General features: G+C 50.6%; 7 protein-coding genes across 10 annotated transcripts; 6 read left to right on the top strand and 1 right to left on the bottom strand.

Moving 5' to 3' along the window:
- Positions 1 to 1,617: 1,617 nt before the first annotated feature.
- Positions 1,618 to 37,548, top strand: MYT1 (myelin transcription factor 1; the record flags this gene model as incomplete). Its single annotated transcript, XM_082491228.1, has 21 exons — positions 1,618 to 1,672; positions 3,591 to 3,621; positions 6,996 to 7,058; positions 8,135 to 8,382; positions 9,282 to 10,148; positions 10,792 to 10,926; positions 12,337 to 12,427; positions 14,688 to 14,801; positions 16,252 to 16,466; positions 19,089 to 19,294; positions 19,993 to 20,262; positions 21,034 to 21,188; positions 23,616 to 23,678; positions 23,894 to 23,962; positions 28,216 to 28,278; positions 28,874 to 28,957; positions 33,642 to 33,863; positions 34,434 to 34,525; positions 35,553 to 35,656; positions 35,769 to 35,912; positions 37,408 to 37,548. The coding sequence occupies 21 exons, from the start codon at positions 1,618 to 1,620 to the stop codon at positions 37,546 to 37,548; spliced, it is 3,432 nt and encodes a 1,143-aa protein (XP_082347354.1).
- A 14,126-nt stretch (positions 37,549 to 51,674) lies between these two features.
- Positions 51,675 to 65,536, top strand: PCMTD2 (protein-L-isoaspartate (D-aspartate) O-methyltransferase domain containing 2). Its single transcript, XM_082491032.1, has 7 exons — positions 51,675 to 51,763; positions 54,960 to 55,294; positions 56,589 to 56,691; positions 58,512 to 58,683; positions 59,681 to 59,804; positions 61,348 to 61,667; positions 65,341 to 65,536. Exons 2-7 carry the CDS (start codon positions 54,988 to 54,990, stop codon positions 65,431 to 65,433), a joined length of 1,119 nt encoding a protein of 372 aa, XP_082347158.1. The 5' UTR covers positions 51,675 to 51,763; positions 54,960 to 54,987; the 3' UTR covers positions 65,434 to 65,536.
- A 2,715-nt stretch (positions 65,537 to 68,251) lies between these two features.
- On the top strand, positions 68,252 to 118,037 carry LOC309678177 (peroxidasin homolog; the record flags this gene model as incomplete). Its single annotated transcript, XM_082491139.1, has 23 exons — positions 68,252 to 68,415; positions 81,052 to 81,123; positions 89,941 to 90,012; positions 90,265 to 90,336; positions 93,201 to 93,272; positions 94,817 to 94,888; positions 96,496 to 96,665; positions 98,792 to 98,909; positions 100,503 to 100,672; positions 101,503 to 101,775; positions 101,934 to 102,050; positions 103,625 to 103,783; positions 105,091 to 105,203; positions 106,503 to 106,659; positions 108,122 to 108,230; positions 108,997 to 109,154; positions 110,403 to 111,906; positions 112,369 to 112,503; positions 113,116 to 113,324; positions 114,002 to 114,116; positions 114,472 to 114,565; positions 114,911 to 115,028; positions 116,388 to 118,037. The coding sequence occupies 22 exons, from the start codon at positions 68,252 to 68,254 to the stop codon at positions 115,004 to 115,006; spliced, it is 4,221 nt and encodes a 1,406-aa protein (XP_082347265.1). The 3' UTR covers positions 115,007 to 115,028; positions 116,388 to 118,037.
- Positions 118,038 to 120,118: 2,081 nt separating this feature from the next.
- On the top strand, positions 120,119 to 127,641 carry LOC309678197 (tyrosine-protein kinase Srms-like; the record flags this gene model as incomplete). The annotated part of the gene is made up of 8 exons (XM_082491168.1): positions 120,119 to 120,474; positions 122,737 to 122,858; positions 123,730 to 123,896; positions 124,831 to 124,969; positions 125,415 to 125,573; positions 126,551 to 126,732; positions 126,908 to 127,064; positions 127,448 to 127,641. 8 exons carry the CDS (start codon positions 120,119 to 120,121, stop codon positions 127,639 to 127,641), a joined length of 1,476 nt encoding a protein of 491 aa, XP_082347294.1.
- A 5,613-nt stretch (positions 127,642 to 133,254) lies between these two features.
- PPDPF (pancreatic progenitor cell differentiation and proliferation factor) lies at positions 133,255 to 136,936 on the bottom strand. The gene is made up of 5 exons (XM_082491259.1): positions 136,804 to 136,936; positions 135,550 to 135,639; positions 134,624 to 134,701; positions 134,354 to 134,450; positions 133,255 to 133,631 (listed from the first exon to the last, which is right to left on the bottom strand). Exons 2-5 carry the CDS (start codon positions 135,602 to 135,604, stop codon positions 133,517 to 133,519), a joined length of 345 nt encoding a protein of 114 aa, XP_082347385.1. The 5' UTR covers positions 135,605 to 135,639; positions 136,804 to 136,936; the 3' UTR covers positions 133,255 to 133,516.
- A 10,472-nt stretch (positions 136,937 to 147,408) lies between these two features.
- Positions 147,409 to 162,342, top strand: EEF1A2 (eukaryotic translation elongation factor 1 alpha 2). The gene is made up of 8 exons (XM_082491371.1): positions 147,409 to 147,554; positions 149,029 to 149,251; positions 153,063 to 153,242; positions 154,339 to 154,635; positions 158,766 to 158,916; positions 160,695 to 160,951; positions 161,038 to 161,272; positions 161,995 to 162,342. Exons 2-8 carry the CDS (start codon positions 149,108 to 149,110, stop codon positions 162,120 to 162,122), a joined length of 1,392 nt encoding a protein of 463 aa, XP_082347497.1. The 5' UTR covers positions 147,409 to 147,554; positions 149,029 to 149,107; the 3' UTR covers positions 162,123 to 162,342.
- Positions 162,343 to 178,868: 16,526 nt separating this feature from the next.
- KCNQ2 (potassium voltage-gated channel subfamily Q member 2) lies at positions 178,869 to 249,566 on the top strand (the record flags this gene model as incomplete). Of its 4 annotated transcripts, XM_082491340.1 has the most annotated exons (18): positions 178,869 to 179,164; positions 204,715 to 204,805; positions 206,050 to 206,176; positions 207,318 to 207,493; positions 208,807 to 208,932; positions 211,258 to 211,368; positions 212,044 to 212,139; positions 212,862 to 212,956; positions 216,466 to 216,495; positions 221,091 to 221,159; positions 223,164 to 223,193; positions 228,903 to 228,956; positions 237,455 to 237,678; positions 238,379 to 238,487; positions 239,015 to 239,146; positions 242,088 to 242,195; positions 247,991 to 248,114; positions 248,847 to 249,566. In XM_082491340.1, 18 exons carry the CDS (start codon positions 178,869 to 178,871, stop codon positions 249,564 to 249,566), a joined length of 2,718 nt encoding a protein of 905 aa, XP_082347466.1. The 4 variants fall into 4 exon arrangements, with proteins under 4 accessions (XP_082347466.1, XP_082347467.1, XP_082347468.1 ...); XM_082491341.1 differs by lacking the exon at positions 228,903 to 228,956 and having other exon boundaries at positions 223,164 to 223,197; positions 237,459 to 237,678; XM_082491342.1 differs by lacking the exons at positions 216,466 to 216,495; positions 242,088 to 242,195 and adding an exon at positions 222,969 to 223,021 and having other exon boundaries at positions 223,169 to 223,193.
- Positions 249,567 to 281,595: the final 32,029 nt, after the last annotated feature.

Here is a 281,595-nt window from a genome sequence, read left to right on the forward strand (position 1 = left end):
AGTATCAACCAAGAAAGTGTTTTGAGGTGCACGTGGGGATGCGGTGGCACATACCATGCGTGCATCCTCCGTGTGTGTCCCCCTTCCTGCTCCTCGACCGGGGGGAGCCGCCACTTGTGTCCTCCCTCCGTCGGGGGTGCCGGAGGGTTACCTGTGGAGGCCCCTCATTCAGGGATGGCACAGGAGCTGGTTGTGTCCTCCTCCAGCCCGGCCTTGTAGAGGATGCTCCAAAGAGCATGTGCCAGAGAGAATTTGCGTTTAGCATGTCAGATTCCCAAATCCCACTTGGAAATGGTCCTTCCTTTCCCCTATTCTCTCTCCTTCCTGTTATCCCAGGAAGAAATGTCCCAGTAACGCTGCAATAAACCCCAAACTGTCTTGTCCCCAACCTACCAGGCTGTGATCCACAGAATCCCAGACTGGTGGGGGTTGGCAGGGCCCTCTGGCGCTCCCCCAGTGCCACCCCCCGCCAGAGCAGGGTCATCTCCAGCAGTGGCACAGGACACCTCCAGGCGGGTTTGGAATGGCTCCAGAGGGGGAGACTCCCCCCCTCTCTGGGCAGCTGTGCCAGTGCTCTGCCGCCCGCACGGGAGAGAAGTCCCTCCTCAGGTGGAGATGGAACTGCCCATGGTCACGTTTGTGCCCGTTCCCTCTTGTAACCACCTCCCTGCTCACACCCTGATCCCGCGTCCCCCCCTTGACGTTTGCTGCCAAACGCACCTGCCTGCAATGACAGTGTCTGCGTTGAGGGCGAGACGTAAAAAAAAAAAAAAAGCTCTTTGGCCATGTCAGCAACTTCATCGACAAGTTTCACGAAATCCCATTTCTCTTATTCTGGCCGTCTCTTTTTGCCCCGCCGCAGAGGTCCCCTGCTTTTGCTGCCCCCACCTCCAGGCACAGCCTGATTTCAAAGCTCCCCCCGATGCCGAGACATGGGTGAGGAGCCCACACCGCACCCCAGAGGTGGCTGCACTTCAGCCTTCCGCTACCTTGTGGCATGTTGTGATGTTTAATTAATATCAAGCACTTTGAAGTCCTCGATGTTACTTATTCATGCCCGTATTCCCCCCAGACCCTCCTGTTTGATGTCCACGTTGCAGGGGGGGGTATTTAGATGCAACCCTTTTTGTGTCAAATTTAAGCGGAGAGGAGAGGTTGCTCTTTGGGGCAGTAGACGAAAAGTTGCCCTTCCCAGGCACCGGATCAGCTTGGCTGTATATTCAGAGATTTCTAAATACGTGCCGGATACCTGCCTAGGTGGTCACAGCACTTCTGTGGTGTAAATCCAGAGAAATCAGTTCTGGCTCTAACAAGTGATAGCTCAGACCCAGTCGTATTACATCATGTGCCATCACATCTGGGTGTTTGTCCCTCTGCGGTACCCGACCGGGGGAGAGTCCTTGTTGTGTCCCAGGATGCAGGAATTATTTTAAGGTTGCTTCATTTGAGCACTGTGGGTTGAACAACAAAATCAACGCAAGAAACCTGTCTCAAAAACGTGGGAAAGCTTTCCCTGCCCCCCAGGTATTTACACAGAGCAACAACCCCATGTGAGACTGTCCTTTAACGATAATTTTCTTGTTATCTTTCAAAGATTATCTTTTCTTTCCATTCCAGATGAGTTTAGAAAATGACGATAAGAGAGCACGCACGCGATCGAAGTCTATCAGAGGTGAGCAGCCGGTTATCCCGCCGCGTGGGGGTGGATAGACCTGAGCTCCCTGCACTCTGCTTGTCCCAAAGGGGCTTTGATTTTTCAGGTCCAGCCTTAACTCTTCAGGTTATGCTCATTCCACCCACCCCCTGTCCAACCCCACCAAAATCTGTCTACAAACCTGGAAAACCCCAAACCTTTACAGGTCCTCATAATATTTAACCCTCATCCCCTACACTCAGGGGAAGAAAAAATAAAAGGGGGGGGGGGGGAGGGGGAAGGCCCAGTACGTGCTTTGCTTTAGGGGAATCTCAATCACTGGAGCTTCAGATCAGCTCCCGGGGCTTTCATCATGCACACTCTGCCAGCGGCTTTGAAGTTGCACATCTGAGAGCGCCTGGCAGAAGTAGTGCACGCTGGAGAAACAAACGGGGCCGTCCCCCGGCAGGGACGTGAGGACGAATGACTTGTTAATACAAACCTGGATTGCTATTTATTTCCCGACTTTAAAAAAAAAAAAAAAAAAAAAAAACAAACCACAAACCCACGCAGGTCTGTCTTTGCGTGCTTTCTCTCTGGAAGAAGGGGAGATGCTCTGAAACAGAGCACAGGGTGTCACCTCAGGTGGTCACGTGTGATGGTTACAGACCAGCCTCTCTGTTTCGGTTCCTTTTTGTGGCCGTGGATTCGATGAATTGCAAAAGTGGCTGGAAGTGAGGAATGAATGGGGACGGCTGAAAAAGTGGGATGGCTGCAGGGACCACACAGCTGTGCTGGACCACCTTCCTTTGCCCTGACCCCCCTTCCTCCTCATTCTCCTCAGCATCTGCATCTTTTTAAAAACAACACAAACCCCAGATGCTGCCAATTGCGCTGAATCGAGCTTGGATATTTGGGTTTCGTGGCTTTGTTGCACGTACATAAAGGTGCTCGCTCAGGTTGCTAATGAGAGTGCCCCGATTCTATTTATTTTCTCGCACCCTGCCTTCACCACACTTGATTCTGGGTTTCTTGATGTGAAAAGGTAATTTATTGCGTACACCCTGGGACTTGCCACTGCCTCCAGTTTGTTGAAGCTTGTGAGTCATCCCACCGGGAGCTGGATCCCAGGAAACCCAATTAGCTCAAACAAATTGAGCAAACGTGTTATGGTTTTTAGCCTGGGCAAATTTAGACTTGTGTTGTGGGTTTTTTTTTTTTTCCTCCTGATTATCTGGATTCCTGGCTGGATGCAAGGTTTCAGCAGCGATGCGGTGGTGTTGTGTGTTGTTATTGTAAGCAGTGAGAAGTCCTCTTATTCACAAGTGGGGAATAATCCCTAAACCCCCTACAAACTATTGTTTACCTTAAAAGCCAAGTAACTCATCCCCTGCCATGTGTCTGAGCACAGGCAGGGGCTCCCACATCAGTCCGGTGTGACACTGGGAGGTGAAAAATGTGGCTGTGCCTGTTGATATTACAGAGGTAAATGTGGCCATTGCAGCAAAACAAATTGTGCAAAAAGTAATTGAGGAGCATATTTTAAAGGCAAACATAGAGAAGAAGGCATGAGAAAACTCGGTCTTTACGGAAGAGTGTTCGAGTTATACGCATGTATATCGGTATAGCTCCATTGACTTGAAAGTCGTCATGTATTTAGAGAACGAGCTAGTCCCTGATGTTGCAAACATGCACTTACATGCTTGAAATTAAGCATAGGCATGAGGCACGAGGCAGGATTATGGTTTACTACACACTGGCATGTAGGAAGTGACAGCAGGATAGATTTGTCCTTTCTCTCCCGATTGGGATGCCCAAGGAGGAGGCAGTAGAAACCCAGCTGCAGGCAGGAGAGGATCCCCCAGAGAAGGGGGATGTTTTGGGGGAGGACGGGCACCTCTGCTGTGTTTTTGACCTTGTGTTTGTTTCCATTGCTGCATCCTGCCCCTTCGCCCAGTGCCCACGGAGCTCATCGGCCAGGAGGTGAGGTAAGGACCCTGCTCCTCCTCGGCGGTGGGAGGGAGGGAGGGAGGGAGGGGAGGTCCCGTGCTGGGACTGGTTTGGGTGAAGCCCCACAGCTCCTTACAGGCTTGGGAACCTGGGTGAAGGGAGCAAACCTGTGGGACTAATGGGGTGGAGGTCTTGATGGGGGGCTTACGTTGGTGGACAAGGACACACCTTGCTGTGCCCAGGTCCTCGGGGCACCACTTGGCAACACACATTAGAGGAACTGCAGGAGTCAAAGGGATGAAAACAGGAGATCTGGATGGGTCACGTTAGACTAAAGACCCTCCAGCCAGCCTCTGTCTCACCCCAGATCTAAACCCCAGCAAAACCTGATGCCCGTGTTTTGTGTTGCAGGATCATTAGGGACAACATCCTACTAACCAGAATTTCTTTTCCATACCTTTTACGTCCTTCTGTTGCCCCTAAACAATGTTGTGTCACATCACTTCTTGTGCCAGATGCTTCTCCTTTGGCCCTATGTCCCCTGTTGAGTCACCAAGGTCGTGTTGTCACTCATTTAGCAGTGCTGGCATGCCAACAGCAGCAGCCAAAAGAGCCAGAGTGAGCCTCTGCAGCCCTACAGAGCTTCTCATTATAAATAACAGCCTCTCCCATCTCTAAGCTCCCTTTAAACCTTGCACAAGGGCTTATGCAAGAGGTAGGAGTCTTTAACCTGGACAGGCGCTAATAGCAGGGGCTGCCTTTCCTAGCAGCCTCCATCAGAAAGCCGTGTGTGTCAAAGAGTAATTGGACCTTAACCAACCCAATTTCAGAGCATTTCTGCTCCTCCGCTCTCCTATTACTCTGGAGAGATGGGAGGAGCAAGCGGTGGGCATGCCACTTCTCCAACTTTTATTGCTGAACACTTGAGTGGAGGTGGTAATTGGAGCAGGTGACATATATAAGGGGCAGGACAGAGTGCTCCACAAAGCCATCTCTGCAGCTGTCACCTAATTGCCTGATTAACTGGACGATTAATCGACTAATTGGAAGCAGGGCATCGTCTGCATAACAATAAGAGGCCCTTTTGTCAAGCATATGAAGTCTGCGGAGAGGGGGAGAGCAGGTCGGTGGATGGCTCTTGCAGGGAAGGACAGCAGCTTTCAGAGACCTCCAAGCCCCTTTCCCCTTTCGGGACTCCTGCCAAAATACGTGAAGCCCCTGCCAGAGGAGAGCAGGGCCGGGAAAGCCTGGCCCGGAGCATGCCGAGCATCACCTCTGCGCGGGTGCTTTTTAAAGGGATTAAATTGACACACGGAAGCCAGAGGCATCCCAAATCACCACCTGCTTCAGAAAACTTCAGTGCTGAACCATTTGGCTCTTTCCTACTCACTTTTTGGTGCAGGTTTCATTTCACCACATCAAAAATGGGATGGGAGGGGTGAATAAGCTTTAATTGATGCAGGGAAGTTTATAAAAGGCTGTAACATCATCAGAGCTGCTCTTGTTTGCCACTGAATAAGGCTTTTTTTTCAGGCAAGTCACTGGTAACATAAACACCGCTCTGTCTTTTGGCGTGCAGTCACTTAAAGTGTGTCTGGGGCTGCTCAGGACAGAGCAGCCTCAGTCACGACTGAGGGCAATTAAAATTAAATAGACTTTCAGATCATCAGCAGAGGGAGCAGCGGAGGGGGGAGCTCCCTCTTCCAATTACGCATGTTAGCAGGACGAGATCTTTTTATATACGCCCTCGAGCATTTTGCTCGGGAAGGGGTGCCTTTGCTGGGGCGTAGGAGCCCGGGTGCGGCAGGGCTCGGGCTGCATGTGCACGCCGAAAAATCTGGGAGCCGTCCCCTAAGCGATGGCGTCGGAGGGCGCTCAGCACCTTGGCTTGAAATTGGGCCACGAGCAAAGGGGACAGCAGGAAGGAGGGACTTCATCTCGGAGGGGCCAGGAGGTGCAGCTTACACCCACGGCCACGTATCCACCTCATCTAGGAAGCTATGTCCCCTTAGGGGACATGCTGCCGTCATTTGACCTCTTCGCTTTAGCTTTGCTAAGCTAAAGCAAGCCGGTCTCCCAGAAGGAAGGATTCCGGCTCCCCTGACAGTTCAGTAGCCCTTTCCTGTCCCGGTTTTGGGTTGAATTATGTTCTTTGAACACAGCGATCTGACTTGTGTACCGTGTTCTGGGGAGTTGAGCCATTAATAACCCGCCGGTGCACTTCGAGCTGCTGCATCCATTAGTGCACTCAGATCCTCCTTATCCTTAGCTTTCTGCAAGGGCTGCGCTCTCTGCTGAGAGCAGAAATTGAGTCCCTAAAGCCTGACTTGGCACTCGGTACTATTTAATGTTGTCCCGTGTCTTTTCCTCCAAGAATAGCCGGCTGGCCAGATCCCCTCTGGGCTGGCGATACCTTCTCCCTTTGCACTGTCATCAAGAGATTTCATTAGCGCTTCCAACTTCCCCGGCCGAGGGTGATACGGTGCTAAATGAGGTTATTAATCCTACACGACTCCAGAATTCCTCAGACGTCAGGCAAGTCACTTGGGCATCCTATAATCAATGCCATAATCTGGTTTTGCCAGAAAATGTTTGCTTTAATGCTTCTTATCTGGAGCCCTTATAGCTCCTGGAGCTGAGGCTAATTACCCCTGCAGGGGAGGCGCACGGCCCCGCGCCGAGGGATGCTGCGAGCAGGCTGCGTCGCTGCAGCCCGTGGCAAAGGCAGCAGCGGCTGCGAGCGCTGCCCAGAGCTCCCTGGAAGACTTTAACTCGTCCTCTTCTGCAGAGCAGCAGGAACAAATGCCGGGATTTGGGAGATCTGGTCACCTAAATCCCACCCGTTCCCCCCAAAGTTAAGCTCTGAGGTGATATTGCGAATTTTTCTCCTGGTCATCTCCCCACAACGTGTTCTGGCGAAAACATCTTCGATCCGCTCCCAGCCTGCTCTTTCCAAAAAGTCACCCCTTTATTACTGCAAGGACCCCCAGTTCCCTGAGAAGCCACCAAATAAGTGAAAACCCCATGTTTTCCTCCTGCACCAGAGCAAAAGAAAACTGCAGAGCGGCAGTGGGGAGGGCAGTAGTTGTCTGCTTTTTAAAAGCTTGCTCTTACACATGCAAATCTTTAATTAAACATACTCATAAAACTATAATGAACCGTTCATCTAATTAAATGGGGTGAGTCATTTCATTAATTTTTAGCAAACTGCAAGGCTGCTCTCCTGCCCTCCCTGCCTGGAATTCAAAGGGACAAGCTGAACCATTTGAGGGAAATTATCTTTCCTTTTGCAGTTATTTTGTTCCTTGGGCACAGGACCTGTTTAACCGACCCTCATTTATACACTTCTAATTAAAAATGAGTTCTCCGAGTCCTATCGCTGTTGTTGACGGCTGTTTGTTTCCCTCTTAAGCTGTCCGACCCCAGGCTGTAACGGCTCAGGACACATCCGTGGAAAGTACGCAAGACACAGAAGGTGAGGCTGGGTTGGAGGTAGTGGGGATGGAAAAATTGCCAGCATGAAACCCAAAGACAGACGTTCACTGGAGACAGGCTGGTTCAGAGCAGCAACCCAACTCGCCTGCCCCAAACCTGCCTACCAAAGAGCCAATTTCCTGTCTCTCCATCAGTCCGTGAGGGCTCCTGGGGGAGCAGCTTCACCAGGCTGGCAGTAGCCTTCCCACAGACCCCAAATCACGGCAGAAGGTCCTGGCTCAGGTGCCTGGGGTTGACGGGAGCTCTCAGCAGGCAGAGATGTTGGTCTTCTCAGTGTCTCTATGGACGGGGAGGAGAAATGAGAGTAGGCTGGCTGCCTTGGGGGCCATGCCAGCCTTAACTGATGGCTTTCATCACCCTATAACAAGGGCATGTAGTGACAGGATGAGGGGGAATGGTTTCAAGCTGGAAGAAGTTAGGTTTAGATTAAATATAAGGAAGAAATTTTTCACTGTGAGGGTGGTGAGGCACTGGAACAGGTTGCCCAGAGAAGCTGTGGCTGCCCCATCCCTGGAGGTGTTCAAGGCCAGGTTGGACGGGGCTTGGAGCAACCTGGGCTGGGCGGAGGTGTCCCTGCCCATGGCAGGGGGCTTGGAACTAGATGACATTTAAGGTCCCTTCCAACCCAAACCATTCTATGATTCTATAATGGAGAAATCGGAGCAGTTGGTGGACACGCCCCAGGGGCTGGTTCTGCATGCCCTGCCTGGTTTCATGGAGGTACAGGTGGCCGTCACCAACAGCAATGCTGGGAGCTGTTGGTCCTGCTGCTCTCTGGACAACAGCTGCCCATGGGCCAGACTGCTGGAGTGAGCCCAGCATCCTCGCGCTGACTTCTGAGAAAAGTTGACATATTTGCACAAAGTCGAGGTCTGAGAGCAGATCTTCTGGCCACGAAGGGTTAAACCAGCTAAAAATCTGGTTGCTGGATGATTTTTTTTTGCTTTAGTACTTGTGTATTTGTCCCACTTGCCTTTGCCTAAGCAGTTCGGATGCCATAGCCATGCCTTTCTCACTCGGCAATGCCTCCTCTCTGCTCCTTGATCCCATCTGCAGTTTACAAAGCTGCCCTCTAGCAAAGAAGAGGAAACTTCAGGATGCGGAGGCCGAACATCTGGTGTCGAAGAGAAAATCCCATCCGCTCAAGCTGGCCTTGGATGAAGGCTACAACGTCGACAGCGACGGCAGCGAGGAGGCCGAGGCGAAGGAGGAGTCCGGCTCCGATGAGTCGGAGGGGACGCTGGAGGAGGACGAAGTGGAGGCGGTGGAGCAGGAGGAGACCCACAGCCCCGAGCCGGCAGAAGGTGCTTTATCATTATTGATTGCAGAGCTGTGTTCTGCAGATGAATAAAGGGCAGGGAGTGTTAATAACCAGGAGTTATAGCTCCTCTGAATTATGTACAGGATGGGTCCTTCAATTATTACGTTCAGTGGAAGCACAATGGCAAAGCTCTGGTTAAGCTGAGAGGGGATACGCACAGATTGTCTCTGGTGTCTTCGAAACGAGAGCTTTTCCATCAGGGACGCTCCCTGGGGAAAGACCCACGGAAAGCACAGAGGAGCTCGCTGCATGGCTCAGATGGCGGCGGGGAAGGCAGCCGGGGTCCCGCATCGGTGCCTCGATGGGCTCGGATGGCTTCCACGGTGCAGGAGCCATCCCCCCGGCCGGATCCGGCCGCGATCCGAGAGGAGGAGTGACAGGCAAACGAGCCGGGTGTCCAGCCGGGGTCCTGGCACTGTGTTGGGGCCAGTTTGGAGCCCCTGGTTTGGGGAGCACCGGGAGCGAGGGGGCCAGATGGCTGCTGACAGCGGGGGGCTGGGAAGCTGTGCACATCTGAGCCCGGCGAAAGCTTCCACATGGAAATCCCCTTTCTACCTGTCATTCCCAAATGCAATAAATTAGGCTGCTCCAGGGGTATAACAGCCAGACTGTGGTTTCAATTAAGTTTAAGTAAGACAAAGAGATGTTTACGAGCTTATATAATTACTTCATTTTCCTTTTTTTTCTTTTCCTCCTTTTTTCTTTTTCTTTTCTTCCTTTTTTCTTCTTTTCATCCTTTTTTCTTTTCCTCCTATTTTCCTCCTTTTTTTCTCTTCCTCCTTTTTTCTTTTCCTCCTTTTTACTTTTTTTTCTTTTCCTTCTTTTTTTTTTTTTCCTTTTTTTTCCTTTTTTTTTCCTTTTCTTTCTTTCCCCCCTCCTCAGAGAGAAGCCCAGCAAAATCAACCCATTATGGACAAAACACGGCAACAAGTACGTCTGGGCCCAGCAAGGCCAGCTATAGCAGCTATCAAGAAATAATCGCCAACTCTCTCCTAAACCTAGGCCAAATAGCGGAGGAAACCCTCGCCATCGAAGGGCAGCTGCCTGAAGCTGAGCTGCAGGTCTCCAAGCCGCCATCCAACGTTGTGCACCTGGTCCATGAGGATGCAGGAGAGGAGTTAGTGGAGGAGGAGTGCGACAAGGAGATCATCATCCAGACGGAGGATGCGGAGGAGGTCATCGAGGTCACCAGCGAACGCAGCAGCGAGTTGTGTTCGGAGCACCGGGATGATGCGAACTGCGAGGAGTCCTGCAAACTGCAAAAGGCTGAAGCAGAAGAAGAGGAGGAGGAGGAGGAGGAGGAGGATGAAGAGGAGGAGGAAGAGGAGGAGGAAGAAGAAGAGGAGGAGGAAGAGGAAGAAGAGGAGGATGAAGAGGAGGAGGAGATGGCTCCTGAAGTGATCTGTGAAGAAGCTCCTCACACTTCTCAGGACACCCAGAAAAGCCACTGTGAAGGGCAGTTCAGCCCGAAGCCTGAGTACTCGGTCATTGTGGAAGTCCGGTCAGATGACGACAAAGACGACGATGCCCGCTCCCAGAAATCAGCGGTGACCGACGAGTCAGAGATGTATGACATGATGACGAGGGGGAACCTGGGGCTGCTGGAACAAGCCATCGCGCTGAAGGCTGAGCAGGTGAAAATTGTGCGGGAGCCCAGCCGGCTGCCAGGAGAGCACGTCAAGCACTTCCAGGTGGATGAGAAACAGAGCAAACCGCTGGACAGCATCCGGAAGAGCTACTATGGCAAAGGTATGGGGACGAACCTTCGCGTGCCTTCTTCCTTCCCGTACCCAGCTGAATTTGCCTACTCAGCACCTCATGAAAACTAGGCTCCTGGGGGGTTTCACAGCCCACAGAGGGAATTTAGCCATAAATCATCAATGGGATGGGGACATCCTAGAGGTCAACAGTGAATGCACAAAACAATGGTGTCCTCTACATCTCAGCAGGCGAATTGCCTGGCTAAATTGCCCATTGGCATTGAAAATCTCAACCTGAGCAGTAGAGCTGGTTTAAAATCCGAGTGGGTTTTAAAGTAGTGGTAGGAGTCTGGCCACAGCAACATGAGGGACCTGGCAGGGGCAGGTGAGTCCGCTGGGTGCTGAGCTTGGCTGCCTGCTCGGTCGCTGTAAGCTGCTCCGTGCTGCTAGCCGAGTTAGTACTCAAATTGCTTTGCCGATTTTAATTGTTGAAACTTCCAGTGTTACAATTCCACCTTAATGAAAAAAAAAAAAAAAAACAAACCAAAAACTAACCACCAAACCCAAAGGTTTCTCCCTGTTTGACCAGAAAAGTGGTGGGAAGCGTCCTTGGCAATTTTTCTCTCTTTTTCACCTCTTCCCCTCCAAATCTGCTAACCTGCTTCTCACCATCCTTTCCTCACAACCCCTAGATCCCTCAAGACCCGAGAAGCGAGAAATCAAATGTCCGACTCCTGGCTGCGATGGGACCGGCCATGTCACGGGACTCTACCCTCACCATCGCAGCCTCTCTGGTTGTCCGCACAAAGACAGGATCCCTCCCGAGAGTGAGTACATGGTGGGATGACAAGGGTTGCTTAAGTGAGGCTGAAGCCTTATTTCCTGGGGGGAATATCACATCTGATGGGTAGAGCTGTCTCAAGGCCGATGGGCACTCTAAATAGTCCCAAATGATGTGAATTTTATGACTGCATCCCTAGCACAAGCCTGACGTTGATCCTTGGGGTATAACAGAGTTTCTGGCACAGCACGGTGCTTTTCAAGTTGTTTCAGGATGATTCTGTCTGCTAACGTGTTACCGCTCTTCATGGGAAACGCTGTGGAGATTACTGTGAAGTCCTACCCTTCTTAAAGATTTTTAGCACCATCCTGTGGAGGATGAGGTCCCTTCTCTGAAAATCAAAGAGGTGCTTTAAAAATGACTGCCCACCTCCAGAGGTGTGTCAAGCAGTTCCCATCTTTACACGGAATGTCACATACTTTTCCCTATTTGGGATATCACGTTGGGACGAAGGGGAGACTGTTCTTTCTTGCTGTCCAAATGTGCTCAAGGTGTTGCTGTACTGCAAAGGAGAGGAGTCGTTCAGACGGGCAGGATAGCTGAGTCTCTCCCTAAACTCTCATCGCTGTAAAATTCACAAGGTGCTGTATCGAGATCCATCTATTCCACAGAAAATATTTATCATCTTCATAACAGATTTTTATACATACATACATAGAGAGATATTTTATTTCTACCTCTCCACCAGAATCCTAAATAGCTTTCCCTGTGCGTATACATAAAAATCAATGTTGTATGTTTATGATAATGGCATAATAGACCAAAAAAAAAAAAAAAGCCCTTCCTTATCAGTAATTTCAAAAGTTGCAGACCTGCTGTAAACACAGAACTGTAGGAAACAAGGAGAAAGTCGAGCTACCTTCACACAGGCTTGAATGCAAGAAAAAAATATTAATAAATAACTAACACAAGCTGGGTGCTTTCGAAAGGCTCGCAAATCAAATTATTTTCTTTACTTTTAAGGTCAGCGCTGCAGGAAGCAATAATCCTGAAGATTAAAATTAAAAAAAAAAAAAAATCAAACAAAGACTAGTCCTAAGGATAAAAGCAGAGATACAACTTCAATCACTTAAAACTACCTGAAATTGGGAGACCTGGCTCCAAAACGGTGGTGGGTGGGAGGGGCTGGACAGGGAAAACTGGATTGCAATCAGCTAAGGAGGAGAAAGCCCAAGCTGTGTGCAGTGATGCTAATCTAGTGCTGACCTGAGCACTGCTGCCTTGTAAATCTTTTTTTCTCTGCACAGGCAAGTTCTAATTACAGCGTTTCACATTCCCTGATTTCTAGGAAACCAGTGTACAAGACTTGATGATTTTGCCTTTTTTTTATTTGTCTGTGATTTTTATCAAGTTGTTTTTGCTTCTCTTCCCCTCTCCCCTTCTCCTCGCTCCGAAGTCTTGGCGATGCACGAGAACGTGTTGAAATGCCCCACGCCAGGCTGCACAGGGCAGGGTCACGTCAACAGCAACCGCAACACGCACAGGAGGTACCACCTTTGTCTTCTTCTCCATGATGGCCCGGGCAAGGATGGCAGCAGGGCAACCAGCCCAAAAGATGTTGGCTTTACTCTTGCACTGAGAGATAGTGTAAATAAGGTGTCCAAGGCCAGAGCTGAATGGAGCTCTGAGCAACCTGCTCTAGTGGGAGGTGTCCCTGCCCATGGCAGGGGGGAGGAACGAGATGATCTTTCAGGCCACTTCCAACCCAAACCATCCTGTGATTCTATGAATTAGGGATGACCCTAAGACAATCATATGGGAAAGCAAAACGGGGCAGTGATTTCTGGCTGGGAATAAAGCAGAGCAATGCTTCCAGGCTCGCAGGTGGGACTACAGAAGGGTAGATGCAGATGGAAGTTCATGGAAGAGGTGTTTGGCACCAGGGAAGCAGAGGGTGCCTGGTGAGGCTGACTGGAGGGTGATGTTTCTGTTTGGTGGTATGACATTTAGCAGGATTGTGTGTAAGACCCCACCAGGAGCACCGTGTCCCGCTCTGGAGCCCCCAACATAAGAAGGACATGGGCCTGTTGGAGTGGGTCCAGAGGAGGCCACAAAGATGATCAGAAGGCTGGAGCCCCTCTGCTGGGAGGAGAGGCTGAGAGAGTTGGGGGTGTTCAGCCTGGAGAAGAGAAGGCTCCAGGGAGACCTCAGAGCCCCTTCCAGTCCCTAAAGGGGACTCTTGGTCACAGAATGGAGCAATGGGACGGGGGGGAACGGTTTTAAACTGGAAGAGGAGAGATTTAGATGAGATTTCAGGAAGAAATTCTTTCCTGTGAAGGTGGTGAGCCCCTGGCGCAGGGTGCCCCGAGAAGCTGTGGCTGCCCCATCCCTGGAGGTGTTCAAGGCCAGGTTGGACGGGGCTTGGAGCAACCTGGGCTGGGGGGAGGTGTCCCTGCCCAGGGCAGGGGAGTGGAACGAGATGATCTTCGAGGTCCCTTCCAACCCAAACCATTCTATGATTTCTAGGAATTTCCACAATATTTAGGCTGAAATTAGTCTGCGATACTGATGAGCTGGGAATTTAGGTCCTTTTGCTGTAGGACCTCAGCCCAGATGTGGTCAGGAGGGGACAGGGTTGCACTTTGGGACCTGTAATTATACCCCATGTTCTGGCTTTGGACAAACTCCAGCACTTCTACAAATGGGAAGGCTGCAAGGAGAGCGGATGATGCTCTTAAAAGCTAGAAACCTTCCAAAAAGCCAGATTAACTTGTGCTACAGGGACGCGCTCATGAATTTATGATTTACCATTCGTTGCTCTTGAGCTTAATTGGCAGAGAGTGACGGCTCTGTGAATGCTGATGCGTTTGCAGGCGTGAGGTGAGTTTGTGTCGTTACTCATTCAGCCGTGGAGGAACCTCGTGGATGCTTCGTCGTAGCCGTAGCTGCTAGAGGAAAATTAGGGAAATCTGCTTGTTTAATTGAGAAGCTCGGTTTGGTGCAGGCAGCACCAGAGAGATCAAGGTGATCTTCTGGTGTTAGTGGGTTACGGAGTGAGCTTTGGGCACAACGGTTTGGGCTGAGACCCAACGGGGTCGGAGCCCTGAGCCTTGTGTGGGGCTGAGATGGGGGTCCCTCGGTGCTGGCTGCTCCAGCAAGGAAGGTGCCCGTGATGACTTGGAGTGTGTAGGCTCTGCTCGGGAGGGGTTTTTACCTTCCCTGAGCAATCACTGTAAAAGCCATGTTTGTCCCAAAGAGGCAGAGCCCGGCTTGTAGGGTGCGTGCGAGCAAAAGCCATCACAGCCCCCGACCTCCCGCAGGCAGCGGCGCGCTGGCAGCCCTGCACATCAGAGGTGCAAATATTTCCCCGCAAGTGCCCCTCAGAAGGCTCCCTTCAAACGGTCCCTGCGAAAGATCCAAATAAATACAAATCAAAAATGCCATTTAACTGCTAAAACCACTCAAAGAAAGCAGCCCGTCCCCTTCCGCCCCTGCTGCGCTCAACCCGGGGGAGATGCCTCCACGATCCATCTCCGGGCCCTGGGGATGCTCTGGGGCTCATCTTGGAGAGATTTGGCACTTGATGTTTTGCTGCTTTGCTGCTTGCTGAGACTAAAAGTAAGCTAGGATAAAGATAATAACAAAACCCCTTAAATGCAAATGCTTTACTCATGGGGTCAGTGCAGCTCTGGGTCACTGAAATGAAGATTTTCACGCTCAGCCCTCACGCTTCCTTTCCTTCTCTCTTTTTTTTCCTCTTTCCTTAAAAAAAAAAACAAACCAAACCAACAACAAAACCTCTCACAGTTTATCTGGGTGCCCCATCGCTGCTGCTGAAAAATTAGCCAAATCGCACGAAAAGCAACAAACCCAGTCTGGTGATCCTTCAAAGACCAGCTCCAATTCTGACCGGATACTCAGGTAAATGGGAGCGCCGAGCCCAGCGCCGCGTCCCCGCGCTGCCCCAGCCCTCCCCGCCACGCCACGCTCCCACCAGCAGCCGTCACCGCTCCCTCCGGCGGTATCTTGATACTGCTGAGTCCTGTTATTATGATCATAGGTCTCGCCAAGGTGGGGAGATATTTAATTGATGATCCCAGGGAGGGCATTGAGGACAATGAATTGCTTCTGTAGCATCAATTAATGCTGAGGCTACAGGCCAAAGGGTTTTACCAGTGCAGCAGAAGGCATTTGCGCCGATCGCTCTGCGACACAAACTGCCAGAGAATGATGGCTATTATATTAGCATTATAAGTAGGGTGGGCTCGGGGAGGGGGAGGAGGAGATTTAGGCTACATATAAATCACTCGATGGCAGTTTCGCGTAAGTCCACCCGCTTTCCTCCCTTAGCCCGCGCGGTTCAGAGGAGAGAAACCTGCCGCTCATTTCCAAACCAGTCACATTTATTTTGTTATTTCGCCCGTCTCTATCTTCCCGGGAGAAAGGGCTGTCTCGCATTAAGGATGTCCCTGATAGATGCTGGCTTCCGTAGCTGATGTGATTCATGAGGCTACAGATGGATTGTAATATGGTTAGTTATTCTGCGAGGAGAGCAGGACCGAAACCGCAGTACGAGCCCTGAGCGGCGCTCCCACAAAGGCACCGAGGTCTGATTAATTTATTTATTTGCTCGCCAGGACTCCTGGGCACCCTGGTGCACGGGCGCTCGGTGCTTTGGAAAGGCCATTTAGGGCGATTACTTATTTATTTGCAGAGGAGCCCGCGCCGGGCACGCAGTGCTCTGAGCACATCACGAGGATGGTCCATGCTCCAAGGAGCTCCCGCTCCGAGGACTCGCTGGTGCAAAGAGGTCACGGGAAGGAGAATAACAATAGGCCATTTATATACAATTTATATGCAAGACAAATTGATTCATGATAGGCAGCCCAGCAGAAGCGGGTCTTTAAGAGGGATTCTGCAGGCAGGGGAGGGGCCCCGGTGCCTTGTTAATGAAGCCGGGGAGGGGGGGGAGCAGAGCTAAACTGGGGCTCCTCACACATTCGTGTGCCATCCTGAGTCATACTCCCATAAGTGAGTGATGCCCAAGTTTCTACTGCCATTGGAAAATGCTGCCACTCCACGGCAGCCTGCGAGAATATCGTTTTGGATGAGATCGACCCCTTGGTGCTTTGCTTAAAAAGAGAGAAGGGGGGGGGGGGGGGGCGAGGGAAAAAAAAAAAAAGCATCTAAGAGACCCAAACCAGATGCAGACTTGCTGGGGAAGAGCAAAAGTTCTGTCGCTGCCTCCTCTTCCCCTGTACCCCCTTGGGGACAAGGTGCAGCTATCCATCCCCGTCACGTCTGGTCCCCTCCCAACAGCCATCTCGTCGAGGAAAAGAGAAATCACTGTTGCTCTTTGTTTTGTCCTCAGGCCTATGTGCTTTGTGAAGCAACTGGAGATCCCTCAGTATGGAAGCTACCGGCCCAACATGGTCCCAGCAACCCCCCGGGCCAACCTGGCCAAGGAGCTGGAGAAGTACTCCAAGGTCACCTTCGATTATGCAAGTTTTGATGCTCAGGTTTTTGGCAAACGCATGCTTGCCCCAAAGATTCAGACTAGCGAAACCTCACCTAAAGCCTTTAAATGTAAGTTGGGAGCAGGGATTGGGCTGGGTTTTGCATTTTCTGCCTTTCTCAGCTCTCGGGATCGTGGCCTTGGGGTGATGGGACAGTCTTGGGCATGAGCTGATGGGACAGTCTTGGGCATGAGCTGCTGGATCCCTCCTGCTGCTGCGGAGCCGGGGGAGAAATGGGGATGGGGAGGCTGAGCTGGGTCCCAAGGTGTCCGCCTTTGGTGGAGAGCGGAGCCCACGGCTGCCGGGAAAGCTTTGCTTGGGGGAGAGTCGCTTTGGCTTTGGGAAGAATTGCATCAAATGGTGGGAACATTAATCTGAGCGGTCTCTAGGTGAGATAAGTTACACAGTTGTCCTCAGTCGGTCCCCGTTGCTTTGCAGTTCATATCTATTGATCTGTCTTTCCTCATCTAGCTAAATGGATTATAGTTTTCTTCTCTTCCATCTTATATATGACCCACTCCACCTATTCGTCTTCTCTGCTGTGCTCTGCTCTCCAGCTCCGCTACCTATCCATCACCCACCTCCCATCTCCCGGCTCTTTCCTACTGTAGCCACTCACCTCTGCTCCGTACCGAGGACTTTGCACTGGTTCCCACACCGTGCAATGAAAGCGTGGGTGAAAACGAAATGGCTAAATAAACCCTGGGGGGCTGGGCTGTCAGGAGCAGGAGGGGAGCTGCATGGGCAGCCAGCCCGCCACAGACTGACGTTAAACCTCCTCCTTCCCTTTGACACCAAACGTGCACCTGAAGACATCTTTTTAAGGGGAAAAAAAAAATAAAAAGAGAGAGAGATTTAGGAGCCCAGTTTGCAGAAGTCAGCAGCCCCAAGAGGGCTTTCTGTCTGGCTAATCCCACTTCCACAATCCTGTTTAATCCTGGTGCAGCTGCTCTCTAAAAAGTGCTCCTACTTGAAAGCATCCCGGTTGTTGCACTACAATGGAAGCGCCCTTTATTACAGTACTAAATCTGTAAAGGATCAGACAATGAAATTGGATGGAGGCCAGAGAGCACAACTGCCACTGTCATCCTGGGTTAGGGCTGATGGAAAAGTAATTTGTTTCCCAGCACAAGTGATTCTCTTGCTGAATAGATTGTGTTATTTGCAATATTAGCAAAGAATTTTCAGGGTAATTGTACTGACAAAAATAATTCCAGCAGACCCACTAGGATAATCCTTTCTATTTTTTCTCATCACTTATTTTACTAATTTGCTGATTGCGAGTCTATTAGTGGTAGAAATACTTATGAAATGGAAAAGCATCGTTGAGCCTACGGTGTGAAATTGAAATTGGCATCTCACGATCCTGGATATTGTCAGGTTGGGCTGGCAAATACCCGCACCCCGCCGCAAAGACATGGATTAAACCGGACTCGAAAACAAGCAGCCATACACACGAATAACCGTTTGGGCAAACCTCCAATGAGTTAATCAAAGCGACAAGATGAATATGATTGCCAATCATGGCAGGGAAATCTGTTCCTTTCACTGAGAACTTATTTTAGAGAGATCTTCATCCAGTGGGATTTATATTCCCCTGCATGTGTGTGCATAACTCCCATTAATGTCAATACGCATTATATACGCACACAACGAGGAAGAAAGCAGTCCTCGGGAAGATTAGCATTTTATAGTGTCTTATATTACGAGTTTGTAATGGAAATAATGAAATCGCTTTGCTCTGTAGCCACATCAACCGAGGCTGACTTGCTGCTTCGCCGTCGTCGGGGCAAAGCTTGTGAGTCTTCCCTGGCGAGATTCCCACCGAAGGGGGTGGATTCCCCCCCGCCTTCAAAAAAAGGGCATAGTGAAATGAATTAGGAATTTGAAGATTTTGCTAATTGATTCTGTGACTGTTCAAAATGAGGTGATCCCCGGTTTGCACCCACTGAAACTACTGACTTCAGAGGGCCTCGGTGTGGGTCAGGGCCCTCCTAAACAGGACCAGGTTCGAGATTAGGGCAAGTTTTATTGTGGGGTAACCCTGGGAAATACTCGCTTTCATTTCGTGGGATGTAAGGAGAAATTGCATCTCCAGGATCGCTCTGCTGCGTGCTGTGACATACAGTAAGAGCGCGGTGCCGTGGCCGCGTGCGGCTGTGTAATAAATCCTGTTATTCGGGTATATTTAAATGATATGTCAGTTGTCAGGAAATCCATATTTCACTGCTGTCATCATGGGAAGCTCATATTTCATGGCCATGGTTTTGCTATTAATGTAACTTTCTAAATTGTAAGTTTTCAAACGTGCTACAAGAAATCTCCCCATAAGTCAGCTCTGCAGATAAGTTAGGAGCAACAAAAAAAGCGCCAGGAACCTTCTCTAAGCTTTCTCCTTTAACTGCTTCCACCAAGGGTTGCTTTAATGAAGAAAAGCGCTCATGTTTTGGGGACTCGATGGCAGATTCAGTTAATGAATTAAGTTTTCACACCGAGAGACCGTTGCACAAGCCGCAGCCAGCGCTGCTCCTGTCGCACGTCCCGGGCACAGAATAGCCCGTGGGTTGGTAATAACCACAAGTTGCCACTGGAGCTGCTAATACGTTGCCTGTGTCACACTGACTTGATCTCCCACCGCTGCCCGTGCTGGTTATACATTCGCCTTGTGTTGTTCCTTCTCTTTTTATTCCAGCCAAACCTTTTCCAAAGGCCTCCTCCCCCAGCCACAGCCCCTCCAGCAGTTACGTGAAGAGCACTTCATCTTCCTCCACAGGCTTCGACTACTCCCACGACGCCGAGGCTGCGCACATGGCTGCCACTGCCATCCTCAACCTCTCCACCCGCTGCTGGGAAATGCCGGAGAATCTCAGCACCAAGCAGCAAGAGGCCCCCGGCAAGGTGAGCCCAGCACGCAGCGGAGCAAGTTAAAACTTGAAGTTTGGGATGGGAGAAATACCTTTTTTTTTTTTTTTTTTTAGCCTTCCTTTCACTTTAATTTTTTAAATATAGAGGGAACGCAGGGACTCAGCACCACCTTTTTGCTCCCTGCTTTGGGTGATGCAGTTTGGAGGAGGTATTCCTGGCTCTTAGCGTGTTACGGAGATGCATCGTGGTTCAAATTACCCACCTGAGATGAGCATCGTTCCCAAGCAGAGGTTCAGGGTTGGTTTCAGTTGCTCACTGGTTTGCATCTGATGCCATTTGAGATTCCCCAGTTGCGTTCAGGCAGACCTCCAGCTATTTTTCAGAGAAACACCGGTTTCCAGAAATCCCGTGTTGCAGTCCCAGCCTTGGGCAGATGTCATAGATACCGTGGGGCACCTTAAATGGCACTAGATGCCTGTGTTCAAGCAACTGGGTCAAAACGCCACATTGCTGGTGGTGCAGGGGTGCACTTGCACGGCACGTTTCTGCAATACTTAGGAGAGAGCATCCCTTCCAGTCAGTTCCTTCTAACTGACTGTGGAGAGAACGGGACATGAATAACCTGCCCCCCCTCCTCCCCCTCCCCCCCCCCGCAACAGACAAGTGGGGGCAAGATTCCCGCTGGGAATTGCTGGCAGCTGCTAACGCTGGGCATGTCTCCAACCTTCCAGTCCATGGACATTGAGGTGGATGAAAATGGGACTCTGGACTTGAGTATGAACAAGCACCGCAAACGGGAGAGCACCTTTCCCAGCAGCAGCAGCTGCAGCAGTAGTCCCAGCATGAAGTCCCCAGATGTGTCCCAGCGCCAAAACAGTACCAGTGCCACGAGCAGCACCATGACCTCCCCCCAGTCCAGCCAGACCTCCCGCCAGGATGAATGGGATGGGCCCATTGACTACACTAAACCAAACCGTCAGCGGGAAGAGGAGCCGGAAGAGGTGAGTGGTGACTTTTGATGTTTAAATAACACCTCATGGTGGACTGAATGCCACGTCTACCTCCACAGTTGTCCTGTTTCTCCCCCCCCCAACCCCCTCCTTTGCCCTTTAAGCCTCGGAGAGAAGTATTATTAACTTCATCGGTGCTACCAGACATTGACTGCGGACGATCAGGCAGGAGGCAGAGCTGTGCTGGGGGGAACACGGGTGCTGTTGGCTCCTCTGGGGTGTTCGTGCTAAGGAAGACCCCACCACTTGCGTTGCTCTGGGTCTGCAGTGCTTTCTGCGTTGTAAATCCTTTCAGCTCATCTGCACCAGTAATGCTCCTGGTGACGTTCACTCCCCAGGATGATTTATATCTGCCATTAGCAGATCCCAGTAACATTAATCCTTGCAGGTGGGGGAACCCAGCCATTACCTCTTGGCTGGGGTGAGTGTCCTGGCACTGGAAGCGATGCACTGCCTCTCTGCCCGGGGGGAGGCAGGCGCTGCTGAGGATGAGTATGGGGGATTGCACCCGTCTCCAGCCCTTCAAGACCTTGGAAGAGCCAAGGGTAAATCCCTGTACAGATGTATTTTACGCATTTCTCCTATGAAAAGGGGCAAGTACATAGTATTTGATCCCTGGCTTGGGTACTGCAAGGTGCTTGCAGAGGGCTCAGGAGTGTTGGCAATGTTCTACTAACTGGGATGAACCTGGGGTCCTTTCCCACCATGGCTCAGCAGCGATGGTCACCACTACAACCACTTTTCCTGGCTGTTTTCTTGCAGTCAGAGCCTGCTGCCCACTCTTTTGCCTCCTCGGAAGCTGATGAGCAAGAAGTGTCGGAGGAAAACTTTGAAGAACGAAAATACCCAGGGGAAGTTACTTTAACCAACTTCAAGCTTAAATTCCTCTCCAAGGACATCAAGAAAGAGCTGCTCACGTAAGTCCTGCCTTCTTGTCTCTTCCTCCAAAATGTATAAAATATGTACCCAGAACAGCCAGGCTGGTAGGAGACAAAATTTATTAGCAAATACTTTTTAAAAATTAGAAGTGTAGTTCCCTTTCTTACTGTGATTGGTCTTCCCTCATCTAAGCAGTTCAAATGAAGGCTCGAAGAGAAACCCTGTTCTCATAAAACTGCAGCTCATTGAGGCAAAATACATTCCCATATGGCCTTGAAACTCTGCAGTGAAGAAAGAAACTTTCTGGGGAGCTCGGTGCCCTCAGGATTCACGGATGTGCACGTGGAAACCTCCTTGCAGCACCCGTTTTCCCTGGTATTTTCCTGCAAGAGTGTTTCTGGCACAGTGATGGAGCCTACCTAATCTCCTGCCCCCTCGTTTTGGGACACTGGGTGATGCTGTGGAGCCAAGAGCACCCAAGGGATCTCAGTACCTTCTCGATGGGGATGTTGAACCAGAAGGTGCTTCCTTGGGAAGACAGGACTTGTTGGCTGCTTAATGTAGAGCAACGGGTCCCATCACGGTGATACCAGAGGGCCACAAAACAAGAATTAGGGCTGCAGCAAGATTGCTGTCATGCTGCGTCTTACATTGGAGAGACATCCTAACCCTGCTCACGTCTCTGTGTTCATGGCATTGGGTGGGTGGAAATAGAAATCCACATCTCTTCTATGAGATGGAGTATTGCTCTGCATCCGCACTGATCCCCAAACTAATGATTAATGTTTAGAGCTGACCCAAACACTGCAGCTCGGACCTGGCTCTGATCTAATGGCACATCGGGATCAGTCTGGAGGTCGTGATGGGGAGGGAATCCCAGCAGATCTGCTGGGCGTGGGCCTGTGCCTCTGACCTTCCCGTATGTTAAACAGGGAAGAGGCGGCGGGCATCGTTTTGCTGACCTTATACAACGTAGCTCGTTATTTGGCCACGCAAGCAGGAGGCGGAGGGAGCAGACAGGCAGGGAGGGGACCCGTGGGGGCAGAGCAGCAGCAGCATCTGCCCTAAATGAGCAAAGCAGAGACCAGCTGCCCCACGCAAAGCTCTAAAGGCTTTTTTTAAAACCCAGCAGCGACATGAATAGCGACTTTGGAGGTAAAGCCCTGAAGTCCTCCTGTGCTTTAATGGTATTATGAGGGTAGAGAAATTTCCTAAATGGAAACAGCCCTGGAATAAATAAATGGTGTCATGGACAGCCCTGAGCCTTCTCTCCCCATTTAGCATCCTTCTTCCTTTCTGGCCCAAGGGCTGTAATGAATTAGCTGTCGTTAACGCAGGAGCAGGCTTGCCCGCTGTGCCTGTTTGATGCTCCGTGTCTGGGTGTAGTTCTTGGGCCATCTCCGGGCGCTGATGGCAGTCACCGTGAAGGTGCTCCTCACCTCTGTCTTCTCACTGGCCTCCTGTCGGCACAGGAGTGGGTACCACGTAGCAATACATCACTGCTGCTCGCACACCTTCATATCAGTGCTGTGGCCGTGGAAGGGACTCAAGGGTGAGCAGGGAATAGTCGCATCCCCACGCCTCAACCTGCCAGGCCAAACCGTCCCGGGACATCCCCGCTCTCTCGCATACCCCCTGGCCTCGGGCAGGCAGGGCACGACTGTGCCAGAGCCTCACTGCTCGTGCACAAACCGGATTTTATTCCCCGGACACCGAGAAGGGATGACACCTCTTCCCATTGCCTGCGCGAGGGCAATTCTCTGTGGAGGCAGCGGAGAGGGACGGGTGGGAAACGCAGCCCAGCCAAGGCAGCAGGTGGGATGCGGCAGCTTCTGCCCATCCTCAAGTTTCGGAGCCCCCGGGCACACAAGTCAAAGGTTACTTTTATTCTCTTGGTGGAGCAAACACTTGTTTTCAAGCTTTTCTTTGCAGCTATAAGGGCTGAAAAAAAATAAAATAAAATTCAGAAAGCTGAAAGTTGACGTTTTGGGGGACTAAGCTGATTCCCACAGCCAGAGCTTCGGTATTGCAAAAGTCATGCAAATTGGCAGCGTCCAGACAGGGGTGTTCACGCCTGTGCGTTCATGCCACCCAGCAGGCTGCTTTAAGTCTTCTTCTGCCACGGAGAAAAAACACGCAATTAAGTGTTTGGAATCCTTTCTTCACGTTTGCCACACATTTTTTCAATTTTTTTCAAATTTTCTTCAGGATCCTTGTGATCCTTTGGGAACAAAAAAGGGAGGAAAGGGAGCTGAAAGGGAAACAGCGGGTTTATTTGCATGCAAACATATAAGCACATGCTGAGGTCCGATGGAAGGAGCTGCTGTAAAGGGTCTGGCTGAGCCCCATCCCCCAGACAGACCCTGAGGGGGGCTCAGCTGCCTTTGCAGATCCGGAGCGCTCGGGTGAATCCATTCCTTTCCAGCACTTATGCTCGTTGTTGTTGTTGTTTCGTTGTTGCCCAGTTGCCCAACCCCAGGCTGTGACGGCAGCGGACACATAACGGGAAACTATGCCTCTCACCGCAGGTGGGTTCACCTTTTTTTCATGATTCGGACTCTAAAGGCAACTTTTTTTTTTTCTTTTAGTATATATTTTGACCATGTGGATAGTTTGGTTCTGTTTCCTCCCACCTTCTGTTGCCCCTCTCCCTCCCCACACCCCGGCCCTTTTTCTTTTTCCTTTTTTCTTTTTTTTTTTTTTTTTTTTTGCTTATCCAGATATTCCATCTCTTCTCTTTCAGCCTTTCTGGTTGTCCTCTTGCTGACAAGAGCCTCAGAAACCTCATGGCTGCCCACTCTGCTGACCTCAAGTATGTTTGCGCTCAACTTGGAACTCCTTTTTTTTTTTTCTTTTTTTCCACCCTTTTTTTCTCTCTTCCCCCTCCCTGCCACCCCCTCCTCTTGCTCTGCTTTTGCTTTTCCATCCCCTCCCTTCTCCTTTCAAAGAGATGATCAAAATCTGCCTGCGAGGAGCTCTGGTGGAGCCCGAACTCCAGCTGCCGCGTTGGGAAGAGTCAGCATCATGGAGCAAGGCTTATTTTGGGGAAGGGGGGTTACGGCAGTGATCAGAAATAACTCAGGTCCCTGGCAGGTTTCCTTTGGGCACTGTAGAAATACGCTATTCTCTTTTTCATTTGGTGTCTTTTCCCAAGCTCTTGTTTCCCCAGTTTGTGCCATAACCCTTTTCATTCAGCGTTTTTGTACGGCTCTCAAATAATCCAAAGCCGAGATAAAGGCACACGCTTTGTTTTTGGGTAGAGACACAGCTGGGAAAATACCAGCAGGACATGGCGAAAAGAAGCCAACTCTTTTGGAGAACCCGGGATGCTAATTTTATGCTGAATTTTAGGGGTTGTTTGGGATGCAGTGATGGAGGTTCCTATTCATTTTCACGGGAATTTGATTTGTGAGGGAATGGAAGAGGGAACAAGCAAAGGCTTAGTGAGGCGGGATCCTGAGCCAGTGGCAAAAAGCTCACGGGCACACGAATTTCTTTGTTCCTGTTTCTGCTCCTGATGGGAGGAACCCGGTGTTCACATTTTCATTCAAATATCTTCCTCTGACTCCTGTTTTCAGCTTTGCTGCTGTCTTCCCAGAGCTTCTAGTTTTCACGAGGTGCTTATTCTTCACTAGAGGGTTTCCCAAATTCTCTCTTAGGTTGCCTCCCCTGAAAAAAGGTTTAATAGAAATTGTGTTTAAAATAGATGGAGACACTGGGGGGACCCAACCGTCCCCCCCACCCAACCCACATCATTGGGGAAAAGGTAATTGTGAATTTTTTTCCAACATCACTTCCACGGAGTCAGCCAATTTTTGGAGGCTGATTCTCCTCTGAGCTCCCTGCTTTGCTGAATCCCATTTCAGGATTATTTAGACCCTGAGATAGGGGTTATATAATTTATAACTATTATAACTTATAATATGTTTATATATAATAATGCTTATAACTATAAGCGAAGAGCCTCTATGGAGACCCCCCCCCCCCATGGGGGGCTTCACATTGCAGAGGCTCATCATAAAAAAAAATAAGTATGTCCCGTGTGCTGTATGCACTCAGTGATGTTTGGAGCCATGACAAGAATAGTCAAGTCAGGTGGGAACCCCTTTGGTCACTAAGGAGGTCGGTAAAGCCGCAAATCCCATTTTGGTGGCCCGGAGGGCAGCGTGGGTCCAGGACTGGTCCGCATCCCACCACCAATGCTGGTGCTGGTGCCAGGAAAATTTTCATTAATCACCTGCTCCTTATCACAGAGGTGGAAAAAGTAGCTGGATTAGTTGATATTAATAGAATGTGCTAGCGGAGGGAAAGGACTTGCATGATTAGTGCTAAGTACACTTAATCATGCATTATAGACGATATACGTTTTGAAAGTACCTCTTAAGAGAGCTTTGCTGAACTGGTGTTTCTCCAACAGCCTTAAAGAATAGCCCAGTGATCAGGCAATTAGCGTTAAAGATATTAAAAGCTCTCAGGAACAGTGCCCGTTTCCAGTAAGGGCCCAGAGAGAAAGCAAACGGGGTCGTCCCTGAGACCGAGCATCGCGCCGAGCCTTGCCGTGCAGTGTCCCGATCCCCTTGGGCATCCAATGTCAGTGCTTTTTATCAAAATACTATTTAAAACAGGAGACTTCTGGCCCAAACAAAGCTTTTTAATGTTATTTCTCAAGTACTGCTTTTTTACTCTGTCCCGGTGAGGATGGGAGCAGAGGAAGGAGGAAGGGAAGAGGATTTGGAGATATTACAGATAGCGCAGTCATCGCTTTTCACAACTTCAGATAAGGCCGTGTCAGTGTTTCCATTATAAATTCTATTTCAGGGGTTAATATCCCTGATATAAAAAACATAGCTCCAGGCTGGAACATGCAATAAAAGGTCTCTGTCGGTATGATTTGTCTCCAGATAATTAAAAATAAAACTCAAATCACTTCTCTCCCTTTTTTAAAAGTCCTGAAAGGCAAAAAGGAGTTTGGTGTTAGTGTTTTCATAATTTCACCCCACCCTGAAGCTAGAACAACACAGAAATAGTTTTGCTTTCCGCTTTAACAGCGCATAGCGGGGAAATGTCACAGTCATCTCTTAAACCTGTAATTTCTAAATGAGTTTGAGAATTTGCACCTTCATCGGGGTCCTGCTGGATGTGTCCCTTCTCTTACTGCACCGGCCCTATGTGCATTTATGTTTTCTTGGGTCTGAGCAGGCCGAGCCTTGGTCCTGACTTAGTCTCCCTGCCACCCTACTGGGACCAGGACGTGTCCCCACCCCAGGTGAGGTCCCAATTTTTTTTTGCTGATGGAAACTATTCAATGGCCCACAAATGCCAAAGCCTCCCTCAGAGCTGGTGCAAAGAGGATAATTTTGATATTTTCTAACAAAAAAGAGAAAAAAAAATCAGAGGACTTTTGAACAGGCCATTTTCCAAGCTGCAGAACTAAAGGCATCTGTGGAAATCATTGCTCCATTGACCCTCAGGGGCCAGAGCACCCCAGCTATGCCATTGCCCGGGACAGGCATGAGCTTTCCCAAAGGCATTGGCCTCGGGGGCTGCCTGTGCACCACCACATGTTGTCCATCAGTTCACTGGGGTGTCCTGGAGACACATCACTCCCTGCTCTGCTGCAGGCTACCAACCAGTGCTACCAAACCAGGCACCGGTGGCTTTAAAGATGGGGATCAAGAAAATGGGGACAAAATCCTCCCTTGAAGAGAAAGGGCACTCTGCAAGCTTGTGGTCATCCCGTGAGCTCAGAAGCGAGCGGCTGGGCATCTCCCGCTCATCCCGTGGCAGCACCGTGGATTTCCTCCCCCCGGTGCTAATCACTTGACTCAAACAGCCCTGGCTAATTGGCAGGCTGGCGTGCGCATCCTTGGCGAGCACTCCTCGCCTCTCTTCCCTGTCCCCATGACAACTTTTATGTCCACCGGCCACGTCACCTACAGCATTCGGAGCAGATCTTTGTACTTGTGGTACTTCACATCCCCTCACCTTTCTCGCTTCTGCACCCTTAATGATGCGGTGCTTAATTCGTGCCATTATCTTCGCTGCGGCTCGGTAGGGCTGGCAGCCCCTGCTGGCCTTTGTGCAGGTTTGTGTGATCACAGAACTATTCTCTGGGCTTTGCTTTCAATCGCGGCCCGGAGTGCTGGATGCTTACCTTCAAACCCATGATCATGGCTGCATCTTCAAAGACCCCTTTGTAACGGCAGCGGCTGAGGACCGAGGGGCAGATTTTGCACCAAAGCACCAGAAGCTGCTGGTGCACCATGTGTGGTGACCTGGTGATCCCCATCCCAAGGGGATCCCATGGGCAGATGTCCCCTTGTAGACGCCCCTATCCCTCACCCATGGTGTTATGGAAGGAGGAGACCTGAGGTTAACCTAACCCTTTCCCTACTATTCTTTCGTTACTTTCCATCAGAGGCATCAAGTGGTTTTGGACTCTGAAGACCCTCCTGGGGTGGGGTGTCTGTTTGCCCTCAGTGAGATTAGCCCCCACCAAATCACCCAGACCTGAGCTGAGACCTTCTGTTGGGCTTCCTCTTGGTGTTGGCTGAGGTGGCCCCAGAGGAGAAAGCTTGATGGCAAAGTTGTCCAGAGTTGAAGGTTATTTTTCTGGTTCCTTGTCTATGCTTGCATCCAGCCCGATGGCCCCGGATGGTACCTGCCATCTCCTTATGTCTTCCTCAGGAAGACGGACACGGTCCTGGAGGTGTTTTTTTTTAGCTCCTTTGTTATCGTCTCCTGAGCTGTCCCCTTTGTGAGGGTGGGGACAGAGGCTGGGACACACATCCCTCCTCTGAAGAGCACCTACCTGCCGCGGTCCCAACTTCCCCACCTCTTCCCACAGATGTTCCTCTCCAACGCCAACATCACGCAGTGATGCAGCGACTTTGGTATCGTGGATATTACAGACCAGTCCTTGTTCTTATGGAGGGAGAAGGGGCAGGAAGAAAAACCTGCTGCTGTGTTGACAGTCCCTACATTTCTCTTTGAAATGAGCTGTCGCAAAGCGTCGATCCCCTGCTCGCATCCCCAGGCTAATCTGAGCATCCCTTTCCTCCGCAGGTGCCCTACTCCTGGTTGTGATGGCTCTGGTCACATAACAGGAAATTATGCATCGCATAGAAGGTAAGATCTCCCTTAAATTATTTTCTCTGTAGCCTCTTTCTGGTTGTTTTGGGTTTTTTTTGTTTTTTTTTTCCTCCTTCCCCTGCAGTGGGCAGAGTTGTAAAGTTCTGAATAAAACATTAATGTTACTGACAACTGAAGCCTATTTTCATCTCTTTAATCTGACTTCTCTTTTTTTTTTTTTTTGATGTTTCCAGCATCTGATTAGAAGCTCCCTTCAACAGAATAAAAGACAAAGGGTCAGATTTTAGCTGATGTAATGTTCCCGTTAATAATGCTACCTATTTATGACTTCTATTATCACTTTAGAGCATTAATAGTAGAGATCTGAGCCTTCTGTTTCAACAATTCCATTAAACATTGCAGGCTGTTAGCAGATATCTTCTTATCTAGACACCATTAATTACTGTCCATCTCCCTCAATTTTTTATTATTTTTTTTTTTCCTCCTGACTTCTCCTCGTGATGTGAAGCTGCAAAACGAGAGAGATCAAAAACACTGTGCCAAATTCAAGGGAAAGATGACTGAAGCGGGGGAATAACAAGTGCAGTGATTCTGCCAGTGAGACAGCCCTTTCTTCTCTTTTTAACCACAGTCTGTCAGGCTGCCCTCGTGCCAAGAAAAGTGGGATCAAGATCACCCCGACAAAGGATGATAAAGAAGACCCAGAGCTGATGAAGTAAGTCTGGAGAAAACTCCCGAGCAGACCCTCCCGCTCGATCCCCTTTGCCTCGCACAGGTTGATGTGGGGGAGCAGCATCCATCCCGCATTCCCCCTCGCTGGCGCTGCTCGGAGCATCGTCTGCCCGCGCTGGAGCGGGAGCTGCCAAAGCTCTTCCGCTGCGTGCCAGGGAATTTTTCCCTGACCCCCAAAAGAGGGGCTGTAATTTTGAAATGCGATTGCAAAGTCAGGAGGTTGGGGAGGTAACGGTGTATTCTGTCTTACTTGTTTTTACGGAAGTGAAATGTAGGCTGGTAGGGTGTGAACAGTCCCTCTCCTACCTGTGCTTGATGTAATACCTGGAACAATCACCAGTGTTGTAAAGGAGGGTAAAAACCCACAGTCAAGTGAAATGTCGCAGGTTTTCGGGCAGCACTGGGCGGGCGAGAGGTGCAGGTGGGCTTGCTTAACTCCCAGGAGCACGGTAGAAATAGAAACTATCCAGCACTGAGTCGGGTGAGGATCCGGTAACCTCCAATAAGACACATTTTGTAGAGTCTTTGCCATGGCTGAATATTCAGAGAGAACAGAAAAAGTCTTCCTCTGCTGCCTCAGGCTGAATTCTTCAGAACATCCCAGGGGGTTTATCCTACTGGGAACAGAGATTTTAAATCCCTTAGTCTGCCTCAGGAGCTTTCATTGCTGTGAAATCCATTTGTCCTGACTTTTACCAAGCCCCAGCGTCACGGGCTCAGCATCCAGGGCCTGATGTGAGGTTCGGGGTCTGTGTCTCGATCCCTCGCACAGCTACAGGACATCAAAGCCCCTATGGCAGGGCTGGGGCCAGCACTGACTCCAGCGTCCTATTTTTGGTTAACCCAGAGCATCCCCAGCCCTTCTGGAGCCTGTCTGCTCACCCAGCAAGTGCAGGTGGAGGGGGGTAAAAAGAAACATGGAAAAACTTATCAACCCCCTCCAAGAGTTTCTGGATGCCCGTGAGTGCTGGCATTTCTGGCAAAACCCCTTTGGCTCAGCAGACTGTCCCCAAATGTATGGCTTTTTTCCCCATTTTAGCCCTAGGGCAGGTGTTGCCCTTGCAGAAGAGCAGAGGTGAATACCTCCACGTGTCCAGGAGGAGCAGCGGCTGAGCCGAAGCGGGACCCGGTGGGTGCAGAAGAGCCCCGCGGGGGCTGCGGGAAACTGGGATGCGCCAGCCGCGGGAAGGACCTTTAAGTGAGAGATGGTATTTGAACCATCTGCTCTGTTCTTACTCCTCAGTCTACAGGAAGGAAAGCCTCCCAGTTAAATGAGCCGTGTGATAATTAGCAGGAGTTAGCGGAGTTTATTAAAAATTAAGCAAGCTACTCGAGAATCTGTGGGAATAAATCCTTTTTTTGGCTCAAATACACTAAATTGCTGGTGGCATTGTACTGCTGTGCCATTAACCAGTGACACAGCGAAGGAAAGGACAAGCAGCAAATGCTGTTGTGCAACTGCCGGCGGTTGCACGTTTGCTTCTTTCACCGCAGTCGGATGTCCCCGTTGGGGGAGGTCGCCCCTCTCCAGGTCTTCCCAAGGGACACGTGTCCTTCAGGGCTGGGGAAGCGGTGGCTTTGCTCATCCTTGCCTGCCCCGTTCGGGGCTGGGACTGGTCAGGGATGTGCCAAGGGGCTGCCCAGTACAAAGAGATTGCTTCCCAGTGCAAGGAGAAAGGGGATTTTATACGGCTGTTTTGTTATGGTGCAGCCGGTGCGGGTACAGGAATGTGGGACGAGCTGTCAGGGTGTCCCCAGCGGAACGATGGTCCCCTCCGAGCATCCTCACCCGGGGTTGGGGCTCTCCTAGTCCACCCTGTTGTGGTTTAACGCCAGCCAGCAACTAGAACCACGCAGCTGCTTGCTCACCCTCCCTTTTTCCCCCCAAAGAAAGGTGAGGAGAAGGGGGAAAAAAAGAAGAAGGGGAAAAGGAGAGAAAACCCAGGTGGGCTGAGATAAAGACAGTTTAATAGAAACAATAACAGAAAAGGAAAAAAAATAATAATAGTAATAATAATAATAATAATGATGATGATGACAGGGGTCACTCTCATGACCCGGTGAATTGGCACCATCCTGAACAGCGATCGTGGATTCCTCCCGCCCCCGCTAACCCCCGTTTATATACTGAGCGTGACATTTATGGTATGGAATATTCCATTGGCCATTCCATCCTTCTGTCTGTGTTTTTACGGGAAGCTGAAAAAAGTCCTTGAATAGTGTAAATATCACTTAGCAACAACTAAAAACAATAGGTATTATTGACATCCCTTTCACAGCAATCACCGGAAAGAAAATTAACCCTTTCCCAGCTGAAACCAGGACGCGCCTTAAAGGTGCGAATGCCGGGAAGTTAAAATGGCAAGAAATGGGGGTTGGAGTATCACCAGAGCTGGGATTTTCTGACTCCTAGAAAAGAGATAAAGCTGACGAGCTGACGCCGTCCACCCCCGGACTGGCCTTGGATGCTCGGTGTGGCTCTGCTGCCCCGTCGGCAGCGGCACCGTGGGCAGGGCGCAGGCAGCGCTGGCCGGGCTGTGGGGTTCTCTGTGGCATGAGGATGTGAAGGTGTTCCCCAACGTCCCGTGGCACCGGCAGCGACCTCCGCTCCTCCAGCACACCCAAGGAGGAGCAGAAGCTCCTCCGAGATGCGCAAAACACCATGGTGCAGCGGTCCCTCGGCTGCCGCCATCCCCCAGCCCTCGGAAAGTTCACGCTCTGGTTCCCGCAGGTGCGCCCGGTGCGGGTTTTTGCGTTAAGGAGCTTTGGCTCTAAATCCATCCTCCATCTGCACCGAGCGCCACTTGGAACCCAGCCGAGTTTTGCACATCGCCACCGAGGAGAAAGTCATTTGGTCCCTGTTGTTTTTGCTGTTCATCCTTCAAGTAATTTGCTACAGACGTGATCGAACAGATCACCTCAACCTTCAGCCCGGCCCTGGCATAAAACGGAAGCGTCCGCGGCTGCCTAATTGATCAACAGCTACCGGTGCTTCCGTTAAATAAAAATAATTGAAAAAAAAAAAAAATTTAAAAAATGTCCAAGCCGGCTGTTTTGCACAATAAGGCTCTGGTTTATTTTTTAACAATGAAAATGTAATGGAAGTTAAATTAGCAGCGTAAAATATGTAACGGTTGGGCCGTAACGGCTGCATACTAAATGCTGGGGTTTGTCTCTTTCTCTCTCTCGCTCTTTTTCCCCCCCCTCTCCTTTTCCTCTGGAGGATTCAGTAATTTGCTCGTGATCATATAAAAGCAATGATGTTATGAATTTACTGAGGATCCTGCTGGCAGGGATATTATAAGTGAATTGTGCTGCATTTGCAGCTGATTAAAATCGAGATCAGCATTTTTCAAATTATCTCGGGAAAAGGCTGGGTGTACAGCTCCCCCCTTCTGCTGTCATCTCCCTTTTGTACGAAATATAAACAATCAGGGTAATGATTTCTGCGGTGAAACACAGCTTGCGATTTTCAGGAGCAGCTCGGCGGATATTTTGCTGGGGAAACTTGAAGTCCCTAACTGCTTTCAAACAGACGACACGGGGGTCATTTTTGCCGTTTCTTACCTATTTCCACCTCCCCTTTTTTTAGAGTGACCTCCCTCGAGTAATAAACTTTTAACTGCGTTTATAATTGGCTGGCATCTTTAAACAAACGCAAACCACAGCAGAAACCTTAATAGATACACCGGGCTCTGCCGAATGGCTGAATTTAGTGAGTAGTCCATTAAGCGGGGAGTTTGCAAGCGGGGAGGAGAGAGGTGCCTTTGGAGGCACTCCTCCTCCTGGCAATTAGCACAAGTCGTGTCAGCGCTTCCGCGACGCCCCTCGCAGCTCCTGTGTGCTTTATCCGGCCACAAACGGCGGCAGAAGCACGGGGGCAGGAGGGCTCCTGAGCCGCCCTGATGGTGATTCCTACTTTTATCCCCTTGCGAGCGCAGGTTGGTCTCTCGGTAGCCACGGGATGTGAAACCAGGAGGAGGAAGAGGAGGAGGCAAGCAGTGCCCCAGGGTTTATTTATCCTGTCTGATGGGGTACGGGCTCAGAAACCCCTCGGATGCCCTCCTTGCAAGAGAAGGTTTCAGCTTCTTGGCGCACAGGTTGCAGCCGGACCTGCTCCTGGGTCAGGGACTGGGTGACGGGGAAGGGTTGTGTCCCCACGGGCACAGAGAGTGCTCCTAGATCGCATTGACCGTGCTAGCGTAGGGTGACGAAGTTGATGACCTTGGGTTCCTCGGCAGTACCGCCGGGCAGAGCCGGCTGGAAATGTGTGGTGTTTTGGTGTGAACGTGTCAGCCGTGGTTCACGTCGGGATCCAAAGCCAAGCAGCCCAACCTGCCGTCTTTGCCCTCGGTGAGGCACCAAACACAGAGTTCTGGACACCACTGGGACCTGCTTTTGCTGCAAGTGTGAGTGCGATGTGACCTCCACAGTCTTCCCCTCTTGCAGGATTTACCGTGGTTCTCTTTGGCTCTTTTGAAGGGGCAGTCGTAGCTCAGTCTCCCATCTGTCCTTTCCATCAATGAAGCATCTGCCACTTGAGATCCAGATGAGATCCCCAAGTGTGAACGCTCACTTCCCAGGCTTCCTCATTCCTGCTCGTGCTTTATTTCCTTACATCCCTCTTCATTCCCATGCTGTAATTTTTGGTAATTCCCTGTGCCCAGGTGTCCGGTTCCTGGCTGCGTTGGGCTTGGACACATCAGTGGTAAATACGCCTCTCACCGGAGCGCATCTGGGTGCCCTCTCGCAGCCCGCAGGCAGAAGGAAGGATCGCTCAACGGCTCCTCGTTTTCCTGGAAGTCGTTGAAGAACGAAGGCCCGACCTGCCCAACCCCGGGCTGCGACGGCTCCGGCCACGCCAATGGGAGCTTCCTCACTCACAGAAGGTAAATTGCAGGGTTGAAATCGTCGTGAGCATGACAACATTGCCGCGGACTAACCTATCTGCCCGTAGATGCTGCTTGAGCATCGTCCCACTCTCCGTGCCAGGCTCAATAGCTGGTGCTCTTGATGGCGACCTCAGTCAGGTTGCTCCAAGGGTGGTGTTTTCTGCACAGAAGAAAACACGCAGTTGTTTCAATATTGCAATGGTGAGATGTGGATTGGGCAAAATCATGAAAAGTCCTTCCACGAGCAAGCCAGAACAGGACTTCGGCGCCCAAACCAGGGATGTGATGCCCAAGCCAGCCAGACTCATCTCACCTTCCTCACCTGTCATGCCCTTTCTTTTAGGGAACAATGTGTTTTTTAATCTTTACTCAGAGAAAATTGCTCTCGCTTTATAAACGGGGAGCTTTGTGGCATTATTCATAAAGCAATTTCCTCTGTACCATAAAAAGCTTTTAGAAGAACTATCTCGCAGCATGAACTCCACCAAATGGTACGCGCTTTTGTTGGGAACATAAGCACCTATAAATACCTAGAGTTTATGAAATCCATTTTTACTTGCTTTTCAGTTTGTCAGGGTGTCCAAGAGCTACTTTTGCTGGGAAGAAAGGAAAACTCTCAGGGGATGAAATTCTCAACACAAAGTTCAAGACCAGCGACGGTAAGGATTTTCACTCCTTTTGCCTGGCAGGTGCGGCAGGGTATTGAGCCCGGATATCTTTTTCTTTGCAGACCGGGGAGGTTTCGACAACTGAAATCTGGCCCCGGATTTGCAAGGATATCATGTGCTACGAACACCCATTTTTGGGGGGCTCCTGGGTGTTGGGGGTGGCATGGTACCGGCACTGCTCCCTGAGTGACGCACTGTGAGGGAGTAGGTGAAACGATAAAGAAGGAGTTTCCATAATGAAATTCCAGGAAAAAAACACATTAATTCTGAAATTGAGTTTAGGGTTGTTTTGTGGTTTGGTTTTTTTTTTTTTTTTTTTCAAATATTCATTGGCATTTTTACAAATCCCTTGCAGTTGTTCAGCGATTTTCACCTACTCAGGGCTTTTAATCCTGAGATATTTCTGGATCTGGAATTTTGTTAGCGATGGCACTTTGCATTTCCAGTGCTATTACTGAGGTTTCTGTGGTATTTGACAAGGTTCAGGCATTTAACTTGAATACTTACATAGCGTGGAACCTATAAATATCTGCACTCTCCTAGAAATATTACTTTATTTTATGAACCTTGTAATTTTTAATCAAGACATGCATTAGTTTTTTTAAATGGCATCTTCCCAAACTCAGGACCGGAGGGAACGACCTGAGTTTTCAGGGCAATCAACCTTGCAGGGTGCGGGGATGTGCCGGACTGCCACCGCTATGCTGCCGTTGGCTTTTGCATTTACATATTATAGAATCATAGAATCATAGAATGTTTTAGGTTGGAAGGGACCTTGAAGATCATCAAGTCATATTGACCTATAAAGTAGCATTGAACCATGATGCTAAAAACATTACTAAAAAAAATTAAAAAAAAAAAAAGGTGAGATGTGCATCCCATTTAGAGGATGTAAAAGCAAAGGCGAGGGCTTTGTGAGTGGTGATGTCTACGCAACAGGATGGGCTCAGCAGAAAGCCCAACATTTTTGCTTTTCCCATGAGCATCTGCTGATTGACCACGACCTTCCCCCCTGCAGTTCTGGAGAACGATGAAGAGATCAAGCAGCTTAACAAGGAGATCAGTGAGCTGAACGAGTCCAACTCGGAGATGGAAGCGGCCATGGTGAAACTGCAGTCGCAGGTTTGTGTGCTTGGACGCGCATCCAGACCCACGGCTGGATGCCCCTTGCCTGGGGGGTGGTGAGTGCCATCGCGCGACGGTTGGTAACCCTGCCCTGCTCCTTGCTCTGCAGATCTCCACCATGGAGAAGAACCTGAAGAACATTGAGGAGGAAAACAAAATCATAGAGGAGCAAAACGAAGCCCTGTTCCTGGAGCTCTCAGGGTTGAGCCAGGCTCTAATCCAAAGTCTTGCCAATATCCGCCTTCCGCACATGGTAAGAAACTTTGACAACGCTTCCCCCGGCCGGCGTGATCGAGGGAGCTGGGCAAAACCCCATTCACAATAAGGCTTATGTTCAATTAAAGAGTGGGAGAATTTCTCTGCGTACACCTACATGTCCTTTATAAGATCAGTACTTTTTCCTTATCTCTGAAGCTTGCGTTCTATCTCCCTTTTGTTGTCATTTTCTGCTGATCTCCCTTTGTATCTATTGTTCTGTCTCATTACATCTGGGAGCATTATCACAAAATAGGAAACTTTATCAAGGGCACCCAGCGCCTTTTAGGCTAAGACAGCACAAGCAGAGATCAGGAGGGATTGGATTTCAACGTCAGAAAGATCTTACAGCTCCTATTATAATGCCGGTAGTTTCAATTCAGTTTTGAATAGCTGGCAGCCAAAGAATAGCATTCTTAAAGAGAGTGTATTTTGTTTAATTTAACAAGGTCTAACAGCCCACAGCATGTTACCATAGAGTTACTGCAAAATGAAAAGACTGCATTAAAATAGTAAAACCACAAAAGGCTATTAATTACCTTCTCTCTATTCCCAGGAATGTAATTACTGTTGTCAAAACCAGGTGTGTGGAGGGGGGGGCTCGTGTTGTCGGGGAAGCTGTCCTCTTACAACTCATAAAGACCATCGCAATGATCAGAGGAAGAAGCTTTTGATTTATTTTTTCTGCCATCAGGGTTGGGGTTTTTTTTTGGGGGGGGGGGTGAATCCTTTTCATTGGGGTTTGTATTTAAATTCAGGCTGGTTGGAGAGAAGCCATCCTCCAGCAGAGCGGTTTTGGATAGTATTCACCCAGCTGCCTAACTGGCAGAAAACCTCTCGCTGAGTGCTTTTCTGTAAAGTATTTGACACATAAAGGTCAAATAAACTGTTCGGCAAATATTTTTTCAAGGTTTCAGGCAACTCCAATTAAATAATGCCCACGAGACTTGTATGCTCATTTTATTCCTCTTCTTTTTCTTCCTTCCCCCTTTCTTTTTTCCCCATCAACTCCGAGTCAGACATTCACAAGGTTTCCACAATGCCCCTCAAAAGCAAAAGCTGTACCGCAACAGCAGCAGCAGCAGCGCGCTGGTGCGGGCGGACGCGAGCCCAGGGCGACCAGGCTCCTGTCCTAACTTTGCTTTGATTCCCTCCGTGATGCTTCAGCAGTCCTCTCGTCCTCCAGCCCTTCATTTCCATGGCTTAATTCAGCCTCCAGCCTGTCAAACTGCCTGCACGTGCTTAACCTGATGCTCTCAATAGTTCCACGAGGCCAACGCATAAAATTAAGGAACCGGTTAAGGTCTGTCAGGATCAGGGGTCGCATGAGGAGATTCCCGTATGTACAGCACCACACACAAAGAAGCTCCGACATGGAGACCTTTGGCCGTTCATACATACGTACTTTGATTAATTGCAAAGAACATCTCAGCCTCTTCCTGCTCTGCTACTAACGCTTTTATTTGGCTTCTTTTTTTTCTTTTTGGCTGCAGGAGCCAATTAGTGAGCAGAACTTCGACGCGTACGTGAACACGCTGACCGACATGTACACCAACCAGGAGTGCTACCAGAACCCGGAGAACAAGGACCTGCTGGAGAGCATCAAGCAAGCCGTCAAGGGCATCCAGGTTTAGTGCCGTGGGATGGAGACGAGCAAGCGAAGAGACTGTAAGATGGAACTTTCCCTCCAAGTATTCAGGTTTACAAGTTAGAAAACTTGTTTAATGAATGAAAAAAAAAAAAAAAGAAAAAGGAAAAAAAAAAAAAAAGGACCAAAACGTAACCAAGAGGCCATTTCTGAGATGTGGAACTGATCGAACTCAATGTTCTCGTTTACTTCACTTTGGACCTTCTTGAGAAAAGTGGGATTTTTCTACCTGGACCACGAGGTAGATCAGGACGGAAGGTTAAATTCTCCAGTAGGCTGTGGGGCTTGTGTAGCTGGTGAAGAGCAGGCATCTTTCCTGAGTTGCCGTGCTCTCGCGGAGTTGATCCAAGGGTTAAAATGTTACAAGAACAGGGTCTTGTCTGATCCAAGACTAGCGTATGACTGGCTTAAACCCTCATGTTGTCTATGGTCGTATGTCCAGATCACCTACTCACACATGAATTACGTTCTGTGTTGCTACAAGTGCTGGAGCTGCAAGCTACCTGTAAATCTGAACCTGTGCTGGGCCTCCCAACCCCGAGGTGTTCAGATATCCACTGGGCATGGGGAACTCTGAAGTATTATAAAGTAGCTTATTTTTATTTTCTGAAAGAAATCTGAAGAGCAGTTCTGGATCTCCAGTGGAAAGCGCAATGGAAAAAAGGTTCTCAGGGAAGCTTTTGGAGTTTGCAACTACAGTATTCCTTTGTCTGTCTTAAATATGAGAATAGCTATTATGAATAGGCCAATACCAGATATTTCATACAGAAGAATTCTTTGATGTGTCATGGTCCGGTGTATATGATTTTTTGGAAGTCTGTTTGATGACAGTTCTGGTTCTTTTCATTATTGTGATCATCCTTACAGTGGCGCAGTACTGCCAGTCCAGAGATCATACATCAATGCCAGAGAACGTTTGAGATTGCGATGAACAAACAAAAACAAAACAAAACAAAGAAACAAAAAAACCAACAAAAAGAGAGATGTTAATTGATGGCCAGCAAAGTGCTTACCCACCGTGAATCAGTAGTTGATTTCTTACAGGTATCCACAGGGCAATGGGTAATTTTTGGTTTGGTGTTCTACGTTTTGCGCAAAATCACAGCGCAAGTGCCATTTGCAAACAAAAAAAAAAAAAAAGGAAAAAAAAAAATAATAAAGAGTATTCAGGTATTGGGTATTCTTCCAAAGAAGCATTTTGTAAGCAGCTCGGTACACGCAGCCCTCTGTGCACTTAAAGAACAACTTTATGAATGTCTTTGCGACGCTGCTCTCCAGCACCTGCTCCATCGCGCGCGGAGCCGGCTGTCACCCCGCGGGTTCGCTCTCCCCCACCTTCGCTCCCCTCCGGAGCTCGCTGTCCCCCTGCTGCAAACACCTGGGAAGCGGAGGGGGACAAACTCCCCCCAAGGGGTCCCAGCGCAGGGGAGCATCCGCATCCCCGCATCCCCGCATCCCCGCATCCCCGCATCCCGCATCCCTCCCAGCGGAGGGGCGGGCAGAGCTAGGGAGGATTTTGGTGACCCGTACTAAAGGCAAGACTGTGGTGTTGTTTTGAGCCCAATCCTGCAGATATTTAGGGCATAATCCGTGATTTGGAGGAGTCGGTAGGAAGCTTCCCAGCGAGTGCAGCGGCCGCAGGATCCGGCCTCGAAGCTCACGAGCAAATTGACTTGTGGCGGTTCCCCCGTTGAGTTCAATGGGGCATCTGGTGCGGGGGGGGGGGAGGGGGGGGATGCGCTCACATCCTTAAGTGTTTGCAGGATCAGACTCCATGAGTTCACTTATTTTAGAACCCATTCCAAGTGCAAAAATACAAAAGAAAGGGGAAAACAAAAGAAATAATTTGAGGTGTTAAAAACACAATGGTTCTTAACATGTAAATAGAGTCCAAATTGATTGTGACTGCAATTCAGTTAGTATTTAAAAGTAGAGAAATTGCACTTCCTGGAAGAAAGAGAGGAAAAAAAAAAAAGTAGTTAGTTTAATTATCCTGTAAATTATTTAATTTTGGCAAGATGTATGTAATTTATATTTACAACACCTTATGTTAACTTTTTGCTATTTATTTAACTTTTTTATTTATTAATTTTATACTTATTTTAAACTGGACACCGCACCATAGAAAAGAAGATAAAAGAAGCAAAAAAAAAGTTAAAAATTAAAACTCTTGACCATAAAAAAAATGATATTCCAAAAAAAGAAAAAAAAGAAAAAACCCCTATCTACAACTCCTACTTGTAATTTTGATGCAACCAAGTTATTTTTTATATATTTTGTTATTTATTCTTTTAACAATGGGAATTTTTTTAAAGATATTTTATAACTGAGACATTTTGATAATTTTTTGGTTTGTTTTTTTGTGGGGGCAGGGGCACCGGGGGGAAGAGAGACTTTTTCAGTTTTTCTTTTCTTTTTCATTCATATTGTTTCAGGCACTGATAACAGAAAATGAAAATTCTGTATTTATTATTTATTTAATATTTAAGTCGGGAAAAAAAAAATGAACTGTGCTCTTGTTGTATATTTATTTTGTCGTTTGTGTGTCGGTTATGTGATGACTGAGTACTTGTTTATGTGAAGGAATACTGTTAATATTTAAATAATAAAGAGTCACATTGAAAGTTATAGCAGGCTACATGTTATTCTGTGAAAACGAATACTGTGATCTACTTTCCTCAGGAAATGTATTTTGCAGACAGAACTTCCTTATGTAATGGCAGGGTTATTTCGTAATAAAACCCAGTTCTGTTTGTGACTTTAGTTCCTATGGTCTTTCTTCGAGCTGCTGCCAACGTCCCCGACGGGTCCCCGAGGGGCTTCGTCCTTGCTCCTGCACCGCGGCTTGGCGGGTCGGCGCGTCCCCCCACCTTGGAGCCGCATCCAGGGACTGCCCAACCCCACACGTGGTTCTTCCCGCCTGCTAAATTGGGGAATTTAGGGCAAATTTAGGTTTGGTATCTCTGAAGGCTTTGAAGAACAAGGAGTTCTCACCATCCGGCCAAGCGGGTGCCTAAAATCCTGCTAGTCCCACGCTGGGGAGACTCAAAAGTCCGAGCAAAGGTATGTATTCATTTAGTTGGTTGCTGGAGCCCCTTCCCAAGGCAGGAGGGCTGCAGGCGGCATTCCTCTGGGCAGGGCTCGCACCCGGCGCCCTCAGCGCTCGGCATCCCTCGGGATTTCACGGCTTCGTGCTCCCGCAGGCGGCGTGTGAGCAGAGGAGATGCCATCGGGAGCGGCGCAGGAAACGCCAGCCCTGGGATGGGATAGGAGATGGATGCTTTTCCCTCCCGGATTTACAAAAGAAAAGCCTCGCCAAATCGATCTCTGAGGTTTAGCTAAAATGCTGGGAGATGGCTTGGCTTTGTCAACAAGATTTCCTCGCTTATATCTGCCTGACCCCAATGTTCACAGATTGCCTTCCTGGAAAAATGGAGCTTTTTCACTGGCAAAAGAGTTTATGCTTTGAAGCGGTGGCAATGAAGAGAATTTCTCACCGGTCTCTGTGTCGGAGATGTCATTTCTGAAGTCAGGGAAATTCAGTTTGGCTTTGCTGTAGCCGTAGCTTCCAAGGTGAAATAAGGTAAATCATATTAAGGCCATTCGGAGCTGAGCGAGTTGGGTCAAATGGGAATTTCAGGTAGGTGCATCACCAAGAAATTCAATTCTCTGATTAACTGAGCTGAACTTTCCTCACCATCCCTGTGCAGAGGCACAAGAGCTGTTGGGATTAGGCAGGAGGTGGTGGCTGAGCTGCAAAGACACAAGGGTGAAAGGCAGAGTAAAAAGGAGCCAAAAAGGTAAGAACTGTGGCCAGGAAAAAAATGGAGGAAAGTTTTGGATAGAAAGAAGATTTCTTCAAGCCTTTCCTTAAGCATGTACACGGCCATGGGCGTTCACTGGAAGGTTTTTCTGTCTTCATTGGGTGTCTACAAGCTGTCCTGGGGCAGGTCCACTGGCAGAGGCTTAGGACAGGCTCGTGGGGATGGTGGAGGAAAGGAGGTCCCCTCCTGGAGAGGCAGCAGTCGATGCGCTCGCTTTGTGCTGGTGGGTTTCCAGGGCTGGCTTTGCTGGACACAGCTTAGAGCTGATGAGGTTTTGTCATCTCCGCAAAGGGCTGCAGATCTTCAAAGGAGAAAAAACGGGAGGCTTGTGCAATGCTTCACCTAAACTGGTTGGCATGTTGTTTTTCTGAAGGGCACCTAATTGTTTTATGGGGAGTTTCGCTAGACTTTGTACCGCCGAGCGGTTCCTTGTGCCAATATTTGATTATGATGATAGAGCTAATAGACATGCTCGCCTGTCCTTTCTTAACGAATTGGCTGTGCTGCATAATGGAGCGGTTAGATTTGTGTTAAATTGCAGCTTTGGGAGCCATCACCGCGAGATGTTATCTTCTCTGAACTGGCGTCCTTTATCGCAGGGAAGGGAATTGAATTGGTTTAAGATGGTACACTGCCAGTTTATAGGTGTGCTTAGGAGAGTTCTTAAGCCTCCTCCAACACGCGTAGGGTGAGAGCTGAATGGCAGAGGAGAGCGGGTCTTTTGCTTCAAGGATGGAAGGGAAAAGATACTTGTCAGCATATGGCCGTTTCTAAACTTGTCGATAAATCATCGACCAATGAGAGTGTCATTTGTCCTCACTGATGCCACTGTTAATTGTTAAAAGCTGCTAACAACCCATTCCTCCATTCTCCTGCTCAAGTGGTACCTTCCACTTGTCAACATTTAACTGGCCTCTCCCGGCGAGCTGCGGGCTCCCGCGATGGCTTTCAGGTGTGGGCAGAAAGAGTTTCTTTCCCAGCCTTGTGCATTTTTTTCTGATTTTTGTTCCCCTGCTTGTCTCAAGGCTCGGTCCACCTCACCCTGCTCCCACCACCAAGGTGTCCCAAAACCCACGCAGCTGGGTGGTCAAGAAGGGGTTGGCTCATTTTCCATCAGGTTACTGGGGAGAGAAAGCAACTTTCCTTCTCAGAGCTGCCATTTGGCATCAAATTCACTCCCCTTGGGCGCTGGGAAGACGATGCTGAAGCTGGGGAGCAATTGGATGGGCTGGAGGTGACACTGCAGCCAACGGGGCAGCCCCCAGCTGGAAGCTGCTCCCCTCCCAACCAGCACAGAGCACAGCTTGGCAGGATTAAAGGCTCTGGCCCACACGTGTTAACACACTCACTTCTACACTTTTATGAGAAGATATATCCTGAAACGACCTTCCGCTTTGTACAGACGGGCTCATGGGATTGAGGCTGTAGGAAAGCACGCGGATGATGCATTCTTCAGACAAATAGCTCTCGTTATTCCAGATGCCTTCATCCCTTTCTTTCAGTGGGATGAATAAATCACCAATTGTTGTAAAAACGCTAGGATCAGATTTAAAGACATTTTCGACCCTGTCAACAAGGAAGTATAGCAACCATTAAAGCTTGCTTTCATTTATATAACTGCAACGCTCTTCTGTTTGAATGTCAGTGACTATCTGAGATGATCTGGAGAAACGCGAGCCACGAAGGGACAGAGCTCCAGGACTAGCATGAAGGGCTAGACCAACCCAGGAGGACCCATCCACGCTAAGATGTGATGTCTGACCCCGCAGCGTCATGGCCACGGTTAACTCCGGCATGCCCTTATTGAAGCCAAAACTTTGCCTTGCCTCTTCCTTCCTCACCACAAGTCCCAGGGTCCACCCAAACTAAGCAAGAGGCAACGGCCAAATGGTTTGGACTCAAACAGGGGCAAACCTGGCCTTAGCACCGCAGGGGAGGTGGTTTTGGCCTGAAGCTCATCAAGCCTGAGATCAAGGATCAGCTCCTCAGGTTTTGCCATTTGCCAGAGGGCTCCTTCTCAGGCTTCAACATTTAATAATCCAGCCCGACCGTGCTGAGGCTGTTTAGCAATTAAATAACATAAATCCAGAAGCTAGATTAATAAACAGTCTAGTCAGTCTACAGGGTGGAGAGATAAAACTGTAAAATATTTATTACCAGCTTGGGGATGAAGTCATTAATTTAATAACTACCCATTGCTTTGCTTCTTACAGTTGTTAGCAGGCTGAAGGTTACAGAAGATTAGGTGGGAAACTTGCTGCCTCCCTGCTGAGAGGAGCCTTTCCCATGAAAGCCAGAGCCCAGCTCCCATCTGTCACCCCATTACGTTTGGAGGTGGTGAATATATTACCGTGCCGCTTACCGAAATAAAACAAAACAAAATTTCTGCTGGCCACATGGCAACCCTCCGCGAAATTTAATGAGGACGCTGCCCTTTGTGCACGGGGCCATTTTCAACAGCTGTAGAGATGAAGGCAGGAGGATCTTTGTTGGCGCTCGCTGGTTGCTCTCGACGTGGCTCCCACGGCGAGCCCGGTCCCGGCAGCATCACGAGAGCAGGTGCCTTTGGGGATCGATGCTTTGGCTGCCTCTTGTCCTGAGAGGTCGGGAGTGTTGTCAGAGCCTCCCTCGTCTGTGATGTCTCAGTGGGTCTTCATGTTTACAGGAGAAGGAACACGGGTATTAGTTCAGTCCCTGCTGTGATCTGATATTGGGGAGCATCCAGGACTTAGATATACGCATCCTCTTTATAGTGATTATGGATGGAGTCCCCTGATGAGTGTGCTCCCCCGCTGACAACTGCAATTTGCAGCGATGCTGCAGCAAAGGTCGGGGGGGTGGGGGGGGATGAGGGAGGTAGGGAGGGTGTCTGTGCGCCCTTGGCGTATTTTGTCATCAGTTTCATCCAGGGACAGCAAAGAGCTGTCATCCAGATGAAGAGCACAGGGGGTAGGGTTTGAGCAGGAGGGTGTGTGTGATGTGGGACGTGTGCCCCCTGCCAGCTCCTGCTGATGAGGGGCCGAAACACTGCTAATCCTCCCCGACGACCACACTGACAGTGGAGGTAATCGAATTGCCTAAATAATTTAATTGAATCTTTAGCCTGCTTTGTAAAATAAATAAAACAACAATGGGCACATACTGTGAGCACGGACACAGACCACAGCACGGATGAATATATGGGTGCAGCCACACAGCCCCACCGGGCAGCCCCAGCTCCAGCCTTCCTCGGGGGGACCAGCTCCAGCAGCACTTATTGCCCGTCCCTGTTCTTGAGGAGGGCAGGAGAAACAGCTCGGAAAGCACTGCAGGGTGCTGGATGGCTCCTGGAGAGTTCTGTCTCAATGGAGTCGCAGGTCCCCTACGGAGCCCATGCTCCCCGCTCAGCCACCAGCCTTGGAAGAGCCCCTTTGGCCATGGGCATCCCTGGTCCTCCTAAAGCCTTGCAGGGCAGCAGAGCCACAGGGACCTGGCAAAGCAGAATTGAGCTGGAGCCCTAAGCAGGTGCCTTGAGTAAGTAAGAGGTCACCAGGAAAGACGGTGGCCAGCGATGGAGAAAGGCATCTGTGCTCTATGTTAACAGAAGAAGCAATGATAAGCGTCTGTGGGTCATGCAGTGATGGACACTGATTTTTACCTTGCGCCATTTGGTGTGACTGTAGTTCTGCTACCAACCCAGAGAGCACCAAGTAGCCTTGTTTTCAGGGAATTTCCAGGTAATCTGGTTGACTCCAGTTATTCTGGATGACTGCCCAGGAGAGAAAGGAGAAAAACATCCCTGAAATAATATTCTGGTTTCTGTGGACTCGCACAAAGGAGAGGCTTGCATGAGGTTTGTGAGCAGCTCAAAGCAGACAAGTGCGAAACTGGGTCTCCAGGTACTGGAGATGAGCAGCTCTGTACAGTTGGACCAACTGTGATGTCTCGGCCAAGACTTTGCATTACGGTTTAATGGCTTCAGGCTGAGTTTTAGCACAGACATAGTGAGGTTTCAGTGGTACCTTACCCTTAAGTAGGGTAGGGAGGAGAGGGAAAGAGAGAGAGAAAATGCTTATGAATCACAACAGACCTGCAAGATATTTCTGTTGTCACCAAAAAGTAACAGAAGCATTTCTGCAGAGCGTTAACCTCAATTTTTCCCTCAGAACAGACTAATTTGCAACTGTCAGCACAAGCATCTTTGTCCTGACCATCCTGTACTCCGGTACACATCCAGCACGGGCAGGGCTAACTGCAGAGGCCCTACCCCAGTATCATGTCATCGCATTACCCTTTCATTCCTCTTATCAGCGCCACCATTCAGTTCCACTCCTTATTCCCAGTCGTTATCACAATGAGCCAAGAAAGTACAGAGCATCAGCCAGGAGAAAAAAAAAAAAAAAAAGAAAAAAAAAGAGAACAGGTGAAATTCTGATGTTGTCAGCTAAAATAGTTTCCAGATGAGCTCTGCCCACAAAGAAGCTGAATCTTGGTGATTTAGTTGCCAAATTTTACATTTGCTCCCTCTCCCCCATCCCTCCTCTCGGCTGTGAGCTCAAAGCGGAGTCCTGACACTGCAAAGCGTTAATAGAATTAGTCTCCAGTTATAAACTGTTCACTGGGGCTTGTTAGCTCAATTGTTGGTGCTAAATTCTTATCAGAGCCACCTAAAAGAGCATTAATCAAGAAAGGCTGAACTCCCTGCCTGGGTCACAGAAATTTAATTAAACCCCGAGTAAAACTGGAAAATCATTTTGAAAAGAGAAGAGACGAATGCAAAATGCTTTTCATCATTTGACTCTGCATCTTCGTAGTTCAAACCCTCAGCCGTGATTTCAAAGAGAGTTTTGCCAGAGCAAAGGCTGAGCGAAACACAGACAAGACTTCCCTCAGTGCCTCCTTTAACACAAGGTCCCGATGCTCATCCAGGGTAAACGAAATATGGAAACCCACTGATTAAGGCCTCCTAAGGACCAGGACCCACAAATGCAAAGGAGCAGAATGCCTTTCCAAGGAAAACAGCAATCTCCTTGAGTAAGATTGTGTTACGGTTATTAGTTTATGGATTTGTATCTATTATCCACTTGCTATGCAAAAAGGCTCACGCAACAAACCATTTATTCGGTAGACACAGAGAAATATTAGTACTGGTGTCAGTAGGACCTCACGTGGGATATTGTGTGTAGTTCTGGGACCTCTCTTTGGAAAGAGAAAAGATGAATTTATCCTTGAACAGGTGCGGGGAAGGACTGGCAGGGTGATTAGCAGAACGGAGAACCTATCTTAGGAGAGGAGATTAAAAGAGCTTGGCTTGTTTAGCCTAGAAAAACAAAGGTTAAGAGGGGATATGATTACTCTTCATAAATACATTCAGGGTGGGAGGAAGGGGAATGATTTAAGTTAGAAGATAATACGAGTAGGAGATCAACTAAGGCACGTCTTGGCCAGGAATAAATTCCCATTGGAAATATGAAGATTTTTCCTATTGCTGGAGGAGGGAAGTTTTGGAAAAGCTTTCTGAGCAGGACAGCTGAGCCCTTGCGGTTTTTAAGGGCCAAAAGTTGCGACTGGCGCAGCCAAAGTTGCGACTGGCGCAGCCTAACAGGAGAATCTGCAGGCAGGACTACCAAAGCCAAAGCAGGAGCAGGAAAATGTGATACGGCTGCTGTCTTGTTGTATTTTTATTATTTATGAATCTATAAAATCCATTGATTCTATTTAGTCCATGAATCACTTGAAAGATCCCGGAATTGTTTTCTTCCCCCATAAATATGAAAAGTTTGATTTTTGAGATTTTTTATTTGGCAACCCTCTCCTAAATCACGGCAGACGGGCCATAACGAGACAGGAGAGAGACCAGACACTGAAGGGGGCTCAGAGGTGCTCCCGGCAGCACCAGGAAGGGAAAAAGCTTCTCACTGCTTCATGTCCCCAATGTCAGGGACATCTGGAGATGCTTTTCCCCACTCTCAGCCAGGCTGCACCTTCTTCTGGCTGCTTTTCTTTGACGATGCAGTTAAGTGAGATGAATCCAGGTCTTTATGGGTCCTTTTTCCAAGCAGCAGTGGCTATGCACAGTGCAATACAGTGGAAATCAAGACATATGTTCTTCCTCTTGCTTCAGCAATTACTCACAGAGCCCTTTGATGAAGTGAGGCAAGAGGATGGCTTTAGGAGACACACACATGCATCCCCTGCAGGGGCAGGAGGATCTCAAGTGATTTGCTATCAGTGTGTTAATAGTAATACTAGTGTAAATGCATGTCTGCATGTATTTACATATATGCATATGTGCGTGTGGATGCATAGATTGCATATGCTTCTGCAAGTCATATAGCGCCAAACTGACCAGAAAATGCAACAGAGCATATTTTGCAAAACCAACCAACAAACAAAAAGGAAATGGTGAAAATATAACCCAATGATTTAGTGCTCCTCCAGCTCTTAATTTATGTGAGTCATCCTTTCACCCACAAATTACCCTGCTGACTTAAACAGCCATCTGCACTGCAACGCCGCAGGTCAGGCTGCCTGAGCGCACGAGGCCCCGACTTGGGTACTAAAATGAATTTTTACTATTTGCTCTTTCAACTCAATACAAATATCCCATTTTAACTGACCATCACAAAGATGGACTTTGGAAGTTAATTCATGCTGACTGGTGTTTTAAAAACATCCGTACAAGAAATTGGTTTAAAAAAAAAGGAAGGAGGAAACTGTAAAACACAGGGAAATAAAGACAAGGAAAAGCAAGAAAAGTCTTGGCTTCATCTCACCCTCATGAAAATTGCTTGCTCTCGGCAATTAAGCACCTAATGAAGGATGGAGAACTATTTTTACTGGTAAGATTGTAGAGCTGGGGGTTGCTAGAGTAGGGACCTTTGTGCCTGCGAGGGTGCCTGCGGTGCCCCAGCCCAGGGGAAGATGCTGAGGTGCAACCTCCAAACCCGGCAGCGATGCCTGTACTGCTGGAGACACCTTGTGGTACACGGCTGAGAAACGTAAAAATGCTGGGATTTAACCAGAGCCCTCAGGCCCTGCTTTCCCAATCCCACTTTGCTTTCTCCACGCTCAGAGGCTGCTGGGGCTCTTCAAACTGGGGGGAACTGCCCACACACATCTGCGGACAAGGCAGACACAGGAGTTACTAATCTATTGCTGACTATAAGTCATAGATAACAAAGCCTCAGGTGAGCCGTAAGGATGAAGGGAAGGGCTTTTTATAGTGCAAGGAAAGAAGCGGCACAAAGAATCAGCAATTGCAGACCCATGAAATCATGAAATACCCAACCGTTCTGTTCTTCTAGATGCGGGTATTTTTGCAATATTATCAGACAACTTTGAGTTTCCTCCAGAGCTGGAGCTTGGTGCTATCACCTACGTGGAGGTGATTTCAGCAATAACTACATTTTCAAAGAATCCATAGGGGAAAAAACTCCCAGGTGAGCAGAACCAGCGGGTGCCAGTGGGAAGCTGGGGGTGAGCCCATGCAGCAGCCTGCCCAGGCACGGCTTGGCATGGGTCTTCTGTTAATCACCCCCTTTAGCTCACGATTTGGGCCATGGACTACATAGATGTGTATGTTAGAGGTGAAGAAAATAACACGTCCCTTGGGGGTGACATGATGGGGTGCAGGCAACGAGGTGGGGACTTGCAGTGGGCAAGTATCTTCCCTGGGGGCTTCTCCTGGCTCATTGCTGTAATTCTCTGTGTGGAAATGGAAGGGCTGCAAGTCTCAGTGATCCTGGCAGTGAAAGGCTGGAAGGAATCATGAACACACCTGGGAGGGCTCAGGGTATTTGGGAATCCCTAAAACGCTCCTCGAGCTCTTTCTGGTCTTCTTGGGGACTCACTACAAGAGCAGCTGCTGCCCCTGAATTCTCCTCTCTGCCTTCGAAACTGTTTGCAGGGAGGCACAGCGGTGCTCCCCTCTACCCCTGCTGCTGCGAGCTCTTGCCTACAGCACAGCTGCTCCAGTAATAATGGGCAATTTCCCCCCCCAGCTTTTATTTTAACAATTTCTGTGAAAAAAAAAACCAAAATAAACCAACTGCTATTTTTCAAGCGGCTCTAGTGGGAATGGGAGCAGATGCTGAATGGAAGCCCTGGAATCACATGTGTGAGGAGTTTGTCTGTTCTGCATTTGCAGATTTCAACTGCCTTGCCATTATGCTCGAGTGCTTTCCGTATTAAACAAGACGAGGCGAGTGCAATCACCACGTCCCGTTTTGGTTGAATCAGCAAGGAGGAGTTTCAGCGCTCACTCTCCGCGAATAATCCCATTCTCCCAGGCAGCTGTCTTCTGCGAAACGAAAGTGCAGACATCTACAGTATTACCCCGTGCCTGTTTGCAGAGTCTGCTGTTATCATGTTAATGAAGGGAGCTGAGATAATCACCTTAAAGCATAAATACATCTCAGATGCTGATTCACTTTCTCCTATTGGAGTCTCATTTACCAGGGTAAGTCTTATTTTTTTTTCCACTGCGGGCTTGTTATGTCTGGATGGATCACTATTTCTTTTTTCACAATTCATCTTCGAACAACTTAAATCAAGAAGCCTCTTGCCTAGATGTGGTTATTCCTTCTCATTGTGTAGCCATACATAGTACGGAGTCCTGGATCTAAGGCCAGTCCAGACAATTTTGTTTGATCCACAGCCTTGAGGGTCCCACAGATTGCGTAGCCTCAGCCAGCGCTGTGTGGGTCACTTACAGATGCAAACAGACATGCACTTTTAGAGGATAATTTCTCTCATTCTAAGCTGGGTAAGAAGAACCACCTCTCCCCCATGTCTTGTCAGCCCCTGCCATGTCGGTTACAACCACTGAAGGGGCCTACATGACTGCATAAAATCTAAATCAGGTGCTTAATGCTCAACCAGATCACGTCAGGGGACAGGCATCCCTCCACTGCATGAATGGCAAGTCAGATATTCTGGCAATCTTGCAATAATCCATGTTTCCTTCAAGCCCCAGCCCCTGGGGTCTGGTGAATCTGCATCTCACTTATTTTTCTCTCAGTGAATTTCTTTCTGGCATTTATGGTTGCAGGAAAAAAAAATAAATAAAAATCCAAGCATCTAACTCAAGTTGGGTGTTCATAGGCTCAAAATGCAGAATATCATTAGCTCCCAGAGTGATGTTTTTTTTCTAAGTTCCCATGATTTTTTTCCCAAGCCTGACTAATGATATCAGAACATCTGGTGTTGGCCATGCTTCACGTGGGAGGTTTAGCTACAGCGCGAGGACTGTGTGTGCCAGCCGGAGACTGGCATCTCCCCAGCTCCTTGCCGGCTCCCACCGCCGGGCTGCTCTGGGCATCCGCTCCCGCACCCCGGGAAGCCCCGATCCCACCCAGAGCCGGGGGAAATGTGCTGACACACCAGGGTGTGCTGCAGAGGTGTCCTGCAGGGGATGAGGACTGGGAGAACAGGGAGAACTGGGCACTGAGCTGAAGGAGGAGGTGTGGACACGCAGCTCTGAAATGGATCCAGAAATTAGGGCAGGATAGGGGGTACGGGGCCTGGGGGAAGGCACCCACACTGGGATGGAGAGATGTTCCCAGAGGCTGTGCAACGGGAAAGATCAGGAAAGGAGAGTCCTGGTCTGTATTTAGTCCTGGTCCGGCTGTAGTCTGGATCTGTGGGTGCAGGCTGTTCACCTGGTCAGTATTTAGCCCTGGCCTGCATTTAGCCCTAGCCAATATCCCCAGGCTGCTGGCCCAGCCCGGTTTGTTGGCTCCACCTGCATTTAGCCTCAATTTGTAGCTCTGGTCCATGTTTAGGCCCTGCCTATAGGCCCAGCTTGTTGACCTGGGCTGTATTTAGACCCAGTTTGTACTTAGGGCTGGTCTCTATTTAGCTCTGACCCATAGGCCCTATGTGTTGGCCTGGTTTGTACTAAGGCCTGGCCTGTAGGGCCCCACATGCAGGCCTTATACATACAGGCCTCATATGCAGGCCTCATGCATAGGTCCCATAAGTAGGTCCTGTAAGCCGATATCACGTACAGGCACGGTCTGTATTCGGGCCGCAGTGCCGCCAGGGAAGGGCGAGCTCTCGCTGCGGTGGAGACCGGAGCCCCCCGGCCTCCCCCGCCCCGGGCCGGGCCCGGCCCTGCCCGCTCTCCCCTCAGGGAATCAGCGCTGCCCCCCGCCCCGCACTGGTACAGTCTCCCCCCCTTTCCACCCTCCCGCCGGATCTACATGGTACAGCCCCCGTCCCCCCGCCGGACCGCAGTGGTCTGCTCCCCAGCGCCCCCTCCCCGCCGTAGTGGTGCGCGCCGCGCCTGCGCAGTGGCGTGGCCGGCGCTCAGCTGGGCAGTGTTTACCGCTGCGGGACGGCCGAGCCGCCGGGCCCGGGAGGGAGCGGGCCGCACCGCGCTGCACCGCCGCTCAGGTACGGTCGGGGGGTGAGGAGACCCTGTCCGCTGAGTTGCGGCCGGTGCCGGCTCGATCCGACCTCACCGGCCCTCTGCAGCGCCCCCCTCCCCCCCATCCCTCTTCACCTCAGCCCCGGCCGGGGCCGCTCCGCCTCCTCAGGCCGCTCTCCCGCCCTCCCCCCTCTCCTCAGGCCACTGCCCCCCTCAGCCCTGCCCGGCGGCCTTCATCCGCCACTGGGGCTGCCGTTCCTGCTGGGGGTGCCCCGCGGCGAGGGCATGGCCCTTCTGGTGGCCTCTCCCCCGCCACAGCACCGCCTCCCCGTCAGGGAAAAGAATCCTCACACGGCCGCGCAGGGGCTCCGGGCAGGGCTGGAGGCGGTGGGGCTGTGTGGGGAGACCGGGGTCACCCGGCTGTAATTAACGCGGGGGGTGAGGGGGGATATCATCATTAGGCTTTCCTAGACCTCCCTTCCACTCTCGCATCTCCTCGGCAGCAGCCTGGTAACGCAGGTAGTTATCGAGCTATATGGTGTGGGGCTTTTTAATTTGGGTTTGTTGTTGTTTGGTTGGTTTTATTTTTTTTTTTTTTGTGAGGGTTAGAGGGGATCGTATTGAGAGCTGTGCCAACTGTAACTTTTTCTTTCTTTCTGTCGTTAAACATCCTCGCCTTTGTTATTCCTTCTAGAGTGTATTATGTCAGAGTAGGGATTACCCTGGAAATCTGTTGGGGTGAAGAATTGCATTTTTGTGCCTTGTGTATTGTTTTGAGTCTTCCCCTGTGCATCTGCTGGTGTTTGCCGTGGAAGAAATTGCTTTAATTTCAGTGTTTTGTTTCAGGCCTCTGAATGCAGCTTCTCATGTCAGACTTGGGGGTTTGTTTGTTTGTTTTTCTGTTTTGTTTTTGTTAAAGGGGAAGATGGCAACATGCAATTGAAGGGTGCTAAAAGAGCTGCTTGGTTTGATACCTGTGTTGTGATCTGCTAACGATCATAATTTTTGCATGGGAACTTTGTGCCAGATCAGATTTGTGGAAATCTGTGCTTTACCTAGAAGTGTGAAAAGTGCAACTGTGCTAATTGTGGAGGGAGAGGATCTTGTTTTAAAAAGTTTGCTAAAAATAAGTCATACTGGTGGTCTTGGTTCCCTCTTCCAATAGATGAAGGGAAACAAGGTTAAACAGAGATATCGAAGTATCCAAAGAGGAATTAAAGTATTCTGCATATAAACCATGGATTTTATTGGAAGCAAGCTAGTGTACAGTAAAAGTAATAATTTCAGAAGTAACTGGCACCTGTCACAACTTGGAGATTCCATGATCCCCATTAGAAGAATGTTTTCCATGTTGTAGAATGTGAAAGAACAGTTGTTGATCATATAGCTGAGCTAAAACCATGTCGGACCAGTTGACCCAGTGGGGCTTGCATACATTAGAAAGAATTTGTTGGGGATCCAAAGTGGAACACTGTTAAAGGTGCAACTTTTTATTCCTGCTTTAAATCTAAAAATTTAGATTTTTAATAGCAAAAAGAGCTTAAGTGGAAGAAAGAAGCAAGGCTAAGAAGTTAAGGGAATCAACACTCTCAGAAAAGAGAGTATTTTAATGCAGAATGTTAGATACTGACCAAAGATATAAGCAGCCCTATATATACAGATGCAAGGAGTTGATGAGTATGTTAGCGAAGAAAAAAAAAAAAAAAAAAAAAAAGAATCAAATTGGCTGATGAACCCACCTAAGCCTTCAACTTGATGTGTTTCCACTGTGAAATAACAAAACACAATCATTTTTTGTAGAGAAAATGAAGGAGTAAGTATAAAAAGGAGAGGGGTGACTTTTTTTTAAAGTCTTATTAGTGGTCTGAAACTGGTTTGATATGTTTGAGACATGAATGTATTAAAAAATGGCTTGAGTTCCCGGCCTAAGTGTATCCTATTTTGTGTGTCTCTACAGGTAATCGGGATGGTGTGTTACTTGAATGACTGTGAAATTTGCTTAGGCTTCTGCAGCTTTTCTTTGTTTCTCTGAAAATGAAAGTGTATAATTTGCTCTTGCTGAATGTAACAAATAAACCCCAACAATTTAGCTGTAAGCAGATCTTCTGATCCCAGGAATGAACTCTAAAACTGCTGGTTCTGTGGTTATTATTGTGAGCAGAGAAAGGCATTGTAAATAAATGCATTTAAAAAAGAAACATGTTGTGTTTTCTGAAAAGGATTTATTTTTTTTAAAGATATGGATAGGGAAGAAAAGCTAGATTAATTTTGAGTGATAAGTTCTTCTATGTTCTTCTCCCCCTATACCTTTTTCTTTAAAACGTGTAGGTATTTTACTACATGAAGCATATAGCCATGCTTTGTGTAATGGACAATCAAGGAAGGTGCTTGCTTTTCTTTCCCCCACACCAACAAGCCTGAATAGGTTGCTGGAGATGATGGTGTTGGTGAAGTCAGAAGTGTTTGTAATCCATAAATCTGTGTCACTGCAGAGTTTCCAAATTGGGAGTTGGCTCATCTAGGACTTAAGTACACCTAAAAAATTCCACAGGCTTCAGTGGAAATTCTCTCTGCTGTTGCTGTCTGTATCGTTAAGTGTTTTACTGATGATGGTGGCTCAAGCTCTAAAGATGAGCTGTGTGAAAGTGTATTTGCTAAAGTCAGCTTGTACTCTAGGTCAGAGGTTTTTTTAACCTCTGTGAACTCAGCATCCTGATACATTTTCTTTGAATGTGCAATTTGAGATTTTTCTGGTTCTTGCTGCCTGTGTCTTAGTCTCCTAATTTCCCCTTGATGCTATTAAAGATAGAAAGTCTGCATGTGGCAAGAATTCTGACAGGCAAGCCAGACTTGCACCGTTGGTTGGATTTGCAATGAAAAATGACCTATAAGCATAGGAGCTAGAATAATCCTTTTATATAAAAGGGTTCAGTGGAAAAGCTGACATGCTAGTAAAACATTGGTAGTGTTTGAAGACAGGCGTTCCACATTTAAATTGTCTATTGTGATTTTTCCCTGCTCGTGTCAGGTACTGGATACCAAATCTGCTGCATTTTGGTTTTCATTGTTTGAATGGGGGATGGGGGTGCTGGTGGTAATGTTTTTCTGCTGCTTGTCTTCCTTAGAGTACCTAAAGGTCTCTCAAAGTACTTCATCTACAGCAGCATAATTTAGTGTTGAAGTGCATGTTCTATACCTCACCTTCCTTTATTGTTCTTTTAGTTTTAGTGCTTATAGAAAACTGTTGAAGATGGGAGGTGCAGTGAGTGCAGGAGAAGATAATGATGAGTTAATTGATAACCTGAAGGAGGCACAATATATCCGGACAGAACTGGTAGAACAGGCATTCCGAGCCATTGATCGAGCAGATTACTACCTGGAAGAGTTCAAAGACAATGCCTACAAGGACTTGGCATGGAAGCATGGAAATATTCATCTCTCAGCACCGTGCATTTACTCTGAGGTGATGGAAGCTTTGGATCTGCAGCCAGGGCTGTCATTCTTGAATCTTGGCAGTGGCACTGGTTATCTGAGTTCTATGGTTGGACTCATCTTGGGTAAATACCTTTTCAATCATGTTAACTGTTTGCATCAGATTAAAAAATAAAGTTTTGAAATCGGGAATGAAGCATTCCTCAAGTATTGAAACTAAAAGGTAGCTAGGAAAGTTGAGTGCATCAATCCAACTGGCAGATTTATCAGGATTCTTGAAACCTCCTCTGTGGAACTGGACAGGATCCCCGATTTCTGTGGCAGTTCAGAACAGGCAACGGTGCAATTGCACAGGTGGCTGTAGTGGATTCTTGCAGGACTGGACACAAACTTGGGTTTGTTGCCTCTTAAGCAAGAACCCAGCTTGCGAGCAGGAGTGCCACGTTTAACCTAGGATTGAGCACGTCCACAGAAACCTGTGACTATAGCTGCTCTGTGCCTTGTTTGATTTTACACTGTCATGTCTAGACTGAAACATGTTTGAGATCCAGTTTTGACTCTTACCAACCTACAGGCGGGAGTTGTCTCTGGAAAGCAGTTAGTGTGTCAGAACTGACTTCGTGACCACATCTACAGTAGGCACAAAGCAAAGCATCATAGTGCAATTATACAATTGCAATTTGCCCTTAAGTCTTTCAGTCAGCAATTGTGCTGCCAGGATAGATAGGAAATGACTGTAAGGTACATATTTTCCTTTTGTGGGGTTGTCAAGAATTTTAACTGCTGAAATGTTTGTTGTCGGGATAGACCCTCGCTCCCATCTCCCATTTGTGGTTTTCTGCTAGGTTTGTTGAGATTCCCTAGGATGCCAATATGTAACTCCAAAGCTTTTGAATTCTTTTGAATTTTTGGAAAAGCTACCAAGTCAATTCTGAATAAAAAGCATAAGTACTGAAAAACTTTGGTATTTTCTAATTTATTTTTGCTTTTAATTGAGGTACAATATATGGAGACTGCTCCTGATTCCTTTGAGGACATTTTTAGCACATCAGCAAGGGGGTATAAAAATAACATAAAGATTTTTTTGAGGGATTTATTAAAACATGCAGGCTATTGTTCTGCATTGGAATTTTTTCCAGGTGGCAGTATCAGTGTTTCCCTCCTACAGAGAAATTTTCTGTGTAGTTAAGAGCAAATTATTCAAAATCATTTGTGCAAAACAGCCTCATTTGCTGCCAGAAATTACATGTATAGGGTTGCAGTTCCCACTGTAGTACTAAGGTAGCTGACCCTACACAAGCACTGGCTGTCTGACACTTGAGGAACAATCTGTTATAGGAAGTAACCAAAACGGTATTCAATCCTGCTGCATTTTGTGTTGTTGCCTGTTACGATCATCCTAGTCTTCTAAATTTGCAGGTCCTTTTGGCGTTAACCACGGTGTAGAGCTTCACTCCGATGTGATCGAATACGCGAAGCAGAAATTGGACTTCTTCATTAAAACAAGTGACAGCTTTGACAAGTAAGAATGTGGAATGCTCATTTGGATTCATGTTGTGCATTTGGCTTTAGTCATGGCAGTTCTTGCTCCCATGTGGCAGCTCTGGATTCAGGGTAATCTGTGGATTCTGGCTCCTTAGGCTTGCTGAGCTGCAGTGTGTGACCTTCTAAGCTGATGTGTATTGTGGGGGAGTTTCAGAAATTTTTGCAGTGTTTTTAGTAGCAGTACTGCTGTTGCAGAGCTTAGAGGAAGCTGAAGAAGGTTACTTATTTTAACATGCACTTGCAGGTAACAACTTGAAACTTGCAAATAACACTAATAGTTACATTTGTGATCTTCTGATAACCATGCATGCTCTCAGAATGTGAACTGATTTTTGCGGTGGCCTAATATGTTTTGCCTGAGAAGAAGAAAAATGGTGTTTTAAAATATGAAGGTAGTTTTATGATGATAAAGTTGGTACTAAAACTGCTTGGGAATTGATTTATGTTCTTCCTTAGAAGCTCCATTCTGCTGCTGTCACAAGTAATAACTTTCCAGCAAGATAACCATTGCCAATAGTAACCTCAGCAATAAAAGTTGTAGCTGTCATATTTTTGGATCCGTCTCACAGTTTGTTCAAATAGAGAAGTAAAGCATCTCTGGATACCTGATAGTTCTCTCGTGGGAGGAAGAAAATTAAAGTCATTACATGCTGGAATTTAAACTACTCAGCCTTGTGCTGTTACTGCTGTACTGGAAGGCTGCTGCTGAGAGGGCTGTATTTTCTTGATGTTGGCAGCAGGCTGAAAGTTTTCGGCATGGAAGGTGCTTGCACATAGATCACTGGGTTTTTTTCAGAGTCGCACTGGCTATTGTTTGAATAGATGTTTTAAGGAAGGCTTTTTCTCTCTCTCCAGGCAAATATAGTTATGGAGCAAAAGTGAGCTGAATTCAGACATCAACATGACTGGAAAATTGGCATTGCTGAGAGAAATGGCTGCTGAGTTGTGCTGTTAGAACACTGTGTGCAGGAACTGTTAGCTGGCTGCTCTGAATGCCTAGTAACACTTTGCAAAAGCAGAAAGCTTCAGGAAGTGTTTAGGAATAAATAGGTGCTATATTGAGCTGCCTCTCAAGATACCAGTAGAAGAATGGATATGCTGTGCAACTTGTATCAAAATCAGCCCTTAAATGTGGGGCTTAAATCTTATGCAGATTTGGAGCATGTAGGAAAACCAGACGCATCATAGAATCGTTCATTTATCTTCTAAACTGAATCAGAAATGCCATAGGCAAAAAATTATTTTTATGAAGGGTGAAATCACAGTTCTTTTGAAGCTAATGGCAAAACTTCCATTGGCTTCAGCAAAGCAGATTTCTGAAGCATCGGGTTATAGTTCCCCACAAAGTTTTAAAACCATTTAAAAGCTTTTGAAAATGTCAAAAAAAAACCCCAAAACCCTGGTGCAGTCCTTAAAAGTCTTTAACACTTGGAATTGCAGATCTAATATTTATATTTGTGTATTATAACTGAATCAGCATGAGGTGACTAAAAATAGCTTGTTCTGAAGGGTTATATGCAACTCAGGTATGAAATTATGCATCCTTATCCTTGGGAAATTTTCATCTGTGAATTCTCAGCTCATTGTTCTGTGGTATTGAGACTTCTAGCTGTGGTCTGTTCCAATAATGTCTAGAATATACGGACTTCAGACGAGAAATTCTGTGAAACTGGGTTGTTTGGTGGTTTGTTTTTTTCTTTTTCAAGTATTTTTCATGGTTTCATTTTTCCAGAATCATGAAAATTATTCATTTGATAAATTGTAATATTTTTGTATGATACGCATCTTCATTTTCAGATTTGAATTTTGTGAGCCATCTTTTGTTACTGGCAACTGTTTAGAGATCTCTCCGGACTGTACTCAGTATGACCGTGTTTACTGTGGTGCTGGAGTACAGAAGGAACACGAAGACTACATGAAGAACCTGTTGAAAGTTGGGGGAATTCTTGTCATGCCTCTAGAAGAGAAGGTTGAGTGCCTTTCTACCTATGTTTCTCTGTCATTTATTCTTGATTCTGGTCTGTATTTAGCCAATAGCTCTTCCTTTAGTTTGCCCTTCTTGTCGCAGATTGTAGAAAGCATGAAGTACACCAGTTTTACTGAGTGGAAACTGAACTCTGCACTCTTCATAATATTAAAAAAATTCATAGTTCTACCAGTCTTTCACATATTCTGATCTTTTGGTGTTAATTGCAAATTTACTTTCATGCTGCAGAAAAATGTCAGCAAGGCTTTGTTCAAGTTGTATAACCTAGTGTTCTACTTATGGTAAAATACAAAATTTTATGCCCTAACTGGCTTATGAAAGAGTGTTCAAGTTGTCCCTATTTGCAAGTGTCAACAGATTCTTTTAGTAAAAAGTGGGTAACTGCCCTGTGTGTGGATTAAGGTTGTAATTAAGATGATCTTTTTGATGTAAAGGTGTGCTGGTTTAATGGACTTGTATGGCTGAGGTGTAGGTGTCTGACCTTTTACCTGTCAGGGTGGTTGAGATGAGCAGAGTGCAGAGTTTCTTACCAGCGAAATGCTGTGCAATGAGTTAGTGCAGGACATTTGAGCTGGAACACAAATCCAGTGATTCCTTCAAGAGTGAATGTTCATCAGTGGCATGTTTTCTCAGTAATCAGACACAGCTGTTCTGGTTCAGAATCGAGGAAGAACTGGGAAAGCAAGGTGACCCAAACTTCAGTGCCCATACTCTGTTGCAACAGATAAAGTTACTTAGGGCTAATCCTGTAAGGAGGTCTCAGTTTTCTAAAAAAAAAAAAAAAAAAAAAAAAACAAAAAAAAAAAAACCACCCCAAAACAGTCTTTCTCCTTATTACCTAACTTTTACTATGTAGCTTCTAGTATTTCAACTGCTTGTCCAGGCAGAAAAGTTGTTTCTTCTTTTTTTTTTTTTTTTTTTGTTCAAAAATCTTACTGTAATTCACACAATGGACAATAATCTCCTTGTTTTGGTTTAGTTGACTAAGATAACTCGTACTGGTCCTTCTGCCTGGGAGACCAAGAAGATTCTTGCTGTTTCTTTTGCTCCTTTGATTCAGCCTAACCATGCAGATTCAGGAAAATCAAGGCTTGTTCACTTGCGTGAGTACAGACATTCTTGAGTTTGGGGGAGGTTTCTTTTGCTATTTGGCTATAAGCTGCACCTTGCTTCCTTGGATGTAACACCCCTACAAATCCTTTCAAGGAAAACTATTCCAACTGCTTCCTCCTTTGAACAGCCATCATCGAAGTCTTGTGTTCTTGTGTTGGATCCCAGTCTGTCTTTGAGAGGATCTACGGAGGCTTGGTGCAAGAATCAGAATTGCATAAAATAGATTCTAAATGCAAATGATTTCTTGTGAAATTGCGCCTAAACTTTGTGGAATGTTTGATCATTGTCTGTGCATGTGCAGACATCCGTTTCAGTCCTGATTTGTATACCATCATGGTTCTCAGGCATTTGCCATGGTTATGGAAAATGCACAAGCAGTGCCTGTGAACAAACTTTATACCTGCTCCAAGGCTCTCACTGCCTGGCAATTCAGAATTATCCTGAACCTGGAATGCTTGAGGGATAGAAGTTGTGCAATTTTTGGTTAGCTGTCTGAAATGCAGGTTGTATGCAGTGGCCTCAATCTTTAGATTAAGACTTCAGTGTAAGAGAGGCCTCTTAAGAACACATGAAGACAGAGATACTTTCATAAAGAGATTAGTTAGGCTTTGTTCTTATTCTGGAAAGGTGCCTCTGCATGACGAAAAGCAGCTCAGTAAGCAGTCCATACAGCGCTATAAAGTCCATGAAGTGTGTATTTCAGCATACTTTGTATGGTGGCTTTGTAGTGAGACCTGCATATATATTACATGTAATTTTTTTTCTGGTTCCTTCATTCAGGTCACAGGAATGCTTACTTATCAGTAGAAGACGAGGTTTTTTGTTTGTTTCAGTTTAAATTCATTTTAGTACATGGATGGGTGTGCATGAATACATTATTTTCTTTATGCTGCATGACTTGCGTGGTGCGCTTATGGGCTGGCAGCAAATAAGTGCAGAAGACAGAAGTCTTCCAAACCACTAATGTAGGAGGTATTCTAATACAATAATTTATTGTATGCTTTTATAATTATTTACTAAATGCTTTCCAGCCAGTCTTCACCCACTAAGTCTGAAGCAGTTTTTGAATAGTACTCATGTTTTATAAGTGAAAAACTTGGCAAAGCTGAAGTAACTTCACAATAGAAAAATCATTTTATGCAAGAGTTAAATAGACTTCAGGTCTAGTTATTTACAGTAGGAAGATACCTTTTTCGAAGTTATTAAACAGTCACAGTTTCAGTCACTAAGTTTGCGTTCTTATAATCTTTAAGATGTGTATCTTAAAATAATTGTGAGGACTTGACATCAAAATATGAAACTTCTTTCATCCCATTCTTTTTCTTCAGTTAATGGGAGAAATGCATAATTAAATTTTGTTTGGAAAGTTACAATACAGTTTATCTGAGTTGACAGGAGTTGAATAGAGCTGTTTTTGTAATCGGAGCATGGAATTCAAGTGGCCTGATTTAATTTGAGCAAATACAACTTTTCCTGTGAGTATTCTTGAGGGGAGTTTCTCCATATCTGTTCATGTTTTTTGTTTTGTTTTAGCCCCAGTGGCGGTTCGCAGCCTCCAGGATCTGGCTCGTATAGCCATCCGAGGAACCATTAAAAAAATTATACATCAAGAAACACTGAGCAAAAATGGAAATGGGCTGAAGAACCCCCCAAGATTTAAACGAAGACGTGTGCGCCGCCGTCGCATGGAAACTATTGTTTTCTTGGACAAAGAGGTCTTCGCTAGTCGTATCTCCAACCCATCAGATGATAACAACAACAGTGAGGATATCGAGGATGAGAGACGAGAAGAGGAAGAAACTAAACCCTCTGAACTAAAGCCAGATCCACCTGTAAACTTTTTGAGAGAAAAGGTCTTGAGTCTGCCTTTGCCTGATCCGTTGAAATATTACCTGCTTTATTACAGGGAAAAGTAATTTCCTTCTAGAAACTGGGAAGTAGGCGGAACATAAAGTACTACTTAGGGCTTGACAAATGTATACCACTTGCTTGCCTGCTAATATGACCACCCAAGGCAGTAGGCTAGCTGGGGAAGGTGGCTGCTGTATACTTAAACATTATAGCTTTTTGAGTTTCTTCTTTCTTCTCAGTTGTGTGCTATAGTTTTATCCTACAGCAGGGATTCCTTAGGAAGCAAGTTGGTGAAATGCTCAGCTGCTTATGGAAAGGAGGATTTAATTCCCTGAAACTAACTGCACAGAGATATTCTACAAATCTTATGGCTGCTCTACTGAATTGCAGTTTTTAAATAAGCAGTTCCCCAAAGACCTTTGCTGTCTGTGCTCTCTCCAACTAAACCTGCCATGTGTTTACCGTGGTATGTTTTTAATGGAGGATGAAGGTTGTTAGTAAAAACTGACCTGGCAAATCTTATTTCTTCCAGTGATCTGATAAAGCACAACTTTTACAGAAAGGAAAGGATTTTTAGCATCTGGCCCTGTGGCATCCAGGTTTTGAATGAGAAGGAAAACATCAGCTCCCCTTTGGTTGGTCTCAGTTTTGCTTATAAACTATATGTAACTTTTCAGTAAAAGGTAAAAATAATTACAGAATATTGGCTTTCTTAATGGGAAACACCTGTTCTAGTGAATTAGTCTAATAGAGATGCAAAGTTTGTTTTTTTGTTTTTTTGTTTTTTTTAAAGCGATGGAGGCAAGTGAAGAGTTGCAAAGCTGATGGGCTTTGACAGGATGCTAGGGGTAGTCAGGGTTGTGACTGTTGTCTCTGGAAATGTTTACAGAGTAATTCTGAATGGGAAAGAGGGTAGAGAGGAGATGCATAGCAGTGAGTTTGTGAAAACTGACTGTGAAAGCAGAATCTGTGGATTTTGCTGTTGTGTGAGAGAACTTAGGTCTGCTGGGCTGAACAGACTGAAGTGCAGAGCACTAACCTGAGCAGAGTGGCTTGTGTCCCAGTAATTCAGCCAAATGTTCCTTTTGTGGAGAGTGTGTAGAACCTGAAAACAGTCTAGAAAGCCAAATTCAGGCAGTTCTTAAGCATTCCTCTGTGTGTGCTCCTGCTGTAGTAAGGTGGCTGGAATACAACTTGTACACACACATATGGTAGGTGGAATGATGTTGATCGACTTTGTAGGTTATTTTATTCCTGCAACAATTAAGTAGATGTTTTAACAGGCTCATATAAAAGGATTTTGTGCTCTGCAGTTCTGTGGACGTGAACTCTAATTTTTATTCCCAAGTCTTCCTGTAATGGTGATGGAAGGAGATACCATGTTTAGAAGGGGAAGTTTACTAGGTTCAGACTGTTTGAAAAAATCTACCTAAACTAGTAAAGGCTGGAAAGAAACCCTTGAGCTTGTATTGATGTGAAATACTCCCAAAGCCGAGAGGAGTGAAAACCCCTTCTCAGTAGGTGATGAAGCTATGTTAAGGCATTGCCCCATTAGAAGCACTTAAGTTGGTATCACTTTGATATTGTTTTTTTGTACTATCTCCTCATTTTTGGAGGAATGAATGAATGAAGACTGTCTTGCCAAAAATATGCTGGGTTTTCGGTTAATGGTACTGAGTTGCACAATTTGTGTAAAGATAAATAGTGTTTCAAAGTTCTGTGCGGCTTTGAAAATAAGCGGTTAATTCTTGTACGTCTAAGCCTGAGGTGGAGAATTCTTCCTTGCTTAATAGGCTTTTTGTATATCTTTGAGAATATTATCTGATAATACAGTGTCATGTGGCCGCTGGCACATAACACAGTCATAGGCTGTGTTTTGCCCCTGGCTTCCTAAGTCTCCACTTCTGGTCTAAACGGTACCCCAAGCTATCTTGCTCCCTCAGATTTTTATTTCTTTATTTTAAATGGGGCAGTTCTGTGGCCACTGAGCTGATGGTTTCCTGTAAACAGACAAGTACCCATCTTGTAATTCTGGCAACTACAATGAATTTCTTTCTACAAATGGAAATTCTGAATTTGGTGATAAATGGAGGCTTAATAGAGTCTACATGTAATATTTCTCTGTGCTTCCCCAAAGGCTGTCGCTTCTGTAATTGTTAGGCATTTCTGCTTAATAGCTCTCAAACCAGGTATGTGCCTTTCTCTATTGTGGCACGATTTCATACCCCTGCATATAGTACAGGGCGCCTCCTACTTTTGGCTACCAGGTCATCCTTCAGTTTGTTAATTACGAAACTTTTAAAGAAGTTGCTTTAAAAATGACATTAAACTTCAGGTTTGCATTTGTAAACCTTGCTGAGATTCTGTTAAAGCTGTCCAGTTGAGGGAGAATTATCTTTAATTTATCCCTGTTTGATTTTACCCCCATACCACCCCTGGTTGTAAAAGATATTTTATCATATTTTTCACCAGATTTGCCTTTTTTATTACATTTGCTAGATTTTTGTAGCTTTCTATAAGATGCATAAAATACTGCTATTTTTCCTGGATAAGGTTGAATAAATAAATATATATACAGGAATTTTATGTTCTAGGTTGTCAAATTGTCCCCTTGTCCAAAAAACCACATATCCAAACAAACCCATAGTAGAAATATTATGTGTAATATAATTGTGAAATAGTATTGCTTATAGCCTGTAAATGAAGGGGAACTGTAAATACGTTTTCCCTGTGCACAAGCACTTGCACTGTAGTTTTGTGTGCATTTCTAATAGAGTAATTGTAGCATAACTGTTTTTGTATAGTCTGTAAGCTGTCTAGGAATTTTACCTGCTTGGACTGTTTCCTTTTGTGTTCTAATTGTCTTCAATTGTATGTGACTCCTTTTAGGTTTCAATACTGCAGCATATTTGTAAAAAGACTGAACTTCAATCTGCTTTAATCATTAATGTGTAAGTTGAAAAATCTGTGTGTAGAAACTATAGTTAAGTTGGCCTGAGGCATGCAAAAGTGTTACGCGATTTAAACTTTATTAATAAGTGTTTCTGTATCAATAAATTCAGCAAAGACTTTTTAGCCTTCTTAAAATGGCTTCGCATCATGTTGTGATTAGAATATTTTGAAGATAAGCACTCTTTCCATAATTGAAGGTTAAGACACTAGAGCGCTAGAAGAAGCACTTAATAATATGGTGCAGATGCATAGTTTTCAATGAACTCCTCAGAATATAATCTCTCAAAAGAAACCTGCCCAGCTGATGATTTCTAAACCTTTATGTAACTTAGTTGTGCAAGATGTATTTTGGAATTGGCACATACAGCACTAATCTACATTTAATATATCAGAATGGTTTAAGAGCGAATTCACTTATCTGGCTGTTAGATATATAGACAACAGATATCAAGAGGTCATTTATTTCATGTCTGTACTTCAAGGAATTGCCTAAACCAAACATGTCAGGAGTTTGTTTCATGCGTTCGGAACTGCAACTCCCCCCTTGTCTGCTGTGCTCTGTTTCAGTGCTTAGTTAATGGAGATTTTTAAGAGCTGGTGGTCAAGGCTTCCATTTCATTAGTATTGAGAATAGTATTTTGGTGTCAGCTGTAATAGAAACTGATCATAATAGCAAATACAGCTGTTGCTAATTAAATGTATCTGTTAACCTTTATTCCACAGGGTAATTACCTGGAGTCTGTGTTTCTTCCTGTCACCTGTGTGTATGATAGATGTCCTTTTACCAACTATAACATGAGACTAGTTCAGTGTTAATGTTTTCTTCGTGTGATGCTTGCTGAAAAAAAAAAAAAATAATCCTTTTCTGCTTTGCAAAGCTCTGGATGTGTCATACAAATGGTATCAAGTAAATTAAATTTGTCAGATAATGTTTATGTTCACTTCATAGTAAAATGTACAACATCACAGTTCCCTGGGAAGTGGTGATGAGCTCTTCAGGGGACCTACTGCAATGAAATCTTTCTGCTGGGGCAGAAGTGACAGTTAAAAATGAAGCAAAGAAGGGGGGAGAAGGGAGAAACCGCCACACCTGAAAACAAAAGCAAATTTCCTTGTGTTGTACCAGTGTAAAAAAAGTCTGTCCAGCAGAGGCTGGAAATGCTGAAGCATGGGACACAAGTGTTGACTTTTGTTCCTGTTGCTTAGTAGCTAACTTTTGGTTCTTGTTGGGAGCAGCACACTCCTTTTTAAACAATTCGTCATGTTGATGGAAAATAAGATAAATTAATGCAAGAGTAAGGGAACTGTGATTGCTAGTGTTTCGTAACAGCTCACAAATATCCCGTTTTGTCATGAAGGGGAGATAAGTGAGGTAGGAGAGGTACATTTTGAGTTCAAGTGAAGATCTGCTTCTAAGCGAATGTACAGGTTGCAGAACTTGCCATTTTGCACTCGGATTATTCCCTGTGGTATGGCCATTTAAATCTGCTGACTTGGCAAAAGATTCCGTTCCCACAGCGCGGGAGGCAAATACCCATCAATCCTTCCAGAAGCTGCCACCCGCCACACAGCCAGGCACTGAAATTAGATTCCAAAGCCAGTGCGTATAGGAACATAACTGATGCTTAGCCCAGCTCTCCTGTTAGCAATACAAATAGACCTGAGAGGGATTTACGTTGCAGAGGTTGGTTTAGAGCTCGGGGTTTGTGCGCTGAGATGCAATTGGAGGCAGAAAGCAAAAGCTTTGTATTTGTAAAGCGGCCAGATCTGCCAGGGAAGATGTTGACGGCTTTCCTAAATACTGAAGCATGAAGAGAGCAATTTTGTTTATTTTCCTGGAAATACTTCTTTACAGCACAGCTCCTAAGTAGCTGTGTTACCCTGTCCTAGCAGAGTTCAATGTATTTTAGAAAGAGATGATACGGGGAGCAATGGGGCTGGAAGAACATACGACTTAAGTCTTGAAGACTTTGATGACAGAACCTGCGTCGTCTTTTCTGATGCACATGAAGGACCCGCTTCTAATGCACTTAACTTCTCAAAAGGGAATTAAAAGCTGTCATTCACCCGGAGCAGTCTGTTCTCAGCTGCCAATTGTTAAATAAAGGCTGCAGCAGATAATTTTAGCCTTTTGCAACCTGTTTTCGGGTTGGGTGGCCACTAGAGGACACTCTGCTCAAAACCATGAGCTGGGTCCACACGGGGAGTGAGGAGGGGTTCAGCGAACTTGCTTAGATTTGGAAGTGGTGTGAGGGCAAACGACCAACAGATTGCCTGAGGACTAGATGCAGAAAACCTGCAGTATAGTGACCTTTTATGGCCGGGAACAAAATACAGCTTTTACCATCTGTGATGTGAAATTTGTAAGCAAAACCTTCAAACCCAACGCTCTGTCCCCAAATGCTCAAGTGACCAAGAATCTGAAGGGAGAAGAGAACCGGGGAGGTTTAAATGTCACTCTTGTTAGGAATTGTTTAGTCACGTTAATGACATTGTAGTTGTCCGGATAAAGCAGCCTGATGGAGGTTGGTGGGAACTTTCCTTTGATCTTCCAGGTAATGTGGAATGGTGCCATGTTTGCAATTCCTCAAGTACCTTTATATCCTAATAAGTGTTAATGCCTCACGCTCTTGCTAAACCCACACATTTAGGAGTAAAAACTTAAAACCTAAAGATAAGCTGTTTTCACTCTAAGGTGCTTTATAACAGTAAAAGGTGATTAATTCAACTGGAAACAGATCTTCCCTTTTCCATCTCAATTTTGTCATCCAATGTGTTTCCTACAGTTCAAGCTTAGTTGATTTCTTTCTTTCCCTCTTCACCCCTCAGTTGTTTTTAATTTTTCCAAAATCGTGACTTTTTCCAAATGACATCCCTGTAGAAAGAAATTATACTATCTAAAAGGTCTTTGATAACAATCAGCTTACATTCTGCGAAAGAAACTTTACAGAATGCATGTAATCAGGGCTTTTTTTGGTCTTTATTTGTAGTTTATTTATCTCTGTTAGTGATCTCCCTTTTAAAACCACTTATCTGTAGCATTCCGTGCTCCCATCAATGGTTGGAGAAGTATTTTTGCTGAATGTTCTAACTACATGTGATAAAAGACAGCCTCTATCCTGAAAGCCTTCCTGCCTGATACATTTGACAGGCTGTTAGATAAGATGCTGTCCTTAGTTTGCAGAGAGTGTGCTAAAGCAAAAATTTTGACATAAAAAGCTTGACCCTGAGCCATCTGTATCCTGGCTCAGCCCTGGAAGCACCGGGTCACTTTTCGGTCGTCATTGGTGAAGGTGTGTTCTGTAGGCTTACAGATAAATGCTGGAGGAGAAGGTGAGGAGTTAACTTGCTGTTCAAAATAAGAAACAAGACAAAAAAAATCCTGAATCAAAATTAAGAGTTTGTATTTCAGCACCCCAATTAAAGAGGGGTGGGAACAGTCTGGTCTTCAACGATGTACATAATGGCAGAGAGGGTGGGCGGTTGGACTGTCAAACTGCCTTAATTTAATTGCAAACACATGCTGATGAGTCCCCTCCTCCTGGACCTCAGGGCTGGGAAACTTTTTTTTTTTTTTTTTTTTTGTCAGCTCCCTGCAGTTCAGAATTGAGGCAAATACACTCCAGCAAACACCATGCTCATCAAATCCGCAGCTCTTCGAGGCTTTTTGTGTCTTCTCCTCTTACCCAGTTTCTCCTGCTCCTGTCCTAGTCGCTGCCTGTGCTTCAGGACTACAGTAAGATGCATGCATCTGATGCTGGAAACCATCCCCGATATCCCACCCCAGACAAACATACTGTGAGTAACCGTTTCATTTTACTGCCTTTCTTACCTGCTTGGTCTTTAGAAAGAGGAAAGAGCAAAATCAAGGCCAAAGGCATGCTTTTTATCATCCCCCTTTTTTTTTTTCCCTTCTGCGGAGTTGTCTGCGTCACAAAGTGTTTTATGCTTTTAAAGCGGGAAACAGAAGCTGCTTCTTTTAGCATCAGTTAATTGTTAACAGGATAATCAAGGGAACTGAAAAATTTAAGAGTAATGCCAGGGCGATCACCAGAAGACAGTTTTGGAGAATCAAAGGTCACAAATGTTAAATTGAGCTTATAGAAAGGTACACAGTTTACATTTGAGAAGATTTTGTATGTGGGTTTAGGGGGGGGAGAGGAAATCCTGCAGTTCAGGCTTTTGCCTCTCCAGAAAAAAAGAAAAAAACCACTTTGCTAATAAATACAACCCTGTTTCTTTCCTAGACGTTTAAGTACTGGTTTTCCAGTTTCTATCTGAAATATGCAAACCAAACCTAAGGCTGATTTGGAAAGCAGCAATTATGGCAACTCACAGATTCCTTGAGGAATAAAGTACCTGTTGGAGAGGGAGGTGTAGGCTGAGTCCATTCGAACAGAAAAAGTGGAGGAAAAGGGCACGTAACACTTAGAGACTCCTTTCTGATAGAGCCAGAAGAGCCCTTCCCTGGGATTCTGAAGTAGTTAATCTTATATTTAAAGGTGGCTTTAAGATGCAGTGGCAAAATACTTCCCTTTGTGCTACTCTTAGCCGATCCCTCAGTTTGAAAGACCTTTTTTGTAAATAGTGGGAAAGACCTGTCAAAAATTTATCTTTCTACTCTTTGCCCTTAATCTGCTGCCGATCGTAAAACTTTTTCAACACCAGTTGGAGAAGCTTTTCCCTGTCCCTGTAACAAACCAAATTTGGTCTCAGCCAGAACATCTATACCAGCATTTCTCCTGTAAACATCCCGCTAATATTGCTAATGCGTTTTCTCCGCCGGCAGCCGGAGGAACATGGTGTGGGCGGGATGCTGGCATTTTAATTGCTGCCATCCAGATCTGCTTTGGGGGATGGAAACCACAGAGGTTCTGGCGTTAGTGGCACAGGGGAAAATGTCTACACTTGCTGCGGCTGCCGGAGCTGTGCCCTTGGGGAAAGTGATTGCAGCCGGGCTACTCGGGAGTCACCCTGACATGGGGCAGGTCAGAATCCCGACTTGCTCTCTCCCTAGGCCAGCGATGGAGTGGTTACTCTGCAGTGTGAAACTCATCAGTACCGTACGGCATGGTGCAAACTGTCGGCGTAGTGGTTATCTGCTCTTAATTGCAGATGCTGACTCTCCAAATTGTCACTAAACTCCCCCCTCCCCCCCTCTTATTGCCCCCACATCTTGAAGTATTAAAATGTTTAACATCCCCTTATGCTGTTTGATTTTAGCAAAATAACTTGTTTCTCCTTGTTTAAACATAGATTTTACTGGAGGAAAAGTTTGTTTCGTTGGCTGAACTGGGATACTTCTGAGCTCAGTAAAGCTTGATTTCCGTTCTCTGTTTGAAACGAGACAACGTTTAGTGTCACACTGGGTAGCCTGAGTGGGTTTCCGGTAGAGATGCTTTGAATTTGGGAAATTTACTGTGGTCACCAACTTTTTGTCAGTACTGGAATGGTGGATTTCTAAATGCCCTCTGGCAATAGCCCCCTTCATTCTTTCTGTGCTGCAAGGGGAGAAACTGACCCTGCTCCATGGCTTGTCCTTGCAGCTTTGGTATCTTCCTATAATGGAAGTGGCATTTAGTTGTCTGTAAAACTCAATCTAGAAAGGTGACTACATTTTCCAGTGCAGTGTATACAGCCGCCCTAATTCCCTCTCCCCTGCTCTAACGAGTTTGCACGTACACTGCTTGTAAATGGTCTGTGTTTTGCCTGCTTCACCATTTGGAAAGCTGGTTTATTTAGTTTAACGTAATAGGCACAGCCTTGAATGGGAGACAGGGTTTTTAAACATTAGCTAAATGATACAGGCGTGACATATTCCAAAATTAGATGACTGCCTTTATAGGCCGGTATTTTTTTAAGGAGATTTATCTCGTTTATTCTAATGTTGCCTGCATAATTATAAGCAAAACCCATAGTGAAGAGCAGAGATCCCCATAGAGATAAAGACATACGAACTTAGTAAGTGTTCTCTGTTGGCAGATCATGTGCCTTTGTATGGTGTGCGGCAAGTCAAAATCCTGACTTTATGGCTATCCTGAAGATCTAATGTATGTAAATGCATTTGCCAGCCAGCATCCCATTGTATCTGGTATAAATAGCATTTGAATAATTAAGCTCTTTTTAATTGTGAAAGATCAAAGACTGCTTCTTAACCGAGCCCCTGACTACTCCAGCTGTTTGGTATGTTAATCTTTCTCCTGGGAGGACCCTTGTGTCAGAGTGAACATTGAGAATTATAGCAAGAATAGTCTTGATCATGGACTTATTCTGAGTAGAAAATGTGGGATTGTGATATTTTCCACATTTGCCCTTTGGTAGGAATAGGACCGAGTCTGTGACTGCGGATACAAACACCGATCCCAGGCTCCAGCTCGGTTCCCTCGCGGAACAGCTGCAGTTTCCAGATGGAGTTTGCTTTGAAGTTGGGAGTTTGGGACTTTCTGACCTCCATGACTCCATGCCACCCTCTCTCTAACAATCCTTGAAGAGTGGGGAAGTCTTCTAGCCGGCACACGCTGTGCTTCAACAAGCCCGGTTGGCAGATGGCCCCCTTGGGGCTGTAGCCAGCTGGCGTCACTTAGAGCAGCCCAGAGCCTTCTCCCAGCGATGCTGGGATTGGCATGGAACCAGTTCCAGGATTGATGAGCTGTTACTGGCTCCTCTTTGGTCGCCATTTCCCTCCTCCCTTCCCAGTCCCAGCTGGGTGCAGCTGAGGATCTGGCCCAATGTCTGGTTTTAGCGATAGCCTATTTATCTTTGGTAATGAAGTCTGTTCATTTTATCCCGAGCAGAGAATAGGATGGCAGGAACGGCTACACGTGTGCAGATAAGTCAGCTATTAAAATTCATGGTGTATAACTGCAAACGTATTTTGGCTGTTGTCTCTTCAACTGGAACATGATTATCCAGATGTGATCTGCTGGTTACCGCCGGGATTCAAGCAGTTCTTTCCGCCAGCAGCTCAAAGAAGGGAACAGCTGTGAAACATAGACTCAGAAAATTTCAATAGGTCTTTAACCTTCTAAGCCATTTGTTCTACAGTGTGACATTTAAAACAATAAACTTTGAAATGTGCGGGCACGAGTAGAAGAAGTCTATGGAAAGAAGCTCCCCTCTGGCTGGCAGCTAATGGATTGCAATCCAATTATCCATGGGTTGTTCTCCTTTCTGCATTATGCGTAGCACATAATGAATGAGCACTTCTAGAGCAGCATAGCTGAGGGCACAAGCAAAGGCGGCGCAGTATCTGGGATCTGAACGCATCGCTGGCATGAACTGAAGGTGACCCACTTGTTCACAGTCCTGGTTGCTAATTGGGCAGCGTGAGCATGGCCAGCCTGGCAAGTTTTGTTCCCCCATGTCGTCGTTGTGCTGCTGGTTTAGCGGCCGCTCGGGTCTTTTCTTCCTCCCGCAGGTCGCTGCGCCGCGGCAGGGAAGGCGGTAGGACAGGGTGTAGCTCTCCTGGTCTATCTTAAGGAGCGCAGTTTTGAGAAGGAACTTTATACATTCGTCGAGGAAAGGTTTACTGAGCAAATGAGTTCTTGGAAATGCTGCTCCCTTTGTGGTCTCTGTCGTGCGCTTTGGGTTGAAGAATGGATTACTCATTTCCTCTGCGTGTGATAGTCTTATACGCAGCCATTAAACGCGCACCCACGCATTCTGGATGTGCCAGGTGTGATCTCTTTCTGACTTCTTTCGCACGAGTGTTTAATCCTTATTAGACCTTTTAGAGGTGACGAAAGTCTTCTGTATATTCTGTTTATAGAAGTCCCTTCATCGGAAGGAAAACGGGGAGGGAAGGTATTTAAAACCTATTTTCCTTCCTGGAAACATTCCAGCTTCTTTTGATGAAAACATCCAAACTCCTGGGATTGTAGCTACCTCAAGTGTTTAGAAATCCTGCCTTCGCTGAACTTCACAGTGCTTCATCATCTGGTTCCCACTTGGGTATTTGCATTTTCCTTGACCTGACCTCACCACATCCTTCTCCCCGTAGGTGTACCAGGATTTTTTCCTGTGCTCTTTAAGGAGAAGACAGTATTTTTTTTTTGTGAAAGAGTGTGTGGGTATTCTGGGTAAAGACTTAAATGGTCATGCTGTTAAAAAAGAACAAAGCTGACACCTGCGCTACACCAGACTTGATATTAAAGAGTGCCCCAGCAGTTCGTTTAAGCCGGCATGGTGCTGCTGCTTCTTGAACTCGATGAAAGAGGTAAGTATGGCTTTAGGCTGGGAATTTTTCTTTTACTCCCTCCAGATCAGGGTCAGAACACACATCAGGAGGAGGAAAAGTTGTCGTCTTTTGATGTGGGGAATATCTTGAATAGATGGGGCAAAGGAAATACGCGTTGGGTTAAGAGAGTCCTGCTCCTCGCTGACGTGAATGCCTGAGAATAGACTTCGCTGGTTTGATTAGGATCAGACCCTAATCTCCATACCCGCTGCTAATACATAACAGCTCAAATTATCTCAGATTGATGAGGTTAAGAGTTTGCTGTGTAACCTCCCTATGTGTCCAGACACAAAAACTCTGTTTTGGAGGTATTCTTTGCTCCCGCCTTTACTGGCGAGAGCTAAAGGGATGCTCTGTGGCAGTTGATGAAATTATTTCACTGGGGATGAAGCACCACCAGACCCCTCCTGCCCTGGCACTGCCTTCGGGGCCAGGCTGTGAAGTGCAACGTTGACGCCAGCTTATGTGCACAGAGAAGGTGGGATCAAACCAGCTCGGTACGTACGTTGACTGCTGAATTACTGTCTTGCCCCAGCCGACGCAGAGGGACCCCTTTTGAAAACCTGACCCCTGTTTGTGGGAGCCGAAATCTTAAAAAGCTGGTTTCAGGAATGCCTGTGGTAATTTCTTAATTAAAATCTAGTGTGCCCGGCCCTAAAACTTGAAAATGTAAGCAGCGTGGCAGTGCAGCAGGGAACAGCAGCCTGTTCTGCAGCACGAGGCGCTCTGCATCTGCTTGCGCTTCGGTGTTTCATCCATGATCAGATAATCTGGTTAATTAGTGTTTCCATGCTGAACGTATTTTCCTTCTTCACTCCTCGAACAGTCAAATCTTGATGCCTTAAGCTGTTTCACCCCAAAATAGCCAGGACTTGGAAAAACCCCCAGCCCTGAGCCTCCCTGCGGTCTCCTCATCTGTCAAGCAGAGGTGGCAACGCTCAGCTGTCCATGTAGGGATTCGGAGATGAAGGCTGTCATTTATTAAAGCCATTTGGGGACTTGTGTGTGAGAGAGGGACATTCCTGGGTTGGGGAGCCGATGACAGTGAGTCTGGAAGACTTCATTTCCATCGCGGCGCGGCTGTTTTCCCTTCCTGCTGGGGCTGGAGCCGTTTGGCAGGACAGGGGGGAACCTGCAGAGCTCACTCCGATGTTCTGTAGATAAGTAAGAGAAACGATCATCTTCCTGATAAAAGTTCTGGCTCTTATATATGGGAAACTTGCCTTCAAAGTTACGTTTAGGATGTCTTCCACACCCTCCCTTCCCCCAGGAAACACTGGGAGGAAGCTCAATGTCTTATCTCTGTAAAACCACCTTTACTCCCTGCGTCTTCGTTGATAACGAGTGGGTGGCTGCCACTTACTCAACCAGTTGTGGGTGAAATGGTCCAGAACTGCCTGCATCCTTGCTGTGCGCAATGTTTTTGACACAAAAGATGCTTCAATGAAACAAACCCTGTAATTTCCATGGAACTGCAGTAAAATACCTCTTGTAGCTAATTATCTGCTTAGTTAACATAGTAATACATGATCTGTAAAAGGCTAAATAGATTAAATAGAAGTGGAAGTTTCTTGTAAAAGCCGTTGATTGCTTTGTATGCTAATCACTGTTAATTATTTAACACAAGGCTTTCAGGAATGATTTGTTCTGATAGCGGCTGAGAGGATCAGAAAGATTGAGGTGTCACTCTGTAAAGACCTGTTTCCCCATCCATTTGCAACTTCTGGCATTTTGAGAAGCCTCTGCAGTGGGGTTAAGAGTTTCCTGAGTCAGCAAAGGTGCGTTATTTCAACAGCAGATCCTAGATTATCCACGTAATCCAGCTCGGGTCCCTGTCAAAGCTATGGTGCTTTGGCACAAGGGTTTGGTGAGATGTTCTGCTGATCCAGTGGAGCCGGTATTGTCCGGCGGGATCAGTATGGCGTGATGCAGGAGAGCTGCTGCTCCAGGCCTCCAGGGATGTGAAGGTAGAAAAGGCTCTGGGATTCCTTAGCAGCAGCTATTCCCTTTGTTCCTCATGGAAAGGTATCTTGTCATCCCACACAGCCAGCCTGGAAAACGTGGGGGAGAGTTAAATCACAAGGGAATTTTTATTATTACTTTTTTAAACCTCCCCCATTTTGCAAATTCCAAGGTGGAAAGAAGCCGGCGGGAGTGAGGGAGCCCAGCTGCTGGTGCACGCAGCAGCTGGAACAGGCTGGCAAGGGAGAAGCTGTGTGGTGGGTTGCCATAAAATGCACCTTTGTTCGTGGAAAGAAACATAAAGTTCCCAGAGCGAATGCCCTGGGAACAGAGAGAAACAGGCATTTCTGAAACAGACCCTGGTCCTCATGGGTGACTTCAACCACGCTGACATCTGTTGTAAGGGTAACAGCCAGGCATAGGCAATCCAGGAGGTTCTTGGGTTGCATTGAGGACAGCTTCCTTCTCCAAGTGGTTGAGGAGCCAACGAGGAGAGGAACTATGCTGGACTGTGTTCTTACCAACAAGGAGGGGCTGGTAGACAGTGTCAAACTCAAGGGTAGCCTGGGCTGTAGTGACCATGAAATGGTCGAGTTTGAGATCCTCGAGGCAGCAAGGAAAGTATGCAGCAGGCTGACCACCCTGGACTGTGGGAGAGCTGACTTTGGCCTCTTGAAGAACTTGCTTGGTATGGTGCCATGAGATGAAGCGCTGGAGGGAAGAGGGGACCAAGAAAGTTGGTTAATATTCAAGGACCACCTCCTCCAAGTGCAGGAGCGATGCATCCCTACAAAGAGGAAGGCAGGCAGAAAAGCCATTAGGCCTGCATGGATGAATAAGGAGCTCCTGGACATGACCAAAAGGAAAAAGGAGGCCTATAGGGAGTGGAAACAGGGGCGGATAGCCTGGGAGGAATACAGAGGAATCATTCGAGCAGCCAGGGATCGGGTTAGACAAGCTAAAGCCCAGATAGAACTAAATCTGGCCAGGGACATCAAGACAAACAAAAAATCCTTCTTTAAGTATGTCAGCGAGAAAAGAAAGATTAGAGAAACTGTGGGCCCTCTCCAGAAGGAAACGCAAGAACCGGTTACCCGGGAGAGAGACAGAGCTGAGGTACTCAATGACTTTTTTGCCTCAGTCTTCACTGCCAAGGACTGCAGCCACACTGCCCATGACGCAGAATGCAAAGGTGAGGATTGGGAAAATGGAGAACCGCCCACTGTAAGTGAAGATCAAGTGGGAGACCACCTGAGGAACCTGAAGGTGCACAAGTCCATGGGACCTGATGAGATACATCCGCAAGTCCTGAGGAAACTGGCAGATGAAGTCGCTAAGGCACTAGCCATCATATTTGAGAAGTCGTGGTAGTCTGGCGAGGTTCCTGCCGACTGGAAAAGGGGTGACACGGGCAGTGTGGGTCGAGTGCACCCTCAGCAAGTTTGCCGATGATACCAAGCTGTTTGGTGAGGTAGACACGCTGGAGGGGAGGGATGCCATCCAGAGGGACCTGGACAGGCTGGAGAGGTGGGCCCAAGCCAACCTCATGCAGTTCAACAAGGCCAAGTGCAAGGTCCCACATCTGGGTTGGGGCAATCCCAAGCACAAATCCAGGCTGGGCGGGGAATGGCTGGAGAGCAGCCCTGAGGAGGACCTGGGGGTGCTGATTGACGAGAAGCTCACCATGAGCCAGCAGTGTGCAATCGCAGCCCAGAAGGCCAACTGCATCCTGGGCTGCATCAGAAGGAATGTGGCCAGCAGGGCGAGGGGGGGATTCTGCCCCTCTACTCCACTCTCGTCAGACCCCACCTGGAGTACTGCATCCAGCTCTGGAATCCCCAACATAAGAAGGACACGGACCTGCTGGAGCATGTCCAGAGGAGGGCCACAAGGATGATCCGAGGGCTGGAGCACCTCTCCTATGAGGAGAGGCTGAAAGAGTTGGGGCTGTTCAGCCTGGAGAAGAGAAGGCTCCAGGAAGATCTTGTTGCGGCCTTCCAGTACCTAAAGGGGGCCTACAGGAGAGCTAGGGAAGGACATTTTACTGGGGCATGTAGCGATAGGATGAGGGGGAATGGCTTTAAACTGGAAGAGGGCAGGTTCAGATTGAACGTTAGGAAGAAGTTTTTCACTGTGAGGGTGGTGCGGCACTGGCCCGGGTTGCCCAGAGAGGCTGTTGAGGCCCCATCCCTGGAGGTGTTCAAGGCCAGGCTGGACGTGGCCTTGGGCAACCTGGGCTGGGGGGAGGTGTCCCTGCCTATGGCAGGGGGGTTGGGACTTGATGTTCTTCAAGGTCTTTTCCAACCCAAACCATTCTATGATTCCATGTGAGAGGGGACAAACTCTGTAGGGAACGTTCTCAATCGAATACCCACACGCCAGGAATTTCCCAGTGCTGCCTGATGCGGCAGTTGTTACCGGCTAAGCTGCAGGCTAAGGCACGGTCTGGAGGAAAACACTATGGAGAAGCCTAAGGCAATTTGTTTAAATGCAGAGGTCAGGAGGAAGATGTGGGTTCCTCTGTGCCTCCCGGGGCTTTCTTTGCTGTGTGGGGACATCTCTGCAAGCTTTTTTTTCACTGCTTTCTTGGGTACAGGGAGCAAAATAGTCTAGTCCATCCTTCTGCCTCCAGGGCAGGATCCACACTACCTAAACCGTGTCTGTCTCACCTGCAGTCCACCTGAGTGTTTTATTAGCCTTGCTATTTAAGATATTTATAAAAAACCACCTGAATCTGCAGTTTTAGTCAGTGACTATTTGCCCTTTTCTATTTGGAGCAATGTTCTGACATAGTTATTGTATCTATGGCTGAATAAGCCATTTCGCTTCTTTTCATTGTCATGTTTTCTAAACTTCACATCATTCCCATTGCTTTCCTCTGGATTCTCTCCAGCTAATTCACATCACTTCTTGAAATGAATTGCTCACAGTAGACATGCACTGTTTCAGTTCCCTTTTTTTGGTCTGTGGGGAAAGCTGTTGCCTTTGCATGATGGAGAGCAAACTGGAGAGCGAGCTTTCCAAAGGAGTGCAAGAGAGCTGGGGTCCAGGGACTCATTTGAAGGTCTTATCTGGAATAGAAAACAGAAGAAAAATCAAGATATTTCATTAAAATAATAAGCTATGTTTTATTATATGCTCCTTGGGGATGGTGTAGGGGAAAAGTTCCTGCATGAAACCAGACGCCCGTTGCTCACTCAGCAGTGGGAACCATCAGGAGGCAGCTCTCCATCCGAGCGCTTCTCAGCAGCAGGAGCCCTACTGAGAGGTGGTTCAGCCAAGCGACAGCCATGAGACGCTGTTGGTGACACAGGGTGGCTCCTGCCAGGCTCTGCGGCCCAGGTTGGCTTCGTTGCTCTCGCAGGTGAAGGAACCCACCGCCTGGGAGGTCAGACTTGCTCAGGGAGCTCGAGACCAGGAGCAAACCTCCACAGCACTGATTCCAAGGAGTTGTTTTTGGCAAATGGTCTACAGTGAAAATGACCCTGGGAGAGGAGGAACTTGTGTTTTATTTTTCTGGGTTTTCACAGAATCCCAGACTGGTGAGGGTTGGAAGGGCCCTCTGGAGCCCCCCCAGTGCCACCCCCCACCAGAGCAGGGGCACCTCCAGCAGTGGCACAGGACACGTCCAGGCGGGTTTGGAATGGCTCCAGAGGGGGAGACTCCCCCCCTCTCTGGGCAGCTGTGCCAGTGCTCTGCCACCCGCACGGGAGAGAAGTCCCTCCTCGGGTGGAGATGGAACTGCCCATGGTCACGTTTGTGCCCGTTCCCTCTTGTCCTGTCACTGGGCACCACTGGAACAAGACTGTTCCCACCCCCCGGCACCCTCCCTTGAAGGATTTATCAGCATTGATAAGATCCCCCCTCAGTCTTCTCTTCTCCAGACTGAAAAGCCCCACGTCCCTCAGCCTTTCGAGGGTGTTTTCAGTCACCTGTGGTTTTGCTTTTTGTTTCAGCTGTGGAAGCCGTGCGCTTACGTGTGAATGCTGGTGGGGTGTGAAGGATTGCAGTTGTCTTCGTTCATTAAAACAGTCTGATGGTCGTGTCCCCCCCCCGCCCACCTGCAGCCTGTGACCCAAAGTGATATTTTACACTTCGCTGCCTGCATCCCGCTGCCTTCCATGAGCATCAACAGCTTCAGCCCTGACCCCTGTGTATTTCTTCCATTTGTTGGTTATGTTCCCTATTACCTGTAGCAGCTGCCTGGACTAATTACACAGCTCTTTACAGCCCCCCCGGGCAGGCAAAGTTGGTGTCTGTGCGTTACAGTGTATAAATCAAGTTTGCATTTCTTCACCTTTTTTCATGGTCCTGTCTTTCCTCATTTCCTTTTAATGAGGCCGTGGAGAATAGTCAGCGTGTCGTGCTATCACCTTTGCCAACGTTTAATTGTATTTGGCTTTACGGTGTCAACTGTGGCTGTGAAAAAATCCGTACAGATACCCTCAAATTCACATCATCGGGGAAGAGGGATATGTAACACCTTCCAACAAGAAAAGCAAGAAACACATATTTGAACCAATGCAAGTAAAGCCAAACGCACCCCAAAAATGTCAAAGGTAAAGTTACTGTTAAAAACGGCAATTCCAAAGGGTGATCCTTGGGGACTGCAGTTTGCAGTGGACAAACGGTGCTTGTAAATTACGATTCCAACACTTTTTTTTTTTTTTTGAAATATTGAAGCTGTGTTCCTTCCTGCCCTCTAACTCCTCCCTGTGCGGTACTTACCGCGAAGAAAGGGGAGAGGCCTCTCCCTGCACGAGTCTTCTCTTTCCTTTGTTCAGAGTTGAAAAGTGACAGATGGGAGAAAACACAACAGAAAAGATGACTTCCGCTGGCATGTGTTCTGTTGCATTCAGTGATAACCAAGGGGTAACAAGGCAGAGATTTAATATTTTGATGTAACTTGAGTTACGGAAAAATGCTGTGTATTTTCTGCCTAAAAAGTGAGAAAATTTAGTGGGAATTTTTTAACATAAAATAGCTAGTTTTGCAAACTGTTAAGCTAAAGAAACATTACATCTTAAGATAAAATCAGCTTTACTTACTCCATATCCTCTTCTCGAGTACTTGCTGAAGGATGTTTCAGCCCTCTCGGTTACTCACTGTCGGGTCGAGTTTACAGCTACCGGCAATGAATGCACCTCTTTCTAATCTTAATTTTATACAAACACTGATCTTGTTGACGTCTGTTTTCTAAAAAATAAGTGTTGAACTCGTAGCTGTTTGTAGAATTCTTGTTTTAAACTCTGCCTCCATATGCTCTGTAACTTACCACCAGAATGATGGGCAATTCAGCATATTTCTGTGGTTTTTTCCTCTTAAAGCAAATGCCCTTAAAAGGCTGCCTTAAACTGAGAAATAGCTGTGTATTCTCTAAATGTGTTAGATCAGGCAGTGTAGGAGAAAAAAAAAGCAACTTCATCGTTGTGCTTTGGATAGAAACTAGCAGCAAAAAACCGTTTGTCAGTCTTTCACGATACACTGGACTGTGGAAGGTTCCAAATCAATGCACATTCCCTATAGAAGTGTTTCTACTTGGTTAACCAGGTTAAACCACTTAGCTCTTATTTTATTATCTCATTAGCAATCAAAAATCCATGTTTTAGGGCTCCGCGTCGATGTAGTTACATGGACAGCCCTTGAAATTTGCCAGAATCCCCTGGACTCCACTAATTCTAATTGAAGTTGGCACAAATTTGAAATGCAGGCAGCGATAAGCTGTTCTGATTCTTGGAGCATTGCAGAGCAGCATGTGAAATGCTTATTATGTGAGGTTATTGGATCAGATTTAACCGTTTTAGGGAAAAGATAATTTTGCTAGGGAGCTAAAAAACGGGTCCACGTGATGATGTGCATTCCTCTACAAATCAGTAGGAGACGCAAATGTAATTGCACGTGAACTTGGGGTGTTGAGCAGCGGACCTGGTCCGGCGTTCATGGAGATGATCACTTGAGTCCTTTCAGTCTTTAGTTTTCTATGAAATTAAAATGAATTTTGTAAATGTAAGCTTGTCCTGGCTGTTGGCTGACTTTGCAGACAAGGGTAGACCCCAGCCATCGTCCCCACTCCTTCTCCACTCCCTGCTCTGGTCTTTGTCTCCATTTCTCCAGTTCATGTAGACCTGGTATGATGGACCCTCCCAGCAGCCCTCCTCCCTTCCTCCTGTGGATGATGCTGATTGCTAATGGCCTGTTCGTGTCACAAGTGCAATGATTGTATTTTCTGCTTTTAGAGATTTACGCTTCAACCACATCAAGGAGATACAACCTGGAGCCTTCAGAAGACTGAAGAACCTCAACACACTGTAAGTTCCACTCAATGATCTTGCGGTGAAGATATTAGTTTCTTACCTATGTTAGTACTATCCCCTGTAATGGCTTAGATATGACCTTGGTCTTTTAGTTATCTCAGCTAAGTTGTGCATATCCAACTAAAGCTTTAAAATTCTCTTTGTTTTACCCTGGGTCATGTTTCTTTCCCTTTTTAATTAAATGTGGATTTTACTAACTTCCATTTAGGCAATTAACATGTCTTTTTGAAGAAAAATTTAAAAATCACGATGCATACTGTCACTGCCTGAGGATGTTTCAGCAGGTATGACTTTAGAGTAGCCTGTAAAAGCAGTTCTGCCTGGGATCAAGATAGCAGAGGGATGCATTAAAATCATAGAATCATGGAACGGTTTGGGTTGGAAGGGACCTCGAAGATCATCTCGTTCCAACCACCCTGACTTGGGCAGGGACACCTCCCCCCAGCCCAGGTTGCTCCAAGCCCCGTCCAACCTGGCCTTGAACACCTCCAGGGATGGGGCAGCCACAGCTTCTCGGGGCGACCTGCGCCAGGGGCTCACCGCCCTCACAGGAAAGAATTTCTTCCTGATATCTAATCTAAATCTTCCCTCTTTCAGTTTAAAACCATTCCTCCTCATCCTATCACTCCTCTCCCTGATCAAGAGTCCCTCCCCAACTCTGCTGTAGCCCGTTTAGGGACTGGAAGGGACCATAAGGTCTCCCTGGAGCCTTCTCCAGGCTGAACAACCCCAACTCTCTCAGCCTGTCCTCACCGCAGAGGGGCTCCAGCCTTCGGGGCATCCCATATTTGTGGTCTTCACTGGACCTGCTCCAACAGGTCCATGTTCTTATATTTGGGGCTCCAGAGCTGGATGCAGTACTCCAGGTGGGGTCTCACAAGGGTAGAGTAGAGGGGCAGAATCACCTCCCTCTTCTTCCTTTCTATGTCCTCCTCAAATGCATAAACCTCATTAGTTGACTTCGAAGTGAGAGTGCATCCTTCCAAATGCCGTCTTGTCCCTATGCCTCGCCCTAGAATAAATGCCTACATTTACCCTACTGCAGATAGGAATGGACCTAGAAAGCAGTTCCTTGAGTCTTGCATCCCGGCCAGAGCAGGCATGTTCACAGCGGTGTGATAAACTTCTCCACTAACAAGTTTCTCACTCTGTTCAAAGGAAATAGTGGGAACCTTTGCTGCTTCTTGCCGCTGTAAGGCTGAGGGTTTGCAGATAGATATAAGTACATCTGCACCGTGTAGCCAAGAAGTTGAAAACAAACCAGCTCCCAAATGAGGAACAGAAGCTGTGTCGGCACAGCACTGTGCTGGATGTAATTGGCTTGTTGGGACTCTGATCTGATTATTTGAGCTCTAACACGGCACTAACAGCTATAAGATTTCCAGGTCCAAGCTTGAATCTCTCTGTGAGGCACAGCGGCTAGCTTGGGAACCTGCACTGCGCGACAGACGTCGGTATTTCCTGGGTTTGTACATTCATGGTCCCAAATGGGAAGAGAAAGTCCAGACATTTTTTTTCTGTCTGACCTGTAAAGATGACGGTGCTGAAAGAAGGAAGACCCGGGCAATAGGGTGTTCAGTCACTTGTAAGAACTTGTAGAAAGAGTGAGAAAACAGCAGGACTTTATCATCGAGACATGTTCACAGAATCCCGGAGTGGTGAGGGCTGGAAGGGCCCTCTGGTGCTCCCCCAGTGCCACCCCCCGCCAGAGCAGGGGCACCTCCAGCAGTGGCACAGGACACCTCCAGGCGGGTTTGGAATGGCTCCAGAGGGGGAGACTCCCCCCCTCTCTGGGCAGCTGTGCCAGTGCTCTGCCGCCCGCACGGGAGAGAAGTCCCTCCTCGGGTTGAGATGGAACTGCCCATGGTCATGTTTGTGCCCGTTCCCTCTTGTCCTGTCACTGGGCACCACTGAAGACAGACTGTTCCCATCCCCCCGGCACCCGCCCTTTAAGGATTTGTAAGCGTTGATGACATCCCCCCCTCAGTCTTCTCTTCTCCAGGCTAAAAAGCCCCACGTCCCTCAGCCTTTCCTTGTAAGAGAGATGCTCCAGTCCCTTCATCATTTTTGTAGCCCTTTGCTGGACCCTCTCCAGCATTTCCCTGTCCTTCTTGAACCGGGGAGCCCACAACTGCACACAATACTCCAGATGTGGTCTCACCAGGGCAATAGCTATCTTTAAAAAATCAACATTTGCAAAAGATTGTTCCACTGTGTGCGTGGGACTGGCCAGACCGTGACTGCAGGATGCTTCAAAGTAGCCTGGTCGCGTCCCAGGCCCCTGCTCACGGGACAGGTAGTCCTACTGGGACTGGTAGAAAACTTTATTGCCAATGATGCTGTTCATCCAGAGCACAAGAACAGCCTATGTTAATCTCTCAAACAGCACCACGTGGTACTTAATTACCAAAAACAATAGCGAGAAAGGATATTTTGGATGGATTTCTGTCATTTGAGATAGGGTCAGATAGAGTGATAAATGTGACTAAGATATCTAGAGAGAAAATAGAGTCTGAGTCCATAGGGCTTTACCTTATCACAAAGATTTGCTGAGGCATCTTGATCTCCAGACCTGCTCTTCCACCCCTGAAGCTCTCCTGAGTCGAGAAAACAAACCGTTCCAAATTATGTCATCTCTGTGTGATGCAGACAGATGTTTGGCAGGCAGCTCGGCAGGACCGCCAGGCCAGTTTCAGCCGAACCCTGGGGAAACTAAGGATGCTGGCAGGCCTTCACTTGGAGAGACGCTCCACCCAACCTGCAGAGCTTTGTAAGAGCTCCCAGTTCCTGCCCTGCCAGTGCCTTGGTCTGGGCAGTTCCCTGACATCTGCAAGACTTCTGCTTCTCTCTTTCTCACTCCTGCCGCTCTGCTTCAAGCTAGATATAGACACGCAGCCCGGCTGAGGTGGGAAGACCTGTCTATAATACCTGCTTATGCTCCATGAATTGGTCCAATTCTTTTTGCTTTCCGTCTCCACACCCACCTGGACAGGGACCTCAAGGACAGCAAGGCCATGAACAGATACTAAAGGGAATAGGCACAGATGTACTCCCTAACATCCCTAACCTCGTGGTTGTGGGTGCCGGGGCGGTAGGAGGAATATTTTGCACAGATGGTGGACAGGCCGTCCTGCTTTCCCTAAATACTGTCCCGCAGCCATCGTCAGAGCTGGAATACTCCATCAGCTGAAACACCGCTCTAACAAAATACTGCATTTTTATATTTGAATTCTGAAAATCAACTGGTTTTGCGAATGAAACCTTTCCATTTAGATAGTGCTTCGTATGCTTGGTTGGATTGGCGGGTTTGGCCAGCAAACAGGAAAAATCAGTTATTCTCACACTGGTAGTAGTTAACTCCCGTGGATGAGGAGCTTGATAGCTGAATGAAAGAATGTCAGACCTCGCATTCCTAAAGCAAATTTTTCTCCAGGAACTTTGGTTTGTCCAATTCCCACATTAAAACTGATAAGAGCTGAAGAATTTGGTGTTTTTTTCTTAGATGGTAAATTTTGCCTGAGGACTCATATAGGTCTTCAAGTGATAAAGAGAATAAATCCTTTAAAATCCCTGAGAGACTTGCTGGGAAAGTTGGGCCAGAATGTTTGAAGCAAGAGGTTTGGAGGAGAGCACGGCTCAGGTTCTGTATGCAGAGCTCTGAGCTTACGGCTTTCTGCCGTGGGACTTAAATAAATGTTCCTTAAGCAAACAAATGCTTTTAAAAGAGCCTTTTCCTACAGTGCTTTGGCCTGGCAGAGGAAGGGCAGCAGATTGTGGGGAAGCTTCTGTTCTGCACCTCCTTTTGGGCAGGATGGCTGCAGTATGTCCAAGTTTGACAGTTTATAAACCCCCCCTGAGAGGGAAACCTTTGCCGGCTGTGTTGGCCGCGGGGAGGTGGGCTGTGAGGCTGACACAAGAGGAGCCTGCCGGGAACGTCCAGTGGGGCTTTTTGACATTTCAAACCTTCCCCTGGCTCTCCTCTCTTCTTTTGTCTCCCTGGTGCGGGAGATTTGATAAATTACAGAGCACTACTTTCAAATTAAAACCAGGAGCGCTGTTTGTCTGTGGAAGAGATACAGTTGTGATATGTTTCTGGCTGGGAACTCCTGGTACAGCACCGCAGGTACCAAGCAGTTATCCTAAATGCTGCACCTCGGGGCTTGCTCATCGGCTGTCTGCAGTGTTGTGTGCATTGGAGAAGTCCTCTTGGGCTGAAGGTCTTGAAGTTGAAGGCTTCCTCATCCCTTCCTATTGCCTCATCTCAGTTCCCGTGCAGATGTTGGTGTCAGGGTCTCCTCTGCGTGTTTTTAAACCGTTAATATGTCCCTTGGTAAAAAAATAAATAAATAGGGTAGCGGGGAGAGGGAGAGGAAAAAACTCTAGTATGCCATCCACAAAATACCCGGAGCTCCTCAACAGATGTTTGGCTTGGGTTCGCCAACGCCAGCCCCATCGCTTAACCCAACATTAGCTCACTGCAGGTGGTGGACTGTGGAAGACAGCAAACACATCGCAAGCCCATGGTGAGGCAGAGCGTCTCATTGCTTTCCAGTTTTTGCTCCTTTAGGTCATCTTTGGATGGGGATGGATGATGACACCCCTGCATGATTGTCCCCTTAGGTGTTCCCACAAGAGGTCAGCCCCCTGCCACGTTGACCCAACTGGTCGATTGCTGTGTTTCGAAACCAAAGCCATCACAACCAAAGGGTCGCTGCTGCTTGAGTCTCTCCAGCATTGTCTACACAAATGTTCAGCGCTGGGATCAAATCACTGTTTCTTAACTTCCTCATTTCGTTCTGCTTGTGGCATGGGCACCCTAGAGAATAGGGACTCTGGAGACCACATCACGGTATGCGCTTCTGCTTGTGCCTTTGCCCTGTCAGTGTCCTTGCTCACATCCTATTCCTCTTTCTGCTGAGCTGAGAGCAAAAGGCACTTCTAGTGAGCGCTGCAGCTCTCCTTTAGATGCTGCTTTTAAAGGGTTTCAGGATGAACGGCAGGAGTAACGTGGAGGCTCTGTCTTGAACCCTCTGGTAGCTCTTGAGAGAACGTGTTTGTGCCAGCAAGGGGATGTCGGAGCCTGCTTGGATCTCAGAATGAAAGTTTCCCCCTCAAATATGGGAAATGGCTATTCCAGATCATTCTGTCAGCAAGGGAGAATGCATGGCTGAACATTAAACTCACTTTTTTGCCCCCTTTAAATACACTACGTGATGATTTCTATTAATGGTGAGAAGAAAAAAATAGCTGTTATGTCACAACGACTGTAGCATGTGGTTTGTCAAACGAAATGAGGAAAGAGTACGCGTTTTGAGTCTGAATTCTGTACTGTCACATCATTTAATACGTTCTTCAAAACAGAAAACGACTCATTTAATGCAACTTAAGCCTGTGTTTGGCAACCCGGAGCGAGGGTGGGGAAGGAGAAGGGAGGGGCGGTCTGAACATAAAACCTAAAGGAAACTGAATGTAAAATGTTCTCTTAGTGAATCTGGGCCAGATCTCATGGTGCTTGTATACCTCAAACCTCCCAGAGGAATTTTTCAGGAATAAAACCCCTATGTTTGAGTTCACCTCCTCATCTGGAGCCCAATTCGCCAGCTGGCACGAAGGGGAATGCCACATCATTTTGCTATCTTTTGATAAGCTCCAGGAAACGTACTTCTGATACTTTTAATTTAGCTTGTTTTGCTAAAGGGTATGCTTAAGACAGTCATCGATAATGATCTTTCCAGCTTCTGTCTGCCAGAGCGTTTATTCCCAGCAGATCTGGTTAGCAGGAGATCTTAGCATTCGGTCCTCTTTAACATTAGCAGGAATTGGGGCGGTTTGCTATTGATTGCAGCTGGGATCGATACCCAGGTCATGCCAGGGTTTTGCAGCCTTCTCTGCCTGGGTGAATTGCACGGGAGTCGAGAGCAGACAGCTGTGCACACGCCTTCTAAAGGCTTTCTAGGAGCCAGTTGTGCTGTCTTGTCTATGGTTTTCTCTGAAAGCAGCATTTTGGAATATGTGGCCCATGGTGGACTTCATAAATTATCTCACTTTTGAGTTTTTTCCAGAACATATCCTTCTATTACAACGGGGAATCCTGAGACAGGAAACAGAGATGGCTTCTTCCATACGCTTTTTAACCTTTAATGGCGCAATGAAGAAATTTTTAAGGATCAGACGATGAGATAAGAGTCCTGCGTACTGCATGCCATCTGAACTTCCAGAATTTGTCTTACCTGGCTTGGATCACTGATTACAGCCCCTTGAACTGTCCTAAATAGCAAAGAAAAAAAAAAAAACAAACCAAAACTAGACTAGGTTAATGCTTTTAAATAGCACCAAAATGCAGTCAGACAACACATTGCAATTTGAAATCCCCTCTGGACTTCAGTCCTGGTCTGAACTCATTGCGTTAAAGATAAAGGGTCAGTGAAGGAGCCCAGACCATCGCGGTGCTGCTGGTGCCACCCTGCCTCCAGGACCTGCTCACCTGGCCGTTGTCTAGTGGCCCCTTGTGAAACGGGCGGCCGATGCCCGTTGCGTGGCCGGGCACAGGCGCTCACATCCATGGGAATGACATCAGAGCTGGCACCCGTCTATCAGCCCATCCAGCATCCTCAGAAGTAGAGCCAAGGATCAGATAAGAGAGAACAAGCTGCCTTCATCCTCCTCTGGCTGAAGATGAAAGCGCCCTGAGAGAGGGCAGGGAAGGGAGCGCGCACGGTTGGTGCCTGTGTTGTCTTTGTCCTGTGGGTAAATAGACAAAAGCCCTCTCCGGCGCTGCTCTCAAGCAGTTATTTCCAGTCCTTGGGTGTTCAGTCATCAAATAAACCTTTGGGTTGGTGTTCAGGGGCTGTATTTCCACTCAGCGTATCTGGCTGTCAAAGCAGGACCGTGTGTTCCAAGGACTTGACATCATTTTTGCATCCTTATGAGTGAAATCGGGTTGTTTAACCTCAGCCGTGTGTATTGAGCCATTGCTTCCAGCTGTGCAGAAACTTTCCAGCAACTTTCTGCCTTAACCTCTTCGGACTGCTTGTCCACAGCCCTGGCAGTGAGCAGATTGGCAGTGGCAGCCGCATCCCTGGTGGCAGGGTGGATAGTCAAAAAAGGATGGTCAAATCGAGGGTAGGGAGATTTTTCTCAAACCCTTATTGTTCTGACTTCCAAAGGTTTCTTTGCACTCGAGTTTCTTACGTGCTTTTTGGACCCTTAATGTAATACTCCGCCTGAGAACAAGGTGGTGGAACAGTGGTGTGACTCAGGTCCCTGGCAGTAACGTGTGAAGCTGCCATAATATGTTTCTGGCACCTTTTATCTTTGCATCCCTAAGGCAGTTGATTTTATCTTCACCTTCTTTTCCCACACATTTTCTTCCATTTTTCCCCATCTCTTTGTCTTTTGTCTCCATCCTTTACCCACACAAACTGTTCTTCCCAGGAAGGGACCTTTTCTCGTAGTGCCAGAGGTTGGCTCATGCACTGCCTATCCTATTTTCTCCAGCAAAGTGGGATAAAAGATTGGGCTGTACCACTGGGAAAGTGCTGAACTGTCTTCTCACCTGCTGTCTGGTGGCAGATCATTTCTGAGGAGCGTGGCTATCACGAAAAGGAGCTTTTAAAATAGAAAGTGCACGTCCAGTGCACGTGTTAAATTTGGCTCAACGTTGTACGGTCTGGCTGCTTGCAGAGGGAATAGCAGTTTTCCCTACAACACTAGAAAAACAAATCTTTGCAGTATAGGGTCACTGCTCTCCCCTCTATCCACATCTCCATTTAGGAATTTTAAAACTGATTGTAGCCGGTGAAATCCTCGCTCTGAGCTATTGGGCTGTAAGCTCCACCAGCTCTGCGGCCGCAGCGAGGTTTGCCAGATGTGAACATCAGTGGGACACCTCGGTGAAAGACCCACAGGAGTGTGGTTGGGCAGCCACGGCGAATAGTTAAACATCGTCTTATTAAAGAGCTATTTATAAGTGATTTATTTCGTTTTCTCGGTGTTGGGCTTGGCAGTGGTTTCAGAAGAGGTTTTTATAGTGTTGGGCTGCGTGGTTACCGCCGTTGCACACAGCCTGGTTGTTACAAGGTTGAGCTGTGTTTCTGGTCATTGGCACTGCTCAGCATTTGCAGGCACAGTCATGGCAACTGCATATACAAGCCGGAGGTTGCTTGCCAACGCGATGCTGTCCATAGGTTTTGTATTAAAATCTGGCACAAGGCTCTCCAGATCGAAAGAGGCCGTCTCTGAATAGCCTCACGAGTCAGATCTGTATTTATTTGGTTTTCCTTTGCACATATTTGTATACAAAGCGGTCAGAAGAAAGCATTACCCTTTTATAACTCCACTGTCAACTGGTATTTTAAACTGCATTTGTACACTTAAAAACTGGCTCTGCGTGCCCCTGCTCACACGTTGTTGAACACAACCAAGCACCTTCAAAAGCCGCCGCAGTTGTACAAGAGTGGCAGCAGTGATTTAATTTCTCCCTCCCCTCCGCTTCCTTCTGCACGTCTCCTTTCCCCTCATCCCTTTCCTGGCCAAAATTGTAACTTTGGGGTGAAAACCACTGTGGCAAAAGGTAAAGAAAAGTCTTTGACATTGTACATATTGGAAGCATTTGGCACCTCTGGGCAAGAAGTCTTCTCATGGACTTAGCTAGTGTGAGTATCCCAACTTTGATCTGCTAACCCCTTTAAATCTTAAACTCTGTGAAACATGGGCTCAGGATTTTTCAGTGGGCATCCAGGAACAGAAATGCCACAAAGTCTCACACGTGCTGCATTAACGGGCTGGTTTTTTGTTTCTCAATTTGAACAGGCTGCTGAACAACAATCAAATAAAACAAATTGTGAGGAGATCCTTTGAAGATCTGGAGAACCTGAAATACCTGTGAGTTGGTAGCTCAGTAGTTTCTTAACCGCTTTGAAATTTAACAACCCACTTTTAATGTTTGCCCATCAAGGATGTATTTTCTGCGCTCAGAATTTCTGGATGTTAATGTCACAGCTATGACACATTGCCCCTGAATCCACTCAGCAAGCTCTGCTTTGGGTTGAGGTTCATAGCTCTTTCCCGCGTCTCTTCAAACCACAACTGCCGATCGGTTAGCCTAATGCTTTTTTCTTTCTCTCCTTTTGAAAGCTACCTTTATAAAAATGAAATTCAGAGCATCCAGCAACATGCCTTCCACGGGCTCCGTTCTCTGGAACAGCTGTAAGTACAAACGCGCCTTGTTTGTTGCTGAATGGGATGTGCATAAGAGCTGATTTATTGGCTCCTCTAACCCAAGCGCTGTGTTTCCAGTAGTGGAGAGTGCCAAACACTTAACCTGGAGGACGATGAGGCTTCTACTGTTTTATCGTCCAGCTTTGCAAGGCTACGCTAGCTTCATCTGAAAACAGCTGGTCCCAGTACTGGTCTTGGTTAGTTAACACTGAGGTCTCTTCCTACTGACGTCCCATATGTTTTCTCCTGACTCTAAACCTCTGGAACGTAGGAAAAGCCCAGCTGCACTTCTGTTTCCCTTTACATCCAAGGACCTTACGACGGGAGGAGGCAGGGGTCTGTAGGGTGGCTTGAAGCCGCAGGCAGCTGGCCTGCTGTGTTTATGTCTGCTGGGACTCCCGGAGCAGCGAGTAGGATCTGGCCCTTCGCTCGAAATGAGGTGCTGGTCGAGTTTCCCTCTTACCCAAACCTCTGCGGAAAACGAATGGATGAAGTGCAAGCTGAGAGCTGGGGCAGCGGGGTATCGGTGGGAACGATGGTGGTGCTCGCATGCTGTAAAGCATCTGGAAACTGCAACGGGGGGAAGACGGTGGATCCAAACAAAGTAATGACCTTCCCTCCAAGCTGCATGGCACTCTGGGATGAAAGGGGCCTCACATGTTCCCTGGCAGCTGGAGCCCATCACAGTGACACTCTAGCAGTCCTTATTTGCTCCCCTTCTGTGTGTTGCAAATCTGTGCTGTTTATTCAGTCAAAGGAGTTTGGGGTATTTTGGCTCTTAGTGCTCCACGCTCAAGGTGAAACGGGAAGACTGAGGTCTGACTCTCCTATAGTGTCTTGCTAAACTGGGATTAGATTTTTCATGCCGGGGTCGTGATATGTTATGTACATGTGTGTAAATACATGTGTACATATGGAGGGAGTGTGAGCATGGATGTTTGAAGCAGAGGAATTATTTGCATGGCTGGAAAACAGGGACCAAAGGCGAAACCATTCTAATTCGTGGATTGTGCCAAATGACAGTGTTTATAGGGCTGGAATGTAACGCAGGATTTTGCTGTAAAAGGGATAGGATTCAGCTTGTTCGCCAGGCTGACAGCAGAGGCAGACAGAGTATAACGGGAAGTTTCAGGCAAGCTTAATAATAGGTGTGCTACCAGCCTTGTGTACAAGATGGTTTTTCATCAGCCAGCTCAGCAAGGATGCCTGCGAGGAAACATAGGAAGCAGATACCGGCTCAGCTTTGCTTAGAGAGGAGATGATGCTGGCCACAGTGATATTTTTCAATAAGCATTCCAGACTTGATGTCACCAATAAAAAAAAAAAAAAAAACCAACAAAACCAACAAACAACCCGCCGAAAGTCCCATCTGTTTTCAATCTCAGGCAGGCATGATTCCAAAAGAATTAGCTTTGCTCAAATCCTACCCCGTTTCCCTGTACCCCACAAGCCAGCTTTTCAAGAAAAACTGTAACCCGATTGATGGATGGTATCAGATGCTTTCCTCAAGGTCCAAAGCAATGACAGCAGACATCTGAGACTTATTAAAACATGTACATCTCTCCCCGCTGTTGCCCTCCCCTGCCGAATCTGAGTCACCGTCTCTCGGTTTGCGCTCTGATAGTGGAGCATTTATCATGAATCCTTCCATTACAAATCAAACAGCCATGTGGCGGCTTAGGCGATTCATTCTCAATGCAGTCAGCTACAATAGCAGAACGAGTATTTGTAGATCCGTGATTAATCAGTGTCCGCTGTGAAATTTATGCCTCTGTAAAATAAGGGGGAAGAGTTTAGGCAACTCTGAAACCGTATTGAAACGCATCTAAAGGTCCGGAACACGCCAGTTTTGCCGGTGAATGTCACAGCTAATGGGAACGGGGAGTCTCGGGTATCGTGGCGTGCTGTTCTGCAGACCCCAGGTTTTCTTTGCGGATGGCAAGGGGTGACCTGGGGCAATGCAGAAGGTCCCCCAGGCCCCTGGAACAGCAGGTCACGCTTGAGGTTTTAGTGGAACGAAAAACATTAACCTGTATTAGCAAGAACTGGGCTGTTCACATTGATGTGCCATTTAGATCCAAGTGTTCCAGCTCACTGCACCATCTCTGTCTTTGGAGACTCTGCGTTCCCTCTGCAGAAGCAGGACGCCCCAATGGTGGCCATTTCTGCTCTTGCTGGGTGGCTGCATGTGCTGGGAGCGCCTGTTAGAATCACAGGCGAACGCAGGCTGGAAGACACCTTTGGATGTCTCCAGGCCAACCTTCAGCAATGAGCAGGACCAATTTGCAAGTTTTTATCAGGTTGTTCAGGGCCTTTTTCTACAAATTAATTCTCAGCAAACTCATGATCCCGCTCAGAAATGCTGCAGTTCTGAGGTTGGGAACAAGTGCCCTGTAGTAAGGCTGTTTCTTCCTTTCTTCCTCCCCAACGATCCAAGGAGGTGTTGGGGAACGCCGAGGCACTGGGGGATCCCGTACGGTGGTCAGACGGGAGCAGCTGCTGCTGGGTCTCCGTGGGCAGCGGTTGCATCCTGACCCTTAACACTGCAACAGGGAATCCACAAGGATGGTGGTGGTCTTGGGCTTCAGGGAAGAGCAAATCTGTCCTCCTCTCTGTGTGTGTTTTTATTAAGAGAGAGAGTAAGTAATTGACGGGATAGGGAGAAAACAGTGTTGGCTACTGTGTTTGCACGCGGAAAGGGGAGAGGCTAAAGTGGATGCTGCCTTCTCCACGTCTGCCCTGAGATGTGTGGTGGGTATGGGTGGGTGTTGGTGGATTGATCCGAAAAGATCTTCTTCTGGCCTTCAAATTGCAATCTGTAAGCCTGCCCTTTGTGATTTTCTGTGTGACAGCTACCTGCATTTCAACAACCTGGAAAGTCTGGAGCTGGAGACTTTCAGTGACCTGCCTAAACTTGAAAGGCTGTAAGTAAAGATGGGCCCGTTCTTGTGGGTAAGGGGGTGAGGAGAAGGGGAAAAACCCTTCGGTTTGTGTAACCGTTTTGGTAGCATGAAGTGTGATCTTCCAAATAGAGAGGAATGCAAGAAGCAGCTTCCTTGAAGAAGGAGATTTTACGTACTTGCCAAGTAGAAGGGTTACTGAGAATACGAAGGGAATTTCCCGTCTTGTGTTATGTTCACGTTTCCACCTAAGTAGGGGCAAATCTGCAGAAAGCCCTACAGTTGGCCAAGCTAATTACTCTGACCATAAGGTCAACATTAGTCACTGTTGGGCAGTGTGTACAAAAAAAGGGGGTGGAAAAGAAATGAAGTCAGAAGAGAGTCTAACAAGAAAAACACGCATCCCTCTTGAAAGCAGTTGGAAAACAAAGTCCTGTGTCTCCCGCTCCCCGGGATTGCTCCTAACAGTAGTGTAGCCACTAGGACAAAAGTTCACATGGTGGTTCCCACTCCATGGTGAAACCAACAGACCCTTCTGCGCTGCATGGAAATGTGTCTTATGTCCATACACGATCGGAAAATAAAATCAAGGGATCCAAACGCCATTAGGAAAATTCAGACCTGGATCAGTACACTACGGCTGATCTCAGTCTCTGTATTTGATCCAACAAAAATTCTGGATTTAAATTTTAGAGGAAGGTTTGTCAGCATCCAACTAGGCTGAACTCGCGCGTACACGTGTGTACGCAGACACTTGCACGCAAGCTGGACTCCTCTTGTGTTTCTTTCCTGCCCCACCATCCACTAAAATTGCTTCCTATCTTTTGTCAATGGTCTCTTATGAGTTTTAGATGTAACCGACTTAACTAAATTTCCCTCTCCATAATGGGAATGGAGAGTTAATTATCCCATCGTGGTCCCCGCTGATGCATTTTAGTGCAATCAGGGTTTTTTTCTAAGAACTGGGGAGTCTTATCTGTGCGCTAAGACTCTGGAAGTGAGAATTTGCCTCAGCTTTGTTCAAGGATAAGCCCAGTTTAGGCTGTTGTTGTCTGAATTAGATTTACTCATGGATTTGGCTTAATAAGTACATTTAGTCTAGGGCATGAGTTGTCTAGTGGCTTCTGCTGGAGCTTTGCTTCAATGGCCGCTCTTGTAAAATCGCCGTATCTTCTGCAGGGGGGAAAAGAAAAGGTCCCTTCCAAACTGGGGGAGACCCAAGCACAGAGAACGTAGGGTGGGCCCAGTCTGTGGGGATTTCGTGCCCTTTCTCCTCCCTTTTCAGACCATGAAGCAGATATTAACTTTAAGGTTCCAGTTTAAACCTGTGACATCACATTTTGAGTCACCGTTTCCAGTCCACACCCGCTCTCCGCTTTGGTGTATTGCACTGCACTTGCAGATGAATGAAATCCCTACAGCTCGTGGAAACAAACACAGTAAATTTCAAAATTAAGCTCCATTTTGATGAGCAGACTTTGTATTTAAACTGAGTTTTGACCCGGGATGTTATCATCTGCGTGGTGCAAATACTGAATAATGTTTTGGCACGGGTTCTGCCGTTGCAGATTCTTGCACAACAACAAGATTTCCAGGATTCATCCAGGGACATTCTCTCAACTGGAATCCCTCAAACGGCTGTAAGTAAAAAACATTGTCTGCAAAGAGCAATTGTTTATCTTTGATCGGATGGTCAGGACCCGAGGAAAAATGTGCCTGGTTGGCAAAGCTTTTAGTTGTTGCACTTCTAAGGCCGCTGCTAAGTTTATAAAACAGTTTTGATTGGACATGAGAGCTCATTTAACCGGTTAGTGGTTTCTTCATGCTAAGTGTCTAATTATAATCTAACTATAATCTTCTTACAGCTCAATAATGCCACAGGAATGAACATTCCTGGAAAGTCCTCACAACCCTCTGCTGTCCTACACAGTTTGAACCCATAAAACATCCTTCAGAAATGGAGGAAGTCCCGAGTCGCAGATGTGATCATGTCTTCAGATCAGTATCTAACAAGGAAGGAAAAAACAGAGTCATAAAAGAAAAGGCTTTTTTTCTAGAGAATGAAAGCCCTCAGAGGGGTGCCGAGGTGCGCGATTCTCATCCCATGCCGGAATGGGCTGGTGTGTCATTCCCACATAACCTGGCTGTCTCTACAGCTTACTTTTTGCTTGCTTAAACCCCCCCAGGGCTTTGCTTTGTTTGTCTTTTATGATCTCTGGAAATAAGTTCTATGACGTGTTTTGGGGGAAAAAGCAAAAACTCAAGAATTTTGGTGTTCTGCCATCATTTTAAATGGCAAGAAAATAATGTGTTTCTCAGTGCAGCCCTCTGTGATTTCTGCAAGCAGGTAAAGTTCTTCACTTTTCTTTAACAGGGAATAACTTGTGAAATGTTGTCCGTACCGTACATGCCAGAGAAAAAGGTGGGGTGTCTATAAAACACTCTGTCGTGGCTTTGTGTGAAATCTCACATTCTCAAATGTTTGTCCCTGGAAACATCAGACCTTTCTTCCACGTTTGGTTGTTTGTTTTTTTTTTTTTGCAATGGCCCTGACCCATCTACTGTAAGACTGTCAGTGGGGAAGGAGGCATCAACTAATCCCCCTATAATCTTTATTTATCTTTATGCATCGCACTGCACATAGGAATGAGGTCAGTGGAGGGAAAAGCACGGGTGCACTGGGAGGTCACCAGTGCTCCATTTGGTGTGGTTCAGGCCTATGTTGCAGTAATAAAAGTTCTTATAGTTGTGCAGGAATGCTTCAACCTCTAACAGCTGGTCACAGAAAGAGGTTGATACAGTGCACACTAAAATCAAGGGAGAGTTTTTTTGAGCTAAAAGAGCGTGGAAAGCTCTAACGGAGGTGGTGTTATCTGCTGCTCTCACAGAATTTGGTAAAGGTTGAAATCTCCATCCTGGGGGAAATACCAATATTTTGGTGTCCTCTCTGTGCCTCAAATTACGCCAAAACTGCGTAATCCAGTTTAACAGAATAATTTTCATTTGAAACTGGGATGGCTGATGGGTAACGTTAGTTTTTCGATGAAATCCTTCTGACTTGGTTGAGCATCCTGTATAAACATCGTGGGAATGAAACATCTCATATTTTCATTTGGGATATAATCAAAAGCAGGGAAGAACAACCAGCTGGTCCTTCACTCTGGAGGACTGTTCCCCTCCAGTGTCCGGGAGAAGGAGGCAGCCGTCAGGGGCTGGGAAATGAACTGCCTTTTCCTCGGTCTTGCAGGCGGCTGGACTCCAACGCCTTGCTTTGCGACTGCGACTTGATGTGGCTGGCTGAGCTGCTGAAGAAATACGCTGAGCAGGGCAGTATCCAGACAGCCGCCACCTGCGAGGCTCCGCGGGAGCTGCACGGCCGCTCCATCGTCACCTTGACCGCCCAGGAGTTTAACTGTGGTGAGCGCGGTCAAACCCCTCCACCGGCCACCCTCAGCCCGTGGAGTTGGGTTCTGGTCTGGGAAGCGCTTCTTCCACCCCTTTCCTTCCCTCTTCCCTGTCCTGGCATCCTGCTTTCTCCCTCTTACTGCTGAAAGGGGGGGGTCACGCGAGTTATCAGGATCACGCAGAGAAAGCTGACGGTCACGTGGGGGTTGAAAGCAGCTCTGTTTCGGCTGGCAGGTGACGTCTTGGTTTTTAGATAGAGTAGGGCCAGTAAAGGACCTGCTGGGGTCAGGGGTTAAACCAGCAACCAGAAGAAATGTCCCGTGCTGGGCTGAACAGAAGGGGAGAGCTGCAGTGGCTGGAAACGCAACGGGAAACCTCAGCAAACTCTTAGTGGATACGTAGCCGAAGGCTTTGTTTGACTGCGGTAAGGTATGGCGTTTGTTAAGCTGTTATTCTTTACATTTAGATAATTTCTCGCTGAAAAAATGCCATTTTCAAATCAGAGGTCTTGTTCTGTAAAATCCTGAAGTTAAATATTTCCTGTAGAAAAAGACAAAACTCTGACTTTTAGGTGCAGGCATCAGGGGAGGGTGGCACAAGCGCTGGCTGTGGCTCCCTGACACTCCACTGCCGGGGAGTCAGTTTGAGATATTCCCGCTCGCCCGGGCCAGCTCTGAGCATCCCTCCTGGATGCGCCAGTCCAGCTGCGTGCGTGGCGGTGCTGCGAGCCAGATGTGTGAGATCAGTTGGATTTTGAAGAACCCCCCCTGGAATTCTGCCTTTTCTCCTGTGATCTTATTTTTTTAAAACAAATCTTGACCATTTCACGGGTCCGTTCAGGGCACAGCCATGCAGAGAGCTGAATTGGCACAAACGGGTCCAACGGGTCCGTAACCTCAAGGCGGGGGGGGGGGGGGGGATAGGAAGGTTCAGCAGAAGCAGCTGGGGACACATGGAGTGGGATCCATTGCGAGTGGATGTGCCGCACAACGAGCTGTCCCCGACACACACCCGGTGCCACGGTACGGCCGTTAATGTAAATTTGTTCTGGTTTAGGCATGGGCACACAGTGGGATGTCTGTCAACTTAGCCAGAGCACCTGGTGGGAAGATTTTGCTGGCATTAGGCTTTTACGCTGGTATGGTGCCAGCTGGGGAAGACAAACGATGCATAATTCAGCGTACAGCTCTAACGATGCAGGCAGCTGATAGCCGAGTCAGTGCGAAGCCGACTGGCATCGAGTTAAGCCGCCACTTTTTAGCAGATGTGGGCCAGGGGAGCAAATCTGCACCGGATCAGCACTCTGTACCGTGGGGCTGAGGTGGGTTTGGTCCCGCACTGGTGTTGCCATTGGGGACAAGTTGCCAAACCATTAACTTGCAGTCTAAGGAGACCTTCCACTGGAGAAGGTGGCAGGTTCTCACTTAACCTTCTGAATAATGCAGCTGGTTTTCCTGGATTCCCGGTGAAGGGACAGATGTTAGACAGGTCAGTATTCTGCTGAATCAAGATCAAGCGCTCCAGATCACGTACATGAATTACTTCCTATTTTAGCACATCCTTTCAATGTTTGACTTGCTTAGCGCTTGAGTAGGTCGTAAAGCAAAGCGGGTAGTGGAAGGCTTGGCTGGATAGGGATCGGCTGATGAATTAGGGACATAATGAATGATATCCTGTCGAAAGGGAAGGTTTGCAGAGGGCTGGCGCTGTGTTCAGATGGAGCAGGCAGTTGCAGAGAGCAGCAGGCTGTCTGGGGCAGAAAAACAACCCAAGCGAGGGTGCCGCTGACTTCTTCGCTTATTTTGAGGGAGCCGGGGACCAACTCTTGGGGCGGCTGTAGTGAACAGCCAGGTCTGGTTTTTCCCAGTGCTGCCTGGGGCTGTGCGGGGAGCTGATCCACTGCCCGATCCACTGGCAACAGGAACAGCCTCTTCAATTCTCCAGGGCTTTTAGCGTGTTCAGATGAACGACGCTGCTCCCTCCCCGATGGCATTTTTGCCGATGTTGGGGAGAAGTCTTGGGGTGGCTCTGAGTGGACGCGGTTGTGCCGAGGGCTCTGCTGGTGTCTGCCCTCCCGTTGGGCTGTGAAGGGTTTTGTGCTGCTCCGGACTGGGTTGTGTTAAAATGGTCTTTTGCAGAGAGGCCTCGCATAACCTCAGAACCCCACGATGTCGACGTCCTCTTGGGAAACACAGTTTATTTCACCTGCAGGGCAGAAGGCAACCCAAAGCCCGCGATTATTTGGCTGCACAACAAGTAAGTCGCGCACAATGATCCCTGGGGTAGCAAAGGTTTTCAAGCACCGAGCTCTTCAGTGACTGCCTGTAGTTAAAAAAGCTGTTTCATGCAATATAAAAAAAAAAGAAAAAAAGAAATGGATATTCCATGGGTTGTATTTACCTTCCTTTTAATAGCATTCTCTGGTGACCACGTAATCCAAGTGGTGTTTTCATCTGCATTTGAAATGTTTCATCTGCATTTGTAATGGATTCCGAGAGCTTATAACTCTCCCATAAACATACTCTGCAGGCTGAAAGCAATTGTCTTTTGCTCAGAAAAAAAAAAATAATAAAATTAGTATTTTGTGTTGCTCTAAGCCGCCATGCTTGCCATTTATTAACTGCTGAAATACTTCTAGTCTCTTGGTTTTTCCCACTGAAGGGCTAGCAGGCTGGGAGAATGGCTTTTTTTTTTTTTTTTTAAAGGGAAAAATCACTGTGCTCCACTGAAAGACAGACCTTGCAAAGCAGTGTATAGATTATCATTCTATGCAGCAACACCGAAAAAATATATGGCTATGCTAGATGCTAAATTGTTTCTGGGAAACGCTACACAATAAAATATCCTGTGCTCAAGCAGTTGCCCACTGTGGAAGTGAAGTGACTTTGCTGCTTTACGAGCTTCTTGTCCGTGGGAGCCTGAATAGGGCTCGGTTATTAATAAAAATGATCAATGTATGCTTCTTCGGCTAACTCCCCACCAGGCAGAGTTTCAGCACAGAGCAAAAGTTTATGGCTGAGTGAAGTCCCCTGGAAGGAAGGTTTTGTTAGGGAAACGCTGGCAGGCTCCCAAAAATAGCATTGGAAGAGGGGTAATGATAATAAATGTTCCACAAACGAGATATGACTAGAGTGAGGAGACATCAGGGGAATTAAATAAATGCCCAGCAAGCGTATTAGTTTGCATAGTGGATTCAGCCTTTGTCCTAGGGGGAGAGAGGTCTCTTCTCCCTTTTCAATCATCTGCAGCCTTCCAAGATTCCTTCGTGCTGGGACAAATGGGATGCAGCAGTGGGACCTTCTGCTACGGGCTGGGATCCAGGAGTCGCAGGTCATTGTAGAAAGAAGGAAGATGTTTCACAGCTCTCGGGTTGGGTTGGCGTCCAAGCTGTGTTGGGGTCCCATGGTGACTTACTCAGAGCTTTTTGCCCCCCCCGAGGCCTTTGAGCCTGTTTGAATAGAAACAACTGCACACAATAACAATATTAATTCATTATTATATTTGCACTTAGTAAATAATGAGAACGAGCTTTCTGGGCCTAGATGCCCTGACAATAGCAATGATGCTATGGCATGGGAACAGTATGCTCTCCTCATGGGCTGTAAATGTCGTATGTAATCAGTGGTGAGAGGAAAAGTAGCTCACCCGGGGAGTAAATCAGAGCTGGAGCTGGAGTTCAGCGCTGTAAATCATAACTCTTGCTATAAATTTCATGAAGTCTCAGAATAGCTCCAAGGAACACCAAGTCACCGCAATGCATGCAGAGCCCCACCACTCCCCCAGCAGCTCGAGGGAGGACCACCAGTCTTTCCTCCTTTCATCCTTTGCCTGGTTGTGGCTGTTTTTCAGTAATGAGATTGACATGAAAGATGACAATCGCCTGAACCTGTTGCAAGATGGTACCTTGATGATCCAGAATACCAAGGAGTCGGACAAAGGCGTCTACCAATGCATGGCCAAGAACATAGCTGGGGAGGTCAAGACACAAGAAGTGGTTCTGCGCTATTTTGGCACCCCATGTAATTGAGCCTCGTGCACCCCTTGAAGCCCAGCTCGGGTTGGGAGGAGAGCTGCTAACAGTGTGGCGTGGTCTGAGCTTTAGGGGGTTCCTTCACGGGAGTGGGAAACTGAGGGGTTAGAGATTGAAGGTAATTTGGGGCTGGGGAGGGAGTTTGGAGGCTGGGATGAATCCTGCAGCACAGAGGTATCAAGGGTGAAGGGGACACGGGGGTGGGGATGCTCCAGCACCAGTGATCATAACCAGATTCGCAGAGTTACAGAATCACAGAATCACAGTGGTCTTGTTAGTCTGAAGAGGAGAAGACCGAGGGGGGATCTTATCAACACTTATAAATACTCAAAGGGCGGGTGCTGGGGGATGGGAACAGTCTGTCTTCAGCGGTGCCCAGTGACAGGACAAGAGGGAACGGGCACAAACGAGACCATGGGCAGTTCCATCTCAACCTGAGGAGGGACTTCTCTCCCGTGCGGGCGGCAGAGCACTGGCACAGCTGCCCAGAGAGGGGGGGAGTCTCCCCCTCTGGAGCCATTCCAAACCCGCCTGGACGTGTCCTGTGCCACTGCTGGAGGTGCCCCTGCTCTGGCGGGGGGTGGCACTGGGGGAGCGCCAGAGGGCCCTGCCAGCCCTGACCCGTCTGGGATTCTGTGACAGGCTCGGGGAGGTGGTAGGAAGAAGTACCACTGGGGGAATTGCTCACATGGAGGATGTGGAGGACAGGGAAGAGGCAGGTGGCTGCTAGCCAGGCTGCATGAGGAGTCCAAGCAATTTCTGCCCATAACTGAGGAGGCAGCAGGGCTTCTGGTGTCTGAAGCACTCGTTTCCTTCCAGCCAAGCCCACTTTTGTGATCCAGCCGCAGAACACCGAAGTACTGATTGGAGAAAGCGTCACCTTGGAGTGCGGGGTCTCTGGGCACCCCCACCCTCGCATCAGCTGGACCCTTGGCACAGGCTCTCCTTTACCGCAGGATTCCCGTTTCGCTATCACCAGCTCCGGAGGACTCTTCATTCAGAACGTCACCTTCTCGGACCAGGGACAGTACCACTGCAACGCCAGCAACACTGAGGGATCCATCCAGGCGACAGCAAGGATCATAGTGCAAGGTGAGGAGTCGCAGGCTGACGGCATTGCTGGGATGAAGGGCCCCCTCAGGGCTGGTGTATTTAAGCTCTGTGACTGGTTCTGCTCCCATGAACCGAGAATTAACCCGAGCTTGTTGCCTGAGTTTTTTCTGCTGCTCAGTCGCTGCTTTCCCCTCCAGATTCTCCCAGGTTTCTCCTCATCCCCGCTGATCAGACAGTAACTGAGGGACAAAGTGTGGACTTCCCCTGCTCTGCTGAGGGTCACCCTCCACCCGTGATTGCCTGGACAAGGGCAGGTACTGCCTCACCTGACTTGGGGTTTCTTTCTCTTCTGTGCTACCATCCACGGGGTGTGGGCGAGAACAGCTGAGCTGCTGGTCCGGGGCGATGACTTGCAGTGGCGACACAGGACAGATGGTGATCAGCACAGACCTAGTCACACTAGGAGGTATGTTGTAGATCACCAAGGATGATGTTAAGCACTGAGGAAGGAGCCTCTTAGGTCTTTGACACGGTAAGTAATCATGTCAGAAGGAAGGAGTGTGCTGTTTTTCATCAGCGTGAAGCCCATGGAAAGCCTCAAGCTGCCTCCTATGGTGGCTTCCTCCCTCCTTTGAAAAGGCAGGTCTGGACGCTCCAAGTTGGTGAGTATCACCATGTACCAGCTCTCCGTCATGGTCGTTAATTTGCTCCTCTTGGGGAGCGCATTGCAGGAGAGCACTGTTCACTGCTGACACAGCTCTGAGGTTTCTTTTAGCTTAGGAAAAGCCACTTTGGGCCAACAGGTGGTGGTGAACTTTTAAAGTCTCGGATGATTGTTAACGCTGGCTCCACTGAACTGATCCCATCCAACACTTTCTGGGAGAGAAGCCAATAACGCTTGGCCCAGAGGCCCTCCAACTTTTCCTTATGCTTCACAAGCCATAATTAATGGTTTAGTGCTGTGGAGAATTCATGGCTATTGTTTTCCAGCTTCCACAGCAATAGCCCTGACGCGGAGTTAAGAAGGACCAGCTGAAATTCTCTTCCACCAGTATGTTCTCCATCTCCTTTAACCTGTTTTCCCCCACTGCCCAGATTTTGGAAGGTATCTCTTAGAGATGTGGAAAGGAGCACAGCTATAAGGATTGAAGTTAATAACTGCTTTGTAACCAGGTTTGCTCAGTCACTCAGCAATCCAAAGAGCAACCAGGCTTTGCAGTGCTTTCACAGAAGACATGCTAAGAGCAAGACAAGAGGAGGAGAAGCAATGGAGCATCTCTCATTCTTAAAGCCACTTTTGACAGTGTGGGGAGGATCCAGATTCCTTTTGGTATTTGGGATGAATAAATAGAGCCCTTATTTGGAGGGAAAATGGAGTATTAAAAAAAAAAGTCACTAAACTGAGAAGTTCTAATAATTTTATTTGGGTTTGGTAAAGCATTTTAATGTTGAACTTCTCTCCTTAAATAGAGGAAATATTGAAACAACGCAGTTCCCAAACCAAAGAAAATCAAAATGCCAAATTAAAAAAGACAATGCTAGACGTTTCCATTTATTTGATTAAACATCCAGTTTGGATAATTGAACACAGATTTGCTATCCATCAGGTGTCAGTAAATCTGCAGTTTGCTCTAAGCAAAGGCTTATGGGGAAAGAAAAAGGGTACCAGCTCCTTCCAGTTGCTTAGATAGGACAACTCCGTCGTGATCCTGGGTGTGGGAAGAGCAGCATCTGTCCTGTTCCTCACTTAGCAAGATGAAGATGACATTCCAGAGTGGCTGATGTCTTGTTGGGAAGGAAATGAAATTTTGATCTGTCGCGGATACCTCCAGTGACGGGAAGAGAAACCTCGCAGACAATTAACAAATTGCACTGCTTGTTTGACCAGGTGGGCCACTGCCGAATGACCGGAGGCACAGCATCCTCTCCACAGGGACCCTGCGGGTGATGAGGGTTGCTTTGCATGACCAAGGCCAGTACGAATGCCATGCCATCAGTGCCATCGGAGTGAGGACCCTCCCGGTACAGCTGTCGGTGACACCACGAGGTAAACTGGTGGGGCTGTGGGAAATAAGGGCTGGCAAATGTGCGTCATTAATTTAACGTTATGCTAAATAACACACTGTCTGACAAGGCAGGGAATTGCCCTGGTCCCTACGGGATGGGATTTTGCTTTTCCCTGGGAGCAGATGTCAGAGCTCCATCAATTGGTGGTAAACTTTAAAAAGGTTTCCAGAGTGCCAAGATTTGTAAATTGGAAGAAGCTGCTTCGGTTTTCCTTGGAAATTTAGCTGGGAGTCTGGAAAAAGTATTACCATTGGAATGAAACTCATCTGGTACGGCCAGGGAATGGGATGGTATCGGTTGGCATCTGCACGAATAAGCACTTGGGCAGGTTTATGTGATCAGAAATGGCCTTTAAAGCCCATCAGATGAGCTCTGATATGTGGCCAGTTTGAGTGAAAAATGGGGCCCTTTAATGTATTTGGGAGCTGTTATGAAGAAAACCATTTTGGTAAAGGAAAGGAAACAAAGGATTTTGTCAGAGAATTTACAAAAAAAAAAGTATTGAATTCTTAGTAATCTTTTTTTTTTGCTATTTTTAAATTTTGGCTTTCCTACAGGATGAATTGTAACATTTTTTTTTAAAGGAAATATTCTGCAAATCAAAATGTTTCCTTCTCAGGAAGATTTCCTCTGGCTCCAGATACATTTGTCTTAAACATTAGCTACGGGGTCACAGGTTCAACCTAAATTTAGGTATTCTAAAATCAAACCTCTGTAAAATACAAGTCATGCAGGAACGCTTTTTAGTTTTCTTTTATAAATAATTGTTCTAAACAAGCAAACGTCCCTGCTGTTTCACAAACACGGCAGAATTTTACTAGTGGTGAACTGGAGGGAAGGAAACTATCTAGAAACATGAAATCCGTGATGCTTTAAGCGCAGAATTCACAGAATAGTTTAGGGCCAGCAAGATCGATATAATTATTTCATTGAACCTGACTGACACTTGCCAGAGGGCCTCGTCCGATAATTCCTGAATGAATTCACGGTCCTCGCTTCAGCTAGAGCGTCTTCCCTAGAAAGCCTTTGCATTAAAGATTTGAAATGACAGAGAACCCAACGCATTCCTATGTAATTGCCCCAAGAAGAGACACACAGGAGCAGAAAATAATGAACGTAAATTACAGAGGACTTGGTAAAGAGAACGAGAGCACGGGTAAAGTGACGCCCCTTGGAAGAGCCCCAGCAGCTCTGCTTTCCCCGGGCTGAGGTGTTTTGCACGTGGATTTCTCTCTTTCCCTTGGCGCACTTCTTGCACTTGTGTCTTTTTCCCCCTGTGTCGCACAGTGATACCCGTGTTCCTTCACCCCCCCCAAGACCTGGTGGCAGAGACAGGCCAGGACGTTGCGATTACCTGCGCTGCCCAAGGAGACCCGCGGCCCACCATCACCTGGGTCAAAGTAAGAGATGGTGTCATGTACTCGGCCGTCACCGGGAAGCAGGGTGGCTCCTTTGGGGGGGCATTAAACGCCTCTCCCAGCTCAATTAGTTAAATCCGTTTGTGCAATACCCATGGAAGAAATTGTATTTGATGAAAATTTCAGGACCAACATTTCCACTGGAATGTTTTTTTGAATGGTCTGAAAGAATGTTGCTCTTTCCCAGGCTCGAAGCCTTGCAGTGCACGTTCCTCTTTGCTCTTGTTCTTTCTTCCAAACGAGCAACTTGAAGCCAGTGACCTTCCAGGATGTTAGAAATGCTTGATTGACTATTCCTGGAAAAAAATGAAAATGTTTTTTTTTCTGAGTAGTTGGTCCCTATTTCCAGGATTCCCCACTGGTGGAACTGGATGACGCTGGTTGACTCCAGCTCTGACAGGGCAAAGCCACGATCCCTCACAGTCACGCTGCAGCCTGGCTGCTCTTTTCAAGAATTCATTAGATGAAGCTCTTCAGGCTTTTTCCTGCTGTGCCATAGTACACCACCTGCAAGCTTCACTGGGACCTGCCTTGCCTAGGAGCACAGTCAGGCGTGGAACAAATTAGGGCAAATTAGAGCAAAAATGCTCGAGCCTCCGTTACCCTGCAGAAGTCTGGTGGGAGGTGACCTTGCAGGTTGCCTTGAGCTCCAGCCAATGTTGGGAGCAGAAGAAAAGAGCCTGGGAGGGCAGCACAGTAAACTTTAGATTGGGGCAGGGCGGCAGAAAGATGTTAAGAAACGGGAGAGTAAAAAAGTAAAACCTGAAGCCACTTCTGCCACCCGCCAGCCAGGTTGCAAGGTAGGGGTAGAGCGTGCTGCTGCTCGCAGCATTTTGATCAGCGATGCTTCCCAGAGCCAGCAAAAGCTGACATTTGCAGTTCTAGGCCAACAAAAATCCATCATTTGTCCCTAAACTGAAGACATTTAGATTTTCTTATGTCTCACGAAACTTCTGTGACAACATCAGGGCACAGCACTTGCTCCATCCAACCTGTCTGTAAGAAGCGTGGAGAAACCCGTGGGGTGTCTGTGCCCTGCAGTGAGCGCCTGGAGGTGGACCAGGGTGAAGGACCCGAGCGAGGACCTCCTCGCATGTGGGTTCAGGCAGGAGCAGATGTCTTTGGATGGCTTTCTGGTTTCTCTGGAAGAGCAATGCTAACATCTGGTGGCCACGTTAGTTCATCGCATCTGTCTGTGGGTTTGCTGGACGGGCTGAAGGCCGGGACGGTGGGAAGCTTTCTATACCCTGACACGTTGTCTGTCTTTTGATGGTGCAACAGGAGGGTATCCAGATCACAGAGAGTGGCAAGTTCCACATAAGCCAAGACGGGACCCTTTCCATTCAAGACCTCGGCGTGGCTGACCAGGGCAGATACGAGTGCATAGCAAGAAACCCCTTTGGCTTCACCTCCAGCGCTATGCAGCTCACCATCACGGGTAGGGTATCTTCCGTGGTCCTCCTGAGTCTTCTCTTGCTCAGGAAGGGCTATGCTGTCTCGATGCCTACGCTTTGAGCGGATAACTCCGTTATTTCTTTAGCTTCTTTGCAGACAGGTCCCTCGCGGGCGCCATCAGGCAGGGTTGCTCCGTTGTCTGAGCCCATGGACCTCCCAGCTCCTCCTCGCTGTTTTCTCAGCTGAGCTGCGGTTGTGCCCTGCCAAAGCCAAAGGTGTTGTCCTAAACCACATCCCGCAAGCCGAGCTGTCGGTGTGCCTGTAGTTACTGCCTCTGCTGGGAGGGAGAAACTTATTAAGATGTACCAACACGCTCACAAGTCACCGTCTGACCGTAACCTCGCAGGCCGGGGGAGGGAGATGGAGAACAACATTGTCGCGGCAAATACGGGGTTTTAAACGTTCGCTCGGTCCCTCGGGGATGGGAAATAAGTCGCCCGTTTTGAAGCTACTGCTCGGTGCATCAGGGGAGCTGTAATGAATAAAGAGGAGCAGCGCTCCTCTGCTAGTCAAACCAGAGGTCAGGAGCGGAAATTGTCCTTCTCAGAGGGTGAGGAAGAACTGACAAGGGAAAAAAATCAAAGGCAAGCAATAAGGTTAAAAATTTAAGTGGAGGGCTATTCCTGAAGCACGCAGGAATAACCAGCGTGAATAGCGAGGAGCTTATTAAGTGAATTTAGTATCATTTTCTATACAGGGACTGTATGCAAGGAGCTGAGAAAAATTGAAATTTCTTTGTTGTTTGAAATTATTCCTAAGGTAATTTCTGTGATTTATTCTCAATTGGTACCTCATTTTCCAGCTGGCTATTGCAAACGCCGGTAGCCAAATGGGAGCCGGTTTCTTCAGCTGTGACAAAGACCCTGGCTTAAAAAATGCATTCTATAGTAATTTTTAAGAATTCATGTGTGTACTTCTGAAGATATTCAAACAACAGCTTTCTTTTTTGTTTTAAAATTATGTATCTCGCGTTAATGCTAAAATTGAACGGAATTAGAAGTGTTTCACAAATGGAAAATTAATGTATGAGAAACATATTGAAATGAATGTCAGGAAATGTAGAAGTTTCTTTTGTGGGAAGTAAATACATTATTTTGGGTTAGCCCACTGTGATTTTTACATTTTGTTTTGCCAGTTTAACCACCAACCAAACCAGGCATTTATTTGCAAAGCTGTACAGGAGCAGACTCTGAATACGTAATCCATAGCCATCTCCTGAAAAAGTCACTTTCTTTTTCAGGCAGTTAATTTCTGCTTCAGAATATCTATTTAAAAAAAATATATATATTATTGGTGTTCATGTTGCAAATGGAAACAGAGTTTGACCTGCAGTGGAGTTCCTGGTACGTGGCTTGTACTGGTACGCAGATTTTCTTCAGTTTGGAAGACAAGTCAATAGCAAAGTAAATTTATAGCTTTTTGCTCTTTCTTTCTGCTTTGGAAAGCCACGGACGTTGGTCGGAGCGGCGACACGTTTGTAGCCACGTCGATACGGGAAGCCATCAGCAGCGTGGACCACGCCATCAATTCAACACGCACTGAGCTGTTTAGCAAGTAAGTGCGTGAAACATTATGATCTGATACTTGAAGCAGAAGAGAGATAAAAAAGACAATGAATGAAGCTCTCTCAAATCTCATTTTATCGTTGACAATCCGCAAATGAAAGCGACGGTATTGTTTTGGGTATTGGAGGTTGAAGCTGCACCACGTAGATGTGAGGATGTGACAGAGCTTCATAACAGGCATTTGGGATTCTGGAAAAATCTGATACACAAATATCACCTTTTATGTCACTTCTGTCTGCAACATACATTTTGTCAGCTGGAGTTGGCTCCAGAGACAGCGCGCGGAAAAGAAAATAATCAGCGTTGTCATTTTATAAATGCAACTGACTTTGTGTAGGGTGAACAGAAATAATATAATAATTCTAACCATTTCCTCAATGAAAAACACTTCCTGAGTGAATGGCAATTCCCTCCTCTTCCACCCCAGTATGTGTTTTTATTGCACAGGTAGACAGTTTGTATTAAGCCTAAAACCTCTGGGTCTAAACTGTTGAAAAGTGAAAAATAAATTACTATAGCTGAAGAAAGCAGAGCTCCTCAGGAAATTAAATATGTGTGTTTTCCTGGGGAAAAATATCCTTTCTTTAATCGTCGGCAGTATGCAGGCAAGCTGCATTGGTCTTATGCACTGGTTTTGGGGGTCAAGCACCAGACCGGGCTTAGAGCCTGACTCTTGCTGCCTGCAGAGTCTCATTGCTCTGAACAGAGTCGATTTATTTTAATGTTCCTGCATCACTTCTAACTCCTTGAAACAGACGCCCCAAGACGCCCAACGACTTGCTGGCTCTCTTCCGTTACCCCCGGGACCCCTACACCCTTGAAACAGCCAGGGCAGGTGAGATCTTTGAAAGGACCTTGCAGCTGATTCAGGAACACGTGCAACAGGGTCTGATCGTGGATGTGAATGTCACAGGTAGGAGAGGTTTTATTTCCCTTCTCGACTTTGTGCATAGGATTAAGTTAAAACAACAATGCGTAAACATCCAGAAAGTTTAAAAAGTGCAATTTTGGGTACGTCAGGAAATGTGTCGTCTGGGTTCCCATGCTCTCCTCCACCTCCTGTGTTTCATATCAGGCTGAGGGCTGGTCTTGAGGTTACCCGGCACTCAGGAAAGTGGTTCAGTTCCCCATTTTGCTAAAGACTTCTTGACTGGCTATGAAAGCCCTAATCTTTAAAAATATTTGGCCATCTAACTCACAAAGGAGTACCTTTGTGGATCTCAGGTTCAGTTCATCAGCATCGTGGTCAGAGACTTTTCTTGCACTCCACGCGGCAATGAGAATAATACCGAAAACTCTGGAGTGTTTGGGTGCTGTAACAGGGGAAGGGGGATATCACTCCTGGCTTTCTCCTCTGACTTTCTACTGCCTTGACCTCTTAGCTACAAACTCAGAGGGTTTCCAGCCACTCAGCTTGCTTTTACCGAGGCAGGATAGCAAGCAAGAAAGCAACGCAACACCAAAAATACCTAGTGATGTCCAAGCATCCAGCAGCTGGACTCCAAAGCTTCCTAGCTGAGACTTCCTTGATATACAACAGACATTCCCATACACTGCATGCTTCTACCTATACGTGTGAGTCAGCATGTAGCAGGCATGTACGTTTGGAGCCCGTAAATATTTTTGCCTGCCTGGATGTCTTCCAGGCTGCGAGGAGTCTCTCTCCAGGCTGCAGGTCTTGTCCGGGCTGGTCGGACTACCACCCTCTCCTCCTCGTTGCCCTGTCAGCATCCGCACAGCGCAGCATTATTCAGCGCTTTCGCATGGCGTAGCGCCCTGGCAGTCACCCACAGTTTCCCTGCTGCTCGTCACGTAGGGTTTGGATGTCCTGTGGTACTCGAGGTGGCAGTAATAACCCAGAGAGACATAAAGTAAACCCAGGACCACCCCCACAGTTTGGTCTGCCGGTCACAACATTTCTAGTTTCCACCTCTGTGTAGTTTATACTAAACTCTTTTCCCCTTCTTTTCTTCTCTGTGGGCCTGGTATGAAGTGGTGCTTCATTTATTCCATAAATTCCATAGCAGCACCACCATCAGAGACCTGGTGCTTTCCCATGCCCACCCTGACAATCCCAGCAGCAGGTTTCACACGGGATGGTGGGAACCGGATGGCTACAGTGGCCGTGGCCTGACCTGGTGCTTTGCCTTTTCCTCGGCAGGCTATCGGTACAATGACTTGGTGTCCCCTCACTACCTGAACATGATTGCCAACCTGTCGGGCTGCTCTGCCCACCGCCGCACGCCGAACTGCTCGGATATCTGCTTCCACAAGAAGTACAGGACCCACGATGGGTCTTGCAACAACCTCCAGCACCCGATGTGGGGTGCATCTCTCACAGCCTTCCAAAGGCTCCTCAAACCCGCCTACCAGAACGGATTTAACCTCCCCCGCGGGTTTTCCTTGGCAGAAGATGCCAGGGACCTGCCCCTTCCTCTACCCCGCCTTGTCTCCACAGCCATGGTCGGGACTGAGACCATCACCCCCGACGACCAGTTCACGCACATGCTCATGCAGTGGGGCCAGTTTCTGGACCACGACATGGACCAGACGGTGGCAGCCATTAGCATGTCCCGCTTCTCAGACGGAGCGCCCTGCAGCGAGGTGTGCAGCAACGACCCGCCATGCTTCTCTGTCATGGTCCCTGCCAATGACCCCCGCGTAAGGAACGGGCGCTGCATGTTCTTCGTCCGCTCGAGCCCTGTGTGCGGCAGCGGGATGACGTCCCTGCTGATGAACTCCGTCTATGCCAGGGAACAGATCAACCACTTGACGTCTTACATTGACGCCTCCAATGTTTACGGCAGCACAGAGCAGGAATCACGGGAGCTGCGGGATCTGAGCAGCCAAAATGGGCTGCTGAAGCAAGGGCAAGTTGTGCCTAGCTCGGGCAAGCATCTCCTTCCCTTTGCTGTAGGGCCACCCACTGAGTGCATGAGAGATGAGAATGAGAGCCCCGTGCCGTGCTTCCTGGCAGGAGACCACCGTGCCAACGAGCAGCTGGGTCTCACGGCCATGCACACGCTTTGGTTCAGGGAGCACAACCGCATTGCCACGGAGCTGTCAGCCCTCAATCCCCACTGGGATGGAGACCTCCTGTATCACGAGGCACGGAAGATTGTGGGTGCCCAGATGCAGCATATCACCTATGCCCAGTGGCTCCCCAAGGTCCTTGGGGAAGCTGGGATGAAGATGCTGGGTGAGTACAAAGGCTACAACCCCAACGTCAATGCGGGGATTCTCAACGCCTTTGCCACTGCTGCCTTCCGCTTCGGGCACACCTTGATCAACCCCATCCTGTACCGGCTGAACGAAACCTTCCAGCCCATCCGCCAAGGCCACATCCCCCTGCACAAGGCCTTCTTCTCCCCTTTCAGGATCACACAGGAGGGCGGAATTGACCCCCTCCTCCGCGGGCTGTTTGGGGTTCCTGGGAAAATGCGGGTTCCCTCCGAACTCCTCAACATGGAGCTAACAGAGAAACTCTTCTCCATGGCACACTCTGTCTCGCTGGACTTGGCTGCTATCAACATCCAGAGAGGGCGAGACCATGGCATCCCACCTTACAACGACTTCAGGGTCTTCTGCAACCTCTCATCTGCACAGGAGTTTGAGGACCTCAGAAATGAGATAAAGAACTTGGAGATCAGGGAAAAGCTCAGGAGGTACTGTAGCCTGGACTTGGAAGCATCAAAATCACTGGAGATCAGTCAGTGAAAAGTTTCTGCTCCTCGCAGGACACCCATCAAATAACCTTCCCAGATATTGCTGCCCACAGATGTTCAGATAGGGTAATAGCTGTGGTTTAAGAACAGGGTAAGACAAATGAGGTCTCTCCCAGTGATAGGTCTGGTTCTGAGTGGAATGTCATCAGGCACTGCTGTGGTGTAGTTTGGGAGCAGATTGAGCCTTGGAGCTGTTTTCCAGTGAGATTAAACTGCATTTTATCTGCACTGGCTGCCTCTTTCCAAGGCAGGCCTTTATCCCATTGTCTTTTAGATAAGACCATAATAAATACGGTCCAGATGAGTTCCTTGCATACAAATTCCTATGATGTGATCAGATTTATTTTATCTCCACTCTTTGATAGTCTTTTAACTTCTTTTTAAATACCTTTTGTCCTGCAGTTTATATGGAACTACCAAAAATATCGACCTGTTTCCAGCACTGATGGTGGAGGATCTTGTCCCTGGTACCAGAGTTGGACCAACACTGATGTGCCTGTTAACGACGCAGTTCAGAAGGCTGAGGGATGGAGACAGGTATTATCATTGGACTCGACCCAAAGTCTTTAGTATTCTGTTTGGGAAGAAAAGAGCCTGTAATTTTTTATTATTTCTTGTGTTACAATACGAGGAAGGGTCTCCTCCGTCCAGGGCGTTAGCGAAAGGACAGTTACTGTCAATGTGTCCTTTTCTGATATAATGATTCACATTTCACTGCAGGACACTGAGGATGTGCCCAATGTCTCCTGAAAAGGCTAGAAAATGTCCACAGGACCTTCTTCTAATTCCTATTTGCTGCTTGTGTGAATAACACACGTCTTTGCCTGGTGATGCATTTAGGGCAGAACCATTGTTCACCCGTGTCCCAACCTGCTCCAGCAGAGCTGTCTGAGCCGTGGGATTCCCCGGCCAGGGGCTGTACCTGCTGCTGGTGGCACCCTGTGGCTCCAGCCAGCAGCTTGTGGGGATTCATGGGTTCAGAAAAGGGCAGTCTGTGTTCACAGCTGCCTGACACCAGGACAAAAGCTCCTTTCGAAGGGGTGTGGGTGCTGCCACACGGATGTAGGGGAACTCTTCTCCCTCTCCCAGCCTCACTCCCCATCCTCCTCTCCTGCTCCTGAGTCATGCTGTGATTACAACCCGCTGCAGGTTTTGGTATGAGAATCCCGGAGTCTTCACGCCGGCACAGCTGACTCAGATCAGACAGACGTCCCTTGCTCGTGTCATCTGTGACAACAGCGACCACATCCAGCAGCTCCAGAGAGATGTCTTCCAAATGGCATCGTACCCGCAGGGCATGGTCGGCTGCGAAGAGATTCCCGCGGTGGACCTCCGTTTGTGGCAAGACTGTTGTGAGGGTAAGGAAGGAGGCTGCTCTCTCACCGACTGACGTGGGGATGGCTCTGGGTGGCATTTGTCACATGCCGTCAGCTTGTAGGAAATGCCAGGAGCTGGTTTCATGGTACACCATGAGAACCGTGTGTCAGCAAAGGGATGCACACAGGAGTCCAACTCTCTGACCACTTCAGGGCTGACCAAAAATTAAAGCAAATTTTTAAGGGTGTTGTCCAAACACCTCTTAAACGCCGACAGGCATGGAGCATCGACCGCCTCTCTGGGAAGCCTGTTAGCTTCATTGACTCTGGCCAAAAGTCTATCTAGTTGAGGGCTTCTGTCTCTGGCAGCAGCCAATAGCTCATGCTTAGGGGGCAGAGGGTGAAACAGGACATAGGCATGGTGATCCCCACCCCATGCCACTTACAGGTTCATTTGGTCTAAAACTCTGCCATGAAACCACTGGTCCTACCATCATCCCTTTGTGCTGTATTCTGGCTACTGATGTTCGGCTGGGACAGGGGAATCCATGCACGATGCATGCCCTGTTACACACCTGTGTTGCCTCCTCCCCTCCGGCATAAGAGACGTGTCAAGGGTGGGTGGTGAAGGAGGACAGCGCTGCCTTGGGCTGCCTTCAATCCACATGGTTCTGCTTTAAACACGAACGATCGCTGCAGATTTTCCCTTCCTTCCCAAGACTGCCAGACACGTGGGCAATTCAGGGCTCTTTCTCAGCGGTTCCGAAGCAAGAGGTCTCCTGGCTTCAGCTACCCAGAAGAAAACCCTGCCAAGCATAAGCCTGCCTTCCCCAGGTGTAGTATCACCACTTCTTTTACATCTATTTGATGAAGCATAAGAAAAGTTTTTAATAACTCAGTCCATTCAGGCCTTTGAAATTGGTGTTCTGCAGAGGTCTGGAGGTCAGGAGTGTTTCAGTAGATAGATGCTGAACTCGGTCAGAGTCCTCCGACACTTTAGTGCAGCGCCCGACTCTGATATTTAAATATCTGGGCTGAGTGGCTTTAGTTGGCATCTCTTGGCAGGTGAATCCGGGAGTCGGGCCCTTCTCTTTGATCCTTACTTGGAGGCTGATATTGAGAAGGCAGAAGATTCATCCGGGAAGCTGATGTTTGCATAACCCCTTTCACTTTTTATCCTTGACCCCAGAAATGAGGCGCCTTCTCCAAGCCCTTCCTCCAGAGAGAATCTCGAGTCCCTTGTGGTTGAACTGGAGAAGACAGTTGCTTCCCTACGGAAACAGGTAAAACTTTGTGCCTTGACCTTTGTCTTGCGTGGAGTCACCCCAGGAGCAGGATTTAGCTATTTGCTACGGGCGGCCTCTGCAGCTTCTGTGCCCTGCGGAGCCAAGAACGACCATTTGGGCGGAGGGAACTAGCGGCAGGTAGAGAAGAGGTAGAGTAGGGAGAGAAGAGGTGAAGCTGAGCTCTGTGGGCTCAGACCTCTACAACTGGAGGGTAAAACCCAAGTTTGAGCCTCAGTGAAGGTAACGTGCTGGCGCTTTCTGCTTGGATATGGGACAGGTTAAAGATTACCTGTGCAATGGTGCAGACTCCTCTTAGAGCTGCTGCTTTCTGGTCCCCACCAGGTGAATGCACTAGAGAGCCAGCTGAGGTGGCACCACAGGAACACCAGCACACACGGACAGGGGAAGAAGACTGGAGACAAATGGAGAAAAAGATGACCGTGTTGCCTGTTCCTATAAGGTCAGTGTGGTTGTTCTGGGCTGGGGTCCAAGAGATGGATCGATGTGGTGCTGCTGAGCATGCGGTGGGGCACCCGGGCAGTCTTCACATACAGAAGAGACTGTTGCAGAAAGGAATGGAGCAATCTGGTGATGAATGGGACAAGAGGTAATAGGTTTAAATGCAGCAGGTTAGACACTCGTTCCTGCCAGTAATGATTAGTGACTCACTGGAATGGGTTGTCTGGGGATGTTGTGGCGTATCCATTCCTGGAGGTCTTTTAAGAACTGGTTAGGCAAAGATGGGGAAAGACATAAGTATAGGATGGACAAGGTGGCCTGGGTGAGGTCTCTCAGGCCTATTCTCCTGGGACTCTGGCTAGGTTTCTTCTAGCAACACTTAATATCCCAACCCCAAATCCAACAGCCTCCAAAGGACCTTTGTGGGGAGAGATATCACAGAACGCAGTGGTGGAGTGGATGGACTGGTTCCTCCTCAGGGTAACAAGGACATCTAGGCAGATGGAGCAATCCATCATTTGCCTACATATTGACAGCGATTTCCCCCTCAACAACTGAGTCACTGTGCACCTCTCTCCCGAAAGCACCAGTCCTCTGTTTGCTCAGCTCCGCACAAGGGAGTGAGGATGTCCAAGAGCATGTTTGAAGTCACCTGCCAGCCTGGGGGCTCCTGCTGCTGCTCAGCTGTGGCAGGGTGCTGGCAGAACGCTGCCAGACCTCCCGTCCCCCATGTTTAGGGCCACGGAGAGAACAGAGTGAGCTTCCTTAGCCCGCTTTCCATGGAGAACCCTGCAGCCTTGAAAGAGAGGATGACCGACTCGCTGGCACCTGCCAGTCCGGAGGAGGTGTTTAATGGTTTTTACGTGTTGCAAATGATGACTGCGGGGACAGGAGCAGAAGAGTTATGCAGAAGCGTTGCTCTGCCGGGCAGTCTGTACTAGAAGGAGCATCCTCTGGAAGTTAGATGACAGGGGAGGGCAAGCAAAGGCTGGTCTGCGCAGGGAATCTCAGCAGAAGGCAGAAGGGGAAGCCTGTAGACTGGCTTCACTGTTTTCCAATCTGATTTGGTGTGTCAGTCCTTACGGATTTTCCAGTTGAGCAGTGATTCCCCTTTAGAAATTTGGCATAAATTGCAGCGTGGCACACGAGTTGGCTTTTCCTTATCGCCATTTGCAGATGCCTGAAGAGCACTCTAGGGGTTCACGGAGTCCCTGAAAAGTATTTCTGGAGTTTTAAAGGGCTGTTGGTGGTTTTGTGCTGCAGTCACGCGTGCCCCAGACCTGCCAGGCACTGTACAAACAGCGCTCTCTGCCTCCGGCTGCCTCCCATAGAGTTTTTCTTCTTTCCTGTGCCCTTTCAGGTACCTTGTGACCTGCACTCCTGCTCTCCGCCAACCAGTCCAACCCACTCCTACAGGGCTCAGAAACAGCAGCCACCAGCCCCCGCGATGCTCTGCCTCCTCTCACGCCTCCTGTACCGCTCCCCGTCCCACGACGACTGTACTTCTGCTTGTGTTGAACCCCCCGCACTGACTGCCCGTGAGCCCCTCAGCCCCCGGACCATTCGCCTCCGGGGATGGGCTCTGCCCTCGACGATGGTGACAGACCAGCAGCCAGTCGAGATGCCGCTTTCTTCCTCGGTCCCCAGGAAACGGAGAGTGATTGAAGCTGCTTTTAGTGCCACTGTTGTGCTCTTCTCCTCTTCCCACGCAATGCTGCCGTCATCCACCGCCCCTCGCCTGAAAGTGTCCCGTGGGCACCCAACCCAAACAACTCGCTAAGAGGCAAAACCTTTCTCAAATGCACTGTGGTGCCAGGAAGCATCAAGAAATCTGAAAAAAAAAAAAATAATAAAAAAAAAAGATAAATATGAAACCCAAAACAACTCCCAGCCATCTTCTCGTGCCAACGGAAAGAGCAAGAGGAACCTCAGGGCCCTGGCAAGCGCCGCTTGGGCTGGGCTCGCCGTCCCTGCCAGCAGCGAGGAGGTGAACCCAAGGCTCGGGGAAGTCTCCCGGCTGTTTGGGCGCTTCGGGACGGGATGCCAGACACAGCAACGCCGAGAGCAGCCGCTGTGCTTTGCCAGTCATTGAGTAACGAGTGGCGCATCCTCGGTGACGTGACCCTGCGAGCGACCTACCGTTACATGCCCGGTGCTCAGAAACATTTTCCTCGGCGTGACCCGCGTTCTCCAACTTTCCGCCCCTTTGGGGGATTAATTTGATTTATATTCCTCCTCCTTCCCCCTCCCCTCCCCCCAAAAAGGCTCTTTGCTGGAAGATGTATTTTGAGTGTAAACGTAACAGGACCTGGAACAGAACCTCAGATAATTAGATGTAATGGGCGCTCTCATTAGTGGAGGGGAGCTGCTGGTTTCTGTCAATTAGTACGGGAGAACACGATGTGCAGTATTTGACACACGGATGAATGCAAAGTGCTGTTTGTGTTTATTGCTCCCAGGTGCTCTGCGACTAAACCAGGACTATGTACCCAGCTCTACTGAACAGGTCGTCTGCTTTTGTTGCTCTTTGAAGGTGCTTTTTAGTGGTGCTAGAACTAAAGTCCCTGTGTACCCACCATAGCCCCAAATCTGTGGACAGATTGGTTTTTAATACATCCTTGTAAGCTGGTCACAGGGACTACAGAGAAAATACTTGATCCACCAGGTATCCGTGCCTTCCTTATCTTTCTCACCTTTCCTGCATCCTCCCGCCTTCCTTCCCGCACTGCAAGGACCGGAAACTTTGATGAACTTTTATGCTTTTTCTTTACTTCTTTTTTATTTTTAGGTGTTTTATAGTACCAAAGGGATTCAAAGCAGCAGGGATGCTCCTGGAACTTAATAGGAAAATAAAAAAAAAAAAAGATACTAGAAAAAGGTTGTGATTTATCAGCAATTTCGTGGCGTGGGACTCTGAGCTGTGCGTGCGTGTCCTGTGCAGACACAGCTTTGCAGTGATGAGTGTGTGTTAGGCATGTCTGGTAAGTTCAGCTCGGAGGCAGTATTTAGTCCTCAGGGATGTTTGTCATTTTGAAGTACTCTTTCATTTAGGTGCAAATCAAGATCCGAAGCCTTGCGTGTTATAAATCAGCTGCACTTGTCTATCGCTTGTACCACTAGGAATCTAATCTGGCAAAGGTCAATAAAGGTAAATTAGTCTCCAGTCTCCTTCTGCAAACCACAAGTTTACCAAGTCCTCATTCAAAACAGTAAGGCATAAACGTTCGGTGCTCGATCTAATCAGATAATCTCTAAACGCATAACCAAGCAGCCCATTTTCCTCCTGACGGAGCGCGACGTGAGGAGCAGACGTGTCAGAAGCGCTGCAGAAGGACAGCGGAGGGGGTGTCCCTTCCCCACGTGTTGCAGACCCTTCTGCGCCCCATCCTCTGTTCCCCTCCCCATGCTGAAGGGGGAAAAATAGGCAGAGAAATTACACGTCCCCCCGTGGCACCAAGAACAAGTTTGTGCCGGGCAGGCGGGGGAAGGTCTTGAGGGAATTACCCATATATTCGGGTGTTACTTTGGTAAGTAGAGAGCAGAATATTTTATTAAAGACTGCCTTTTTTCCTAGAGCCCATCTGTGCAGTGACGCGCAGGGCACGCTGACGGAGCGCTGTGTGCTCCTGCCTTCTGCCCTGGGCTTCGCCGGGAGAGGGCGAGGAAAGCGCTGACCCTCAAACCCCGATATTGATATTCAGATGTTGTGGGTTGTTTCGGCATCACGGGACACACGGGATGCAGGACACAGCGCGCCCAGAGCTGCTGACCCGGGGATGGGTCCAGTTTGTTCTTCCTACACCGTACGGTTGCAGTCTGCAGCCTAGACCCCAACAATTAATTTTCCATTTTTTGATTTATTTTTTTTAAGCGGCCTCTTTCGAAACCCACCTGCACACCCCAAATGAGTTACCCAGACCAATTACAAGCAGAGGAGGATCGAAATAATGGGCTCAGAGCCAGGAGCGGAGTTGCCAGGCACAAAACTCCCACTAATTAGATGGAACAGTTAAATGACAAAACCCAGGCAGGGGCTGGTGGGGGCTGGAGTTGGGGTTCCTCACTGGAGCAGTGATCGTCAGGCGGCTTAAAATGCACGTGCGAGGTGGAAATCTCCGTCCTGTGGCTGATGCCTGTGGATGCTGGGGTTTGGCAGGGGGGTTGTAACGTGTCTGTGTCCCAGTGTGACCAGGACTGTGAGGAGCGCGGGTGTGCTGACGGCAGCGGGAACCGGGGGGGTTGTGCCGGGGCTCGGCTACGGATGCCACGCAGGCACCTGGGGCTGATCCAGACCCTGCACCAGACGAGGACTTCCTGATGCTGAGGGGCACTCATCTCCACTGGAGGCTGAGCAAGCACCAGGTCCTGGTGGATCTGGGAAGTGGATTCCCTAGAGATGCTCTGCAATGGGGAATTAGTAGGAGGAGGCAAACGCTTTAGTGGGGTGACCCTGGGAGGTCATTGCAGACCGAAAGGAAAAAGGATCTTGTGTTATAAACCCCACAATATCCACCCAGCAAATATCCAAACCACTTCAGGTCTCTTCTAAGGTTATTTCCTTAATTCTGTTTTAGCTCTCACGCATTTGTGGATGCAATTATTTTCCTATGGGAAAAAAAAAAAATACACTCCCACACAGGTGAGATCAAGACTATTAACTGGAGTCAGCCACTTGTCACAAGAGCTGCTTGAAGAACAGAGGGCTGTGTTTACCAGTGCTCTGGTAAGAAGCAGGAGAGCACACTTTAAAATAATAATTAAAAAAAAAAAAAAAAGAGCCGTTCTCCTTCTTTGAGAGCAGGGAGCCCGGCTCCAGCTGTGCCCGTCTCCCAGATGTGCCTGCGGGTCTGAGCGTGGGACTCCCGCCTGCAGACTCATCCCACCTGCAGACTCGTCCCACCAGATCAACCAGTTTCACTTTCAGAAATAGGAAGTTCGCTGGGAAGGGCCGGCGAGCGCCCAGACGTGCGCGAGGGACGCGGGACGGCGGCATGAGCCGCCCGGCCAGCGGCATGAACCCGGGATTGCCCCTTCCTCTGGCCTCGAGAAGCGCGGTGGCATAGACCACCGCATCCACCGCACCCACCAGGGATGGAGCAGTTTGTCCGGAAGCGTTTGACCTTCCTGACGTCCTTCTGGAACAAACTCCGTCCCCGCTCCATGCCAGAGAGCTGCTCACTGGGGTATCTTGGTTCCGATTCTGTTTCGCTGCACTCGGAGCCGAACTCCATTTCCTTCATCCCCAAGTCCTCTCTCTTTATCGCTTTATACGCTTTCACAGCCCGGAGCGCGGAGGAACTGAGCGTAAATGCAGGGGACAAACTGCGTGTCCTCAGAGAAGAAGGAGAGTATGTCTTAGCCCGGCGTTTGCTGGGGGAGCCGGCCATGGGCTACGTTCCTGCTGCGTACGTGGCCAACCTCAGCCAGGGCACCTCCACTCACCGGCCGTAAGTATCCCGTGCTCTGGACCCATCGGGGGATGGAGGCTGGACCAGGCTGGGCCGTGTCCCTGCCCAGGGAAAGGCAGAGCTCATCCTCTGCTCCGGCGGGGACCGCGGGCTCCTCATCCCCTGCTTTTGCCACCAGCAGTGGTGGGATCGAGAGGGGACCTTCCCTCCCCTGAGCATCCCTGCCGTGAAGCTCCTGCAGCTCACAGAGGTGGGGTGGGGGTGTTCAGCACACCCCGGCTGGGGGATGCACCGGGGGCAGAGATGCTGGTCCCCCTTTCCTGCATGCATCACCCTCGCACGGGATGAGGTGGCTCCAGGCTGGGATGCGGTGCCGTGGTGTGCGTAGGTGCCGAATACGCGGGTTCCTGCTTGTTCCAGCTCCTCTCCTCTGCATTAAAGGGGAGGCAGCAGGGAGGGAGCGAGCTGGGGGAGCTTCTGCCTGAGCCCTGCCAGCTCCAAAGACCCCGAGGAGAAGCAGTTTGGGTTGGGACCTGCCGGGAAGCCTGGAGCTCTGTAGGGCCAAGCCGTGCTGTGGCTGCTGCCATGCGGCTCCTGCTCATGTGGGGTTGGGGGGGTCCCTCCCTGTCGGTGCCTCTCCCGCCCGACGTGGAGCTCGGGTTGATGTCTCAGCCCTCTCTCAGCTGGGGAAAGCCCAGGCTCAGCGTTGCATAAGGCAGCCCGGTCCCGACACGCCGGGCAAAGCGCCCCGAGACACTGCTGCTCCCTCTGTGCCAGGCAGTGAGTCACGGCGAGCGATGGGGAGCGCAGGGACGGGGCGGGTGCCATCGCCCTGCTGACTCCCCCGGCGCTCGCCCTGCGCCGCCCGGGGGGAAGAGGACAGGAGCAGGGGGAGACTGGGAAGGGGCCCCGAAGGGCGGGGGCGGGATGGGAGAGACCCTCCCTCGCTCCTCTCCTTACGTGTCCTTCGGAGAATGGCATATCCAGTCTGGTTTGGACCGTGCTGGGACCACACCGGCGAGGACCGCGGGGTCGGCTCGCGGCTTTAGTCCCATTGCACGGAACAGTTGGGCAGGCTACCGCTGAGCGTGCGTGTGTGTGTGTGTGTGTGTGCACGCACAACCCCTGCCCAGCCCCGTCCCGAGGCCGGCGGCGAGGGGGATGCCGCGGTGCGGGAGGGCGGCGGGCGGCAGACGTGCGCGGCGTCGCCGCCGGAGAGAGCGGGCGAGCGCGCAGACTCTGCGGAGCCGCAGGTCGGAGCTGGGTGGTAATTTGTTTGGCCGCGTAACCCCGTCACGTATAATTTCCTGCGCGGCTTCTCAAGAGGCTTGGCGATCCCAGCTAATGACGAAACCTTCGGCTTCTCGCGTCCCGGCTGCATCAGGCTGGAGGAAGCAGCCCCGCGCTCCCACGCATCCCGCTGAGCCGGGACCCAGCCCGCCAACCCGCCTTTCCTCGCTGGGGATTCGGTGATGAATCTCGGCACCGATCGGGTGTGGAAGAGGGGTTTGGCTGTGTCCTCCCTCCTGGCTCGGTGCTGCCGAGGTCCCCAAGCAGCGCTGCATGTCTGCAGCAGCAAAAGCCAATTCCTGGAGATGTTTTTCCAGAATCACAGAATGGTCAGGGTTGGAAGGGACCTCCGGAGGTCATCTAGTCCAACCCCCCTGCCAGGGCAGGGTGGTGAGATTACTGATGAGACTACTGATTTACTGATGAGATTCACTCACGGGCTCTGAGAGGTGGTTGTGTCCATGAGCTGCAGCTCAAGAAGTGCAAAGCGATCCCATGCCTGTGGCTGTTGCTCTCGTAGCCGGACACGTGCGTGCAGCCCCACCAGAGCATCTTCCGCACAGGAGTGGGTGGTTGGTGCTTTATTTGCCAGCGGCTGTCAGCCCAAGGTGCTCACCTCCCCGCTGCCCTGAGCCGCGGGTGCAAAACTCCTCATTTTGGGGACGGTGCTGAGACCTGGCCAGCTCGATGCAGCAGTGAGATGCTGGAGAAAACGCTCTGCAGTCAGCAAGATGCAATAAAAGTCAGCTTTTGCCTGCAAAACCCATCCGATAAAGGAGTCCTGATGCAGGCTGGCGATGGGGCGCGCGAGGAGGAGCGTTTGCAGGCTCTGAGCCACGGGGCTGCCCGCCGTGCCGCTCGCTCGGTGGCTACGAGGGGCGAGCAAACAGTGGGAGGGAGCTGCTCGCACTCAGAAGGGGCAGGAGCCCCTGGGCTGGACGCGGCCCCGTCTACGCACCACCTCTTTGCACCGCACTAACCCCCTCCGCTCTGCTCCCCCCCCTTCCCCAGCTGGTACTTCAGCAAGATCAGCCGAAACGAAGCCGAGCAGCTCCTGCTCTCCCCTCCCAACCAGCACGGCTCCTTCCTCGTCCGGGACAGCGAGAGCAGCAAGGGCGAGTACTCTCTCTCAGGTAATTTTGATGGCAATTACCCGGAGAAAATGAGCACAGGGAAAAGAGCCAGGCTGTTCCTTAAGGGCAGCTCCTGGCTCGGTCAGCACGGGGTGAAAAACATGGAAATACGTTTAAAGCGCTTTACAGCATCAAGTGAATTGACTGCTTTCTGAACGCATGGGGAAAGCTCATAGATGTGGGTATGGATCGCCGAATTACCGTGGCAAAGGAAAGTACGCTGCTCCCGTCCAGGGTATGAAAGCCATAAACTATTCACAGTGGCATAATGATGGTTTCGTGGCCCTCACTCCCAGGATCTCATTCCAGCGGCTTTTGTCATCCCAGGGCTGTCTAAAAATACGCCGCCTCTCCGGGTTGCCAGGGCCTGGGCTGCTCCCATGTACAGAAAAATGTGAATTCAGGCAGTTTGGGACCAGGCAGCGCCGTTACGATCTGGTCCAAACCACCTAAAAAAACCCTGAGAAAATCATGGCGAATGCCTCACCCCACCCATCGGCTCCCCCCGGGCCGCAGCGTGCCTGCGGGAGGTCCAGCCGCCCCTGGTTTATCCATCTCGAGCAGCCACAAACTCTGCTGCTCTCCGAGCAGTTCGTTTCCATGGGGAATCATCCCCGCTAACGAAGCATCACCCCCTCAGTCCAAATGACCCCCACTTGCCCACAGCCAGGAGTCTTCTGAGCCGGGAGGTGGGAGCACAGGGGGTGCCGGGGAGGGGGATGGAATACCCCAGGGGCGAGTTGGGTCGCTTTAGGGTGAATTAATGGACCAGGAGCCTGGAAAGGGGAGAGGGTGAGAGTCAAGCGGGGAGGTGGGAAGGAGCCGGTGATGGCACGAGCTGAGTTTTCCCCCGGCCTGGGCTTTCCCGCAGTGCGCAACCACGCGAAGGTCAGCCACTTCCGAATCTGCAAGAGCCCCGGGGGCAGCCTCTACATACAGAAGGGACACCCCTTCCCCGACATGGAGGAGCTCCTCGCCTTCTACACCAAGCACTGGAAGGTCATCCAGAGCCCCTTGCTGCAGCCCTGCAGCCCTGCGGTGCGTACGCCAACGGCGCGGCTCGGTCGAGGACCCAAAGCTGGCCAGGGTGGAAAAAAGGAAAGAGAAATGAGGGGAAAATAGAAATAATTAGCCTATCCATTTGGGATTTGAGTTTTACTAAACTAAATTTAAAATACACCATCGGTATGGCTGCCAGCATCACCTCTTATCAGCTGCGTTAAAGCCATTTATATATATTTTTGAACAGCCAAAATGCACAGGTTTTTCTGAAAAGTCTCCATCTCAAAGACTAGAAACTGCGTTGTTACAAATCCCTTCAATACCAAATCTGGAAATACCTGCACTTCCAATTTTTTCCCTAGAGTATAATAAGACCACATTGCTTTTACATAGTTTTCATGCCAATTAGCGTGGCACCCATAAATCCAATTAGAGTATTAATCCCAAATTGCCGACTCATTTCCTGATTAGAATTCCATTCACCAATTATGACTTAGAAGTAACAATTAAACATGTGAATAATTCGAGAGCGAAATTGAAAGGTGTAAGATAAAAGAAATGCTTAATGAGCTGAAGTCTAAACCAGCCATAATATTCGATAATATTCATTTACTCATTTTTATTTATTGGTGGAAATAGAGAAAAGCCACATTTGAGGTCTAATGAGGAGGGAATTATGACTTGAATTCCTGATATTTCATGTAGTCTCCAAAAATCTCCCCCCTTGCACACGGTGGCTCCCAGCAAAGATAACGCAGTGGATGCCCCACATGCTTTGTGTCCCCAAAGAACACTTAACAGAGGGAAAAGCAACGCCCAGGCTGCAGCCCCCATGGAATGTATGGGGCAGAGCACCATGTTCTGCTCACTCCTCCACGGCCACCGGGACTTGGTGGGCACCAAGAGCTGGTGCAAGCTCCACCAGTAGGTCCTGCCTGGCTGGTCCAAGCACGCAACGCCCATTTCACAGACCCCCCCCGAGAGGGACGGCTGGGAGCGCCCGCGCTGGGAGTTCACCCTGCGGAGGAAGCTGGGAGAGGGCTACTTTGGAGAGGTGTGGGAAGGACTGTGGAGGAACACAGTGCCGGTGGCCATCAAGATCATAAAAGGTAGGTGGAGGAGCAGATGTTAATGGTGGCCAAGTGAGTCTCTTGGTTGTTACCACATCATTGACCCCCTTTTGTTTCCTAGTCCTCTTGGTCACTGTGTCTGTCTTATCGAGCAAACTGTGGTAGGACCCGGCAAAGTAGCCACTGTTCTACTTCTGTGTACCCACCTAAGCTTGGACTTCACCTTTATAAAACGGCTCTGTCTAATGGGTTTGTTGTAAGTCAAGTCCTGGTGGGACTATGATGCTGAAAACAGCATCCAAAGCCCTGTGGAAAATATCTCTTGGGTGTTTGGACCTGAAAGACAGGGTGTGCAGACACGAACTTTGAGAGCAGGGGTGGGCTGTGAGGAGGAAAATGGCCCTCATTCCAGTTGGAGGTGCTGAGCTCTCAACGCCCATGTGAGAAGGTAGCTCACAACCATCATGTTGGCTTTCTCCCCCAGCTGACATGAAGGCAGAAGACTTCACCAAGGAGATTCAGAACCTGAAGCGCCTGAGGCATGAGAAGCTGATCCAGCTGCACGCTGTCTGCTCACTGGATGAGCCTGTGTATATCATCACTGAGCTCATGCGGAAAGGCAACCTCCACAGCTACCTCAACAGTGAGTACTGGTGCCAGCATTGTGGGGAGTGGGCTCCTGGGGCAGCGCTGCTCTGCAGGTGCTTTTCATGACCGGGAATGGCACCACAAACCCAAGTGAGGACCCTAAGAAAGAGTGAGCTTGGTTTCCATTCTGCTTAGATCAGTGGTAACGCAGAGAAACCCATGGGCGCTTGGTGGAGATGGTCTTGGGTGAAGCCAAGACCCAAAGATACAGTCTGGTGTGATCCTTTTGGTGTCCATATGGGTTGAGTCCACTTCAGTCCCTGGGAGCCCAATTGTGCTGGTAGGGACCTTCATCCCTCCTTCATCACTCACCTGTGGGCTGCCAGCTCCCACCAGTAGACAGAAGCACCTCTCCTGTGTTTGGGCAACTCAGCCTTCATTAGGCAAACCTGTCCCTGGGCCTGGAGGCATAGTTTTGTTCACCTGCAGAGCTGGTAACAGACCATGGTCCACTCATCACCTGGCCATCAGTTTATTTTTCTTGGCCTTTCTTTTCCTGACTCAGTAATCAGTCTTGAAGCGAAACAAGACAAACAGCTCCCACCAAGACCTGTTTTTCTACTGGATACACCCCCCCTCCTCCCCTACGCTGACCTCCTTTTTGGCTGGGGCTCCAGCAGCATTTGGTGCTGGAGGAGCTGGAGCTTGCAGGTAGGACGGGTTGAGAGGCCTTGTTGGAGATTTGCATGGCAGAAGGTCACCTTTATCTTCAAATGAGGCCATGGACATCTGCGTCCTCATCGTAGCACAGGGCACCCTTCAGAGCTCACCCCAGTCCCATTCCTGAGGAGCACATGTCTGTGTTGAACTTCCCATGTGGCACACCCAGGATGGTTAGGGAGGACCTCCAGTTCAAGGTTTTACACGTTCCCCTGGTCCCACGTTGCTGGCACAGGGTCTCCTTCCAAACCAGAACACCCAAAATAGATGTTGCTAGACTGCACCCAATGCTTGGATTGCCTGGGTTAACAGGTCCCGAAGGGAAGTCCCTGGGCACCTCCCACCTGCTCAACATCGCCTGCCAAGTGGCAGATGGGATGAGGTACCTGGAGGAGAAGCACATTGTCCACCGGGACCTGGCAGCCAGAAACATCCTGGTGGGAGAGGAACTCACTTGCAAAATCGCCGATTTTGGACTTGCCCGGCTCCTCAAGGTTGGTCAGTGGGATGCTGTGGCCCCTCCCCATCACTCCAGGCCACCAAGCTGCCCCGTGCTGCAACCATTCCCTCGCTGTCCCCTCTCCCAGCCCGCAGCCCCAGCAAAGACCCAAAGGCAGCGGCTGTGTTCATCATACCATCCCTCATGACCCATCTCCCATTGCTTTTCAGGATGACATTTATTCCACCAGCAGCAGCACCAAAATCCCAGTGAAGTGGACAGCCCCGGAGGCAGCCAACTACCGCACCTACTCCCTCAAGTCCGATGTCTGGTCCTATGGGATTCTGCTCTACGAAGTCTTCACGTATGGACAAATCCCGTATGAAGGTAGGGCTGCCAGCCCCCTCCAGTGCCGCTCCATCCACACGCTGGGCAGCTTGCCCATGGCCCCCAAAAGCCAACATGTCATGAATTGGTGTATTGTGCCTTCCACAAGGGATGTGGAAGCAGCTCCTAGCGCATGAGCAAGTTCTTGTTCACTTTGGGAATTGCTTAGAGGGACTTCCAGTGCTTGCAGAGGGGGTGCAGGAGCTGGGGGCAGGAAGGTGGTATGGGCTGGATGATCTCCCACAGCCTCTCCTCTACCAACCTCGTGGCAGAAAGACACCATTTCACAGCAGTGCCAGTGGATGTCTTGGCCCAGTGCAGGTGTACCTCCAGGGCATCCTTTGGGGACATTAGATTGAGGGGCATCTTCTCCTTCCTTGCAGGAATGACAAACCAAGAAACCGTACGGCAAATTACCAGGGGCTACCGCCTTCCCCGGCCCAGCTCCTGCCCTCCCGAGATCTACAGCATCATGCTGGAGTGCTGGAGTGGCAACACGGAGGAGCGTCCTACCTTCCTGGCCCTGCGGGAGAAGCTGGGCTTCCTCTACAAACGGCTGCTCAGCTCCCTCTCTTGAGGCACCCCTTCCCACCATCCTTCCTGCACAAGCCCCTCCAGGCCAGCTCTTGCCAAGCGGCTCCTTCCTTCTGGTTTGCCCTCCGACAGGGCTCCAAGGAAAGCACATCCTCCCCCCAAACCAGCCCATGGCCCCTCTGGGTCAGGACGCGGGGAGGTGGCCAAGGGAAAAGGTGACGAGTTGTGGAGAACTCGGTGCCGGCGCTTGGCAGTGTAGCAGTCTGGAAAAGCCCCGTGGTAGTGAAGGCATCACCCAGAGTTTACATCTTTGTTCAGCCAGTAGGGTGGGAGGTCCCTGCCGCTCCCCACACCAACGTGAAGGTTTGTAGTTTGTGTTCAGTTGTGGCTCCGGCTTGATTTTTCTTGTAGTGTGTGTCCGGTGTATTTATCAATAAACGTGTGTGCATCCAACCACGCGAGTCCTTGCAGAGCACCGCCGGACCCTCAGCCCTCGCCACGCTGCTCCCTCCCGCCCAGGAAGCAATGCTTTGCGACCAGTCCCGCTCTTGCAACCACAGATAGAACCATTTTCACGTCTCTTTGGTCTCTTTTCACCCAAGTGTGCGTTAAACTGTGTGCCTCTGCCACCTCTTTCCCAGGCAGCAGCCCTGCTCGCCCCGAAGACCTTGCACAAGCAGCTCCTGCCTGGGCTGCTCCGCTCTGGCTCCTCGTCTTCCTCACCATCGCGTGGTTATTCCAAGAAAAATGTATGTCCGGGTTCCAATATTTAACACGCTTAGCCCAGGTGCAGGCAGCACTTGGTCCAACACTGCTGCACCCTGTCGCGCTCTTCATCACATCCATGGTGCAAAGCCAAGAGGTGGTCCCACCACCCCCAGCTCCCTGCGGAGCCCCTCTCACCGCTCCCGGGGTACGGCATCGCAGGAGGACCTTGAGCCTCTCGTCCCCACTGAGCCGTGGGGAGCGTTTGCTCTGGCCCAGCACCTTTTGTCCCCCCGCCACGCACGCTCTGGGAGACCGGGCTGTCCTTGGCAGCAGTGGAAGGACTCACCGAAAAGCAGCACCGTGAGCGGTGCCGAAGCCGCGGGCAGCGTGCCCCGAGCGGGGCTGCTCGAGCACCGACGCGCTCGGCGCACCGGTGGTGGGGCAGCACGATGCGCCGGGGGTGAAAGACCACCGCGCACAGCCGGGGCTGCTTTGGGTTTCCTTCCGACTGAAAAAAGAAAAAAACAAAACAAAACAGCAGAGCCGGAATATATAAAGTTAATAAAGTTTATGCAATACTCCCTGTGCCTGAGCGGCGTCCGCGCTGTGCGAAACGGCAGCAACGAGTGCGGCTGTTAATTGAGCGAATCTCCGTGCACGGGGGGGCGGGGGGGGGCTGGAAAGGGGAGGTGGGAAGGCGGTTTAGGTGCGTGATAAATTTGGAGCCGGCCACGCTTCCTCTGAAGCCCGAGCGAGGATGAGGCGGCCGCTGAGCCCTCGGGAAGGCGGCAGCTCCGGGTTAAGGTGTTCACGGCTGGAAAAAGCTAAAAAAAAAAAAGTTGGGTTTGTGGTGGTGTTTGGACATGGTTGCAAGAGGAAACCTTCATCTTGCAAAGCATCTCGCGAAGCGTCTCACAGCCTGATCGGACACCTGAGCAGAGAGCCCCCACACACACACTGTCCCCCCCCCACCGATGGGAAATGATGGACCAAAACCACGTCTGGCAGACGGTGGGGTCATCGCACGCCAAAAAAGGGATGGTACATGCGTGGCGCAGGCACGGAAGGGTTGTTGCCGCGAGATATTAAATTTATAGGTCTGGTTGCCACCAGATGGAGCTAAAAATGAAGCAGGAGGAGCAGGGCGGGCGTGGGGGGCAGCGGGGCGGTGGGGCTGGCGTGGGGGGCAGCGGGGCATGGCCGGGGGCCCCGGAGGAGGCGGTGGGGCTGGCAGGGCTGCGGGGGTCACACGCAGGGATGGCCCCAGAGCAGCTCCTTCTGCTGCAGCAATGCCATGGGGGGTGGTGTGGAGGTGTGTGTGGGGGGGACGGACATGGGGACATGGGCCAAGCCAGCGCTGCCCACAGCAGCTTTTCCTTCCTCCTCCGCAACTGCATTAAAAAAAAAAAAAAGAAAAAAAAAAAGCTGCTTTGGGTTTGCCCTCCAGCGCGGTCTGCTGGGTTTGGGCATTTCTCTGAGTCATTACTTGTTTTCTAAAAGTAGACAGCGGGGGGGGGGGGGGGGGGGAAGGGGAGGGAGCCCAGATTTCCCCATCTTCTCCCAGGGTCTCAGCCTGGGCAAGGGCACTGCAGCTCCTCCCCCCCCCCTCCCCCCCAAAAAAATAAAAAAAAATAATCAGGGTTGCTACGGTAACTGGTCTCTTCCCAAAATCCATCCTGCAAAAGCAGAGCTGCCGGGCCCCCCCCCTCTCTGAACCCCGCCGGGGTGGGCATTGCAAACACGTGCTGCTCAAGGCATTCGCCTGCTCTGCTTTCAGCCCGGCGTGTGCCCCCTCTGCGGATGCAATTTGACCGAGTGGCATTTGCAAACGGCGTCGGGCTAACGCCATGCACGTGAGCTGCGCAGTTGGTTTCTATTTTTAAGGTCCCACGTTGGCCTTTGGAGGGTGAGGGGGAAGCAAGACTGCCGGAGGCAAAAAAAAAAAAAAAAAAAATTAAAAAATTTCCCCAGCAGCAAGAGGGAGGCGATGGAAGGAAATACTTCTCACGGCGGGGGCTGCTGCGAGAGCTCCTCCGGGGCGGCAGGGTGGCACGAGGGATGCTGCAAGGGCCGAGGGCGAGCGGAAAGCACCGGCGATTTTTTGCCCAAATATATGTGAGTTAATCAACAGTCAAAACGCAGCGTCAGGAGGCAGCGGCGGGGCAGCAGAGGAGGTGGGGGTTGGTGCCATGGGAGGTGGGTGCTCTTCCCCCTCCGATAGGAAGGCCGATGGGAAGGGGGGATGCTTAGGGAGGGGTACGGTATATAAAGAGCCCCTTTGCTTGTCTCGCTTGTTACCCAGTGAATCCCTTGATACCCTACCACAGCGGGGCAGCACGACGACCTGAGACACGGGAAATCAGCTGGAATGATAGAAACGTTTAGGTTGGGAAAGACCTTTAAGATCATCGAGTCCAACCGTCAACCCAACGCTGCCAAGTCCACCACTAAGCCACATCCCTCAGCACCACGTCTACATGGCTTTTAAATCCCTCCAGGGATGGCGACTCCACCACTGCCCTGGGCAGCCTGTGCCAGTGCTTGACAACCCTCTCAGTGAAGAAATTTTTCCCAATATCCCAATATCAATACCCCCCCACCAGCACAACTTGAGGCTGTTTCCTCTCGGCCCATCACTGGTTACTTGAGAAAAGAGACCGACCCCCACAGCAGCGGGGATGGAAACAGCACTAAAATAAATGCGCTTGGCTGCCAGATGCTTTTCCTAAACACGCCTGAGTGCTGCGAAGGGACAAGAAAAGCCCCAAAAGCCCCAGGCACCCCGAGCAATCAAGGCGATGCCAAGGTTTTTGCTCTCAGCCATGCCATGAAGCTGCCCGGGAGCAGAGGCTGGGGGGCGGGGGACAGGCTCTCCCTGTTTTTGCATCCCAGCAGGGCAGCAATCCACATCTGTGACACTTTACAGACCATCAGAAAAAAAAAACCAAAAAAAACCAAATTTTAATTCAACAGGGTTTTCCCAGGCAGTTTTGCTCCACTGGACAGGGAGACGTTGGCATCTGAGCAGCCGCTGTAAATCCGACCTGCCTTCACGTAGCATCCAAAACCGGGATGGAGGAGCATCGATGTGCTGGTGGCATCGCAGCAGGCGGCCAGAGCAGCGCTGCCAGAGCCGGGTCGGGCCGGGGAAAGTGCCCAGCTGGAAACCAGGGATGCAGGATTGGTGCCTTTGCTCTGCCACAGCCTCCCCCGGGGGTGCCTGGGGACAGTTGCTGGATTTGACCCTCTGCGATCACGAGACCAAGGAGCAAATACAGCAATATTGACTTTACCTTGGCGTGTCCACGCTTTAATCTGCAGCCGCTGAGGCTGCAGGCTTAGAAAAAAAAAACATACTTGTTTCTTCAAAATCCGGGGCTTCTACTGGGAACCAGCAGCGGATGAGACCCCGCTGCTCCCCCCGCGGCATCCCGGGGGCGAGCAGCAGCCGGAGGGCTTTGCCGGGGCACGGGAAGACCACGGCCACCGCCACCAGCACGCCTCGTCTTGCCTTACTCAGAATTATTTTGGTGGGGTTTTTTTTTTTGCTTGATTTTCCCGTGCTTTGCGAAGTTTAAAGGCTGCCACGTGCCTCCTGCGATGCACAGCCACACGCGCGTCGGCGCAGCCCCCCCCAGTAATTTGCTGCCCGGCTGGAAGTCACGTCCCATCAGTCGTGGGGTGATGTGCTGCCGTGGACACGGAGGTCACCCGCAGGGTCCTGGCAGCCACAGGGGTCCAAACCCTGTGCCCACGGCTCCTGCTGGCCTTGGGGAACCCCCTGCAGCCGTTCCCTTTGGACGCACACGCTTCCACAGGGGGAGCGGAGGGACAGTGGGGACACAGACCCTCCTGCCCTGAGGACAATGAGCGCTGCCTGGAGACGCAGAGCTGCGGGAAAAGCTTACACAACACTTTTCCCTACCAGAAACAAGGAGGAAGGCTGGGAGTGACCCTGGATGCCTCCGCGGCACGGACGAAAAGCAGAGCAGCCGCCTCCCCCCCCCCCCCAAGCTGTGCCCTGGGCCATGCGGCCGGAGCTGCGCAGCCCCTTTGCCCTCCACCCCTGCCCGCACGGGGATCCCGCGGTACAGAGTCACCGCTCGGGGGTCCCGCGGCCCCCGGCTGCCATCGGGGCACCTGGTGCGCACAAGGACTGTGCCGTATCTCGTGCCGGGGCTGAAAGCGGACCGGAGCGGGAAGGTTTGGCACCTTTAAATGGGTCCCTGCCAGGGTTTTGTTTGCCTCCAGCGGGAACGGGGACCTTGCCCGCTTGCGTGCAGCCGCCTGCAGGCTCTTGTTTTCTGGGTGCTTTATCGAGCAGCGCTCCTCAGCTATCAGGCTGATCACAGAAGGGCCAAACAGCCAAGTTGACTAATTCAAGGCAAAAATCAGCCAAAACACCACTTAGGGCAGCACCGCACATGGGTGAGCTGGGCACCGGGGCTGCCCAGCCCAGTACACCCCATCTGCACCACGAGCTCCAGCCCCACATCAGACCCCACAAGACGCAAGCCCTCAGCAAGCCTTATCTCCCTCCTCGTTACGGAGCGCACACTCCGCACCCAAATCCTTCCCCCAGCCCCATCCAGAGCCCGCTCGGGCTCAGGCTCTCCCTCCCACCCCGCGAGGCAGCGGAGCAGGGCAGGGATGTGCTCGGGGAGGAAAGCAAGTTCAGTGCCAGCGGGGACAGGCTGTGCAGCCAAGTACGGAGCCAAGGGGAGGGGGGGGGAAGGCGCTCGCAGCACCGCCACCGCCCAGCCAGATCTCGCTCCCGTGCCAAACACACACGCACCAGTGAGTCACCAGCACCACCGTGCCAGCCGGCGTTACCGGACCCTGCTGGAAGCGCTGCGGTGGGACGCTGTGCCCTGTCCCCATCCGGCCCCACCGACGTCCCCAGCACCACTCTGCCCTCCCACCCCGGATGAAAAACAACCCGCAGGGCTTTAAAAGGCTGCTCGACTTTATTAGTTGCCATTGTACAAGTACAAGGTAAATAAAACGTGTCACCGAGTCTGCGCAGAAAGGGCGTAGTTGCAGTAAGAAAGAGTAAAAAGGCTGGTGTGGGAATCATCGGGGGGTTGCGGCGCTTTTTTATTACCAAACAGCACCTTTGCCTCGGAGCAGCCTGCCTACTCTACGGGGAGGCGGGGGGTGGGGGGAGAAGGGGCTGTGCCCGCCGGCATGGGGAACAGCCGCCGACCCGCTCATGCCGAGGGCCCGGAGCCCGAGGGCTCGCTGGCGTGGCGCCGCCGTCCCGCTCCTGGGGCCGGCACGAAGCCACATGCCATTGGTCCTGTTGTCACCCGCAGCGTTCCCAAGCTGCAAGACAGAGCAGAGAAAGGGTGAGGCCGGCGCCGGGGCGTTGCGTTGTCGCTATGCTTTTATTTTTGCAGCAATGGAGTGGGTGCCCTGGGCATGAAGATGCCACCATTGGGTCAGGATGCACCTCGGGAGATGCAGCAGGAATGTTCCTCACTGCCCCAAGTGCTGCATCATAGCATCATAGAATAGTTTGGGCTGGAAGGGACCTCAAAGATCATCTTGTTCTATCCCCTGCCCTGGGCAGGGACACCTCCCCCCAGCCCAGGTTGCTCCCAGCCCCGTCCAACCCGGCCTTGAGCACCTCCAGGGATGGGGCAGCCGCAGCCTCTCGGGGCACCCTGCACCAAGGGCTCACCGCCCTCACAGGGAAACATTTCTTCCCAATATCTAATCTAAATCTCCCCTCTTCCAGTTTGAAGCCATTCCCCCTCGTCCTATCACTCCATGCCCTTGTAAAAAGTCCCCCTCCAGCTCTCCTGGAGCCCCTTTAGGCACTAGAAGGGGCTCTAAGGTCTCCCCGGAGCCTTCTCTTCTCCAGACTGAACACCCCCAACTCTCTCAGCCTGTCCTCCCAGCAGAGGGGCTCCAGCCCCTGAGCATCTTCGTGGCCATCCTCTGGACCCACTCCAACAGGTCCACATCCTTCTTATGTTGAGGGCTCCAGAGGTGGAGCTGCATTGGCACTCTCCTGCATCATCTCACCCGAGGAGAGCACTCACCTCTCCGGGGACTCCGACACGGTTGTCATGGCCGGGTGAGTCGTCTTCCCAAAGAAGAAGCTGGCCCACCAGTGGCCGGGGTCGGACTTGGGCAGACCTGGGGGACAGCGTGTGCCAGGGGAGGTCCAGGTCAGTGCAACCCCGGTGGCCCCACTACCACCCCAGTCTCATCCCAGAGGAGAGGCTGGGTCACCTCCAGTAAGATTTGCACTGGAAGGGCCGGTAGCAGAATCCCCCCGCAGCCCTGAGCCAGGACAGGGGGGCACTTACCTGGGGGGTGGGGGATGACCTCCCCAGAGTACTCCGAGCTGCCGCAGGAGCTGTTGCTGGATGTGGAGCTCAGGCGCCCTGTGGAGAAATCACAGCCATCAGAGCCACCACCGCTCCTCGGTCGTGCCATGAAAAGCAGAGCACAGCCTTGATGTGGGCGACACAGCCCAGTCCCACCACTGTCTCGTCCAGTACTCGCCCAGCTTTAGCGCTAAGTCAATAAAAACCACCAGGAAGGAAATATACTGGCAAGATTACAAGCTGGCCAAGAGCGGGGAGCAGAAAAGCACCTGAACCCCTCTGCAGGAAAACACGTGCAACCCCAAGGACATTACTGAATGGCTTTGCCTCTGCGTGCAACATTTGGGAGGCCTTTGCAGGTGACTTGAAGCCAAGAAGATGCAGATTCCCGCATATAATCCACGCAGTTTTAGTCCAACTGCTACAAGCCTGTTCCTAGTTTCAGCTCAAGGGGAATACTTTTAATTCCCCCTGGTTCAGGCAATCCATTAAACCGGAAAGCCTCTCCCCTGCAGAGGTACCGGTAGCTACCATTACCCAGACTGGTTTTGCAACTCATTTCCACAGCAACAGCGCAAGATGCATTCGAAGCCGCCACCTCCCCCTCACCTTACCAACAGGCGAAGGAGTTTGCGAGACCCACCTCCAGCTGGTACAACTGGGCAGGGGCTGCGGTGGCCCCGCGGAGGGTCCGAGCAGCAGCAGGAGGGGGGGGGGGGGGGGGGGGCTGGGGGCCACCCTCCTTTCTCAGCAAGGAGCTCTCCTCGGGGCTTGGGCTGCAAGCTCACCCCCGGGCTCAGCTTCGCCTCTGCCGGAGCCACCGTCCCCTCCAGCCTGGCAGAGCGTCGTGCCCACTGGCCCACTGCCCCGAGCCCCCCCCCCCGGCCCCCAGCGCGCGTCCTTACTTCTGTAGTAGTTGTGCGTCGCCATGAGCGAGCCGCTGGATGGGATGGACGCCATGGTTCTCGATCTTGGTTCTTGTGCAGATCTAAAACCTGCCAGAAAAGGGGCAGCAGCCGTCACTGCGGAGGGGTCTCAACGCGGTCCCCCGCCCCAACCAGCACGAGAAAGCTGCGAGAGTCTGAACCCTCCCAGCATGTCCCCCCCCCCCCCCCCAAGAGATTTGAGGTGCACCCCACCGCGGCGGCCCCGCACTGGGGACGGAGGTCAGTGCTCGTGGTGCCACACATGGTTTAAACCTGCAGAGCTACGCGCTAGGTACAAAACCAAAATAACTCCCCCCAAAACGACAGCTCGTGGAGAGCACAGGCCTGGCAGGTCCGCACAGCGCCTTCCCCCAACCCCACACGGGCGGTTTCTTCCTTCCACGCAGAAATCCTGTTCCCACTCCCCGGGTCAGCAGTTGGGAGTTACGACATCTCAAGCGGAGATTGCGTAAGTAGCAGAGGAGTGTTCAGCTCGGGGCACGCACCGAGGGGTCCCCTGCGAGGGGTCCCAGCCCCGACCTGTCCCCACCTCCGCCACCCCCGCGCCGGGCGGGGGGGGGTGGGGGCAAACCTCGCAGCCCTGCACAACGCATCCCCTCCCCCCGGGCGAGAAAATTGCTCTCCCTGGCCCACAACATGCCCAGTTCTGAGTTGGAGGGGTATTTTTCTCCTCCTGGTACAAAGCACCCCCCTGGTTAAGGTGGCGACTCTTCCCACGCCCCGCGGTCTGACCCTCCTCTTCTTCAAGCAAATTCCAAAAAGGCTCAAACAGCCGAAGTTGCCACCTGCCAGTATGAGCCACAGTGTCCCGTCCCCTCCCCCCCCCCCCCCCGCCATCCGGCGGAACAGCAAAAGCACCGACCCGGACTGTCAGCCGGGAGCGGGGGGAGGGACCCCCACCACCCCCCGGGGGCGTCCAGCTCCTCCCCAGCTCCTGATGAAGCTTTCCCTGCTCTACCGATACACCCACTCGTTGGGTGTCCTGCTTACAGAATGTCCTCCCCGCACCCACGGCCCCGTTAATATGCTAAGCCTTCGTGGGGAAACTGAGGCACAGAGCCGCCTCCCAGAAATTTCACCCCAAAAGGGACTAGGTGCAGCCTTGCAGCTGACCCTTCCCAAAGCAACCACCACCACCACTCCCCTCCCAGATTACTACGGGCCGCCCCGTTACACCACCCCCCCCACAACCGACTCCCGTTCGCGGCGCACCTGGGCTGGGCGGCGGAGGGGGATGGGGAAGGGGGGGTCCGGCGGGCGGGCACTAGGGCCGCGGGGCGGCGGCGGCGCCGCCCGGGGAACGCAGCGTCCGCGTCCGGTTCGCACCGCACGGCCTGAGCCGCGGCGCTGCCGGCTCCGCCCCCCGCCCCGCCCTTATATCCCCTCTGGCCACGCCCCCTCCGCCAGCCGCGCCGCCAATCGGGATAGGGGGCGCGGTCGGGCACGCCCCTTCCCCGCGAGGGGCGGGGCCTGCGGCGGCAGCGGGTGCGCAGCGCCGAGCACCGGCAGGGATGCGAGTTACTCCGGGGGGGGGCGGGCTTTAAAATTAGCGTGTAAATAAATAAACAGATAAATGTGTATTTGCAGGGATTCCGAGCTGGCTGGGCTGTATCAATTTTAGGGGAAAAGACTCTATTTTAGAGGAAAAAGCCTGCAGTAAGGCCTAAGTACAAGCCAAGCGGAAATACTGCCCCGTATTTGCGTCCCGCTATAACACGCTGTATAGCTGCTGTTCTGTCAACCACCGGTATCACAGGGCGCGAGTCCCAGAGAGCCGCGGCGATGCCGTATCGACGTAAGAGGAAAACAGGAACTTTAGAGAAAATTGCTTTCGGGGTGGAATGGAAGTAGGAAAGTGAACCCAATTTTAAGTGTCAAAACAGCGCTCTGGGGAGACGCAGGAGCCTCGCGGTATCTCCACAAAGGCAGTTTGGTATTTGCTGCGTGAGCGTTAGTCGTTGTTTCTCTCTCCCAAATTCAGGAATACTTTAAGGCAGAGTGCTGCAGCCTGGCATGCTCAGGGTTGGTTTGCAGGAAAAACTTGCAGTTTGAGGGCAGCTGTGGGAAACAACATTTTTGGGGGGTGATGCTTTAGCCGGTTTAGGCCATTTTAGGCTAAAGACATGAGGAGGGAGCTCATATCCCATCCTGGGGCGGTTGTGGCGCGAGTTCTTCATGCAGTGGCGTTCATTCCTCCCCCAGTCTGTGATTTTTATTATTAAGCGGGAGTTACTTGTTAAGCAGAGGGGACGCGCAGCCCTTTTCCAGAGGGGCAGCACTGGGTTGCCCCAGGAGGGCGTCGATCTCCCCACGTGCAGAAGGGCCAAGTTGCCCTTCAGGCTGTGTTTTTCAACCCCCCCCCTCCCTCCTGCTGTGGGGACACCCCAGGTCACCCGTGTCCCCAGTTCCCCCCCACCTGGCCCATGGCACCGCGGCAACACTCCTGCCATCGCCGCTGGGACAGGCGCCTGCCCCCGTGCACAGTTCCTATGGACGCTCCCAGGAAATCGGCCGGGACAGCTTCGGGGAAAGCCTTGGCACCACAAGGCTGTAAATAAATTGTTTATTTACCCTAGAGGTTAATAAACCTTAAATAAATAATAATAAAAAAACCCAATTAATTACTTTATTTACCCCGGAGGTCTAAGGACCGACACGAGAGCATGCGTGATCCAGCTGGGGACCAGGTTGCTCCAGCCGTGCCTCAGTTTCCCCGTTGATGATACTGACTCAGCGCTTTCCAGGGCAGGAGCTGGCTAAAGGCTGCGATGGACTTTGAATATACAAATACCAACGGACAGTTTAAACAGCCACGTGGTTGTTTTCCAGCTTTGCTTTTGTGCCTCATGACCAGGTTTGATGAGTGGTTTGATTTTGGGGTCCCTGGGACCCCCAGGCCAGCCCTGCCGGGACCATTTGCTCCCAGCCCTGCCTGCTGCAGAACACAAAGAGCCCCAGGACACGAACTCGGCAGATTTTGCTGTCCCAGAAGGGAAAGATAGGCTAAAAATTGGGCGCTTCAGACCTGAAAAGTCACTTTTGTTTTAGTGAAGCTGTGTCATTTCTCAGATTCCTCCACAATTCCTTCCTGAGAGATGTATCGCTGTACTCTGAGTCCCTCTAATAATCTACAGAGCACTAAGAGTGTATTGATAGAGAGATTATATTCTATAATGGAATATATTCTTCCCAGCGGGGTACGGGATGGCTTTGTACCCCAGCGAGCCTGAGTGGGCTAATTGCTTTAATTAATGATAGAGCAGAGATGAACAAACACTTCCCAGTCCCTTTGTGCAGCGACACCACTTACACCCACGTTTGGGGCTGCTTTTTAAAGGATCAGCTCATTAAGCAGACAGCGCCGGGGATGCGATCCTGCACCCATAGCCGTGGGGGATGAATCGGGGCTTCGCTGGGTCCGGGGACATCAGTCTCCTCGTGCGGATGGATTACGGTCTCCAGCGAAACGTTCTTGGTCTGCTCTGCAGCCCAAAAGCCAAATCCGTTTCGCCTCAATGATGCCGCGGGAGCAGCGCCGGTGGGAGGGAGCAGCCGGGGGGGATTGATGGAGCATCCAGTCTGGTTTCCCAGGACGAAGCCTGCCCTGGGTGTGTTGAGGAGAGGAAGATAGATTTCATTTGTATTGATCAAGAAGCAGTTGTTTTAAAAGCAAGCAGATGATAAGATTTGGATAGATTTTCTCTTCGATTTTCTGCTAATTAAAACCTCTGAGTTGACTGCAACTCTCCTTACAGTTTGCTTTTGAGCAAGGTTTCTGTGTTTTCCTTTTTTTTTTTTTTTTATAATCTGGCTCTCTGGGCTCCGTGTTACAGCTGGCGACTGGCTTTTGTTATCTGCTGGTTGTGCGTGCCGTTGGCAAATAGCCTTTCTTGTCCCATTTTATACTTGGCAGAAACATCTGGAAGCCAGCAAAGGCTGCGGAGCTGAAGGAGCTGCTGCCTCTCTCTGGACTCCGCCGGCCCTCGTGGGACATCGCAGACGGGCGTTCGCTAACCCTGGGGACGATGGGGAACCCCAGTGCCCCACCGATGAAGCTTAACTCTGCTGCCAGATTCCCTCTGGGGATGGGACATCCCGGTGGCTTCGGGAATTTGGTCAATGGTGAGAAAGTTGCTCAGCAGCCCCTTTCCCACCCCCCTGCGCCGGAGGACGCAGCAATTTTCATCCCGGGTAGGAAGGCAGCGCTCGCTCCCGGCGCAGGAGAAATGCAGACTTGAGTGCTGCAGGGCCTGATCCTGCACCGCTGAGGGTTTTGCTTAATTATCCCCCTGTTGAGGAGGAAGCAGGCATGACCTGTGCTCAGGCTCTGCCCTCTTCCTCGTCATCTTCCTCCTCCTCCTCGTCATCCTCCTCCTCCTGCGCTGCATTTTCCCGGCTGTGTCGCTCAGTGCCAGGTTTGGGATCCGGGCAGTGTCTGCCCAGTGCAGGCAGCTGCTGCCACCTATGGATAAAAAATAGCCAAAATATTCACCCCGGACACTAATGAGGGCCATCGTCTCCTCTCTGCCCTTTGCAGCCTCACAGGGGTCAGGGCAAGAGCGGCTGGGAACTCAAACCCGCCGTCGCGCCGTGGTCGGACAGAGATGCCGGAGCATCTTCCCCTGCCCGCACATGTTTAAATCGGGGAAAAAAAGGATGTCGTGGAAGTTCAAGGGGAGACTTCCCTTAAGCACAACACTTGAGCAACTTATTTTACCTGTCGGCTGGAAATTGCGCTCTGCCTTTCTGGGATATATGCAGCAAAGTGAGCCAAGGGCCACCTTGGCAGGAGAATAAACCAAAGGCAGATCAGGGCATGCACCACTGTCCCCGCCGTGATGGGAGCAGCTCTGCTGCCCTCACCTGCAGTTTGTGCCAAGGGGTGCAAGGCATCCAGGGCTGATTTCCCAAAATTCTGAGTCTGATCTGCAAATATGCATATTGGGGACAAAATTAGGTAGAAAGTCACAAACTGCCTGATTTGCCTATGCAAAAGGGATGTCTCCAATCTGGGAAAGGCAGTGAAGAGAGACGTCCACTGCTTTCTGTCATCCAGAGGCTTTAGGTGAACTTGGTTCCACGAGTTCCTGACTGTTGGCTCATCTGTTCCTCTGGGAAAACCAGAAAATCATCTTGCAGACACCAGCAGCGGCGCTGAGCAGGATCCATCTCTCTACAGAAAACTCTTAGACCAACATCTCCTTCGTGGGATCGGGGGAGATTTCACTCCCATCATATGCAAACAAATTCCGCACTAATATAAACCCTTGGGCTTTGATGGGAGTTGGTTCAGCAACAAATTTTCTCATTCAGTTCCCTGATCCTTATTTCTCCCTCTGGATGCATCCAAGGCTTACGCTGTTAGCCGGGTATCTCCATGAACAGCCCTTTGACTAAAGCAATCAGAAGATACGGGCGGCCAGGGCTCTTCTCGCTCAGTGGCCCTGGTTTAATAAGAAAAGCCATCCCCACGGTTAATGTAGGCTTTTCCTACCTCGGAGACGTGCACGGCTGCAAAACAAACGCATCGATGTGTTGTAGGTTGATACGGCACCAGACGCCCTTGCTGTAAAACCAGTGTGGTCCAGGAGCAACCCAGCATCCTGCAAACAGCATTGAACCAGAGGGCAGAGGTGTCTTATCTCACCTGGGCTTGACCTAATCAGGGTCTCTGTCCCCTCCTCGGCACCCGGGGAGATTTACGGGATCAGCTTCTGGCAGCCCCTGCAGATGCTACATCCGGGCGTCGGAAATGTCAGGGTGTTCCTAAAGAGATGCATTTGAAGTGGTGGTTTTTTCTCCTCCCCTGGTGTTAAAAAAAAATTCAGAGCGTAGAAACGTTCATCCTGGCTGCTTCCCACATGGACAGCAGCTCAGATTGAGCAGTTTTATCCTCTTCAGCCTGGAGAAGAAAAGGCTCCGGGGAGACTTTATTGCGGCCTTCCAGTCCCTAAAGGGGCTACAGCAGAGCTGGGGAGGGACCCCTGATCAGGGAGTGGAGCTGTAGGACGAGGAGGAATGGGTTCAAACCAGAAAGAGGGGAGATTTAGATTAGATATCAGGAAGAAATTTTTCACTCTGAGCCCCTGGCACAGGTTGCCCCGAGAAGCTGTGGCTGCCCCATCCCCAGAGGTGTTCAAGGCCGGGTTGGACGGGGCTGGGAGCAACCTGGGCTGGGGGGAGGTGTCCCTGCCCAGGGCAGGGGGGTGGCACTGGGTGATCTTCGAGGTCCCTTCCAACCCAAACCATTCTAGGATTCTCTGCCAGTGGCATCTCAGAGACGCGGAAGAAATAGAGTAGCAATATTAAAATGACAGTGGGGAGGGTGAGGAGCAGCGCAGAAGTTAAAATCTTCAGAGGAAATCCAAATTTAGGTGAGGAGCTGCTGCATTTGACCTGGGGATGTGCACCCAAGGGTGTCCTATAACCCCTGGGTGCTGCTGAGCCCGGAGGGGTGGGACGAAGGAACGGTGTTGGAGGGTGCAGCAGGAGCTGCATCCCACAGGGATGAGTTTCTGATCATTTTAGCTCTGAGACCACCACCGCCCTCTCAACCTGGCTGAATTTGGGCCAAGAGCCTGTGAGCTGGGGACATCGAGGTACGGGTTACATGTGTGGTGTGATTTCTTAAGGAAAGGGATTAAAAATCAGCCCAGCCGCCCAGGCTGACCTCTGTACCGGCACCGGCGGAACCGGCTGGAGGGCGAAAGGTGGTGGATGGGTCCCTGGGCTGCGTGGGGCTCCCAGCTCATCGGGGATTTACGCCACACGCGGAGGTGTTGCTGCCCTGCGTCGCTGCAACAGGATTCGCAGCTGAAGGTGTCACCGACGGGGTCAGGTAATGCAGCCGGGGGTGGTCCGGTCTTCCCCCGCTCCCCGCGCTGCCCCGACGGCCCCGGCACCCTGGGGACAGCTCTGCATCGCTTTCCAGTCTAAACGCGAAGCCTTAGCAACACGTGCTGCTTGCGCGCCGTATTTTAATAAAGGATGGAGAATTATTAAGGTCATTAAGTTACCACCAGAGGGAGAATTTCACCCCGTGATGGTATGATGTCCGGCCGTTATTAAAGTGTTTAAAATGAGAAGCTGTTGTGCTGCGCTCCCGGGTGCTCGTGGGCACCGGGAGCTGACGGGGAAGCTGCCTCAGCACCCATGGCCCCGGAGGTTTTCCACGGCAGAGCTGGGGTTTAGGGGTGAATGTCTACAAACACCAGTGATGGAGTGTGGCTGCCCGAGGGTGGAGGGGTTGCATCTCTCTTACGAGGAAAGGCTGAGGGACGTGGGGCTTTTTAGTCTGGAGAAGAGAAGACTGAAGGGGGATCCTGAGAAGACTGGAGAAGAGAAGACTGAGTGGGCTCCTCGGTTCAAGAAGGACAGGGAAATGCTGGGGAGGGTCCAGCAAAGGGCTACAAAGATGATGAGGGGACTGGAGCATCTTTTTGATGAGGAAAGGCTGAGGGCCGTGGGGCTTTTCAGTCTGGAGAAGAGAAGACTGAGGGGGGATCTTATCAATGCTGATAAATCCCCAAAGGGAGGGTGCTAGGGGATGGGAACAGTCTTTTTCCAGTGGTGCCCAGTGACAGGACAAGAGGGAACGGGCACAAACTTGACCCGGCAGTTCCATCTCAACCTAAGGAGGGACTTCTCTCCCGTACGGGCGGCAGAGCACTGGCACAGCTGCCCAGAGAGGGGGGGAGTCTCCCCCTCTGGAGCCATTCCAAACCCGCCTGGAGGTGCCCCTGCTCTGGCGGAGGATGGCACTGGGGGAGCTCCAGAGGGCCCTTCCAGCTCTCACCAGTCTGGGATTTCCCGGTCTCTACCCCGCAGCTCAGCCGTTTGGTAGAAAAGGTGTTTCTGGAGGAGCATCCCCATGGCACGCCTGGACCCATGTGCTACCACCTATGCCCAGGATGGATGGGGACAATTTTAAAGGCCTTTAAGCATTATTCCTTCAGCATTGCTACCTTGGATCGCCTTGGGCAACCGATGGCTTTGGCTACACTGAAACCCCAGGGGGCACGTCCCAGCCGTGTGAGCACGATGGTGGGTCCTTGGGTGCAGCATGGTGCAGCCCGCCTCACACAAGGTACACTGCTGTCCCATCAGGGGTGACACCAGACACCGTCCCCAGCTGGCCGGGTGGCTGGAGGGCTTGGGCATCTTGTTATCACTTCCAAAGTTTATTTTTAACCCCCTGGCTCCAATTTAAAGGTATCAGCAGCACGCGCTGAGTGCAGGACCTCAAAATACTGCCCTCCTCCTCCTTCCTCTGCCTGTCTGTCCCATCATTCCGGTCTTCGTCTCCCCTCTCCAGGCCTACAGCAGGAGCTGAAAAACCTGCTTGCATTAAAGATTTCATGAAGTCATCTCCTGTTTGGTGCCTTGGGCCTGGAGTGCTGCCAGGCAAACACACAGAGAGAGGCACGACACGTCAACGCGGGGGCCTGGAAAGGTTGACCTCAAAGCCAACCCCACGTAAACAAGCTCGAGAAACCTTTGGGAGATGCAGCGGGGAATCCCATCGCATCTTAACCCCAGATAAGCTGGGGTTTAACTGAAATGGGAACGCCTGTTTCCTGTGCCCCAGCACCGGCACTCAGGATTGCCGTGGGATGGGTGTTATATAGACGAGGAGAGGATGGCCAACGTCTTGGTGTTTTGAGCTTGTCCGCTTCCAGCAGACGGTAAATGCCAAACCCTCTGGGTGCAAAGCCTCTGCAAAGCCTCCAAAACTGGTGTGGATGGAGCTGGAAGCCTGAGCATGGGAAGAAGGAAATTTAACAGCGTTCACTCCTTGCATAAAGCTGCCCTTTAGAGGACAACTGCTGCCCTACACACCTCTGGTCTGTTTTTCCGACGGCTGTTGCATGAGGCCACCATGAAGCCCTGCATTTCTGCTTTTCAGGGAAAATATCGCTATTGCTTTACCCGGGAAGAAGGAAAAAAATAGCGATTTATAGCCATTCCCATGTCCAGCCCCGGCTTTTCCCTGGCGAGGGCAGGGCTTCTGGGGCAACGTCAGGGCGGGCATCCCTCCTGGCTGCCGTCTGCTCTGCCCAAACCCCACCTTCAGAGGAGACCTGATGCGTTTTATGGAGACAAACCCACAAGCACTCAGTTAGCTGAACGCGTTACTCGCGGGAAGAAACACCCCCAGCACGAAGGCAAATCCAGGCAGGCAGCCTGGGGCGTTCGCATCCCAGATACATACAAATTACCGGCACTGCGGATTATTCACTCTCCCAGTCACACCATGAGGGGCCTCTTTGGAAAAACAAAACAAAACAAAACCAAACCTCAATTATTATGGCTGGACAAATGGGAATTTTAGCACAGCTTAAAGCATCAAATCCTAACCCGGGGGCTGTGGGGCTGGATGGGGGGGAGGTGGTGATGAAAGGGGCAAGAGGTACCTGCCACGTATGTGCACAGCCTGCCCGTCCCTTCAGGGTGGTTTCCGTTTTCTTGAGTCACCCCAAATCATTTGGTGATGATTTTTGGGGTGGGGGAATGAAACCTAAATAGAATGTACGGGAATTGTTTCAGCTGGGACCTGAATCTGAAGCCAGATGGATGGAGACAAGGTGCTAAACTTGAGCCGCCCCCGGGTTTTTCCTGCTCAGGTCTCTTTTATTTTACATAGCTGAACATTTAAGGACAGGTTGCCACTATTTTCCAGGAGGGAAAACAGTTCTAATCGGGCACGACAATGGAGCTCGATGGTCCACAAGGACCGCGCGTGTTCCGTGAAACCCTTTTCTCCAGGTGCCGGCCGGAGCTGGGCACACCGCTGTGGCTTTAAGCTTCTGGGAGGCTGGGCGTAAGGTGGCTTAGCGCAGCCGGGATTAGCCAGGTCTGACAGCCCTCTCCCCTGCTCCTCTCCCGTACTATTTATAGTCCGATAACCCGTCACGCTTCGTTTTGTTGCAGAAGCAAAGCACAGTGCACTCCCCCTTTCTCTTTTCCCTGCCTGGGAAAAGGGCTGAAAATACAAATTCTCTTTCCTGGTGATTTGAATTCCCTTTCTCTGCCTGGCCCGAGCGGCAGAGGGACCTGGGATTTACTCCATCTCCGCGAAGGCTGAAGTCTTCATTAGCAAACGCCGCCTCTGCCCCGCGGAGGGCAGCTCCGAGGCTGCCGGCGGCCCTTGGATAAAAATGGGAGATTATTTCTTGGCAAAGCCCTAAAATATGGATAGGAAGAATAAGGGATTTATATACTCATCCCTCCTAAGTGTTATCAGACTTGATGTCCATCCCCAGCACATCCAGACCCGGGGTAACACTGCTGCTCCTATCCCAAAACAAGGCTGGGTCAATCCCTTTAAATGCTGTCTTAGAGCCTTCCTCTTGGAAGTTACTTTTTATTTTTTCTGGCATTCGGTGCATTTTATGTCACGCAAGGAATGCTGCTTAAAAGTAAAAGATATCTTGCCTATAATATTTCTAAGAAAATACTAATGAACTATAACAATCAGAAAAAAAATAAAGTCTCCCTTTAAACATTAATGAGAGGTTCATAACATTTTAATCTACATGATGTGTAAGTTTTTAACTCTTAGACTATGAAGGTAAGAGTAGCCAATTTAGCTGTTAAATTCACTGAAAGATGGTCTGGGCCACAAAATTGGCCTGGACTATTACATAGCTTACTTCAAAATTAGCTTTCTTTTGACCTATATTTGGCTTTGGGACACACAAAATTTTGCATTAGCCTTGTAATTGCACAGCTGACACAGGTATAAATATTCTGACCACTACATGATTATTTTTTTTTTTATGCAAAGAAATTTTCACGGTATTACCGAGGGAGATTACTTATGGTTTCCTTGTCCTCCTAGGACTCGAACCCCATCTCCCGTTAAATGAGATGACGTTAATAAGCCACAGATTCTTGAGCAACCAACATACATGTTGCAGGTGCAGAAATCTGTTTTGCTCTATTTGTCCCTTGCTTTGCTCTTTGCTCCTGAGCTAATGCATTTCCACCGAGGCAGAAATGTGGGTCAGTGCCTGTGGGGCTCTGCCCAGGGAGGCATTTGCCCCGTGTGCCGTGCGGGGACCCCTCTCCTCCCTGCACGTGTGGGAAAGCAGCCCTTCTGCGCCACTGGACTCACTGGGGGCAGAGCAAGGGCTGTGGTACTTGGTGGCTCTGGGCCCCTCTCCCATGCCAGCCCTGTCCCTTCACCCCCAGGCTGTCAAGGGGAACCCATGGGGGTCCAAGCCCCACTTGGCCTCCATCTACACCGCTCCCCTGGACCAGGATTTCCATCATTTCCCCTCTCTTCCAAAAAGCCCTTCCTTCCATTTCCCTCTATCCCTCCATCTTCCTCCCATCCCTCTGTCCCTCCATCTTCCTCCCACCCCTCTGTCTCTAATCTCTCCTTCTCCCCTGTCCCTCCATCTCCCTCTCATGCCTTCATCTTCCATCCCTACACCTCTCCTATCTCTCCATCCTCTATCCCTCCACCTTCCTCCCATCCCCTCTATCTTCCACCCTGCTGTCTCTCTCTGACCTCTGCCTTCCATTCTTCCATCTTCCCATCCCTCCATCTTCCACCCCACCTCTCCATTTCTCCCATCCCTCCGTTTCTCCCAGCCCTCTATCTTCCTCCCATCCCTTCATCGCCCATCCTTCCACTTCCTTCCCATCCCTCCATCTTCCACCCTTCCATTTCTCCCATCCCTCCACCTTATTTCCCTCCTTCCCAGCCCCGTCTCCCCCCCCCCTCCCTCCCCCATCCGCCTTCGCTTCACCCTGCTCCGTCCCTCCTCCTCCTCCTCCTCCTCCTCCTCCTCCTCCTCCCCCCGGCGCGCCTCCTCCTCCCCCGCCCGGTACCGCATTGCCGTAGTGCGGGGGGGTCGCTGCATTGCGCTGCCGCCGTCAATAGGTGGGCCCCTCCCGGGGAGATAAAGCCGCCGGAGCCCAAGCTGGCAGCCTCTGCCGCCCCGACCGCCGCTCCGGTAAGAGCTCCGGGACCCCCCCGGGCCGCGCCGCGCCGGGATGGGGCCCCTCCGCAGCGGGGGGACGGGGGGGAAGACCGGGCTTTGGGGGTGGGCGGGGGGGTATGTCCTGTCCCAGGGGCTGTGGGGGTTCGGTGCAACCTCCCCCCTCCTCCCCCCCGGGTGCTGCTGGTGCTGCCAGCCCCGGGGGGGTGTACCCCCGGCAGGGAGGGAGAGGATGGAGCTGGGCCATTCCTTCATCCCGATCCCGCAGGTGCCTCTTTCCGCAGGTGGGAAATAACCCGCCCTCCCCCCCCCCCAAAGCTAAAAGCTCCTTGGAGGAGAAAAAAAAATCAAACAACAAAACCCAAATGAATAAAATAAAGATAAATCTCCGGTTCCCAAAGCGCCCCCGCATCGCCCGCCCCGGGTGCGGGGGGGACCCGCACCGGGGAGGAGGACCCGCACCGGGAAGCGGAGCTGCGGCACGGGCGGCTCCGGGCTGGATCCCCGGTTCAAGGGCAGCGGGGGGACGGGGCAGCCGAGGGCTGTCACTGCCCGGGGGGGGGGGGGGGGGGGCTTCTGGCGGGGGATGTTACTGCCCGCATGACTGCATCGCTATTAGAGCAGCAAACTCCTCCTGACCTCCTTTGCTTTTATGGGCAGATTCGTAAAATTGGATTTTATTAGACGTCAAATTAAAGCTCCTAATTGTGCCGGGTTCATGGAGCCATGGTAACGCCTGGGAGATGCCAGAGCGGCTCCCCGGATATATCGATTTGCGTTTTTAGCCTCCTCCCTCTGTTTCATCCACATTCATGGCACCAGAATATAATGAACACCCCCCCCACACACACACACACACACACAACCACACTGCAGGCTCAGCCCGCACCGCTCAGCTTTCGTCGGCCCCTCTGTTCGCAGCCCCGCTCGAGGGAGCGGGCGAGGGCTATTTTTGTCCGTCCCGTTTTGCGGACACCATGTTGTCACCCGAACCATGGGCGGCTTGGGAGCGGCGGCGAGGGCAGCCTGCGGGGACGGGCACCCACGGCTCCTCCCAGGGCACCCATGACATGGAGGAGATGCCCTCGGGTTTGGAAAGACCGAGAAGGCAGCAGGAGCAGCCCTGAGGCAGAGGAAGGTTTTCCCGAGGAGGAAGGGCACCTTCGAGGCGGCGATGACGTAGTCCTGGGAACTGGGGGTCTCCAGGACGGCAGTGGAGGGCAAGACGCTATAAAACGCGGCATCTTGCTGAGACTTGGAGGCTGTACGTGGTGGCCAGAAATAGCCCGGCTGGCCTCCTCCAGGGGTGGGCTGGCTCCGTCCCAGCGCGGCCGGAGCTGCCAGACGAGGCCGGGCACCCCCAGCCGGGATGGGGCGCGTGGTCCAGCGGGAAGGTGGGGCGAAGGGAGGAGAACCGTCCCCGATGGGGTTGGGAGGGTGCTGTCACGGGGGGGTCTTTTGACACGCCTGCTTCTTCCCCTTCCTGCAGCCTCCCCAAAAACGCAGCTGCGTTCCCACAGCCCTCCCCGCCGCCGCCCGCCCCGGCCAGCCCCGCGTAGCCCACCAGCATGGGGAAGGAGAAGACGCATATCAACATCGTCGTCATTGGGCATGTGGACTCTGGGAAATCCACCACCACCGGGCACCTCATCTACAAATGCGGGGGCATTGACAAAAGGACCATTGAGAAATTTGAGAAGGAGGCTGCCGAGGTGAGGAACCTGTCCCTGCAGCGTCCCCCCACCCTCCCACCCATAGGGATGCTCCATATAGATGCCCCACAAGTGTCCCTGGGGCAATACTGCCCTTTTCCTGGCACTGCCCATCTCTTTTTCCCTTTGTTCAAATCTCTTTTTTTTCTTTTTTTCTTTTTTTTTTTTTTCCTTCCCCTCGGTACCCCTGGGTCTTCCTGACTCCTCTGGCCTTGGGAAAATAGGCCATTTGGGCGCTCGCCACCCTCTTCTCCAGAGCTGGGGGACTCCCCGCCGCGGGCTGTTAATGAGGGCAGGAGGTTTGCAAGATGGGGTTAGGGTTCTGGGAGAGCCACAAACCGTAGTGCTTCAGGGTATGAAATTCCTTCTAAATATAGCGCACAAGGAGGAAAACCTGATAATCCCTCACTGCCTAGTGCAGGGCTCTCTGAATTTCACTCTGAAGCATCTGTTTCCAGTGCCTGCTGGGGACAAGGGGCGGCATCAGCTGGACCACTCGTTTGATCCAGTTCGTTAAAAACCCCAGTCTCATTTTTCTCAAGTGTATGGCCTGATGTGTAGCTTGGCTGGTAGCCTTTAATATAGAAAAGCTGGCATGAAGTATGCGCGTTTAAATTAAATCCTTTTTTTTAGCTCTTATAAGGGTGACATTTGTAGCAATATCCTGGTGCGTGCCTTCCGTGGGGTGTGACGCCCAGTACCTTTAATGGGGCAAACACAGAGATGGAAGAGGAGGAAATAGTCTTGGGAAGAAAAACATGCATTGGAAGCTCTCAGAAATTAATGATGGTAAATTCTAGAGAGGTGGGTGAGCCAGGGAAAGCCCGGCTGCGTTATTGATAGGGCAGATCTGGTCTCTCAGAAGATGGCTTGTCGTCATCATTCCAGGAAGCTTTAATGCAGATATCCCTCGATGATTTTTTTTTTTTTTTTTTTTTTTTTCTGGACAAGATCCCACATTTCAATGAAAATAAAAAAAAGGAAAGGTTTACAGGGCTGCCAGTCTTGATCAGCTGTTGTGCTGTCTGTCTGTCTTAACCCTTTGAATTTGCCGATAGCATCCCAGCTAAACCACCCATTTTCCTGCCTCACTCTCAGCCCTTTTTCTCAGCCCTTAAACGAAGAGCTTCTTCCTTCGTACAACATCATCTCCCCCCTGGTTTAAATCAATCGCTCATATCCCTCCATATATTCCCCGTTTCCCCCCACCCCCCCCTTTACCTACAGATCGGATATGGCACGATGAGGTTATTGTAGATGTGATTGCGGCTGTTTTAATTGAACAGACACTTTCACTGACTTGCCAGAATACGCGGGGACTGGAAGCTGCTATTAATAGCCTATTGACTGAGCTTACAGACTCCATTTTCTGATGCAGGGCTGGGGAAGGGTTTGCTTCCATTAGGTGGCATTCGCAGGAAATGGAGGCCCGTGTGCACCCAAAAAGCCAACAAAAAAACCCCAGGGGCTGATATTTTTTTAAGATAAAAGAGACAGGATTGGTTGTTTTTTGGTTTTGTTTTTTTTTTTTTTTTTCTTTTTGACTCAGGGGCAGAGGTAACGGTATCTCCAAAAGAAAAGTTGTTCTGTTTTAAAAAAAAAAAATATAATAAATCAGTAATTGTGGTCTCCAAATAGAAAGCTGTCCCTCAGCTGAGGTTCGAACAAGGAAAATCAGGCTGTTTCTGGCACTGAACAGGGAAGGTATTGTGCAAAGCTAGATAATACCCTGGTTTTTTTCAACACCGGCGCTGGGTAACTGAATATACCCCGTGAAAGGAGGGAAACTGCTAAATAAAGGATCTCATTTGTCTTCAGGTTACGTGTGATGCCGGGTCCTGGGGGGGGTCACACGGGCTGACCGGCTGTTTGTGTGCGTGGTTGCGGGTGGCTGCAACAAGGTGCTGATTTCCACTCGGCTCCCGCGGGAGAGCCGGGGGTCTGCGCCGTGCCTCAGTTTCCCCACCCAGAAGGGAAGGGATAGGCTGCCGGTGGGTGAAAGGCTGTGGGCTGTGCTGACGGAGCTCTACCCGTTATAGTAACTACCCGTTATTAATGCATTGCACAAAACGCACCGTTCCTCGGTGTATCTCCGCCATTTCCCGCAGTAAATGAGCGCGCTAACGACCTCCTCCCTTCTCCCCTGGCAAGAGAGGGGGTCGATGTGCGTGCTGGAAAGGGTTAATCTCCGAGCTCTTGCTCTGCCCCCTCACTAAGCCCGATGCCAGGAGGATGCTTAGGAGCAGAGATTTGATTCTGGATCTTTCCACTCCCCCCCCTCCCCGACTGCCCTTCCTGCCGGCGCGAGAGCTCCCGGCTGCCCAGCGGGGATGGGGCATCACCATCTCGACCCGGTGTCCCCTCCGAGGAGGGGGAGGCTTGCCCCTGGCTTTAGGATTTCGCCCGTAATCCTCCAGAGCAAGCTGCAAAGTCATCGCGGTGCTCAGCTGTTACATAAACGAGCCGGCACCATTAATTCCTTGTGCTGGCCGGGCACGGGGCTGGAGCGCGGGAGCCGGGGGCAGAGCAGCTCCCGGGCACGGTGATGCTGCCTGGCGAGGACCATCATTACCGAAGCGTTCGCCGCCTGCCATCAGGAAGCGCTTCCCTCTGGACCGGCGATTTCTAATTGCCCGTAATGAATTTTAGGCGTTGATACTCCAGAAGAAACCGCGGTTGCAGAGACCGCCGGGATGGCTGGACAGGAGCGGGGAATCGCAGCTCTGTCCTTGCACAGTGGTTAGAGCCCATTAAATCATCCGTAAATGACCTAAATTCCATTTTCCATCTTTAAAAAAAAACCAAAAAAACCACCCTTGCATCTGAGGCCAAGAGCTGAAGATCGATGCCCATTAACCCTTTGCTTCAGCCGGGCTCCCCGGACTGCTCCAGCACACAGCGGGGTCAGCAAGGGGTGGTCTTCTCCTGCCCCATCTCCACGGTGGCAGGATCCCAGCTCAGACTGGGAGCACCAGCTCTGTGCTGGGGGGGAGGGGGGGAGAGAAGTCCTGCTTTCCCTGGTGGCATGACGTCAAAGGACACTGACCCAAAGGAGAAAGTGGTTCAGAAGTGACATCATGGTTTTACCAAGGAGCGGGCTTTATCACAGGACAGAGAGATTTACTGTAGCTGATCTCACCCAGCATGATTTTATGCGTTACAATGTTGGCTGAGATTTTGGCCATTTGGCAACGACAGTTGGTCTGGCTGGAGCTCACAGTAGCTTTTCATGTGAATTCGCACACTCTGTGGCAAAAATCAATCACATTTCTATTCTGCTCATAGCAACCGTCTCGCGTTTCATTTTCTTTTAACCCATTCCCTTCCTACACCCCTGTCGGTTATGGGCTCACTCGTGCAACAATGCCCTTTCTCACGAACCAGCTGTCTCACAGGTTCCCTTAATAGGTTGAAATACAACAATAAGAAGCTTTCCACCACTGCTGTGCAATTCTCTAGCACCATGATTTCCCAGCAGCAGCGCAGGGCCATGGCATTTCACGGAGCAGACCTCGTGGGTCAGTGGCTCCAGCTCCTGCCCATCCAGCCCCACTCGCAAATTCACTTCACAGCTCTTCTTCCAGCCTCTCCTCCGTCCTTTTGAGGAACATGTTGAGAACAATATCTCCTTTCACCTGTATTTATTAGTAAATAGATCTCGGCTATCACTGAATTTAGGGAATTTTGCCATCAACGTTGGCGATGTGACCCTCTGCCTATGCGAGCTTGGGATGTGCCCTGGAGGGTGGGTTGCTGGCACCAGTGCTGTGGGTTTGGGTTTCTCACCAGCTCTTGCCTTTGTGTTGGCCAGATGGGGAAGGGGTCTTTCAAATATGCCTGGGTGCTGGACAAGCTGAAGGCCGAGCGTGAGCGTGGCATCACCATTGACATCTCGCTGTGGAAGTTCGAGACCACCAAGTACTACATCACCATCATTGATGCGCCTGGTCACAGGGACTTCATCAAGAACATGATCACCGGGACCTCCCAGGTGAGAAACGGTGGCCATGGGGGGCGGGGTGCTGGAGGTGGGAGGCTGAGACTTGCTGACAAGCCTGGGGTCATGTAGGTGCTGTTGGAGTGCTTTGTGCTTTTGGAGGTGGGTAGTTGAGACAGCAGACATCAAGGAACATTGAGCATGATCCAGGCAAGAGGCTGGGTAGTACCAGGGGACCCAACACACCATGGTCCTGCACCTCCCTGGGCGTCTGGGAGAAAGGGCCTCCTTGGGCACAAAGAGGTGGTTTCTCCACCCTGTTTCCCCTACTTGGAGGAGGTGGGGATGAATGCGGCCTCTCTGGGAAGTGGGATGCTGTGAGCTACAGCCCTTTGTGTGAGGATATCACCACATTATTTTAGCCTCAGCCCACTGAGGTATACAAGAAACTTCCAACACTCACCTAGGTTTTGTTGGCTAGAGGAGGCTCCATTGGTCTTTTCTCCTTCCTCTTTCTTGAAATAGCTGTCTCTGTCCTGTAAACCACATCATATTGCCAAACTCAATGGTCTGCCCTTCCAGGGCAGGATGGTTCCCCCTAATAGCAACGCAGGGCATTCCTGCATCTCCCTGTGGTTGATGGTTGCTGGATGAGCCTCACTGTGTGCCCAGAGAGATTCCCATTGCGATGCCAGTTGGGCTGGGCATGGCTTCCTGTCAAACTCAGGCAGCTTCTGCTGGCTCTGGGTACAGAAGTAATCTGGGGAACACAGTCTACATGGCTGGAGTCTCACCCGTCACCCAGGGACATGATTTGCAAGACTTCAGTAGGGATTTAGATAGGGCCTTGGCTGTGCATCCCTGGATGATTGAGGTGAGGTCCTGGTTAGAGTCATGCAGCCTGGAGGGACCCACCCTGGTTTCCAACCCACGTTGCAAAACCATGCACAGGTGGCAAGTCTGAAATAACACAGTTCGGTCAGTTTTGGGGTAGATTGCCATGGTTATGGGTAGCAGCTGGCAGGGAGTCTGTCCAAGCCGTGCTTATTCTGAGTAATGTGCATCTGGGACTTACTCAAAGCTCTCAGAGGTGGCACCAGGAGCAGCGCTCTCTGGGGACAGAAGCAATTCATTAGCTCTCTCCTCCCAGGCTGACTGCGCCGTCCTGATCGTTGCTGCTGGCGTCGGTGAATTTGAAGCCGGCATCTCCAAGAATGGGCAGACTCGTGAGCACGCCCTGCTGGCTTACACCCTGGGGGTGAAGCAGCTCATCGTGGGCATCAACAAGATGGATTCCACAGAGCCCCCGTACAGCGAGAAACGCTACGATGAGATCGTCAAGGAGGTCAGCGCCTACATCAAGAAGATCGGCTACAACCCAGCCACAGTTCCCTTCGTGCCCATCTCGGGCTGGCATGGAGACAACATGTTGGAGCCCTCTCCCAATGTAAGTGTGCTTTGTGTTAGACTTTTCCCTCTGCCCCGACTATCCCGATCCAGGCTGAAGCTCACCGCCATGCCCTGAAAACCGCAGGCACATTTCATGCACCCGTTGTGCGTAATGGGCCGTGTTGCCAGCGTGGATGTGTTTGTCACGTAGCTCTGACTGCACCGAGCCGGGATGAATGGGTGCACTGTTCACGGGCACGCTGGTTGCTGTACCGTGGCCAGACACCCCAGTGGCTAAACATGAGCATCTTCAGGAGACGATCTGCATGGCTTTGCTTCTGGGATGTGATTTGAAGGTTTTGCATCGTCAGACACATGGTGACGTTAGAGCCATCCGTAGCGATTGTCACTCTCAGCAGGAGTATCATGTGTGGTTTTAGGGCATTGTTTTCTAAGGCAAATAACACAATCTGGTCACAGGCTTGTAACGGCTCCTGCCACACAGCCGCGCTCCCACGGGTTGGGTATTGGATACCATTCCCCATCGGTGCCGTATGCCACGGTGGCAGCCGCACCTCCAGTTCCAGTGCTGGGATCTCACTTCTTAAGGTGACTTTTTCTTGAAGAGGTACCAGGTTCCCCATGCCAAAACTCATGGTTCCCTAGAACATCCATTTGGGTTTGGTCTTTCTCCAGTTGCTTTTTATGAAGTCTCTCCCTCTGTGCGTCCGTGATGGGGACGGTGGGCACACAAAGGTTGGGTGCTCTGGGTGAGCCCTTGCCATTATTTCATGTGACAGCAGGGGAGAAACGAGCTTGAAGAAGGATGAGGGCTTCTTGGTGGACAGGTTGTTACTCTGACACTTTTTTTTTGAGAAAAAGCTCCCCCAGCTTTAGTCTTCTAAAGAACTGATGGGCTGGAAAGTTCTGGCCAGAGGAAGGTCCCTGCTGTCCTGCTGGCTTCTGGATGACCTTGAGCAAGTTATTCGGACCAGAAACACTCAGCCATCCCTTGTGCAACCAATGGGAAATTTGATGCTTAAGGGTGCTTTAGGATTTCACCAGCGTATTACGGGTCAGGTCTCTGTGACGAAGGAGGCAACGTATGAGTAGAGCAGCAATCGAAGGAGGTGAGGGATCACAAGCCTGAGCTAGAGGAGTGTCGCCATGCAAGCTCGCACCATCGTGCAACGCAGCGCACGGCCTTGCACGGGAAAGGCAGCTCACTTGGGGCTGGCTTGGAAGGAGGGAATTTTTGGGGTGCTTGGGAGATTCCTGTCCCCTGGGATAAAGGTCAGCCGCGGCCATGCCAAACCCAGCCACATAGTTCCTGGGTGCCTCAAGTCAGACAGGTTCCAAATGTCAGCAGCTGCTGGGCCGGGAAGATGATCCTGAACAATTCTCCTATTAATAGGCTGCAGAGGGGAGGCACAGGGCAGGATGGGGCTCGCTGGCCCCCTCCCTCCAGAACGGTCTCTGAGCGTGTTCTCAACGCAATGCGCCGCCCGAGAGAAGGCAGCCGCCAAAATAACTCACCCCTCTGCTGTAAGGAGGCAGCTGGCCCCAGGGTGGGTTCCCAGGAGCTGGGGAATTGGGAAGAAAGCCTGGCCAGGGGTTTGGATCAGCATGAGCTTTGCTGGACAGGGTGCAGGGTCCTCCCCATGCTGTGGTCCCCAGGAGGTCCCCATCCTGCCTTTGCCAGGACACCAGCTTGGGACAGACTCCTCCTCCCCATATCACACCACATCTAGGAAAGCTCGAGCGGGAAGCTGGTGTAGATATCTCTCCTCTTGTTCCTTGCCTGAAAAAGCTCTGATTTTTGTCACTGGCAATTTCTGGCAGGGTATCACTAAGGCACGAGGCAGTCAAGTGACTTGTCCATCTGTCAGGGGACTTATCAGAAAGTGGGGATTAGAGCCGTGACGTCCCCGCAGCTCCTGTCACCTCTGGGTGAGAGGAGGAGTGGAGGGTACGTCAGGCTGGAACCAGCTCTGCGTGGGAGCCTCCAGCCCACGTTGCACAGCAGCCCAAGGCCACCTGCAAAAAAAAGATGGCTGGGCCCTGCTTGCATCAAAGTTTGACATTTGAGAGCTTTTTGGCAAATGGGGTTTTATTATGAAGCCAGCTTTCTGACGCTGCAGCTGACAGAATTGAGCCATGTGATGTGCTTTGGGAGACTTTCACCCATGGGATGCTGCTACCCAAACGCATCCCATCTGCGGTGCACGGGGGCACGGTGGCCGGGGGCTGCGGTGTTGGGGTGCCTTGGGCTGCTCACAGGCTGGGTAAAACCAGAGAAAGGCCACCACTCTGCAAAACGTACTTGGGGTGCGAAAGGGTTGGAGCTCAGCTGTTATTTGGGGGGGGTCCAGCCTGCCATTTAACCTGTCTGGCTGCGGGGTTTGGCCAGATCCTGCTTGTGTTGTAGGAGTTGGGGAATAGGAATTGCTGTTTGGGGAGCAGATTTGGGAAATACGGAAGAGAGGTTTTACTTGGGTGGCCCTAGGAGGCAGCACAAAACCAGGTTTTACAGATGCTTCTCACCCTGGGGCCATGCCGAGGTTTGGCAGAGTGGATTTGCTCCCAGAAGGTGCCCAAGTGCATCTTCATCTAAATCTTGGGATGTCAGAAGTTCTCCAGGTAACACATCCAAAGAAAAAGGGATGGCTCTGACAGCCAGGTGTCACGGGGTGGAGGTTGCCGTTTCTCCGTGTCCACAAGCCGCGCAGGGGTGGAGAGATGGGATCCGCGGGCGCATAGTGGCCGTCACCCCGGAGAGCAGAGCCCGTGGGCGAGCGGCCGCCGGGGCAGCTGCTTGCATGGGCGCCTGCCTGGCGTTTCGGGCCGTGCGACAGCAGGCTGGGGGGAAGGTCTGAGTCACACTGCGCATCACATGCGGCTCCGTCACCGGCTGGGTGCATTTATCATTTTGCCGAGCTGGTAGCCTGGCGCTGGATCCGGCTGCGTAGCAATAGCTGCAGTGCCCTGGGATGGATTCCTCTGCAAAAGTGTCCCCAGGCTGCTCCTGCCACTGTCACCAAGGAAGACAATTGGTGTCAGACGTGACCCTCCGAAGGAGGCTGACCTGAACACGTTCGATGCAGGCTGGATTCCCTGGCTGGACCCAGCTTTTCGCCTCTCTCCTTTCCTGAAAGTGGTGCAGGTTGCAGGATGGGAAACCAGCTGCGTCCTCCGGGGATGGCTGTGCAACCGGGGGCACTTTGGGGGTCCCGTTTCACCCGTAGCCCCATACCCATTGCGCTGTGCCACTGGCGTTGGTGCCCAAGGGAAAAGCCACGTCCATACCGTGTGCGATGGGGCTGGGGCACACGGGCAGCGTTTTACATTTGAGGGGGAAAATATTGCCTAAACCTCTCTGTGCAGAGGAAGGGGGGAATGACCGTGCGGACTCTGATCTCTGTTTGTTGTATCAGGGTTGTTTCAGACCCACCACTGAATGTTTCTTGCCGGCAAGCCCTACAGCTTCCACACGTGCGCCCCAAGAAAGCACTGTGTTCCCTGCATCAAACTGCAGCCTCTGCTGAGCACATTTCCATACCTCTCCGCTTCTTTTCTGGCCAATTTTAGCTTCAAGGGTCCAATTTAGGTCAGGAGCAGAGAGCATCTGTGAAGAATGACCCTGCCCTTTGACAGCCCTAGTGCAAGCACCAGGTTTCCAGCATCATCCCAAACCAGGGTTCAAAAACCAAACCCTGGAGGGGTGATAGCAGAAGCAAGAGGGGAGAAGGGTCTGTCTGGGGCTTGCCTTGAAGAAACTCAGTTCCCAGGACTGAAGGTTGGGTCCTTTGTAGCTGAGACTTGGCTGGAGACCCTGTGGTCCTTGTACCATCATGGCTGGAGGGCCGGATCCAGGCAGCTGGCTTGGGAAGGCAACATCCACAGGTTGGTGTTGGGAATGGGGACTGTGAGTTTGCTGGATTTAACCGCTTCCATCCTTTTTCTCCTGTTAATGCACGTTTCTAGGAGAGAGGGGGCAGATTGAGCAAGGGGGTGTAGATAAGCCTGCAGGGATGGTGGAGTGAAAAGAGCTCCCCAGTCCCCAGGTAAAGCCAGAACACGGTTGGACTGAGTCCATGAAGGTTGTCCTGGTGGGATGTCTCTCTGGGATCACCTCTGGATGCTGAGGAAGGGCACACTCAGTGCCTGTTGTTGCTGCTGTGTTTCCAGATGCCTTGGTTCAAAGGCTGGAAGGTGGAGCGCAAGGAAGGCAACGCCAGCGGGGTGTCCCTCTTGGAGGCCCTGGACACCATCCTGCCCCCGACCCGCCCCACAGATAAACCCCTGCGCCTGCCCCTCCAGGACGTCTACAAGATCGGCGGTGAGCAAAGGCCTTTCCACTGTCCCTCTTCCCTCTGCTTTAATCAGGGTCTTCATTCCATGGGGATTTGGGAATGACGTTTCCAGGTATTGGGACACTGGAGAGTGTGGACTTGAGATAATGTTGGGGAGAAGCTCCAGGGCAAAGACCCCATTTGAGACTGGGCTGTCTGGGGCTGGGGGGTGACATGCCCGAAGGTGCCCAGGGACCGGAGAGGAGTAGCGGGTTTGTGGGCTCTCCCCAGGAAATACACGAAACCAAAATGGCTACAAATTTGAGTGTCCCAGAGGTCACGGCTGGCAGGGCGAGCTGGAAGCAGCAAAAACATGCTGGGGCCCACATGAGGGACAAGGCCAGCGGGGAGGGCCACCGGTGAGGCTGGTGCATGGCGGCTTGGCCGCGGTCTGCCCGTGCTTCCCAAATGCTGGTGTCCATCACCGGCACCTCCGTCGGCCAAGCTGCACCGCGGTGCCAGCCATGTAGGGAGCGCGGCGGTCGGCGCGTCTCCCTTTCCCTCTGGAGCGGTGATGGGGACACTTTTCCGAGCTATAAATACCCCGTGAGCTCTCTGACCCGCTGGCAGCAGCGGGCAGCCCTTCTGACTCACCTGGCTGCCGGATCAGGCAGGCACAACCATTCCCAGCCCTTTTCCACACTTTTCCAAGGATGTGTGCGCTGCAGAAACCAGGCAGGGATTGAACACGGGTTTCAGCAGGCTTTTTAATGCAGTCTTTTCTTTACAATTGAGATGAAAGGTGGTGACCAGGTCTGTGTCCCAGCTCAGCTGGAGCAAAGAGGTATGGTGTTACCATGAGGCAGGTTCTCAGAGAGTAGAGGCACCGTGGGAAGGAGGGAGGTGGAGGCAGCAGGGTGGATGTGGAGGAGAAGATGGGTCCAGCCAACCTCCTCAACCTCCTTTCAAGGTTGTTTCTCTTAATGTTCCTTCACCTGACTCCAAAGGTGAGTTTTCCTGAAGTCTCCTGATGACACAGGGTGTGAAAGGTGCCCTTCATTTAATTAGCCACCCTCATTCCCTGGCGCAGCTGGGCCTCATCCCACGCTGATGGTGTGGCCATCAGGGATGCGGAGCGTGTTGTTGCACGCACGCTGTGTTGTGCCCAGACCTCCATGCAGGAGGTTCCACAGCTGCTACAAAGGAAGAGCTTTCGGGGCACGTGGATTGCTCAGGGTCTTCTCATTATGGTGTTACTCCTTTTACAAAATGTTGAGTAGGAAGGATGGACTCATGGTATTTTTGAAGACCCTAATGTTGATCTTGCAGCTAAAAACTGGGTGTTTTGGGGCAAGAAGCAAACATGGCCGCTTATTGCGGCCTTCCAGTACCTAAAGGGGGCCTACAGGAGAGCTGGGGAAGGACATTTTACTGGGGCATGTAGCGATAGGATGAGGGGGAATGGCTTTAAACTGGAAGAGGGCAGGTTCAGATTGAACATTAGGAAGAAGTTTTTCACTGTGAGGGTGGTGAGGCACTGGCCCGGGTTGCCCAGAGAGGTTGTTGAGGCCCCATCCCTGGAGGTGTTCAAGGCCAGGCTGGACGTGGCTTTGGGCAACCTGGGCTGGTGGGAGGTGTCCCTGCCTATGGCAGGGGGGTTGGAACTCAATGATCTTCAATGTCCTTTCCAACCCAAACCATTCTATGATTCTATGGTCTTTGGTGAAAACCACTGGAGATATCTTGCTTTTGCTGCAGCCAGGCTATTGCCCAGGGATATGCCAAGCAGGTTACATTTTGCTCTGCTCTGTCCCTGTCTCCGCAGGGATCGGCACAGTCCCCGTGGGCCGGGTGGAGACTGGCATCCTGCGGCCTGGCATGGTGGTCACCTTTGCACCTGTGAACATCACCACCGAGGTGAAGTCCGTGGAGATGCACCACGAGGCCCTGAGCGAGGCTCTGCCTGGGGACAATGTTGGCTTCAATGTGAAGAACGTCTCCGTCAAGGACATCCGCCGTGGGAACGTCTGCGGGGACAGCAAGTCGGACCCACCCCAGGAGGCAGCGCAGTTCACATCTCAGGTCAGCAGAGCTGGTGGTGCCACCGTGCATGCTTTGCCACCGTCCTCCTGCTCCCAGCCTTGCCCTGACACCGCTCTGTCCCCCAGGTGATCATCCTGAACCATCCCGGCCAGATCAGCGCCGGCTACTCGCCCGTCATCGACTGCCACACCGCACACATCGCCTGCAAGTTTGCCGAGCTGAAGGAGAAGATCGACCGGCGCTCTGGCAAGAAGCTGGAGGATAACCCCAAGTCCCTGAAATCGGGTGATGCGGCCATCGTGGAGATGATCCCCGGCAAGCCGATGTGTGTGGAGAGCTTCTCCCAGTACCCACCCCTTGGTAAGGGAATGGCTCTTTGGAGGTCTTCTGCGGAGGAGCGGGAAGGCTCCACAGGCATAGAGCACACACCAGACGTGTTGAGCCTCTCCCAGAATCCCCCACTAGTTAGACTGGGGAGGGAGCTGAAATTGTTTTGCTGCTCCCCCATGTGCTGGGGGTGCAGAACTGATGCATGAACTGTGACAGGGCTGGGGGGGGGGGGGTGGGACGGGCTCTCTGCTGAGCTGGGTTTCCAAAGGCAGGGCTGGGTTTCCCCTCTGGGAGTGACAGGACCTTTCCTTCGAGGTTACTAAACCCTCATAGTTTCTGAATACAGAAACATTTTTCAGCTTCCCCATCTCTGCCCTAAAAGACAACTGGTCAGGAGAAGAAAGAGAGAAGTTTGCTCAGCAGAGGTCACCTTTTAATGCAGGGAATTGCCGTGCTTTCCTTGGATGGTGTTGCACATCTGGAAGCTTTAGCAATGCCAGGAGCTTGCAGAGACCAGATGTGATTTAAGTTTAATAAATATTCATTTAAACAGAGAGGAGCATCAGGGCTAGCTTGGGTTGATGGCTCAGGGCTTGTTCCTACAGGAACCTGCTCCAAGGACAGGGGTAACGCGTGGCACCATGAGTGGTGGGTGTAGATCCCACTGTCACCCACCCAGAAGAGGTCAGCCTTAGGGGAGGCAAGGCGGCCGCGTTTCACTCACGTCCCCCCCCTCTCCATCCATCCCACAGGCCGCTTCGCTGTCCGTGACATGCGGCAGACCGTGGCCGTGGGCGTCATCAAGAACGTGGAGAAGAAAAGCGGTGGGGCCGGTAAAGTCACCAAGTCTGCCCAGAAGGCCCAGAAGGCTGGCAAATGAATCGTGGGCTCCCAGTGCATCGCGCAGAAACCATCCCTGACACCAGGACGCTGCCACCGTCTCCCCCGGGCGCATGTGTGCACATCAGCTTGTAAGAGTTTATATGTCAACGACTGGATGCTCACCATTAAGGTCCAGTGGAAATTCTTTAAAAGGAAAAGCATGTTCCAGCGTTTGTGAGGCTTCATGTTAATTTTACCAATAAAACTGGTACAACATCCACAGTGGAAAAAAACCCAAACAAAAAAAAAACCAAAACACAAAAAAAAACCCAAACAAAACCAACCAACCAACCCAAAAGGTGTGGAGCTCTGTGTGTGCGTCTGTCATTGAGCGGGGCTGGGTTTGATGGGTTCCATGTAGTCCCACTTAGAGCAGATGGTGGGGGTGGGCACAGGCAGGGCTGGGATGGAAATTTGAAGGAAGGAGGAGAGTTGGGCACCCATCTTCAGGGTGCCACCCAGCACCCAGCCCTTCCCCAGCTCTCGCCCCTTGACCGATGCAACGTGCTGATTCCCGCAGCCTAAAGCAGGAGCTGCTCTTAGACCAGTTTTGATATTATCCTTAACCTGCTCAACCCTCTGATATCAATTATCAGGGCCTTTATCGTATTTTTTTCAGTGCAAAATAAGCTTAAGTTAACTTCCTAAAGTTATGCCATTTAAAGAAAGAAAATAGCATACCCCACGCCCCCTGGAAGGGCGAGCAGCATCGCTTTCACTCTTTATGATACCCCATTATTGTGGGAAAAGTGGCCAAGGCTGCCTTCTCTCTACACACTTCGCCTCACACGTGGTGGATCCCCCAGCCCTTTCCAAACAACACGACAGGACCATTTGTCCCTGATCAAAGACATGTGCTGGAGCCCAGATGTGACTCCCAAGAAGCCCCAAAACTCATAGTCTTCACCCAGGATGGTGTCTTGTCTCCCACTGCAAATTTGAAGCCCCGGGCAAGATGTTGCACCTCTTCCCCACTCCACCCAGTGGTGGCTGTCCCAGTCCAGAGGGTTGTGGTTGCCAAGTGGTTAGGACTGACTAAAACACAACAGCCAGGAGCTTTGAAGAGGAAAAGGTTGGAACACGAGCGTGGGGAGGAGCAGGAGGTGGTACGGCAGGGCAGGGAGGCGGAGGGAGGAGGTGTGAGGGTGCTGCTCCCACTGCAGAGCTCCGGGGACATTTCCAAGGGACATTTCCCCCCTGAAGGTGGGGTTAGCAGCGTGCTGGGGCATCCTGAGGTTGTCTGTGCTCATGACTCAGTTTTTAGGAGAAGCTACAGCGCTGGGAGCAGATGCCATGCACAGGCTCTGTGAAGGATGGCATCATTCGAGGTCCTTCCCAGGAGAGCCCCAGAGGCACAAGTATCATTACTGTTTGTGTTGCAGGAGCCCTTAATGATCCTAATTAACATCTGATGCTCTGCAGCGCTAAGTGCCCCCAGGCAGAGCCTCAAGGAGCCAACGACAAGCTGAATTACAGGGAGTGCTGCACGAAGCTCTTCCAACACTGTCCCCATCCCATGTCCTGGTCTGACAGCAGACAGACACGTACTGGCTCACTGAGCCACGTTCCCCAAAACTCTACGCACAGGCCACCGAGGCTCCTTGCCGCTCTTCATACGCCCAGCAGCCACCAGCTTCATCCATAGAAATCCATTTGATGCCCAAGGTCTCCAGGATTTGGGTTCTATGAAGCACCGTGTCCTCGGCGTGCTACAAATTGGAAGGGGACCTGGGGATCCCTCCAGGCACAGCACGGCCACGGGAGGAGGCTTTTCTCCCACTGGTAGTTCAATCTCATCTTCCAGCTTCTCCTGCATGTCCCAGCTCCCAAGGCATGTTGTCCTTGAGCCAGCACAGAGGACTTGTGCCCCTTCCTGGGTATTCCCAAGCAGGGCAGGAGAACATCATCATGTGCATGTTTTTCCTCCACCCTTAAAAGCAGCAGGAACAGGAAATCCCACGGGAACATCCCTCCCATGCTGGGCAGGAACCCCCAGCTCTGCTCCCCAGTAGAAGCCAGTCCCTGGCACAGCAGGAGTGGGGACAACGTTGGGGTCAGGTGAGGAAAAGAGAAGAGCAGGAGCGAAGCCTACACCTGGTCTATAGCTATTTTAAAAGCCAAACCAAGTCTGACAAAACTGCAGCTACGTTTCCATAGAAATATGCCGGGGAGCTGTGAAAGATGCTCTGGGAGCGATGCACAAGTGGTGCGGTAATTAACGGTGTAGCTGCAGAAAAGGAAAAACATAAAGCTCAGAGGATTTAACTCAAACCTGCTCACGGCTCACAGCAGGTCCAAATTTCCAGCCTGATTTCGGTGCGGTCGGTACCCCAGGTAATCTGCAGGATCAGAAAGAAGAGACAGGGCCTGAAGTGAAATGTCTGCAGCAGCAGCATCCCCCGTTTTGGGAGGTTTGGGACAGGCTCTGTAGAGAGACAGAATTAACAGAAATATTCTAATTTAGACCCACTTCAAAGCATGAGGTTCAAAAAAAGGATATTAAGTATGCTGAATTTCTGGGGATAGCAAATCAAAATCAGATGAAGCCTTGACCTACCTCCAGCCAGACCTTGGGTTTGAAGACTCACTGTGGATCTGGGTTTTGGGACCAGATCAATGACCCACTGCGTGCAAATCATTGCCTGACCCCACAGGGTTTGCAAGCGTACTAGGGGCGATGCTTCGTTTGGGGCGGGTGACCCATTTTGGGGTTCTATCAAAATTATAAGCAACCCAGCATCACCCTGAACTGGGCCACAGATGGCTTTTGGCAAACGTTGCCGTGAGCTCAGGTTGATTCGAGAGCCACCAGCGCCGTGTCAAAGCAGCCGGGCGCTGCGTGGCCCATGGCGGGTGACATATAGGGCTGCGCTGCTGAGATGCATTTTAAAACACTGACTTCTCCTCCTCCTCCCTGCCACGGCCAAGTGCACTGGGACCTCACAACCAACATCTCAGAGGCATTTTTTTTCCCAGCAACTTTTTTTTTTTTTTTTTTTTTTTTGAGGCATTTTTCATCCCTGTCCTCCCTGCAGGCGCCCGCGGTGGATGCTTCCCCTCTGTACCAGTCTCAGCGATGCCATCTCGTGGAAACAGGGACAAAGTCCTCCTGGAGCAGCTGCCAAGGAGAGGGAAGCCCAGTCCCGCATCCCACCGCTGCAACGCCCGGCCCTGGCAGGCAGCGCGCCCGCAGCGAAGCAGAGGGTACGGCCTCGGGAGCTGCAAAGTGCTTATGGTCGTTTCTTTGGGGACCAGACTTTGCAAATGGGATTGTATTACCTGAAATTTAAAGCTCCTGGAAGGGGGGGGGGGGACGACGACGGAAACTACTAGAGGTTGTAGGAAAGTCAAAAAAGCATCAGGGCTGGATCTCCTGCGCTGCTGGGGATCAGGTCTTCAAGAGGTTGGTTGAGAAAATAGTGAGCATGGATGGAGAGGGAGGTGCGGGGGAGCTGGATGTGGACCAGCATCCAGTTTCCAAAAGGGAAATCACCTCCATGGCGCAAGCGCGCCCCGCGCACCGTAGAGCTTTGATGCCTCGTTGGGGTTTCCTGATGGAGAAGGGAAGATCCCACAAACGGGACCATCCTCCAAGGTGTGAGCAGACACCTCTGCCCACCCCCAGCCTGGTGCCAGCTGCTCTGGTGGCACCCACTGGAGGAGGAGGAATGAGTAGCTTCTCCTTTCCCACCTCTACCCCACAGCCCTCTCGTCTGGCTGTGTGCTGTTAATAATTTAAGGTGAGTTTCCTTAATCCACTGGCGCCGATTGGCCGACTCAGCAGGCAATTTGGGCTGCTCTAAAAAATTTATGAGGCTTTTGCAAGACTGCAAGTGGAATCCAGGTTGCAGATGCTGAGCTGGGTGAATTTGAGCCGCCCGCTGCCCTTCCGCGCTTGGGAGCAAATTAAAACCTCAGCCGCAACCCCTGGTCTGCCTGGGCACGTCCCTGCAGACAGCCGGCACAGGCGGCGTGTCACCAGGGAGGCTGCCGGCCTCCGGCACGCCGGTGCCGAGTATTGCACGGCAGCTTGGACACACGAGGAAGGCTCTCCAGTTAAGGCAGCTCCTTTCCCATCGTTCCCTTCATCTCTCACCAGTCTCCTGGTATGTTTTGCTGAACCTTAAGCCCACGCTGGCAGTGAGGTCCTGCCTGTCTCATGTTGGCTCACAAGTCTTGATGACATCTGGAGTATTTCAATGGCATCTGAAAACGTATCCCACTATGGGGGAAAACCAAGTGGACACCTCCTGACCTTCCATCCCATTCCTGCTACCTTGGAAGCCAATGCCACTGACTGCCAGGGAGGCCAAGGTACGCTCCAGCCCCCTGAACGCCAGCATCACCAGAGGACATCAGCCAAGTGGGTCCTGCCGTCGCCTCTTGGTGACGGAGATGCTGAATCATCTATGGTAGAGGTGAGAATGATGCAGCTGCAGCATGAAGTCCATGACTACGCGACCTCGGAAAGTGAGTTCATCACCGACCAACATCTTTGCCTGGTGTCTGTGTGCCCACAGCAGCCTCTTGCCTTCTCCTTGGGGAGTTTCGCAGCACCTTTCACCTTCCAAAGCTGCTCTGCTGGTGGGTAGCTCTCCACCCAGCATGGACACAGACCACCGCTGCTCTGCTCCCCGGCCCAAGTTGCTGAGCTCAGCCTCTGTCCCAGAGCGGACCTGCACGGTGCTGAGCACCCAGGTCTGAGCAGATGGGGTTGGGGGTCCCACACCAGCCTGGGCAATGCCCGGCCCCGTAGTGCTACGAGGACCTGCAGGCAGGAGCTTTGTCCTCCCTGGGCTTTTCATCCTTGGGACCGGCTTTCTCTACAGCACACAGGTAACACAAGACCCTCGGGGTAAACCTCCCTTGGAAACAGATGATGGGCCAGACCAGAACAGGGGGAAAAAAGGCTAATTAGGGCAGAGAAGAACCTCCCACCCCTGGGTGGGTCTCGTCTCTCCATCCTGCTTCCATTGTGCCCCTTCACAAAGTGCATCAGCCACCCTTGCCCAAATCCTGCCCCAGAGAGGCAACGAAACTGGTGAGGGGTCTGGAGCATCTATCTTATGAGGAGCAGCTGAGGGAACTGGGGTTGTTCAGCCTGGAGGAAAGGAGGCTCAGGGGAGACCTTATTGCTCTCTACAGCTCCCTGAAAGGAGGTTGCAGAGAGGTGGGAGTCCACTGTTCTGTCAAGTAACAGGGGATAGAACAAGAGGACACGGCTTCAAGTTGTGCCAGGGGAAGTTTAGATTGGATATTAGGAAGAATTTCTTCACCAAAAGGGTCATCAGGCATTGCAACGCGTTACCCAGGGCAGCGGTGGAGTCCCCATCCCTGGAGGTATTTAAGGGTCGAGTAGATACAGTGCTCAGGGACATGGTTTAGTGGTGGGCTTGGCGGTGTTAGGTCAAGGATTGGACTAGATGGTCTTACAGGTCTTTTCCAATCTAGGAGATTCTGTGATTCTGTGAAATTCAGGGAGGAGGGTAGCTAGTCAGCCCTCCCCCAGCGTTCTGTAAGATGTCAAGGACCAAACCCAGGAGGTTTCAACTCATTTCCTTTACCCACCTCCCTCTGCAACCCCCTGTTTGAGATCCACCTTTTCGGTGTGAGCCTGAGGCGCGTTCGCAGGCTGCGGCTCTGGCCAGAGCGATGCACTGTGCCCCATCCTCCTCTTGGCCGGTGCCTTCACCCCTGTGCAAAGATATTCCTGATCTGAAGGAGAAACCTGAGCTGTGACACAGCCCCGGGCCAACCTCCGGCCAGACACCCCCTCCCGCCCGCCCACCCCCGAGTGACCGCTCGGGTATCTCGGATGCTTTACATAGAGATACTGCAGCATCTTCAAATTATTCATTTCGGCTCCCTTCACAAACATTCCTTCCGTGTGTCAGGCCACCTGCGGATTTGGGATGGCCCGGTTTTGCCCACTCTAAATGATTTCTAATCACCCCCTGTCTGGCGCTATTTTCATGCCTTGTATCTGCTAAATGCTTTTTTGCAGCCCCGGCCAGCCGCAGCGAGCGCCTGCCCGCCGAGCACTTCGGAGCGATGCGTCTGGAAGCATCCAGCCTTCGGGATGGGACTGGAAGAAGAGGAAAGAGGGGAGGATGATGCCCAGAGATCATCTTTGCGGGGAGCTGATGGGTGTGAGAGCAGTTAGCGAAGGCTGCGGGTTCCTGAGCCTGTGTTTTGGTGTGGAGCGGGTGTACGGGGGGGTTTCGTTGCCTGTGCCGGCCCCTGCCACCGCTCACACAGCAGCGTGATGGGATAATCCTCTCTGAGCCAGGTCCAAGGACACGGCGTGGACTTCTCCCCTGGCACCTATCCGAAGGACCACGGGTGGAGCGAGGGCAGCCAGTGCCAGATGGGAGGCGGCTGTGATTAATGGAGCTGCACCGGCGTCTTGGATGCTCTGAGCGGTTCCCATTAGAGGAATTGCTGCGAGGGAAGCGTGTCGCTGCAGGTCAATACGCTTTGGTCCCTCAGGACATCTCCGGCCACAGATCTCCACGGGAAGCGTGCGGGAGAGGGGGGACAGGGAGGGGTGGCTGAGGCTGACCGCATCTTCAGGTGGAGGTGAAGTCCCTCTTGCAGGGTGGCCCGGGCCGCTGAGCCATTGCCAGCCGACAGCCCGCTGTCAGGCTACAAACACAGCGCAGTTTTAAAACCGCCCTCCCCTGCTCTGCCCGCGGTCTGCGCACAGGGGAGAGTACACGGAGAGGCTGAATGAGATGTTTTGCGCGCACAGCCAGAGCGGCCGGATGCCCAGAGGACGGGAACATCCTTCGGACCGCTGTGCACAAGACAAAGTTGCAAGAACAAAACAGGAGCTGCATGAAATACAAGGCTGGAAGTGGGGAAATGCCATCCTGCAGATATACCATCAGCTTCGCCCCGGGGATCCTGCCCCTCCGGCTGGGTCCTGCCTGCGTTGCAGAATACTCGAGATGTTTAGCAGAGGCTCTCTGCCTCCCCGGTGCTCCCCACGGGATCCAAAAGGAGCCCCCAAAGAAGCAGTTTCATGAGCAGCACAACCCAGGGCGGGAGGGGGGGGTGGTGGTGGTGGGGCAGTTTCCCAAGGATTTGTGTTTGGAGGAGTCATGGGTGGGTTCTCCGATGTCCAATACACAGCATCACCATCTCCCACAGTGGGGAGATTTCAGGGTTTCTGTCCTCTCTCTGATCACATAATTTCACTTGCAGCAATCTGAAATGTCCCCTCCCCACTACCTTTAATGAACTAAGATTAAAATTGCCCGTAAGCTCTGCAGTTATTAAAGAAGGGAAGAGAGGCAGATGCACGTACAGCAGCTTTCCTCAGAACTTCAGGTTAAAGATAAATAAATCATAAACCCCTGTCCCTTCATGTTCCCTTGATTTCCCAGGTGTGCAGGCTGAAAGACTGAAGCAAGCCCGCAGCAAGCTCGTGGTGCAAAGAAACTATGAATTTAGTTACTTCAAGAGTTTTCCTTCACATATGGCACCCCGTATGCTGTGACAGAGGCAGGGGCACGGAGAGAGCCGGGTCAGCCTGGCGGTTTCCCAACAGAATACTTGCTTTTTTTTTAAAAAAAAAAAAACCTGAAACACAGCTCAAAAGCAATCCTCTCAATTAAAACCAAAACCTAATCTTCCCTCTAACATTTTTGAAAAGAAAAACAAATTGCACAAAAAAAATTGGCAAGCAGATTTTTACATTTGGAAGGGTTTTTTAAATCTCTTTCAATAATGAGAAGATAAAATAATTAGCCTTAAAGCTTTTCAGTATTTTAGTGATTGGGTTTGGTTGCCTTGCTTGCCAAACCTGTAGGTTTTGACATTTCAGCAAGAAAAAAGAAAACACACCAAGAACCTGAAAAGGGGTTTTTAACAAAAATGAAAATAAGTTTTTCCTCTGTGCAGGCTTAGAGCTGTCACATCTCTAACACCACAAAGGCCATAGGTCCCTGTGCTACCCCCCTCCTGCTTGCAGGATCCCCCCCCAGCCAGCGCATTGTGCCCCATTTCCCTGCCCTTCCCTAAGGGCTCACCCCCTCTGAAGATGCCCTGTGGTGCAGCACAGCCCCCCCAAGCGCTGTGACACCCCAACAGAGCAGCAATTCCCTCCACCTCCTGCACCAGCATCTCCTGCCCTGCTCCCCAAACCCCTTTTTATCCCCGCAACAGCCTCCCGAGGTGGGGTGGATCCCAGCTCTGGAAGGTCCATCCCCTCCTAACCCAGGACACCTGGGACCATTTGCAGCCCATTTATTTCACTTGGCTCCCCCCACCCTCCACCTCCTACAGCAGAACAAGGCACAGCCATCCAGCGTGCTCCTGGGCTGCTCATGTCTGAGAAGATGTGTCAGAGCTGTTAGCTATTTCAGTGCGGGCTTTTTCTTTCTGATGACAACCTCCAGTGCCTAAATATTCATGCAGGTTTCAATTCAGCTTTGAAGTCAGTGGGAGGCAGGTGCTTGAATGCAAACAAGGCACCTAATGGGCTTTGTGGGACTGGGCCTCAGCAAGGATGCAGTTATGGTCCTGGGAAGTGCTTCACTAGGAGCAGAGTCAGTCCTGAGCTGGATCCTGAGCTCCTGAGACCTGGCGAGGCTGGAAGAGCTCCCACACAAATCCAGGTTGGTTTTATTGCTATAAAGCTGTATGTTGTAAAGAGCAAAGCACTCGTTTGGAGAAACTGGAAGGGGGCTGCTGATGGAAAGCCTTCTAAGTTAATCCACATCTCCGAGGGGTCACCCCAAAGAAGCTCCTGGTGGCCCTAGGGTTTGGGGGGAGGAGATCCTGGAGCAGCCTTTCTTGGGTAATCACAGAATCATAGAATAGTTTGGGTTGGAAGGGACCTTGAAGACCACCCAGTTCCAACCCCCTTGCCCTGGGCAGGGACACTTCCCCTCAGCCCAGCTTGCTCCAAGCCCCGTCCAACCCAGCCTTGAACACCTCCAGGGATGGGGCAGCCACAGCCTCTCGGGGCACCCTGCCCCAGGGGCTCACCGCCCGCACAGGGAAACATTTCTTCCTGATATTCAAGTCTCTCTTCTTCCAGTTTGAAGCCATTCCCTCTCATCCTATCGCTACATGCCCATGTAAAAAGCCCTCCCCAGCTCTCCTGGAGCCCCTTTAGGGACTAGAAGGGGCTCTAAGGTCTCCCCGGAGCCTTCTCCAGGCCGAGCCCCCCCAACTCTCTCAGCCTGTCTTCACAGGAGCGGTGCTCCAGCCCCCTGATCACTTTTGTGGCCTCCTCTGGACCAGCTCCAACAGGTCCATGTCCTTCTGATGTTGGGGGCTCCAGAGCTGGACTCCAGGTGGGGTCTCACCAGAGCAGAGTAGAGGGGCAGAATCACCTCCCTAATGAGGTCTAAGAGCACAGAGGTGACAGCAGTTGGGTCCTTGGGGCTTTGGTCCTTGCAGGTGCAGGAGGAGGCAGAAAACCAAGGAGGTCAGGAGGAAGAACGTGAGTGCTGGGAGACACGAGGAATGACTAAGAGAGCTAAATATACAGAATCTGGGAAAAGGAAGGCTCAGGGGCAACGTGGTCACAGGCTAAAAATACCTTCAAGGTAACATTATAATTGAAGAAAGGGAATTGTGCGTGGTCTCAAAGGAGGCTAGGGCAAGAGCCAGAGCTGGAGGCTGATGAAGGAAGCCCATAGAGGAGAGATGGGGAAGGAGATCCGGTCAGCAGGAAATTTGCCAGGGGAAGGGGCTGAATGGGGCAGAAGCAGGGTGACCGCAAGGTGCTGGGGGAAATGGGATGGGTGCCAGTCCCCATGCTACCAAAAGGCGTATTTTCAGATTTGTGGATGTTCTGAGCGTAACCCAGTTTAATTCAACAGAATTCACCCTAAATTTGCTCTTCTTCTCCATTGCTTCTCCCTTGAAGTGCCCAGTCGAGTAGATGTTCTTTCCAGTAACTGGTTTTCTTTACAGTTAAGCCTACAAAGCACAAATGAATATTTAGACCTCGGCAATTTTAGTCACTCTTAGAAAGGAGAAACATAAACTTTCTAGTTGAGAAAGAGCGCATGTGTCTCCCTTCTGGGTTAATTCAGTGCAACTCAGGGAGATTTCTGTTCGTGCACTCAGATGCTTCCAGCTGCACCTCAAGCCAATCTGGTACGGCATGGTTTGTCCTGGGTTTTGCTGGAGCCGCCGCCGCCGAGGTAGGTGCTGTCTAAGAACAGGACAGAAAGACGGATGGTGGCACAGAAATTTTGCACCCAGTAAATATGCAATATAAAGTAAGTAGCTCTGTCAGCAGCAGGAGGGAGGAAGCCTGGCTTCTTATCGGTGTGTGAGTTGCAAATTCTGATTGAAGCGTTTTAGCGGCTGGGAGGGGTGGTGTCCTCACGGGCACCTCCTCTGGCATCTGCTAAAGATGAGATCACCCTTCAGGATTCCCTTTGGAGGGGAAAGGAGGAGACATTAGGAAGGTCCTGCCTCTCTCTAGGTTTCTTGTTTTCATGAAAATTGACACAAATTTAATTAGCCTTGAGGCTGTCGGATTTGGTTGAAACTGGACAACCATCTGGTGTATCTTCATTTTCGGCTGGTGAAAAAAAAATAAAAAAAAAAATCAGTGATGATACTGTGTGAGGGTGCCAAGAAAGGGCTTTGCTCTTTGGCCCGTGCCCAATTTGGAACCTTTTTGCTCTCGAGGTGGTCCGTCTACACCAGTGTCTTCATCTGTGCTCTTGGTTGCCACAGCCCCAAGGGCTGGAGTGACCCATCCCTTCTGGTGGCAGCAGGAGGCTGCAGACCCCATGTTGCCCACAGCAGAAGGCTCGGGCCAAGTCATGGGTAGCTCCAGGAAGGAGATTTCAGATCAGTTGGATAACACTTCTGTACCCGCTCTTCACCCGCCTTAGCAACTCCAGATTTTAATGTGTTTGTGGTCCCTTTCTTGATCCCACAAGCAGAGCATGGATCTTCAATCTAATCTGAGCTTATTCAGCCAATTTCTGTCTCTCGCCAAAGCCCCACTTTCTTATGGCTCAAATAACAGCAGTGATAAGCAAGCTCCCTTCAGTTTACCACACACTCACCTACACACTGCCTTCGCCACCCCAGGAGATAGAATCACAGAATAGTTTGGGTTGGAAGGGACCTTTAAATGTCATCTAGTCCACCCCCCTTGCCGTGAGCAGGGACAATGAGGTCGCTCAGAGCCCCGTCCAACCTGACCTGGAATGTTTCCAGGGATGGGGCACCTGCCATGTCTCTGGGCAACCTGGGCCAGGGTTTCATCACCCTCAACGTAAAAAAAAATCTTTATATCTACTCTATATCTGTCCTCTCATAGTTTAAAATGATTACCCCTTGTTCTATCGCAACAGACCCTTCTAAAAAGTCTGTCCCCATCCTTTTTTATAAGCCCCCTTTAGTTATGGAAAGGCCGCTATAAGGTCTCCCCGGAGCCTTCTCTTCTCCAGGCTGAACACCCCCGACTCTCTCAGCCTGTCCTCACAGCAGAGGGGCTCCAGCCCTCGGATTATCTTCATGGCCACCTCTGGACCTACTCCAACAGGTCCATGGCTTTCCTATGTTGAGGGCCCCAGAGCTGGAGGCAGCACTCCAAGTGGGGTCCCCCCAGAGAGGAGCAGAGGGGCAGAATGTCCCCCTCGCCCTGCTGGCCACGCTACTGGGCATGCGGCCCAGGGTGCCGGGGGCTTTCTGAGCTCCAGCGCACATTACCGGCTCACGTTGAGCTTTTCACCCACCACCACCCCCAAGCCCTCCTCAGCAGGGCTCTTCTCAACCCCTTCACCCCCAGCCTGTGCAGGGATACTGGGGGTTGCCCTGACCCAGGTGCAGGACCCCGTTGGTCCTCATGAGGTTCACGTGGGCTGTCTCACGCCTGTCCAGGCCCCTCGGGATGGTATCCTGTCCCTCGGGTGTATCAGCCGTACCACTCAGCCTGGTGTCATCCGCAAACTTGCTGAGGGTGCACTCAATCCCACTGTCTATGTCATTGATGAAGATATTAAGCAGTGCTGGTCCCCATATGGGACCAGTTCTCTGCATCTGGGCCCAACTCTCCCCATCCCAAATGATGAAGCCTTTGCTGAGCACTGGCTTATGCTCTAGCCAGAAGTATTCATCTCCTTGTCACGCTCATCTTTCTCCTTTGGAAATCTGCAGATTTCTCCATTTATGCACAAGAATTTCTTTCTTACAACATTTTGCCCTGTGGCCTTAAACCCTAATGCTGGAGAAGCACCACCTACCAGGCTGAACTCCTTGTCTTGGGTCAGGGCTCCTGGTTTCAAAACCCCAAATGGTTTGGCACGTGTTGGAGGGAGTCTCTGTTAGCCAAGCAGTGAAGACACGTGTCTGACCAATAAACATGGGTTCCTGGGGGCTGTTTGCTGCTCAGAGGAGAGGATGGCGTTGTGAGAGGAGAGGGGTACCTGAAGCAGAGGAGGGAGATGGGTGGACACCAGGTGAGGAAAGATGAAACTGTTCATGCCTTTGCTTTTGGCAGGTTAGTTTTGCTCAGGCGTTGTAGCCTCCTGTCCAGGGAGATAAAGCCATCTGCTAGACGTTTTGAAAATAGGTCTGGAAGAAAGCTGTGAGTGACAGACCCCAGGCTGTAGCACGGTTCATGCAAACCACCAGCTGGGCGGGCATGGACAAAGGGCTCTGGTTCAGTGTTTCATGCAGAAATATATCCCTGGAGTCATTCTACATATTTCACACCAGTCATTTCTTACTACGTCTCAAAAATTGCCGGGAGACAGAGCATGGACTTTCTGTATCTTAACTTAGCTTGATAGCTTTCATCTTACCTCCAGGGTCTAAGCTATCTGCCACGGTATCCGTGTTTTAAAGCCATCAGTAGTGTTGAAAGTGAAGAACTGACTCAGTAATTCTGTTTGTTTGTGGAGACATAATGTCCTTGGATCAGATAAAAGCACCTTCCCAGTACTGCTTTTATATACCTCATTAATTGGCACAGTGTTAGTGGCTGTGTCTTTCCTTCCACTCCCCAGCACAAGTAACAACACAACCGACTTCATCTTCAAAATTGCCTGCTGCGGACTCGGTGGTAGGACGTCGCAGCTCGGTTAGTGCTGAGATTCCAGGAGACCGCTGCTCCTCTCGAGGTTGCACCTCGCCAGGCACTGTGCAAACGGGACCAAGGGACAGCTCCGGGGAGCTGGCGGGGTGGCACGCCGAGGGGGGGGAAGCGGGAAGCCATGTGCTTGGGGGCTCAGCGCGATTTGGTGGAGGGACCCCAGACCCGCTCTCCTGCCACCCAAGGCAAAGCCCCCTCTGCTCTGCCGTGCTGCTTCTGAACACTCAACGGCAACTTGCAGTGCCAACCCGTGAAATGGCACTGGTGAGGCCCCACCTCGAGCGCCGTGTTCAGTTTTGGGCCCCTCACTACAAGACAGACATTGAGGTGCTGGAGTGTGTCCAGAGGACAACGGAGCTGGTGAGGGGTCTGGAGCACACGTCTGATGAGGAGCGGCTGAGGGCCCTGGGGGTGTCCAGCCTGGAGAAAAGGAGGCTGAGGGGAGACCTTCGCGCTCTCTACAGCTCCCTGAAAGGAGGGGGTAGCGAGGGGGGTCAGTCTCTTCTCGCTAGTAACAAGCAATAGGACGAGGAAATGGCCTCAAGTTGCGCCAGGGGAGGTCTAGATTGGATATTAGGAAAAATTTCTTTGCCAAAAGGGTTGTCAAACATTGGAACAGGCTTCCAAGGGAAGTGGTGGAGTCGTCTTCACAGGGTGTGTTTAACAGACGGGCAGACGTGGTGCGGAGGGACATGGTTCAGTGGTGGTCTTGGCAGTGTTAGGTTAATGGTTGGACTTGATGATCTTAAAGGTCCCTTCCAACCTAGATGATTCTATGAAATATTACATGTAAAGAAGGAGTTAGAGATGCCCTAAGAGCCCAAGCTGAAGAGAGGGAAGGGGCAAGGCTGGAGTGGGTCTTCATCCGGAATTTCAGGCCTTTTCCACCTCCCAAGGACTGCTCTGTTTATGTAAGGAGACCATTCTTGGTGCCACTTGCTCACGAGGATTTGCCTGTCTTTGTCTGAGGTTTCACCTCCCCCCCGAGTGAAGCAACAAGCCCGGACAACCGCTACAACCTCACCGTGTCTTTCCTCAGCCCATCCACGGCTTGGGAAGGATGAAATCCCATCCCCTCCCTTGGCCCGCTCCTGGTTTTTGACGGTCTTGGAGATACACGATACCCAAAGCTGTGCTGCAGTATGACACCGCAAATGACCAACTAATTAGGGAAAGAGGAGTGTGATGAATTTAGATTCTTCTTTAGGGCTCACAGACTATTAGTAATCTTGAATTTGTTAATTGAAAATTGCTTCCTCTGTTTGTTGTTGGCCTGTCTGCGGAGGGGGATATTTCCTGCTTTTGGACTGCGTCGCTGGATCTATAATAATGCACTTTGTACATTAGTGCCAGGCACATTTGTAATTGGCTACCCTATTAAAGAACACTAATGATCTTACAAGTGTTCACAAATAATGAATAGAACGGCCCCTCGCTGAATTGAGTAATTTATTCCCTGACATACTTGCAGATCTGTTTTTCCATTATTTAACCCAGCTTTAGTTTTCTGCCTGCCTCGCAGCGATGACTTCTCTTTTAGCCGTGAGTTGGAGAGAATATGGGTCACAGGAAACATACTGCTCATAAAAATGTAGGGCTGTTCCGTGCTGGCTCTTCTTTTAACATACGTGGTAGGATTTGGAGAACAAGCGGCAGCAGTTTTCGTCTCGATGCTCCTCTTGTCCGTTAGTAGTTGTTGGGATTCTCCTGAGGCATAAGGAGAGGGGCAAAAAGCCAGGACTTGGGAAATGCGCTCTGGAAGGTTATGTTGATTTTCTCATTGAAATACGCATTTCGGGAAAAGCACGTCAACGATACGGAGTGGCAGGATTGGTTTTCCAACTGCTGCCCCTCTCAAGAGAGGGAACCACAAGGCAGCCCCGCGCGCTGCCTGCGCGCCAGGAAACTTGGGGCAACCGTTTTGCCGTTTCCCTACTAACCACGTTGCGGCAAAGTGCTTTGTATTGAAACAAGCCGCCCATCTGAGCCTGCAGTTTTATTTATGTACAAAAAGCCTGTCCTAAAGTGTTGTTTACTTACGACGAACACGCAGAAGTGTGCAGTTCACAGATCACCCGTGACTAGTTGGGCTGTGAGGGATACAAAAGTCACTGCAGTAGCAGTTGGTGGTCCTGGGCTTGAGTTTGTTTGGTCGCAGGTCTTCCCGTTGGACTATAATGACCCTTTTCCATGGAGGGTAATTGCGTGGGGCAGGCACCTCTGCCTCACCTCAGGCTTCTGGAGCCTCCTGAGTCTTGTGAAAGTGTGTGAGGAGGAAATATTCCTTGGGGCAGAAGCCAGCCACGGTGTGGGGGGCAAAATGGTAAAGCTGGACCGTAACCAATAGGGTGTGTTAAAGACCTGATTTGGGTCAGCACATCTGGAGGTGGACTTGCTACGCTGGGCGCTTGGTCTGTGTCCAGCTAGGTGACCGCATCGCGGTGGAGTTTCAGTGCGTGAAGTAAGCTGCATTTGGGCTTCCAAGTCTTAAGAGGGCAGGTTGGAGCTTGGAGAAGTGTAGACAAAGGGAATGGCTTTGCTCAAGGGGATCTGTGGTGAGGTTAAGCAGGTCTGGAGGCCGAGCGGACATGTGAAGATGGGGCACGGGCTTGGGTGCTTCCTGTGAACCTGCGGCAACGTCTCCGCCCGCTGCCAGTGGGACCGTGTCGAAGACACAGGGATGGGCATCCCATGCCAGGCTGTTCCCAGCCCTTCTCACGGGGCCTTTGCAGAAGGAGCCCAGCCATGGTGATTTTGGGTGGGGGGTGGGGGGTGCCAGAGCCTGGCTTTGGGAGGGGACAACGGACCCTGGCTTGGGGAAGGAAGACCTTGATTTTAGAGGAGGATGCTGGAGCCTCCTTTGAGGGGTGTTGCTGGAGTCTTATTTGGGGTTGGGAATTGCTGGAGCCTTAATGGGGGTGGTGGACCCTTCTTGGGTGGGCGGTGCTGGAGCCTTTTTTGGTGGGTGGTGATGGACCCTTCATAGGGGAGGGGGGATGCTGGAGCTTTCTTTGGGGAGGGCTTGCTGGAGCTTTCTTTGGGGGGGGAATGCTGGAGCCTTCTTTTCGGGGGGGGGGGATGCTGGAGCCTTCTTGGGGGGGGTGCTGGAGCCTTATTTGGGGGGTGGTAGTGAACCCCTTCTTTAGGGGGGATGCTGGAGCCTTCGGGGGGGGGGGGGTTGCTGGAGCCTTATTTGGGGGAGGGGAATACTGGAGCTTTATTTAGGGGGTGGTGGCGGACCCTTCTTTGGAGGAGGGAACGCTGGAGCCTTCACTGGGGGGGGATGCTGCCAGATCCTGATTTTTTTGGGGGGGGAGAGGCCAGAGCCTGCGTTTTGTCTTTGGGGTAGAGGGTGGCAAACCCGGATTTTTCGGGGGTGGGGGGTGGGGGGTGAGATCGCGAGAGCCTGATGTCGCCGAGGCAGGCCAAGGGTTAAGGGGGCGGGGGCGGCGGCGGGGCGGCGCTGGCGGAGCAGATTGCAGCCGGTTCCTGCGGCTTCGCCTGCGCCGGGCGCGGAGCAGCGGCGGGGAGCGCGGGCGGAGCCCCCCCACCCCTTCCCTTCCCCTCCGCCGCCCCCCCCCCCCACCCCCGCAACCCCCACTCCCCCCCATCCCTCATCCCCCCCTCCCCTCCCCTCTCCTCTTCTCTCCCTCCTCGGCCGCCACCATGGTGCAGAAATCCCGCAACGGAGGCGTCTACCCGGGGCCCGCCGCCGAGAAGAAGCTCAAGGTGGGCTTCGTGGGGTTGGACCCGGGAGCCCCGGACTCCAGCCGGGACGGGGCGCTCCTCATCGCCGGTTCCGAAAGCACCAAACGGGGCAGTATCCTCAGCAAACCCCGCTCCGGAGTCTCCGGCAGCGGGAAGCCCCCCAAAAGGAATGCCTTTTACCGCAAACTGCAGAATTTCCTCTACAACGTGCTGGAGAGACCGCGGGGCTGGGCTTTCATTTACCACGCATACGTGTGAGTAGAAGGGGGGGGAGGCAAACCCCATGGGAGAGACCCCCCCCCACCCTGGTCCGGATCTGCCCTTGTCAGCCCCCTCCCTCCCTCCCTCCATCCCCCCCCCACCCCCCGCATCCCCCAAAATGCATGCCGAAGGATGCTCCAGCTGCAAAGCGGGTGCAGGGAGGCGGTGCCGGGTGCCAGGGCTGGTTGGGGAGACCCCGGGGGGGTGGTGGTGCTGGTGGGGTAGCGGAGGCTGACCCCCACCCCCCCATCCTCCTCCTCCGGGAGCAGCCGGGCCGCCGCTGCATCCCTCGCCCCGGTGCAGGGCGGTACGGTGCCCGGGAACGATGTGCCCGGGGACGGGGTAAGGGAGAAGCTGTCCCTGCAGAGCTGGGGGGTGGCTCCCCGAGGAGGTGCAATGCACCGGTCCCCTGTGTGTGTCGTGTCCCCCCCCCCCCCCCCCCCCCCCCCCACCTCCGCCCGCTCCCGCTTGCGGGGGAAGGGGCCGCTCATGCGGTCGGTGCGGGGGGCTGGAGCAGCGGGAGTGATGGGTAGGGACCGCTCCTCCGTCTTGCTTGAAATCACCATAGCAATGCTGTGAGCAGAGGAACAAAAAAGCTCTGCTCAGGCACTGTCTCTCCTTCCCTCCTCCCCCCCCCTCCCCCCCCCCCCGCCCTGCGCTCCTTCTCCCCCGGCCCCATCTTTGGCTGCGAAGGGTTTGGGGAAGGGGGAACCGGGGTTGGTTTTGTGGCTCCGCGGTGGGTTCTGGAGGTATTTCTTGTTCCCCCTGTGGGAAGTGGCTGAATTGAAGATGAGTCTAGAAAGAAATGCTAATCAGTGTCTGGGGCTTCCTGACTGCACAGCGATGGAGCGGTAAACAAAGGAGCAGTCCCAGGGTGCACATTTCCCTTCTGCCACCCCCCCTTCCCCCCCTTTTTTTTTTTTTTTTTTTTTTTTTTTGAGCCAGAAATGGCCACATCTGACCCACCGTTTGGCAGAAGGATGCCCACAGCTGAAGGCATTGCTGCATAGGGAGCGCGGATGACTTCCCCTTGTTTAGAGGATTGCAAAGGGAGGGTCCAGATAAATCGCTGTCTTACTGCAACTCCCTTCCCTCTGGGACTTTCCACGGTCCCACCAGGCTCTTCTGCAGGCCTGGGCTCAGGCTTGGGTGCTCGTTCCCTTGGGGCCAATGGGTTTTCTGTTTGCATGGTTTTCATCATGACTAGGGCCTCTCTCAGCCCCGGCAAGAGGATTTTTTTGGGCCTTTTGTGGTTTTGGATTTTTTTTTCCCCCTTCCTTTTGCTGCTGTGCTATTCTCAGCTAAGGTGTCGAGATGTGCTTTCTGGTCCTCAGCCATTTTGTACATTGAGGCTTTCCAGGGAGGTGTTGGTGAGTCCGGGCGGTGAAACGCTGGCTGGGTGGAAGGGGGGGAGCTTTGCCATGAACTGCAGCGGGTTGGGGTCCTCGCGGGGAGCTCGTCCCCCCCCCCCAGGGAAATGGGAGAAGAGAAGAGGGAGCATCTGCAGAGCTCAGTTGTGGCTGTGATGAGCAGTGTGAAGTCCAGCGCTGGGACTCCTGAGCATCCTCCATGCTCAGGGCCATCCTCTGGAGTTGTAGATGGTTTGTGTCGCAGAAATCCTCCAGAATCGCATGGAGGGGCCGAGCGTTCGCGTTGCGAGCCAGGTGCTTGCCTGTGTGTGCGCCGAGGATGGGGGGATGCTGTGGGCAACGTGCTCTGTATGCTGTTAAATACAGGTGACACCCCAGGCTGGGGACACTGGGGTGACAATGACAGAGGTGGAAGGGGCTGAAAGCCAAATGGCCAGGGTAGCCCTGGCTGCGAGGGCTTTATAAGCATCTTTGGCTTCTTCAGTTGCTCTGTCTTAACTTCTGACCCGTTTGCTCTCTGCGGTGGCATTTGCTTGGGCAGCCAGTGATCCTCAGGGGGCAGGAGCGGGGATGTCCCAAATGGAACTCCTGCTGGGGGAATGCCCCGTCCCTGGTGCCAGGCGCTGGGTGCCAGGCTGGGGTGGCCCTTGGCTCTCACCATGGAGCCGCATCCCCCCAGGTGCCTCCCCCTCCCTCAGCCCAAACAGCCGCATTTCTCCTGGGCTCGTGACTCCACTCGTACCTGCCGTGACACCACGCGGAGCCGTGCTCTCCCATTAGGAACCGCTGGCCCGGGATGTGCTGGCAGCTGAGTGGCCTCCCTGGATCACCTTGGGGCAGCTGCCCCAGCAGGCAGGAGATGTAACCACTGCAAAACCATCCTCTGACCCCTCCGCTCACGCACCCGTCGGGAAATGGAGGCTGAATTCAGGGCTGAGGTGGTAATTGCGCCAATGTCTGTGAAGCATCAGTGATATAATTAATTTTTTTTACCGTCTATCGGGAAGTTATATGGAATCCAGTCTTCTGAACTATACATATCATAGGTTTAGCCCTCGTGGTTTGCTAATATATTATTTAAAGAGCTGAAGGATACGGTAAGCATTGTACAAAGTCACCAGGATAAGCCCACGCACCAGTTATCGCCCTTCGCTGCCCGGGTGAGCCTGGCACGGCCCGTGCCAGATCTGTGTGTGTTTGAACGGGGCAGAGAGAGGGTTTCCTGCGGTTCTGTGACTAGAAGTCTGTAATCCAGACAGACAGGGCAGATGAAAAGCTTAGTGGCTGCTTATTCAAAGATATGGGAGGATGAAGAGACTGGCTCAAGGTCATAAAGTTTGTACGGGAGAGGGAAAGCCACCCCCGGTGTCCCCATGGCTGGTGCAGTGCCCTACCTACGTTATTGGGGTCATGCCATCTCCTCCGCCCCCAACCCCCATTTTATACCAAAGCCTTGGGCACAAAAACACCTTTAGCCTTCATACTGCAGGAGTGGGAGTCCCGAAGGAGTCTGTGGATGGGGGAGCCCCATCCTGCCACCGTCGTGGGCTGCGCACCGCTCTGCCCCTCCATCCTGGACCCCATCTACCAGCATCCCTGTTTCTCTGCTCCCGCTACTCGCAGGGGCTCTCTTGCGTGAAGATTTAGGACCTATTTCCAGGGCGAATGAGTCCGTCACCCTGCAAGGTTGGAGTTTAGCTTATAGACCCCACTGCATTTTTAGGTGTGGGGCTGCTGTGCTGCCCGGGCAGCCTCCCCGCGCCCAGACGCCAGGATCCAAATGGTAGAGACTCTTCCAGCACGGGCATGTCTTAATAAATAAGAGAGGTCCCTCTGTGTAAGTACCGGTGACAAATGCCTGTCTGCAGAGGGCCGTCTCCCGGGCTGGCATTGCACCAGGTGACTGATGGAGCGCCTTGAGATGCCCGTGCGAGTTGCATTTTATCTCCAGCGCTGCATCCTAGATCCGATCCATCTGATTCCTTTCCCCACCTCTTCCTCCAGTCATCGCTCATTCCCTTTTGCACCATTTCACGCTTAAGAAACCAGGGAAATTCGGAGCAACTCCCACTCCAAACTCCTTAGTGTGGTCCCATCTCAGATGTTGTCTCGGTAAAAGCCCCGTTGCCTCTGTGAGCAAAAGCGCTGTTTTATATTTCCGCGTTGTGATTCATTTTTATACTTACTAACTCATCTTACAGCGACACAACTGGGTGACCTGCTCGGGGTGGCTGTGTGTGTATACAGATTATATATAATATATATATATATATTTTGCGCGGCCCCATGGACAGCTGAGCCTGATGGGTCCCACTTTTCAGCATGGCCGGAGGTGGACTTTGCCTTCCAGAGGTCTGAGCCTGCCCTGTCTCTCATCTTCTCCCAGGGCTTTTCTCAGCATCTTTCTTTTCTATTCCCCCTCCTCCGTCCCCGTCGTCATTCCCCCCCTCCCTTTTTTTTTTTCCCTTTTTGACAGAGCCGCGGCGGTGCAGCACGTGGCCTCATTCTGTTCAAGGTTGAGCTGAAACTCGAAAAGTTGAGCTGCGCCTAAATAGCAGGGCAGGCTTTTTGAGGGATGCGTTCCCCGCACAGGGAGGCATTTGGCTTCCAAAATGCCCCTTTTTCATTCCTTTTTAATAATTTAAATATTTTGTTTTTTCTTCTAGTCCTTTTACCGCGGTTACCGTAACCCGCCCTGTGCTCAGTGGTGCTGTTTGAAGGGCTGTGATCCTCAAAAGTGCTTTTTTGCCCCTGCCTGCCGTCTTATTTCAGGCGGGATTGCTGTGTTCTGTGCCAGGTACTTGCAGGGGGCTCTCCCGGAGCCCGATGCATCTGGAGGGACGTTTGGGGATCCCCCGGGTGAGCGGCTCCTGTTCGGTCCCTGAGCGGGGGGGGGGGGGGGGGGGGGGGGGCGGGGAGGGGTTGGATTTGGGGCAGTAGCAGGAAAACAGCCCGTAGTCCGAGACTTTTAAAGCTGTGTGCCCAGGGCCACCGTAATTCTTGCGTTTCCTACTTTGAATTTACAACCTTAATGCGTCTTTCTAACTGCGTTAAAAATAGTTTGGGTGCATTTTTTATCCGCATACTGTGCACCATACATTCAGTTAATTAAGCAAGTGCAGGGACTTAAATTATAATAAGGACGAACATTTCCTCCCCGTCTAATTCTATTAAAATTTCCTTGCGCCAGCCCCATCCCATTTGTTCTTCCCTTTTAACCCAGCCAGAAGCCACCTCTCTCTCCAGCAGGTCTCCTCTCTGCGCTGCCCGCATCCTGGCATGGCCACGGCTGGCGCGGTGGGAGGACGGAGAGTTGATGCAGTTGCTGCCCTGAAGGTCCAGCCTTTCTTGGTGCAGAGGTGGCCTCTTCTGCGACTCCCTCCCCTCCTCAGGGACTGATGAAAACATGGTTGGTTCATACAGATCCATTCCCAGATGACCTTTTGCATCAGCTTGAACGGCTCTGGGAAGCCCCAGCCGTTTTTCTGCTGCCTGGGTTGGGTTTTTAGGCAGCTCTCATGTTTCGTTTTGTTTTCCACTTACATTTTTTTTATGCTCGTTTTATGGCATTTGCTAATTAGGGGTAAATTTCCTTTGACAGTCTCATCTATCCATCCCCAGGCACCGAGGGGTGGTGGTTCGTGGCAAGCCCTCGCCCACAGAGAGGGATATTGCTGGGAGGTATGATGCCACCAAACTCAGCCCATCCACCAGTGATGTGAACAGACCTCTTGAGATCTCCTCCCCACCTCCTAGTTGAGTCTGTGGGATGAAGGTGCCGACAGAGGTCTCCCATAAGCGCTGAGTTGAATGGACCCGCTGGGCTTTGACCTCCAGCGCCGATGCCCTCAGCCGTGCCTGTGTGTCTGTCCTGGGGACGAGGGAGACCTCCACGATGTGATGCCTCACGAGCTCCTCTCCAGCTGCTTAGTCAGAGCTTGGTGGGAGCAACCTGATTTCAGTCGCTTTAATGTGTCACGTTCCAGTCGTCACATTCGCCCCACGCTGACATTAAGGAAATGAAAAACAAGCCCATCCTCTGGATGACCTCCTTTCTTTCCAGATGAGTCTTCCTATGGCTCAATTCGTCATAAGAGGGAATAACCCAAAAAGCAAGCCCCAACTCCCATACTGAAGGGAAGATGGGCATTGCTTAAAGAGATGCAGTTAGCAAAAATCAGATTTTTTGTTTGTTTTTTTTATTTTTTTTTTTCTTTTTTGCATTGCAGCAGAGGGAGGGGACATCAGCAGGGTGAGACACTGTGCGATTTGTTTGGTGGGGCAGGGCGAGCAGGGTAGAGGGTTTGCTTATCAGTTAGGCATCAGTGGGGTTTACCAGGATAAAAAAAAAAAAAACAAAACAAAACAAAAAAACCACATAAATTTGGTATTTGGCATCTGGGATTTAAGCAGCAAACACTTAGCCCTGCATAATCCTTTTTAAGGTTGCTGAAACGCTTAGCTGGTTTCTCAATCGGTTCTTGAGGGACAGATTCCTCTTTAAATTGTGGTGGCAGGGAGATGCGCCCGTCCCTTTTTCTGCTATGTAATCTCTCCTGGAGAGGAGATACAGGAGAGCTGAGAAAGATGGAGAGTGATTCCTACAAAGGATTAAACTATGTCTATGCTGTGCTCCTCAGGCAAAGGTCAGCCTGTCTGTGCTGGTGGGAAATGTCCCCAGTTCCCAATGCATCAACGAGAGAGGAGGTCTCCAGCGCCGAGATACACATTGCTGCGGAGTAACGCAATGGCTTTTAGCTCCCGATGGCCAAAAAAGAACCACATTTCAAAACCAGATTATCGTGGTGGTCTGAACTGAGTTTCATCAATGTATTTAGACATTGATGGAGCTGTGTTGCAAGGTGGTGTGACGAGTGAGCACATGCCGGCAAAAGCAGGTAGTGCAGAAGGGCACTGGGCACGGTGGTTTCACTGGTGCCGTTGGGTCCTTTACCACCATATCGTTTAAATGGCTCCTAATTGGGTCGCAAGCCGAAACCACTCGGGCTCCTCTGACACTCACCTATGGCAAAAGATGGCCCCACCGGGACTACAGGAGTGGGTATTTCAATGTGATCCCTCGGTGGCTGTGCCCGCCCACCCAGGTTAAAAGAAAAATGTCATTTTTCTCCAGTAAGAACAAGTTGTGTGATACTTGAACTTAGCTGCCAGCTCACTGAAGCCGTGGGTGACCTCAGCTGCCCCCGCGGTTCTCCTGGCCTTATCCTGGGTAAGGATGACGCTTACTCCTATGACACTTACTCCTTCTATGACACTTACATTGAAGGTGTTTGTTGTTTTTTTTTTGGGGGGGGGGGGATGTGTCATGTGCATTTATTCTAAAGCACTGAATTAATTACATCTAGTGTTGTTTGCTGGGGAGTATCTCGCACCGCTCGCTGGCTGGGCCGGCGAGAGCTGCTTTATTACAGCCTTGGGGCATCTTGGCTGCCTAACTGCCGATAAAAGAGGGAGACTGGAGCATTCCTCCAGATCTCTCTCTGATCTGTCTTTAGTATCACTGCAGCCTCTTAACGTGCTTTTTTGATGTGTGGAAAGCTCTGGTGTCAGTAAGCATCCATCCGGTGACTTTTTTTGAGTGGCTTGGGTGGCAAAGGGCAGCCTTTTCCAAGGCATGGGCGGCAGAAAACCCGCAAGATCTTCCTGCCTCTCGCTCTTGCTGCTGTAGGGAGGTGATTTAGAGCTACACCAGGGTCACCGGGACTGCTGGGTGCAGCAACAGCCTCGTCTGCGCGAGCCCTGTGACTGAGCGGTCACTTGATTTATTTCGGCACGCACAGTGCCCAGATGCTGCAGGTGGAGCGGGCGTTCAGCTCAGGTTGGGTGATGCTCAGATACCTGCTGGGTTCCTCGCAGGAATCCCATAGGAGCCTCAGTGCAGGTCGCAGGAGGGCAGGTCTGCCTTCTGGAATGCCCTTTTCTCTCTGTTGATGGCAGAGGGAGCCTGGGTGAGAGCTGGGTGGGATTAGCCCAGACGACAAGGAGGGAAGGCAGAGCCCGGCACAACTTCACACTGAAAACGGGAGGGAGTTGAGGCATCTCCCACCTCCTGCCACAGCCTGTAGGAAAGGTGAAGCTCAGAGCCAGAACTCCCCTGTGGACACTCTGCCCCGTAAGGTCAAGGCAAGAGATGGGCTGATCGCATTGGAACGGGATGACCGGGATCCGAGAGCCATGTTTGAGAAACGGTTTTGAGAAAGGAACCTTTGTAGCAAACCCTGATCAAGTCATGGACCTGCAACCCAAGACCCAGGGGAAATCAGAAGATAATCAGGCCTTATTAATACTGATTAATGTTCGTAAAGCAGCTACAGTTGTGTTTAGGCTCCCGGAGGAGAGTGCCCAGTGGTCAGTATTCATTCAGAGATCCTAATTTTTAAATCCTCCCCCAGGGGGGTGGGACAGGGCAAAGAAACCAGAGGACAGCCAAGGTCAGAGGGAACGACTGCCCCTGCTTGGGTTAGGAGGTGACCGCTCTCCATCTGAGGATCCCGACAGTCCCTCGTGGGTGGCACCTGGTCCCTTTAGGACAAGACTGAAAGAGGCAGAGATTTTGCCTTCCGGAGGGTCTTTCCCAGGGATTCACAAATGCCTCATTTGTAAACAAACCCTGATCTGCCTCCTGGAAGCCCTGCTGTCTCGTTTAGAGCTCTGCCAACCCCGGGGAGGTGACACTGTCGAAGCAAAGTCCGGCTGGGGCGATGGCTGAGCCGCTGTGGCACGCTGCGACGGGAGAGCGCAGCAGGAGGGGCAGTCCTAACGCAGCTTCCACAGACAGGCTGGCACTCTCTATGAAGTTGTTATGATGCCCTGGGGGGTGGGGGTTGGGGGGGGGAAAGCAAGCTAGCAGAAATCCTGACTCGGAGGTGACTCAGGTACACCTCTTCTCCATCTCGTGCGAATGCAGCAGGTCGTGGCTGGGTACCTGCTGTGTTGGTGCAACTGTGGTTCGATACGGTTGGAAAAACTAATATGCGGCAGAAAAGAAAAAGAAAAACTTCAGTCAAATAGTAGTTAAAACGAATACCGAGGGGAAAACAATACTCCATTAATATTACAGCAGTGTGCAAGCACCCCTAATGGAAACAGAAGTCTACCAGCTTCTGTTCTGTACTCCAAGCCAAAAAGAGCCATTCCCTGCTCTAAGGACTTACTGTATTGAGTAGACAAGACAGCTGAAAGGCATAAAGTAGTTGCCGGGGGACGGCTGGTAAAGGTTATCTTTGCTCCACTTTTCTTTTTAATGCTATTTGCCCGGCTTCTTACTTGCTTTTGAACCGGTGACTTGGTTTCTGTCTGTGCTCCTTGGGTTGGCACAAGAAGGTGGGGTTGGTTTTGGCCAGAGCAGACTGCCAGAGGCGTGGGCCGGTTTGTCTCAGAGGGAAATCCCGTCGTCTGAGGAGCTCAGCAGAGTCGACTTTGGGCTGGGAGAGTGAAGGCACATCTTCCCCGGGCCACGGATGCCCCGTCCTGGGGCAGTTCGCTGTCATCTTGCTGTTCGCTACAGATGCAGCGCGCGGAGGGCTGCGGATTGGGCTTATCAGCTTTCTCGCTGTTCGAGCGTTATACGTGGCAGCGAAATGACGGCACTGGGAGACTTTTCCTCCTGCGTGTTTATGGGCTTTCGCACAACTCAGAGTCTCGAAGTGGCCATTAATTGAGTTTACGCTTGCTCGGAGGTTCGTTACCCGATCCGAAGAGTGTGATAAGGGATGTAAGAGCACTCCATCTTTCACTCGAGAGCAAAGGAGTTCAATACAAATATCTGTATATTATAGCTGGACAAACAGGGAGCGAGGCCGTGTTGCTCCTGCTGCCTCAAGCCCTATAGCGGTTAAGCCCGAGTGCCTCCAGGAGGGGCGGTGAAACCCCCCCCCCCCTCCCCGGCAACCAGGGCTGCCCGTTGCTCCTGAAGCAGGCAGACTGCAGGAAGGGCTCGGGCTGCCGTGGCCACTGCTGCAGTGTTGGACGTCGGTTTAGTTCTGTGGTTATTCACCCTTCCTCTTCCTCTGTGCCTGGCAAGGCTGGAAACACCACGTCTTGTCCAGTTAACCTCTCGCCGGGCCTTCCTCCAGCTTCTCTAGGGTTTATTAGCACTGATTTGTGCTTTAAGGACTAGTGAGATTCCTGAGTCATCTCCTCAGGCAGGGAGCTATTTATTCCCGTGTGTGTGTTACACTCCCTGGGAGTGGGTGTCTCTCTTCCGCTTTTGGATCCTGCCCTGACTCTATATAAAGACTCCAGGCTTGAATGAGCAGCGAAACCAACCCTCAAACTGGCTCCATCGTTGGGAAGACTCGTGCTGCTGATCCCGTCTCTCCTGGCTGAAGGAACGTGGCTGTTTGGAGCACGGGTAGGAGTTTGCATGGGGCTTTTGTCCATCTCGGGGCGGTGTAGCTGCTGGGACGGCGTACTGCCTGTCCACGTCCAGGAGCAAGTCTTGCTCTAGAGCGGCTCGTGACCGAGGGGGAAGCGTGATTCCTCTCCTCTCCTCCCCTGGGGTTGATTTGCTGATGCAAATGGGTTTTCGGTCGGTGGGATTTTTCTTACTTCGGAGAGATGAGATATTTCCAAGTGGCTCCATCCCTGTTGGTATCAGAGCAGGGACTGGAGGTGCCATGGGCAAATGCAGACGGGCTCCTCTGAGACATTGCCAGTGCCGGAGCTGCCAGGTTCGGAGGAATTTTGGAACGCGTTACCCAGGGCAGCGGTGGAGTCCCCATCCCTGGAGGTGTTTAAGGGTCGAGTAGATACAGTGCTCAGGGACATGGTTTAGTGGTGGGCTTGGCGGTGTTAGGTCAAGGATTGGACTAGATGGTCTTACAGGTCTTTTCCAATCTAGGAGATTCGGTGATTCTGTGAATTTCACTGCGTTTTGTCTCCTGGGATGGCCCTTTTCAGACACATCCCATGTTTGCTTGGTGGCCTCGGGGAAAGCTGCCTCGCTGCGTGGGAGTTTGGGGCTGCGAGGAGACCCCCTCACGTAGCAGCTCTCCGGAGAGCTGTAAAGACGCCGGCGTGCTAATGGCAACGTTCATCCAAAAGCTGACTTCACACCCAATTAAGCATCACCCTGAGCCAGAGGGACAAGTCCTCATGCTGTTACATCTTGAACTAAATTGCTGCCGCTTCAGGAAGGCTCTGTCTCCATAGCCTGAGGGACCGCTGCATTTAATCCGCATCAGCACTAAAGAAACTTTGTTAACGTGACCTCGTGGTTTGGTCCTTTTGGCTACTGGATGCACGCGGCTGTGGTTGCCTTTTTCTTAGTTATGGCTATTTCTATAAGCAAGGAAAGAGACCTAGAACAAAGGAGAAATTTCTCAGCTCTCTGTAATTTGTCAGGCATGACATGCAGTCACAGAATTTTGCAGTGAGTTTTGCTTCTTTTCCGCATTTTCCCCTTTAACTTCTAGATGGTTTTAATGCTATCCTTATTTAGCAGCTTCTCTCTTACTCTACCAGCTAATGAGGGGTAGGAAGAATTTCTGCATTGACCTTTTGCTGCTGCTGCTGTTTTTCTTTTCCGCAACAGAAATCGGATATAATTTGAAACCTCCTCTGAGGTGCCCCTCCAGGCCCTGAGCCCGCGCTCCCCCCGATGCGTGTTTGGGGGTGGCGGGAGCATCTCGAGTCGTGCTAAATGGCACAGCGCGAGCTGCTGAGGCTGCGGCTGTGAATCAGTAGGTCTTCCGTCTGAGCCTGGGATAAATAACACGCTGTAGGTCCGAATTTGGCTTTAAGCTGGCGATGGATTAACCTGTCTTAGTACGGGGGGGAGCGATTGGAGGTTGCGAGTACAGGGAAAGGTAATGAAAGTGCCTGGGTAAGTAAAGATGTCTCTGTCCCACTGTTTCTGCTGGGAGGTGGGGATGGAGACATCTACAAGTAGGTGAGACATATCCCAACCTCAGGTCTCCACCCTGTGCTTTGGAATAGCCAAATCTGGGAGACCTGCTAGTAGAGAGGGCTTGACGTTGCCGGGGTGTCCTGGGCTTGACCCATCCGTATGCAACAACCTGGGCGCCTGAGGAGCACCTCCATCGAATTTGCCGTTGTTACCGCCCTTTGCAAACACTCTGCGGAGCACATGAGCCGCCGCGGGAGTGTGCTGGGCGTAGAGCGCCTGCCCAAGCCCCAGCTCCCTGCGGAGAGAGGGGCCGAACCTCCAAAAAAGCTCCAGACCCACCTGGCCTTGCTCTTTTGGCCCTTCTCCACGTGGGAGCAGATGGCTATTTAAAACCCCCGGAGAAATTCATGAAGCTAATGGATTGCCGGCCCCCACCTGTGGCCGGGGAGGGCCATCTACCCTGCAGCCGCGTCCCCGTGGGAGGGAGTCGGGAAGAGTGGCCGGAGCCAAGCCAGACCCTGCGCCGGCATCCCCTGCCGGCTGCCGCGGGCTGCTGGGATGTGCACCCCGTGTGTGACACACCGGGGCCGGCGGAGCAGCCCGGGGAGGTGGCACAGACCCGATGGGGCAGCTTGCTTATTTTTCACTCGCTAAAAGTGCAGCAGAAATTAAATGAAGATTGATTAAACCTTTTTTTTTTTTTTATTATTTTTTCTTTTTCTTTTTTTCCTCTCCTGCTTCCTCTCGTGCTTTGCTGTTTCTGGGGAAGACTGAAAATAATTGTGCTGGAGAGGAAGCTAACCTCTGAGCATCCTTTGGTGGATGCAGCACGTGGCCCTCGTGGGACTGCAGGGAAAGGCCCTGTAATTACGGGGAAGGTCCTGCGAGGCTGAGTTACACAACCAGGACGGAGAGCCGCTCCTGCTTCGCTTCAGCAGCAGGCTGATGATGCTGTAACTCAAAATACTACCTGGCTATTATCCATTCATTGCTTTTTATCACTGTCGGTGTCCTCGACGCGCAGCGCAGACCGCTCGCGAGGCTCCGAGCCAAGAAGGAGGTAGGAAGGAGCGGGCAGGATCATAAAAGGGCCGTTTGGTATTTACGGGGCCTGGTGACATAATTCCCAGACAGCCCGAGCGTATCTCGGAGCCGGCCGACGAGTGGCCGGGGAGCTCTTGCTACGATGCCACCAAGTGAAGGTGACTCCTTGCCGGCTCTGGCAGGAGCAGGATGTCCTGATGGAGACGTCACGCTGCGGCGGCTGCTGGCGGGCTCCGTGCCGGCTTCTGCCACCTGGCTGAAGAGCCAAGTTAGCGGCCGGGAAAGGGGTTTAGGACCGTAGCAACTGCCTTGAGGTGTCATATAGGGGAGGACTAACGCCTTGGCCGCGGTGCTGGGCATGCCCCGGTGTCATCTGCTGGAGGACGTTGCTCTTGTGTGCTCCCGGCTGGCTTTGTGCTGTCACTGAAGATGCTGCTGTTGGCGCCGGTCCGTGCGAGCTTTGGTTACTGGTGCGCTTTGCAGTGCTTTTGTGCCAAGGCTTTATTCTACTCGAGAAGGATTTATTGGTGGCCGAGGGGCACGGGCACGTCTTGAGCTACGCGTGGGCTTAACCTCAGCTGTGCCCCCGTGTGCTGGGGGGAGTCATTCCCCCCGTTTTCCCGTTTGGGAGCTGAGGCAGGGAGGAATTCGGCGACGCGGGATGGCTGCAGCATGACCCAGCGTCCCCCTCCCCGTGCTGTAACCTTAGGCTCCTCCTCCTCCAGCAGCAATAACCGTTTCCCATACAGACAAGGAGATTTCAGCGTGTATCCTTGTCCCGTCAGGCCTTCCCAGGCTTTGAATTATTAACTATTGTCTCTGAGCTCCATTATAAAGGTTGTTAGAGCACAGCTACTTATCAGAATAGAAAATATTCTGTTTCCGTACTTACAACAAGAGTTGGCTGCATCTGCTTGTGGGATTTACAATAAATGAGAAGAGTAACAAAAAAAAAAAAAAAAAAAATCATGAGAGGCTGAGGTTGGAAGTAAACACAGAGAAGTAATATCTTTGCAAGACGATGTCCAGTTTTCTGTCCCCGTACCCCCATGGTCGCTGCTCTGTCTCTTCTGTCTAAACCAAAATCACCTGCGCATTCATTGGCATTAATAGGCTGCAGAGCGTTTGCTGCTGTGACTTCCAGGATGTTGGGTTACCGATTGTGCTCTGGGGGTGCCCCTTCCCACCGCCCCATCGCCCCCTCCTCCTGCAGCCGGCAGAGACCCCGGCAAACCCACCCGGCCGCGGTTTTGGGCCGTGACGGTGCGTTCGGCTTCGAGGGAGCACCAAGAAGGTGGAGATGCGGAGAAGGAGAGCCGAGGCCGGCTGCAGGCTCCGGGAGCCAGCTGCTGAGCGCCGTGGCGGCTTTATCGTTAGTCCGGCCAGCCTGAAGCCCTGCCTGCACGTTGCCGTAATTTCCAAGGTCAGGAGGCATCAGGCGGTACCTGCTGCTTTGGCAAGAGGCTGGATTTGAGCAGCGGTAACCCAGGCTGTGGTCCCGCTGTTGGTTATTTATTCTCTTGCTCTAGAAGCCTCTCGCCCCACCGCTGGGCACTGCCCGTCCCACTCACCTGCAGCATCCCTGAGCACCTCCTCTTGATGTGACCCAGGCAGGGGATCCCTCTTTTTTTTTTTTTTTTTTTTTTTTTTTTTTTTCCCCCCCCAGAGAATAAACCGTGGCAACTGGCTTGAGAACGAGCTGGAAATTGGGAGCAGGGTCCCAGTGCTGTCAGCCTGGGTGTGATTTCCTGGGACCCGCTGGCAGAGGCACGGTCCCCTTCTCCAGCTCCTGAGTTGAGCTGTGACAGCTCTGCCGGGCAGCAGTGCGGCACAGCGCCGCGGGGCTGGGGGAGCTGCCGGGGCACTTTGATGGCGCCTGAGAAAAGGAGGTTAAAAGCAGGTTTTTTGCGAGCCTTTGCCTGCCATTTTAAACGGGAAGGATGTTTCCCTGGCAACGAGATGGATGCTTCCCAGCAGAGCATATGGCTTCCATCGACTTTGATTTACCGGCGTGTTGAAATGGCAGCTAGTTAATCTCTCTTCAGCTTTAATGCGTCCATGCCCTGCGTCCCTGTTACTTACCAGCTTTTAAAAGACCCTGGGTCTGGCCCCTGCGGTGCTGGCCTTGCTCCCAGCCCGTCCCGGGGCTGGTGGGGTGCCGCGGCAGCGCTGGGACCGGGCACCTTCGCAGAGAGGGACCCGCACGGAGGACCCGAGCATCGCCCGGAGCGAGGAGCCGCAGGCTGGGCAGGAAAACCTTCCCTGCCTCGGCTGCCTGTCACCAGCCAAACAGCTCCTCCTCCTCGGAGAACAGGATCCGCAGCCCTCTCTTCCTTTTCCCCTCCCTGCTTTAAATCATTTTTAGATGTTTTCCACCTTTCACCACACAATCATCTGCCTCCTGCAGCTTGCTATTTATTGTTGTGTTTACTGGCGCAGGGAAGTAAGGAGAGGGAACAAACCTGTCATTTGCTGAGCGGGGGAGCTGGTTTCTGCGAGCTGGTGGCTCTCCCAGGCTCACTGGCGTGTGCTGGTCCCACCGAGCTCACCCGGCAGCCGCCTCCGAGGGGCAAACCCAGGGCGCTCTCCTCCTCCTTGCTGCCCATCGCCGGCAGATTTGATGAAAATTGGCCAAAAGGTCCAAATAAAAGGTAGGGACAGCGAGGCAGGCGGAGAGGGCCATCGCATGAGCCTCGTGATCATGTGTCCAAGTGGAGAGCAGTGAGGAGTGTTCCTCAGGGGTCGGTACTGGGACCGGTGCTGTTCAACATCTTTGTTGGTGACACGGACAGTGTGGGTCGAGTGCACCCTCAGCAAGTTTGCCGATGATACCAAGCTGTTTGGCGAGGTAGACACGCTGGAGGAGAGGGATGCCATCCAGAGGGACCTGGACAGGCTGGAGAGGTGGGCCCAAGCCACCCTCATGCAGTTCAACAAGGCCAAGTGCAAGGTCCTACAGCTGGGTGGGGGCAATCCCAAGCACAAATCCAGGCTGGGCAGAGAATGGCCGGAGAGCAGCCCTGAGGAGGACCTGGGGGTGCTGATTGATGAGAAGCTTATCATGAGCCAGCAGTGTGCGATGGCAGCCCAGAAGGCCAGCTGTACCCTGGGCTGCATCAGAAGTGTGGCCAGCAGGGCGAGGGGGGGGATTCTGCCCCTCTACTCCACTCTCGTGAGACCCCACCTGGAGTACTGCCTCCAGCTCTGGAGTCCCCAACATAAGAAGGACATGGACCTGATGGAGCGAGTCCAGAGGAGGCCACAAAGATGATACGAGGGCTGGAGCCCCTCTGCTGGGAGGACAGGCTGAGAGAGTTGGGGGGGTTCAGCCTGGAGAAGAGAAGGCTCCGGGGAGACCTTAGAGCCCCTTCCAGTCCCTAAAGGGGCTCCAGGAGAGCTGGAGGGGGACTTTTTACAAGGGCATGGAGTGATAGGATGAGGGGGAATGGCTTAAAACTGGAAGAGGGGAGATTCAGATATCAGGAAGAAATGTTTCCCCGTGCGGGCGGTGAGCCCCTGGCGCAGGGTGCCCCGAGGAGCTGTGGCTGCCCCATCCCCAGAGGTGTTCAAGGCCGGGTTGGACGGGGCTGGGAGCAACCTGGGCTGGGGGGAGGTGTCCCTGCCCGGGGCAGGGGGGGTGGGACAGGGTGATCTTTGAGGTCCCTTCCAACCCAAACCATTCTAGGATTGCCTTGGGAACTGGGACAGCCCAAGAGGTTCATTCACGCACCCGAGCGGTGCTGGGACTGGTTCCCGTGCCCGGCCGAGCAGCAGCGAGGGGCAGGTACGGGGCTCGGGAACCGGCTGGGTGGGGGGGGCCTTAAATCAAATTAAAGTGTGGTGCTGGCCTGCGAATGGCTGCACTGCGGCGGTTTGGGGGGGAAACGCATCATTCCTCCCCTCTTCCACCGATGGAGGATTTTGGGGAGCTATAGATGAGGCGATCCCTCCTTGTTTGCCATTATCCAGGCGAGCCAAAAAGCCCTGCTCTGCCCGTGCTGGCTTTCAGCTCGCAGCCCTGATTGCAACAAGCCCCCGAAGCTGCCCAGCCTGAAAGGCTTTAAAAAGGAGGTTCCCTTCTAACTGAGGTTGCCTTTATTTCTCCCGGCAGGACCATGGCTTTCCCCTCCTCTCCGAGCATCCTCTCCCCCTCAAAGGGCTCCGGAGGACGGGGGCTCACCCGTCCACACCTGCCCACCCATTTGCTGCGTTCGAGTTACGCCAGAGAAGAAGCAAGGGCTACTAAAGTGATTAATCGCCCGTCGGTGCTGGGGATTAATTTGTCGGGTGTGAGGAGAGGCTGTGCCCCGGTGGGGCCGCCCCGCTCCCATCGGTGTCACGAGCTGGCCGTTCTCTGCTGTGAGCAAAGGACAGGCCGGCATGGGTGGTGGCAGGAGCATCTCCCCATCGCTCCTGCGGAGCGAATCTGGCTACAGCTCCGGGAAACTTTACTGCTGGAGAGGGGAGATGGGTGGGAAAGGACTTTGAAGCTCCTGGAAAACGCAAAATAGTTGTATTAGTGAAGTTTAACAGAGCTTGACTGGCAGCTGGTTTGATGCTCTCCCTTCCCTGCGGCGTAACTGGCTGTTTCAGCAATTTTTTAAGGGCTCAAGAGCGCTGCCTTTTTGAGCCCGAGCTCTCTGGAGATCTGGGTTTGCTTTGCATCCTTTCGCCCTGAGCAGTTCCACCGGGCTCCCCGCCGAAACGCTCCCATCCCGACAGGAGCAGCTTCACGGATCCGAAAAGCGTCAGGGCCGTATTGTGCCGCCTTTGTCACAGAGGAGCATGCCACCCTACCCACGTGGGGAAGGGATGCAGAGGTCCGAAAGTGGCCACTGGCCTTGGATTTCTTGTTGGTGGACCTAATCCTGTGTTTCTCTGGGTGCCGAGCTCGGGCGTCTCGTGGGCATCGCCAGGCTGGCACCCGGCTGGGCTGGGCTCACCTTCCCGGCGGTGCAGCCCCTCGGCTTTATTCCCAATTTGCACCAATCTGAGGGGGGGGAGAGCTGCCGAGAGGGAACGTGGTTCTGCTCGTTGTAGCACTCCCGTTATTCCTCTGCATATATATATATAATGTATTTATTTTTTTTTTACCCAGCTTGGGGGTCATCTTCTTCTGGGGACTAAAATCAAAAGTCTGTGAAGCAGCTCTCCTGCTCCTTGGCTCTGAACTCCTTCCTAGGCACTGGCTGGGACAAGAGAAGTAAAATGAAACAGATGGCAAAACTACCAGCTCGAAGACATATGATACGGGCAGTTTGCAAATAACTCCTTTCTTTCCACCAAGACTCAGTTAATTAAATAAACTGACGAGCAAATGAAATTAGCAGTGCTTTGGTGATGCTGTGTAGTTTACGCTTTGGCGTTATCCGTTAGCCTCTGGCTCCAAGAAGCCGCATTCTTGTCTTCTCATTATCCAGGAGGCGTGAAGCAGGAGACGGACCCGAAATCTCGGCCGTCCTTCGCCGTTAGCTGGGAGGGAGCCTGAGAGCACAGCTCTGCGGTCCTGCCTTTACAGAAGCATAAACCGTGGGCTGAGGCAGGGGGAAAGTGAGATTTTTAAAGTCAGCCGAAGGCTTTTGAGCCGTTTCGTTGCCCGCCGTGGGTCTGAGACGGTTCGCGCGGCTGCTGCGTCGGCAGCTCCCTGCGGATGCTCTCGGGGAGGATGCTCGTTTTGGGGGTGCGGGAATTCTTGGTGCTATAAAACCAGTGCAAAGTCAGAGACGGGGGAGCGAAGCTAAAGGAGCTCGTCCTTCGCGGGCAGGAAACCTGGAGGCTCCAGCTGAATCGCCGATTCTGGGACAGACCTTTGAAAAAAGCAGCTACTATTCCTGTCTGCAGCGGGAACCAGCCCTGCGCATTTTGAGACGATCTTCCTATCTGCAATTAGACCAGAGCCTATTTTTGTATATCCCGTTCCCTCGAGGAATGTTTAGATGAGATGCAGCATTACGTTTTACAGGGGCATCTTGCTTTTAACCCGGTTTTGGAGCTCAGTTAGGTCAGGTCAAGGGACTTGCCCAGGTCAGTCAAAGGAGCTTGACCTCAGCAAGAGGATTTTTTTTTATGATTCCTGCGTGCACCAAGCGTGCAGCGTGGCCCTTGGCTTCTTAAATGTATTTAATTTTTTCTTGACGCGTTGCAGAAAAGCGAGGCTTTGCACTTAAGAAACAGAAATAAGTTGATCTTTATATGCAGGTAAAGGTCAGATCAGGAAGGCTTGCCTTCCTGCACTCGCTCGTGATGATTTCGCAGAGGTAGGGAGGAAGCAGAGGCTCTTTTGGGGGAATACCCCGTGGGATGAAACAGTGCAGCGCTCAGATTTCAATCTGAATAATACGGGTACGGCATGAGACAGCAACTTTCCCTCGCATTAAAATCAATGAACGGGCTCTGAGGAAATGCCTGCGCAGAGGTTTTAAGAATTACTTAAATGTCCGATATTTTATACTCTTCATTTACCTCCCAGCGCACCGTAATTGCACCGTGGTCTTCAGCGGTCTCTCCTGTGAACCCTTTCTGCAGCTGCACGAATCTCTTTCTCCCCGCCGAGTTTTTAGAAGAAAACCTCGGCCCGGCGGCGCTGAATCGCGGCAGGGACAGACTCCCGCGGCAGGGACAGACTCCCGCGGCAGGTGCGCGGGCTTGATGAGTGTTTTGGGGGTTCCTCCAGACATCTGGCTCCTCTGAGGCGGCCTGCGCGGGGCGAGGAGGAGACGCAGACGAGCATTTCCCAGGGATTCGTGTTAGATGAGGCCAAAGAGGAACGTTTGAGCTGGAACTTCGCGTGCGGTGATTATTATTAATAAGGCTTTTACTCCGAGTTGAGCTGCCTCGAGTAAGTTACGTGGTTGGAGCCAGCCTGCGGAAACAACCGACTGGTTCCGTACCTTTCACCCCTCCTCCTCTGTAGGTGGTCAGATCTTGATCTCCGTTCCCTCTTATTTCCAGTCGGCTTTTGTTCTTTGAGGCTTCAATCCAGAAAAGCTCTAAAGCTCACTCTTGCTCGTAAGTGTGGAGATACGCGGTCCTTTGCTGGACCAGGTCATGCGAAGATACACCACGCGAAACCCGTTTCTGCCCAAATTCCTGCAGTTCGTGGGTTCGGGTGGGGGTTCTGGCTCTGGACGCTCGGGGCAGACGATGCTGTTTCTGCTCTCTGGCTCTGTTATAAACAAGAAGGAGAGGTCGGAGGAGCTCTTGGAGGGGGAACTGATTTCAGAAGCGGAGGATGTTGAAGGAGAAAATAAAGGTGAGCCCATATCCTGCGCTTTTTCTCCCTGAGGGACGGCAGGGGAAGAGACCTTGCGCCCGTACAGCAGAGCTATGGACGCCTATTCCTTTCTCCGTGGTTTGCTGTGGCGGATGTGTGAGTGCTCCTCGCCTGCCCATAAAGCAAAAGATGACCTTCCTCCCAAAATCCGATGCAAAGGAGATCTCATCCCCCTCTGCATCCCTGGGGTGTAAACGTGCAGGCACGTTTCCGTGGCTGTGAGGGGGCCCGAAGCGCAGAAGCGGGGCACCGTGCTCAGCCGGCAGCGATCCCGCTCCCGGCCACGTGTCCGTGGAAGACCCCGGAAAACCCAACCTGCTGGAAAACCACCTCCTGCTTTTTGCCGCGGTGCTGTCCCGCAGCAAGGAGAGCAGGTTTGCGTGCACAGGGGCCGGGGGGAACGCGTCCTGGGGGCTTGCGGGTGGTGCGATGGGGCTCATCGGGAACGTAAACCCTCTCATTTTCCTTCCCATCCCGGTGCCACCCCTGTGACGTGGTTTGGGATCTCGAAGACCTCCTTCTCTGTGGCCTGATTCCTTCCCCGTATGATTACCCGCCTCCTGGAGCACCTTTTAATGCAGCCACGCTGCAGCCTCCTCCGGGACCCTGCTTGGGTCCTCTGGAGATGCTCCATCGCCCGTTTTACATCACCGTCCTTAGTACGCTTTATGCCTTTGTAGGGACAGGGTGCTTCTTGTCGGGGCTGTTCAGCCATCATCTCAGCACGCCGAGGAGGCACATCACAGGAGCCATTAACATTGTCCCAGAGAGGCTTTTGCTAAAGATTTATTTAAAAAGTGTCTAACCCATGAGGATCCCTGCCTGGGGCCAGCCCGGGTGTTGCTCAAAAACAATGTTTTCTACCTGCTGGGTGCCCGGGGAGACTCCGGGTTCCTCCGAGGAGCAGGACCTGGGCTGGGCATGGCCGAACCTGCGGGGAATGAGACACCATCAGGAGCTATTTTTGGAAAGGAGAGCATTTGTTGAGGCACAGGACCGAAAGGCAGGGCTCCCCGCTCCTATTTACAGCTCTGCGAGTGACAGAAGTCGCCTTGGGAGGTGATTTTGGCCGAGACCGAGGGATGCGGAAAGCCGGAGTGAGGCATTTAGGCTCGTGTTTAGCCTTGTAAGTGAATAGCTGGGTTACGAATCGCAGCAGGATTGCCCACGAGGATAAAGGTGATGGATGCTCCGGGCTAAGGGTGGGTGCGATACGCAGCGCCTTCACCCCTGGAAAAGTCATGGCGTTACCAGGGTTCTGCTTCTGATTCACTGGCGATTTGCACCGAGCTGTAAATACTCCCGTTCTGGTCGTGAGGCTCTCTGAGGGTTAAAAAGCCTTCGACAATCGCTGTTTCTCTCCGCTATGGATGTTCCTTCACCGTGGTGTATTGTCATTGCTGCATTTTCATGGCCTTTGATTGACACTGAAGTTTTAGGCAGCTGAAAGCCAGCCTCTTACCGAGACCACAGCAAATGGATTGCGGGGATTACAGATGGATTGCCCATAAGCGTTTTGGTTTTATTTTAGCACAATTATCAATGCCTTGTTTACATCCCCAAAGTAATTTTTAAATGTTTTAAGTTGTTTTCCATTGTGCAGCTCTCAAATGCCTGTAGTGAAATACTCCTTCCTTCCCAGCTTTGCTCTTTCTAATTAAACAAACCTTTAATTCCCGTTTCCATTTCCAGGGAAAGCCAGCAAAGCGCGTAACAAGCAACGTGGCTTGTTCCAAGCTTGTGCCACCTCCTTGTGTTGTATCCACCTCCGTGGCATCCAGGAATCCAGTTGCTAGTCATTGGTGCTCCATCAGAGGAAGCCCGATGCTTTTGCATCTCAGCGAATGTTATTTGAATACAAGTATTTCAGGAATAAATTTAAAGGTCTTTTAAAAGTCTTATGTAAATGGGTGTGTAGATTCCAAGGGGGTTTCTTTTGGAAGGCAAATTAGATGATTAACCTGAAAAGCTTTATGATGATTCCCTCATAAGCTTTTACTGAGGGAAAAAAAAAAAAAAAAAAGAAAAGGACAATCTTTCCTGTTTCAAGTCATTGTAAGTATTTTTTTTTTTTGAGAGAGAGTTCAGTCATTTCTTTTTCTATTGCTAACGTGAAGCACGATGGATATGAAATCTGGATATGCAGATTTAGTGCTGGGATTTATAAGTTGTAATAAGAAGCTTGTACGGGTGTTTTAAGTCAACATAACCTTTGGATGTAAAGCCAGACTTTGGAGGACTTTGGATTTATTAGTATTAGCAGCAGTCAGATTTGCACAGCTGAGTCTTGGCTGAGCTTAGAGGTCTCAGCAATAGGGGTGGGGGATGCTGGAGCAGCGGGAGGTGCCGGCTGCCCGTCGGAACGGGTCGGGGGGGAGGAGGTGCGGTGACGTGAGGTGTCACAGCTTCCTCTGTGCCGTCGCTCAATGGAGGAGAGAGTGGTCCACAACCGCGCGTTGCCCTTTGCGTCCCGGCCTGGGTCTGGGAGAGGCTGGTGCCGGCTCCGGCCGTGCGTTGCCTCGGACCCGGCTCCTGTCTGCTCGGGGGGAGGGTATTGACTTCGCCAAAGCTCTGAGCAGAATTGGCATCTTTAATGTAAAAATCATTAGATGGGACGTAATTAACGTTCCTTATTGCACATTAACATTAGCCAGAGTCAGGCTGCAGACATAATTTGCTTTGATTAGATATGTAGCTTTAAAAATTAGATTCATCCCAACCTCTACACTATTTATTGGCCTGTTTCCCTTTCCCTAGCTATCCATTATTATCTGGAGCCCTTTCCTGCGCTGTCTGGGTAGATTAGGTGAAATTAAAGCAGAGTCAGTCTTCCTGTTCCCCACCGCCCTCCCTCCGTGGGAGCTCAGAGGATAACACACCATCTCCGCTGTGGACGTACCTCTCGGCTTTCTTTGTCCACTCCCTATTCATAAGGGGGCTCCAGATCCTTCAAAGCCTCCCAGGAGCCATGTAGACCCCAACCCCCTGAATTCCATTTCCTTGCAGAAAGGTTGCGTTCTCGGAGTCTCTTTTTGCATCCTCTCGGAGGTCCGTGGACCACAGGGTCAAGCAGAGCAGCTGTGCATCGCTGCGGAGCTATTTTGGGATGCTTGAGCCTCTCGCCCTGTGATGAGCCAGCGCCTGCATCCCTTGCTGGCAGGACCGTTCCTTGCCCGGTGACTGAGCGTCCACATCGGCACCGAGACGGGAGGTTTTAGTCCATGTGGGATGTGGCCATCGAGTTCCCATGCTTCATCGAAGAAGCTGGCGCCTTCCCCGGTGCCTCCCGTGCTCGGCAGTGCTGTCATTAGTGCTGGCCCCGCAAGCGGCATCTGCGTCAGGTCTCCCCGGCGATGAGAGCCCCGGAGAGCGCAGGGCCGAAATTACAGCAGCCCCGAGCTGGCCCCGGGGAGGTGAGGGGACGGAGAGACGGGGCAGGGCTGCGGCGGTGTGCTGGGGAGGGGAAGGAGCAGCACCAGCGCATCCCACTGCCCCCGCGGCACCCGGGGCTGCCCTGGCTCTCCCCACATCACCGCTGCTTCCACAGTCCACCCTTGGCATGCAAAGGGATAAAATTACTTCTTCTACCCCATCGATGCCTGTCTAGTGACAAATGTAACGTACAGCATCCCTCTTTCTCGTGGCATTTGGCCCTGCCAGGACTCACTGTGTGACCGTGGCTTCATTCATTCCAAGGCGGTCACCTCACCCAACGCGGTGTGCAGGTCGGCGTTGGTGTTGCCGCTTTGCTTTCAGCGCCTCCCCAGGCGTCTTATTGTCATGTTTGGTCATAAAAATACAGCCCACGCTCTGCTTCTTCAATCAGAAAATGTAGGATTTTCTTTTCCCCCTGTTCCCTTTCCGTTATCTTGTTGTTGTTGTTGTTGTTTTCCTCTCCTCTTTCTTCTTTCATTGATTATTCATTTGTTTCTCACTCCCGGCATAGAAGTTTGCGGCAAAATCTGGGCCACCCCAGGAGCGGGGGCTGCCTGACCCAGCTGTGGGGTCCTGCGCCCCCTGCCCACGCCGCGGGCACCAGCGGGGTCCCGTCCCCAGGCCCGGGCAACCCCGAGGGATGGAGGGATGGAGGGAGGGAGGGAGGGATGGATGGATGGATGGATGGATGGATGGATGGATGGATGGATGGATGGAGTCCGTTCGGCTGCAGGGCAGGCTGTGCTAGGCTTGTTTGCAGCAAGGGTTTTTTAAAAGACCAACTTGGGGAGAAAACCCCATTTTAAGTGAGACCCAGAGAAGACATTAAGGGACATCCTGAGCGGGATTGCAAGGGATGTTTTCTTACTTTCTTGAGGTTGTTTCAAGTCTCTGGTTATCAGATCTGGTGCGAGAAGGGGAAATTTATAGAGAGAAATCAGGCAATTGTCCTTATCTGGTCTGCGCTGAATTCATCTTGCTGCTGCCAAAGCTCAGCCTTCGCCGAGATGGCTCTGAAGGCCCCTTACCTCCAGCAGGCAGGGACGTTTCAGCCTGTGGTTCAAATAAATTCTGCAAATCCCCTTAGTTTTACTCGTTACTGTGACATTAATGGTCATTGCAAAGCCGCAAGCACGACCCGGATGGCGTGAAGCTCCTTTGCTTTATACAGCGAACAGGACCAGCACCCACCAGCTGAACCGTACCTTATAAATATTCAATGCGCAGTTTGTAGGAATGTGAGACGAAGCCAGACAGATGAATTATTTAATGCTTTTAAAGAATGCAGCTTTTAGTTTCTCCCTGCACTGGCCTACTTTATGGCATCGGTAAATAGGGCTTTAGTAAATTTATTTCCCTCCGGTTGTTTGAGCGAGCAGTGGGCATCGCGGGCTGGTGGGGACCTTCTCCGTCCGTCAGCAGATGCCACGACCCCTCTGTAGCTGCGGACCGGGGCGTCAAGTGTCAGAAGAGAGTCGAGCTCCTGTCCTTCATCGCACGGCTTTTGATTTGCATCGGTACATCCAGCATTCACGAGGAGCTCAGAGCGGGCGGTTTGGATGGGGACAGCCTGTGAGTGACAGGCCGGTGTGGCACTTCGGAGGCTACTTTCGGGACAACCCGTAGAAGCAGATGTCAGTGACACCCGGACGCATAGCGTAAGGGGGGGTTGGAGGATCTCCCCTGTCGTTCTGGTGACAAATAAAAGAGGCCGAGTGAGCTGATGTCCAAGCTGGGTCCCCCAAGCTCCCGGCAGGATGGGGCTCCTTCGTGTCCTTGCGGGGCTGGGGCAGAGGGGCCAGCCCAGCTCCCTCCCCGCCGGCAGGGTGTCTCTGCCGTCACACTGAGGTGCTAACAGCACCCAGATCGCATCCCTTGGGCTGGATTGAACCCCTCTTTGTGTCCCGCGTCTGCCCACAGAGGAGCAGAGTAACAGCCATCCGCCTCCCAGTGATGCTCCAACAAATCTGAAAGGTCATCAGCCTTTCTCCTGGGGTACCTGCCTGAGAAAGGGATGTTAAATCCACCCAAAAATGGAAACCTCCTACCCTGGCAAGGAGGGGGAGTGCAGTCCCACTCCTGTGTAAGCCGTTGCGGATGCGAATGCGTAAGCGGAGCGTCGGGGGAGTTTTCTCCGGGTTTGCGTTCAGCGCGCGCTCCTGCTCAGCCGCCGGTCGGTTAATAAATGAGCCTTTCCCTCGTTTGCATGCCTGTGGGAAGCGTGTTGCAGTGAGGGCTGACGGTTCCGTGGGGAAATAACGTCAGAGGGGATCAGAGACACCAACTGGGAGGGGAACGGGATCGGCACTGGCCAAACTGGGAACAATCCAGTGGGTCCATCCACGCGTAACCCTTCCAGTTAGTAAAACCAGGGACTTTACTCTCCCCTTTACGCATGGCGGTGTAGCAGCAGCACAGTAAATACTCGTAGAGAAATATGTCCAAAAGCGCTTTCTGGACTAGTTTGGTGAAGTGTGAAAAATTCCTACTCTGAAGACTGACGTCTTCTCTCTCTTTCTCTTTATTATTTTTTATTTTTGTGTTATATAGTTTTCTACTCGTTTTCTCCTGCCTGGTGCTGTCTGTCTTTTCGACCATTGATGAGTACCAGAACAGCTCAGAAGGGGCCCTTTACATCCTGGTAAGTGGGGGGTTGCAAATGAAGCTATCGGTGGGGCATTAAAACAAAATCAAAACCACACAAAACACCAGGATTGGGGGTGTTTAACTGGGGCAGGAATTCAAACTGTGGCTTGTGAGAAGGGGACCATTAGGACCTGCAGGTAAGAAATAAGGAAAATGTGAAAAGGAGAAATCTGTATCGGGGATAAATTAAAATTATTTTTAACGATCCTTTAAAACCCTTCTTCCTAAACTTTTTCCTTTTTTTTTTTTTTTTTCCTGCATTTATCTTCAATTGCAAACGGCAGTAGCCAGACTGATCCCAACCGAAAAGCAGTTTGATGTCCAGCAGCTCCCAATATTTAAAGCTGGGGATGCGCTGCGCGGGGAGCTGCCTCCTCTCCCGCACTATAGCATCCCTGCAACTATTCGATCCGACATCAACCTGCAGAGTTTTGTTCCTTAAATAGCCCCGCATCCCTCGCGCTGGCAGCGTGGCTTCTGCCGTCGAGAGCCGGCGGAGGTCCTGCGCGCACCGCCACGTCGCGGGGCTGCCGCGCTCACGCGTCTCCTTTCCTTTTGTCTTTCCTCCTCTTCCCCGGTCCCTTCCCATACCTCGACGTCAAAAGGCGCTGCGGACTAATTAGGGCTTCGTCAGGTTTGACGCGTGAGAAAGCCGAGGGAAGCGCCGCGAGTAAGGGGGTGGGAGGGAAGGGAGCGTGCGCAGGGTGTTCGGGCGGCAATGGAAAGGGCTGCGACGCGCGTGATCGTTTGGCATCAAGGGATGGAGGATCTCCACCGCCCCCGCACCAGATAGCCCAGCACACGGGGACAACCGGTCCAGTTTTCTAGGGAAAAAGCTCAAATCCCTTGTGAAGAGTCCCAGGATGGAGCAGCCAGTGCTTCCCACCTCTGGGCTTCCCCGAGCTGCTCAGCATTAGCCTGGTCAAGTCCTGGAGACCGGTGGTAGGGAGATGTGCAGGTGCTCGTCAGTCCTGTGGTGGGGGACACAGACACAACACGAGAAGGTGTAAAACTCTCTTTCATGGCTACAACGTGCAGTACCTCTCACCACCCCGGGGGAGGGTGAGGGAAGACACGACAGCAAAGATCTGACAATCTTTCAAGCCATTGAGTGGCGCAGAGAGCTCTGTGGTGTGTTTTCTGAGGAGCGCAACCTTTAGGTTCTGGGTTTGTACTTGATTCTGGAGCGCGCTCTCCATCGCGCTGCTTCCTCCACTGACGGCGTTGTCTCCCTCGCAGGAAATCGTCACCATCGTGGTGTTCGGGGTGGAATACTTCGTGAGGATCTGGGCGGCTGGCTGCTGCTGCCGATACCGGGGCTGGAGGGGAAGGTTAAAATTTGCCCGCAAGCCTTTCTGCGTCATCGGTAAGCCCTGCCTCCCTGCCTGGGATTTCCCGGACCGATAGGGCTATTGCAGGCTCCGGCTTGCACAGCGCTCCCGTTTCTCCCGTGCGTTTCGGGAGGTGATCCTCAGCTGCTTCGTGGCCGCCTTGAGAAGGGAAAGAGCGCGAAGGCAAAACGTCCCAATCCGTGGGCATGTTTCGGGTTACTCCCCACGGGGTCCAGCCTGTTTTCTGCAGAGCTGGGGGCCGTCCCGCTGCCCACCACCACAGCGAGGGGCTTTAGCGCAGCGTGGGAGCTGGGACCCGGCGGTCCTGTGTCCAACCCCGCCACCCAATGGCTCACGAGTCATCGACATTCTCTGTGCCTCACTTTGCCTCCCCTGGAGCTGGTGAGCTGCCTCAGGAGGGAGTTACGAGACTTAATTAAATTCTTGCTTGGAACGTGCTCGGCGATCCTCTTGTGAAAGGGGCCATCTGGGCGCTGCCGTTATTTTTAACGGGGTAAGGAGTGGGCAGCGAGGCCGTGCCGTTCGCTGTGGAGCCCGCTTGCAAACGTCCGGGAGCTGGCGATGGTCACGTGCCGGATTTTAGCTTATTCCACAGAAAAGCACCCCTATAAGACTAGCATAGGAAACAAGGGAAGAGGGAGGTTTTTCAGGATCCTCTGATTCGGGATATATAGAGCAAGGCTTTTTTTTTTTTTTTTTTTTTTATTTTTCCCTTGGCCTTTCTGTGTCCCTGATTGCTGGGGGGGACCTGTAGGTTTTCGTTCCCAATTTAGATGGGGGAATTCCCAGCTCTGGACAGCACTGGGTAACGGGCGGCCGCGGCTGATTACAAGAGGGCACGCGTTTTGCAAGGATTTGATCCAGTTTAGCAGCGTTAACACTGAATCGTATCAGAATTCAGGCTTTGCTGCATTCGACGCATTCTCTGTGGGAAGGATGAGTGCGGAGAAGGAAAGCGAGATGTTTCCATAAGGTGTGGAGTGACTCCTTTCATCCAGGTTAAGATTTCTGCTCTGTCCTTCCCGCACAAGATACAACTGGTACAAGACCACTTTCCTGCAGAGCCTTCTGCTGCCCGCGGCAGTAGGAGCGCCACCCCCTTTGGTCGCGGTTCAGCGGCACTGCTTCAGCTTTCAATGCCCTCTGTTTGTGCAGACATCATGGTGCTGATCGCGTCCATCGCCGTGCTGGCAGCGGGGTCCCAAGGGAACGTCTTTGCCACCTCGGCGCTCAGGAGTTTGAGGTTCCTGCAGATCCTGCGCATGATCCGCATGGACCGGCGGGGCGGCACCTGGAAGCTCCTGGGCTCCGTGGTCTACGCACACAGTAAGGTGAGCAAGCCCCAACCAAGGGTATGGAGTCGCTCTTCAAGTTTCTCCTCACCAGAGACACCGCGTTGGTTCAGTTCTTCACCCCAAACATACCCCAGGCCTGGAGAGGTTGGAAAGTCACCGTAGAGTAACACGGGGAGCAACGCAAAGTCAGAGACACGAGGTGCGATGGAGACATCCAACCAGTAGAGGAGAGCAAAGAGGGATGTTTAGATGTTTGCAGGGAATAATATCTTGAGCACAGCAACCACCTGCACACTGACACAGCTCGTTTCAAAGAGTTAGCAATTAGCCAGCAGCCTCGTTAAGTCGTTAAGCACAGGTGGCGTTGCCAGCTCTTTGTCGAGGATGCACGCTTCCGAGCGGACGCGTTATCTGAAAGCGCATCCTGCGAGCAGCAGCCTCCCACCGACGCCGTGATTGCGCTGCGTTCCTCTTCCCAACGTGAGATCAGTCGCAGAACTGTTCCCTGGTGTAAGGTGCCTTCCTCCCGTTTGGGAAGAGTTTGTTCATCATGTTCTTCTTCCCTGATGCTGAATTATAAATTTAAATTTTCTCCTGTTTCCTGCACTTTTTTCATGGAAAAGCTTAGCCAGCTTGTCCAGATCTATGTAAAAATCGTAGGGATTTCGTGGGCCTCTTGTCCACTCTTGTATTAACTTCATCCAAAACCAATCACTCCTGTGAATTCTGAATTAAAACTTGCCGAAAACTGGGGGATATCCTATCCAGACCCCAGCTCTGTACCTCCTCCCCACTTAGCGGAAGGGACCTGCCCTAAGCAGAGTGCCCGGGCATTTGGGGCTCCCATTGCAGTTTTAACCCCACTTCCCTGTGTGAACTGAGGAAATACTATTTTTTTGCAGTCTCGGTTCTGCATCTTGAAATAAGGGAGCTATTAAGACTCCCTTTCCTTCTCCATTTGCTGTATATGTTTAGATGATGGATGGGGTCTTCAGGATGGGGATCGCCCCGTAGAATCATAGAGTTGCTGAGGTTGGAAGGGACCTTTAAGATCATCAAGTCCAACCATTACCCTGACCCGACAAAACCATTTCTAAACCATGTCCCCAGGTACCACGTCTACCCTTTATTTAAACACCTCCATGTTTGATGACCCTCCGCGTGCGGGGCACCAGTACGTGGTCCCTTCTCAAAAAGTGCCACTACTGATCTCCAACCGAAGCCCCAAAGCCAAAGCGAATCCAGGGAAAGTTCAGATCTGAGGCCAGTCCGCAAGCAAGTAACTCAAGCTTTTGGAGATGCGCACCAGGATTGCAATTATTCTCCTCTATCCCTTAATGATCTTGCAGGAGCTGATTACTGCCTGGTATATTGGCTTCCTGTGCCTCATCCTGGCCTCTTTCCTGGTGTACTTGGCCGAGAAAGGAGAAAATGAGCACTTTGATACATACGCAGATGCACTCTGGTGGGGTCTGGTAAGTAATTTTCCTAGAACAGCTGCTGGTTATTAAAATAAAATGTCCATTAACCCTCCATCGTCTATCACTTACGTGAGGGATCGACTTACGGAGTGCTTAGTTAACATTTTTATTAAAAGGCTTCGGGCTGCTCCATTTAGCTCTTTTTCTTAAATAAGCCTCATAGAAAATGTGAGGGGTTCGCGTTTCTTGAATTAGCTGCAGCTGCGAAGGGGAAAACTGGGAAGTGGTGTGCCCTCGGTCGTGGGATTTCGCCCTGTCGCGACAGTAGAGGCAGGTCAGATAAAGACCCCACGCTGCGGCGTGCTTTGATCGTCAGTTTGACAAGCGTTGCCGCCCTTTAATTATTTATAATCATACTTGGGCGACGCGCTGTTAAACACGCCGGAATAAATTTTATAAAATTAATAGGGTCTAAGTAGCAGAAAGACTTCAGTGCGGAAAGCACTCCCCTTTCACATCTCTGCCGAGGAAGGAGGAAAGGGCAATACTTTCAGTTTGCTCTGCGTGTGCGTGCGCACGCGAATTATTGGATTACCCGATTAACAAAGAGAGAATTAATGGCGTTCTAATCTTCTTGCGTTATTGTTCTTCTGCTCCGACGCTGTGGCGCTAGTTTGGCCTTGATTACAAAGCATGTAATGAAAATCCCCAGATCTGATCAAATCCCAGTAACAGGCTTGGGGAGGAATCGGCTGATCAAGCAGCTCCTCTGTTCCAACAAAGGCAAAGAAGCAGTAAACGGCTTTTCAAGCCCCTGGGTTATGACAGAGAAACAAAAACAAAGCCCAATTTGACATAACTAGAAAACAAACGATGAGGAAAAAGTGACAGCCCATAATTAGCGCTCAGTCTAGGGAGAACCACGTGCAGTTGGCCCTCCTGCTTGCCGGGCTGCGCGAGCCTTTGGCAGAGGATCGCCCCCTTCCCCGTTTCGAGACGTGGAGGTGCAGCACGCTGTTTGCCGCTGAGGAGCCCAGAGTAAAACTTGAGCTTCATTAAAATAAACAGATTTTGTCATGGGCCAGCTCACGGGTCCGGTACAGACAGACGTTAAGAGGGGGGCAAAAGAAATCAAATTTCCTGTTGAGAAACTCATCCCTTAGTCTGATTTTAGTGGATCTGATCCTTATAGTTGTCTATGTGAATTGTAGAAGAATTTTTAAACCACCTTTGCAGTGATTACGGAGAGAGCATTGCTTCGACTTTGTGTTTCAGGAAGGAATAGCCATGCAGATGCATTTTCTAACCACTGTGACCAGACGGCATTTAATTGATAGGGCTTTTAGTGGGTCCAATTAAACAGTGCTTTGGGATCGTACTTCCATTTGTGTAAAAGTGATTTTCTTCTCAGTTGAGTGCATGAGGTTTCCAAAGCCACGTCGGCGCGGTGTCAGCTCCCGTCCCTGGGGCCACCTCTGTCCGTGGAGGCTACGGGATGGGGACAACTTCCCACGTGTCACAGGGGCCGTTGGGGTCTACTGAGCAGAAGTCTCCAAAGAAGATGTTCCTAAACCAGAGCGTTTCTCCCTGCCTTGCCCGGCCAGTCCCAGGCTCTCCAAATCCTCTCGGAAGCCTCCAGGGATACCCAACATTTCCCAGTAGTGACGTCCGTGGAGTAAAGTGGGAAAATGCATCTTTCCCCACAATTCGGAGCTCAGGGGATTCTTTGTCTCCAACAAATCTCTCGGCTCCTTCCCCAAAACGCACACAGCAGCCCGCCAGCACTCTCTTGCTGCCTTGCAATAATGAGGAGAAGAAAGAAAACATCCCTAAATTAGGTTGTACGAAGCAGACGTAATTCATCCTGTTGGGCTAATATGCTGGTTTTGAACAGGGGACCGGCTAACAGGCAGTGCTGGGAAGATGAGGAGTGCACAGCACCAGCTCTTTATGCATGCAAACAGCCCCGCGTGCCTTCGGGAGGTGCCGAAAGGGAGTTTGGGGAAACTCTGCCCCTTCACTTTTCCCTGCCGAAGGCGCAACCCCGTCTCCCGGGGGAGGCTCCGAGCTGCCGCAAGCCTCCGCACCAGATGGCAGCTCTGTCTGTGTCAGCTAAAGGCAAGAAAACGCTCCCGGCTGGCGTCGAAAACTCAGCCCGTGGAGCGGGGAGGGCGGCAGCGCCCCGGGGGGTGACGGGGCACCGCTGCTGCCCACCGAGGTGCCCGTCCCAACCAACCGCCGTCCTCCAAGCTGCGCCTCGGCACGGTCACCTCGGAGCACGTGGTGACCCTGCGTCCTCCGTGTCCCACTCTGGTGTTAAGGGGAGTTTTGGTTTAGTTTTAGGGCTGTCTGACATGTTCGGTCATCTCCTCCCTGCAGATTACTCTCACCACCATCGGCTACGGGGACAAGTACCCGCAGACCTGGAACGGGCGGCTGCTGGCGGCGACGTTCACGCTCATCGGCGTCTCCTTCTTCGCCCTCCCTGCCGTAAGCGTCTCGCTGGGAGGGGGGCTGAGCTTGGCCGCGCTTTGTCCCCGGCCCCGGGCGCCGGAGGCAACGCAACAGCTACGTCCGACGGCGGGCTGCACCCAGGGACTCCCCACTGCGGCTGCTCCGGGGCTCCTGGGTCAAAAAATAATGAGAAGAGGGGAAACCCCGTCTGAATAGCCACAGCTCAGGCGCCATGTCTGTGAGCAAATGGGATGGAAGCTCTAGATTTGGCGCTGCACAAATATTTATTGAAGTGAAAGCATTTTTTCCCCTGCAAAGGGCCGTTCCAAGGGGCGATTACGCCTTTTCAGCAAATTGCCCCCATCCCTTCCGCCGTGCGTTTCAGCGTGTGGCGCGGCTGCGGTTTTCCCCTATGGGGATAATTTGCTGAGCGCCGGCACGGTGCGCTTATTCTGTGCTTTACGAACCAGCTGGGGGTGCTTTGGTTGGTAAAAACAGGGATTCCAGTGAGCGCCGGCAAAGCCTGCTGCCCCTTCCCGGGAGCGCATCTGCCGGGGCAGCCCCGGACGGGGGCTCCTCCTTCCCTCCCCTCTGCCTTTGAAGCAAATAATGAGCCGGAACGAACCTTTGGAGGGAAAGTTCGCTCCGACTTTTTAGGGAAACCTTAGCTAACAGCCTGCTCACTGCAGATCTTCCTTCTCTTTCCCCCAGGGCATCTTGGGGTCGGGGTTTGCCCTGAAGGTTCAAGAGCAGCATCGGCAAAAGCACTTTGAGAAGAGGCGAAACCCAGCAGCCGGCCTGATCCAGGTGAGGGTCAGGTCCGAGGAGCCTCCGGCTGGCATCAGCCCGATTTTGGGGGGGCTTAATGGGTTTTTAGAAGTAGGGGAGGAGACGGGCAGGTGAGAAACGGGGCTGTGCGCGTGAGGCGTGAGACAGCGGCTGGCGACTGGTCTTGTCTGGGAGTGAACGCCAGGAAATCAGCCATGGGAGAAGAGCGTATGTGGTAGGCGGTCTGGGGGAGAAAAGGAACGAGCTCCAGCCCGGCGCAGCGAGACAAATGCGTTAGGACAGTCTGGTATACACCAAACTTTTTTTTTTTTTTTTTTTTCCCCCACAAAGAGAATATTTATACCGATAGGAAGTTACAATTGGGAGCATTTTCTTCACGATAACAGATGTCTGCGCAGAAGGTTGGCCCTGGTATTTTGAAATCGGAGTCGTTTGAACATCCCCCTGCTCCTCTCGCTCCAAGTTTTTTAACCCCCCAATGTGCAGCAACACCCGTTGATACCTGACCTCACCCTGACAGCGAGTGCCCGGTACCCGCAGCCCTTGTAGCTGGGCTCACATCATCCAGAGTGTCGCGGGACCGCCCCAAATTTGTCACCTAGCAAACCAAGGAAAAGGCGGAACGTCCGACCCGTCCCACAGAAAGCAGAGGGAGGACTCGGTGTCGGCTGAGGTTGATAAAACCGAGGGTAGTGCTGGTCATGCCGGGGTCCACCATCTCACCTTGTCTCCTCCAACAGGCGGCTTGGAGATTTTATGCCACCAACCTGTCCCGGACGGACCTGCACTCCACCTGGCAGTACTACGAACGCACCGTCACCGTCCCCATGTACAGGTACCTCCCCCTTCCGCTGCCTTCCTCCTGGTGCCACTGTCTCCACATTTATTTTCGTTATCTGGATATATTGTTTCGTTTGTTTATTTAATTTTTTTAGGTTGAAAAAGTTGATTTCAAGAGCTCTTAAGGGCTCGTATATGCTTTTTCTTTTGGAGGGTTTTTTTGTTTTGTTTTTTCTTTGTTTTTTTTTGTGTATTTCTTTTTGACTTGATTTTAATTTCCCTGTTGTGTTTTTTTCTTTTTTTTTTTTTCTTTCTTTTTGTGTCTGTGTGTGTACGTGCTCTTCTTTTTACCTTTATTTCTCCACGTCCGCTGGTAGTTGCATTGTGTTGTGACAGTTGCCGTGCCCGGGCGTGAAGACGTCCCTCCCGAGCTGCTCTGGACCGTAGGTAAACGCCACCTCCTCGCGCCCTTGCCGGGGCTCTCCTCACTGCTCCAGAAATGGTCCTTCTGCCTTTTGGCAGACTTCTGTCCTGAGTCCTCCTCTCCTCTCCTCTCCTCTCCCCTCCTCTCCTCTCCTCTCCTCTCCTCTCCTCTCCTCTCCTCTCCTCTCCTCTCCTCTCCTCTCTCCTCTCCTCTCCCTCTCCTCTCCTCTCCTCTCCTCTCCTCTCCTCTCCTCTCCTCTCTCTCCTCTCCTCTCCCCTCTCCTCTCCTCTCCCCTCTCCTCTCCTCTCCTCTCCTCTCCTCTCCTCTCCTCTCCTCTCCTCTCCTCTTTTTTGTTCTCTAAGAGGAGGAAAACCAAATCAGGATTCAGTGAGCATTTTCCCATTTCTTACATTTAACTTATCCATCGCGATCTGTTGACACGAGGAAGGGCGGTCGGTGGAGCCGTGACGGGTGATGCTGCTGAAGCGCCGCTGTGTTTTAGCAGCACCCATCTGGTTTGCTTTGAGGAGGGGTAACTCGTCATCGTACCCAGGCAGCTCCTTCAGCTGGAACAGCGCAGGTTATAGCGGGGCTGTGGGAATTCACAGCCTCTTGGGATTTGGAGCTTCGTGGAGAAGGGGACAGAGTGCCGTGCCGTGCCCCGCTGCCCGCCGGGACGTGGGGAAGCACTGCATCCCCCACGTCACTCTCAGGGTTGGTGGCATGGAGCAGGAGGCTTCCCCAGAGGCTAAAATGCAGAATATTGCTGTTCATTTTCCACTCCGCGCTGCACTGCGTCCCGGGCAGGGCTGGGCATCCCTTTCTGGCGTGTTTTTAGGGGCTAGCCAGATCTCTTCGGGTTCCTGCAGGAGTCGGACGTGTTGGTTAGATGTTCCTGTAGCTTCGCGGGGTTTTCCTGGGGCTCGCTGTGCCCCGTCTCCCTGCTCCCGGCGGTCCAGCACCGGGCTGTGCCAGGGCAGGTGTGAATCCCGTTGTGTTTTCCCGTGTTACTGGTGCCTTTAGCCCTCGGGCAGACAATCTGGGTGCATTTCCCCGGGTAAGCATTAGCCTGTGTTTGAAACGCAGCAGCCAGCCCATTAAACCATCTTAAAAACCTGTTGGAAGTCACATTGTTGTGGTCAGTAAGTTTTCATTGGATTCATTCCCAGTGTGTGTCTGATCCCTTAGAGATTTATGAACCGACTTCAAGATTTTGCTGAAAAAAAATCCAACACCCCAAACCGACAACCCAACAAAACAGAACAAACCTGTTTTCCAATAGCATTAAACCCACCCTCCCATCGAAACGCTCCCCCCCAGTATTTGACCTTCTCGCTGGGCGTTTGCAGCTCTGGCTGAGATCAGCTACTGGAGAGGATGAGGACCGGAGCCTGGTCCAAAGTCCGCTGCAAAGCACAGAAAACCGGGGGCTGATTTCAGTGGACTTTGTCAGGTTTTACTGCTCTTTGAAAGACGGAACTTCCCACGCAGCCAGACATACAGCGACACCCTTTTGCACGGGGACGGACTGGCGTAATCGCTTGCTACGTAATCCAGGAAACCTGTATTTCCCATGGACTAATAAACACAAGAAAACTAAGCTAAAGAGCTCCAGAACAGGCTAAATAAAAACTTTGGGCTGGAGAAAGAGCGCAAAAAAAAATAAAATAGTTTGGTGAAGAGCCCAGCTGTCTTAAATAAAAAGCCAGGATAAAGTTGTAGCAGGGTCGTAGCAGTTTTGCTGGCTGCTGCCGCGGGTGCTGCTCCCAACACCGGCCCCGAGCGGCAGCGTCACCCTGGGCTCCCCCGGGCGCAGGTTTCGGCTCTCCCAGCTTCACCCTTAAATCCCAACTCCTGCCTGTGCGCAGGAGAAGTGAACATCACCTGGGAGAGCGAACCATGAGTGCACGGGTGGATTCAGCCGTTAGCCAAATTGGGTTTTTTACCGAGAAAGCAGCGATCCTCTTTTGAATGTTTTGGATGCAGTCAGATAAATTATTTGGGGGGGAAAAAAAAAAAATTTAAAAAAGAGGGGGTAACTGTATGTTGTGGCTGCAGCTTCCATCACTCGCGCTGTCCATCTGTCCTCGTCTACCCACTTCGCTAAGCCAGCTGGTGGGCACTGGCACGTCAAGCCCAGCGCCGCGTTACAGCGATGGCTGCTGACCGGCGGCTGCGATGCACCGCGTGGTTAGGAAATGGGTTGGAGGAACACACCTCCCAGGTGCCTGGGGGGTGATCTGCGGTCTCCGCTCCCTTGGCACCCTTTCTGCTCAGCGTTGGGCTGCTTATTCCTCGATGGCGGGAGCCCTGGGACTTGAGCTTACCTGTCTTCCCAAGGCATCGCCAAAAAGGCTGGCTGCTTGATGCGAGGAAATTGTTACACGTGCCTTGGAGGAGCTGACGTGTCTCCAGAGCATCACTCAGGTCACGGCAGCAGAGCTAGTCTCGCTCGTTTGGGGAAAATATGGTGGCCTCCGGGAGTATCTCCGATTTCATCTTTACACTGAAAACGCGGTAGAACCAAATCTGAGATTTGCGTGAGGCTCCTGTGCATGCAGGCGCGGTTCGGGCCCGTAATGCACGCACAGCTCGGTGCGCCCGGTCATCGCAACCCAGTGCGCATCAGCCCCTGGGTTTGCTGACAAAATATATCCGCTCTTGATTGTCACTCGTGAGAACAAGACCTTGATCTCACCTATGCTCATACATTGGCTTTAAAAAACAAAGCCACCAGCGCATCACGCCCAAGTCGGCAGCCCAACCTGAGGAGTCCCCGGCTGATGGGACCGAGGGCTGCCGATGTCTCCTGGAAGGTCTCTCGGAGGTCCCCACATTTTCCCTGCTCTGTGGTGCCCGTGTGCTTCGGGAGCGAGGTGCCAGCTGCCCGTCCCCGCGGGTGGCACGGGCGCGCGGTGGCCTCTGAGCGGCTGCAGCGGCAGCGAGCTCAGCCCACGCTCCCGCGCTCCCCTGTAAGCTCGGTCACAGCGCGCCTGCTCCCAGGGATTCACTTCGTTCATATGCTAATTTTCTTTATTCTGTTTCTTTTCCCCTTTCCTCTGCCCCACTTTCCCCTCTCCCCTCCCCTGTTTTTCTTTCTCTTATCCCTTTGGTTTTCTTTGGTGAAAACACTTGAAAAGCACGCAAACGCAAACGTACGGTGCCTCCAGGTATGAAGTGCATGTGACTCTGAAACTGTGTGTCATGTCGCGCCTTGTTCTTCGTTTGGGACAGTAACACGCAAAGCCTTTAATTAAAAAAAAAAAAAAAAAAAAAAAAGAACAAAACAAAACGAAAAAAAGAAAACCCAAACTCTGAAGATCAGGTTTTTTTCAAAGGAATGAGGGAAAGCCCAAAGCAGGCTCCCCGTCCTGCTGCCTGCAGACTAACTCCATGCACCTCCGCGTACATCTTAGCTATTGGTACACACAGGTGTTGGGAAACTGTCTGCCAAAACGACGATTTAAGGAAGGAGACCGGGAGAGCGCTTGATAAGCTCGCTTTTTTAAGGGTGATTTCTTGATGGTCTTACCAACCTCCTCCAAGTCATACAGCGCTTAACACAAAAACTTCCCCGTTCACACTCCCGTTTTCCCTCTGCCATCACTTCTGCGTGTTCCCCTTCTTCTATCCCCCTTTGCCCATCCTTCATTGTGTCATTTATCTCACTTCATGCTGTAGGAGCGGTGCCCACCAGGTGATGCCAGGTTTGCTGGAGTTACTGGTGCGGTGGCACCGTGGGACGCATCAGTGGTAGCACAGAATTAACTGGCGGTGGCAGCCGTGCCTGCTTCGGAGGACAACGTCTGGAGGAGAGAGAGATCTGGAACGCTAAATTGAAATGATCATTCGTTTCTTCTAGTAATCCAGTCTGGGTTTTGGGAAGGGGATGCCCCATCTCAACAGGACTGTGCCATTTCAGTTTTTTCTTCCAAGACTGACCTAAAGGCGAGCAGTTACTAGCCCCAGTTACTCAGTCTGGCACTCAGCCTTTTGGGGTGAATCCAAACAAAAAGACCGGCCTCTGGCTGGGTAAGATTTATTATAAATAATATTATCTCCGGTTCTGCAGAAAGAGTAGGTTTTCCAATCGCGGGCGTGTTTTATATGAGGTGGGTGTCTGAAGGTGTAGTCAAGTCAGTATATGAAGTTGGGGGATAAATGGCTTGCAGTCCCAGCCTGGGGGCCAAGCTCTGTTCCTACAGCAGCTTAAACCCTCGCTAGATGCATTAACGCCGTTAGAGCTGATGTGATTTAGTGCCTGATTTCCAAACCTGGTTCTAGTTTTCACAGATGCAAATTTTACAGCCGTAGTAAATCACACTTAACCACTTTGTGTGGTTAATTCACAGCAAATTGCATCGATGAATTGCAAGTATAATATTATGAATGTATTTTCCTGCTGTCCTAATCAACAGCCCGTTGTGAGAATCAGACAGTTTTCTACTGCTGGGCACGAAATAAGAATGTGTCGCTTCCATCCCATTTCTTATAATAAATTATTTGATATGTTTCGTAAACATTCTCGGTGATGAAAAATGGCTGGAGACGTAAAGTCATGGTTAGGGTAGTAATTGGCTCCTCATAGGAACTCCAACACAGCATGGAGACTCATTTAAGTCCCCATCCCATTCCAGCATCCATCTCCTTGTCACCCTCCTCCTAATTGTTCATTCTGGGGCTGTTCCAAAAAAAATCATCCTCGTCTCTGCGTGCGTGTCGTGGTGTGCGCGCGCGCGTTTTTGTGTGTGCTCCCACCCTCTGTTGTGTGCTGCTGCCCTCCTCGTGTCGTGGGGTTTTGATGATGTCCTGGCTGGAGGCATGACACCCCTTCCGTCCCCAGATGCTTGAGCGTTATCTGTGCTACCGGGAACAGAAAATTTCCCTTCCCTTTGGATGGGGGAGCCGGCACCTGGAGTTAGCGTGGCCTTTCCCTGTGCTGTACTGGGAGGGGTGGTGGGAAGCGGCTGTAGGTAGCGCTGGGTCCCCTGCAGCCGCCGGCGACTCGGCCGTGTTGCTGTGGTGGGTAGCATGAGCTGTGTGTGTTCCCGTGGCGTGCAGATCTTCTCACCTCGCTCCCCTTTAACCGAAACGCGCTTCCCTTGCTAACAAGTGACACCCGGACCAGGAGGAGAGAGAGAAAATGTGAGATGCCCCAGCCGGAGGTCCGTCCTCCGCGTCTCTGGAGGACGCAGCAGCACCTGTGTCACCCGTCCCCCGGGCACACGCGCCAGCGCGGGGTGCCCTCCATCCAGCGGTCCATAGCAAAGCTCGGTTGCAGCGCTGCGCAGAGCCCTGCCTTTTCTTTGAGGTTCTGGTGAAAGAGAGCGATGCAGGAGGTGTTCCCCAAGCTGCTCTTGTAACGACAGGTTCGGGCTGAGCATCCAACGCAGATTAAATCCCGGGTCAGGTACACGGATGAGGTTACACCCGTTTTTAGTAATTATTGTTTCAGTAAAACATTCTTATTTCCACCACACGAGTACCAGGCCCATCACCCTACCGCACAAACGGTGAATTTCTGCGTTTGCTCGTGTGTCTTCACCTTTGCCCGGAAGCATCTGCGGTGGCCCGAGAGATTGCCACCTTCAGCACGGTGTAGACCTTGTGTCACGGGCTAATGCAAAGGAATTTTGGGATCCTGAATCCTTCAATCTAGTGAGCTAATGAGCTCTTCAGCTCTGAGATTTGCGTCGGTGGGAGCCCTGGATTTGTGATCCCAGCTGGAGAGAGTGGGGCTGTTGTCCTATGTTCTGCTGGGCATGGACCTCCCTGAGAAACGAGCTCGCCAGAGAAGAACAGCTGTGCGCCCTTCGTTAGCGGCTGGGTACACTTTGTGCTCGATTTCATGCACCACCATCTCCCATCTTGGAACGAATCTGCAAACCCTACGGTGGGTTTGAAGGGAGGTGACAGCTCAGAAGTCGAGTGCTGCTCCACTGCAGCAAGGTCAGCTTCTTCCTGACGTCTTGAGTGAAGAGGATCATTAATTCATCAGATCAAGATGTGCTCTTCTCTGGGTGGAAGCGAACAGAGCCGGACGGGGGAGCCGAGCCAAAAATTTCAGGCCTATTTTTATTCTTTTCTTAGGAATTGGATTGGATTACTTAGGATTGGAAAATTTTCTGATTGCCTCAATCTTGTGAACACCAAATCTGCTCTGCTGAACAACTGCGTTTCTGAGGATGAGTTTTGTGCGTGCAAAGGAGAGGCTTTTCCAGTTGTTGTGTTGTGTTTTTTTTCAGTTAGAGGAAAACTGTGAAGCTATTGGTCTCATAATGGCTGAAAAAATGTGGACATGAGTATCTCTGCCTTTATTTTACAGTAAGCAACAGCCCCACTTCTTCAGCCTAGACCAGTCTGTTAGTCTGCAAGCACTTCCAGCCCTTTCCTTCCAGTCCTGACTTGTAGGTTTGGGACGGTTGGAGTAGGTCCTTCTTGCTTTCATTAAAACAAAACCGGCTCATTTTCCAGCAAAGCCATAAGTATACGCTGCCTTGGGGTTGTGGCTCTTTGGGCTGTGGCCCCAACCGCCCAGATGTGGGCAGCTGCAGGCAGCCCGCTCCCAGCCCGCCAGCGCTCCCCTTCATCCCCGCAACGATGCATCCTCCCGCCCGCCTGTCACGAGCGCGACCGGAGGCGGCCGCTGTGCTGACTTGGCACCTCCTGGGCACAGCGATGGCGTGTGGCACATTGACAGTTTGACAAGGGCACGCTGGTGGCCTGGAAGGGAGTTAGTGACAAGCCGTGGGATGAGCCCCGTTGGCCTTGACCCCGAACGCAGGGTCCTCAAGTGCGCTTTTAAATAGATGCTGCTCTTCCCAACCCCGTGCAGCATTCTCCATCCTTCCCCCGGCACCTCCCGCTCACGTCTCTCTTGGCTGAGAACCTGACTGTGAATATCAGCGTTGAATATGTACGGAGCGAGCCTCAGTCTCCTGGGGTCCGAGGGAAGAAAGCAGAAGCGGATGTGGGAGCTCATTCCGTGGCTTTTAGCACAAAAGCAGGGCAGGCAGCAGGGGGGTTGTTCATTGTCGGTTTGTTTTGGTTTTTTTTTTAATTATTAACCAGGATTCCCATTGTCAGGTTCTTTTTCTTCCCAAGAAGGGAAGGAAACCCATGGTTCCTTCCTGATCCAGAAGGCAATGATCTATGATTCTGCCTCATTTGGGGGCAAAACCTAACACGGACAGTAGGGATTTGGCTAAACTTGACTCCAGAGCTCACTGCTGTTTCTCCTGCGACGCTCCCGACCTCGGGTCCCCGTTTGCTCTGCCCTATATAAGCTGCTCCCTGCCGTGCCTCCCCACACGCCCAAGAGCATCAGGGTTGAGTTTTCCCATTTGCCTCCGAAACTGGAGCTTCTCTCCACTTTAATGCGCAGCCGAAGCTCCAGACAAAGCAATGCCAACCGCTAAACTACCGGTGGTGGAACAGCTCTACTGCCAAAACACCGCCGTTGCTGCTCAGAAACCCTGGCAGCCGCTTGCTTTTGGGGAGGTTCAAAATCCGGTGGTGCAGACAAGTTTCTCTCTCTCTCTTGCTGTCACTCTCTCTCTCTCTCCCCGCACCGCTCTGCCTTAGGACACTGCTGGAAGTAGCAGCCAAACCCCTCTCCATCCTTCCCGAGCTGCTCCCCGGTTGCAGTTGGTGGCACAAAGGTGGTTCTAGTTGAAAGGACGGGGCAGCGGGGGAAGGTTCCGAGGCAGGAGGGTCTGAAATCAGCTCTGCCTGAATATTAATGGTCTTTATTTTCTCCCTTTAGACTTATCCCTCCTCTGAACCAGCTGGAGCTCCTGAGGAACCTGAAGAGCAAATCGGGACTGACATTCAGGTTAGCAGCGGAGTTAAGAGGGTTTGGAAAGCACACACTTTGCAATCTTTTTCTTTTGATTTGTTTTTTTTTTTGGTCGATTGGTTTTGTTTTGGTTTGGTTTGTTTTTCTTTTTTCTTTTGTTTTTTTCCTTCCTGCCTTTTGTATATGGACAGCCTTGAAGGTGTGAGAGGTTTTGGCAGCTGGTGCCCCAGGGGTCATTCAGTGACCTCCTCCCCATCCCTCCCCCATGCTGGACGTGAATTTTTTCAGCCTAACTCGGCTCTGGAGTAATGTTACAGTGCTCGACTGAAAATGCAAAACCGTATTTTCGAAGGGTCTCGTTGAGGTGAGGTAGTTTTCCCAGTGTTCCTCTGACCTTTCTGCTCTGCACCACCCTCAGAGGAGACTCAGACCCACCGTGTGTTAATTCCTTCTCCGGTGCCTCCAGCCTTCCCTCGCCCCCCCCCGAGAGCCGGCACGGTCAGAGCCGTGAGACGTTTTTCCTAAATTTGCTGTGGCGAGGTATACAGCATTGCCCCAGAAGGCCAGGAGTCCTGCAGCTTAAAACCATGCTCAGGAGGGGTAATTCTGGGTTGGTTTGTTGTTATTTTTTTTTTTTTTTAAAGCAGGCGAGGCTGCCCCAGCGCGTGCAGCCCCCGGGAGGGCCGGAGGGATGCTGCCTGGGGAGGTGTGGGATGGGACGGGCCCGGGGCGGCGTGGCTCTGCAGAGGGTGGACATCTGTAGAGCGGTGGGTCAGACCGCAAGTTTTAAACCGTGAGGGTTTGAGCTGGTGACTGAGGCCGGGCTTCCAAGCTTGCCTAGGCGAGGAGTGATGGGCCGGGGGGTAATTTTTTTTTTTTAAGTCTCTCCAGGCTGCCGCCTTCAGCCTAAGGGAGAGGGTTTGGGGCCTGGGCAGGTCTCAGCGGTCACTGCCGGGCGGAGGGTACAGCGTCACGCTCGGAGGGAATCGAGCTCCTCCTGCCCGGGTCTTCTTCACGGTCCGGTTTGTCCCTTAGACGCCCGGGTGACCCTCCTCTGCTGAGAAACACACTCCGCTCCGCTCCCTCTCTCGTGGGGCCGCAGGGGCAAAGCTGCTGCGGGGCTCCGGCGGGAATGCAGTTTCCCGGGATGGAGAACCCGTGAGTGAGAATAGATGAAGGCAGAGCCCCTTTTCCTCATTGCCGGAGGGAAATGCCACCAAAGTGCCCCGTCAGTGAGGGTGAGATTTTTATTTCAGTGCGGCCTTAGCGTGGCTCGCAGTGTGACGCCCGCCCTTTTGCAGGTCTTCGGCTCACTTTCTCCTCAAAGTCAACGATTTTTCAGGGGGACGAAGTGGTTTGGGTTCTCGGTAGGAAACCGCATACAGAAGCCGTGGCGTCCCGCTCCCTCCGCGTAGCCTTTGCCAACTACTTTGGCGAAGTAGCCGCCAAAGGCTCTGGAGGCAGAAGCCCCACCTGAGGTGTCAGGGTGTCAGGGCAGGGGGTCCGTGCGCCTTCCCACCGGTGTGTGTCCCCCCCCCGGCACCACGCGTCAGCGCTGCGGCGTGAAGCCGTGCCTCAAGAGAGCTGACGTCAGCTCGGTCCCCATGGCCGGGAAGGAAAAGCCAATGCACCGGGGTGACGGGAGCCATTCCAGTCCTCTTCCCTGTGTGCAGAAACAAGGCCGGGCGGCGCGTTCCCAAAGGAAGGGGCCGCTCTCTGAGCCCACGGAAGTCCTCCTGTGCTCACGCAAATCACACGACCGTCAGGTGTCCCCGTCACCCCTCGGCACAAGGATGGGTCGGGGTAAACTCTTCAACCCCGTGCGTTGTATGTGTCTTCTCTGAGGTTGTGTGAGTCTCCAGTGATCTTCTGTCCAGGCCAGAAACTCCAGGAATTAAGTGCTCCTCTCCCTCTCTTCTGTCCGCAACTTCCACTCAGTTGTATTGTTTGGTATTGTCCTTTCGTTATGTTTTAACAGTGAAGCAGCAACATCTTTTGCCACCTGACACCATGCTAATGTACTATTGCTTCTGTTTAAAGGAAAGAGCAGCAGCCCGAACCATCGCCAAGGTCTGTATCACTGCCGACACGCCATTCCCATGCATTCCCTGTAGATTTCTATGTCCGTGTGTGCGTGTGTGTCCCATGTCGTGGCGCCATCGAGGGAAGCATTCTAGGTATTAACGTGCTTTTTCTGTGCTGTGGCAGTCCGGTGTGATCTCCGTGTATTGCTGGACCTTAAATCATGTCTTCCTTCCAGTCTGCCTCGGGCTGTAGCTGCGAGGGTAGGGAGGCTGTGGGGGCTCGAGAGAGCGGTGGGGGCAGCACGGGCCGAGCTGGCGGACACTCCTCCGGGGTGACACCAGAGCTTTGGTTTATGCTGCTTTTTTTTTTTTTTCTTTTTTTTTTTTTTATGTTCTTTTGTTGCTGGAGTCGTAGCTGAAACGGTATAACGCAGGCTCGATGAGTGCCGATGGGTAGGTGATGCTTTGCCTATGTCTCCGTCACCCAAGGCCACGCCAGGCGGGGGTGACACGGGAACACGAAGCCATCACCGTGTCGCTGAGTTAGCAACTTCTCCCGAGCTCCTCTCGCTGCGGGGCACCGCACGGGGCTGCGTGGGACCTGCTGCTCCGGGGGACACAGGAGGGCTCTCTGACACGGCACCACGTTGCATGGCAGAGACACCCTTTCTCCACCCCGTTCCTTTTGGCCTCACAACCTCTGGATGAAGCACGGTCCCCGCTCCGTCTTCCCTCCACGCCTGGAGGCCACCGCGCAGAGCGTGCTCGGCCGGGCGCCCTCTGAGACGTGGCGAGCACCTTCCAAGGCCAGCCATAAATCCCACCTAGGGGAGAGCTTTTCTCTAGTCACACGTCCCAGGGAAAGCAACAGGGCTGGTATTTGGGATAATCTTAGGATACTTTTCATCCCCTTAGAAGTATTTAATTCTGGGATTTTAATTTTTTTTTTTTTGTCCTATATTTTCCCAGGTCTTTTAAGAAATAGTTCTGGGGCTGAATCTCTTTTTTTTTTTTCTTGGGAGGCAAGGCGCAGAACTGATGATCTGAGGAGATGATCTGCTTGGCTTTCAGATCTTCCATCTCATATCTCAAAACACAGCTTACAGCCTAAATATTGCAAACGCTGAATATGTTTTTCAGAAGCATAACTGGAGCCTGGCATTTTGCAGACGGAACTTTCTGCTGTGCATTTTAGCTTATAAGAGGCCAGAAACTAATTTTTCCCTGGCATTAAATCCAACCAAAGATATCTGGGTAGATGTGGTGCTGAGTAAAGGGAGGAAAATTTCATCCTTCCTTCCTTTCCCCTCCCCCTCCCTCTTTTTTTCTGTCTTTCATTTGAGCTTTTCTTTGCGAGCAGAACCCGCGTAGCGCTCCATCCACTTGCCTACCAAATAATCCCGATCGCCAAGATCATGTTTCAACTATCCAGAATTTTATTTTTTTTCCCTACGAGGGGTCTCAGCCTGTGTAGCGAGAGCGAAGGCGGCCTCCCTCCGGCTTTATTAAAGCCGGGAGCATTGCATGGGAAGCGCTGACGGGGAGCAGACCGGGGCTGAACCCTCGGCCGCTTTGCCCGCTGGTGGCATCAGGAGGGTCAGCGTTTCATCCCCGGGGCCCGGCTGCTCCCCTGCCCCGTCTCAGCCAGCGACATGCTTTGGATGCATCAAAGGGTCCATCCGTATTTCTCACAGGCGCATGACTGTGCAACGAGACGAATTCTCTTTTCAACCCGATCAGCTCCACAGCCGAGGAAATCTTAGGACCGCCGGTCCCTCGTCGGGTCACGCCAGCCGGCATCCCTGCAGTCGCAGGCACCGCTCTTATTTCTGAGGCAGTAGTCTTATTTCTTGTTTTTGAATCTCTGTCCCACCTTGCAGGGTTCATTTTCACCGGTTAAAACACTGGGTTGGATACATTTCTTTGTAGAGGTTGCAATTTTTCCCTTTCTACATTAACCTGCCACGTTCCTTTCTCAATCTCGTGTCACAGAAAGAAGTAAATATAGCCTTTCCCTGCCCTTTTTCAGAGTACTTTTCGCTATATATAACTCCTTCGTCGGGGTCGTTTCCAAATGCTGCTTTCCTGCTCCTGTGGTGTATCTGCCTCTTGTGACACTGGGGGTTTTGTTGCCCTCCATGGCATGGTGCCAAACCAGACCCTTAAGCCGAGGCTCTGCAGCTGCCCTGTACGTGGCACTAATTGCCGTATGATTCAGTTCAGCTGCTATAGCAGAACCAAAGCTCTTTCCCTCTGTGTTTTGTTAGGGCGCTATCAATTCTGCCTGCTCCTGCTGCCCTTTTCCACCTGGTAACGTCTCAGACCTCAGGAAGGAATTTCGCACAGTGGTCCCTATATTCAGGGGTGCCCAAATCAGGTATTTTCCCGAATAAAAGTTTCTGGATCTTTTACATTCACATCCCAAATCTCCCACCCGCTTTGATTTCCAACAGGCTGACAATGATGCTCAATGTGTCATCCCGCCCTTGGAAAAGAAAACTTGTCCTGGTTCTGCGCCCACCCATCGGTTAATCATCCGGCCGTGGTCTGTCGCTGATGACTGTGCCACTTGGGAAACTCCTCGGGATGAATCCTCTCTCATAACAGACCCCAGCACCACGCTTTTATCGCTTCAGCTGGGAAAGGATTTACCACTTTCCATTTCCATCGATGTAAGGAAAGGCGGCCTCTCGCCTGGAGATAGCTGCATCTTCCTCCCGTGGCAGGGGAGCGTAGGGAGTGGCTGATTTCCTATATCCCTCTTTCCATATCCCATACACCGCAAAGTCCTTACGGCAAACAGAACAGAAATGAGTTTTTCCACTCTCTTCCATCTTAATGTATTTTCAGTTAGAGAAGGGATGCTGGCACGGCTCGCGGGAACGTGCTGTGCAAGACCAGCATTGCCTTGCGAGGTCAGGAGCATCCCAAACGCCCCGCCAGTGCGCGGGGCAGCTTTCGGGGTCTTACCCTCTGACTCCGCTGCTGATTTCTGCCCAGACAGCACTCGGAGAGCTGCTGCCCGGGGCGGGAGGCCGTGGGGAGGCTGTGGGGTTAGCGTGGCGGTGGCTTGGGGTCACCTGGAATTACTCGGGTGCCTTTTGATTTGGATTCGGCGTAACATGGGACGGCCGATGTGAGAGGCAGGTTACGTCCTTTCTCTATCAGTTCTGGTTTGTTTTCCACCGCGAGCTTGTCTGCCTCCGTCTCTGACCGAGTGCCGGGAAGCTGTGCGCTGACCTGCTCGGGGGGACCGGGGCTCACCTCCCAGTGACGTGGAGCCCAGGCTGTGATGAGCAGAAGAGATGCTGGCCATTTCCTACATGCTACGTACCCCTTCCCCCCCCCCCCTTTTTTTTTTTTCTTTTTCATTTTCCCCCCTTTTAAAAAAGCTGCTGACGAAGCCTCCTCTGTTGCCCGTCGCTTTGGGCGCTGTGTCCGCCCTACCATCCACCTCGGCCAGGAGAAGTGGCCCCTGCCCTCCCCCGGGCTGGTGGCCGCTGCAGGAGCAGGTAGTGCCCATCACACCTCCGAGACCACACCACTCTCGTGCAGGGTCCAGCCAAGAGTCCTCTCTGGCTCATAACCCCCGGGAAGGAGGGCTTGCTCTCTGGTGGGGCTTTTCTCACCCCTTCTGCTGCACGAAGCCCGCAAGTCAGAGTGGTAACGGGGTTTGCTTACTCCCGTGTTAATCAGGCTGGAAATCCGCTGTGGCATCTCGTCTCTGTTTATTTTGTCTTCTGATTGTAATGTCAAAAAGGCAAAGGCACGGTTAGCCAGGACTACGGAGGCTCCTATAGGAAATGTGTGCTGCAGATGCTCTTTAACAGATGGTTTGGTCGACATCTGAAGGCATCCGTGACCACATTTGCTCCTCTTGCATTTTCCAAAATACGATTGGGTGAGAAGCTAAAACTTGACGAACCAAATGATCATGATAATACGTTAATATCAGAGAAAAAGAAACAGAAGGATTCCAGGGAACTGGAAAGCTAAAACTCAGATTACTTTGTCCAGCATGAGTTCAGTCCTGTAGGTAATGAGAGGAACCTCTTTGGAAGGTTGTCCTCAGCTGTGGTTTGTCCTTGGCACTGGTGAGCTCAGCAAGACCTTGGCCGTTACGTTGAGTGAATGCTGGGCTGGGCCGCCTCGTAATGTGTGTGTATATCTGTGCGTATATCTATCTATATATCAATGTATGTATATGTCTGTCTGAGACACACTCTACATTAATACCTCTGTCCAGGGGTGTGATTAAGGCTTTTGTACGCACTGGAGGATGCCTTTGGTTGACTCAGTGGGCCCCCGCTCATCCAGCCTAGGGCGTCCGAGGTGTCCCGAACCGCTACTGCCCGTGGAAACCGGTGTCAATCACAGGAGCCCGATGGGCCACGGTAGCCTGGGTTGGCGTTTGACCTTCTAACCGATTCAGCTGGTATCAGAGACTCATGCTGGGACTGACAGTAATCTGGAAATAATCAGTTGCCTTCAGGGGAGCGGATTATTTGCACGGAAGGGACTGCATCTTTCCCTAGGGACTGCGGAGGAGTCTAAGAGGAGAATAACCCCCGTGTCTCCCGGAGGCTCTGCATGCTGAATATCCCGCTCCCACGCCGCGATGCTCAGACCCCAGCTCCAGAACCGCCCCGGTAGCATCACCGGTCGGTCCCCGGGGCTCCCTGGGGATGCGGGGTCCCGTTGCGGGTACCCGAGGAATCCCCAGGACGGGGAGGGGGGGGCTGTCGGCTGAGCTTGCACGGGATGCCGCGAAGCAGAAAGAATTCCTGCAAATTCCTTCTGCCTGTGCCCGCGAGCTCCTCCGATTGCCGAGTTCAGGCGTAAAACGAGGTTGGGTTTTTCTGCCCTTCAGCTTTTTCAGTCTGCCCGTGAACTCAGCAAGCGACGATGCCCGCTGGTGGCCAGGTGGGGCGATGGGGGCCACGTCATTACCCTTCCGCAGGTAGAGGGCTGCTCCATGGCGTGGAGGACCCTGGTCGCGGTGGCGATCTCCTGGCAGGGCAGTGCCTCGGCGGCGATTTGGGGTGGGCTCCCGGGAGCTGTGGCGGTGCCTCAGCAGAGCCAGTGACTCCCCAGAGGTGGTAGGGCCCGTCTAAAAAGCGTTACGAAAAAAAAGAGGCGTGAGCGCAGATTTTCGAGTGCCCTTCCCATAAGGGACCGCACCACACCCCAGGTTTATCTTTTTTTGTTTTTTTTTTTTTTTTTTAAACGCCAGGCTTAATATAATGCTATTTCCTGTATGAGAAGTGCAAATAATTCACAGATTAACTAGCTCTCCTTGTGATTTTTTGGGGGGAAAAAAAAAAAAAAGAAAGAAGGAAATTTGAACCTTTTGGATGTTGTTGAACAAAGCAAGTTGTTTTGGCTCTCTGTGGCTTAGACAATTGAAAAAAAAAAAAGTTTTTTATCTGTTTAGAGGAAGAAGAGAGTCCTTTTTTGTCTCCAAGGCAGATGCAAAAATCTTCCTGCAGGACTTAGTCAATTGTAGATGAACTGACGCCACCAATTCAACGCAGAGTATGTCATTTCTAATAATGATGTTTATTGACCACAGTGAGACAAATTTCAGAAACCCTCTTGATTTTTACTTTTTTCCCCGTTTAACGCTCAAACAGAAAAATCCTGCCATGAACCCGGCCCTCAGAACACCTGTCTTTTAAACCTAGAGTCAGTAATCAAAAGTTTCCTGTCTGGCATTTGCTTCCAGGTCTAATTTTTACTCTCCCCTCATTTCCAGTAAAAGCAAACCGTGCAGAGAGTCACTATGCGGATGCTGCTCAGGAAACTCTAGGTACCACGGGAAATGCGTCGCACGGAACTAATCAAAAGCTGCACGGCTCATTCTCCCTCTACCCTGCTACCACCCGTTCTGATCACTTCTCTGCTTAATAGAGGTACTAGATGAGTAAAAAAAGGTGAAAGAGCCTCCCCGTTGCCCGCTCAGAAATCAGAGGCTTCCTTGTCCGCTAATCGCGCAGAACACGCGAATCAAAGAGACAAGGATGGGGAATTTAGTCTGGGCTAGCCAGCCGGTGTCTGCTTGGCAAAGACGGAGGCCAGGAACTGAAGTTTAATAAACGATGGAAATTTTTAAAAAAAAAATAAAAATTTTAATTTTTTTTTTTTTTTTTTTTAAAAAAAGACCCCTTTCTCCCTATCGCTCCATCCCTCCTCGAGGTCCAGGGAATCCTTGCCAATTGAATTGCACTGTATGGCAATATCAAGTTAGTAGCATGAGAAATAAATACCAGCTTCCTACCTCTGCTCAATCGCCGTTCCTTTGGCTCTCTGAACACTACAAATTGACCTTTCCCAGTCTGGTGGCCTTTGGAAGCCACGGCTTGCCTATCTAGCACCTCTACTACGCAGCTAGAGAAGGACTAATCTCAGCCTGTCCCACCAGACGTAGGGGATACGGGTTCCCCTTAGCGTTGACGTCGGCATTGTGAATGGTTCTGTTTCTAGATCCCGTGGGGAACCGACAGCTAGAACAGAGGGTTTTCGTACGGGCAGTGTTTTCCTCTTTTTCATCAAGCTGACAGTTGTTAGGCGGCTTCAGAGAACTCCCAATGAGCATCCCTTAGTGCGCCCAACTGATGGCCGTAAGGGTACACAGATACATACGTCTTATTTTACTTACGCACAAATACGGCGTCTACTTCCCCCGCGCTGCGCTGGAAGAGCCTCTTCCCCCCGCCCCCGACACTGCTTCTCAGCAGCAAACGCGCACCTTCTTGACTTAGCCATGCCCCGAGTCTGCATGCCGTGAATGCTGGCAGGGGAACCCCTTCAGCTCTTCCCCCCGCCGCCGGGCAGGTGGCAGCCCGGGAGGGACAGGGCACCCAGCGATGCCGCATGTTTGTGAAATCGGATTTTTGCATGCTCTTTTTTGGAGTCCGTTTTAATTCTCAAAATCACCAGTCTCTGTCTCCCTCAGAAAGCCAACAAACTACGGTTTCAAAAGTATATGTATCTCTGATTTTCTCCATTAATTGTTCCAACTCGTATCTTTTCTTTCCTTGCTATTTTTTTCCCCGCTGGCTATTTTTATTATCTGTCAGTCTAGAGGCCAAGGCTCATGCCTGAGACGTGCGTGTACCAGGGGCTCAGATGTAGTCTGGTAAATCCCATCTCCGAATGGGTAACAAAGAGGAAGGGGACATGACCTAGGTTTCGTAATAAGCGGTTCCCCATAGTAGGAAATCGCTCGTACCTGGATAACTGGCCTGAATCTTTGAGTTAGCCTCCTGCTACGTGTTTTGACGGTACCGTGGCCTTCCTAGAAGTTTATCCTTCAAAGGTCTGGGTTAAATATTGGGCCATCACCAGTTGCACAGACAGCATTTCAATACGTTTCCAAGCGGCAAAGATTTGGTCAATAGTCTAGCTGAAAAAAAAACACATTATCATGACTTCTCTGGTGTTCCCATTTGGCAGGTGAGGTGGCTCTCTCCTTGGAGGTAGAGGCACAGTGTAAGCAGGGACTCCTCCCCAGAGAAAGGCACCTTTCAATTGCTTAACGTCGAGGTTGGTTTTGGCAGAGATTAAAGCGAGCAGTGATATTCGCAATGCTGTCCTCTCACCTGTCCGCATCCAGTTCTGTTTTCTGGAAAATCAGCCACTCTGATCTTAATGTCTTCCTTGCATGTCTTCTGTCTTCCCAGGCATGAATTTTTAATTGGTAAAGCCGGTATAATTTTTTTCCTATTTTCTACTGAATTCCTTCCCACTGTGGTCCTCATTTCATCCCTCCCCCCCCCCCCCCCCCCCCCCATCTTGAGTTCTGCAAGGGAAAGGGAGGGTGATACAAATTGTTATCTCAAGATCGTCTTCATCCATTGGAGACCCCGAGAAGGAGGGTTACAGACTGTGGTTCTTCCAGTCAAAAAGGAGTCTTGAACTTCAGATTAGCTACAAGAGCGTCTTTGATACCTGCATCCATCCTGAATGTAGTGTTTTACACACTGCGCCTCAGTAAAACTATAGGTTAACCTTGAAGGGACATAAGAATAATTCAAATGTCTCGTTTTCCTGGGCCCTTGGGCCACCTGCCTGCAGTCCCCCACTGCTCAGACTCTTAGGGGCAGATGGCAGCACTTTGATGCGTCTAAGGCTGAGTGCTAAAAGCCCTCATCTAGGATGCATATAACAAAATAACAGCAAAGGATGCGGCAAGCATGGAAAACTCAATGTAGGTAAATTAATAGAGAACTCCTTAGAAGCTGTGGTTTCTTAATGTACTAAACCAATGATCCCTAGTCAATAAAAGCAATAACGCATGCATTTTTAGACAGTAATGTAACTATACCAAGCCAGATTATCAGGTCTATCATATTCTGCTTTGTAAGAGACTTTCCTGGCGTCTACCCAGAGAGATGAAGGCACCACGGAGACCTGGCGGTGGGAAGAAGCGGCGCACAGGAATAATCAGCCAGCTCAAAGATGCAGTCGAGCTGTTTTGCTTTGCTCCCGAAATGCAAAAGAGCTGAGCTGGCGAATAGCGAAAGGTTGGGAGAAGATGCAGGATATGTGTGGCGTGGAGTTTGACAGCGCTCAGCAGTAGTGTGGGGGAAAAAAAGGCTGTGTGCTAGGAAGAGAGGGGTGATTATAACAGCAATGCTGCAAAATACCAAAGGCCGAGGTTAAAGACATGTGTCTGGCTCCAGTGTCCCCCCACTCACCCGCGGCCCCGTGCTCGGACAGGCTTACGTGGGGGCTGCGGGGATGGTGCAGCTCTGATCCATCCCGGGATGATTTCAGTGACTCCCTTCAACCCAAGTCTAATACCGTGGTTGTGGACGAGGAAGGATTGCTCACCGTGACGTTGATCCCTGGCTGACTTTTTGTTTTCCTGATGCCCAGGTTCCTCTGCTTGTAGAAACTCCCTTCTCTGGGCTGAGTTCACCTTTGCAATGGCTTTTCTGAAATCACTGGAGGCAAACCAGGCTTGAGCCTCGTCCTCTCTTGATTTCTGCTCTAGTCATGGCAAGTTTTGCACACACAGATGTATTTTCCTTTCCTTCATCTCTCCAGTAACTGGTTTCTGCCTCTTATTCATACCTGTGACCAGACTGGAGCCCAGTGGTAGCCACAAAGGCTCTCATTCACTCCTGGCTCTCCTGCCTGGTTTTAACAAGCGGTTCTCATATGCCGTGAGCTCAGCACAAACTCCAGATTAAAAACCAGCCTCATTTCCCAACAGGAGACAGATAACCTCTCTCTCCTGGCCATAGCTTCTCAGAAGAATGAACGCTGTTACTGGTTGGGCGCGGAGGCGGGGGCGGATCCGAGCCCGTGCTAGCCCAGCTCAGCTTGGCTAACGTTTGCTGCCTCCGAAATGAAAGGAGAAAATGAGACAATTGCTCAAGCGTAGTTTAAAATCAATGACAAGACGTTATAGGTGATACTTTGTATTGATCCAAAATTACTGCTCATGTAACGAGTCCACATTTTTGAAAAGCGCTGATTTAATACTGTAGAGGGCCGAGGAACAAACACCAGACCGGAGGGTTTCAAACAAGAGCTCAAACCCTCAGCGTCCTAAGGAGGCTGATGGCAGCTCGTCTGAAGGTTAGTTCATATGTGTTTTGCTGCTGAGTGCTGGGCTCGTGGACCTAAATGAACCTAAATGCAAAGCCCACTAGGGCAGTGAGCATCTTTCTACCGCCTGCGGGACGCTGGGTCGGTCCTTACGTGTTTGTCCAGCATGGGCTCTCGTTTCACTGACTGGCAGCAGAGAAAAAGTCAACTCTGTTTCTATCCTTTGTTAAATTCAAGTCAAAAGCCGAAAGTTTTGTCAACCTTCCCCAAAGCCAGCCTGGAAACATTAGAATTTTATTTGTTATTGAGTATGTTTTTAATAGATGCCAACTGAAAGTGGTTATGAGGACCTGGTATCTAAAGCCTGCCCCATTGCGCTGTTACGGCTTCCCATAATCTTTGTCTCTGGTTGCAAAGCCACAGCTTCCCTTCCCTTCCCTTCCCTTCCCTTCCCTTCCCTTCCCTTCCCTTCCCTTCCCTTCCCTTCCCTTCCCTTCCCTTCCCTTCCCTTCCCTTCCCTTCCCTTCCCTTCCCTTCCCTTCCCTTCCCTTCCCTTCCCTTCCCTTCCCTTCCCTTCCCTTCCCTTCCCTTCCCTTCCCTTCCCTTCCCTTCCCTTCCCTTCCCTTCCCTTCCCTTCCCTTCCCTTCCCTTCCCTTCCCTTCCCTTCCCTTCCCTTCCCTTCCCTTCCCTTCCCTTCCCTTCCCTTCCCTTCCCTTCCCTTCCCTTCCCTTCCCTTCCCTTCCCTTCCCTTCCCTTCCCTTCCCTTCCCTTCCCTTCCCTTCCCTTCCCTTCCCTTCCCTTCCCTTCCCTTCCCTTCCCTTCCCTTCCCTTCCCTTCCCTTCCCTTCCCTTCCCTTCCCTTCCCTTCCCTTCCCTTCCCTTCCCTTCCCTTCCCTTCCCTTCCCTTCCCTTCCCTTCCCTTCCCTTCCCTTCCCTTCCCTTCCCTTCCCTTCCCTTCCCTTCCCTTCCCTTCCCTTCCCTTCCCTTCCCTTCCCTTCCCTTCCCTTCCCTTCCCTTCCCTTCCCTTCCCTTCCCTTCCCTTCCCTTCCCTTCCCTTCCCTTCCCTTCCCTTCCCTTCCCTTCCCTTCCCTTCCCTTCCCTTCCCTTCCCTTCCCTTCCCTTCCCTTCCCTTCCCTTCCCTTCCCTTCCCTTCCCTTCCCTTCCCTTCCCTTCCCTTCCCTTCCCTTCCCTTCCCTTCCCTTCCCTTCCCTTCCCTTCCCTTCCCTTCCCTTCCCTTCCCTTCCCTTCCCTTCCCTTCCCTTCCCTTCCCTTCCCTTCCCTTCCCTTCCCTTCCCTTCCCTTCCCTTCCCTTCCCTTCCCTTCCCTTCCCTTCCCTTCCCTTCCCTTCCCTTCCCTTCCCTTCCCTTCCCTTCCCTTCCCTTCCCTTCCCTTCCCTTCCCTTCCCTTCCCTTCCCTTCCCTTCCCTTCCCTTCCCTTCCCTTCCCTTCCCTTCCCTTCCCTTCCCTTCCCTTCCCTTCCCTTCCCTTCCCTTCCCCTTCCCCTTCCCTTCCCCTTCCCTTCCCCTCCCCTCCCCTCCCCTCCCCTTCCCTTCCCCTCCCCTCCCCTCCCCTCCCCTCCCCTCCCCTCCCCTCCCCTCCCTTCCCCCTGGATGGAGCAGGGCGCCTGCCCCATGCCCGCCCCGCTCTTAGCTGTCACAGTGGGGAGCTTCAGTTCATGTTGCCGCGTGTGGCTGGGTTACTGCTCTCCTCATGTTCACGTCACCCACACCGACACGTTCCACCGAACTGAGGCTCATTTACCATCTGCTCGAGTGACACCTCAAGACCGCTCCTCCGAGACAGCCTGCGCCACCCTGCATGACTTTCTGGTTGAATGAGAACATGATCTTGGATTAGCTGCCAACATATATCTCTATATATGTCTATTTTTTCCTTTGGACTCTTTCCCACCAGCTCCTGCAGACCCCAACAGCATCCTCCTCTGCAGGGACTGGGCTTGCATGTGGTTCCAGGTGTCATGTCCAATGAGAGGATTGCATGGCAGAAAGAAAAATTCAATTAATTGTCCGCGTTGTCTCATGCCGTCTGTGTTAAAACGAAGAAGTTCCATCAGGTGTCGGGTTTTTTTCTGAGTAGTGAGTACTCAGGAACAAAACCCACCCGGATCTTACTTGTTCATCAGATTTCTAAGCGATTTTTTAACGTGTAGAAGTGTCGCACCTCGTGCTGTCAGGCTTGAAACACCTTTTGCTCATACTCCTCACCGAGTTCAACGCTTTCTTTTTTTGCCTTTTGTGATTCTTGCAAACATTTGCAGCGCGTTTAGTGTGGGAATGGAGGAGGGGCCCCATAGAAAAGGCCCCGATTTACGCGGTGAGGGGCAATGGGTTTCACACCGAGATCGGTGCTGGGAGCAGCTCAGCAGAGGATAAGGCATAAAGAGATCGCTTTGAATTCTGAACATTGGTGCGTTGCTGATTCGTTTGTAAAAAAACTTACTTTTAAAAAAGACCAGGTAGTTCAAACTATTAGTACTACTGAAACTCAGTAGAATCCAGGAATATTCTTCTGTAAAATCGACTAAAATAAAGAAAAACAAACAAAAAAATCCGATTGGCCTATTTAGGATTAAATGACAAATAAATTTTCCATCTGGTCTATCTGGCTTCTAATCCAAGGAACACGCAACGAGAATTGCTTTGAAACATTTGGCTCGTTACGTTCGATGATTTTGGTAGCTTTAGTGACTAAGGCTTACATCCAGAAAGGTATTTAGGCACACGCTTGTTCCTAGATTCCCGTGTGGATTTGTACCTCTGATCTGATTTTCAGCTACGCCGAACGTCCGCTGGTCCCATGGCTCTCAGGCAGACCCTGCAGGTGGGCAGCGCGCTGGACATGAAATCTCCAGTGCCTACCTGAATTAAAAATGCCCCATTAATTGGAATAATTCCACCTTTTCTGACTTGGCCCCGAACAAATTTTCTTTTCTCTCAAATGTTATCTTTCAATACGAAGCTGTCGCCCGGCCAGCGGCCGCAGGAAGCCCTGCCCTGCGGCCCGGCCGCTGCGCTCCCCCCTCCCCGGGGAACGTCCATCCGCATCACGCGGCATCGCGCCGCGCAGCTCCGGGAAACGCTGCCTAAGCACCTTTCTCTCCCTGTAAATGTTCGACGTGTCGCAATGTGAAGTGACTTTGTGAAAATAGCACCTTCTTACTCAACCGATCTGCTCCCCGTGTGTCTTCGAGTCACGTCTTCTGCTTTTCCTGACAAAAACAAATGTCTGTTCCCGTCAGCGCAGTGCGGCTGATACGGCTGGGGAGGAGGGAGCTGGGTTTCGCTTTGCTTCAAATATCAGCAGCTAAGCGCTGACTGAAGAACCTCGTGCCGGTTTGGAAGGCAAAGGAGGACTGTTTGGCTCTGAGTTTTGAGGTGGCGTTGCTGAGAGACAGAAAAAAAAAAAAAAAAAAACAAACCCCAAACCCGGGTCTTTGGTTGGTGACCTGGAAATCTGATGAGGAAATCAGAATTCCTGTAATGTTCTTCCCGCAAATTGAGTCAGAGCATTTGCAGCAAAACGATAAGTGGGTACCCCGATGGTACAGAGTACTGGGCATTAAATCCGTGTTTTTACTCAGTTTTGATTCACCTATATAAGAAATATTGGCTATGTGTGCGAGTGCTTTGCACTGGTTGTCTAACCTCTATTAGTGTATTTTAATCATCGATTGCTGTTCAGAAAACATCAAATTATCCAAAACTATTTGTAGTTTGGTTTCCCCGGTGCTGCCTCTATGAAGTTTGCCCTTTAAAAGACTCACAAAATCTTTTTGTTTTGCAATTTTCATGTGAAAACTCATCGTCTTCATTTGGGCGAAGGTTTTTCATTACAAAGTTCAGAATTTGGAAAATAATTAGAGCTGGGGGGTCAGCAGACTGTTTCTCAGTGAGATCATCTCTGTGTCTGGAGCGATCTTCTTTTCAAACCAGAATTCCAAGGTTTTAAAGAAATGGGATTCTAATAGAAAAACAGCAATAAAATGCCATATTCCGAAGTTGTAAAATTTCGCTTTGCGTGTTTATGGCACCCGTAGCAGACCTGCAGCGAGACGTTAGCTAGCTTTTAGAGTGAATCTTTATAGGCTACAAAGGAGTTGCACATTTAATTGTTTGGATTTAAGTATTTAAATATATGACTGGAAAAAGAGGAACTCTTCAGAATATATAAAAGGGGCAGATCACGTTTTAAGAGGGAGGAAATATAGGAGTTGGAGAAAGGGAAAGGACAGGTCTGAGTGCCAGAAGTGAAGTGGTCCCAAGAAAGTGAAAAGTTTAAGACAGAGGCTTTTTTTAATTGGTATTTTCTTATTAGATATAGGGTTTTGGAAGGCAGTTGTGAAAGAAAAGCTTCCTCGCTCGTGATCGGAGCCGATCAGTGATTTAAGGAATCATAACTCCATTGTTTAACGTCATTCTGTCCCGCCAGCCCTGGCATCCCACGAGGGGCTTCTGTTTAAGTCCTCATTATTTTCTCTCTCTTAATAATCATTCCCATTTCACTCATTGTGGCGGAAACATTTCTACAATGCTTTCTTTAAAGAAAAAAAAAAAAAAGAGAAATATACATATTTTTTTAAAAAAAAAAAGCCAACAGCAAAACTACATCTCACTGCTGCTTGGAAGTGCTCTTGGTTTCTAATGGCTGGTGGGGAAGGACTGCGTGGTTTCCAGAATGACTCCTCCTGCTGTCTCCTTTTTGTCTTTGTTTCAACGTGTTTCTCTGAACAGTCAGAAGGTCAGTTTGAAAGATCGTGTCTTCTCCAGTCCCCGCGGTGCTGGCACCAAAGGGAAAGGCTCTCCACAGGCTCAGGGCATCCGGAGGTCCCCCAGCGCTGACCAGAGCATCGAGGACAGCCCGAGCAAAGTCCCCAAGAGCTGGAGCTTCGGAGACCGCAGCCGAGCCCGGCAAGCTTTCCGCATCAAGGGAGCGGCGTCGCGGCAAAACTCAGAAGGTGAGGACTTGGGGCGCTGCGCCCGACCCCGAAGCCTCGTCCAGCCCCAACATCTTCTCCATCTCCACCCAGGAAGGGCAGAGCTGCCAGGCAGGGTGCCTGCATAGGTCTCCTTCCCCTTCCAGTCCTATAGCTTGGAGTATAAGAAGAGATAAGAAAACTCCTGTTGACGCCCACGATAATGTATGTATTTATGTGTATAGGGATGGGGAAAGGAGGAGGAGTCAGGCACGTAGAGATGGCCGAGAGCATAGAACAAGAGGGAACGGGCACAAACGTGACCATGGGCAGTTCCATCTCACCCTGAGGAGGGACTTCTCTCCCATGCGGGCGGCAGAGCACTGGCACAGCTGCCCAGAGAGGGGGGGAGTCTCCCCCTCCGGAGCCATTCCAAACCCGCCTGGAGGTGTCCTGTGCCACTGCTGGAGGTGCCCCTGCTCTGGCGGGGGGTGGCACTGGGGGAGCTCCAGAGGGCCCTTCCGACCCTGACCCGTCTGGGATTCCGTGAGAGCTGCTGTTGGCATTCCTGGATGTCACCGTAACACATCTTGGGAAAGTCTCCCATTGGGATGCTCAGCAAAGATCTCTCTGGTGCTTCCCCCTGGGATTGCTGTTTGCGATCCGACTCGCATTTTCTCGCGCGGCACCGGCACGGGAAATAGTAACACGTTGTCTTTATCCCTCCCTCTCCCAAACCCAGAAGCAAGCCTCCCCGGAGAAGACATTCCCGACGAGAACAAAAGCTGCAACTGCGAGTTTGTGACGGAAGATTTGACACCAGGACTGAAAGTCAGCATCAGGGCAGTGTGGTAAGAGAGGGACGGGGGGGGGGGGGGAAGCGGTCCGGAAAAATAAATAATCATAGGGAAAAAAAAGACAAGTAAAGTCCAAGCAAAGGCGGCAAATGCTGAAATGTCTGTGCTGCAGGCTGTTTTTCCCCTGGGTGGCCTGCCCTCCTTTACAGAAAATTCTGCCAGAAAGGGCAATTTTTTTGCTGAGGGAAGGAATAAATGGAGAAACAGGAAAATCCCCTGCAGGGATGCATCCAAATGATCATTCTCACCAGCTTTGAGACCTAATGCTGACATTTATAAAAGCGGTGCAGAGAGGACATTCGCACAGCTGATGGTCCGAGGGGCATCGGGGACCCCGCGTCGCAGCCAGGGCTTCAGCCGCGAGCCCCCGCAATCCCCTTCCCCTCCCCTATTGCCGCATCCGTGGGATTTATTCCATTTTCCTTCCAGAGCAGCTCCCTGCGGTGTTTTTGATCTGCCGCTAAGCAGGTCAGGCTGCAGCCCAGGGACGATATTTTCCCTTTCCTCTCCATCTCCTGCAGCATTATGAGATTTCTGGTCTCCAAGCGCAAGTTTAAGGAGAGCCTTCGGCCCTACGACGTGATGGATGTCATCGAGCAGTATTCAGCTGGTCACCTGGACATGCTCTCCCGGATTAAAAACCTTCAGGCCAGGCAAGGGACCCCTCTCTTTGCTTCATTTTTCGTACTGTTTTTCGTTCGTTGTGGAGGTATTCCCAGGAGAGAGACACTTTCCTTTGCAGCTACAACTTACTCTTTCTCTTCCTAAGAGAAAGCCTCAAGGAAAACATCGGTGCTTGTGGCTAGAACCCGCAGGGACGGGCAGGACAGGGACTGCACACAGTGGTGTTATGCCACCAAAACTGCCTTAGCGCCCACCCCGGGACATACACACATGAAACACGGCTCATCCTCCTCCAGGCTTTAATTTGGGAGTTTCTCTCGTTATAGTATATCCCATAGGAAAGGCAGGTGCGATATCTCTGCGGTCCTCCTGGCAGGACAGCAAAGGTTTGGTGCCCCCAGTCTTGAGGCTAATCTGGCTAATTTGGTACCTTTCTGGGAGTGATGCAAAAGAAAATCTGGTGTGCCGGGGGTGACCCCGCTGCGATGGGCAGAGGGGGCAGCGAGAAGGCAGCGCCTTCCTCCCGCCGTTGGGCTGCTACGCCGTTTTGGGAGGAATCCCTCCTCGGATGGTCCGGTCTGCCGAAAGTACGTGCAGGTGGGGATTTCTCATCCCAGCCCACCGATGTAGGTGTGGTTGAGGTGAGCTGCATCTCAGCCTCTGCGTTCAAATTTTAGGGGGGAGATGAGTTAGTTTTAATAGGGGAAGAAATGTGAAAAAGGGACAAACAGAACCGAGAAAGGCATCTAAAATTTCATTTTTTCACTGCAATCACCCAATTATTTCTCCTGCAAAGAAGCCCAGGTGAATCTGGTCCCCTGAACAGAGGGTCTGAGCTAAACCTTTTTGTCTGACCACTCCTCCCTCAGCCCTGATGTCCCACATTGAACACCGGACCCCAAACCCCCAACCCCCCCCAGCTGTGTCGGCTCAGCAGAAGTAGCCCCTGTTCTGCTGAGCTCGAAGGACAGCCGGAACAGAGCCAGGGCTTGGCCATAGGCTATCTCCAGTCAAAATAATTTACCGTTTACTTTTACACTTGGAGAACGTATTTCCCTTGATGGCCGTGGCAGCCCAGCTTCCTCTGGAAGGCATTTGAGAAGTTTTCCTTTCATTTCAAACCCATCTAGGTCCCTGGCAGAGTCAGAAAATGTGTGAAAAAGTGTGTTTGGGTATGCAAACACGTAATGTGAACCCCAGGAACGGAATAGGAAAGTTGTCTTAGGAAAAAGAGGAATCTCTCATCACCCATTAATCTCTCAGAGACCATTTTAACTCTGCAATTTTTGATCTTCAAGCAGCAGAGGTAACTTTCTCAGCGTTGCTGCCCACTGTGCGTTTCCCATTTCCAGATGTGCAGCCAGAAGGTAAATTCTCCCTTGCGATGGAGACTAAAATATCCCGGAGAATGTCCTCTCGTTGAGCCTCTCACCCCTGTTCAGTACAAATTCAGTGATTGTAGATCCGAGACGTGGAGCTAAATCTGGAGAGAGAAGAGGAGGAGAAGGGGATTTATGTTTCTTAACTTTAATAAGCTGAAGTGCGAGGCCTCCCGGCTGCCTCCGCAGTGGGTAGTGAGCTGTTGGGGTTGTCATCTCCACTGACTCCGGGTAGGACACCTCAGTTTTCAACCCCCCGAGCTGGCGTGGCAGATTGCCTCGCCGTCCACCCAAGTCTCCCATCGCCAGTCCTTCACCGTGATGTGCTGCAAAGACAAACCAGTTTGGTTGGCTGCCGTTTTGGGGGGTTTGGGGTAAGGAATGGCGGTTTTCAAAGGCCAAACTGAATTCTCCTCTCGGCTGTACCTGTGGGACTGCGAGGCTGAGGTTGCTGAGGCTGGACTAGGCTATCCACGCCAGTGCAGGGAAGTCAAGGAGGACCAGGAGCTGCTTTAAAAGTGTGAAGTACCTGGATTTGGGCTCCAGGGCTACCAGGCAGCCTCACTGGTTTCACTGTCCCCCACTGAGCAGGAGACCAGTGATGATGATGGGAGCAGACCCCCTTGGGTCATCCTTTGAAGCACTCGTCATCATAGCCAGAGGGGTACCAAGAGGTCCCATGGCTGGTCACTTGCCCAGCAGAACTGGAAGGGCCACCCTGTAGACGAGGTGTGTGCCTGAGGTGGCCATGGGCAACGTTGGGGCATGACCAACTGGCGCTAGAAGTACGGTGCACCCGTACGGTGGAGCCCAGGGAGGTTGTCACGGGCCAGCTCAGAGGAGAACAGATATTTTTATTTGCCTTTCCATCAGCAATCAAAGCACTATGTTCCCCCTGCCAGCTCCGCCGGGCTGGTGGTGACCTCCCATAGCCAGGGCTTTGGTGGATGAAAGGTGCATTCAAGCAAATTTCTGGGGTGTTTACGTGCACTCTCCTCTTTAATCATTAATGCCTCTGTCACTGTGGTGTGTCTGTAATGTGCTCTTTCCAGTGTTGTGTTCACACTGTCTCGTGTCTCATCCTGACACCTTGCCAGCCATGGATGTCTCCCATTCATTGCGTTGTACAATGCCGCAGCGTATCTCACCGCCTCCCGCGACTCGTGCTTTTCTGAACTAGCCGAGGATGTGTTCTCTAGCGCTGGAACTCAAAGGAGAATGCATATACGTTGTTTCATATCTAACCACCTCTATGGGATATTGCTACACGTGTGCAGATATATTCCCGAGGGTAAAGCATGTTGCCTGTTGTATCTGGGGCGGGGGGATCTCCTAACGATGTTTCAGCGGTGCCTAAATCTCCAGATCTTCCCCCGGGGTGGGAAAGGCTCTGGCTTTCACCGGCAACCGGGTGGTAGGACAGAGCCTCCTGTTTCCAGCGGAGTATATTTTCAACGTCTCTCTCTCTCTCTCTTTCTCTGTCGTTCTGTTTTTCAGTTGTTTCTTTCTGCAACTTTTCTGACCAACTTTTCTCTTCGTGTTGCTTCATTATGCATTTTGCTGGTGTCTTTTTTCTTATTTACTTTGCCAGGATAGATATGATTGTGGGTCCCCCGCCCCCTTCAACTCCCCGGCATAAGAAGTATCCAACCAAAGGACCCATGTATTCTTCCAAAGAATCTCCCCAATACTCGCCTAGGTTAGGATTCACCAAATGCCGCTTTCTCTGGAATTTTCATTTGCTTAATGTCAAACCCCTTTCATGCCAGTTATATGACGGCATTTATCGCTTAGCAGTGCAGCTTGCTAAATCACGGCTCAGAAGGGCTCGCTGCTCTGGGTGTGCTCTGATTTACTTTCAGTAACGAGCTTTCACACCAGGCAAGCCAAAGGGGAAAAAAAAGGGGACTTTCATGCAGTCATCAATAACCGTCAGTTTCTTCAGCTAGCGTATTTTCCATTATCAGTCTTCTTCTAGGTGTTAGAAAGCCAAAATGTCTCTTTTTAAAATCCCATATTTTACAAGACTCTCTTCAAATGTAAAAGGTGGAATATTTACCCACAAAGCCAATGTAAACGATCTACTTTCTAAAAGATGAAACACTCCACGCACAAGCGCAGGAGCCTCTGCGGCTCTTCGTGCTATGAAATGAGTTTACTTCAGTGGGCAAAGTAAGAATGAAGTGTTTCACACCCGATGGACACAGTGGTCCCTTTTTCTTGCTGACGCGACCACAGAGGAAAAATTGTAGTAAAATATTACAACTATGGGACTCGTATTCAAAGAAAAAAGATCCTGCTTTTGCAAGCGAAAAAAAAAAAAAGAAAAAAAGAGCAGGAGTCAAACCCAGCCCTCAGTCCTGCAGCGAGGTTTTTCTCATTGCCCTTGGGAAGTTCTCTCCTTCGGTAAAACTGTACCTGAAGCTGATGCCACAAGAAACAGACTGTCACTGAAGTTCCCGTTTGAGGGCATTCTGGGGACTGGCAGAGCTCTGTTTTCACCTGGTATTGAGACTGGAGCCCAAGGCAGGTATCAATATTTGCCATAAAGTCATTTTCCAAGCACAAATAGTAGGTGATTTTTAAATGCAGCAAGCTTAGCCTCAATTTTTTTTTTTTTCTAAATATACTTTCCCTCCCCAAGAGCTAATACATGACAAATCTCTTGATTTTTATTTAAGCTGCTCTGAGTAATCTTCACTAGGGGAATGTGAGCAAAAGGAATATTGAAAGCTTACCTTTTCCCACTCGGCTAGCTCAAAGATTAAAAAAAAAAAAAAGAGAGAATTTTCCAGAAGCCCCAAGCTCTACGCTTGGAAAAAAGATGCTCTCAGAAAAGTATTTTTCCCGTTTCTCGTCCTTGCCAAATGATGAGGCCCACAACTAGTCTTTAAAAATGAAATAACTCTGTTATCTGCACAAACATTTTGATTTTAAAATAAGAATACATATTCGATTGGATTTTGTTGTATTTAACCATTACGATTAGGCGTGCAACAAGCCTTCACTAGAGGCAAGATTTACACGTGAAAGCTTGTGCCTGGCACACCGAGAAGGTGATCGATGGATACGAGGGGAGGAGGCCCATCGCCTCACACTGGGATATTTATTATATTCAATCCAATTCTGTTGCTATATCAGCTTAATGTTGATAATTTCCCCCCCCCCCTTTTACAGTTTCCTAATACCGATGGCCAGATCAAAAATCTGTTTGCACATGCCCACGAGGCTCCTGGGACATTAAGACTTCTTTTGAATAATGGCTTCTTTTTTTAATGAATTTTCTCATTTCTTCTGTATTGAGCTGTGGCTGAGAGGCTCCAGAAAGCAGCAGAGTACAGAAGGCTGCTGAAATCTCTGCTCTCCCACCCCTTAAAAGACTTAACGCTGCGCTTAATTTTCGGCAGCTGCACCCTCCCACAGCCACCGGTGGGACTTGTGTGGTGCCCCATGGATGCGAACCAGAGCTGCGAGCAGCCCCAAGCCCAAATCCAAAGTCTCTAGGTCAAGCTCTGCCGCTGCCGTGGCCTTCATCATCTCAGCGCCACGCGGGGACGCGCGCAGTGGGGTCCCCTCGGGCTGCACCAGCCTCTCCTTTTTCGCCTGCGCACCCCTGTTTTAGCCGAATGCTGCCCAGAGAAAGAAAACCGAGTGGTGTCCCGTGAACAGTCTCGACCCCGAGGGTTGCACTGTGGTCCTCTAGTGACAAGGGCTCGGTTCAGCCAGAAAGGTTTCTGCAAGTAGCTCCCAGCAAAGGCAGCTGGGTGCCGGCGGGTGTCCGCGGCTGTGGTTTGGCTGAAGGTGTTTGCTCCAGGCAAGCACAGGACAGTTGCACACACAGACAACCTGGATTAAATTCCCTTGATCGGCTGATTTAACATAGACTAGGTGCGACCTCGGCTGTGATTTTTTGACCAGAGATATTGGACAAAATATGTCAAGAGCAAACTTTATTGCCAAATGAGGAGGTAAGTAGCCAGTCCTGTGACATGGATGAAGGGGGTTTGGCTTCAATGCCTGAATTGTGTACCAAAAAAAATAATAAGAGCTAAAGAAAAAAAGAAAAGAATTGAATATATATTCCCAAACACTTCATTTTTATCTCATTTGAGCCGTTTGACCTTTTGATGTCTGCTTTTGGCCCGAGGGTGACATATTACACCTCTTTGCATGCACTGTTAGCATGAAGCATAATGAAGCATGAGAAAACCTGCACTGTGGCTGATGCAAGACTTTACATTTTTTTTGTATCATTAGAAAGAAGGAAAGATATCGACGTTCACTTTAATGAGCAACCCCCTTTCTCTTCCCCTCCCAAACCGAGACCCAGCAGAGCCTATCCAGGACAGCAGGTGGCACAGTTTGTCATGCATCCTCAGAAATCTCTGAATCCTCTTCTGCCGCGAGGGGAAAAGCACGGGGCTGAGTCTTCCAAAGCCTCCGCCGAATTCTTCCCTCTGCACATGTGTATTCGGCACAGCCAAAATGAGTGTTGGGAAGGCACAAGGCTGCCCACGGGATGTAGTGCAGAGGTGGGATTTGGCATCTCAGAAGATTCGTGGTCCTTTGTCACGCCATAGGAACATACACTGTCCCCCTCTGCTCGCAAAGGTGGAGTGTGTTCTCTCTTCTTCATCTTTTGAGCTCTGCTGCCCAATTGGGACAAAACCTCAAACTCTTTTATAATGGCTCAAAGGACCTCCTGCTCTTTGCGGTGCTCAGCTAGGCACAGGTGGGTTGGGAGCTCACAAGGAAATTCCTCTCTTCTCTTGTATCAGATAAGGCACAAACGACACCTCTGTGCTTTGCTGAGGGTAGGAGCACTCTCCTCTGGTCTAACTTCTGCCATGGGAAGCAAAGGGGTGGGAGACCTTGAGCCTGGTTTCTCCCATCACGAGAGGACTTGGTTCACCTTCTTCTCCCCTCTCTGCACTGAAATCGGTGGCCCACAGCTGCCCACCGCACCATCCTCGCATCAGACCCCGCCTCCAAGGAGAGATCTGGCTCTCGGGTTTCTCAGACCTGTGGAAGATGGCCACCTCAGGAGTCAGGACTATGTTAAAGTATAGACACGAAGGGAATGAATCGAGCAGGATTTGTCCTGGCTGTGGTATCAACAGCATATGGGCGTGGGCTTCTGAATGCTTTGTGGGTGCTTCAGTCCTGCTTTTAAATCACAGCGGGTCTACAGGCAAGTTGTGTCCAGCCTGAAGGGGACAGAAGTTAGTGCTTTTCTATGTGGTACTAGCGGTCGCTCCATCTGTGAAGTGCCAGCTGGCCTCCTGTGCTTCGCATGGGTCGTGTGAGGTTGACTTGCTGGGTAGCTCTCCTCTTAAGGACGTGGCAGAGAGCAGAAGTCCTTCCTCAATATCTGCGAGATTAGAGATAGGGCTGCACAAGGCTCTCTCTGCTCTTACGATACTCCGTAGCATGGCAATGTTCAGTTTTCCTCTCTGTGTTACAGTCCGTCCTGCTTCCCTGCTCTACTCAGCAACTGTTGAAGGACATCTCATTTCCATTAGTGGACACGTTTCGGTGTCAGTGCTGTGCTAGATGGGACACGAGGACAGAGCACCCTGATTTTTTCTTGGCCTTCCGCAATATTCAGTAGCGTTTAGACTTTGGGCCTCTTTAAACGCATGCTCATTGTTTTACTAGTCTGCTTGCTTGTGCATACAGGAGAGGAGTTCGTACAGTGGCTGTACTACGCCTTGACTTGTGATTCCAAACCAAGGTAGCCCGAGGTATCCAATTTAATACCTCTTTGCTTACATGGTAACAACATTGTCGTAGGATTTCTTGTGCTGTATGTCATGTCAGTAATTGCATCCCTTGTGGGGAGTGCCTGTACCTGTCAATAATTTGCTTCTCCCATTACAAGAGAGAAATAAGGCATGCGTATTCCTCACACTTGTAATTATGGCACTTGGTGCTCCTTGTACTCCTGTGCTTATGTTGCTAAGCAAAGGATCAAACATGACTTTTTAAACAGAACGGTATTCTGTCGCATCCCCGCCCAAACGAAGTATCTTCTGGGACCAAAGATAAACTCTAAAGTAATTGTTGGCTTACATTCTCTGTCTTTGGTGTGATGTGCTCATCCACTTCATCTCTTTGAGCCAGATCTTCTGGTGCTGTAAACTGCTGTTGCTCTAATATAAGCCAAGGGAGCCACGCTGGTCCATACCCACCGATATCTGTCCCTTAATGTCAACAGCCAACATACGCATTAAGTCCCTGTCAGATGTAAAGAAAAGAGATGGCTCTTGTGTTGGAAATAGCCTCACGTCTCATTCCTTTCCCCGGTTTTTGTTTGTTCATTTCCCCCTGTCTGTCTGTGTTCAGCTCCTTCCTTTTCCTCCTCCTGGTGCATGGACCCATGGCCCACACGGCAGAACTGCGTAAGAAGCATTTTGAGTTTTCCGCTCAAGATACCTCAACTTGGTTTCAGTCAGATTAATTAACCCTTCTTCCTCCCCCCCTCTCCCCGCCCCCCCGCCGCCACCCTTCTGTTTGGTGCATTATGCAAGAGTAAAGTTTGCCTGGCGTAGAATTAGGCTGTAAATTGGGCTACCATTAAGAAGCTGTTCCAAAACTGAGTTGCTCCTCAGACTTTTGAGGGATCAAGAAGCCCCAGTGCTTACTCTCTACAAAATTTATATTTGATGCCTCAAATAAAATTGACTTCCAGCTTCCAAACTGGCTCTGCCGTCTTTCTTCCTCTGCGTACAGAGCTGTGTATCAACCCAGGTGCTTCCAGACTGGGAACGAGGAGTTGCAAATGTAACGTCTGTAAAGAAGTTAGTGCCAACCAACGTGCCCAGTAGCTTTAGCTGCTGATTTGGCAGGAGTGTCCTCTGCTGTTACCGGCTTGGAGCCCTGCTAATAGAAACCGTCTAATAATATAGGTGTGAATTGCCATAGCGTCGAGGTGAAGACACTTTGGTAATGTTTGGTGAGTTATGACCAAATTCAGCCTTGATCTAACTCCACTAAAACACTCAGCACTGCACTGGATCTTGGGGCAAGCGGCTCATTTTCATGGGCATGAGAATTACACCCTTACATTTGCATCGAGGAGAGGAAACTGCTGCAAAGGCTGAAAAAATATCCCATTGACACACGCTAGACAGAAAACTTGTTCTTCCCCCAAAATAATATTTTTTCAGTACAAACAAGAAGTTAATTGATTTGGAAGAACGCCAGTTAAAGAAATTCTTTGCAGTGGGTAAATTTACTGTGCATAATGTGCCAGGTTTTATCTGTACAAACAGAAATGGATAATTTCAAACTCCGCTAATACTGCTCTGAATTTTGCATCTGAATTAACACTTCAGTGCCACTGCGTGTCTGTGAGTAATTTGGAGTGTTAGTTGGGCGAGAGGCTGTTGCTTTGTCCCACGGAGGCGCGACAAGCGGAGCCCTCCTCGCCTGCTGCCTCCAACTAACTCCAGGTCCTTTTCCGGGGGTGGGGGGATTTCCTGATCCCGGTAGAGTTGACCAGATCGTTGGGAGAGGATCCTCCATGACTGACAAGGATCGGACCAAAGGGCCAGCGGAGGGGGAGCTGCCTGAAGACCCCAGCATGATGGGCAGGCTTGGAAAAGTTGAAAAACAGGTATATTGGGTCAGGAGGGAGTTCTTATCGGAGGGCGTTGCATGCATTGTGTTGGGTTTTTCTTGCCTTATTTTTCCCCGGTGGGACATTATCATTTAGGAAAAAAAGCAAGAGCTAAGAATATTTTGAAAAAGAAGCAAGGTGGATGTTATGGAAGGGCACTAAATGCCTTAGAAACCTAAGTACTCCTTTCAAAGCAGGCGCTTTGGAGTCTCTGACATACAGTCTTTCTTTTTTAGTGCGTTTACCAAAAGTCCACGTTATTTTTGAAAATGGCACATTGGTTTCTTTGCCACCGCACTAGACACGTTTCAAATGAGTCCATGAGCGTGACTGCTGTAGCTGCCGGCCTTGCCAAAGATGAAAATCATCCTGGAGGATAAGGCTCAGAAATTCCCGTGGCCCATCTGAGCCCAGGCAAGTGCCAGATGCAGTAAGGAGCTGAAAGGATGGGAGTGTGCTCCAGCGTCCCTGGAATTCGGTGCCTGTCAAAAAGACTATAGGAGCTTAAGGAAAGCCCTGTAACAAGGCGGAGAATGAAATGCTTCAGAACAGGACAATTAAATATTTACTAAAAGTTTCGGTTTGGTGTAGGTCAGTGTAGGCAGAGGTCTTCTGTGAAGCCCAACCCCACACTTGTGCCTAGATGGGTTGGAAGTTGCTTGTACTTGGGACGTTAATGTGCTTCAACCTGTGTGCAGTGTGTAGCACTGGTACTGCGGTGTTTTGCAGGTTCAGTCAATGGAGAAGAAGCTGGACTTCCTGGTGAACATCTACATGCAGCGGATGGGCATCCCACCAACGGAGACGGAGGCTTATTTTGGGTCCAAAGAACCAGACCCGGCACCTCCTTACCACAGCCCCGAAGACAGCAGGGAGCACATTGACAAGAACGGCTGCATCATCAAGATCATCAGGTCCACCAGCTCCATGGGTCAGAAGAACTTCTCTGCCCCACCAGCCCCGACCAACACATGTCCGCCCTCGACGTCATGCCAGCAGCAGGTCTACCAGCGGCAAAGCCATGGCTCCTCTCCCGTCGGAGACCCCGGCTCGCTGGTCCGCATCCCACCTCCGCCCTCCCACGAGCGCTCCTTGTCAGCGTACAGCGGTGGGCACAGGGCGAGCGCAGAGTACCTGAGGAATGAAGACATTACAACCAAACACCACGAGAGTGCCATGAGAGACAGCGACACGTCCATCTCCATCCCCTCGGTAGACCACGAGGAACTGGAGCGCTCTTTCAGCGGCTTTAGCATCTCCCAGTCCAAAGAGAATTTGGACATCCTTAACAACGGTTGCTATGCAGCCGTGGCCAAAATCAGACCCTACATTGCAGAAGGGGAATCAGACACCGATTCTGACCTCTGCACGCCCTGCGGTCCCCCTCCCAGGTCGGCCACGGGCGAGGGACCCTTCAGTGACATGGGCTGGTCAGCCCCCAGGCAGTGAAGCCTTCTCGCAGCCGCCGAGCCACGTCTGAGCGCTGGCAGCTGCCCGCTCCGGCTGTCCACGCGTCGAACTTCTCAAGGAGATCGACAGCTAAGGTTTTCCTCCTTCTAGGACATCCTTAGCTGGCGGATACTTTCTTGCAGCTTACTCTGGGGGGTGAACGAGCAGGTCCCAGCCTGCGTTTGTGGAAGATGTCACGGTGGTGAGCGAACTGGAGCCGTGAAGTCCAGATTTCTTTCATACTCTCTTTCTAAGATCATTAGGTGAAGTTATGTCATGGTGCAGGGTAGGCAATTTGCATTTCTTGGGAATCTTTAGAAGTGCAGGGCAGGAATAAATCACCCAGCCAGGGCTTTTGGAGGTCACAGTAACTGGTGGCTGACAAGTGTTAGGTGGGAATTGCCACGTCCTGGCGCTGGTGATTACGCCTTTAGGTATTTTGGAGTCATGGAATGAACACGTGTCCGTTTCTGGCTTAGATTTCAGGTCACGTGTAAATGGGGGGGGGGGGTGGTGTTATTACTCTGTGGTATTTCATTAACTGTCAGGAAGGTGGCATAATTCCAATATAATACATGGAAACATTGCAGAGGCCCCTGGAGGAGAGGGATGGTGGCTGGAGTACTTGCATGAGCAGAAGACATGGCTTCAAAGTGGGACAGGTTAGAATACGGCTCTCAACCAGAATGGTTTGGAAATTATCTCATCTTCTGAAATTGAAAAACTCAGAAATATGAGCTTGAGTGCAAGAAGAGAGACAACCCAGAGGGCAAAGAAATGAGACAGAGAAGGAGGACAAGAGACTACGGGGCTGGAATTTTATGTTTTAAACCATGTATTATATGTAATTATCTCTCCTCCCGTTGACAACAGACCTGGAGGTGCTTTGGAAGCAAAGGCGAACCAAAGGCAACCCCTCTGGAGGGCTGCCATGGTATGAAGCCATTCTCGTGGCCAACAGTGCTGTTGTGGAGTCACAACCACACCAGGCCAAAGGGAGAGGGTGGATATGCAAGACGTTGTGGTCCTCGCATTGCTGCAAGTTAAGTGCTGAGCTCCATCCTTTTGAAGCCCTGTTGGTCAGAGCGGGCACTTTTCTTACAGTTTGCATTGTGCCTGAACACTTTTGCACACACTATGCCCCGTGAAAATCTTCCCTTTCTTCTTCTGCCCTGCCAAGAATCTCACACCCATGTTCTCGGGACATCCTTTGGTTTTGTTTGGATCCCACAAGCTGAGTTAAGAGGTGCTTCTTCGTTTCTTCATGGTCTTTCAGAAGCCTCTTACCCGTGCTTGCCCACAAGTTGTGCCAATCCAAGTCTGCCCCGTTTCCTTGTTGTTAAAGTACTTTCTCTTGGAAGGGTCTTTGTGTCGTCGCCAGGAACCTCAGCAGCGCGTTCAGCTGGGGGAAGGCGAGGGGAAAAGTGATGCTCAAAAGTTTCTTTTGGGACCAAAACGAAGTCACAAAGTGATCCTTTACGTGGATAGGTTGGTGGGGTGGATGAGGAAAGGTTGTGTTTGGGATCCATCTCCAGGGCTGGGACACCATTATGCCTCTGAACCCTCCCATGCATCTACAGCCCAAATCCTATGTGTGTTTTCTGCTGGGGCTGAGTCTGTGATTTCAAACCCCATCTCCCCACATTTTCCCTGTGCCGTATCAAGAGCCTGTTAAGGATATTTAGGTGACAACTTCATTTCTGTGTGGCCTTTGAGAGGGTTGGACATCATTGACTTCCTTGGGGTGAAGGGAGAATCACAGCCTTTTGCTCTCCTCCTGTTTGCTTGACCAGAGGCAGCAACCAGGGGAGACCCGGGACTATTTTGGCCTTAGGGAAGATGTGGTTGCAGTCCGACAGCTTGCAGACAGGAGACAAACCCATCCTTTTGCTAGTGCTCAGGACCAACACGCAGGTCTTCACATGAGACTGAGGAGCGGGGAAAGGCTCTGCACAGTTTTTCCTGCCATTTTCCACCGTTCGGGAGGGGAAAACATTTTTCTTAGAGGGAACTTAGGCTTCCAGCCGTGCCAGTTCCTTTCTTTCCCATTCGATCCATTTTTTGGCTACCTCCTGCAATTTTTCCCTCTCTGCTTGTGCTCCCAAACTCCTTTTTGGCTCCAGATTCCTTTGTGCAAAGTGAACCCTGTGATGCCCTTGACTTCCGTACGGAGAAATCTCTGAATGCAAAATGGCTACAAATTGTGCAGCTTTGCCCCCAGCGTGTTGCAAAATGATGCCTTTCTGGTAGAGCAAGAAGTGTCAGCAGGTCCCAAATCGGACTTGGTGGCACGTGTTTGCTGGTGACCACAGGAATGGAAATTGCATTGGGTGAGGCAAAGGTCCCCATTGCTCCGGCCAGCTGCTCACTGCAAATTTTGCCCAGGTCAGAGATAACAAATATTTATTATCTCATTTGTAATTACTTTTTGAGGCCTGCTGGAAATTTGGCGCGGAAGGGTATGATATAAAGGGTATGATATCCGGATGCGGATGATGTCGCGCAGTCCTGTTGCAGCACAGGTACATGACTGGTCTTTACTATTGGAGGCAAAGTCAACAGGACTTCAAGGCACAATTTTTGTAGGGTTGTAATTTTCATCATGTCCTCGTTTCGAAGCCCTGTTGGCTCCATTTTGAATGTCCATTTCCTCGTTCCTATTGCAAAATCCCTTTCTCCTGCCCAGATGACGTTACACCCTTGAAAGCAGCTACCGCCGGCGTGTCCCGAGGAGACGCGGTTCCGCTGTGTCCTCGGAGTTTTCCACAGATTGAAATCTGGCGGTCTTTTGCCTCCTTTAGGGACTGCGTAGGAAGAATTGTGTTTTCCCTCTTCGAATTACTACACCGGGGTTTATAAGGAGCTTCTGACCTGTGGCTTTAAAAGGTCTTGGATTTGTCCCACAATCACTAATTACAGAAAACTGTTTTGTATACGCGCAGTGCAGATGGTATCTTGCTGCTACAAATTTCACACAGAATTTTTTTTTTAAAGTCTAAGGAATATTCCATCTATATCTGTGGCATCGTTTCAAAGAAATTCTGGCACGTGCCTCCATCCACAACCATGCCGTAAATCATCACTTCGCATTCATCTGGGCAAAAAGACCTGGATCTGGGGGTTAATTTACACCACAATTAACTCCAAATAATGCTCCTTATTTTGATGAAATTATTTATGCCTGCGTAAATGCTAACAGAGCCTGCTTCTTGCTTATTGACATAAATAATTTCATTCCTGTCCGAAATCGCGGTCCAATACTTCCTGCAAGGTCTTCACTTCCAATCCCTCAGTTCCCCCACGCCTGTGTCACGCACTCCTGGTGGTAATCTCCCACAAGAGGTCTTAACCACTAGATTGAAAGAAAATAAATGTATTTAGTTTTGCCAATAAGGCAGTCCCAATGAAGGTCTTTAACCTTTGAAAGGACGGACAGGCAAACTTTGTCCCTCTGCTGAGCCTCTCTCGGGCTGGTCTTTGCTCCTCTGTTCCTCCCGAGTCTGGTTCTGTATTTTTTGGAGGATAGAAACAAGTTTTAGACTATGCCAAGCGGGGACAGAGGAGACCAAGGAGAGCTGAAGAAGATGTGAAAGCCAAATTTCCAGCAGGCCAGCCAGAAGTGCTGCGGGGGTGCCCGTGCCCGCGCGCGGTTGCGTGCACAGAGTCCGGTTTCGAGGGGCGTCTGTGCCGAGTGTGAAGCCGTGGCCTTGGACCGGAGCCTGGGATCTGGGCGCCAAGAAACTTTCGGACTTTTTTTTTTTTTTTTCCCCCCAGAATCTGGGTGTAGGTCTGGAGAGAAATACTGTAAATGGCCCCGCCTGCGGGATGGAGCAATCCCTGAGACTGGGACCCGAAGCCACAGTCAGTTTTTGGGTGCTTCAGGTCCAAGCGGGAGTTCGAGTTGTCTGGGGAGTGCGTGTCTCCGAAGGGGAGATGTGGCTGGAGATGGCACCTTTCGGAATGTGACCCCGAGACAGGATCAGAGCACTAGCCATAAGTCGAATTTCCCAATATTTGGGGAGGGACTTTAGTGTTACTCAAGTGCGGATTTTGTATGTGAATTTCCTTGTTGGCTCATTTTCTTATTGATAATTTTTAAAACAAAAATGTGGAGGAACTCACTGGAAACAAACCTCTTGTCCAGCTCAGAAAGCCATTATATTTCTTTAGACAGACTACGTGATAGATCAGATTTTCTAAAAATGTATTTTATTTCGAATGCTGCTTAATAGATCCAAATAAACTCTGCAGGGCCATTGCTATTTACAGCTAAATAGGTATATTTTTACATTTTTAATTGATTTTTAAGATTTTAAATTCTGTGAATTTTTAGAACAGGTTTGTATAATCTACCTGCGAAGCCAGAGCATCACCTCAGATACAAATGCTCCCCTTCCTACCAGTTACCCAAGAGAAAAGAAAAACACGTTGACTCATATTTTTCTCAAGAGGGACCTCCTGCAGACCTCATTTCCCTTATGTCCTCAGACCGCTCCAGTCACAGCAACATTAAAATCTAAGTATTAAAAGAGAAACCGAAATTCCTGAGGAATTTTCCCCAAGAGTTAGCCCGTATAAAGACCCTTAGCGGAGTTAGCCCGTATGAAGACCCTTAGCGGTGAGTGGTTTTTTTGGGGGGATGTTAAAAAGCCCAGGAGCAGGCTAAGGATTCCTCTTTCTCCATCCACGCTCGGGGGGAACCCTCGGGGGAGCCCTCCGCCTCCAGCCCTCTCTGCCCCGCTCGCCTGCGTCATCGCGCCCACGCCTGCACGTCCGCCTCCGCTCGCCCGCTCCCCGCCGGCGGTCGGCGTCTTCTGTCGGCCTCAGCAACCTTTTCGTGAACCAGAAACAAGGAAATCAGATACAAAAGCTCCTTCACCTGCAGTAACACGGAGGGTCGTGGCACGGGGGTGGGGGGGTGGGGGGGAGGGCAGCAGCCGCCTCCCCCCTCCCCGGAGTCCCGCGTGGGTCACTGCTGCTCGGCGGTGTAAAAGCAAAGTCTTTGCTTTTAGCACCCAAACACCCCGACTTTTCTGCGTCGCAGAGCAAAATCTGCTTAGAGCGCGGGTGTGGGGTTCGTTGGTTTTTTTAACAATAATAGGGTTTGGGTTTTTTTCTATTAATAAGGATAATAATAACGCATAGGAATCTTCTTTAGTATATCTTAGTGTTTGATGCCCCAGTGACACAATACTGCTTGCCTTATATTAGCGTCTAGAGGGAGGGGGATTACACACCTTTTGATACAGTATTAATCACGCTTATAATTTAGGTAGCAGCAAGGAGCGGCTGCTGCGGGAGGAGCAGCCGGGTCCTTTTTAACGTACGAATGTGCTTTCCCGACTATCTCACTGACTGTACTCTCAATTTTGCCTGCGACTGCATGCAGCCCGAGACGAGTAGACAGCAATACGCTCCAGCTGTATCTGCGCTCCCAGATTGCTGTAGTGCCTGACGAGGTAACATTGCCAAAAGCATCGTTTTTTGGGAGAGGCCGTCCTCCCGGTGACCCGTCACGCCGGGTGCTGCGGTGCTTCTGTAGGTGACGCTGATATACCAAGTGTCTTTCGTGCTGCGACTGGTCATTGCCGCATCCCTCTGACACAGCATGCACAAACTCCACTTCTACTGCTTGTAACCAAGGGGGGGGGGGGGGGGAGGGGGGGAGAAACATATTTGTACCTGTGGTTCCTCGAGATGTGTACACGGGGAGGAAAAATTCCGAATTGGGTTGCCTGTGTATAACCGCCTCCTTTCCACCCAGATGCCTCTGAAGAGCATCTCAGATACCCCTTTCTGAGGGGGTGGAGGAGAAGGCAGAACAAGGCAGGCAGTGCCAAGGGTGGAAGCCTGGTCTTCATTTAGGAGATGCCGTTTGAACCCACACGTGTGGGACTTGCCATATGTCTGGTTTAATTCCCACAGTGGGGGGTGTGCATGCGCGTTTGCGCCCGCAGCCCAGCCTGAGGGGGGCAGGGGGGAATTTGCCTCCCAGACTTTGGAAACCCCTCTTTGGAAGTTTCATCTACCCTCGTCTACGGCCCTTGGGGCTCTCGGGGACCCTGCAGCTGTGCCATATCCATTCCTTGTGGAAGCACCTCTTGCTCTCCTTAGGGAGAGGCACTGAGCTACTACCTTTGTATCTCCATCAACGTTTCGCCGCAGCTCTCCCCGCTGTGATACCAGACTGTCACGAGGCGCTCAGGGTTTGCCCACCTTGCTGGTGTTTGCAGCCTCTTGTATCTCTTCGCACTGCTGCCATAACCTAGCGGGACACTGGTCCCGTATCCTCACCTCCCTTGTCCGGACTATATACAAGCGGAGATGTAATGCCACAGCTCTGCTCTGAGACTTGCTTTTGGCCGGGCGTCACTTAGACGCACCAGAGAGCCTTTGTGTTTTGTTAGCATGACGGTTTTGCTTTTTATTGCCAATTTGTTTGCTGCCTCATTGAGCCGCCGTTGGCCTCAACGCATCCCTGGTTTGTTCTGCTGGAGCCTTTCAGCGCAGGGACGGAGCCTGTTTTGCCCCGCTGTGCAGCGCCCTGCAAGGGTTTGTCCCCTTGGCTTTAGCTGGTCGCTGTGAAACAGGGATGGGGGTTCGGTTCGGGTTTTCTTGTCGAGCTGAACTTCTCGGAGAAGAGCTTTCAGACTCTTAACAGTGTCGGTGCTTTTGCTCCCTGAAGCAAGAGCTGCTCTCAAGACCGCAGTCCCCTTCAGCCGTCCACGCACGTGGATTTCCATGCCAGGCTCCTCCAGCTCGATACTGGGGAGAAATGGGAAGCGGGCTGGCCCAAGCTGCGCTATTTCCAAAGCTGCCAGTGACCCTGGAAGCATCTTGCCCTCTCCTAATTCCTGTAAACGCAGCCGCAGATGAATGGTTCGAGCAGCATCCGTTTGCCTAGTCCTGAGAAACTTGAGCTAACCGCAGAGCTTTCCAAAACTCAGTGCCAAGCTCGGGCTAGATTTCACCTGCAGCTACGCCTATAACGTTAGGGCAGGGTTAATGGTTTCAGGTAGAAGCCATGCCAAAATCTCCAGTTTGGATGGTTCTGGCCCAAAGCCAAGGCTGAATGTCCTGCTGCCGGTGAAGCCTCCCCTGGAATTTCAGCTCCATTTGACGCTGACGACTGTGGACATGGGGAGATGCTCTCTGCTTCCCACTCCACGCAAGAAAAGGTCGGCACACGCCTTGCAAGCCAAGATGAGAAAATGCCTCCTTATTTTAGCATGCCATGGGCACCTCCCCTTAAAAGCAGAAGCAGCATTTCACAGTAATCCCTTAATCCTGACCAACGCAGTGGCCGTGACCCAGTGGTTCACATATGCAGTGATGCTCACGAAAGGGATTTATGACAGATGTGGATACAGAAGGCTCAGCCCTTTAGCATCTCTGTAGACACCGTGTTCAGCCTTGCTGATGACCCCAGGAGCAGTCATCAAAGGTAGCGACAGGTCTTTTCTGTCCTGCCTGGTTATTCGCACTGGTCCAGCACCTTCCCTGGAGCTGAAGGTGTCCCGTGCTCCTGTCATCAGGCGGGATGGGGACCCTTCTGCGTTGGTTACTCTTCCCCACCACCCAAACCCTAAAATTTGAAGTTTCGTCACTTTTTCTCAAAAAAATCGTGCATGGGGTAGAGAACCTGAGACTTTCCGGAACACCGAGGCAAAACAAGGTACAGCTGATAAATAACAGAGATTTTGTTATTTTAAATCAAGAGCAGATTTTAAACATAGTTGCAGTTGCTGCGTGGTATATCAAACGCTTTAGGAGATTCAATAAATTATTCTTATAAATGTTTTATTCTTTTATCAGTAATTCGTATAGGTGGGTGCCACTGCTCTTATACAGCAATGCGCCACACACTAAAACTATATTCCTGTTTCTCCACTATAGACATTGTATTTATGAAATTTATCTTGCTTGGTGTCACTTTCGGCACAACTATCCACATAGACCGCACACAGATTGCACATTACATGCCAAATGCTGATAAGTGTCACTACCTGCACTAAGCGTATGTGCGTTGAACAGACACCAAACAAAGTGGTACCTGCCTAGTTTGTGATGTGACTCAACATAACTGGGAAAAGAGAAAAGTGAAGATTCTCTTCCGTTAAGAAATACACTGCATTCGAGTGCGCCTATAAACAGGTTTTACCAGGAAGCTAAAGTAAGTGAGATGATTGCCTCTAACGTTACTTGAAAAATACCTGAACAAAACACACAGAACCGGAAAATACTTAACAACCGCTGTATTTCTATATATTCGTCATTGCTATTCATCTGAACTGTAAATTCTGTACAGATCGAATGAAGCTCACAGTTTATCTTTGTCATAACCTGCAGGATAAAAGGACAACACAACTTTGGCTGCAAAAGCGCGTGCATGCTGTTTGCGTACACGCATATACATGTATGCAAACACGTGCGCACACGCGCGCTTTAAAACAGATAAAGCCGCATCTGAGATGCACAGGGGACAAAACAGTTCTTTTTTTTGGAGGTGGGAGAGCGGGTAAAACCAAACAAGATGCTATTTCGATAATGTATTTCTATCAAAAAGGAAGATTCGCAAAGGGGATCGGTGTGTGAAGCGCCATCCCAAGGAGAAATCCCACTTCTGAAGGCAGCACAGGCTGAGTGATGCAGTTGCTTTAAATGATCATTTCTTTGGCTTCCTTTTAAACGAACAAACAAAAGGATATAGCGGCCAGTGCCAATTCCAAGCCCAAGCCCCAAAAGCCCGTACCAAGGACGTGTAGCCAAACAGCTGTCCTGGGCCACCGCAGAGCCAAGGGCAAAGCCTTGACGTGCTGCGAGAGGGTGGCCCCGACGGCAGCGGTGCCGATGGGCAGTGCCACCGTCTCCCGCAAACCCGCCATCGCCCCAGTATGGGCTCACGCCCGGGCAGAGGATCCTGCTGCCCTGCGAGCCCCGCTCTTACCTTTGCCTGCATATTTAAAAAAGCCCCTAGTTAAGAGACATTTGGGAAAAGAGTCATCAAAAGCCCATTTTTGATCTTAGAGTTATGAAAGAAGTGACAAAGCTATAATCAATAAATGTGATTTTCCAAGCAAGTCAGCCCGCAGACTCTGATTGCTGCTGTACAGGGATTTCACCAACCTCCTCAAATGAACCATCCTCCGGGGTTTAGTTTTGCCCATATTTTCACAGATATAAGATCTATATTGGGTAGAACTTACCCTTCAGTGTTTAATCTAAATAAACAAAGGCATGAAGAGCTAAATTTTCCAGTTAAATACTGCTGGATGCCACTGAAAAAATAGTAATCGGATTTTTACATTGGCCTGCAATTCATTTCCATGTCCAAAGTTACGAGCAGTAAGAGCCACTTCGGTCCCAAATACACTTCTCGGCGAAGGGTACATCCACTGCTGGAGCACGCTGCCGTTTCCCCGAGGTGGCTGGAAGCTGTCGCGGTTTGTAACAGCATCTGGCTCGTTTGGCCTTAACTAGGCTAAAAATGGTTCATGCCTTTGTCCTGACGGTGAGCTAAAGAGGGGAATTTCACACTGGGACGGGCCGTTCTGGCTCGGCGCGAGTGCGGGTGCCGCGCGCCCTCGCCTCCCGCTCCCCAAAACCCGGGGCTCAGTCGGGCATGAAAGTTCGGTTGTCCTTTAGAAAGCAAAGGCAGCTGCTGCTTTGCTTCCTTTAATTTGCTCCGTTGCCTTGGCTTTTTTTGCACTTTCGTTTCATCTCCAAAGAATCTCTCATAATGCCTTTTGGTACTTATGTACAATTTTAAAACATTTTGTATGTATTGAATGGTACACACTTTCTCTTGTAAAATAGCGATCGGACTTGGATTTTATTTTACTTTTTTTTTTTTTTTTTGGTGAATGTGTAATTTCCTCTGTACATTTCAATCATGACGTTGTGCAATGTACATTTTATAGGGACAGATGCCAAGGGAATGACCTGTAGTTTCCTAAGGGAATAGCTAGAAGCCAACGACACAGTCACAGATGGTTTTACATTAGCACCGCGGAAGAGCGACGTAGCCCAGACTTTTACACCGAAGCGTTGAGCATGACACAGCGTGTACCTTCACGTGAATGACTGTGGCAGCTGCAAAACTGTATATGTGTGATATTAAAACCAACAGCGACGGTTGCAATCGGAAGGGAAATGGAGGAAAATTAAATAATCACAATCATTAATTTAAGCCTCAATGCATCAGAATGGAAAATTTGCATTCAGTAAAAATACCAGAGATTTAACCTTCATGAGATGAAATACACATTTATTTTTCTTTGCACTTCTGTTCGCTTTGTTTGTTTATTTCTGGTGATGTCTTGGTGCTTTGGGGACATATTTAATGGCTGATGAAGGTGAGCGAGATGGAGACTGAGGGCCCGACCCTTCCTGGCATTAAACCTTCACACGTCCCTTTCTTATTTCTAACGTTAGACAACGTCTGTCTTTCTGATGTATAAAATCAAGCGCAGAAATCTCAAGTGCCCTCAGTTACAAGGGCACCGTCCCTTCAGAGTCCTTTAACAATATTGATTTTCTTAAGGTTAGCCATCAGCCGCGTCCTGACAGATAACGGGGGGTTGCGGAAGCTCGTCGCCCCCCGTGCCAGCTTCTCGTCACTGTGCTAAAAACTGAGGCTGCTGTCATCGAGGTGGGCTCAGAGCCCAGGAGGGGCACTGGGAAGGGACCTTTATCTGTCCCACGAGTTATCTTGCTTACCAGGCATCAGTCCTAAATTAAGAAGGCGCGTGCTGGATTTGGGAGAGCTCTCTGGGAGCGAAGGGGATGGACCCACAGCATTTCCCGCAGCGAGTTTGGCTGATGAAACAGCAGTTCCATTTTGCAAGACAGACAGAAGGAAAAAGTGAAATCCCTCTCTGCACACTGGTGGTTTGGGGTTTTTTTTCCAGAAAGATGAAGTACGAGAATCTAGATGAACCGGTGCCTGGATTTTTAAAAAGCCTGCCGGTCATCTGGACAAGGCGGTGGGAGAGGCTTGGCCGAATAAAGAGTTTGCTTCGGGCGCAGCCGCCCCCGGCTGTACCAGATGACTTGGCCCGAAGCCTTCGGCGGCTCCCGCCCCCCCCAAAGCTATTAAAGACGGCCAGTGCGAGCGTTTCCCCACAGATACGCCACATTAAGGTGTGCTTAAATAACATCGTTATATTTTACCTTGTTATGTTCCACACCGGTGAGGTAAGCGGGAAAATTCTCAGCTTGCTAAATCGCATTCCCCCGTCACCTGAACAGGCTCATGCGTTGGCGTGTGCTGTGCCCAAACGCTGTCCTGCAGCTGCCCCCGCCACCCAAACTGGGATGCTGGTGGAGCCAGAGGCGGTACCTGCTGTGCCAGCGCGGAGCAGGGCTGCCCGGCAGACCTGGGTCCTTGCTGGCACGTTCCCCAAGCCAGCAGGGGAGACCCGGAGGGAGGAGGCATCGCTAGTTCTCGGCTGTTGGCCTCCGGTGCCCCGGTGGTCCGGTTCAGAGAAAAAATCAGAAGGATCCCTTTTCCCTGCAGCGGTAAATGTCCCTTTTTGCAGAGCAGAAGTAAACGCTAGAGGCTTAGGAGAAATTCGCATGAGCACAAAGCATCCAGATTCCTTAGGGTTACAATTGCCCGGGTATCATAGGAACATATCCACCTGGTCTTCTCACAGCTGAAGCTCCTCCAGGGAAAATTATTTTTATTCAAATTCTCTGGGCAGGGATATTTCAGCCTCTGTGCTTTTTACAGCAGGGTCTATCAGGGTGCCAGGAACCGCATCCGGAGGAGCTGCGGTAACACAATGACATTGCGGTAACTCGGGGACATTCCCACACGAGTTTAGAGCCCACCGACTCCAACCGGGCAAAAGCAGCTGGTTTAAGAAGTTAAGCAAAAGTTGTATTCCCGAAGGAGCACGGTTATTGGGGATTGGGTATGCAGTGACAGGGTATGAACTTCTGCAGGATGAACTCATCACCAAAAACCCTGCCGAGCTCTGTTCCTCAGCAGAATCCCAACCTGGGTATTTCTGTGCCTCGTTCACTGACTAATTGAATCATATACTATCCTTGAAAATTAAAGAAACATTTCTTCCTTGTTCACCGGAGCGGCAAGCAGGAGTCATCACAAGAGGACGACGCAGGTTGTAAAATCTCAGTCCAACTTTTGGGCGCTCAGTCTAAGACACCTGCAGCTTCTCAGCCCACGGTGAAACAAAGCCAACCGCGGCGTTTGATGCCATCAACACACCTGAGCGCAGCATTTGGGTTTCCAGCCCTGGGTGGGCAGAAACCTTTTTCCTTTTTGAAACTGGGCAATAACTCAGTGGCAGGACCGTGAATGAAATCTCTCCGATCCATTTAATGCTACTCCAGCACTGCTCTGGGGTATCATTTACCCTTATTGCGTTCTTGGCAGCTCTCTCCTGTTTCCATCAATAGTAACCTAATGGTGGGTTTGGACACAAAGCATCTTTCTGGAAAGAGGAACCTCATTCAGCAAGGTGGTCACTCTCTTTTTATATAAGGAAGTTAATAATACACAGCTAAACAGAAAGACAAACATAAAATGAAGGAGGAGGAAGAGAGCATGGGACACGCTTTAAAAGGTTATGTAATTTGGCACGAATAAGGAATTCGGTGAATAATGGAACGTGAGATTTTTCACACAAAACTCACGAACAAATATTTTATCTCCGTGCCATTGAAGGACTGTTAACAGGAGGAAAGTCAGAGGTGGAGAGAGGAGATTTTTGGATACAACTGAAAAGCCGGTAAGAATACTCTTTAAACTCTTGAGTTAGATGCTGCAGGAAACAACCAAATGCCCCCGGGCCCCTCTCCCCCCTTTGGCTTTCAGGGATTTCTCAGCTTCAGCTGAGTCAGCCCCAGGTACTCCCCCACAACCAGACCTATCAATTACACATTTCCTGATGATTTACTGAACAAAAGTTTTAGCTGCACTGACACACTTTATCACTCCAACTTTCTAGTACCAAAAAATGAGTAGAAACGTTGCCATTTCTTTTTCTCTCTCTTTGCTACTCATCAAAACGGGTGTGAGGGTTTTGTTGATCTGGTACTTTAGTTTTTGTAGCTTTCTGCTCAATTCCTTTTTAATCACAAAAAAGGGGCCGCTTTTGGGGCCGCTTCTCCTCACTGAGATACAAACACGGTCTCTGTGTCTTTTCAGGTCCTGGTTTCTCCTTTAGAAGGCAAATACTAAAGTGTGATTTTTATTCTTTGCCTTCTCCTGACTCAGCTGAAGCTTTTACTGAAATCAGAGGATGAAGGAGACAGTGAATATAAATCAGTTAAGACAGTTTTAATTAAGTGGTTAAACCAAACCGCAGCACGCGCCAAGGTGTGATAGATTAACTGGGAGAGCTGGTGCAGCCCGTAACCCCAGCTCCCCGCTACGCACAAATGGAGCTTCACGGGAGCGAATGCACAGAGGCACATTTTCCTTGCGTGGAGTTTGAAATAGTAAATAAAAAAGTAATCTCAGACAAAACAGTAGTGACATGATCGAAGGGGGTGATAATCAGCAAGTTGGCTGATGATACAAAGCTGGGAGGGGTGGCTGACACACCAGAAGGCTGTGCCGCCCTACAGAGAGACCTGGACAGGCCGGAGAGTTGGGCGGAGAGGGATCTTATGAAATTCAATAAGGGCAAGTGTAGGGTGCTGCACCTGGGGAGGAATAACCCCCTGCAGCAGTACAGGTCGGGGGTTGACCTCCTGGAGAGCAGCTCTGCAGAAAGAGACCTGAGAGTCCTGGTGGACAACAGGATGCCCACGAGCCAGCAATGTGCCCTTGTGGCCAAGAAGGCCAATGGCATCCTGGGGTGCATCAAGAAGAGTGTGGCCAGCAGGTCGAGGGAGGTCATCCTCCCCCTCTACTCTGCCCTGGTGAGGCCGCACCTGGAGTACTGTGTCCAGTTCGGGGCTCCCCGGGTCAAGAAGGAGAGGGAACTGCTGGAGAGGGTCCAGCATAGGGCTACCAAGATGATTAGGGGACTGGAACACCTCTCTTATGAAGAAAGACTGAGGGAATTGGGTCTCTTTAGTCTGGAAAAAAGATGGTTGAGGGGGAACCTGATCCACACTTAGAAATACTTAAAGGGTGGGTGCCAGGAGGATGGGGCCAGGCTCTTTTCCGTGGTGCCCAGTGACAGGACAAGAGGTAACGGGCACAAACTTGAGTATAGGAAGTTCCACCTAAACACGAGGAGGAACTTCTTTACCTCGAGGGTGGTAGAGCACTGGAACAGGCTGCCCAGGGAGGTGGTGGAGTCTCCATCTCTGGAGACATTCAAAACCCACCTGGACATGTTCCTGTGCAACCTGCTCTAAGGTGGCCCTGCTCTGGCAGGGGGGGGTGGACTAGAAGATCTCCAGAGGTCCCTTCCAACCCTATGATTCTATAAGACCTCCGGATCTCCCTCTCCCAAAGACCCAGGCAGTGGCACTGCTTCAAAGCCACCTGCATGAACTCATCCCCGAGCAGCCCACCGCTGCACGTATGCATCGTGTGCACTGCGTGAACTCCCTCCAGAAGGGCTCGAAGCCGAAAGTTCCTCTCCAGTCCATCCTGCAGAAAAATCAGAGCTCCTCTTGGCTTGCTGGAGGCGTGCAGCCTGGACCCTAGATGGCAGAGCGAAGCCGCTGCCGAGAACGGCGCTGGAAAGCAAGCTGCCGCCGCAGAGCATCGCCTACGCGGGAGCAGACTCACCTGGTCCCTTTGCCAGCAGAACCTCTGAGCCCTTCAGAGTCCAGAAAGCTGCCCTCCTGCTCGGTAATTATAGTTAAGCACCACTTGGGCAAACACAGTGGAGTTTCTGGGGATGCCCAGGGAAGGGTCCCTGACGACCAGCCACCTCAGAGCTGTTTTGTTTTGTTTTTTTTTCGGGGGGAAGCAGGAGATTGCTCCCAGAATTGAGCAGAAACACAGGCTGTGCCCACACCCCCAGCTCAGCACTGCAAAGCGTCTGGATTTCATTTCTCCTAAATAAGGACACAAAGGGCACAGGTTTGGCGTCTTCCCTGGTTTTAGGGGGTCTTCCCTGGTTTTAGGACATCTCCCTTAGGATGTCTCACCCTTGCTGTTTAAAGAGTGGAAACAGCATTGTTGGCAAAAATAAAGGAATTCCGTGAGACTGGTTTCCTAAACAGGGCAAAATATATATTCTCTGTCCAGCTTTGGAGTCCTCAGCACAAGAAGGACATGGACCTGTTGGAGAGGGGCCAGAGGAGGCCATGAAGATGCCTCGAGGGCTGGAGCCCCTCTGCTGTGGGGACAGGCTGAGAGAGTTGGGGGGGGGGGGGGGGTCAGCCTGGAGAAGAGAAGGCTGCGGGGAGACCTTAGAGCCCCTTCCAGTGCCTAAAGGGAGCTTACAAGAAAGCTGGAGAGGGACTCTTTACAAGGGCATGTAGTGATAGGACGAGGGGGAATGGCTGCAAACTGGAAGAGGGGAGACTTAGATATCAGAAAGAAATGTTTCCCTGTGCGGGCGGTGAGCCCCTGGCGCAGGGTGCCCTGAGAGGCTGTGGCTGCCCCATCCCTGGAGGTGTTCAAGGTTGGGTTGGATGGGGCTGGGAGCAACCTGGGCTGGGGGGAGGTGTCCCTGCCCAGGGCAGGGGAGTTGGAACGAGATGACATTTAAGGTCCCTTCCAACCCAAACCATTCTATGATTCTATGATTCTTGTAAGGAATGGGTTATTCTGTGAAGTGTGCAAAGCTGCTGGGTAGGCAACATCCAGAGACTCAAGTATTAATGTCTCCTGGCCTCTTGTCCTTCAAGCTGAGGGTGGTAGGAGAAAAGAACTATTTTGGTTTTATCCCATGACTTATTGATAGCATTGAATATATTATTCAAAGCTTCCTTCTCATCCGGGGTCTGCGGGCTTTCTCGTTCAGCATGGCAGGGAAGGCTGGGGTGGGGGAGAGCCTTTCTTGTCTCCACCATCTGAGCTTCACACCTGATTTTGCTGGGGGTGCCTCGATGCCCCTGACCATGCTGCAGTTCAGATACCTGTAGGTCCAGCTGCAGGTCCATCAGTGGACTGGGGGATGCACCAGTCCAGGGAGCGGAGTACCAGAGCAGGGACTCAGGTCTGGGATATGCTCAGGTCTGTCCTGATTTTCATTCTTACATAAAATAACAAATTTTTCTAGTGTCAGGAAATAAAAGATTAGGTCTTTTATTAAAGTTGGCTGTTTCTAAATTGAAGGACAAAGGGCTCCTGGAATGAGTCAGGGGTGGTGTGAGCACCACCTGCACATCAGGTCTGCTCAAGGCAGTTCATCTGCTGGTAGGACATGGCAAAGCCAAGTGTCTGCAGAGGGCTGCGTCGGTGTGTGAATCCCTTGGGAGCAGCAGACCTGGGCACACACGTGTCCGTCACTGCCACCTCATCCACACTGCCCGTTGCTACACTGAAATGCCAGATGTCCCATTTGCACGGGTCAGGGTTTGAGAGGGGAGGTTTGAGGAAAGGAAGTAAATCTGGGTCTTCTGTCCTCAAAATAAGGGAGAAATAAAGGAGAGGTGAACCGGGATGGTCCCAGTTTCTCCCGTCCAACCTTTGGTGCCCCTTTGAGCGCATGGGCCCTTCTGACCCTGCAAGGGCAGCTCAGCCACAGCCCTGCCGGTATTTCCCTGGTAAAATAAACACTTTTTAAATCTGCTGTGAAAGGACAGCGTTGGCGTGCTGGGCTGTGCATCCATGACCCTTTCCCCAGCAGAGGGTGCAGGAGATTTATTTCCAGAGTCGATAGTGCATCATTTGGTTAATTTGAGATATATATTAGTGCAGTGGTGACAATCTGGTCCCGCCGTCTCTCACTTGTATTTTTTTTCCTGCAGTTCACGGGGCTTGTGCTCATCTCATCTGCATCCAAAGACTTGGGACACTGTCCTGTGAAAAAGGAACTAAGCTCCCACGAGTTGTATTTCAGAGAGAAGAGAATGTGTACTATTCTTCCCCATCTCGCATTATTGCTTGCTTTCCTGTGTGGAGCAGTGCTATTTAGCTAATGGACAGACAGCTCTTTGAAGATGTATGGCGCTTTGTAAAGTCTAAGTCTGATTACTCTGCATTAGTCATAAAAGGCGACGGTGCAATTCATCTTCCACTGCAGCGTGGAAGCCTTGGGGACCAGCCGGAGAGCTGATTTACCTCCTCTCTTCCTAATGGAGAGAGGGTTGGGAGGCTGAAGCTGGTCTTTGAAGGAGGTGCTATGTGATGGATATTGATAGGGTGTTTGATACAGAAATGGGATGCCTGAGAAGAGAACAGGGGCAGGGTTTTTGTTTTGTTTTTTTTTTTTCAAATCAAATTTCTACAGGTTTCTAGGGTACAAAGTGGGCCAAGGGGGTTTTATTCAAAATGCAAGAGAAGCTGGTTTAATGGGTTGGAGTTTTGCAAAGGTGGGAGTAAATACCGCTGGTTCTGCAGAAATACGGGCTCTTCAGCAATCCCATTTCCCCCTGCATCTCAGACTGCACTCGCACCCAGGCACAGGGACAGCACGGGGGCATGGGGACGGCTCCTACTGCTGCCCGGCAGCTGAGGCTTTTCTTGGAGAAGGAGGGGAAAAAAAGCCAAGCGCTGGATCGCTAACACAAAGTTCAGCAGCATTTGGGAATTTCATCTCATTTCATGAGGTTTTTTTAAGAGTAAATCTTAAATAGGCTTTTCACCACGTTGCCCGCAAAAGGGGAAATTTGATCAAACTGGCTGAAGCTCAAAACCGCACCTCAACCATACTGGGTATGACATGGGGAGGGGGGAGGGGGGAATAAAGCAAGAACCTTTCCTATTCCTTTCTTTTCTGAGATTTCCAATAACCAGAAACCTCCTGTTCCAGTCAGTGGGATGAAAGCTCAGTCCTGTGCCACGAAAGACGAAAATTCCTTTGAAATGTAGGGGAATGGACGTGCCGGGTGCTGATCTTTATTTGCCACTCACCCTCTCGCTGTACTGGGAAGAAATGAGAGACACTGAAAGGAAGGAGGCGGCTGAAGAATGAAAGAGAAGCCAACCTTGGCCTGCAATGATAAATCTTGCTCCTTAATAAAACACTGCTGGGGAGCATCATATTCTTGCCCCGCTTCCAAGCAGATAAGGTTTGCTTCCCAAAGCCTGTTTTCTCCTTCAATCTTCACAGATATTGATCTGTATAATAATGGATTTTAGAAAAAGGAGGGGAGAAAACAGCCCCGTGACCTTCACATTTATTTAATGGTCAGAGTCACTTGAAAAATATCTCAATTATAGCCTGGCAATTTTCTCCAGCTGCTCCGGAGCAGAGCGGCAGGGGAGTCGATGCAGGCAGGAGGGCAACACAAGCGGCAGAACTTGCCTCTGTAATCCGCAGAAGGACTTATTCCAGAGGGTGTGCAGTGATTTCTTTGTCCTGTTCAGCCCTTTGGACAAAGAGTTGAGATCTCTGGTTTTGTCCGAACATGGTTGTCAGCTGTCTGCTGGCCAACGGGTGCACCTTCATTGAGGCTGCTCGCATTTATAAGAGCTGATGAGGGTCCCCCATTACCTTTGCCCAGGTCCGTTCCTCTAATCCACATCATGCTGGATGCCCAGCATCCTTCTCAGGAGCCACGCAGCTGGGCTTTGCCCAGAGACACTCTCTCCAGTGCCGTATGTGGCTTGTGGGACAGCAATGAAGATGCTCCCAAGCACTGCTCTCATCCCACTAAGTAAACCACATACATCCTTAGTAGATGGTGGTACATGAAGAGCATCGTAAGACATGTGCGTGGACTGGTGATCTAGTGACCATGACTGAGTGTCTGACCTACAGTGAAGACATCTGATACAGTCAGAGTCTACTGAAGGCAAAGCACAGACTTTTGCTCACGTGGTTTTGGAAAAAGGTTTAAAACCGTTCTGGTTATGGACATTGTATTAACACGTAGTCAGAGAAATCTCCAGGCATCTCATAGATGTGGTAGCGGATGAGATTAGTATCTGATTTCTGGAAATTCTTGTTCTTTGTGAGTCCTTGCACTCTTGTTTTCAATTTTGTGCAAGACATTATTTGTGCTAAGCAAAAAAAAAAAAAAAAAAAAAGAAAGAAAAAAAGAGTAATTCCTACAGAGGAAAAAAAGAGGTTCTGTTCTTTTGCCTTTGGATAAAGTATCTTTAGTAATGTTGGCAAAATAGAAGAAAAAACCCCAAGGTTTGTTTTTCACAGAAAGGTGGGCAGACAGCCAGAGGGCTTGTGAAGAAAGCTCCGTACTGGCTCATGCCCTCTCCCTCCCAGGCGCAGAGATTTTCCCCTTGGCTGGGAGTTGTTACGAGAAGCTGCTTCCTTTGCAAGGATTTTTAAAAACATTTAATGAGTTCCCTGCTCAGAACTCAAAAGCCAACATCACAGCATCACAGCCTACTCTTCACCTCTGAACGATACCATCTCCAGTGTATCTCCCTCTCTGGAGCAGTAAAAGGGGGACATAGGAAATAAATAAATATCCTAAATATCTGCTAGTCCTACCAGCTGTTTGCACAGCCAAGCAAGCTTTCCTTGGGCTCGACATGTGGACAACCACCGAAAGAAATACTTTGCTGGAAACACTCTCATTAATCCCCCTTGTAGACAAGGCAGAGAGAAACTCTGATAGCTTCTTCAGATGTCGAGAGCTCCTGGGTTTTACCCTCTGTAGAGCTGCAGACGCACAACCCCGGCCAATCTCTGTCATGCTACTGTTTGCTGAGTGAATTAAAAGTCTGTGCTTATCGTGGGCACGCAAAACAAGTCTTATCTCTGTAATTAGACTGTTAAACCACAGCGCAAGCTACAATTTCTCATGATAATAAAATAGTGCATTAGCATAAGTCAATCAAGAGCAGATTTTAAAAATAATTGGTTTAGCTTTTGAGCTAACATCGGCTTTGGTTATTAGCTCTTGGACACTTTGTTTTTAATCGCACAATTTAAAGAAATTGTTATCCAGTGCCTCCGGTCTTTCTTCAATAGAAAATTTCTTCTTAAAGAAGAGTTCTGTGAAATTTTGCCTTTCTGTAAAGAAATAAGTGCGGCTAAAAATGTATGCAATGAGAACAGTTACAGCTATTAACTGTAACGGTGGCCAAGCTACAAAACAAAACAGAAATCTGGTGGCATTTTCGAAAGGTTTAAATCCTGTCCTCCAGATCTGAGCATGGTGTCTCGGAGGAACCAAGCATTCTGCGTCTCGTAGCCTCTTCGTGTGCTGGAGATGCTGTTCCAGTTGGGGTTGTATGTATTAAAGGGGTACCCAGGGACCTCGGGAGGGGTCCCAGCCCACGTGCTCGGTGCAGCCGCTACGCAGCAGTCTGTGCTGATGGCCCGCGCTGGCAGAAGAAATCCTGTTATCTCCTGCATAGCCAAAAAATAGAGGGACAGAGAGACAGAGGGAGATGCTTGAAGTTTTCTGCCACAGAAAATGGATCACATGGACAGAACTTCAATTTAGAGAGCTGGAAATACACACCAGATGGAAGAGACCCGTTTGTGCCAGAGCAGAACTTGGCAAGTGACGGCTGAAACTGTTGAGATAACATCAGCTTCTGTTTCGTTTTAAAGCTGTGTCTATTTTTCTTTTTCGTTTGAAAGCTGTGTCTATTTTTCTTTTTAATCTGAAATCCCGTTGCAAAAAAAAACGGGGAGCAGAAGAGATTTTACAGCATGGGAGGGAGAAGTATCAGGTCATAGGCTGAGCCAGACCCTCGAACCTTCCTCTTCCAACACAACACGAATCCTGGCCCATCCCTGGTGCTTGTCCTCCTGTTTTTCAAACTGCAGCCTTCCAGCGTTGCCAGACATCTCCTCTTCTGCTACTGCTTTTCAGCAAGTCTGTAGCCAGCTCACAAATCGTACTGTCTCAGTCATGACTGTCTCCATAAGCTTGGACCATCCTCTGTCCGCTTCCGCCGCTGCAGTCCTTCTTTGGGACACCCCCACCCTCTCAGGCTCCCTGCGAAGGTCTCTCGTGGGAGATCAGAGCTACCCAGGTCACTGCTCCCACGGAAATGGCTACAGAGCCTTTCCAGACAAATTTTCCCTTTCCAGCCCAGATTTCTGGAAATAGCAGCCTGCCTACGTTTGGCCACCTTGCCTGAAATGAGGCAGATGAAGCCTGTAAAACTCTTTCCCTGACATTCAGAGCTGCTAATTTTTAATGCAAACTGTTGCCTTGGTATTTGCATTTGAAATGCGTTTGCATTTCCTCAACTCTGTTGCTATCCCCTCTGCAGCTACATAGGCTCTGTCACTGTACAGGAGCGTCCGAGACACCCAGTTGTCCCCGGGAGCTCTGCCTGTGTCCCCAGGACGTGAAGTTCTTGAAACCACTCAGATGATGCTGCCCCCCTCGGCACTGCCGAGACTCATCCCACCAAGAAAAGCCCAGTCCTCATAAACCAGTGGCTGTGGAAAGGACCATTTCTGGCGCTCTCTGTATTCCTAATTTCTTCTTTTTTTTTTTTTTTTTTCTGCCTGGTTTTGTGGCTTGGGAGCTGTAATCAAAGTATTTTGTTTTCTCAGAGGCATGTAAGAACAGCTGGTCGTTCAGCGTGAATTAGCTTCTCCCAAGCATTATATCCTGCAGTAAGAATAAGATATATTGTAGATGATCAAACAGATTTACTCTCCCTTGCTTGAAAACACAACACTATGAGAATACAGCAGAAATGAAAGATGATAAATTCTGTCTTCTTCCTGTCAGGTTCTTGAACATTTTTTATAAAAGAGAATTCTAATCAAATTAGTGATATATTAGGGAGGGTGGGTGCTACTACCAGCTAATATAAATGTATTTATGCAGAAAACTCTCTTCAGTTTGGGAATTGTAGGTTAAAGCCAGAAAAATATGGAGCCACACAGTTCAGCGTGGGAATATCCTGGAGTGTGAAGTTTTCAAAGGGACAGCCTATCTCCGATTTATACACACCAGGATTTGCTTGAAAGCAGAATCCGGTTTATATGTGAAAACAAGGATTTGATTGCACATTGCCTACCATGTTTGCTCCTAGTATGATGACAAATTTGCCAGATGGAAAGCTAAAGGGTATTTCATCACTCTCTTTTGTAAGGGTGTTTACGGCAATAATTCTTTGTAGCTATCAGGTCCCTCTGTTACCGCACAACTGCACAGAAACTCACGTCAAAAAAAAAAAAAAAAGAAAAAAAACCACGTGGGTGTTCAGTGTGGATTGAAAGAGAAGTGAAAGGATTTAGTGCCCAGCGTGCGCACATTTCTCATGGAAATGAATCAATTCCAATATACTCAGGGTGAAGAAGGAATTTCGTGCTTTGGTAACTTTTCCTGACATTGTAACTTATACGGGCCCTGTCGGTGTAAGCGCTGAAGTGCTGAAACGAGTGTTTTTCCCGAGGAAAACACAGCTCATTTCCCCCGTGCGACACCGTGCAGAGTTGCTGAAGCTGGAGGAAACCTCTGGGTGCCTCCTGCTCCAGCGCCCCTCCCCGAGCAGGGAGGACTACACTGTTCCACCCAGCTTGGAGGTCACGCCAGGTTGCTCGGGCCCCTTTGCAATCAATTTTTGAATGTTTCCGAGGATGGAGACTTCACAGCCTTAGGGCTCTGCAGGGGAAACTTGCAGCCGAGGGTAGACACAAAGTTGACTCTCGGCTGATGACCCAGTGATGGCTGTTCTTATCAAAATAGAGATAGTGCTCAGTTATCTAAACTGCGTAGACCCATATGCAAATGCTATACTCTCCCTTTTCAGTTTTTCTGCCAAAGCATGTAAGCACATGATCAAACGAAATCAAGTTATGGCACAACATGTTTAAACTTATCAGATGAGTGGAGTAGAAAACCTTATATATGCTATTATCCCTTTGGACGGTGAAATGTATTCGCTTAAGCTTCTCTCATTGTCAATCTATCATGGTCCATCACCCTGGACCAGTCCATGCTGATGCGGAGGTTAGGTTTATGGAAACAAATCAGTGCTCTCCCCTCAGTCCTTCCCTTTTCCTCTCTACACAACATAAGACAAGGCAAATAATGCAAAAAAGAATGCAGTTTTGTCAGGCACCAGGATCACGGGAAAAGGTGCTGTTCCCTTTTACAGGGTGATAAGCACTGAATACGGCAGTAGGAGACTTTGGGCAGTAAGAAGTGGTTTGGGAGGTTTCATTTTTGCAGCAGCACAATCCAATCCAGTATGATAGCATCGGGACACAAATAATGTAGTTCAGCCAGACAGCTAGGGGAAGGAGATATTTCACTATCCTGAGAACCACAATGTGGTGTGATTTCAGACTATGATAATGAGCATACTGTTATTTTGTCACACGGAGAGCGATTGCATTCAAGTCCTTGTGCAGCATTACAGCTGACAGATCTGGTCCCAGTGGGTATCCCAAGGAACTGAGTCAAAGGCCAAAATTGATCCCCTGTGGGTAGAAGAGAAAAAAAAAAAACTTTTGATAGGCAAAAAATACTTTACCTTGATAATATCTAGCCTGAAAATGTCCTAAAGTCACCAACACACTGAAATTTCTGCTTCATGTGTACTGGCTGCTGGGATTGCATCCACAACATTACAGACCTGAACAAAGGATTCCAAAAAGGTCTCAGGTGTCTTAAATCCTGGTTTCTCAGCCTAACATACAGGGTTGCAACACCTTCTGTTAACTCAGAATCCTGGACTTGATTTTTAAATTAAAAGAGGAGGCTGTCATGTCTGGCTCCATCTATCAGCTTGTCCCTTGAGAGCCTTCTGGGGCATCCATCCATCCATCCATCCATCCATCCATCCATCCATCCATTTCTTTCAGACTGTTTAAAGAGTACCTTTGGGTGTCAGGCTGCAGAGCTGCCTTACAACAGATTAAACACCAAGGATATTTCTTCCAATGCAATTCAGACGTGAATCTCAGGAGACATAGGTTTATTCACCTAACTGCTCTGTTTTAAAAATAATGAAATTCAGAGTGTACTAACTTTATTAGCAATCACCAAATTATGGCAATGTTGGCTGGAAAGGGATTCAGGAAGTTTCTAATCCAGCCTCCAGCTTGAAACAGAACTATTGCCGACACTTGATCACGCCAGTCATAGCCCGAAATCCCTGACCTCGTGGGTTTTATCCCTGCCCTTCACATTGTCTTATTTTTCCACATTTTCCCATCTCAGTTAGTATTCGTATTATTTCGCATCCAGGAACCCCTAACTAACATCATGCACTGCTGTGCAAAAAGATGCACAGATACATAAGAGATGTGATTTGCCTGAAAACTAAGTAAGCGAGAACAGGCGGTAACTTCATTTTGCAGTCGGAGACACGTGGAGGTACAGATCCACCCCTTATCTGCCTTAGGGCAGATGGAACACAAGAAGGAGGAAGACTGTGACAAACGAGAGACTGAGTTTGTGTCTCGGAGCACAGACACGCCGGTGGGTGCGATGGATGGGGAGTGCGCACAGCGAAGTGTCAAGCCCTCGGTACCCTGATGCCTGGAAAAAGTTGGCTCATCAGAGTTCAAAATGATTGGTGCTGCCCAAAACCCATCTCTTGATATGTTTTGTCTTCCAAAGTCCAGCCCAGCTTTAGTCCAAAACAAGGAAATCCCGCTAGTTTCCTACTCCTTTCCCACCACAGGAGCATCCTCAGCAGCGGCAGCTCTTGCTGTTCTTCAGAGGTCTGTGGTCTTGCGGCAGTTTCTGATTTTCTGCAATGATTTACGCACCAAGAACACCTCAGAGTCAGTGGTTGCGGGACCTGGGCTTGTAATCTATTCTGGGAAAGGAATCTATCTTCATTAACTCTGTAAGCAGCCATGTGCATCCAAGGTCCTACGTTAATAATAACCGGTCCCGCACTTGATTAAAATGGAGGCACAAGTCCAACACTCATTAAATGCAAGGGCCCAAATCCCATAAACACTCCTGGTGCCTTAATTACAACAGATCAGAGAATGGATAGCAGATAGTCATGTACTTTTTGACAGACAGTTGCTCTGTGTTACAAGGGCATAGGGAATACAGACCTTATTTGAATGCATCAGGAAACAGCAGCCCTCAGGAGAGCCTGAAGAAAACGTCTACCATATTTTAATGATTTTTTCCAGCTAATTTTCCACTTAAACAAGGGAGCAGTATCAGTTTACAATCAGCTGAGACTCTGACACTAGCTCTCAGTGCTTCCTTATCACATTTGCAATGGCTCTTTCGTACGGCTTGGTTGGAATTAGCATTCAGGACCAGCAGCAGTGCAGGCTCCCGAGCCAAGCACCTGTATAGGATAGGAAATGAAAATCAGGAGCCAGAACTGAAAGCCAGATCTTGCATACAAGCAACCCAAATCTCCAGAGATGCGGTATAGACTGGAGGATTTCATGCTACATTGAGCATGAATGCAGCCTGATTTCTAGGTCCAAATCTGTTCTTATTAAAGGCGTACGCAGCTAGGGTAACCCACAAGGTAGGATTTGGGATTCTGCTTTGCCACAGATTAATCTTGATCAATCACTTTGCTTCCCTGACCCTCAGCTCCCTGCGCAATGAAAATGGCAGTTTGTCTCCATCCACCCTTCAGGCTGTGAGATGCCGAGGTCTTCAGGGTGCGAGAGGGCAGCGGAAGCAGGCAGCACAGTTGTTTGAATAAGCTGTCCAAACACCAAATATTTATTTGAGTGGAAAATGCAAAAATCCCACCAAAAAAAAAAAAAAGAGAAAAAGAAAAAAAAAAAAAAAAAGGCACAGATTCCCGCCTTCACCCATTAAAATGCAAGTTTATGGAAGAGAAAACCTGCCTGCACTGAGAGCTTGGAGAAAGTCACCGGCTGAGATCACTGCTTCCTCTGTTTCTGAATGTCCATTAAGTTACCTGAATACAAAGCCTCTACCTTTGTCCTCTAAGCCTGGTCTGGTCACGCAGAGCAATCCAGCAGAAGGGTTATCTGTTGCAGGCAGGCAGCTCGGGATGGCTCCCAGCTCTCTGTGCCCGTTCCTCCCTCTTTTTGGGGGAACGATGCTGATCTCCCTGATGGAGCCTCTGGTGACTGACAGCTCTCGCTAACGGCAGCTCCCCAAACGGGGCTCCGCTATCTCTGGAGCTCCAACTGCTCCAGCTCCACATCCCTCCCACCCACAGTGCTCCACCGCAGACACCTGGCTGCTGCCACCACCTTGTAGGTCTTTCCTTAAACACGTGATGAAAAACACAAAAAGGCAGATTTCTCCTTTCAAGGCCATTTTTGCGGAGTCATGGGCTGTGGAAAAGTGAAGATCATCTCCACCAGGTCCAAAGGCGAGGTACCTGCCTCGTTGCACTCTGTCCTGACCCCAGGGCAGCTTTCTCTCCCCTTAGAGATCAGGACCGCCTGGTCCCGGTGTTGCAGGTGGGCACATCCCTCTGGGAGAGGGGGAGGCTGCACCTTTTCTCCCAAGGGGGGCAAATCACGGAGCTGTGGTTTGCTCTGTGCCCTGAGAAAGGAGTTCACAGGACTTTGTCCAGACAAAATCTTTTTTTTTTTTTTCCGCATGCTGTCTTTCTAACCTGAGTTTACACGCTGTAATAGTAGACGTTTTCTGTTGAATCCCAGGTCCTAGAGAACAGAGCCTCGGTGGGGAGAAGTTCCTGTGCGGATTCAGGCTATACATCTGAGATCCCGGCTTCCACCGCAGTCGCCACAAGGAATGGGAAAGAGGATTGGGTGTGCTAATTGCATTCAAGGCATGACACTTACGTCCTAACCACTCGTGTTGGCCCAAAGGAAGCCGGTGATGAGCTGGTGGAGGTCAGACTTTCAGATGCTCGCGGGTTACAACTACTCACTGAGCCAAGAAGCATTTTGGAGCAAAAAGACCCAAACCCTGTCTCAGAAAAGTGAGGCAGGACCCATCTTGGTGTCGAAAGACAGATATATTAATCTCTTTCTTACACCTTCCCAAGCAGGGTTGAAATGTTTGCCAGTCGGTAGTTTATACGAGGTAGATAAGAGTCTGGAAAAACAAGATTATATTCACTGAACACTTCAAAGAGAAGTGACAACAGTTTCATGCTGGAAAACCATCTCTGCTTTCCCTGCGCGCGCAGCCGGAACCCGTCGGGAGGGGAAGCGAGATCTGCCTGGACCGAAAGCAGTGAAGGGACTGTCCCCATCCTTGTCCCCATCCCTGTGCCTGGGACAGTCCTGCCTGGCAGTGGCTGCCGTCGCACGCTCAGCCGTTCCCACAAGGCACACGGCAAGGACTGCGGTGGTTTTCTCCTTCAGAAATATTAAATCTGCATTGCACTTCTCCCTGGCGTTTTCGTTTCATTCCAGATGGCACGTGATTAGAGTTCTAATCGCCTATTAGCTTATCAACACCATCCCTAAGTACTGACCAACCCATAATAAGAAAAAGCAAAAGGGAAGAGAAAAGCATTTAGTGGATTGACTCATTTAGCTTATACAGGTTTGCATGAAACTATTAACTGGAATCCTCTTGATTGGTATTTTGTCATGAAAGATGCCCCTGTTGGAAAAATCACTATAGGAAGGGGAGTTATAAAGTGAGGGTGTAAAATATTGAAAAGGATTTGGGTTAATTCTTTCATCTTAAGCAAAGGAAGCAAAGAAAAAGCAAAATTTTATTTGTGCCCAACTGCTATTTCCACCTCCACAGTCTCTGAGTCACTCTGACGTGCACAGTCTAAGGTGTATTAAAACCTCATTTGGCTCCAGCAAAATCTCTCTGCCACATCCACAGGTTGTCAAAAAGCAGCTGAATTTCATCGTTTTCACTGGAACGACGCTGATTTGTATCTCCCTGATGATCTGGCCCTACCATGCTAGGTGTGACACAGAGAGGGATCAGAGCAGTTGAGGTGATCAAAATGATACTTCAAGAAAATTGGAATCCAGCTAAGACAATGAGAAGCTAATGAGGCAGTTAGGGGGGCAGAGGAGAGAGAGAGCATCTTATCCTGGAGGAATACAAAGGGAGGAGCTTAATTACAGAGTCAGATATAAACCTGGTTTGGTTGTGACTCATTCAGGAGGGGGAAAACCCATCCCATTAAGATAAAACACAGAAACTTGCTCAATACTTGGAGCAAGGAGCACCACTGAGCACACAGCACCGTTCACCGTTACGGTGATCCGGGTTCCTTCCCCCCCAGATGTCGTGTTGAAGTCACATTCAGGAGGGAGCTCTCGAGTCCTTCCAGAAACAGGAGCAACCTGCCTTGAGCTATGTTTAGGTTGGGAAGTGAAATGGAGAAAATATTTGTCTTCTTCACGATGGGTTTGCCCCTTCTCCTCCACCCCACCCCGCTCCAGTGGGACAGTGCCGTCTGTGCCAACACACCCGAGTTGAACAAGCAGGTTCTCTTTTCTTGAGGCAACTCTGCAAGGATAAACACTTCCCCATACCAATTATTTCCTCCTCATTACCACTTGGAAATCTATTTATTGCCAAATTGTCCATCTTCAGCCAGGCTGCATTTAGAATCACTCATTGCTGCTCTTTCCTAAATATAAAATCTCTCCTGCTATAGTTAGAAATGCATTTAATTTTCCTGTATTACAGGAGCTAATCTAAAATTTGGCACTATCTGAGGATTCTCCCTGTCTCTCCTCTTGTTGGGTCTTGTTAAAATAAAAAAAAAAAAGAAAGGAAGTCAAATCTCAGGCTACTTTTGAAAGATAATTGATTCATGTAACCGAGGTCCTTTGAAGCACCAGTAGCTCTTTATTATACATAGCTGACTGGTTTCTCGGGATGTCAGACAAATCAGATCAAGCTCTACAGGTAGAATGAATGTATTCGTGTGATATTTTATTCATACATGGCTGCACGGACGCAGCACTGCTAATACGGCACCGCTCGCTGAAGGTGTGGGAGGTGACACCGCTCAGTTTATGTCTCTGACAATGTCCTGGAGGGGTCAGACTTTTGCACAGCCCCGTCTGGGCAGGCTCTGCCCTCAGCCCCGACCAGGCAGGGTTCACGTTTCATGTGCTACCAGAACAGTCCTATAAATAGGATCCTCGGCTAACCCTTCGGATGCCTCATCCTGGCCTCTTTCCCAGCCTCTGTGACTGCCTGAGCATCTCCAAATCAGAAACTGGTACTCGCCTGCCCCTGAAGAGGACATTTTTGCCAGGATAGAAAATTTAATGTTGGAGCTATGAGATCTTCCACATTTTGGACAGCCTGGGGAGCTGGTTTCCTCCCTCTAATCTGCTTACTACATGTGATTATATATATAATGCTGAACTACTTGTAATTAAGAAGAACGTCAGTGAGTGACAGAGTGACATCCCTTCCCCATTTCCCATGGCCCTTGCAAAGGGCAATCTCACACAACTGCAGATCATTCCCACTATGGCTTGGGGTTTCTACCAAAACACAGCTCTTTGGCGCTTGAAAGGAGGAGGTGTTTGTGTCCTGTGGAAGGAGGAAGACAGCTGAGGGGCAGAGGAAGTTCAGCCAACTGTAAAACGTCTTTTTTGTCCTGGAGACAGGGTGAAGACTTTAATACATGCTTAGAGTCGCCCCTGGTCTTCCTCTATTGAAATCAAGAGGAATTGGTGGCACCGAATGAGAGCTTTTGCTGGGGAGGGTTGCCTGCTTTTGAAAATCCCATAGCTTTTTTTTTTTTTTAAAAAAAATATTGTTTTAAATAAAGGTACTGGGAGATCCCAGTGAAAAACTATATCTGAGCTGCTCAACAAGAAGAACGTGACAAGGGAGACTGTATTCTGCCTGGGGTGGTTGGTTGGTTGGTTTAATTATGGTGAAGGTCCATGTTTCACATATCAGCAAAACCTGGATTCTCCATCTTGCAGTAAGCAGGTATTTAGTTTTGATCAAAACTTCACCAAACCTCCCCCTTCTCCAACAGTTACTTCGTGGTAAAATTCCATGCTGAGTCCAATTCCCAGCTCAGCACGCGCTTTGTATTGACAACTCCCCCTAGCAAACCAGGAGGAAGAAAGGAGTAATCTGAACTGAAACACTTTGTATGAGTGCATTAATGCTTGATTGCTGGTGCCCAGAAAGAGGATGTTAATAATGTATTATCGCTGAAGGCTCTACACAGCCTGGAGAGGAGGACATTGGTACGGCAGCTAAAGCAGAGAGGCACAAGCACGAGCACCAAAACCAGAGACATCTGCCATTACGTTTCCATCATACCATTTACTCTTAAAACCAAAAGAATGATAGAGACTGTGAAGATCTGTGGTACAACTTAACAATGCAGATGTGATGACCTCTCCTATTATGTGCATTTCCTTTACAGAAGGTGACATCTCCAGGGGTTCCAAATGATGCACTGCTATCCTCCATGATTACACTTATGTGTCTAATGCAAACATCTCCTTCCAGAAAAGGTGGCAAAGAAAACCTCTCCAAAAAACCCCTCACAAGCTGGTTGTGTTTGTGATACTTGTTAAACAAATATTTATGAGCAGGATGAGACGATCTAGTTCAGCTCACCTTGTAAAGAAATCCGCTCAACATGTCAATGCTGCGCCAGAAGGAAGGAAGGTTGGATGCAGAGCCCCTACTCCTTTTTGAGGATAAAGTGTGTGAGGTTTCTTATAAATATTCAGCGTATTTAAGTACGTTTAATAACTGCCTGTGAAACCTAGAGTAAGAGACTATGAATCTTTCTCTTTCACTGGCTAAAAAGCTAACCAAAATATAAGATGAGATGCATTATAGACTTTTAAATAAGAACCGCCCAAGGAAAAGCATATGACCTTAAATTTAGAAATATGTCTAATCAGAGCTAGCTGCTAAGAAGGGCATTATTGCGCTCTATGAGAAACTGCCAATATCAGGGCATTTTTCTCTTCTCCAGCAAGACTGACAGTGCCTCTGGTCAATGCCATTAGACTAAGGCTCCTGGAAGTCTTTGAAATGTTTTTCTGCCAGAGTGAAAAGCAGTGAGTCAGATCAAAGTTGAATAATGCAGGCTAAAATGCCCCTCTTTTCCTCTTCCGCTTCCTAATTAAGATTAGTGTGTAATCTCCATGAAGACAGAGGTTCAGCAAAACCAAGAAATGGAAGTGCTGCAAATACGGGGCCAGAACCTTTCTTCGCTAATTGAAGCTTTTCAAGTAGCCTCCACAAGCCATGAAGAGACAAATTACCCTCCGGGAGCGGGTGAGTAGGAAGAGGAGGATTGCTAAAGACAAAAGCAGGAAGAGGAGAAAGGGAAAAGAAAATATTCTGAATCATATTTTTGATGGAATTTCCAACTGCCTTTATCAGCCTGTGCATACTTTCCGGCTCTATCTGGCTCGAGATTGGTGACATTCACCCCAATCATCAGCTCGAACCCCAAACCCAGACTGTTCCAACACGTGGCTTCGGAGCAGCCTTTGAAGGAAATAACACTGACCGTCATTTTGGGACAGTTTGGGGCTTTCGAATCTGAAAATGATCATTTCTTTCAGAACAAACTCAGCGCTGTAAAAACTGAGCCGCTGAAGAGGCAGATCTTTGCTGCTGCCTTTTTTCAGCAGGTAAAATTTAGGGAGCGGAGGCAACGTTGGGTGCTGTGGACCTGCCTGGCCCCGGCTGAAGGGTTTGCCCCTTGGCTTGCCCTCTGCTTGCCTGGCAGAACAACCCGTCACAGCAAACCAGAGCATCCCGGGGACTGTGCCAGGGTCAGCCTGGCCTTTGTCTGGCCCAGGGTACAGACAAGCAAGAAAACTGTGTTTTGCAAGAGTTTACTTAAATAGGGATTTAGTCCTCTCGTTCTGCTGTGCCACATTGCCTCCCTTGTACAAAAACTGACCCCGACTCCTCTGCTCCTAGCATCTGGCCAGTATTAAACGGTGGCCCCATGGAAGCGAGGTGAGCCAAGAGGATAAATAATTATCCTTCGGTGTGGCGAGACGGGCTGGGGGAAGGGAGGAAGAGATTATTTTAATCTTTTTGGAAAATGGATCAAAAAGCTCTAAGCGGAGATTATCCACAACCCAAGCCAGGCCCAACGCTATACATTAAATAAATAAAAAAACCCCACTATTAAAATGAAAAGTCAGAAGATCGACATAAACCC

This window comes from Vanellus vanellus (genome assembly GCF_965231255.1).
Source record: "Vanellus vanellus genome assembly, chromosome: 15".
Lineage (NCBI taxonomy): Eukaryota > Metazoa > Chordata > Aves > Charadriiformes > Charadriidae > Vanellus > Vanellus vanellus.

What these genes read in the sequence shown, in the direction of transcription:
- PPDPF (XM_082491259.1), bottom strand. Translation starts at nt 135,604, where the DNA reads ATGGCGTCCATCCCATCCAGCGGCTCGCTCATGGCGACGCACAACTAC. An exon ending in GACGCACAACTACTACAGAA is followed by an intron (nt 134,702 to 135,549) that starts GTAAGGACGCGC and finishes ATTTCTCCACAG; the next exon opens with GGCGCCTGAGCTCCACATCC. An exon ending in GGTCATCCCCCACCCCCCAG is followed by an intron (nt 134,451 to 134,623) that starts GTAAGTGCCCCC and finishes GCTGTCCCCCAG; the next exon opens with GTCTGCCCAAGTCCGACCCC.
- EEF1A2 (XM_082491371.1), top strand. Translation starts at nt 149,108, where the DNA reads ATGGGGAAGGAGAAGACGCATATCAACATCGTCGTCATTGGGCATGTG. An exon ending in TGATCACCGGGACCTCCCAG is followed by an intron (nt 153,243 to 154,338) that starts GTGAGAAACGGT and finishes CTCTCCTCCCAG; the next exon opens with GCTGACTGCGCCGTCCTGAT. An exon ending in GGACGTCTACAAGATCGGCG is followed by an intron (nt 158,917 to 160,694) that starts GTGAGCAAAGGC and finishes CTGTCTCCGCAG; the next exon opens with GGATCGGCACAGTCCCCGTG.
- PCMTD2 (XM_082491032.1), top strand. Translation starts at nt 54,988, where the DNA reads ATGGGAGGTGCAGTGAGTGCAGGAGAAGATAATGATGAGTTAATTGAT. An exon ending in TATGGTTGGACTCATCTTGG is followed by an intron (nt 55,295 to 56,588) that starts GTAAATACCTTT and finishes CTAAATTTGCAG; the next exon opens with GTCCTTTTGGCGTTAACCAC. An exon ending in ATCAAGGCTTGTTCACTTGC is followed by an intron (nt 59,805 to 61,347) that starts GTGAGTACAGAC and finishes GTTTTGTTTTAG; the next exon opens with CCCCAGTGGCGGTTCGCAGC.